General features: G+C 42.0%; 3 protein-coding genes and 4 pseudogenes across 4 annotated transcripts; 3 read left to right on the forward strand and 4 right to left on the reverse strand.

Annotated features, from left to right (window-relative positions):
* Positions 1 to 1102: 1102 nt before the first annotated feature.
* On the reverse strand, positions 1103 to 2199 carry LOC114227249 (40S ribosomal protein SA-like; annotated as a pseudogene).
* Positions 2200 to 6746: 4547 nt separating this feature from the next.
* Positions 6747 to 57224, reverse strand: STRIP2 (striatin interacting protein 2). Its single transcript, XM_008154022.3, has 21 exons — positions 57080 to 57224; positions 52254 to 52323; positions 48495 to 48569; positions 47101 to 47235; positions 45662 to 45782; positions 44357 to 44425; positions 44060 to 44166; positions 42980 to 43107; positions 41440 to 41643; positions 39966 to 40201; positions 39645 to 39710; positions 38931 to 38994; positions 38108 to 38179; positions 34906 to 34980; positions 34151 to 34248; positions 33568 to 33694; positions 30446 to 30546; positions 26617 to 26683; positions 16014 to 16118; positions 14953 to 15157; positions 6747 to 7057 (listed from the first exon to the last, which is right to left on the reverse strand). Exons 1-21 carry the CDS (start codon positions 57206 to 57208, stop codon positions 6807 to 6809), a joined length of 2505 nt encoding a protein of 834 aa, XP_008152244.2. The 5' UTR covers positions 57209 to 57224; the 3' UTR covers positions 6747 to 6806.
* LOC129151498 (fatty acid-binding protein 5-like) lies at positions 7144 to 11445 on the forward strand (annotated as a pseudogene).
* A 6313-nt stretch (positions 57225 to 63537) lies between the features above and the next one.
* On the reverse strand, positions 63538 to 243115 carry AHCYL2 (adenosylhomocysteinase like 2). 2 transcript variants are annotated; one of them, XM_028129045.2, is made up of 17 exons: positions 242719 to 243115; positions 107617 to 107725; positions 97936 to 98079; positions 97390 to 97490; positions 93891 to 93993; positions 91808 to 91902; positions 87959 to 88065; positions 86587 to 86703; positions 82921 to 82984; positions 82347 to 82435; positions 79696 to 79766; positions 75883 to 75977; positions 67187 to 67285; positions 65716 to 65784; positions 65515 to 65593; positions 64095 to 64215; positions 63538 to 63707 (listed from the first exon to the last, which is right to left on the reverse strand). In XM_028129045.2, the coding sequence occupies exons 1-17, from the start codon at positions 243079 to 243081 to the stop codon at positions 63701 to 63703; spliced, it is 1833 nt and encodes a 610-aa protein (XP_027984846.1). In that variant the 5' UTR covers positions 243082 to 243115; the 3' UTR covers positions 63538 to 63700. The 2 variants fall into 2 exon arrangements, with proteins under 2 accessions (XP_027984846.1, XP_008152246.1); XM_008154024.3 differs by having other exon boundaries at positions 107617 to 107728.
* Positions 143926 to 145369, forward strand: LOC129151499 (nucleophosmin-like; annotated as a pseudogene).
* On the forward strand, positions 152364 to 192256 carry LOC103297353 (transcription factor A, mitochondrial-like; annotated as a pseudogene).
* Positions 243116 to 252285: 9170 nt separating the features above from the next.
* Positions 252286 to 275996, reverse strand: SMO (smoothened, frizzled class receptor). The gene is made up of 12 exons (XM_008154026.3): positions 275150 to 275996; positions 262042 to 262247; positions 260040 to 260249; positions 259641 to 259813; positions 259075 to 259294; positions 258855 to 258978; positions 257057 to 257149; positions 256461 to 256569; positions 255277 to 255462; positions 254718 to 254866; positions 254049 to 254183; positions 252286 to 253805 (listed from the first exon to the last, which is right to left on the reverse strand). The coding sequence occupies exons 1-12, from the start codon at positions 275481 to 275483 to the stop codon at positions 253372 to 253374; spliced, it is 2373 nt and encodes a 790-aa protein (XP_008152248.2). The 5' UTR covers positions 275484 to 275996; the 3' UTR covers positions 252286 to 253371.
* Between the last annotated feature and the right edge of the window lie 12362 nt (positions 275997 to 288358).

Here is a 288358-nt window from a genome sequence, read left to right on the forward strand (position 1 = left end):
TGTTACTATAGAAACGATGAAGTAGTGAGGTTCTTATCAGTGAAAATATTAGAGGCTAGATGAGCACCTGGTGAGTGCTATTAAAGGAATTCTTGCCCAGTCGGGTGTGGCTCAGCGGTTGAGTGTCGACCCAGGAACCATGAGGTCACCGGTTCGATTCCTGGTCAAGGCATATGCCTGGGCTGCCGGCTCAATCCTCAGTGTGGGGCATGCAGGAGGCAGCCAATCAATGAGTCTCTCTCATCATTGATGTTTCTACCTGTCTCTCCCTCTCCCTTCCTCTCTGAAATCATCATCATATATATATATGAATGAATGAAATCTTACCTTTAAAAAAAAAAAAAGGAATTCTTGCGCTGGGTGGAAGTTGGCCTAGATGATCTTGGATCTTTCAAGAATATATTTCTAAAGAAAAACAACTTTTTAAATATATATTTTTTATTGATTTCAGAGAGGAAGGAAGAGGGAGAGAGATAGAAACATCAATGATGTGAGAGAATCACTGATCGGCTGCCTCCTCCATGCCTCCTTGCTGGGGATTGAGCCCCAAACCCTGGCATGTCCCCTGACCAGGAATCGAACCATGACCTCCTGGTTCATAGGTTGATGCTCAACCACTGAGCCACACTGGCAGGGCTCCCAAATAAAAATTTGCTTCTAAATATTGAGGCTTAACATTTTAAGGATATTAGAATAGCCAAACATTTAGCAAATACCTTCACCTGGAAAAGGTGTTTGAAGGTATAAGGTACTTAGGACTTACCTTCTATAAACTTTCCAGACCAAGAATCCTGAAGGAATACCAGGTGATTTTCCACCACTGAAAATTCACTAGTGGAAAAATAGGTAAAATAAGATAACTCATGTTTTTCCAAAAATCACCAATTGGAACTTACCCATGCCAACATTTCCAAAAGTATTTGCATGTTGCCGCCATTATAAACAGAGCCCCTTTGTTCTACCCTATTTTTGAGATTACACATTTCCTTATATTGTCAAATCGCCACCATAATAATAGCTCAGTGATATGATAGGGGAGGTAAATTATTATTTTCACTATCACTATAATCTTTTTTTTAAAGGAACACAACTTTCAGGAACTTTATTTTTCATCAACCTTATTTCCGTTCTGTTTGAGAGTTTGTGGAAGAACAGCTGAAGACCACTCAGCGGCTGTTCCTATCCAGGCAGTAGCCTGCACAGTGGGGGCTGCAGACCAGTCTCAGTAGACGCTGAGCTCTCCAGGCTTCCACAGGAAACCACTGGGTAGGCGGAGGGCACCTGCACAACTTCAGAATAGTTTCCTTCCTCAGGGTAAGGAGCAGTGACCTCAGGAACTGGAGCTGTCCGTGGACCCTGAAAATTTCCTCCTTGGTCACAGCCTTTTCAGCAGCAGCAGCCTGCACTTCCTTTTCACTCTCTCAAGGATCTCTGTAGAAGTAGAGATCAGGCATGACCTCCTGTGATTGTTCATGGGAGATGTTGCCATCCATGGGCAGTACTTCCCAGGCCAGCATCCAACACATCAGACCCACTGAGTGAGTCCCCTTGTTGTGGCAAGGGCTGGCAATGTCCGCATATCGCAGAGGACTGTGTTGCACAGAGCAACGGTGGGCAGGTTAACATAAGATGCCTCTGTGAGAGGCTGGTGGTCAGCCCTGGGGTCAGTAAACACCAGAAGTCTTGGCTCCCGGAAAGCTGCCTGATCTGGTTGGTGAAGGTTCCAGGAGTGAAGCAGCAGCAATAAGAGTGGCTCCTGTGGCAGCAGCAAACTTCAGCAGCTCGCTGGCCAGTATTCCTGGACAATATGACTGACATCAGCAGGGTTTCCAATGGCAACAATGGCATGAGCTGCCAGCAGAAGCTCCTCCCAGGTTCTCCTCAGATTGATGATGTAGGTGCCATCACTCTCCCTTCTGTAGGTGCACTGTTCCATTTGGAAGTCAAAGTTGGTGCCTCCTAAGTGGGTTCCTGCTGCAAGGAATTTGAGGACATCTTCCTCCTCCATTTGCAGGACATCAAGGGCTCCGGACATTGTGCAAGTTTCCCTTTAAGTTACACAGGAACCGAGAACACCATCATATGGCACTTCCTCTCTGGGTAGCGTGAAAAGGCACTATAATCTTTTTTTTTGGTGGAGAGAAAATGAGTAAAGCAGGAGGAGGCCAAGAGGAAGACAAAGGTTATAATCCTATGTAATAAAAGCCTAATATGCTAAGTATCCGATCATTTGTTCGACCTTTGGACCAGTTGCTATGACATGCACTGACCACCAGGGGGAAGACACTCCAACTGGTAGGTTAGCTTGCTGCTGGGGTCCAGCGATCGGGACTCTCCAGCCTGATTGTGCACCAATGGGGTCCCTCAGCCCAGCCTGCGCCCTCTCGAAATCCGGGACCCCTCAGGGGATGTCGGAAAGCTGGTTTCAGTCCGATCCCCACAGGCCAGGCTGAGGGACCCCACCAGTACACGAATCTGTGCACAGGGCCTCTAGTGTATAGATAATAAAATCATTCTGTAGCCACATTTACTCTAAATTTTAAAATTTTCTCTTATTGAAAAGCATCATATAAAATATGTATTTAAATATGTAGTAGTATTAAACACATGTAAGATACTACTAGCTGCTATGGAACCTACTGGGTGTTTTAGAAATGTTTATGTCTAAGTTCTATATTTTGTAAAATGTTGCTTTATTACAGGAAACATTCTTATCACACTGATACAGAAAAGTCTGGTCTGGAATTATAGGTAGAGTAGATGTTAATTGGCCATGCCCAGTATTTTTGAGATAATGGCAGGACTTCCTTAGCCCGAGAAAATCACCCTAAACACACTTATCACCTAGCTTCCCAGAATTGCAAAGTTCATACTTGACCTAGCCTGGATGTTAAGGTAGTTACTTAGCTCATTAATTAGAGCATTAATGAGATTAAGGTCATGACTTTATTGTATGAACCACGGTCATTTCCAGAACCTCAGCTGCATTCCTAATCTCAGCTAGTTTTATTGTAAATATGGGTCATCTCCAGAAGGACTAGAGGGAAAAATTCAAAACTCGCCACCACTACTTGGGGGAGAAACAGAAACCATTAAAACACTTGTCTATAGGATTATTTTTACATAACAATGATTGTTGTTAGAATGAAGAGCTGGGGGAACTGTGGACAAGGAAAGACAAGAAAGCACAACTAAAAATATCAGCATAAAGCACTGAAATGGGCGGTTTCAAATGCTCGCAGGAAATGTCAAAATTCTCAAGAATCACTAAGGAAGTCTCACTACCAATCTCAAGCGCTCACTGGGAAGCGGTAGTGACGAAGTGTCTCTGGCAGTCTGGTTACAACTGTTTCCCTGCAGGTGAAGTGTGCTTCTCTGGCCCAGCGGTTGGCTTGTCCATTAATCCTTTAAGCCAATGGAATATGAACAATTTGACCTATGCCACATCCAAGCAGGAACTTTAAATGTGCTTGCATGGTATGGTTTGGTCTCTTGCTCCTGCCCTTCACTGCGAGAAAAGTGTGTCCCAGGCAGGGGCTGTTCTATCAGCCTGGGGCCAGAAGACGACGTACGGAGCAGAGTCAGTCCAGCAGAGTTCAATCTGAGTTGAGCAGAGCTGCAGCTGATTTGTAGACCCATGAACAAGAAATAAAGGTTTGTCATAAATCACTAAGATTTTGCAGTTGCTTGTATTAGTCTACTCCCAAGGAATACTAAAATAAGATTTTATATATTCATCCTCTTTAATTATATCCTTCCTTTCTATATCTAATATGTCTTTAATATTCTCCTGTGTTAAAGAATTTTGAATTTTTCCCTCTAGTCCTTCACAATAAAACTAGCTGAGATTAGGAATGCAGCTGAGGTTCTGGAAATGACCGTGGTTCATACAATAAAGTCATGACCTTAATCTCATTAATGCTCTAATTAATGAGCTAAGTAACTAAGACCAAGTTTCTAACTCCAGTTGAATTTTTTTATTAAAGTGCATCAGTAAATAAAGTGTTAACTATCAAGACAAACTTTACTGAAATATTCACAAATAAAAATCTTCTACTTGCCCCGCCAGCGTGGCTCAGTGTTTGAGCATCGACTTATGAACCAGGAGGTCACGGTTCAATTCCTGGTCAGGTCACATGTGCTGGTTTCCGGCTAAATCCCCAGTAGGGGGTGTGCGGGAGGCAGCCGATTGATGATTCTCTCATCATTGATGTTTCTATATCTCTCCCTTTCTCCCTTCCTCTCTCTGAAATCAGTAAAAATATATATTTTAAAATCCTCTACTTAATGAATCACTCAAATGATGTTCTATGAAGTAACAGTAATCATGATTGGAAGCTAATTAATCTGAATTTATTCTTAACCACACACATGGATTCTCAAATTGGGATATTCAATCAACCTGGTTACCTTAACATATGGGGCTGGCTGTCAATACCTGAATACTTGTCCCAGCAAGTCAGTGGAAAAATGATGTGATTTGAAACTAATCATTTATCCTTGGTGCCACAATTTCTCCATCTGCACTGAGATTTAATCTTCCCTTAGAGAAGATTTGTAAGAAAGTATGAAATGTTAAGACTTACCATACTTCTAAGCCTCAGGAAGCATTCTTTATGCATATTTTAAATTGATATATATATATATGTATATATATGTGTATGTGTGTGTGTGTGTGTGTGTGTGTGTGTGTGTATTGATTTCAGAGAGAAAGGGAGAGATAGAAACATTAATGATGAGAGGAAATCATTGATTGGCTGCCTACTGCACGCCCTCTCCTGGTGATGGAGCCCACAACCTGGGCACGTGCCCTTGACCAAAATCGAACCTGGGACACTTCAGTCAGCAGGGGGACACTCTATCTACTGAACCAAACCGGCTAGGGCAATGTGCATATTTTAAAAGGGCAACTTATTTGTACTTGACACAAATTAATACTATATGGCTTTAAACGAAATAGATTGATGACTGCTCTTTCTTTGAAAATTATCTTTTTACTGAAATCACATTAAAATTATAGTTTAATAGGGTTCACAATGATATGCTCGGTAAATTATTTTGATTGCAATGAGGACTACCATCCTCTTCAGGCAAACTGTACAAAGTATTTAAAGCACTGTCATGCATCACATATTTACAGGACCTATCCATAAAAACAGAAATCCTGCTGCCTAACAGCACAAGGAGGTGAAGCCCAAGCTTTGATTAGTTTTGGTATAGTTCCTTTGGATGTGGTTTGAAATGCAATCATGACTTCCAGAGAGGCTGTGGCTGACAAAGGACAGAGTGTAAATAAGCCAATTTTGATTAGATCTCCTGGCACAATTAAATGGCCTGGTGCTGTTATAAAACAGATTCAGTAATGTCTACGTTGGGGGAAGGAGGATTTAAAGTAAAAAAGCTTGAAAATATAGATGGCAATTGTGGGGCTAGAAGAGAAATAAAATAATCCTGATTGAATCAGACTTTCCTAAAAACCTTGTTTCTGTGGGAAGTATGTGATTCTGCTGTAAGAGAAGTTTAAAGAGGTTGGTACAACAACCCTTATATTTTCAAAGAAATGTGCAATACTGCTAGGGTAGAAACAGTATTGCTAAATCTCCACATGACACTTTGAAACCACTAGCAGGAAAAAAGAAAATAAAATCATTATTAATCAACATAGAAGAAAAATGGTAAGCTGTCTTGCTGTTCAATAATTGATCATGCAAATGGACACAAGATATCAATAAATAAAATCTGTAGATAACTGGTCATTTAAAAAATGAATTAGATGAAAATGAACTTCTGCAGTGTACTCAGACATTTTAAGACTAAGGTAGTTTCAGAAAAAACATGGAACATCCTTAGAGGAGGCCTGTTTGTACTGGTGGTGACAGAGCACTCCATGCCCTATACAGAGTTCACAAGAAAATAATATTCACATTGACCATAGATCTCTTAGAGAATAAAGGGAAAACACTTTACACAATATACCTTTCTATAACATGCAGTATTTAGGTAATAGTCATCATCCTTTACAAAGAAGGCGCAGGTGCTCCAAAATTATCTTAGAGTTAATGACTTTAGAAAGAGGTGTCAAAATTTTAATTCTCACCCAAGGATATGTTTTTCATTGATCGGTTGCCTCCTGTACATGCCCTGACCAGGGATTGAACCAGCAACCTTGGTATGTGCCCTGATGGGAAATTGAACCCGAGACCCTTTGATGCATGGGATGACGTTCTAACCAACTGACTCACACTGGCCAGGGTTAGTGTCAAAATTTTAAATGAAAAAAAAAACAAAAAAACAACAACTTAATTTCAAAGTTGGTTTTGCCAAACCTCTGGTAAGTCCTAGGAGTACAGGGTGAGCAAGAAGAAGAAAATATTCTCCCTCTTTTATGACATGCACCTCTCATGACCATGATGAATGCCATGGACCAGATGCCATTATAAACTTATCTGCACACGTTTGGGGCCAGCAAGGGCCAGGCTGGTTCTAGGTAAAACTAAAGCAGAGAGCAGTTCCACAAAAGAGCATGTGAAGGACGGATCCAATAGGAGACTTCCAAGGTCACCTGGCATCTAAATGACCCCAGAGTAAGTTCATCAATTTTTTGTGATTCAGGATCCTAGCCTTGCACTATCTACAGGCACCATAGCCCCCAGGTCGCCCTGAACTACCCTGATGTCCTTGGACTGGGCCAGCTCTTCCCTGGACAAGCATTTCTAGAACTGGAAATGAAGGCTGAATGAGCAGGGTAGGCAGAGCACCGTTTATTGGAGCCAACCCCATCTAGCAGATGCTTTGTTGACAAGAGCTTAGTGATTCTGGAGCAGCTCTTCCCAACAGATGGGCTGTGAAAACACCTCTCTTTCCAGCCAGATCTCATATGAACAGTGGAAATCCTCAGGCAGATCCAGCCTCTGACCCAGCACACTCTGCAAGCAGTTATCCACCGGTGAAAATTCAGAGTCCTGAGGTCTGTCATATCGGCGGCTATTAAAAGCCTCAATGTTGGCCCTCAAGGTGCATTCTTCTGCTTGGAAGTCCCATGGCCTGGCATCGATGTCTGGTGGGAGGAGAGAAGGAAAAAGATGTATACAACTTAGGACACTGCTCCCCTTACCACAGAGCATGGTCTAGAGGATACCAACAATGGAACTGCTCAGAATTTCCTTTTCTGTAAATGAAAAAAGTAAGTAAACAACATGCTGCCACTCAGGTTTAAAAAATACATACGTGCCCACATACATACGCTTACATATACAGACTAGAAACTGGCAACAGTGATTACCACTGTAAGGACCCTGAGGGAGGTGTCTTTTATTTTATTTCCTTTTTTTTTTTCTTTTTTTTAAAATACATTTTATTGATTTGTTACAGAGAGGAAGAGAGAGTGATAGAGAGTTAGAAACATCGATGAGAGAGAAACATCGACCAGCTGCCTCTTGCACACCCCCTACTGGGGATATGCCCGCAACCAAGGTACATGCCCTTGACCGGAATCGAACCCGGGACCCTTGAGTCCGCAGACCGATGCTCTATTCACTGAGCCAAACCGGTTTCGGCTATTTCCTTTTCTTTATTTCACTTTCTTACTAGTTATATGTTCAGTAAGTAAGTCCTCACTTAACATCATGGATAGGTTCTGCATCACAATAAGGGACACAATTTTAACATAGGCTAATGGATATAAATGAGTTACGTTAGAAAGGCATCTCATCAATGTTATAATGAAACAACGTTGAACGAAATGATGCTATTTGAATGGAATCACCAGCTCTCAAGGAATGTGAAGAGGCAGGAAGGGGTACAACAAGAAGAATTAGAATGAACCAATTATTAAAGACCTCCTGATTCCCTGGGGCCTCCCCCAGCTTATATTAATATTAGATTAAGGCTTCCATAAAGGTAAAAACAGAAAACAAATAATCTACTTTGTTTCTATTTATGCCACTTAGACTCTTATTTCAGGGCCAGAGATACACATTCTCAGATACCTTGTTCCCACACTCAGTGATTTATCACAAGTAAGTGTAGTAAGGATTTCGGCTCATCAGGCAGCAACAACAGATGTGCCATTTGCAAGATAAAACATTTTCATATTTTAAAAATCTGTAAGAATTTAAATAGTTAATTGCGCTTTTAAAAAAATATTTTTATTGATTTTAGAGAGGAAGGGAGAGGGATAGAGAGATAGAAACATCAATGATGAGAATCATTGATAGGCTGCGTCCCGCACACCCCCCACTGGGGATTGAGCCCACAACCCAGGCATATGCCCTTGGTCGGAATCAAATCTGGGACCCTTCAGTCAGCAGGCTGATGCTCTATCCACTGAGCCAAACCGGCTAGGGCTAATTGCGCTTTATGTCTTACTAGTAGCCCTGCGCATGAATCCGTACACGAGTAGCTCGCTGCTGCCCTCCAGTAGGTCTCCACCCGCTCCCCCACCCTCCTGTAGTTCCCCCCCCCCCCCCCCGTGCCCCCTCATAGCTTGCTGCCCTGCCCCATCCTGTAGCTCTCTGCCCGCTGCCCCGCCCTCCTGTAGCTCCCCTGCTCCCCCTCACCCCTGCCCCCCCTCATAGCTTGCTGCCCTGCCCCCTCCTGTAGCTCTCTGCTGCCCGCTTGTAGCTCGCTGCCCCACCCTCCTGCTGATCCGTGATCCAATCGTTACTTGGTCGGTCGTTACACTTCACGCTGTAACGACCATTTACATACGACATCTTTATTACATAGGATAGTAGAAGTTGCATCCTGACTTGTTATTTGCCAATCAGATGCTTCCCTTAGTTCTCTGCACTCTTTACTGCAGCATCCTCTCAAATTCAGGCCTGTTACAAATCCCAGCAAAGACAAGTCATTAGTCATCTTGCCAAAAAACTCTTAAATGCAATTATGCAAACAATGCTCAAATCCCACTACAACAAATGTCAATACAATGAAGAAGCTCTCCAAAATATATTCTTCCAAACTCGGGTCAATCTTAGCCTAAGTCTTGGTAGGTTAACTAGGAATTACAGTGTATTACAATATGCAGCTCCCAACATGACCTAGAATGTACGATAGCCAAAAAATTTTAAATTGAAGTCATCAAACCTTTAGATCTAACTTTCAGTTTACAGGTAATACCAGAGATAGAGCATCGATTTTCAACTGGTGCCGTAAGAATTTTTAAAACATGCAATGCCTGACTATTTAGTCAGGGGCACTGACCTATTTTCCCTTAGATTGTTAAATAAAAGAATGACAACAGCCAACACAACAATAGCCATCCAGTGTGAATGAATCAAAATTATACCTGTTTATTTTGTCAGATCTGCCAAAATATATATTTTGGTGTGACGCAGAACTTTAGTAATTCGTTTATGTGTGCCATGTGATGAAAAAGGTTGAAAATAGCTGATGGAGGAATAAGGTAAATGACACCACAAAGAAGAAAGTAGACAAATCCAGATGGTGGATAACCTGCAGGAAACTTGTCCTAGTTCTTCAATTAGTCAGTGTTATAGGTGGGCGGGGGGTGGGGGGGTGGGGAAGGGGAAATGGCAGCTAGTTTCAAAACTAATAAAAGGCTATAACAACCAGATGGAATTTGTGGTCCTGGGTTGGATTATGACTTGGAAAAATACCTTTCAAAAACATTAGGTCAACTGGGGATTTCTGAATACATACTTGATTACTAGATGAAATTTTAAAACGTAGTGATATGGAAAGGTGTAGATAATGCTAATTAAAAAGAGATTATAGCCTTGGCTGGTATGGCTCTGTGGTTAGAGCATAGGACTGCGGACCGAAGGGTCTCAGGTTCGATTCCCAGTCAAGGACATGTACCTGGGTTGCAGATTCCATCATGGGCCAGTTGGGGTGTGTGTGGGAGGCAACCAATGTAGCTCTCTCACAACGATGTTTCTCTCTTTTCCTTATAAAAAAAAATAAAAAAATAAATGGAAAAAATATACACTGAGTGGCCAGATTATTATGACCACCCCATCAGTACTTCGTTGGGCCACCTTTTGCCTTCAATACTGCGGCGATTCTTCTTGGCATTGACTCCACGAGATGTTGAAAGGTGATGTGAGGAATCTGACACCATGCCTGATGAATAGCACTGTCCAGTTCTGTGAGATTGGATGGTTGTGGAACCAGCTGCCTGATGGCTCTTTTAACTTTGTCCCACAAATGCTCAATTGGATTGAGATCTGGTGATTGTGGGGGCCACCTAAGCAGGTAAAGTCTCCCTCATGTTCTTGAAACCACTCCTGCACAATACGAGCGCCGTGGCATGGTGCATTGTCTTGTTGGAAGAAGCCATCTCCATTGGGATACGCCATCAACATGATAGGATGAACTTGATCAGCAATGATACTTAGGTATGTTGTGCTATTCAGACATTGTTCCACATGAATTAAAGGGCCCAAATCATGCCAGGAAAACATGCCCCAAACCATAACACCGCCCCCACCAGCTTGAAGGGTTGTGCTCATGCATGTGGGGTGCATGCTTTCATGCTGTTTCTGTTCTCACTCTGCCATTTGCATGATGCAACTGGAAATGTGATTCATCGGACCACATGACTTTTTTCCAATGCTCGACTGTCCAATTCTTGTGTTCCTGTGTGAATTGGAGATGTTTTATCTTGGTAACTGCAGACAGCAAAGGTGTTCGAACAGGCCTTTGGCTTCCATATCCCATACGATGCAGTGTATGGCTAATTTGCCTACAAACGTCAGGTGGTCATAATAATCTGGCCACTCAGTGTATATCCTCAGGTGAGGATAAACATAAAAAGAGATGATAAAATAGCAGGTACAGGCCATGTTCCTGGCACCAAACTCTTCTTGGCTCAGGCTGGCCACACGTCTCCTGCACTCACGTGGCCACCATTCAGCAGCTGCTAGGAAGAAGGTGCTTAGTGGAGAGCTAAGGCTTCCATGAGCACCTGAAGGAACTGGGAGTGGGAATGGCTCTGCAGAGAGCGGGTGCCACGGCCAAACCAGATGGTCATCACTTCTGATGGCAAAAACCTTAATAAGAACTGAGGGCACATTGAAAATGACAGTTCTCAGATAACATGGGAGAGAAGTTTTGAAGAAACTACAGCTGATGGCGGAAAAACTCAGACTGTCTGCACCTTTATAAATGGCACATTATTGTCATCCTAATACACCAAGGTTGCGGGTTCAATCGTAGTCATATACAAGAATCAACCAAGGAATGCATAAATAAGTGGAACATATCAGTGTTTCTCTCTTTTTCTCTCTCCAAAATGTGTCATTGGTTCAACGTCAGGAACGGAATGGGAAGAAAAGTACAATAACGAGAAGACTGGAAGGCAGAAAATTAGTGGTGGAAAGTATCATAAACAATGTCACCTGTACGTGGATCTATGAAAAAGTAGACTAAAAATTCCACCATCCTTCTGGACAAGAATTAGCTGTGAGGATAAACAAGCTCAGTTCAAGGAGCAAATCTCTCCAGGCTGTTTTGTTTTTCATCACTGTGTTCAGTTGTCTTTATTGCAAACATTTTACATACAACTATTTCCGAGTGCTGGTTTAATTAGGATCAACCCTTTGGTTAGTAAATAAATGTATTTATACTAAAAAAAAAAAAAAAAAAGCAAGTACAGTTTGCTTTTATTTTAATAAAAAGTATATATTTGTAAAGAAAAAGATCTGGAACAGAGAAACCAAGATGGCGGCATAGGTAAACACCTACACTGCTGCCTCGCACAACAATTTCAAAACTACAACTAAAAGACAAAACAGACATCATCCAGAACCACAGGAAGGCTGGCTAAGTGGAAATTCTACAACTAGAAGGGAAGAGAAAAGCACACTGAGACTTACAGGAGCTGTGGAAGTAAAGGCAGAGGTACGGAGGTGTGCGTGTGGAGAGGGCTGGCAACTGAGTACACAGCTGGCTTTCTCAATCGGGAGTGAGACAAAAGCTCTCGACTGCTCTGAATTCCAGTTCCAGGCGAGACTCTGGGGACCCAGATTCATATGGGGAGAAACTGGACTATCTGGCAGCAGGCGAAACTCGAGGGTGGCTTTCTCTCAGAGGTGCTTACAGTGATTACCTCGGGACACTGAGAACCAGGGGCCTCTTAGGGCAGGGCTGATGGGAAGCCATCACTGTTTGCTCCGCCCTGAGACTCACCCCCATCCAAGCTGAGCACAGAGGCTTTTGCATATGAATGGCCTGGTCCTTTGAATTTTAAACTTTCCTAACAAACTACAGCAGAGTCAATGAGACCCAGAACATCCAAAAGAAGGCCCAAGGCCCCACAGCAGCTTGCAATGCTTCACAGCTGGGCCTCATCTGGGCACCTCCAAAACCCAAACAAAGAAGAGGAATCTGCAGATCTCTCAGTAGCTCCTGCTGGGTGGCCTCAGGCAGAGGCTAAATTAACACCTCCTTGGAGATCCAAGAGCCAGTGTACCCAGGGGTCAGAGTGGGACCATCCAGATTACAACTCCTCAGATCCATAAGGGACACACTCAGGGGGCAGACTCAGTGAGCACCAAAGCCTCACTGAAGCAAGTCTTGTCTCATAAGGGTGTCTCCAGCACAGAAGTTCTCCCATTGTAGACACAGCTGATCCTCACAGCCAATTGGCCTGGAGGTCAATTCCCCCCAGTGATACCAACAACAATCAAGGCTTAACTACAACAAGACTGTGCACACAGCCCACAAAGGGGTGCACCAACAGTGTCCACCTCAGGTAACTGGGAAGGCTGGGCCCTATAGGACATGTAGCACACAAAGCTGCTTCAACTCAGGGAAGCAGCCAAAATGCAGAGACAAAGAAAAAGGTCACAAATGAAAGAAATGGAGGAAAGCAAACTACTGGATAGAGAGTTCAAATCCACCGTTATAAGGTTTTTCAAGAATTTTCTAGAAAAGGCCGATAAATTTAGCGAGACCCTCAAGGATATGAAAAAGGACCAACTAGAAATTAAGCATACACTGACTGAAATAAAAAATAATATACAGAGATCCAGCAGCAGACTAGAGGATCGCAAGGATCAGGTCAAAGATTTGAAATACAAAGAAGCAAAAAACACCCAATTGGAAAAGCAAAAAGAAAAAAGAATTCAAAAATATGAAGATAGTGTAAGAAGCCTCTGGGACAACTTCAAGTGTACCAACATCAGAATTATGGGGGTGCCAGAAGAAGAGAGAGAGCAAGATACTGAAAACCTATCTGAAGAAATAATGACTGAAAACTTCCCCCACCTGGTGGAAGAAATAGACTTACAAGTCCAGGAAGTGCACAGAACCCCAAACAAAAGGAATCCAAAGAGGACCACACTAAGACACATCATAATTAAAATGCCAAGAGCAAAAGACAAAGAGAAATATTAAAAGCAGCAAGAGAAAAACAGTTAGTTACCTACAAGGGAGCACCATACGATTGTCAGCTGATTTCTCAACAGAAACTATGCAGGCCAGAAGGGAGTGGCAAGAAATATACAAAGTAATGAATAGCAAGAACCTACAACCAAGATTACTCTACCCAGCAAAGCTATCATTCAGAATTGAAGGTCAGATAAAGGGCTTCACAGATAAGAAAAAGCTAAAGGAGTTCATCACTGCCAAACCAGTATTATATGAAATGCTGAAAGGTATTCTTTAAGAAGAGGAAGAAGAAGAAAAAAGTAAAGATAAAAATTATGAACAACAAAATGACAACAAATACATATCTATCAACAAGTGAATCTAAAAATCAAGTGAATAAAAAATCTGGTGAACAGAATAAACTGGTGAATATAATAGAATCAGAGGCATAGAAAGGGAGTGGACTGACAATTCTTGGGGGAAAGGGGTGTGGGGGGTGCGGGAAGAGACTGGACAAAAATCGTACATCTATGGATGAGGACAGTGCGGGGGAGGTAAGGGCAGAGGGAGGGGTGGGAACTGGGTGGAGGGCAGATATGGGGGGAAAAAAGAGGAACAATTATAATAATCTGAACAATAAAGATTTATTAAAAAAAGAAAAAGATCTGGAAAAATATACAATAAGATGTTATCAGTGGATGTGCTGATGCAATACATATTTACTTTTGGTAGGAAAAAAAAAGATGTTATCAGTGGCAATCTTTGGGTGGTTAAATATAGTAATATCAAAAAATGTGCCCTGGCCAAGTAACTCAGTTGGTTGAAACACATCCCATACACCAGGGTTGATTCCTGGCCAGGGCACACACCTAGGTTACAGGTCTGATCCGCAGTCAGGGTGTGTGCAACCGATTGATGTTTTTCTCTCACATTGATGTTTCTCTCTCTCTCTTTCTCCCTCACTCCTTCTCCCTTTCCCTCTCTCTAAAATCAATAAAAATATATCTATATTTTAAAAGTTTGCTTACTTGCACTTTCTAACTGCTTTGTAATAACAAAAGATTATTTTAATTTTAAAAATCTCTCAGAAAGGAAAAAAATAAAGGGGAAAAAAATCTCTCAGATAAAACTGTCATTTAAAGGAATGTTTTGGCCCTAGCTGATTTGGTTCAGTGGATAGAGCGTCAGCCTCCAGATTGGAGGGTCCTAGGTTTGATTCTGGTTCAGGACACATGCCCAGGTTGCAGGCTCAATCCCCAGTAGGGGACGTGCACGAGGCAGCCAATCAATGATTTTCTCTCATCATTGATGTTTCTCTCTCTCTCTCTCCCTCTCTGAAATCAATAAAAATATATTTAAAAAATAAAGGGATATTTTGGAAAGGGGGTAATTATCTCTCAATTTAACTATTTAGTAAAATGGATTTTCATAGGATGGGGTACATGCTGGACTGGAGCAGTGCCTTAAAGTTTGTCATATCAGCACCTAACATATAATCACATATTTTCTCATCCAAAATATGCAACAATAAATGCCACGAGAGTAGAGTAAATGTTTATTTAGTTTTGTTTAAACATAAGGCAACTCCTGGATGTCAAGAGCTCTGAGAGTACTCACCATTCCCGTAAGCCCAGTCATCATTCATACGGTGGCGCACTTTCTGGTAAATGGCCGACATGGTTTTCATGTTGCTTTTCCTCCACTGGCGCCCCAGGTACTTGGTCTGTATTTTTAGCAGCTTCAGGACATAAAGTTGCAGCATGGCCTGTTTGACCTTGAGGGCCCGCTTTAAGATTGGAGCAGATTTAAACACCACCAGCATCTGCTCATTTAAAGAGGAATGAGAGTGAAGAAAGACAAATAAAAATATAAAGTTACTTGGAGTTTCCAACTCATAGACAAATTAAGCTAAACCTGGCTGACCTGAGATTACCCAGGGGAGCTTTTGGAAATCTATAGTCCAGGTTCCACTTTGATTTAGTCTTCAAGGAGGTCACTCCATTGATGGTTCACAATGAAAAGTTTCTGATATCTGCCTCATTCTTTTTCGTTGTATAATATTCTATTATATAAGGATACACCCTAAGTTATTTAACCAGTTGGTCCTGTGTTAAAGAGCATTTAGGTTGTTTCCAATCTTTCATAATGACAAACAATGCTGCAATGAATAACCGTAGAGCTGCATCGTTTGTGATTTGTGACTATAACTCAAATAACAATGCTAACTTCCCTACCAGAGCTGCCCTGAGGGAGGATCCACATCCAGCCCTCTAAAAAGAAATGTAAATATTTCTCTCATATAGAATAAATGACCAGAATTAGGAGGGGCTAAATCTTTTTAAAAATATATATTTTTATTGATTTCAGAGAAGGGAGAGGGAGGGAGAGATGGAAACATCAGTGATGAGAGAGAACCATTGATCGGCTGCCTCCTGCACGTCCCATACTGGGGATAGAGCCTGCAACCTGGGCATGTGCCCTGACCAGGAATAGAACCTCCTGGTTCATAGGTCGACGCTCAACCACTGAGCCACACTGGCTGGGCAGGAGGGGCTAAATCTTACATAGCATTCAGTGTCTATCTATAGAGCTTACAAAGCAGGAAGTCCATATAAATTAACTGAAGATTTCAAAAACTCAGTGAGATGGACACCTCCATGATCAGAAGTCCCACTCACCATGGTTCTGGAATGCTTCCATTTGGTCAGTTTATTGAGCAGCCTCAGAAGGTTGATGCAGGAAAAGAGGTTCCTCCAGCAGAACTGGTTGTTGTCTCCAGCTTCCTGTAATAAGGCATGCCCATCATAATCTCAACACCCACAAGACTTTTATTTCCACAGATGCCTGGAAGTCGCTGTTGGTCAATTTGGATGAGGCCTTCCATTTAAAATGCTACCTCCTCACTATCCTGCTTTTCACACACAGAGGCCAAAACATGCAATGTCTTTCACCTGGTTAGAAACATGATACACGAACATAGGAACTTCATTCAAGCAAGCTTTCTTGTGTAGCTTTCTAATTTAGGATCAGAGAAGAGATGCTTTTTACCCCATACACTTTGCACTTATATAAGCTATGTTTGTAACTGCCAGGAGTTATTCTGGTAGATTTCAAAGTATGTTGGATGGGTCTGGTATTCATTGTGGTTGGATTTTTAAAATCAACCCCACCCTCCTTTATCAAACCATATTGCAGCAAATTGCTTAATTCTCCAGCACGGAAGAAAAAAATGGCAGATGGTTAATGCTAACCAGGTGTTTCTCTTGTATGTTTCTTAATATCTTGTGAGCACCCAACAAGAAGTAACAGATGGATGTCAGATTAGAAACAGGTATATACTCATAGAAACATCATTCAGGGACAAAAATGGAGTCCTTATGGATTTGGAGGGCTATAAATATATACTGGTGACAGAAGCTATATAAATCAATGAGTACGCATGGTGGCCAAACTAACATCTTGGAAATTCCTCATGTCTATGAAGTGATAACATAATGTAGGAGTAGGAGATTATAGACGTGAACTGCTGTCTGGTGAACGGGAAATTACCCCTCCTCTCCCAAACTGATTTGAAGCAAACAAATGTAATACATGTAATGTGGACTGAACATCCAAGATTTTTGAGTGTATTAGGCTCACCTAAGACTACGGATCAAAAAGTTTCAGGGAAGGGTCAATGGGGCGGGGGGAGGGAGAAGGGGATATATGTAATACTTTAAACAATAAAGATTTAATAATAAAAAAAAGTTTTAGGGAGCCCTGGCCAGTGTGGCTCAGTTGGTTGGTTCTATGCACCCAAAGGTCCCCGGTTCCATTCCTGGTCAGGGCTCAAGCCTGGGTTGTGAGCTTGATCCCCAGTAGGGGACATGCAGGAGGCAATTGATCAATGTTTCTCTCACATCGATGTTTCTTTTTCTCTCTCCCTTTCCCTTCCTCTCTCTCTAAAATAAATTTTATTTATTTAAATTTTATTGTTTAAAGTATTATACATAGTAGTACATATATCTCCTTTTTTCCCCCATTGACCTTCCCCTAGCCTCCCCTACCCCGTTGCATTCCCTCATCCCACCTCCCCCCACCCCAGTGTCTTGTGTCCATTGGTTGCATTTATACACATGCATACAAGTCCTTCGGTTGATCTCTTTCCCCCCCCCTCCCCAACACTCCCCAGCCTTCCCGCTGTAATTTGACAGTCTGTTCGATGCTTTACTGCCTCTGTATCTATCTTTTTGTTCATTAGGTTATAATGTTCTTTATTTTCCATAAATGAGTGAGATCATGTGGTATTTTTCTTTCATTGCCTGGCTTATTTCACTTAGCATAATGCTCTCCAGTTCCATCCATGCTGCTGCAAATGGTAAGAATTCCTTCTTTTTTATAGCAAGGTAGTATTCCATTGTGTAGATGTACCATAGTTTTCTAATCCACTCATCTGCTGATGGGCATTTAGGCTGTTTCCAAATCTTAGCTATGGTGAATTGTGCTGCTATGAACATAGGGGTGTACATATCCTTTCTGATTGGTGTTTCTAGTTTCTTGGGGTATATTCCTAGAAGTGGGATCGATCACTGGGTCAAAAAACCATTACTTAGCCCTAGCTGGTTTAGCTCAGTGAATAGAGCATCAGCCTGCGGACTGAAGTGTCCTGGGTTCAATTCTGGTCAAGGGCATATGCCTGGGGTGCAGGCTCAATCCCCAGTAGGCATGCAGGAGGCAGCTGTCCAATGATGACCGGCTGCCTCCTGCACGCCCCCCACTGAGGGTGGACTGAGGTTTGTTTGTTTTTTAAGTTTCAGGGGAACTTTTTAGAAATATTATTTAGAATAAATATTCTCCTTCCTGTATTAAATGTTCAATACTGTGTTTAGAATGAGTCCTGGAGAACCATCTTGTTTTCTTTTAAGGGAAATTTCCATAGGAGTTTCCAATCTAGTGTATCAGTTAGTCTGGGTTCACCCAAACAGATCAGGTTCTACAGATGTTACATCTTGTGTAGCTAACAGAGGAGACAGACTTTTAAATGTTTATTTTTTAAAAAAATAAGCAGAGGAAACAACAAAAAAATATACAGGAGATGTAAATGTATCTGCACTGTATCCGGATTTCTAATATGGTAGCAGCATTAAAAGCCTTTCATTCCTTACACCCAAAGAATAATGTAGGAGTAGAGGTATGGTCTTACAGAAGAAGCACTGGCGTAGGCACCAGGACATTTGGATTATGGTTTTGCTCTGGATGAATGGTCTTAGGCAGGTCATCTACCTGTTCCTATCAGAACGTGAACTAGATAATCTTTAAGACCCTTTTAGCTCTGACCATTCAATAATTCTATGATTTACTTCAACTTTCTCCAGTTGAGCAAAAGTAAACTAATTGTGGCTGTCTTTTCTTCAGAGTTTAATCTTAAGAGTTCCAGGAAAGACATTCCAATTTTCTCCTAAAGCTGTCCAGGGTCTTGTCCCTCCCTCCCTTCCTCCCTCCCTCCCTCCCTCCCTCCCTCCCTCCCTCCCTCCCTTCCTTCCTCCCTCCCTCCCTCCCTTCCTTCCTCCCTTCCTCCCTTCCTTCCTCTCCCTCTCTCCCTCCCTCCCTCCCTTCTTTCCTTACTTTATCTTTATTGATTTCAGAGAGGAAGGGAGAGGGAGAGAGAAACAAACATCAATGATGAGAGAGAATCATTGATCATCTTCCTCCTACAAGATCAGGGATCAAGTCCATAACCTGGGCTTATGCCCTGACCAGGAATTGAACCGTCACCTCCTGGTTCACAGGTCGACGCTGAACCATTGAGACCCGCAGCCAGGCCTCCTTTCTTTCTGATAATGCTTCCTGACATCTGTAAGTAACCCCACTTGTTGCATCACCAGATGCTGCCTGGAGGGGGCACTGAAAGCACACATGTCAGTCAGTGGCTCTCAGGATAGTTGCGCCCCGTCCAGCAGTCTCCTTTGCTTGCAGCAGGAGGCTCTACGTGGAGCCCGGCTCAAGCCTCTGCCTTGTGCCAACCCAACAGGTAATCATTCTTCTAAAAGGCCTTCATCTCCATGCGTGCCATTTCAGATTTGCCAGATGTGAACATGCTTTCTTCTTATATTCACTTAAGGCAGGTCACCTCTCTCTCTCCCCTCAGCATATTAAGTAAGATGAAAACTTCTGTGGGGAGATATATTTTTTGAACAGCAGTACTTGGTCACATTCTCTTGTTCCTGGTGCTACACACTATCCAAAGTAAGACCTTTATTCATGTTCAACCAGCTGAAGTTAAATAAGCACACATTTGCCCATTTTCCACTCTCAAATAAATATTTGTTTGCATACACCTTGGGTCTCAAGATTCAGTTCAGGGACCAAATCCTACCCTTTCAGAGCCTCTCTTAAGGCACTACAAGGGCTGTGTTCTCAAAGACCCATCCTCAGACCAGCTGGATGAGCCAAGCCAAATAAAAACCCAGGCTTACGCCAATTATGTGGATAATTAATTCAGATGATTGTGGAAAGAACAGTGTGTTTCTTCTTTTTTGTACTTTTTAAATTTGAAGATTTAAAAATTTGAAATTTTATAAATGTAAGTGATATCTTTTTTCTTCTTTTTAGAAACTGATCACTAGAAGAGACTTAGTTGTTCTAGTCCAATTCTGTCATCCACAGAAGCAAAATCTGGGGAAGAGGCTTGCCCAAGGTCACATGATAAGTGTCTAGGCTTGAACCTAGATTTCTAGTAGTCACTGAATTTTAACCCTGTCATTATTTACTGTTCATCTACTGTTTGCACTTCTGGAATTCTAGACACAGAAGGTGATTTCTGAGAGAAAAATCTGGTTTGATCCTCCGCTTTCTCAGCTTCTTAAAGACCTAATGGTAGAGAAACTCTTCCTTATGTCCTATAACAATTCTTAACTTCAAACAAGCAGAAGATAATAGTTTCCAGGAGAGAGAGAGAGAGAGAGAGAGAGAGAGAGAGAGAGAGAGAGAGAGAGAGAGAGAGAGAGAGAGAGAGAGAGATTTCCTGTTTTAAAGGGCAGCATCTCACTGAGTTCGGTCAGTCTATGATCAGACTAAGCCTTTAAAGAAGTGCTGCTAAGTGTTAAATCTAATATACCTCAAACCTCAATAGTTTATTAAAGTTCTTAAATGAGGATTATTAGTTTCAAATTTAAAACCCAGCTCTTCACTGGGAAATAAAAATCATTATTTTCATTTGGTTGTTTTATAACAAATCTAGGAGAATTTTATAGCCAATGAAAGTTGATGCTCATCTAATGGTCCAACCTCTCATGGTTTTATTGATGAGACTCCTGCAGCCTACAGAAAACTTCTCAAGCTAGAGTGATAGTGGCAAAGCCAGGTCTGTATACCTTTTCTGAACTACAAACAAGTCTATTTCTCTGCTTTGGGCTTCAGGTTTTCCATGCGTTTACTTGAATCTATTTGCCAAAACATTTGCTAGGTGTTAATACTAATTGAAAATTCACAGTATAGCCATTTCTTCTTTAAAAAAAAAAAAAATTCTTGCCCAAGGATATGTTTTAGAGAGAGAAAGGGAGAGAAACATCAGTCAGTTGCCTCCTATATGAGCCCCAACTGGGGATCAAAACCACAACTAGATATGTGCCCTGACCGGGAATCGAACCCACATTTTGGTGTACAGGATGATGCGCCAACCGAGCCACCCAGGTAGGGCCAGAATAGCCATTTTGATTCTCATGATTCATTTTTTATTACGGTTCACATAACTGAAAATGATTATTTTTAGCTTAGATTTCCTTTTCTCACATCATTATAGAATAATTCCCTTGTCATGTGGATTTCTGACAATTTAGTTACTGCTAGTATAAGGACCAAGATCTAGATATCCTAAAGGAGAGTCATAATTCTCAAGTGAAGTGAGGAGTAAGGAGGAAGGAGAAAAGAAAATTCCAAAACCACTTGGGGAGCTTTAGCAAACTACCTGTGCCCTCGGGAGGGACCTGGGCATGTGAGTTTGCAAAATCACCTCTGAGATTCTAATCTCCTCTAACATCCATTATAGAAATGGTAAGAGGTAAATTGATAAAATGCTAAACCACATTTATCTATGGTCCTTCCTCTGTATAAACACCTCATAGAAATAGATATATATCTTATGATGAGTTCACATTTTATCTACGATAGAAAAACAATGATGCCAGAGACATCTTGGCTTTTAAATAGTGATGGTGAATGTCAGGACAAATACTTTATTTAAGGAGGTCATAAGTCATTAGTTAAATAATCCTGAAAGAAATACTGGAGGGCTTAACCCTTTGCACTTGCTTGCTTTTTTCTTGATTCCTTTATTCTACTCGGGATTTAATTTTTAAATACTCCAGATTTTACAAAGCGCGGCAGTAGAATAAAAAACTGGAGTTTCTTTTCATACAAACTTTTTTTAAAAAATATATTTTATTGATTGTTTACAGAGAGGAAGAGAGAGGGATAGAGGGTTAGAAACATTGATGAGAGAGAAACATCGATCAGCTGCCTCCTGCACAACCCCCACTGGGGATGTGCCCGCAACCAAGGTACATGCCCTTGACCGGAATTGAACCTGGGACCCTTGAGTCAGCAGGCCGACGCTCTATCCACTGAGCCAAACCGGTTTCGGCCATACAAACTTATTTATTTGGATTTTTTTAATATTTCAAATTATTGATACATTCAAAGAGTAATTTTAATCTCGACATCCGAGTGCAAAAGGTTAATATTTGAACATAATGATTATATTCCAATAAAACAATAACTAAAATCTTCTGGGATATCCAGAAATGTCTGGATTAGAAAGTGATAAAAACTAGGTAAGTTTAATGAGGCTAGATGAAAGGATCAGATATGTAAATTAAAGTGATATGAACATATTTTTTTAAAATATATTTTATTGATTTTTTACAGAGAGGAAGAGAGAGGGATAGAGAGCCAGAAACATCGATGAGAGAGAAACATCGATCAGCCGCCTCTTGCACACCCCCTACCGGGGATGTGCCCGCAACCAAGGTACATGCCCTTGACCGGAATCGAACCTGGGACCCTTGAGTCCACAGGCCGACGCTCTATCCACTGAGCCAAACCGGTTTCGGCTGAACATATTTTTATAGGTCTTTCTAAATATAAATCAAATTTAAAGAATTTTGCAATGAACTACCTTTAAAAATTTCACTAGCCTAGATCTAAAAGGAAATGCCAAAAATTTCTTTACAAGTGGCTAGGTCATGCAAATTCTGACCCACTGCTTTGGTTCTACATAGCTATAAAGCTTTGGACATTACTACTCCACCTGTTTCCTCATCAGAAAGGGTGGGACTGGGCAAGATGCTAAGAAACTTCTAACACGGTCCTATTTGGCTCAGTGGATAGAGCGTCAGCCTGCGGACTGAAGGGTCTTAGGTTCAATTCCACTCAGGACACATGCCTGGGTTGCAGGCTCGATCCCCAGTAGGGGGCATGCAGGAGGTAGCCAATTGATTCTCTCTCATCATTGATGTTTTTATCTCTCTCTCCTTCTCGGAAGTAAATAAAAAATATATTATATAAAAAAAGAAACTTCTAACTCTAATACTCAATGATTTCATAAATACTATGTTTTCTTATTCTTCCACCTTTAATCGATAGGGCTACTGGAGCATCCACAGTGTTCCTCTGCATATGGCTTCTTAGTATACGATACTGCTGTTATTAAATCACATTCTCTGGGGAAAAACAAGCATTTGGAACTCTGGTTTGGCTATGCGGCAGTGACAACTGATTCACACAGAATTTTACACATGTTTTGGCTCCAATCTCTAAGATAGAAAAGGAAAGGAGGATGGGGTGCAATCTGCATGATTTTCCTTTAGGGCCAAAAGGCCCACAGAGAAAGCAGACGTACAACATTAGCCTCACTTCACCACACTCTAAAGCAGTGGTTTCTAAACTTCCTCTCAGTGAATACTTTTGTGTAGACTCCCAAATACATGTATGTTTACCTATACTGACTGCCCTCTCTAGCAACCTCTTTCCAAAGATCATATCTAACGTCTATATAATCACAAAAACATTCACCATGTTAACTTTAAGTTTGGAATTTAATTGTTTCCCAGTTTAGTGGACTGAATTTGAATATAGATATTTGGAGAGCCAAAAATTGTAAGCCTTCCTACACCAGGTAGGTGGGGAAACTGCTTAGTACATGAGTAAGTATGGTTATTGTAGAGCTAAACACTTTAATGGGGAGACTTTAGAAATTAATGCGCCATTAACTTTGCCTTTATTTCATGTTAATTATAAGTGTAGCTAGAGTTTCAAATGAAGTTAAATTCAGTTCTTAGAAAACAGAAAATATGAATCAAAACTACCTCAGCCAAGAAATTCCACTTCTAGGAATCTATCTTAAAGAAATAATCAGAGATGAAATCAAAGATTCATGTGCAAGGATGTTCATTTTAAAGTTATACAGATAAAATGGAAATAAATGCCCAACAATAAGAGAAAATAACCATTTTTAATATATTAAATAGTGAAATATTACGTATAGCTATTAAAAATTATGTTCTCAAGAATATTTAACAAAATCATATAGTGAACATTTAAATTGTACTATGTGAATTGAAACAAAATCCTTACTTTCTGAAATAATATATATATGAATAAATATATACTATATATGGTAATTGCAGCAAAATATTAACAGTGGTTATATGTAGGTAGTGTAATTATGGTATTTTCATTTTCTTACCCATATTTTCCTATTTTTCTCCAATAGTATATACCAACTTTATAATCAGAGAAAAACTAAATGTTATTTAAAGACTATCCTATACAATTAAAAAAAATACATTTTCTGTTTATAATGAATTAATTGAGCCTGAAAATGATATAAATCTTACTCATATAAATATTAGTCTTTTCTGAGTATAGAAGCCATCAGTTTAGACAAATAAACCATTACATTGAGGACCTATGTGGAGTAAACTTGCTAGTTACTTAAGCCTGTTTACATACGTTCACACAAACAATACAAAACAAACTGTGGTTACCAAATGAGACCACCAGGTGCCACTGTTGCTTCATAGAAAGGAGATGAAATACCTAACATGAACTTGTATTTTATTAAGGCTAGACAATGCTTTCACCCACTCTAGCATAAAAATGAAGTCTTCTCAGAAGCATTACAATTAGTTAAATAATTTTATGCTTATATCCTAAAAGGTCATTCTGAAGAGATACAGAGAACACGTTGTACTAAGAAACAGATGCAGGCCCTGGCAGTTGTGGCTCAGTTGTTTGGAGCATTGTACTGTACACCAAAAGGTGGCAGGTTCGATTCCCGGTCAGGGCACATACATGGGTTGCGGGTTTAATCCCTGATGGGGCATGTATTGGACACAACTGATCAGTGTTTCTCTCTCACATCCATTAAAAAAAGAGAGAAAGAAATAGATTTAGGTCATAAAAGCTAACTATTTTCAAATATCCTACTAACAGAATTTTAATGCTATCCATGTGCCACTTTCTCATTCCAACTTTGAATGGCAGGGATGCAGGTCTCCAGCCTTGCTCTGCTACATTCAACTGTAAAATTTTGGCAGTTACTTAACTGTCTATCCATAAAACAGTAATACCAACCTCATAGTTGTTTTAAAGATTGAATAATGTCATGACCATAATCAGGGTTAGACAACTTACTACCTCTCTCTGCAAGGGTAAGGAGCTCCTCTTGGCTGCTGAGACCACATCTAAGTAAGACAGAATTTCTGCCCTGGTGCTAAAAAGGGTGCTAGACTTAGTGTCTCAGGACATGGGTCTTTCTCTAATTCAGGGTCTGTCATGAATGAAGCATGAACCATGAAAAGTCATTTTATTCAATGGACATTTCTCATCTTTGAAATAGAGGTTTGGGCCAAATAGCTCTCAGGTCCCCTCCAAGCCAAAAATCTATAAAACCTGTACCACAGAAGGTATCATTCTATTTTTACATAACAGACTTTAAAAAATATATATTTTTTATTGACTTCAGAGATGAAGGGAAAGGGAGAGAGAGATAGAAACATCAATGATGGGAGAGAATCATTGATCGGCTTCCCCCTACACGCCCCCCCCCCCCCCCCCCGCACTGGGGATGGAACCTGCAATCTGGGCATGTGCCCTTGAATTGAACCTGGGACCCTTCAGTCTGCAGGCTAATGCTCTATCCACTGAGCAAAACCAGCAAGGACCATAATAGACTTTTTGATGCAACATTTTGCAGGTATTAAAGTTGGGGTTGTGGCACACATGGGTGCTGTCATCTGAGCTCCTTCTATATACCAAACGTGGTGCTAGACTCTGGTGATATTAAAGTGATGATGATACTATCTCTTACTTCAAGGACTTTTCAGTCAAATGGAGAAACTGATACAAATTACAATGCAACGGGGTGAGGGTAGGGACTGAGGAATATCTAAGGAGCTGTGGCAATACATGGCGAGATAGACACTTGGTCTTCAATAAGCTATTCATCAGGCAGTTTCATGGAATTAAGAATAACTCTGAGGGCCTTGGCCAGATTGGCTCAGTTGGTTGGGTATCGTCCCATGCACCAAAAGGTCCCTGGTTCGATTCCCAGTCAGGGCACATGTCCGGGTTGTGAACTCCATCCCTACTAGGGGGCATGCAAGAGGCAGCCTATCGATGTTACACTCTCACATCAATGTTTCTCTCTCTCTCTCTCCCTCTCCCTTACTTTCTCTCTAAAAGTCAATTAGAATATATATATATATTTAAAAAGAATAACTCTGAGGGACTTTTCTGGCTTGCCTAAAGCTGTTTCCAGGATGAAGAATTTTCTGGGTCATCCTTCTGTGGCTATATTGACTTTTGCCTCAGAGACGTAGGCAGGTATTTTCTGAAGTACCACTCCTGGGTTTTATAACCCGTGTGGAAATGAAAAGTGAATAGCCTGTGGCACAGCAGAAAGGCAGAGAATTATTTGGGATGACCAGAAGAGATTCTCCTGCCATTCTGCGCAGATGTTCACATTCAGTTTCATTCTAATTATCTTCCTAAATTTCCTCTCCTCCTTAGTGTTTCTCACTGACCCTTTTCTTGACAAAATGCTATACACAGCTTTTCCAAACTGTTCTCAACTGGGTCAGCAGCTCTAAACCCCTACTGGCTCTGTGCTATTGCCAATATGCCTTTATTAATCGGAGACTCCCAAACCAGGGCATTATGGAGGTAGAGAAGCAATGGAAGAGCAAGTGCCAGCCTCTGCTACTTGGCATTTCAAAGGCTACCGAATCCGCATCTGCTTACCAGACTCTCCGTAGTAAGTTCTGGCAAATCCTGGATGGTACAGCAAGGGTAATCCAGGACCGAGATGCTGCAAGATGCAGAGATAAGGACAGGCTTTAGGTAAATGGCAATGGCAGGAAACAGTTGTATGTTAAAGGGCAGGGGTTATTTCTCTCCAGCAAGCCCTATCTACGTCCCAAATTGCTTAGAGACCTTAGCTGAAACTGAGGGCTTTGGTGCCAGGCAACTCCAGCTCTAGTCTCCTCTCCTCTCAGAACTAACAGAGAGGAACTAACAGAGTTCTTCCAGGCTGGCCCCCATCTGGCAGAGGCAAAAGAGAGCAGAAAGCGAGGTCTGAATAGCCACCTTTCTCCTTCCTTCTTTAAAGGAATATGTAAACTTGTCTGGATTCGAGTTTCTGTATTTAAGTATATGCTTGTGTATATGTGTGAATGTAATTGTGCTCCCAGAGATGCTGCTGAAACTTATTGCACTTAACAAATTGTGACTGTGAGGATGCAGCGCAGACTTCTGTGTCTCTTTCTGAAAGCCAGGAGCTCTCGGGAATAATCACTTAAGCTACCCCTACAGGAAGCTTGAGACAGAGGCAGCATCCTACAGCAGGGCCAATCTAGCAGCTCAAGAATGGTAATAGCATCTGCCTCCAAGGGAGCTGGAGGCTCTGTGGTGAACCCAGGGAAGCAGGAGAAATAAGGCACCACATGATGACAGGAACACAGTCACTTAAAATGGCAGCTCTTTCTTTCCTCTTCTCCCTTCTTCATTAGTACAATGCAGAATTGAGATTAGGTCATCTCTAATACTTCTCCTGGTTGGGACATTCCATGAGGTTTTAAACACCAATCTTGCCCTGGCCCGTGTTGCTCAGTGGTTGCTCAAGAGTGTTGCCCTGGGGACCAAAGGGTCACAGGTTTGATTCCCGGTCAAGGGCACTTACCTGGGTTGCAGGTTTGATCCCCAGCCCCAGTTAGGGAGCTTGAGGGATGGAAACCAATTGATGTGTCTCTCTCACATCAATGTCTGTCTCCCTCTCCCTCCCTCCCTCCTCCCTCTCCCTTCCACTCTCTAAAAATCAATAGAAAAAATATCTTCAGGTAAGGATTAACCAAAACAAAACAAAATTGAAAAACTACCAATCTATCTGAATTAATGCAGTTGGAAATACATAAAAGACGTTGCAAGCAGGGGATACAAAGAAGAGTATGGGGTTCCTTGGACCTGTCTCTCTATTTCGAAAGTCAAACTCTATCCAAACAAAAGGCAACAATTTATTCCACTAGAAATGTTTGCCTTTGTCCAAGAAACACACAAAGATAACCTAGGGAACAAAGGGAGGAGAGGAGAGGTCAATGGCTCTCTCTACAATGTTGCTCATCATCTTAATTCACTCTGCTAGATTCTCCCAGGGTTGCCAGTTCTCTGCTGCTCCTTTAGGAAAAACATTCTGGGCTGGCTTACCCACTCAGCTACCCACCTCCCACTGACAAAGCCCCACGGCAAAGTAGGTGCTGGTGACCAGGAAATGGGGGCGGGAAATCAAAGATGGATTTATTCTAATCTCAGTGAATTGAATTCTAGCCTAAGGGGGAATAAAAGAGAGTTACAAGTTTCTACAATATCTAGCGTGTAAGAGCCACAGGAAACTGTGCAATAATGAGCTGTGGGTGCTCCTAGTTTCTCAGGGATTATGCAGCAGTGAAGTACACTATGGGTGGTAAACAGGAACACCATCTTATCCAGGCCAACCTTAGCAAATGGCATCGTCTGGCTCTATCACTCTTTCAACTCCAAATGATCTCGATGGGCACATATTGGATTGTTGGCCCCTCCTCCTCTAGGCCCAGGAGTGCATTTAGCTCCTGAACCCAACTTCCCAGCCACAACTGATTGATCCAGGGGCAGCCTCTAACCCTGGGAATGTGGAACAAGGATTGAGAGCCAATTCGGTCTGAGTGGCATGGGGCGGGACATGTTGAGCTCGTGTGGGCATATTGCACAGAGTGGCCTGGGAAACAGACACTACTATTTGCAAGTGAGAGAAGACACTGGAGTGGAGGTGCAGAGGCTTGGTGTCCACAGAGAGAGGCAGAGGACTTCCTGGGCTCCCTACACTACAGACCAACCCTGAGGCTCAGAGCTGCATCCCTGTCCTAGGTTCCTCAGGATGATATACCTCCCGTTTCCTCCTAACAATTTACCTCCTATGCATGAACCAGGTCTAGCTGGCTGGCTTTAGTTACTTACAACTAAAAAGGTTGACTGATACACAGAGGTGCCTTCATGAAGCTGTGGCCCCTACCTAGCCCAAACTACACTTCCATTTCCCTGGTAATTCAACTAGCAAGTCTCAGTGTTAGTTTTATTTTTTGTTAATCCTCATCGAAGAATATTTTCCATCGACTTTTATAGAGAGTGGAAGTGAGGGGGAAAGACAGAGAGAAATATCCATGTGAGAGGGACACTGATTAGTTGCCTCCTGCACATGCCCTAACCAGGGCTGAGGATTGAGCCTGCAACTGAGTTACATGCCCTTGACCGGAATCGAACCTGGGACCTTTCAGTCTGCAGGCCAATGCTCTATCCACTGAGCCAATTCAGCTAGGGCTTAGTGTTATTTTTAAGGTGGCCAGTGCATAAGTCTCCTGTAGTTAGAAAAAAACAAAACCAAAAAAAACCCCTGAATTCTCCAATGCTTCCTTCAAACAAGAAAAGTATTTAAATCACTCTCATATATATTTATCTTAACTAATGCTTATAAAAGCTCTATGATTCAGTCAGAAGAGGTATTATTTTCATTTTAAAGATGAAAATACTGTGGCTCAGAGAAACAAAGTGTCTTACTTGAGATTACATAGCTAGCAAATGGCAGATCCAGGCCAGGAATCGAGGTCTCATGACTTCAAGTTCCTTGAGTGTGTGTGTGTGTGTGTGTGTGTGTGTGTGTGTTAAACTACATATAAGTAAGCTGCCTCTCCAGGGAGGAATTTCAGGCAGTACTGACATACTGGTGAGGCACCATCTCTTAGCCCCTCTCCAGTCACTCCAAGTAACCCGCCTTCTACTTTAGAAACTTTGCCTCTATTAAAGCACTTCTGGTAGACTCTACTGATTCACAGGCTTCCAGTTCTCATGGAAACAGCTAAGTAAGGAACAAGGATCTGTTCTGTGACCTTCCCCTTTCTGCCATGTCCCCACTTGGCTGGAGGAGTGGAAAGCAATTTGTATTCACAATTGTGATCAGAAAGCAATTTGTGTTCTGATCCTATCTTTGCTGCTTACTTAACAAGTCTCACTAGCATGTTAATCTTGAGCAAGTCAATTAGCCTAAGTTGTTTCCTAATTGGTAAAATGAGAAATAAAACTTGTTGTAATACCACTTAGAACTGCTTTGGAGAGTAAATGAAATAATGGATAGAAAAATAATGTAATTTAAAAAATTAAAAATTACAAATTGATCTATCTATTATTTTTCAGTTACAAATTCTTTATAACACTTTACAGTTTACAAAGTAGTGTAACTAATCCAACTTATGATTTATACTAAGATTGGGACTGGCCAGACAAGCTATAAAGCTGAAATTTCACCATTGTAGTCTTATTACTTTGAGTCATGACATTTTTCAGTTTTTAAAATTTTAAAAATACAAATATCTTTGTGACGAGGCCAAATCATATACCCCAGCAGCTAACACTTCAAGGAAATTAAATAGTAATAGCTCTAAAATAGAAGGGACTTGGGACACCAGAACTGACAGGCCCAGAAACAATGTAATTTTTCTCAATCATCCCAAACTAGCCCTTTTGAAATAAAACTGTCCAGAGTCCATACCTGTTTTTAGCAGTGATGTAGGACAAAATATTTTGATTGAAGAATTTCAGGATCAATGGAATGCAGTTGGCAAATACCAGATGTTGTGATACATATTCAAACTGAATTAAAAGATCAAAGTGGAAAGGGCTGCTTATTTGGGGGAGAATAGAGGATCTGTATGAAAAACAGGCAAATATAAATCGAATATCCATCCCTAACGATACCCACTGTCCGCTTGTGTTACCAGTCTTTCTGCCTGGGAAGGGGAGCATCGTCTCCAGCTCGCCCATCCATCCTACATGGAGGGGGGCAATCTGCAGTGTCCTACATGGAGGGGGACAATCTGCAGTGTCCTGCATGGAGGGGGACAATCTGCAGTGTCCTGCATGGAGGGGGACAATCTGCAGTGTCCTACATGGAGGGGGACAATCTGCAGTGTCCTGCATGGAGGGGGACAATCTGCAGTGTCCTCCTGCATGGAGGGGGACAATCTGCAGTGTCCTCCTGCATGGAGGGGGACAATCTGCAGTGTCCTGCAAGGAGGGGGACAATCTGCAGTGTCCTCCTGCATGGAGGGGGACAATCTGCAGTGTCCTCCTGCATGGAGGGGGACAATCGGCAGTGTCCTGCAAGGAGGGGGACAATCTGCAGTGTCCTGCATGGAGGGGGACAATCTGCAGTGTCCTCCTGCATGGAGGGGGACAATCTGCAGTGTCCTGCATGGAGGGGGACAATCTGCAGTGTCCTCCATGGAGGGGGACAATCTGCAGTGTCCTCCTGCATGGAGGGGGACAATCTGCAGTGTCCTCCTGCATGGAGGGGGACAATCTGCAGTGTCCTCCTGCATGGAGGGGGACAATCTGCAGTGTCCTCCTGCATGGAGGGGGACAATCTGCAGTGTCCTGCATGGAGGGGGACAATCGGCAGTGTCCTGCATGGAGGGGGACAATCGGCAGTGTCCTGCATGGAGGGGGACAATCGGCAGTGTCCTGCATGGAGGGGGACAATCTGCAGTGTCCTCCTGCATGGAGGGGGACAATCTGCAGTGTTACATAGGCTGCAAACTCCTGACCGAAAGCACACAACATAAACCAGAAAGAAAGCCCTATGACAGATCCACAGAACTGCTGTGAGATTTGCTCTTAAGCTCAACAGGAAAGGAAGGCAACCCCGAGGGAGCTGTCTTCCACACCAAAGCTCTGGCTCACAGTGTTTCAACTGTGACTGACACAGCAAGGACAGGTGCAACTCACCCCAGCAACTGCTGGCATCACTCAGCCAGCATGGAGACAACACATAACCAAATGGACCACTGGAATGTGGGCTCCAGTGCCAGTCTGTACGGTTCCCTGTACTGAGAATATCATATTGTAATGAACGAATCAACAAGAGCCCTTCAGTCAACAGATTCTGCACGGAGAGTAAGTCGAGGTCTCTTTGATGAGCTTAACACCACAGCACAGGGGCTTCACTTTGCTCTCCTGAATCTGGACGGGGTTTGTGTCCAGGAAGACTTAGTGGAGGCAGCGTCATGAAGTTATGCCACCAGGATTTTGCCCAAGATACACTGAGGAGCATCAGACACAATTTTCTCCAGATCCAGAACCTAGACTGCTAGGACAGTGCAGAAACTGGGTTGAAAAAGCAGAAAATGGTGCTGTTTTATATCCTCTATTTCTTCCTGATTACCAAAAAGTAGCCTTGGTAGCAAGCTAAGCTGCCCTCTGCCCCTAAATGTGTGTTTGGGCGGGGGCGGGGGGGGGGTTGTCAGCTGGTGCTGCCCATTTCTCTCTTTTGCTCAAATATTTTCCCCCTGGCAGCTGACCCAGGGTTTTTTCCCCAAAGCCCCAGATGGAGGAGACAATACATACTCTCTATCAAGTGATGGAAAACGTTTTCCAGTTTTAGATGTGTCTGTAGCCTTGTCAAGATTCACTGACACTGACACACACTGGCAAGACCCATCAAGCCACCCACCTGTCTGGCTGTTGACCCACCTACTGCCACCAAGAGAAGCAAACAAGCATACATCCTCAATCCTCTGTCCTTCCTACTAGGACCGCTGTCTCCCACCAAGCCCAGCTCCTCCTTCTGCTCAGCAAACATGAGCAGAAGTGTGAGCACCCAGGACACGCTAACACACCTACAGATGTCTCTGAATGTACTAAAATCGTCAAGCCTGCCATGGACACAGACCCTGCAGGGCCTCCCCTGCACTCTAAGGACCCGCTCTTCCACCAGCAAGCTTGGGTTTGACTTCACAGGAGGAAAACAGAGCAGAGCCTCTGTGCAGGAATGACAAGCCTCCTCTCCCCCGTGGTCTCACCACAGCGACCATCCATTCACTGCTTCCATCTTCCCCCTTACCTTGGCAAAGCTTACAGAAGAACCAAGTATAAACTCCTTAGCATGGCAAACAATGCGTTTATGAGGAAACAGGTACTTAATAACTGTGCGCGATCACGTGTGTTATTATGTGCTCCCTGTTGTCCCCTCCAGCGTAAGGACTTCCACAAACTAGCTTTTCTGCTAGAAGTGCTTCCTGTCCTCTTTCCTCGACAACTCCCACATTGTAGCTAATCTCTCTTTAGGACTCCGGCTGAAGTCCCTTCACCTCAGGCTGGATTAGGTATTTCCCTATCAGCCAATGCGTAACTGTACTTACCACTCTACGACTGGGTATTTATGTATCTGTATCCTTTACAAGACCGCTAAGCCCTTAAGAGCCAGAACTGTGCCTTATTCAGAATTATATCTCAAATGTTAGAAAGGTGCTTCGCACATAGAAAACTATTCTCAACATGCTCCCCACCACCCCCACCCCCCGTTTTTGTAGAATGCTTGAATCCTGTCATCCATTGTTTTAAAGCTGGCTGGGCAGAGATTCCTACCCACAACCCTCAGGTAATGTTCGAAGGACACAGACATCAACACCTTTCTAGAACAGTTCCCCACATCCCACACCATATCTCCACCCCAAGCTTGTACAACAGGTACCAGTATTTTGATTCCCTGAGGGAGACAAAGAAAAGGCTGAAAGGTACTCAGCTGGATTACAAGGACCTTGTGTCCCTTCTTTGGGAGACAAGACCTAGTGAACACTAAGACCCGTGGAGAAGCGCTCGCTCCCAACTGCTCACCTGGTAGATGTGGTTCAGTTTGAAGTGCTTGAGGAGGAGCAGGAGCAGGGCAGAAATACTCTTTACAATGATCTCCTTGTGCCTGTTCACATCGATGCCCAGCTTCATGCTCTGGAGAACGGTGACGCTACAACAGGGACAGGAGGGGTCAATGCCGAGCGTGGCTGGAGAGCGCTTCTACATAGACACATATTTGGATCGGATACAATGTACACAAGAAAGCCGGAGCTGAGGAAACCCGAATTTCTGTGCTAGGGAAACCTCGAGTTCCTGCTGATTAGCCTGTCTGGAGAAAAGCTCCTCTGATCTCTGTTTCTCTCTCTCCTTTGGCAAGCTCATCCCTTGGCAATGTCCACCCGCAAACCTGTGCAGCCAGTCACTGACATGCACACTGCCCTCCAGACCCTCAATTCTGAGCTAAAAAGAGCACGGCAGAGAGCACGGCAGTGGAAAGGGGCTACTGGTCGGGGAAGGGAGATCTCTTTGGAGATGATCCCTGTGTTAACCAGGTGGGGTGGGAACTAGAGAGACCTCGCAGACAAGACAGCTAGTATTCAGCAGCTGCCACAGTGGGAGCACTCACGGCATCTCCTCAGGCAGGACATCTGCCAGAATATTGATAGAGTCTGTCTTAGCCTTGGAGGTGGGAGCTGCAGCCAGCAGAATCTTAAGCAGAGCAATCTGGAAAGTAGAAAATGAGGAATCCATCCCATTCTACAAGGCTATTTAGTACCTCCACAGTCCTATGAGAAGTGTTTTAAAGTCTTCCTCTAAGTCCTTCCCTCAATGACCAAATCTCCCCAGCCTCCAGAGGGGCAACCAGGTGTCCAGTCCTGAGAGGCCTGCCTGTGAGATTCAGGAGCCAGAAGGGAGCTGACAGGCTGCTGTGCTTCAAGACCGCTCTTTCCAAAGAGGAAGATGGAAAAGGCAAAGTGAGAGGGACAATGCCTAGAAATAAAATGGGAGGTAGAAGCCAGATTTCACTTCCTCTACCCTTTCCTTCCTCTCACCCGGACCATCAGCATCCTCACCATTCTTCGCCTGAGGCTATCTAGAACATGAGACCATAGCAGACCTCAGAGGGACTAGGGCCCCCAGTGCACCCTGCACAGATCCCATCTTAATCTCTATCCCTCCGCCAAGTCCCCCCTCCTCTTGCAGGAGTCCTGAGGAAAGCTCACAAGTCTAAAGTGTTAGAGAAAGCCTTGACTGAGGAGTCAAAGCTCAGGAAACCAGCTGAAATGATGGATGTCTCAGCTTGAAATGACTCTCAGCTGTCTGTTCCTTGAAGCAGAGAAGGGCAACTTCTTACCATGTTCTTACCCCACCATCTCTTACCATGTACTGGGGGAGGCTATACAGCATGCCCTGGTAGAGGATTTCACATGGCGTCTCTGGTACTACCTCTTCCCCCTGCGGCAGGAAACACACAGTTACCCAGGCCACTTTCCAGTTGACCAGAGGCTATGTGAAGTGTGGCATGAAAAGAGCACCGAGCTGGGAGTCCTAGGTTCTACCCTCGCTGTGTTAATGTTTCATTATATGACCTTGGGTAAGTTACTTTCCCTATCTGGGTCCTAATTTCCTCTTCTATGGATCAGTGGGCTGGGCTGGATGACCTCTGAGGGCTCTTCCAGCCCTAACAAGCGATAATTCTGGTTTTCACATTATCTGGAGTCGATCCAAATTCTTTTTTCCATGTCCCAGCTGGATCAGGAGTCAAAACTCCCAGCTAAGCCGGAACCGGTTTGGCTCAGTGGATAGAGCGTCAGCCTGCGGATTCAAGGGTCCCAGGTTCGATTCTGGTCAGGGGCATGTGCCTTGGTTGTGGGCACATCCCCGGTGGGGGGTGTGCAGGAGGCAGCTGATCGATGTTTCTCTCTCATCGATGTTTCTAACTCTCTATCCCTCTCTGTAAAAAATCAATAAAATATATTTAAAAAAAAACAAAACAAAAAACAAAAAAACTCCCAGCTAGGAGATGGCTCAGACCACTGCTTTGCTGAACACATGTGGACTTAATTCAGGCTGCAGGTATGCCTGGGACACTGGGAACAGACAGCCCAGACAGAGTCACTTCCCAGGGTGTCAATCTGAGGCCACCTGAGAGCACTAAAATGCTCTGAAGCCAGAAAGGAAAGGTATGTGACTCAATAGAGGGGGTTAATGAGAGAGATGGGTGTAGCCTATGGCCTGGAGAAGCAGGAAGGACTACTGGCTGATAAGCTTTTAGGTATAAACTATTGTTACTCCTCTATTAGCCCCACAACATCCCTTTCTCCTTCCTGACCAGCCCCCTCATGCACAACTCTCTCCGCCCTTTGGATGACCCCATCTAAGCCTTTTGTCAGAGTATGGAGACAGAGACCTCCAGTGCTTGAGAGGCTGCTCAAGGCCACTGTCATCTTTGGGCAATGCGGTCCTTCCTCACCCAAGGCCTGTCTATTACCGGGCAAGGGTCACTGCCATGAGAACCTGAGGTAGGTAACTAAGCCCCTTTCATCCCACACAACTCAGCTATGCTTACATAAGCAGAAGTCTTAAATGGGCATTCAGTAAAGCCTGGCAATCCTGTGTGCTTGCCTTCTGCTATCCAAAAGGCCTGTTTCACATCTTCTCCCCTTTCTCAAATCAACCCCCTGGCCCCACAGCCCCTCCATAGTTGCTCACCCTGCCTCACACTTCATGGAGAAAACAGAAGCCACCAGACAGGCACACCCTCATCTTCTCTTTGCCAAATCCACCGAACCACCTGTGCTCCTATGACAGGCCAGCCCTCCACTTGTGCTTAGAATCTCACACTCTTTTCCTTTGTCAAATGTTGCAGTCCTGTATGTATCCCCTCCCTCCTGGATCATCTCTTTGGGATGTAAACATACTCTAGTGTCACCTAGCTATAAAACATTTCCCCTGGACTCCACATCCTCCTTCAGCTGCCACACTTGTTCTATTATCCTTCTCACAATAAAACTTCTGTGTTGTATATGTCAACTGTCTACCTCCTTTTGTTACATTCCTTTTTCAACACACCAACGAGGCTTCTCGCCCCACCACTTCACTGGAGGTTGCTCTTTTCAAGGTTATCAGTTTTCTTCATGTTGACAAATTCAATGGACACCTTGTTCTTATTATGCTCCATTTATCAGCAACATTTGACATAGAAGATCACTCCCTTCTTTTTTAAAAAACATATTTTTATTGATTTCAGAAAGGAAGGGAGAAGGAGAGAGAGATAGAAACATCAATGATGAGAGAGAATCATTCATTGGCTGCCTCCTGCATGGGGATCGAGCCCACAACCTGGGCATGTGCCCTGACCGGGAATCGAACCATGACCTCCTGGTTCATAGATTGATGCTCAACCACTGAGCCATGCTGGCCAGGCCACTCCTTCTTGAAATATTTTTTTTCCCCTTAGCTTTTATGGTACCACAATATCCTGGATTTCCTCCCACCTCCCTGAGTGCTTTTCTTACTCTTCTTTGTTGGCACCTCTCCTGGCTCATCCCACTTTCAACATATTGGTGTGTCCCAGGGTTTTGTCCTGGGTTTAGTCCTCTTTTCTATATCTGCTCCCTCCCTGGGTTATCTCAGCCAGTTCTATGGCTTTTAACACTGTCCAAGTCAACAGTTTCCAAATTTATTTCTCTAGGCCAGTCCTCTCTCCAGAACTCTAGACCCATATATCTAATCGCTTGGTTGCTCTGCATGAGTGTCTAATGGATATTTAAAACTTACTATGACCAAAATAGAACCGTTGATAAAACAGAACTCCCATCTTGGCAAATGGTACTTATTCTTGATTCCTCTTTTTGTCTCTCTATCCACATCCAATTGAACTGCAACTCTGGTCAGTTATACCTCCAAAATACAACCCAAATTCATCCACTTTTCCCTACTCCAGCACAAGTCACCATCTCTCACCTTCACTATTGTAATAGCTTCCTAACTGATCTTCCCACTTCCACTCTTTCCTGGTCCAGTCTTTACACAGCAGCCAATGGTTTCTTAAAAGATAAATCAGATTTATCTTTTTTTATCCCCTATTTAAAATCTCCAAAGGTTTCCCTTTGTATTGGGAATCAACTTTAAGCTCCCTATTTTGTTACAGGTCCTGCATAAAATTGGTCCAGACCATCTCCAATAAGCCCGCCCCTCCCATGCTTCAGTGGGCCCACCACCTGAACGGCCTTTATTCACTATATCTAATGCCCTGAGCTTTGTTCTCACCTAGTTAAAAGCTGTTCCCTATGCTTGGAATGCTCTTTCCCCTGATGTTTCTATGGCCACTCCTTCTTGTACCTCATATCTTAGCGTAACTGTCACCTTCTAAGAGTTCTACCTACCTTGACTATCCAATCTAAAGTAGTCTGTCATACTAGTATAATTCTATTTAAATTTTCTTTAACATGTTGTGAAATTAGGGACCTTGTCTTGCCTGGCATATAGTAAGATCCCCAAAGCATGCACACATGCTCTGTGACAACACTGCAAACATATTCCTCCTGCCCTCTTCCTGTGCAGGACCCTTTTAACTCACCAGAGACATGGGGCACTTCTCCAGCTCCTCCTCATTCTTGATCTGAACATCTGCGATGGAGACGTATTTGTGCTGGGGAAGATAAGACATCAACAAGGGGCTGAGGGCCTCAGTCTCATGTGTACCAGCCTCTTGCTTTAACTTCCTCAACGACAAGGAAAATGTCCTATTTATGGATCTATCATCCCAAATAGGCCATGAACTATTTGAAGGCAGGAGTCTTATTTGCACCATTAACACTGAGCAAAGTATTTCATATACAGTGTTTGTTTGTTCCATGTTTCCAAATTGTTGAAGAGCAGCAAATACCTAAGCATTTACCTTCAACCAGCCAGGAACAGGCCCTTGCCCCTGGACCACTGCCCTGAGGTTTCTGCTGCATGTGCACGTGTACATGGAGTGATGATGATGGGGTAGGGGAGGATTCAAGGTCTGTGTATCTTAGTCTTTGTGCTCACACACTTTAGATGTAGAGTAGTAGCCTGCTACTCAATCCTGAACCTTTGGAAGTTAGTCGTCTTAGAGGGAGATAGAAGTGAGAGGAAAGGAAGGGAAGAATGAGAAGAGAGAGAGAAAGGTGGAAGGAGGGAAAAGGAATGAGAGGAAGGAAGAATAACCTTCTCATCTATCTGAATATAGAAAACTGGTAAGTAGGGAGAGGCCCGATTTCTTCCTCTTTGGCCAAAACGCCTTCAGGGAAATGTAGAATAATAGATTCAGAATGTTATCTGGTAGAAGAATCCTACCCAGTAGGAGGACCCCACTAATCCAACTTGCCTTGATGGCTCGCTATCCCTGAAGACTGAGTGCCCACCCTGCTCACCTGCTTTAGGGTCTTCACACTCTCATGGATGGGCCTGGGTAATCCAACCAAGGTATCTGTGTCTCTGTGAAATGCAAGACACACTAGATAAGCTTCAAAAGTATAAAGAACTACTCATTCCCCCTGGAGTCACATAGACCATGTCACTTTCAGCTTCCAGGTCCCCTATGACTGCTTTAGGACACAGAAAATTACAGAAATTTTTTGAAAATTAGGATTTCTGTTCGGTCCTTTGAGGACTCAGTTTGTTTGGGAGTGGCAGGTAGCCCAATGTCACTTTTGACTGTGAAATACCAATAACAATGCCTTCTCATGTTTTGTAGAGGCCAGTGGGAAGGATTCATGAGGGTGGGGAGATGGGGAGAAAGACGAAATCTGTTCTGACCATGTCTCTTCTTCACAGAATCCTGGCCCATTAGAGTAGGTAGAGCCCCTAGAGACCTTGTAATCCAACACTCTTATGAGGAAATTGAAGCCCAAGAGGGACATGACTTGTTGCTCAAGGCCCTACACTGGCCAAGAGTATAACAGTTCTTCTAAGAAACTAGAAGGAAGAAATTCCATGGAAAGAACCCAAAGTAATTACTGGGAGTTGCCCATGCCTAATAGTTCTAGGTTGTAACGTGACTACCCAGCAAAATTTCCCATTCCAAGCCACCCACTCTGGCCCCATAAGAACCACTCTATAGCCATTCTGACGATTCGGTCACTTACTGCCCCAGAGTGAATCCGATGAACTTGTTCCTGCTTAGCTCCAAGAAGTGCTCAATGTCCTTCTGTCTGAGAGGACGGTGGAGATGAACCCCAAAGAAGGGAAGAAAAGCAAACATTGAGAGAGAGAACCTTTCTGGGCTCCTGCCCCTCCAATTGGAGGACTGGAGCAGTGGGGGAAGAGAGTAGCCAACAGAGAACTTCAAACCTAGGCGGTTCTGACTCTCAGACCAGCTTATTGTGCCTTTAACACAAAGACCACTCCACCCTGGGTCTTCAATGATCAAAACCCCAAAGTTCAGGGTCCCTATCTTTCAAACCTACCTGACCTTTGGGGCCCAGGGTAGGCCCTTGGGAAAAGCCACCCGCTCAGCAGAGAGGGGTGCCTGTGAAAGTGGAGGTGGTACCAGAGGGTCCTGTTCTAGCAGGTCTAACTCTCCATCCAAGGTTCGTTCTCCATCGCCAGCCGACTCCTCTTCCTCTTCTGTGGCTGGTTCCTCAGTCTTAAAGAGATCTCTTTCATTGTAAATGTCCAGGCTGTCCTGCTTAGTAAGGAGTTGCTGGGGTGGGGGAAGGAAAGTATGCAGAGATCTCACCCTGGGCATCCTTGTCTGAGGTCACCCCCTCCCCACAGGCTGTTAGAATTCAGGAAACATGGAGTAAGCATCCAGCTCTTGTGAGAATATCCCCTTCCAACCTCAACCCTACTGTCTCCACCAGGCCCGATCCCAGGACAAGCAGCTCTCAGACAACCGAGCCAACAGACACGGCACAGAGCACAGATAATCCCCAAGTCACAGCTACTTAGCTTTCAGAAAGAACTGATGCCATTTTTTTTTTTTTTTACACCAGCACTTTCCTTCCTAATTATGCTCTGCTTAAGTGAACATTCAATTAGTTTGCCTTCTGTGGGCATACACCAGCTGGCTGACTGAGGAAGAAGAGAACAGAAGCTTGCTGCTACGCAGAGGAAAGCGAGTTTGGAATTTTAAATTTTGTCACATAAAGAAAAAGACTGGACAGAAATAGGCCAAAAAGTTAACAGTTACTGCCTCTGGTTGTTAAGATTGTGGGTGATTTTTTTTCTCCCTTCTTCTCATTTTATTTTTGTTCCAAATTTTCTATAATGAGTAAACATTACTTTATAAAACAAAAAAATCAAGGTTAAAAAAATCTCACTGAAGATAATAGGCTAGATAACTGAGTGTGACTGTCTGGTCCTGACACCTATAGTTGGTGAACTCAGGTAGATCACACAAATGAGTTCATGGGAACATGGTCTCAGTGCACCTTGTCATTTTGACCTTCCAGAGATGTAGACTATACCTAGAATCCTAACCTGTCCTCTCCCAAATGTAAGCCTTTCGTTCTGGGACCAGACAAAAGTATGGTTGACTCAGAGTAAACCTTCTTGCTGCTGAGAAAATAGGAAAGTGCCACACATCCAGGTACAGGGATTTTCTAGGAGACCTGTTCAGGTGCTTTGGGTCCTTATACCCTAACCTAACTCTTGTTCTGGGTGCTAAAGAACTCCAGGTGCTGAGGTCCAGGTCAATGACCCTGTGGCGAGACCTGGATCTATAATGCAATATCACAATGTTATATCATGATAGTGCAGGCATCTGTCAGGACTGGGGATAGAAGCCAAAGTATAGACTGCAAGGTTTCAGGCTGGTTACAGGGCCAACCAGGGGCAGGATGAGCTGGGTCATTTACTGCCCTTTCCTCCCACATCCAGAGTAGCTTAGAATCTTGATTTTTTGACAGCTAGTGTCCCACTGTCTGCTTTAGTGCATACCCTTCGAGAACCACGGCGGCCTCGCAACTTGGAGGGTGGTGGTGCCAGCTGAGACTCCCCCAGGTCCAGGGTATAAGAGGGCGGGGAGGCAGCACGCATGCTCTTCACCACCTGGATACTGTCCTCTGCCAGTGGCGGCAGGCCCAATTCTGCCCGCTTCTGTACTTTGAGAGCCTGTAGATGCTCAAATCCACCGAGGGTAAACTAAAGGGTAAAAAGAAAAGGGACAGAGAAGAGAGAGGAAGGGAGGGAAGTCAGAGAGAGCAAGGTCAGGAAAGCATGGGTGGAGAGGAACAGCCACCACCTCCAGTCCCCCTCAGACCCCGGATTAATTAGTAAGTAATAAAACAGGAAGGGGCAAATGTGGTTACTAGCCCAGTCTGAGGAACTCAGGCATCAGGATAAAGCATTATTTACTGACTCAGTGTTGGAAATATCACCAGAAATTAGGAAAGGGGCTCCTAGGGGCCTCCACTGAAAAAACAACCACCACAGGAAAATGTATCTCCCTCTTTAAGAAACACGTCCAGATGCTAAACCCAGTCACTCAATTTCCTCTGCAGTCGTGGGGGAACTGCCTCTTGAAGTTGGGGAACGTTAAGAGGCAGTTCCCCCTATGAAGCCAGTCCTGTGGGGTGGGAGCCAGAGCTGAAGGATCAGGTTGAATAATTAGTAACAAAACTACATCCATACATTTATAAGAACTTCAGGCCAAATGCACAGTATAAGTCGGGGTGATGCAGGGGAGGTGCTTGCCTGTCAGTCTGGCCTGGGAAAAAATCAATTGGCGAGGGGTAGACCCCATCAGAAGTGCAGGACATCTTGGAAAGTTAATCCCTTAGTTTGAAGAAGCTCCTGGTTAAAGTCCCCAGATAGCCCTAGCCAGAATAAAGGGTCCTTGGTTGCAGGCTTCTCCCCCCACCCCCCACCTTGGTCTGGGCGCATGCAGAAGATAACCAATCGGTGATGTGCTTCTCTCTGTCTTTCCCTCTCTCTTCCCCTCTCCCTAAAAATCAATGGGAAAATATACCTAGGTGAGGGTTAACAACAACAACAACAACAAATAATAATAATAATAATAATAATAATAATAATAATAAATAAAATAAAGTCCCCAGGGGAAAAAAAAAAAAAAAGAACTTCATTTTTATCTGGACGGAGGGCAGGCACTAATCCCCGCATTTTATAGCTAGAGAAATTGAGGCACAGAGAGTTGCCCAAGGTTGTCAGTATGAGTAGAGGCCAGATTTCCCAACTCTTAGCCAGTGTTCTTTCCACAAAACATCAGTTCTATCAGGGGGAGATGCAATGATACCCCAATTCACAGAGTGGCAAATCTTGTCAGTCCAACAGAAACGGATAATCTGCTCTAACAGAGAAATCTGATTTCTCTAGGATAGCCTAGTTGCCCCTCCATTGGCTAACAGCTGCCCTAGTCTTCTGCCTAGCTCCTGCCTGCAGAATCAGAATAGAAGAAACTGAGGTAGCAGAGGGCACTGCTGATCCGGTGAGTTAGGAGGGAGGAGAACGAGCCACTCACCATGACCACCTTCCAGAGCAGAAGCAGGACCTTCTTTATGGGGAAGTGGGGAGCCAGGCCACTACAGAACTTGGTAACCATGGAGAAAAGCAGAAGGGCAAAAGGCTCCTCATTATGCATGGAGAAGCCTGGAGGGTGTGGAGAGAGGCAAATGAGAAGTGAAAATGAGCTAACGGAAAACCTGCCCCAGTAGTCCTGATTCTGGACACACTCACCACCCCTAAAGAATTTGAGTACTGCCCGACCAGAGACCGTATGGCTCAGTGGTTGAGGGTCGACCTATGAACCAGGAGGTCATGGTTCGATTCCCAGTCAGGGCACATACCTGGGTTGCAGGCTCGATCCCCAGTGGGGAAGGCATGCAGGAGGCAGCTGATCAATGATTCTCTCTCAGCATTGATGTTTCTATCTCTCTCTCCCTCTCCCTTCTTCTCTGAAATCAATTAAAAAAAATATATATATATTATATATTTATTATTATTATTATTATTATTATTAATTTGAGTCCTTGGTCCTGAGAAGGAGGCTTAGAGAGTCCCCAGAGGGAAAACCCTCAAGGGCAGGAAGTGAGGCCCTGGAGGTAACATGGCTTACCTCCCAAAGAAAGCTTGGGGTGCATACCAAACTAAAAGTAACAGTAATAAAGACGTTACTTTCTGGCTGAAGGACTCAATGAATTTGAGTCACTTTCCCACATCAATGAATATATTTTAAAAATCCTGTTGGCTTTCATATCTTATCCCTCTCCGATGACACCAACTTACATTTCAACAGAGTTCAGTTTTCAAGGTGATTCGACTCATTTTTTCACGTGGGATTCGTAATAGAATGGAAGAGGGATACCTATCCCCATTTACAACCAAAGGAATTATGGTGTAGAGAGGACATTTGGTCTGAGCTCAGACACGGGGGCAATTAAGGCAGGCCCTCATGCCTGCTGTGCCCTATCTCTATCCTAAAAGGATGTTAATTAAAAATAAAAATAAAAAAAAAGAAGGCTGCCTGTCTCTCTTAGGCAGATGTTAGGCTTCCCCTCCAGCCCCAGCCCCATCCTCACCCTTCCTTAGGGCCACTTCTTACTCAGTTCAGTGCGGAAGGTCTCCCTGGCCGTCCTCCACCCACAGGAGTCTGTTTCTCGCTCCAGGCGGATATTTTCCACCAGTAGGTACAGGACACTCAGCAGCACCCTGGGGTTATAGAAGGATCACAAGAGGTGCCCGAGGCAGCTCCCCGCCTATAGTCAGAGACCTCAGTGATGGTCTCTGTGGGAGCCCAACCCAGTGGAATTAGTAACTTCTAGTGGTCTGGGTGCATCTGGAATTTGAGTAAAGAGTAACCCATTGCTAACCATCCCATCCCATGGGTAGCCCCACTCACCGGAGCTCTGTGCTATCAGCAATGGAGATGGCTGGTTTTCGAACAGCAGTGCTACAGGCCTGGCTGTTGCTGCCATGGGAAGGAGGGAGAAAATGAGAACCCATACGGCCTCTTTCCTCACTGTGTTCCCACCAACCATACACACAAACATGAGTACCTGCTACTCCCTGGCTATATAGCTATATAGAAATTGGTCTAGCCCTAGCTGGTTTGGCCCAATGGATAGAGCATTGGACTGCAGACTGAAGGGTCCAGGGTTTGATCCGGTCAAGGGCACATACCCGGGTTGCGGGCTTGATCCCCAGTAGAGGGCGTGCAGGAGGCAGCCAATCAATGATTCTCTCTCATCATTGATGTTTCTAGCTCTCTCTCCCTCTCCCTTCCTCTTTGAAATCAATAAAAATATATTTTTTAAAAAAGAAATTGGTCTAAGGCAGTGGTCGGCAAACTCATTAGTCAACAGAGCCTAATATCAACAGTACAACGATTGAAATTTCTTTTGAGAGCCTAATTTTTTAAACTTAAACTTCTTCTAACGCCACTTCTTCAAAATAGACTCGCCCAGGCCGTGGTATTTTGTGACGAGCCACACTCAAGGGGCCAAAGAGCCGCATGTGGCTCGCGAGCCGCAGTTTACCGACCACGGGTCTAAGGTAAAGGAGCTCATAGAATTCCTCTGTCACCTCAGCATAGGACATGAAGATGGGCAAGGGTAGGGTCTGTGATATTCCCTCCTCTTGTAATCCCCACTGTGGCTAGTACTGTGCTGGACACCAAATAGATGCTAAACGACACTTGATGAATAATAAACAGATTGCACCCTATCTAAAACTCCTCGGTGATAGACATAAGATAAAATGAGGGTTCACTACAGTGATTAGAGCAGATAAGGCCACCTCTAGAGCTATAACCCATGAGGGAAAGAATTGGGCACATGATAGGAACTGGCCCTGGCCCTCTTGGGTCATGTTTTCAGCCAGAAGAGTTTTCTTCATGGATTCCAGAGTTAGGATGAGCTGAGAAGGTTTGGATAAAAAGGCAACCCACCCAAGATGGGCCTCTGAAGCCCAGGATTGAAGCTCTAAGTGGGGCAGAAGCAGCTGATGAGCCCAACCTGGGGGAGGAGAACAGAATATCAGAGAATATGGCTGAAAGGAGGGGAACTGTCAGTGTAAGCTTTGGACCAACATGTGAATAGACCCAGCTCCACACAGGGGTCTCTATGGTAAGGGACTCAGCATAGGACATGAAGCAGCCTTCAAGGAAGGGGGTTGTCTCAGCCAGCCCTGCCCTAAGGCTTCTTACTCGATTTCCATGTGGAGTTGCTCCAGGAAGGCTGAGAAGGTCCCCATCTGGTAGAGCAGGAAGCAGTTGTATCTGGACCAGTGTAGCACATCGACCTCTGAATCACATTCCCCAAAGGTGCCTAAAGGACCAGATAGTGCCACAGGGGTTGAGGGGGAGGGACTATCCCAGTTCTTTCCACTCTGCCCCATGATTTTAGGACCATCTTTCAACATCCTGTCCAATAATTTGGCTGACAAGTGTAGGGCAAGGGCCCCCCAGAACGTCCCAGACTGAGGCAGGGGAGAGGAAAGGCAGACTCCAGAGTTAGGTCCAATGTGCTCATCAATGGCCGATCGTAAGTTTGAGTTCTCTGAGAAGTAGATCCAGAGCTGAAAATTCAACTACAAGCATTTTATTTAGGTGATCCCAGGAAACATCAGCAGGTAAGAGAGAGAAGGCAGCTAAGAGCTCAATCCCAGGTGGGGAGAAGCTCTGGGAAACAGTATAAAACACACAACTCAAAAATCATCTTACTCAAGAAGGGTGAGGTAGTCGGGCTGTTCACTCACTATCTCCTGTCAGTCACTGAGGAGTGCTGCTGGACCAGGGGAGCACATGAATTCCCCAGCACTCCTGGCTTCCCCATGTGGGCTGCAGTGAAAGCCCTCAGGCAAAAAGGTGAAGGGAGAGGCACCTGGGAGTTGGTCACAATACCAGACCCAATAGATATGGTTGGGCATTTGTATGCTATAGTCTTCCCTTCCCCTTATATAATGTCCACTCTCTTTCCTCTCCATTTATGACTTTTGTAGTTTTTAGCTTGCAACTAGTTAGTTCTTCCAACAGTCCTCTTATTTATAATTTCAGGGTTAATTTTACTATTCCAATTAGGCAATCTTATTTCTCTTTCCAACACCTGGTAATAGTTCTTTTCTGGAAAACTTTCCTCAATCTTATTGAGTTCTGACCATCTCCAAATTACTCACAGCATCCACTCCTGCTGCTATTTTGGCTTGAACCTGCTAAGTCCCAACAAGAAACTACGCAGAGGGTCCATCCGTGCATCTGTGGCACACCCTGCCTTCCCTCCCTGTCAGGGCCAGGTCACAGATGACAAAAGCCTCTGTGCTCAGCTGGTAGTACTTTGTCAGCTCTGGCCATACTGACACTCTTGCTGGTCTCCAGATAAGATTATAGCCCAGGTTAAGGAAAAGAGAAGCCATGAGAAATCCTGATATGCCTGGTAAGATAAAGGTTGATTCCAAGGGATCCAGAACAGTACCTACTACCATCTCATCTCTTCATAAGCATCAGGTTACTCCTAGCATGTGACAAGATCTGTCCTTAAAAGGCAGGGACCTTGCTTTTCCAGCATGACTTGCCCTATCCTACTCCCGATAACACCATTTTCATCCCTAGTCGCCACCCCTCTAAAGTTGGCAAAGGTGGTCACTCACCTTGGGCCAGGTAGAGAACAGCTCGGGCCACCTTCAGTCGCCGCTCTCTACTGACCACCTCCAGGCGGTCCAGGAGTCCCATCACATAGGCCTTCTGGGCATCTTCCTCCAACTCCAGCCACTCCTTGCCCTGTACTGGGGACAGGCCATAGAGATCCAGTGTCAACTACTGCCTTCCCTTCCTGGAAAAGCTCCTGACAGCATAGCACCTCTGATCTCAGCTCCCTAGAAATTCTTCTCTTCAAAAGCTTTCCTTATTTGGCTGAGAAAAAATAAGGGATGGGAAAAGTAAATGACCCCAAAAGTTCTTGCCTGAAACCACTCTGCTGCCTCATCTTCTTGCACATCCCCTCCATCCTCCACACACAGCTTATACTGTTCCATCTCTCTGTCTTTCTTCAAAGTGTTCCCTCTGTATTCCTACATATGCAATTCCTATTCATCATTACAGATCAAATACAAAATTACTTCTTTCCCACAAATGCTCCAGGAAGAAGTTCTATCCTTAAAAATACTTTTTACTTCTCTTTTGCACTTACCAGTTCATCTTGGCCTGAGCTAGTTTTGTGATATACACATCTCCCTTTTGCTATCTAACTATAATCTCTTTGAAGACACTGCAAATTCACCTTCACCCCTGCCTCCTGCATCTCTGGCACGGAACAGGGTACTCACCACACACTTGTTGAGTTGAAAATTGAATTGCCACTGACCAAATAAGGGAACGGAGGTCTGAGAGAATCAGTGTGGACACATGAAATTATTATTAGACTAGAGGCCCATTGCACGAATTTGTGCATGGGTAGGGTCCAGCCAGCCCAGGGGGAGGATTTGGAGAGGGTTTGAGGAGGGGACATGGTAGATTGGCCAGCCGGCCCAGTCCCTGATCAGGGTGGGGGGGCCAATCGGGGACAGGGCTGGCAGGGGGTAGGGGCCGCGGGCAGTTGGCTGGCCCCACCCCCTGGTCGACTCCTGGTTGAACTCCCACCTGAGGGGACAATTTGCATATTAGCCTTTTATTATATAAGATGCTATTGACAGTGCAGCAGAGTTGGAAGCAAGGGCTGAACATTAAAGTTAAGGACTAGGCTAAGCACAGGGTTCTACCAGGCAGCAGGGCACCAGCCCAGCCCCACCTCCCCATCCCTCTGCCCTCTTGGCCCTTTACATCAGGGAAGGGGACTCAGCTCAGGCTTCTCTTGCTTCCACTCCAGGGCCTCTCCACCTGAGATATAGGAAACTCTGTCCCATAAGCAAGAAGGGATAGCGAAGTTATACGGTTAGGGAGCGGATGAAGAAGGATCATACTTTGTTTTAGGTATTTTTCTAGATCAGGCGGAGATATCATGAAGGAAAAAAAAAAAGTAGGTCTCTGAATAAGGGTCTGGGATCACCTTGAGTCTTGAAATCTTCTTCAAAGCACCTCCTGTTCGTGGTGAATTCCAGGTTCTCAGTGTAGCTATACAATTCTGTACCAGGAAAGATAGGACAGAGTCACAAACATTTAGTAGACCCTTACCGAAGGGGTCTGGAGTAGAGAGGGTAGCACGAAAGAGCTAAAGCTTCCAGTACATTCCTGTGTCCAATTCAACCCAGAGTCAGCTTCCTCCTTTTTGGAGCAGTTAAAAATAGCCACTTGTGTCCCTGGGTGATTAAACCATCAAACCTGTCCTCCTCCTGCCAGCTGGCTGACACAGCAGAGAAGGCAGGCTTCAACATTTGGTGAGGGCCAGGAGGAGGGTTGGAGCTGAGAGGGCTTAATGTTATCACTCCTGTTTCTTAGGGCTGCAACCCCTTCTGGTTGTCAACCCAGACTAGGATTACCCAGTCTCTAGGAAAGAGGAGGGCACTACAACTCCTGAAATTTAGAGGCCAGGGTGAGGGCTGAAGAATATGCATTAGATGGCTTTTGGGGGTTGGAGCCAACTCATTCTCTCCCTGCTAAGTTTCCTCGAAGGGTATAGAAGTTTAGGTTCCTGCTCACAGCCACCTGGGCAGAGACCAGGTAGAGCAGCTATGGTTGCCAAAGGGCAGCCTGTGCCCAGGAAAATCTAACTTGGCTGACAGTAGTCTCTCAATACAAAACGCTTATAAGAAATATAAATGCCCTTTCCCCCTACACACACACACACACACACACACACACACACACACACACACACTGAGGTCCGAAAATTATACCAGTACCCTCATCTTACAGAGGATGAAGAACCGAAGTTGAAAAATCAATAGGTGATAAAACAGGTTTCCTCAAAACCCTGTTCCCTAAATGAGACCCTTGCTGGAAATTTAATTAGATCACAAAACAAGAGAAATTCACTTATGTTCCAGCCAGTTGTCTAATGGTTGAGAAACACTTTGTCTTGGAACCAGAGATTAAAAAAAAAAAATTAGAGAAAGGAAGAGGGATTGGGGGCAGAGAGAGAGAGAGAGAGAGAGAGAGAGAGAGAGAGAGAGAGAGAGAGAGTGAGATTGATTGGTTGTGTCCTGCATGTGTCCCAACCAGGGATTGGAACCGGCAACTTGGGTATGTGCCCTGACCAGAAATCAAACTCCGCCACCTTTTGGTATATGGGAAGATGCTCCAATAAACTGAACCAGGCTGGGAGCCAGGGCTTTTGAGTCCTGAGTTCCAGAATCCTGGAGTGACCAGAAGCAAGTCGCACCTCTGAATCTTAAATTCTTCAGTCATTATTGGATTGTGTGTGTGTGTGTGTGTGTGTGTGTGTGTGTATTTAAGAGTAGAGCACAAACCTAATCAGAAAAAGGAACAGTTTCTTATGTACTAAACTTTTTTGTTTTTATTTTTAAATTTTAGATCCTGAACTTTCATATACAGATATAGAATACATATCATCTACCCAGATTAAACAAATATTAACACTTGTCATATTTGCTTTAGACATCTAAAGTTCCCTCTTCCTCTCCAGTCTATTTTATTTCCCTCTCTCGATGTAACCACAATAATGAAATCGGTGTGTATGCTTCACATGCCTATTTTTATTCTTTTATTACCTATGTATGTGCCTGTAAACACATGATACTGTTCTGCTTTAAAAGTTTTTATCCAAGTAGTATCTATCATATTGTATAAATTATTTTTTCTTAGAAACCTTTTTTATTATGTGTCTTTCAATAGTTCTTTATATGAAAAACAGCATGATGAACACATCCATTCACTTTATGGATACTGCTCTCAAACAAATGTGCAACTGCACTGCCTAGAAACACCTTTTAGACTCATGTTTATGCAGTTTGATGAATGCATAAATTATTTTGTCATTGTTTCTTCCCCCCCAACATTGTTTTTAATATTTATTAAAACTGAAACATATTTATATAGATCAATTATTTTAATGGCTATTTATTGATATACTACAGTTTATCCATTCTCCTACTAAGTTGTTTTCCATTTTCCACAATGGCCGCAATAAACATCTTTGTACATGTTTTCTTATGCCCAAGTGTTTTGAAAAAGTGTACATCTAGATCACTGGGTCATAATATGTATAGGTTTTCAACTTTGCTAGATATGACCAAACTGCTTTCCAATTTTATTATACTATCCTCCCTCATGCCAAGCAGTGTATAAAAGTACTCATTTCTCTGTGCCCTCACCAACCCTAGGCTTTTAAATTTTGCAATTTGATGAATGCAAAATAATATGGGATTATTTTAATTTGCTTTTCCCCATTACTAATGTAGTTGAACATTTTTTTAAAAATTATGATTGATTTCAGAGAGGAAGGAAGGAGAGGGAGAGATGGAAACATCAATGATGAGAGAGAATCATTGATCGACTGCCTTCTGCATGCCCCCTACTGGATCGAGCCCACAACCTGGGCATGTGCCCTTGACTGGAATCAAACCCGGGACCTTTCAGTCCGCAGGTTGACACTCTATCCACTGAGCCAAACCGGCTAGGGCTAGTTGAACATCTTTTCATATATTTATTGACTGTATGGTTTTCTATTCTATAAATTCCTATTCATTCTTTGACCATTTCACCACGTCTCTTCTCTCTCTCTCCCTCCCTCACTCCTTACACACACACACACACACACACACACACACACACTCACACACACACACATATTATGTATTCTAATTTTTTGTTGGTAATTAAACTTAGCTATTTCAAAATTTATTCCCTGTGCTTATTCACAAGAACTTCTTTAAAAATGTTTGTCTCTTTTCTTTGAAAAAAATCATATCTCAAAGTATCACTTCCACGTGATGGAATATTTAACTTTCACACCATCTCCACCCAAAGCTCATTTATTAATAACTGGCCTTCACAGCACGTGTAACATGGAGGCCCTTAATGTGAGGACATCATATTTAGCCTAAGCCAGTGGTCAGCAAACTGCGGCTCTCGAGCCACATGCGGCTCTTTGGCCCCTTGAGTTTTTAGCATAGGCCAGCTTAGGAGTACCCTAATTAAGTTAATAACAATGTACCTACCTATATAGTTTAAAAAATTTGGCTCTCAAAAGAAATTTCAATCGTTGTACTGTTGATATTTGGCTCTGTTGACTAATGAGTTTGCCGACCACTGGCCTAAGCTAAAAACCCAGAGAGAAGCAGCCCAGCACTGAAAGGAGAATGGGATCACACAGCTCCACTCTGACGGCTAACGGTGATGTGGCCAGCCTTGCTCAGCTGGCCAGTTGTCTATAGAGTTTTTCTTCAGCCATTGCTGAGATTTATTTAAGGGGCAGGTGTTGAGGGAAGGTAGCAAGATGGAGGTAGAAGAGAAAAGGAGAGAGAGCGAATGGAATAGAGAAGGAGAGGGTGGCAGAAAGAAGGGGACATGCAAAGATACAGGTGAATATGAGAAGAGAAAGAGAGGAGAAACAGGAGAAGGTGGAGGGAAAACAGATTTGAGAGTGCACCAAAAAAGAATAAAGAGTGTAAGCAGAAAAGAGTGACAGAATGAAAGAATGGAGTGTACCATAGCCACGGGAGAATTCAGACAGAAATGTGAACAAAGAGATATTTACCCTGAAGGGTAGCGAGAAGAGGGAATGAGGAGAACAGCCTTTGTTCTATAGCCACTTGTTGAGAACAGACAAGCTGCCAAGGGAGATGACAAGCCCCTTCCTCTCCCTCTTGGCCACCTTCCACTCTCTACAGACCCATCTACCTCATACCTGACAACTCTGCGGCATGCCCATCTGCATCTCCATACTCAAATTCCAGAGTGGGGCAGTCCACAGAGCCCTGTAATGGAGAAATCTTTGCGGTAACTTGGGGAAAGGGTTGACAAAAGGAGATTATACCCTAATTTCATCCTCTTCCCCTCTTGGAGGCCAAGGTTAAATCAGGGAGGCAGCTAGAAGAGTTCCATCTGTGCCTTTCATCTAGGAGGTAACCTTTTACAAGCCAAAATTTTTATTTAAAAAATTTTTTTCTTTATTGATTAAGGTATTACCTGTATTCTTATCCCCCTATTGCCTCCCCTACTCCCCACCCCCCACTCATGCCCTCACGCCCCTAATGTCTGTGTCCATTGGTTAGGCTTATATGCATGCATACAAGTCTTTTGGTTGATCTCTCCCCCTTAACCCCACCCTCCCCTTACCTTCCCTCTGAGGTTTGACAGTCTGGTCTATGCTTCTCTGTCTCTGGATCTGTTTTTGTTCATCAGTTTATACTGTTCATTATATTCCACAAATGAGTGAGATCATGTGATATTTATCTTTCTCTGACTGGCTTATTTTGCTTAGCATAATGCTCTCCAGTTCCATCCATGCTGCTGCAAATGGTAAGAATTCCTTCTTTTTTACCACAGCGTAGTATTCCATTGTGTAGATGTACCACAGTTTTTTAATCTACTCATCTGCTGATGGGCACTTAGGCTGTTTCCAAATTTTAACTATGGTAAATTGTGCTGCTATGAACATAGGGGTGCATATATCCTTTCTGATTGGTGTTTCTAGTTTCTTGGGATATATTCCTAGAAGTGGAATCACTGGGTCAAATGGGAGTTCCATTTTTAGTTTTTTGAGGAAACTCCATACTGTTCTCCACAGTGGCTGCATCAGTCTGCATTTCCACAAGCAGTTATAAGCCAAAATTGAGGCTCAGTGCTGGGAGGGGCTGAAGATTCCTATGTAGAATCAGAAACTCTGGGTAATGGGCCAGGATTGTGAACAGATATGAAAGCTATAATCTGTGCCCATATCTGATCGACATAAACACAGACCAGAAGAGCATCTAGCTGATCCCCAGAAAAACGCGATGGACAAAAATAAGAGGTGAACTGTATTCTAACTGCAACTCTGTCATTAACCCACTATATGATTTGGGGCAAATATCATTCTATGGATCATAATTCCTCATCTGTAAAAAGAGGTCCTTCAGCCCTAATGTTCCAAACTTTAGGACTGTCAAATAAGGTAGCATTTCTACTCCAATTTGTATTAAAGACTAGATCTCCTATGATGGTGTATGTATAAATTATCCTATATAATAAAACCCTAATATGCAAATAAATCGAACTGCAGAATGACTCGCACTGACCATCAGGGGGCAGACGCTCAACGCAGGAGCTGCCCCTGTGGTCAGTGCGCTCCCACAGGGGGAGCACCGCTCAGCCAGAAGCCGGGCTGATGGTGAGTGCAGCGGCAGTGGCAGGAGCCTCTCCTGCCTCGGTGGCAGCACTAAGGACCCCTCCGGGGATGTCCGACTGCCGGCTTAGGCCCACTCCCCCTTAGGCCGGCAGTTGGACATTCCCTGAGAGGTCCCAGACTGCGAGAGGGCATAGGCTGGGCTGAGGACACACCCCCCATCCCCCAGTGCACCGGGTCTCTAGTTTTAATATAATCCCCTAACCTCTTTAAGCACTTTGGGGTATTTCCTACCAGTACGTATTAATCTATCTGAGTTTTTAAAATTTTGAATCTCAGGTCTGTGGCATACTGTCACATATTATGTGATCTTGAGCAAATTACTTAACCTCTCAGTGTGGTGTAAGGAAATATATTTAGTCTTTGCCCCACCTCCCTCCCATTTCTGGCACCGAACTCCTAAAACCTCTGGAATTTCCTGAGTGATGGGAGTGTCTGATATTTATAAGGGGACTTGTCAACCATACTTGTGTTTAAGCTAATGAGGTGACTCACAGGAACCCAAAGAGTTTCAAAGGAGGGGCTGGCCCTACCTCAAGGGAGGGGAGGAGGCTGGAGACTGAGTTCAATCACAAGGCCAGTGGTTTAATCAACCATGCCTAGGTAATAAAACTTCATATAGCCGAAACCGGTTTGGCTCAGTAGATAGAGCGTTGGTCTGTGGACTGAAGGGTCCCAGGTTTGATTCCGGTCAAGAGCATGTACATTGGTTGCGGGGCACATCCCCGGTAGGGGGTGTGCAGGAGGCAGCTGGTCGATGTTTCTCTCTCATCGATGATTCTAGCTCTCTATCCCTCTCCCTTCCTCTCTGTAAAAAATCAATAAAATATATTTTAAAAACACACAACAAAAACAAAAAAAAACTTCATATAAAAACCATGAAACAGTGAGGTTTGGGCACACAATGCCCAAATTTTCCTCGTTTTGCCACAAACTCTGTCAAGGACTTTGGGAACCAATTAAACCAGAGGATCTGGCTCAAAGAGGCCAGAGGTGAATCCTTTGGTAAGTTAAGAATCTTTTTATTAAGCAAATGATTATTATCTAACTTTCTTTTTAGGTTGAGAAGTTCATACCTAAACGCCATTGTGAAAGGGTAGGTCAACAGTGCCCTATAAACAGTGACATGTACATAGGAGACGCTCTTAAGCCAAATAATTGTCTTTCAGCAATTCTTTAGCACCCCTAGAGAGGAAAGAAAACCATCTCTCCTGAGGACTAGCTTACACAGGAAAGCAAGAGGAGGGAGGGAGGGAAGGAAAAGCCCACGGTCATCTGAGTCTGGCACCTGGGTGTTGTAGTGATACTGACAAGCAGAAGCAGCTCTCCTGCTGCAGTGGAAGGTAGAGGAAAGCTAATCTCTCCAGCCAGCCTTTTGGCAGGCAATGAGCCCAGATAGAGAGGATCATCGCAGTTGTTCATTTCCAAGCATGACAAGTGCAGCTGCAGGCAGTCAGGAGGTAAACTGCAGTGCAGGTGGAAAGCTCTGAGTCTCGGGATACTGAGCTCACTGGGGTACTGAACTCACCAGCAAAGGTAAAGTAGTATCAGAGCCTTTTCCTAAAGGAAGACTTGATAGGTAGGGACAAGGCTTCTGGCGTCAGGAGGAGTTTTAATTCCCTCAAAGAACATATCACTCTGAAATTATGTTACTTATTAGCATATTGTCTGTCTCGCCACTCCCACTGGAATATTAGTTCCGAAGAGCAAAGATGTTATCTTGTTCATGGCTGTATCCCTAGCACCTAAGTTAGTGCTGGGCATATAGAATGACTATTCCCTCCCCCCAAAATATACCACATTTGAGTAAGAAAAATGTCTCTAAGGGGGAAGGATGCAAAGGGTGCCCTAAAAGGCCAGATTGGTACTGAGGCAGGGGGGGAAGATGACGTGGTGGATAGAACCCTGCCTGATCTAGCAAGGCAGGAGGGCTGAACTATGCCTCTGAAAGTGGTGTGATTTGGGGCCAGTCTTTTCACCTCTTCTACTTCTCTCTTTTAAAAAATGGGATGGATTCCTACTCTGTCTGTATCAAGATGGAAAGCATACATGAAATCCCTTTGGAAACGGTGAGATAGCATTCAAATGGTACACCCTGGACTTGGATGCTTAAGACCCGGCACTCAGAACCAGCTCTGTCCCTTGATGTGGGGGTGTACAGTACTGCTAAGAGCTGCTCTGAACTGACCCATTACATGCAGGGTACCTGCACTGCCTTAAACATTTTACATTCAATTATCTCACTTTGGCTTTATTACAACCTCCCAAGGCACATAGCGTTAACCTCATTTTACAGATGAAGAAACTGGAGCGCCTAGAGGTTTGGCAATTTGCCAAAAGTCAACACAGAGAATAAATGGCGGGGCCTGGGATTCAGAACCTGGTCTGCCTGACTCCAAAGCTTGGGACTCCTGGCCTCTAAGCCAGAGATGTACTAGCATGATCGTGGGCAAGTTACTTCTGTCTCTTTCACGTCTGTGAAACCAAGGGCTAACCCGGGTGATCGCTACAGACCCTCGCACACCGGACATCCCACAGTCTGTTCTCCTGGTCCCCGCTCAGACCCAGTTCTACTCGGGGCTGGTTGATGGAGACTGGCTGGAGGAGGGCGGGGGGGGGGGGGGCAGTGATATGATCCAATCCTTTCATCCTCCAGGCTAGGGGTTTATTTATTTATTATTTTCCAGAAGAGGAAGCGACCCAAACATTCATACTCCTATGTGTGGGTTTGGATCCTGGGACAGTCCCATCCACTCACTCCTGCTCTGGCCCCGCCTGAATCCTGTCTCATTAACCCTTCCAGGTAGCGGTCCCGCGGTCGGTGGAGCCTGCCGCACACACGGGGGCGTGGGAAGGGGGACGGCAGAAGGCCCGCGGCACAGCTGGACCGGCTCGGGAGCCCGGGTGGCGGGCAGCGCCCCCAGCCCGCTCCTCTGCCCTGCGGCGGCGGCGGCGGCGGCGCTCCGGCCTCCCACCCCTCACGCAGGTCCTCCACCGCCGCGCGCCCGTTTGCTCCTCTGTCAGTGGGAGTACGAATTCCCACCTCCAGGGGCTGCAGCCACGAGTGAGATAAAGGTTGGAAAAGTACCTGGTACGCTCGAGATCGCGCTCCATCTCCGGGAGCGGAGGCCAGAGGGCTCGCAAGCCCCGACCTGCTCGCGGCAGGAGAGGGGAGGAGAGGGGTCCGGCGCTGCAGAGCCCAGAGTCCAGACAGCGGCGCACCCGCAGGCGCCCGCTCTCAGGGGGGACTCGGGGCGCGGGAGGGGAACCGGGCCACCGCCCCTCAGCCGCCGCTTCCCGCCCGCGGGCACCTCCCGGCCCCAACAGAAGCTCTCCGGGCTCCTCACCTCTGACTCCCGCCGCTGGCTTCGGAACACTTCCCGGCCCTTGGGCGACGCCTGCTTCCCTTTGCCGCCGCCGTTGCCGTTGCCATTGGCGGGCGGGCTCCCGGCCCCCGGTGCCACCAGGTCCTCCATGCGGCTCCGGTCAGGGGCTCCGCTCCGCTGCTCAGCGCTCTCTGCCCGAGGCGACCCCGCCGCCGCGCGCCGCCGGCACGGCCCCGCCCCCTGAACGGCTATTGGCTGCGGCCGCTTTCCGCAGCCCCGCCCCGCGGCGCAATTGGCTGTTCGACCCCTTGGAGCGGGACTTGGAGGGGGGCTCTTTCAAGGGAACAGCCCCCGTCTTTTTTCCCTGTCCTGCGGCGCCGCCGGTAGCGGTGGGCTCCCGGGTGGGCTCCCAGCTCTACCTCCCGAATTGTGGGCCTGAGCTCAAGGCGGCTATCCCTTTGCTTCTCTCTCGGTGTCCCTCAGCTACACCTCCTCCCAAAGAGCGACCTTTTCGGGGAGCTCGATTCTTCTCCTCCCGTTCCACTGCAGCTGCTTCCCCGTGACCGCAGACCTCTGCCCCCAACTGCACGCGTCCCAAATCCCGCTTCCATCGCAGGGAAGGGATGGCACCGCCAGGTGGCCAGGGACACCGCAGGAAACGAGGGACTCGCCCTCTCTGAAGCTCAGAGTGAGGACTTAGCTGGGAGACTGGGGGTTCACAGGTGAGGTGGGGCGTTTTCGCTTCACTGAAATTGCGGGTGCCTCTCAGGGCTGCTCCTGGTCATCCGCCTTCCTCTGCAGAAGTGGGCACCTTCCTCACGTTGTGATCTAGGGAGTTAAAAGGGAACGGAGAGCAAGCGCTCCCGCCCCACCCTCACCCCGAGTCTTTTGCTTCATTCTTCTAAGATCCTTCCTGGGGGCAAAGGAGGCTGCGTGGCTTGCCCACCCTGGAATTTATCTAAAAAGCAGTAAACGTTTTGGCAGTCTGGGTTGGTAACAGTAGCCCCAAGGAAGCAGCCTGGGGAGAATGGGTGTGATTGGTGACCTGCCACTCTTTCCAGGCATTGCACCAGGGACCTTTCAGGTATATCACACCTCTCGCTGACAGGTTGTTTTCATGAATCCAATATCACTGGCGAGGAAGTCGGGACCCACAGAGATGAATTACTCCTTGCAGGTCTCAAGGCATCATATTCTATCTTGTTTCAGTGCCTTCAAATGCGCTGTTCTCTCTCTGGAGGAACTGCTGTTCTTCCTTACAGATTCTATTTAGTCATCACCTCCTCCTCCGGGAAGCCTTCCCTTTGACCCTCCTCAACCCTTTCAGGCGGTGTTGGTGTCAGGCCACGTCAGCCTGGGTCCAAAATCCTTCTATTTTCCACTATATCCCACAGGGAAGGGCCTGAAGAAGTTACTCCCCTGTTTACTTCTTAGGGACAATTCTGTTCCTTTCTTAGCCCTACCTTTCTTTCACATTTTCCTCTGCTAGTTAGTAGGTGATAGGTCAGGCAGAGTTGAGAGAGGGAGCGGTCCTTGGAGCATTCCGAGTTCCTTTTTCTCCCTGGTCCCCAACATCTTCTTATTGCACCCTCTCACCATTTTCCCTTTCCTTTCTTATCCCCACCTCTCACCCTCCACCTACAACCTGGATAAAAGCTCGAGAGTAGAGCCAAGTTTAATTCATTTTTGTATGCCTCATTTATGTATTGTTTACACAGGGTTTATGTACTATTGACTGAAAAATTATTTGTTGTGGGGGCTGTCCTGTGCATTGTAGGATGTTTAGCAGCATCCCAGGCCTCTCCTCACTAGATGCCAATAGTTCCCTCCCCCGAGGATGACAACCAAAAGTCTCCAGATATTGCAAAATGTCCCCAGAGGGGCAATATCTTCTGGGGTTGAGACTCACTGGTTCAGCAGAATTGAATTCATATGAATTTCCAAGAAAGTCCCTGGCTCAAGGCTGAAACTATTTGATTTTGGAATTCTTCTCAGGGTATAATTTGTTAAACTCTTAAGGACTCATACTCTGCTTTAAAATTCACAACCTACGCCTAGCTCATCACTGCTTCAGTGTGGTAAACCTGCCACAGCACAGCCCATTAGCGTTTCTTAATAAAAGAATCAATGATTCTACCTTCCCTCTTCCCAATACCTCTCCTCCTAAACAGTCAGAGCTCTAAGATTGACAGGCCCTGAACTTCATGTTCTCTTTTGTGAGCCTAGTCAGTCAGCAGGATCTCTTATGGTGGTGGCAGGCAGGAGTGGCCGCTTTTGAGGCTTGTTCCTTTCCAGCCTGTCACTAGGGCAAAGATGGCAAAGTGACCTTCAGTTGAAAGTAGGATTGAGGACTGCTCTCAAGACCCCTCTGTAAAGCTTTTTGTTGAGTCTAGAGCTCCTCCTGGCTTCAGTTTCAGAGAAGGGTTTTGAAAAATTGGTATTGTGGAGTTTGCAAAGAATCAACATGAGGATAGACCTCAATCCATTATCTTTTTCACAACTAGTGGAATGGAAGACATCGATGTATTATAGGTCCAGGCTTTCAGAGTTTGTCATAAGGAGGAAGCTATCTGGAAACAACTCCTGGAAGAAGTAACAAGAAACCAGATTAACTGAAAACTTTGAAACTTTATAAGTCATGGAATTGGCACACACTCCCTCTCTTAGTTTGTCAACAATGAAGTGGCAGCTATCATTACCACTAACCACAGAGGTGACCATAAATATACCTGGGAGATAATTAGGGGCTGGTCTATAAGTTTTTCCATCTTTGCAGAGATGGCTCCCATGCTGAGTTATTTTTAAACTTCCAAAAATTCAGGTTTCCTGAGGCCTTTGGTAGAGAGAGGGCTGGAGGTATAAATAGGTATATTACAAGGACCAAATATACCCTTCTCCATATAAGTACTCCACTATAATCCATGGAGGTCAGATATATGATTAAATAGGTAACACCTTACATGGAGAAAGTTTAAAAATAAGATGCAGGAAGTCTTAAAATACCTATTTTTAAAGGATATCAGGCAGCCAAGGTAAAGTAGTAGAAAAAGAATAGAATACCCTCCTCTCTCAAAAGTCACGTGTGGGTGTAATGAGAAAACATCTTGCATTCAGAATGTAGAACTAGTTTAGGTTACCAACTAAAGAAGCTGTCTACCAGAAGCTGCTCAGAAATGGCTACTCTACAGGTAGTTGAGGAAGAACAGGAAGTTAGACTCATCCTCTGGTTACTGATTTAGTCGGGCAAAACCTGACTTAGAGATAAATCTCTGCCAGATTAATTTCTTTCTTCCCTTTGGTAGTATGTTGTCAGGTCCTGGATGTCAGGGTTGTTTGGTCCTAAACCCTTGGATGCTAGCTTCTGTGCTCTCCAGCTAAGGGTAGTGGGCTTGGGGAGTTTATAATGACACTTTAATTTCTCTGCCTTAAGCCTACACTTCTCAACTCCCAGTTCTGAGAAAGCAGTATATTTATACATGCAACGGAGGGGTGAGGTGGGGGAATATTAATTAGTGGAATGACCCATCATGGAATAGGGTTTCAAGGCTAAGGCCATTTAACATGCCTATTGGTAACTGCTTCAGTTTTTCACATCCTTGCCCTACAGCAAGCTCTTTAGCCTGTTGCCCAGAAACCTCTCTCATCTCTGTATTAGTTCATAGAAGCAAAGAATACTCTCAAGACAGGAATCCATTTAAGAATATTTTATTTATCTTTTCAGATTACATGTTCATTATTGCTGATCTAATACAATCACTTAGACATAAAGATTTCTAAGAGCCTCTTCAGAAATGGTGATCCTTAGAGGTTTTATTTCCTTTCAGTTAGATGACAATGAGAACTAGATGGTTATTTTTATATATATATATATGTATGTATATATAGTTTAGAACTTGTCCATATATGATTTGCTGGTGTTGCCTATTTTCTTTCAATAATTTTCCTTAATTAAAAAAAGCTTAATGCAACAATGCATTCAAATTTCTTTTTTAAAACTGTGACAAAGTTAATTTTGAAAAAACCATAGGAGCAGCAATTTTAGATCTGTTCAGAGAAAAGCCAAGCAGCAAAAAAGCTTTGCAGGAGTATATGGCCATGGGAGCCGTGCTCAGATGGGAGGATAGGATGAGGAGGTAGGAGGGCAGAGGGAGTGGACCAAATACGTTTCTTTAAAAAAAAGAAGAGAGAAAGAAAACAATTTTTTCATTAAGAAGACAAAAAAGACCTTGAAAAGTAGCACAAATTCATCATAGGGAAAATGGTAAGTATTCCCACAGGCCAGGGCCACATATAGAGATAATCAGTTTTCTTTCCCATGCTTCCAGATACCTAGGATGCGTCTAGGTGAGAGCTTGAGGGAAGAAGACACATTTGCTCTGATTCCAAGGGTAGAGGAAATGACCAAATTCCAACTAAGGGAGAACCCAAATTCTCAGGAGGCCTGTGCCTCCTTCTTCTCAATGACTGACGACACAGGATCCCCAGAGAGAAAGGAGAACAAGTCATCTGGAACTCAGAGGCAAATACCTCATTCTGGGCAGCAAAACTAGCAACGTAACCTAGAAGCCCAGTGTGGCTCCTTTTTCATTTGGAAGGGCATGTTCTGTCAGGATCAGCACAAAGAAAGCTCCATAGAGAGCCAGGCTTTGCTGAGAAACAGCAGGTTATGACTTTTGGCCTAAGAACATAATAGGCTAGAGTTTAGATATCTGCCTAAGGAATTTTCTCTAGATATAAGATAAAGTACAAAAATCTGAATCTTTTGCAAAAAGGATCCAATTAATTAATACAAAAATCAGAACTGGGTAAGCAAGTGAAAAAATTAAATAGCCTTGTGGAATTTTCAGCATTTATGATCTTCTTCATGAAAGAATATAGCCATGTATGTGGCTTTTTTCCAGTACTTGCTAAGACATACGGCCTTTGAGTAATCAGACTGTATGGGTTGAGCCTATATGGTATTTAATGAAGCAAACAGTCATTTACCTATGGTCCTCCTCCCTGCCTCCAAAAGGAAGATCACTTCCAGAGGTATATAGGAAGAGCAGGGTAAGTTGGAGAAGGTGGAGGTTGGGGAGGAGAATTAGAGTGGGAAGGTTACAGTGACCCTGGATAGTCTGGTGTTTTCTTGAGTCACCTTGGTCTTGACTCTTAGAGGCAGACCAGGATAGGAAAAAAGCAAAACAGGAAAACTAAACAAACCTGAGAGTCTAATTAGGGTTGGAAGGGGGGAAGGGGACTCACTTCATTCAAGATTTGTAGGGCCCCTCTAGACTTTAACTCTTAGAACCAATCTGGTTCCATTGGAACCCTAAGACCAATAGGTCTGTCTCCAAAAGGAATCAAACTCTTAGGTGGGACATAAAATTTCAGGCTGCTCACATTACTAATTGTTTGTAATGTTGGAGTTACTCAAGAAATGACAGGCCCATAAGATGGAAAAGGCCAGAACATAATAAGATATCCCAACAGAGAAGAAATACCAGACTAAATTACAGAAACATTAGATTTCGGTTTCATCAACAGCTGAATGTCTGATGAAATTCAACCTAAACAAACTGACTTTGATCATCTGGACACAGTTTACAGTGTCATCTCTATACAGTTAGTCAGTTATGCTGCAAAGATCTTCCTAGGAGACAAATAAATACATTCTGCTTCTTTAGGGTGTCAAGCTGTGGGCCTGAAAGACCTGTCCCATTTCCAAAGCCATCCACTCCAAATCCCTTGGAAAGTATGCCTTTCCCTGCTCAGTTTCAGAAGCAGTTTTAGGCAATAAAAGGAAGTTTCAGGAAGCAATGTTTCACATTGCTGAGACAGTGTCAATTTGGAGAGAGCTTCCTGGGAAACTATCCAGTTAAATGACAAGGAAGTACAACCATGGGCCCCAGTAGGGCTGCCTCCCACTCCCTGAGCAGAGAGAGGGTAGCTGGGTTAGAAAGATGGCTAAACATATGTCTGACAAATATCAGAGATGCTGAGGAAATAATGGAAGCACATTCCTCTTGGAACCAGAAAGCGTTAAAATGGACATAAGTACTTGAGAAGAAAGGAGTCCCTCGTGAAGGAGACTTCCAGTAAGCATAGGCATAGCTGAGTTCTTGGTGCAGCTTGCCAAAGCCCTAACAATCCTTTCCAACCATTTTATAAAGAAGGCAGTGACAATGATGATGGCTGGGAACCCAGGCCATGTTAATACAGTGGCTTCCAAAAAGCCTTATCTGGGGACAAACCAAAGCTGAGAAAAGCAGCTGTTGAAAATGTATCCCAGAAAACCCCAGGAAACAAGGAGTCCGGAATCCCGGGACTAACGCCTGAGCCTGAACAAGAGAAGAATGGCCACTGCTAAGGCTTCCGTCAATGGGGAATAATGCAAAAGCTGCCCTGGGAATGGTTGCCCATTTCTTTCCTTCCTCAGCCTGTCCTCTGCGGCTCTCACAGCCCTCGGGGCAGTAACCACTCTGGGCCAAGGCGACAGGCACAGGATTCTAGATTTTAATAAATAAATAATCTAACATATAGGGTGAGCACGGCGGGCAGCTGATTAGAGAAGCAGCTTGCTGGGTTCCTTCCTGTATAGGAGTGGAGAAAAGGCTTGGAGTTCTATTCCTTAAAACTTCTTCTGGCTTGAGTTACAGGAACTTAATACCTGGAGGGAAAAAGAAAGATGAGACAGTGATGTTATCAGCTTGTGGGGATGCTGGGACATGAAGAGCCTGCTTAGAGGTGTGCTAGGGAGGCAGGGACTTTTCTGGAGTGTATGGTGAGGGTAGATAATTGTGGTACTTTTTCACATCAGTAAAAAAAGCCAGTATTTCTTTATAAAGAGGTAAAAATCATATCAAGAAGATGAAATGAATAAAGGCGAATTCAGGGAAGGGAACACTAATGTCTTGAGAAAGCCTCAGAGTCTTTTGGGGGTGGCAGTGAGGGAAGGTGGGTTTATTTTCCTGAGTCCATGTAAATATGGTGATGATGCAAAGACCAATTTGGTCTTCACTACCCAGGCTTCCGTTTTCTAGGGAACCCAAGGCACCTGTAGTAATTAGGCTTGAAGGGCCCATTCTTGTTGAGTCCCAGATACTTGGCCTGCTCATCTGTCAGCTCTGTCAGGTGGGCATCAAAGGTGGGCAGGTGTAGGCTGGCCACATACTCATCTGGAACAGACCACAGAAGCCCTGGTATAAGCATTCATGCCTCTTGTCTGGCTGTTCTCTCCATGTTAGGCCTTAAAAAGTTGAAAGACACCTTCTAATTCTTGGAGCTGAATGAAAAACGCTTAACGTTTGCTCACTGGCCCTTAGTTCTAAGGAATGGTTGCTTGAACTTTGAACCCATAAACTTTTCAAAGCCATTACCTTTCTTCCTTACAAGCTGCTTTGGTCTTGAACCTTTCCTTCTCCTTGGGGAGAAATGAAAGAAATAGGCCTTTGGGTCTAAAAGAAAGGATGGGCTAGTGGGAGGACTAAAAAATGGGAAGCTCCAACTTTAGTTCTGCCTCAAACTCTATACTTTGAGTCACTCAGAAAAACTAACATCTGGTAAATCTGAAAGGAATGATACTACACTGTTTGTCTTACTTTCAGTACGTTTAGTTCTCTTATGATTTGTTTACATTCCCTTTCCTGAATGCATATTACTTATTCAAAATTTTATGTCATTTCCTATGTATTTGTTTGGTCTCCCTAACTTCACTTCATATTCAGAATATGGACTGCTCTATTTCTTTTATATCCTTCCAAAGTGTCTACTCAAGGAAAACATGTCAACTTCTAACAGCTGCTTTGCATTTAGAGCTAAAGCAAAATGAAACCAGAAGCTGATTTATTCCCCGATCTTTGTGTCAGGAGCTTATAAATACACTGTTTCAGTTCAGGTGCTTGAGGCAGGTTCTTTAAAAATTTAAGACAGTTTAATGTTTCTCTTATACAAAACACCCACATAACTAAACTCGTCATAGAAGCTATTCAGAAGCTTTCTTTTGGCCTGAAACAATGGGTTAAGAGTTAGAAGGCGTAGTATGAAGGTCCTCCTGGTCTGAGAGAGTTTGGTAGGGGCTGCCTAGAACTGGAATAAGTCAGATGTTGCAAGGTAGGAGATGATTCCTCTCTCTTGGGGAAAATCTTTTTCTTCTTTGAGATTCTTACATACAAGATACTTGATGAGAGAAAACCCTTAAAATGCACAGGCAGGTAAACAAAATCACAGCAAAGTGTCATGACTTTACTGGAGCAACCCATGTGGAACATGGGATCAATCAGCTGAGGATGGAACCTAGGAATTCTAGCTCCTACTTTACATGATAAACATCTCTCTCTCTCTCTCTGTCTCTGTCTCTCTCTCGATCTCACTCTCGCTCTTTCCTGTCCTTAAGAAACATAATGCTCCCAAACTTCAGTTAACCTCTGATTCTGAACTACTTTGGTAAGGATGAGGATGGAAGAGCACATACTTACCCATTTTCTTGGGCAACAGGTAGACATCCTGCTTATAGCGACCCTCAGGAGCATTGTAAAGCTCTATCAAGGCCAGAGCCTAGAAAAACAGAGAGATGGAAGCTGATGTGCCATTCACAGCCATCCACCCCATATCAAGTAAAACCCTGATGGTCTCAGGATCCTCTCCAGACCACTGCTTTCCCACTCTGGAGGCCTTACCTGAGTAGTAGCAGTAATTGAGAGCACAAATGTAGGCACTGTAGAGCAGCTTAGGTTCAGCAGACGGCCCTGGAGAGCAAGGATTACGACACAAACTGGTTAGGACCAAGTCTCCATGGAGCCTTTGAGAGGTGAGGGAAGAGTATGCCTGCAGTTTCCAAATACTTCCCAATAACATTGCTGGGCAAAAAGCAGGTGTTCAATAAATAGAAATTAATTGATTGACATTTAAATGAAACCATAAAAAGTTCTGGAGAATTTGATGAAGGTAGCAGATAAAAGATCTCTGGGATTATGTAAAAAAGATGGTTACAGATACTGAGTCTTAGGCCAGCCTTTCAATTTCCTACTTTCTACAGCAGAATATTCTCCTTCCAAGATATTGACATTCCTTTGAAAGACTGTCCTAACCAATGATGTAGTCAAATCCAGGGGAAACTCTCCAGATTGAGAGGAAAGACTTTTTATTTTTGGATTGAGGAAGCTGTGATGATTTTTGTGTTCTTTCTCAGTTTGGTTCCCCTAAATTCAAGGGCTACCTTGTATTTTGAGTGGATGATTCAGAGACTAGAAGAGCTAGAAACTGTCCCCAATGCCATCCTTTCCTACTTCATTTCCTAGAAAGCTTGACAACCTTTTTTGCTCAACCACAGGCACCAAAAACAATTGGTGACTTGCTTTTGTCACAAGAATGACTAGATGGACCTTCCAGGGCAACGAGAAATAAGTCACCAGACAGTGGGCTGACATCAAAGCAATTAATAGATATTTAACAACCTGTCCCTCCCCTCCCTATACAATTCCTTTCTTGTAAATAAATAATTCAGTCCCTTTATAGATGCTGTAAAGTATCTGAGAAGGTGAGATAAGGTGAGGAAAGTTAAAGAGAACAGGAAGGACACTCAAAAGGCCAATGAAAGTCAAGACAAAGTCTGAGTTAGAAGAAGCCAGGAGAGGGAACTATCAATCATACAACCAGTATATAGTTGGGTACATACTGCATGTCTGGCTCAATTCAGGGGAATGGACACTCAAAAATGGAATCTATCATAAAGACATGACCTACCCGGAGCTTGCCTAAGATAGTCTTAGTTATAGTCAGGAATATCTACTTTGTGCTTACAGATTAAATCATCCCACAACCGACACTATCTCTTTGTAAGAATCACTCAGAGTGGCATGGGTTCTATCCATTAATTTCTTTCACAGTAATAGTCATTATCTGACTCAGCCTGTAGAGTGACATAGAGAGACAGGATAATTGGTGAAAAGTGGGGAACCAAAATAGTTTCTTAATTGCTAAATGAAAATGAAAAGACCTTTCACAGTTAGATGTAAAATCCATTGGTAAAGTAGTTAAGCTGTGCTTAAGAGGAGTTGAAAAGTATGAGAGAACATGAGGAGGAGGAGATCTGAGTATTGCAGTCTCTCCTGTCAGAGCTGAATCTCTCTTACCAGCCTCAGGTCTTACCTCTGCCAGCAATACTATCCTCTTGCCATCAGGCCATATTACATGGTCAACTTGGGACCTCACTCGCTCCCAGGTCAGTTCTGGTGTCCGCAGACTCGCCTGGAATACATACAGCAAGCACATCATCAGCCATGCCAGGTCCCACTTGGTGGACGAAAAGTGTTGAAGGGAGCCATTTCAAATAGCAAGTTGAAAGGAGCAACCAACATGCTAGATAGAGAATACCTGTCCTGGGTTGGTTAGGACTGTTCCATTTCAGGAAATTTAATCTTAGGCCCAGCCAGGGAGGGATCACTCAGGATGTCATTCCACAACATATACAGTACGCCCACTCTCTGCTGAGCACAGTAAAAGGTGCTATGGGAAATACAAAAGAAACCAAAGACGTGGTTTCTGCCTTCAAAAAGCTCTTATTTTGGCTAGGGACACAAAACAATACATATGTGATGGGGGGAAAAGCCTTTAAAATACTTACAAAGCAACATGCAAACAAGTGCAAATTAATACAGTGCAAACTGAATACATAAGTGCCAAAGAGACACACAAAAAAGGAGGGTCAGAGCTGAGTGAGATTAGTTAGAGAAGGCTGAACATCCTAAACATAGCATGCTAGGGCCCAAGTTCTGCCCTCATGTCCCAGTGTCCCAGGTTCCACCTTCTGAATGATGGTGGTTCACCCTAAAGTTACAGAAGCTCTGTGACCTCAGTGCACATGTGAAGTAGCCTTTAGAGAAATGCTTAATGATAGAATAAAGCTCCCAATGGGCTCACCCTCCTTCCATTTCTGTATATTGTATATTCCGAGAACAAGAGAAGAAATGTTAGGTTTATTAACAGCAGCAATCAAATAACAGTAATAAGGTTAGACTGAAGACAACTTCCTTCTTCCAAAAGGCAATGCCTAAAACAGAAAGTCCATATTCTAAGAGTACCTATAAATTGGATCATGGTGGTAAAATTGAGGATTTCTGCCAAATAGTAGTTTTCAGACAAAGAGAAACACTTCAGTTACATAATAATCATTTACTGAGTACATACTATATTCTAGACACTGTAGTAAAGGACACTATTATAAGGCTATGGACTCCTCTACTAGAATGTGAGCTATTTCTGGATAGGGAATGTATCTTTTTACATTTTCAGCCTAGTGGGAAAGATAGACATATAATGATATGTTAGTATATTCAGGATAGTATTAATGGTCTGGGTCTATTTATTAGGTAAATGGGAAATAAATAAATTTCTTGAAATGTCAAGTTCAACCTTTCTAGAGGGCAATTTGGCAGTAGATAACAAAATTTTATATGTACACTAGAGGCCCGGTGCACAATATTCATGCACTGGGGAGGGGGGTTCTGGCCTGCGCCCTCTTGCAGTCTGGGACCCCTTGGGGGTCCTTAGCACTGCCACAGAGGTGGGAGAGGCTCCCACTACAGCCGCTACATTCGCCAGCCATGAGCTCGGCTTCTGGCTGAGGGGCACTCCCCTTGTGGGAGCACACTGACAACCAGGGGGCAGCTCCTGCATTGAGCGTCTGCACCCTGGTGGTCAATGCACATTATAGCAACCAGTTGTTCCGCTGTTTGGTCAATTTGCATATTAGCCTTTTATTATATAGGATAATCTTTGACCAATCAATTTCCCTTTGAAGGCTGTATCCTATAGAAACACTTGCTCAATAAAAGTGCCCAAGAATGTTCATCCAGTGTGGTTTCTAAGAGCAAAATCTAAATCAACAAGGAAATGGCTAAGTAAACCAAGATAATTCTATACAATGAAATATTATATAATTGTTTTAAAAAAGAAGTATATCTATATGTGTTAACATGAAAACCATTCATTATTGTTAAGTGAAAAAATCAAGTTGCAGAACAATCCTACCTAATAAAAGAGTAATATGCAAATTGACCACACCTCTGCTACACCCACAATCCACACCCACCAGCCAATCAGAGCGAGTATGCAAATAAACCCAACCAAGATGGCTACGGCCACAGAGAGCAGGAGGGAGGCTTGGGTTTCCCAGGCAACAGAGGAAGCCAAGCTTTCCGCCTGCCCTTGCTGGCCTAAGCCTCCACTCAAGGCTACAAAGTTTCAATTATAGAAGGTAAACAAATCCAAACAGAAATGGCAGCAGCCACAGATCTGGAAAGAGTGGGAGGCTAGGGTTGCCCCCGGCAATGGAAGAAGCAAAGCTTTCCCCACACCCTGGCCAGCCCAGGCCTCCGCTTAAGGCTACAAAGTTTCAATTATAGAAGGATAATAAACTCCAACAGAAATGGCTGCAGCCACGGAGTGAGCAGGAGGCTTGGCTCCGCTCTAGGCTACAAAGTTTCAATTGTAGAAGGTAAAAAAATTCCAGATACCAGGGCCTCTGCTTGGGTCTTCAGGGGGCGTGGCCAGCCTGCAAACCACCACAGGCCCCTCGCTCAGGCTGCCCCACGCCCCAAGGGAACCCCCACCCTGATCTGGGACACCCTTCAGGGCAAACCAGCTGGTCCCCACCCGTGCACCAGGCCTCTATCCTATCTAATAAAAGAGTAATATGCAGATTGACCATCACTCCAACATACAATATGGCTGCCCCCATGTGGTCAAAGATCCTGACCCCATGTGGACACAAGATGGCCAGTAGGGGAGGGCAGGTGGGAGGCACCAGGCCTGCAAGGGAGGGCAGTTGAGAGGGACCAGGCCTAAAAGGGAGGGCAGTTAGAGGTGATCAACCCTGTAGGGGAGGGCAGTTAGGGGTGACCAGGCCGGCAGAGGAGGAAAGTTGGGGACAAACAGGCTGGCAGGGTAGCAGTTAGGCATCAATCAGGCTGGCAGCGGAGTGGTTAGGGGGTGATCAGGCTGGCAGGCAGAAGCGGTTAGGGGCAATCAAGAAGGCAGGCAGGCGAGCAGTTGGGAGCCAGCAGTCCTGGATTGTGAGAGGGATGTCTGACTGCCCGTTTAGGCCCGATCCCGGTGGGCAGTCGGACATCCCTCGAGGGGTCCCAGATTGGAGAGGGTGCAGGCTGGGCTGAGGGACACTCCCCCCCTCCGTGCATGAATTTTGTGCACCGGGCCTCTAGTATAGTATAATCTCAATTATGTAAATTTTTTATTTCTTACTTTAAGCGTATTTATATTGTTTGAAATGTTAAACTAAGCAAATATTACTTTTTAAAAAGTTTTTTAGCAAATATTACTTTAAAATTAGAATTTTAAAAAGAAATTTTATGAGTACTATAAATAGAGTTAAAAAGAAATTTAAGCAAATATAATTTTGAGATGTTAAGGATAGAAATTAAGTTAGAAATATCACCATGGAAGGCAATAACAACATAGAGCCAAGAGATACTCCTTGGTGACACTGGTATTTATTGATTGAGATGATGGAACTTTAAAATGGCTATGCTGCAAGCGAAATACCCAAGGATCAGTTTTAAAATGGGGTTTGAAGAGCTCTCCAGGCAACTTCAATAACCTACTTAGGTCTATTTGACTGCCATGCTCCTCAAGAGAAGGGTTTCCTATGGCTCTAGCACAGCTTTACGAGGATTTCTCTTAAAGACATCCAATTGTCTGTGGATTTACAATCACTAAACAGCCCGCCAGGAAAAAGTTCCCTAATGCAGACTACCACCTTCCCAAGCTAGGTGTGTGTCCATGTAAATCAGCCAGTTACTATACTTGCACAAACTGGTATTACATGATTAGGAACAGTGCACATCAGTGTTTTTTTATTTTTTTTTTCAGGGAAAACAGCTGTGGTTCTTGTTTTGCAAAGCATGGAGTAAACTTTTAAAGCATCTATAATAATAAAAGTGTAATATGCTAGTTAGACTGGACACTGCGAGGGAAGCCCGGGTCCCGGGTCCCTGCCAGCGGCCAGAGGGAAGCCCAGGTCCCAGGTGCCAGAGGGAAGCCAGTGCTGGTAGCCAGGGGAAGGAAGGCCTACTCTTGGACTAATTTTGTGCATCGGGCCTCTAGTGTGTACATAATGATTAAACCACTTGAATTATGAAGCTTACAGGCCTTCTATGTGATGCACATGGGTAAGCAGATCTGCTTTCAAGGGAGAGGCAATATGCGAAAGACATGGCCTAAAGACAGCTTAGAGCCCAGCTGGTGTGGTTCAGTGGTTGGTTGTCGACCCATGAACCAAGAGGTCACCAGATCAATTCCTGGTCAGGGCACAGGCCCAGGTTGTGGGCTTGATCCCCAGTAGGAGGCGTGCAAGAGGCAGCCAATCGATGTTTCTCTCATCACTGTTTCATCTTTTTATCCCTCTCCCTTCCTCTTTCTCTAAAAAAAATCAATAAAAACATAATTAAAAAAAAAAAAGGCAGCTAAGAGCACAATCCCTATCACAGGTTCCCTACAGCATTAATATTTCTCAGGAAAAAAATGCAGCTTTTAAATGACCAATTCTTGATGAGCTATTCCTTGTTTAAATGCAGCAGTCGACATCTCAAGGTTAGGTAAAACTATAAATTTCTACTTAAAAAGAAAAACACACCTTAAATTTTGAATATTAAAAACATCTGGATAAAAAACTTACCAACTCATTCTCCTTCGCAGTTGCACTGAGTTGACTTACAGTGATTCTCCTTTCTTTTTCTCACACTCTGCACCCAATCCATTTAGCAAATCCTATTGGTCCTATCTTCACAATATATGACTTCTTATCACCTTCAGTGCTTACCCATCTGATCCAAGCTACCAACTGCTATCGCTGGAAATACTGAAAGAGCCTCCTATGGTCTCTATCACTACTCAAGTAGTGGACATGTTTGTTTTTTTTATACAACGGCCAGAGTAATCTTTTAAAACACAAGTCAGATTTTGTCAGTTACCTATTCAAAACCTTCCAATGGCTTCCCTGTGCCCAGAATAAAATCTAAAGCCCTTATCATGGCCTACAAAGTTCTACATAACACACTACCTCCTTGAGTTGTCTCCTATCCTCATCCCCTTCCCCATTCTGTTCCTGCCAAGATGGTATCCTTTCTGTTCCTCAAGCACATTAAGCACTTTCTACCTTGGCGTCTTTTACTCACTATTCTCTGAAGAGAATTCTCAGAAGGCTTGCTCTTCTTGCTGTTTTTCTTCAACTCTACGCACTAACTGACAATAACTGTCTATTTTTTAAAATGTATTTTTATTGATTTCAGAGAGGAAGGGAGAGGAAGAGAGAGATAGAAACATCAATGATGAGAGAGAATCATTGGTTGGCTGCCTCCTGCCCCCTACTGGGGACTGAGCTCGCAACCCAGGCATGTGCCCTTGACCAGAATCGAACGCGGGACTCTTGAGTCCACAGGCAGGCCTACGCTCTACACACTGAGCCAAACTGGCTAGGGCGACTGTCTATTTATTTATTGTCTGCCTCCCACATTGGAATATAAAATCCAGGAGAGCAGGCATGTTGTTGTTCTTTGCTATTCTTCAGACAAACACTTGGCACAGAGCAGAGCAAGCATTCAATACAAATTTGCTAAATAGCGAATGAACATTCTGGTTTCAATTATTAGTTGATTTTGCTAATTCCTTAAATTTCATTTTACATTCCCTATGACACTTCCAATCAAAGGCAGAGTAACTTAATTTTTCTAAAGCCCTTCTGAGCATCTCCCTTTCTAGACTATTTGGTTTAGTCATATACCCTCTGCTAAGAAAAGCACAAAAAGAACTGAGAGATGGCCTTTGGCTACTGTACCTGGAAGATACTGAGGCTACCTAGCAATACCTGTAAAACTAGGCCTACCGTATTTTCTGGCGTATAGGACGACTTTTTAACCCAGGAAAATCTTCTCAAAAGTCGGGGGTCGTCTTATACGCCGGGTGTCATCTTATAGGGCGGGTATATCCCAAACTCTATATTTTAACTGGAAAAGTTGGGGGTCGTCTTATACACCCAGTCGTCTTATACGCGGGAAAATACGGTACTCTAAACACAGAAGCCAGGGTGATCTTTTAAAAATAAAAGTCATCCTTTGAAAACAGAAGTCAGACTCTTATAAATATTAGCAGCATTCCCTATTTCTCTCAGAATAAAATCAGTTCTTACAATGGCCTATGAGACCCTATAAGATCTGGCTCATTACCTCTCTGACCTCATCCTGCCCCTTATTCATTCTATTCCAACCATTCTGGCCTCATTGTTGATCCTCAAACAGACAAGGCACCCTCCTGCCTCAGGGCACTTATCTGACTATTCTTTCATCTTGAAATACTCTTCACCTAAAAACCCATGACTAATTCCTTCAAGTCTGCTCAAACATCACCTTCTCATAGAGGCTTACACCTGACTCCTCTAATTAAAATTATAACTCAGCACTCTATGCCCTGGTCAGTGTGTCTCAGTTGGTTGGGCATTGTCCCATGCATCGAAAGGCTGTTAGTTCAATTCCTGGTCAGGGCACATGCCCTGGATGCGGGCTCAATCCCCAGTGGGGGTGTACAGCAGAAGGCATCTGATGCATGTTTCTCTCCCTCTCTCTTCCTTTCTCTAAGTGAATAAAAATATTAATAAAATAAAATTATAACTCAGTGCTCTTGATTACCTTTACCATGCTTTACTTTTTCTTTGTTCCATAGTGCTTTTGCCTTCTAACATACTATACATTTTACTTATTATGTTTATTGTTTTTTATTTTCTTCTCTAAAATGTAAGCTCCAGCCCTAGCCGGTTTGACTCAATGGACAGAGCATCCACCTGTGGACCAAAGGGTCCTGGGTTCAATTCCGGTCAAGGGCATGTACCTCGGTTGCAGGCTCCTCCCTGGCCTAGGCCCTGGTCAGGGCTCATGCAGGAGGCAACCAATAGATGTGTTTCTCTCACATAGATGTTTCTCTCTGTCTTTCTCTCTCTCTCTAAAAATCAATGGAAAAGTATCCTCGTGTGAGGATTAAAAAAAAAAAAAAAAGTGAGCTCTGTGAGGGCAGGAATGTTTGCCTGTTTTGTTCACTGATTCCAGGAATCTAGACAGCACCTGGCATGTAACAATCACTTTAAATGTTTACGATTAAAGGTAAGGAGTCTCCTGGCCTTTAGCCTGAGAGATTATTTATGTCTGGGCTGCCTTCAGAGGAGAGATCACCATCACGATGTGAAGTTAATTTGGAAATCACGAGGAAGTAATAGTGCAGAAAAACAAAACAAAACAAACAAACAAACAAAAAACTAGCCTAGAAGTAAAGTCCTGGGTTTTGTGTTTAAATTCATTTTTTAAAGCAATGTGTATGACTAAATAATGTACTTAACTTCTTATTTTTCCAACTAAAAATCAAGGACAAGAATAATGCCTCGTGAGGTGATCAAGAGAATGAAATGAGATAAAGTAAAAATATTAAAATGCATGTTTGCATTTGGAATTCTTTCCAGTTCAGTGCTTCTTGAGGGTTTAGAAGGGAAAATTCCTTTCTCCTTCTCTTAATCAGAAAATTTCTCATTAAGGCTCAGAGCAGGACTACTACTACTTCCCTTAAGTTTTTCCCATTTGGGGGCTCTCTAAGAAGATTAATCCAGAAAAGTACTATGTGCTAGGCAGTTTTAGAAATATTAATATCTTAGATCATTTACTAAAGGGGCAGTATAGCACATAAGTGAAACTTAACCCAACCACAACCACAACAAAAAAAACTAACTAAATGATTCATAAGCAAAATATCGTTGTAAAACAGAGTAATGGAGCCGTGCCACTCAAAAACATCAAGGGTAGAATAGGCTTTGGTAGGTTGTTTGTCCAGCTATTTTTATAAATAAAAAAATAGAGCACAGAGTTAAAAAGAGAAACCATTTAAAATAGATATTATTCAACAGGCTCTCAATATATCAACTGATCCTTACCTGGCAATGCTGAAGCTCAATCAGAGCAGCCCTCAGTGGAGATAAAAGCATGCTTTGCTTGAGCCATTTACCCAGAGAGAAATACAGTTGTGCCAGAAAAATGCCATAAAATACTAAAAACAGAGTGAAAGTCACACTGAGAAATACTTTGGTTAATTCTGAAAAGAAATAAATAGCACTTCTATTAACTCTTACTTGGGCAACTTAGTTGGACCAAATGTTATTTTGGATTTGAAAATTTTAGGGTGAATATAATCAAATTAGAGAATCAAATTTGAAGAACATGTGCTACTGAGTTGATTATGGCACCTAGAGATCCAATTACTATAGTTGGAAAACAGTTAAGGGGAGACTTAGCCCAATGAAAGAGGGAGAGAGAAAAAGAAACCATAGTATTTGACAGACACAGTCAAACTTAAGCAATGTTCTCATTCCAGCCCACAGATTTCTCTCCCTTGACTTGTTTCCTTAAACCAACCTATCTTACCTTTATGGTAAAATTAAACATTCCCAGAATACTGACTACCATTTTATAAAAACTGACTCACATTTACTATATCATTTTCGTAGTACTGAATTTACTCAGCTCTCAATCCTATACATAAGATAAAATGGCTTACAGTGTAAACAGATATCAAGCTTGGGTGGAAGAAAACAATCATTTTAAATGATTAAGTTGAGACAAGGAAGCTTCATATTATCTACAAGCACAGATCATAGAGCTAGTAAGTGAACAGACTGTGGGCAGCTCTGCCAGGACAATCATGTTTAGGGTGGCTGGTGACCCTGCTCTTTCTTCTTCCAGTTTGTTCCTTGGCAAGGAGAAAGAAAAAGCCCCCAATGATGACTTGCTTGATCTTACCACATCAATCTCTGTGTTGGAATGTCCCATGTTACAAACAATGCAGCTATTCTTCATCCGGTCTAAGTGCTCTCTGGTTACCACATTCTTGTTACCTTAAAAACAGAAGAGATAGCCACATAAAAAGGAATGAAGCTGGACTCCTACCTCACACCATTATTTAAATTTTAACTTGAAATGGATCAGAGACCTAAATGTAAGAGCTAAAACTATAAAACTCTCAACAGCAATGGGAATAAATTTTTCTGACCTTGGATTAAGCCATGCTTTCTTAGATATAACACCTAAAGCACAAGCAACCAAAGAAAAACTAAACTGAACTACGCTGAAATTAAAACTTCTGTGCTACAAATGATAACACCAAGAAAGTGAAAAGACAACCCACAGAACAGGACAAATATTTGCAAATCATAGACCAGATAAGGAACTTGTACCCAAAATTTATAAAGAACTCTTAGCTCAATAATAAAATGACAAATACTAGTAACCGAATTAAAAAATGAGCAAATGATCTGAATAGACATTTCTCAAAAGAAGATGTGCCAATAGGCACATTAAACGATGCTCAACATCATCGGGAAAATACAAATCAAAACCTTCACACCTACTAGGATGGCTAAAATGAAAAAAGACAGATGATAACAAATAACTGGTGAGTATGTGAAGAAACTGCAATTCTCATGCATTGTTGGTGGGATTGCAAAATGGTGTGGTCACTTTAGAAAAGTTTGGTAATTACTCAAAATGTTAAAAGTAGAGTTACCGTATGATCCAGCAATTCCACCTGAAGGTATATACCCAAGAGAACTGAAAACATGTTCACACAAAAACTTGTACACAATGTTCACAGCAGCATTATTCTTTTTATTTATTTATTTTATTTTATTTTATTTTATTTATTTTATTTTATTTTCAACTACAGTTTACATCCAATATATGTTTTAGTTTTAGGTATACAGCATAGCGGTTAGATACTCATATACTTTACAAAGTGATCCCCTCCCAATATTTCAAGTACCCACTTGGCATCATACATAGTTATTACAGTATTATTGACTATATTCCCTATGTTGTACTTTACATCCCTGTGACTATTTTGTAACTACCAATTTGTACTTCTTAATCCCTTCACCTTTTCCACCCAGCCTCCCAACACCCCAACCCCTCTGTCAACCACCAGTTTGCTCTCTATATGTCTGTTTCTGTTTTGTTTGTTCATTTATTTTGTTCTTTAGATTCCACATATAAGTCATATTGTATTTGTCTTTCTATGTCTGACTTATTTTACTTAGCATAATACCCTCTAAGTGCATTTATTCTGTTGCAAATGGTAAGATTTCTTTTTTTTTTTATGGCTGAGTAATATCCCATTGTATATATGTACCATAACTTTTTTATCTACTTGTCTATTGATGGGTACTCAGGTTGCTTATATATCTTGGCTATTGTAAATAAGATTGCAATGAAAATAGAGATGCACATATTTTTTCAAATTAGTGTTTGGGTTTCTACAGATATATACTTAGAAGTGGAATGGCTGGGTCACCTTGGCAATAACTATGTATTTATAAATAATCACTTTAAATGTAAACTGACTATATGTTCCAATCAAAAGATATATGGCCGAAACCGGTTTGGCTCAGTGGATAGAGCGTCGGCCTGCGGACTGAAGGGTCCCAGGTTCGATTCCGGTCGGGGGCGTGTGCCTTGGTTGCGGGCATATCCCCCGGTGGGGGGTGTGCAGGAGGCGGCTGGTCGATGTCTCTCTCTCATCGATGTTTCTAGCTCTCTATCCCTCTCCCTTCCTCTCTGTGAAAAATCAATAAAATATATTTAAAAAAAAAAAAAAGATATATGGTAGCTGAATGCATAAGAAAACAAGACCCGTAATTATGCTGTGACTCACTTCAATCAAAAGTGACTAATAGAAAAGGGATGAAAAAAATAAAAAAATATTTTATGAACATGGGGGGGAAAAAAAGCTGGGGTAGGAATTGCTGGATCAGGCAGTTTAAATTTTTGAGGAAACTCCATACTGTTTTCCATAGTGACAGCAGCATTATTTTTTCTTTTTAAATATATTTTTATTGATTTTAGAGAGGAAGGGAGAGGGAGAGAGAGATAGAAACATCAGTGTTGAGCCCTAGCCGGTTTGGCTCAGTGGATAGAGCATTGGCCTGGAGACTGAAGGGTCCCGGGTTCGATTCCGGTCAAGGGCACATGCCTGGGTTGCAGGCTTGATCCCTGGTGCATGCAGAAGGCAGCCGATCAATGATTCTCTCTCATCATTGATGCTTCTATCTCTCTCCCCCTCTCCCTTCCTCTCTGAAATCAATAAAATATATTAAAAAAAAAAAAAGAAAGAAACATCAGTGTTGAGAGAGAATCACTGATGGGCTGCCTCCTGCATGAGCCTGTAACCCGGGCATGTTCCCTGACTGGGAATCGAACCGTGACCTCTGGGTTCATAGGTCAACACTCAATCACAGAGCCATGCCAGCCAGGCAGCAGCATTATTCTTAATAGCTTGAAAACAACTCAGTGTCCATCAACTGATAAATGAAAAAGTAAAATGTGGTATATCCTTAAAATGGAATATTATTTAGCAATAAAAAGAAATGAAATATTGATACATGCCACAACATGGATGAACACTGACATTATGCTGAGTAAAAAAATAAAAATAAAAGCCAGTCACAAAAGACTACATACTGTATGATTCCATTTACATGAAATGTCTAGAATAGGCAAATCTATGAAGACAGAGAGAATACTGGCTGCCTAAGGTGGAGGGCAGAATGAGGAATGTCTGCTAATAGTAAGGGTTTCTTTTGGGGGTAATGAAAACGTACTGGCCCATGTGGCTCAGTTGGTTGAGCGTAGTCTCACACACTGAGAGGTCGCCAGTTCGATTGCCGGGAAGGACACATGCCTGGGTTGCAGTCTCAATCCCCAGTAGGGGGTGTGCGGGAGGCAGCCAATCAATGTTTCTCTCTCATCCATGTTTCTCTCTCTCTCTCCCCCCTCTCCCTTCTTCTCTCCCTCTCTTACTAAAATCAATAAAAACATTTTTAAAAACTATACACTTAAATGGGTGAAATCTAAGATATGTGAATTAAATCTCAATAAATTTATTTTAAAAATAGATTAATGGATTGATGTGAAGCAAGAACAGTTTCTTGTGGTCCCTCTTCTCTGCCCCCAGCTCTTCTTGAGCCTATATATATATATATACATTCATTTTTAAATATTCTGATTTTCCCCCTCTAAGATACTTTATAAAAGAAAACCAATGTTCCAACAGTTTAGGGTTCTAACATAAAGATAAAATCTCAGTCCAAGAAAACTAGCCATATCTGCATATTCCTCTCTAAAACTCAAAATCTACCTCTTTGGGAATCAACACAACTAGGTTTCCCAATTTCTCTATGAATTTTGCTCAGCCTTGCTTTAATTATAGGGACTATAGAGAAATATACATCACTTTTGGAGGTAAAATAAAAAAAATCAAATGTACAAATGTAAGATCTGGCTTCCCAAACAAAACTCATCTCTAGCCATCTCGTATGTGGTTGAAGATGAATGGAGATATAGAACAAAGAGATGGAAAGAAACCTTCCTCTATGAATGACTTAAAGGCATACTTTCGGTCAAGCTCTAAAGAGGTAGGAAGAATGTGAAAGATTGACTGGTTTTGTAAACTGCTATCTCTGGTTTTTAAGTTTGCTTTTGTTCAGAACATTTTCAGTCATTTTTCATTTGTTCCATAAAGGCATTCTCAAGTGCCACCCATTTTATATGTTATAATCGTACCTGTACAGGTAATAACAATATCCACTTGTCGGATGACCTCATTCAATTTCACCAGTCGAAATCCATCCATACTGTAGAAATAAATCATGATCAATGAAGCTAAAAGGCAGCTGGGAGGTTTTTGCTACAGAACCTCAAAAGCTATTACCAAGTTGCTTTGATACCTACACTGTCATTTCTTGATATAGCTGGACTACTTTTAGCAGTGAAAAATTCAAACCATTTCCTTAGTTCATTCAAGACAGAAATAAAAGATTTTTTCCTATTACTGGAACCTAATTCTTCCTGATAATAGGGAGACAATGTTAAGCATGGGATTCCTCAATTAAGTTTCTATAAAGTGCCATTTTAACATTGAACCTACTCCCCACTGAAACTGCTTCTCTCCAAGATCAATCATCTCCTGAATGCCAAAGTAAATTTATTTAGAGTCATATATTACTTGATTTCCTCTAGTACATTAAACATTATTTGTCTTCTTAAATCCATATACTGCTTGGAGTACATACTGTTTTATCCTAGTTTTCCTACTTTTCTGATTGCTCCTCCAATCTCATCAATCTTTAAATGTTGGTACTCGGTAGGGTACTCTTTTCTCTCAGCACTTCTCCATACCTTTTTCTGGCTATTAATGACCCCTCATAGGTGGCTGATTTACACATCTATATCTTTAGCTTAGATATCTCCAAAACTTCAGAGCCCTGGATCAAATTATCCACTAGATAGTTCTTCCTAGATGCCCCACAAGGATCTCAAACTTACTGTGTTGGAAAAGAAACTCATTATCTCTCCACATCCCTAACTCTATTTCTTCTTCTATATTGTCTATATTGATTATTAGCATTATTTGTTCACCCAACTATATAAGCCAAATAAACTAGAATGTCTGAGCCTCCTGCCTCTTCCTAATTGAGGTTGTCACCACATCTTTTACCTAACTTCCTTAAAACCTCTTGAATCTGTCCCTTCCTTGCCATACATGCTGGCCTTATGTTCAGGTTTATTTTTTGACTGCATTACTACAGTAGCTCCTGGCCCAATCTCATCACCTCTAGGTTTATGCCTCTCTAATTCATTTTGCAGAGTTTTCCCTAAATGCAACTTGGATCATGTAACTTCATTTTTTAGAATACTTCAGTGAGATTGCCTGCTCTTAGGAAAAGACCCAAATACTTATACTGATATGTGATTATATATAGCACATAGGATTCCTATCTCAGATATACTCCTCCCAAATTTACCCTATAGACCAGCTACGTCAAGCTTCTTAAATATATTGTACTCTCTCCTTCCTTGGTAACTATGGATTTTACTTCCAAACTAAGAAATCATTTACACAAGTTTCAAGACTCAACTGTACTGACACCTCTTTGGACCCTACTTCCTTGCTCTTTTGTTAGATATTTCTCTTTTGTGCTCCTTAAGGAGCATGTGCTGTTTACCTCCATCATAGCACTTACTATACTGAACAGTGGTTGTCTGTGTACCTGTCTTCTCTCATTCACTTATTCATCTTATTCATCCTCAGCACAGAGCATAGTACCTGATAATATTGTAAATGATCAGTTTGTGTCTATAATTTGAATCAGTATATCAGTGAGTATTAAAGCAGGTTCAGGTTTCTCTAATGAACCCTGAAAGGACTAGAATGGTGATAATTTCCTTTGGGTGCTGGATCCCTGACTCAGAGAAAACCAACAACTCTGTTGGGGAAATCTGTGGATTTATGGCTAGGATGTGTAAGGAATAGTAGGACAGGTACGAATGGTTGTGATAAAATCTTTATGTCATGCCTCATTCTATCCTGGGCACTTTCCTCTGGAGGATTAATGGTAAAGACAGGGTGGGTAACCCAGGCTATAGACACTGGGGCTTTGGAGTAGTTTTCAGGGACAGTGATTTTTCTATTCTGTTGAGGGTGGCAAGAGACAATTTTAATAATAACTAGCATTCAGTGAGCCTTTATTATGTGGCAGCAGCTCTGTACTTTTTATAATTATATGACTATTATATATGGTTATACATTATATAATAAATATATAATTATGTTACTGAATGTTCACAACACTTTGAGGTAGGTAAGAGTACCCACATTTTACAGATGGTAAAGAAACTATTCTTTTTTAAACTTATAATTTTGAAATAATTTCAAACTTAAGAATTGTAATACTACAAACATCTCTCATACACCCTTCACTCAGCAGATTTTACCCTTAATTTGGATCTGTCTGCTGTGTCCTTCTGATTAGATTTAGGTTATACATTTTTGGGAGGACTATTGTAGAAGTGCTCTTTTCAGTGCATCATATGAGAAGGGACCTGGTACCAGCCTGATTCTTTCTTGATCATTTTTTTCCAAAGGGAGGAGGATTATATGGAGAAAATAAGGAGCTACTTGTTCTCTAGGTCAAAGCAGGGGGTATTACCATAGGAATTTTAAATTTTAGCTTCTCTGATCGTCTTTGTTCTCTCTGAGCAGAGCTCCTTGATCTCTGAAAAACAGGTGCTTACAGTTAATGGCAGCCTCTTTCAGGATCTGGGCCCCTCTAAGTTAAAATGTGTATTAACCAGGCCATTCCTTGAGGCAGCTACAAGATCACATGCTAGATGGCGGTGTAGAGGGAAAGGCACGTCTCCTTTTGTACCCTTACCAGGCTTGAAGAGCACAGATGGGGTCAATCTCAGTCACATACACAATGGAGCCCATGGCTTTCAAGGCAGCACAGCACCCCTTCCCCACCTGAAAATGGGAGAAAGTACATATAATAAGGAAAGTCAACGAGAAGACAGTTTCTCAAAGTTTCTGGTAAAGTGTACCCCACTTTCCGCCCCCAAAGGAATTTCACTGAACAGATTCATGCTTGGGGAAAAAATAAGAAAAACAAATAAATGAATGCAGTTCATAAACAAACTCCTCGCTTCTGCTTAGCACATGCACGTGCATATGAGACACCCACAGTCACGATTCATAATAAAAACTTAGGCTAAAAGGACATCACAAACAGTACACTGGACAGTCAGAAAATCAACTTAGAAAAAATGGCAAAAACGAAGAGGGAAAAAGAAACATTGTAATTGAACCAGAGAGTCTCTAAAATTATCCCACTCCCCCATCTAAAGTGATAAATGAATGTACTCTTATGTCCATACAAATGAGAAATTCTAGTTTATTTTAGCAAAATACATTTTAAACACCTAATACATAATTGAAAGGGTAAACCTTACCTCTCCATAGCCACAGACCACCACCTGTTTTCCACCAAACATCATGTCTGTTGTCCTTTTAAGTCTAGTGGGGAATGGGGGGGGGAAATTACATCAGAAAAATCTTTTCATTTCTCCCTTGAGATTAGATTGGGTTCCTTGTTTTCATGTTTCATGGTGTGTTTTTTCCTATTTTGAAAGAAAGCCTGGTTTCATCCTAGATAAAATATATAATAACTAGAAAGAAAGGTTTAATAAAATATGTATTTTCTCACTCCATGCTATCCAATCAATTGCATCTGTATGTGAGTTTTGTTTTTTCTTTCTTTCTTTTTATTCCCTTGTCTTGGAAGTAGTGCAGAAGGGAAACAGCTATAGACTACAAAGTAACTTTTAAACATAAAAGCAATATACACAGGGTGTCCCAAAAAATGTATACATACTTTGAATAATTATTAATTCCAGTGGGTTAAGTCTGAAAAGAAAGAAACATCAATGGAGTTATCAGCTGTTAAAATGTGTATACATTCTTTTGAGACATCCTGAATTTATTATACAACATTTGGAACACCTGGCTTAATGAAAACATGCTAGCTTATTGAATTAGACACTGATAGATCAGCACTACATTTAGTAGTATCATAATGGCCAACAGGTCCCACATTAATTCAACAGGGAGGGTGATGGACAAGATGGAGAGGAGCTTTGAAACACGCCAACACCGACTACATGAGATAGTGAGTTTTCTGGGGCGGATTCCTTCTCAGACATGTTCTACTTCATCTCTGATTCTCTACGAACTAGAATAAACGTCCTTCCTGTTTTCAGGGTCTCTTGGAAGAACTTGTAGGAGCATTTCTGGTTTCTTTTTAGGTTCAATCAGTCTCCCTTCTCTAGGAATCCTTGGCTACGCAGAAGAAGGTTTTCAACTAAAAGCAGCCTATTCTGAGATAGACAGCTACTACAAATATTTGTGGGTCTTTCTACTCACTGATCTAACTGTTAACCTCTGCTGTTGAAGAGTCTATAAATGCCCCAAAGGCAAAGTAGGAATCCTGTCTTTCTGATGATTTGACAGCTCCACTCAAGAGGAACCAGTATAACTCCCTAAACCCAAATACAACTCAATAAATATTAAGTGCAGAGGCAATTCTTGAAAAGAGTAAGTCTAGTCTGGCTGGACTACCATATTCAAAAGTCAGAGCTTCAGAGAATGGTCCTGGAAGGGCTAACACAGCAAGGAAAATCAATAGATCATATTTCTGAGCTTCCTTTGCTTTGACTACCCTCAGGCCTTTCTGCCTCTCTTCCCAACTACTATGTGTAGTCTTTCCTGACTACAAATGACTGTGTGGTAGGAAGGAAACTTCACCAGTACTGCTACTCTGCAAATGATAAGCTGACAGACCTAGATGGATTCCAGTTAGTCCCTGTCATCTTAGGGACCCACATTTGCCTTAAGGTTCGAGGATAAGGGGTAGAAAAGACCTCAGTCAAAGAAGGTCCTTTTTGAGGGGCGGGGATTTGGAAGGAGTTGGGAGTAACCTCTTTGGTGGTGTATGAGTCATGTCAAGCCTCCTACTTCTAATTCTTCTAGCCCCAGGATCCTCTAGAAGGGTTCCTGGAATACAATCTATTTTATGACCTGAAACCACATCTGGGATATTCTTTGTCTTCCTATCAGGTGGAACCTCAGTCTCCAGAAGACAAGAAATGACAGTTGGATGACAGATGAAATGAGAAAGTGATGGCCGAGTCCTATGGGCTCCTTGCAGGGACCTGGTCAAAAGACACATGATGGCACCCCATACCCTTTCCTGCCTCCTGTGTTTTGTTTTCCTTTTTCTCTGAAAATGTTATAAGAGGAATGAGTATTTCAGACATTTTTGGTTTAATATAAACACAATTTTAGCATCAGAAAAATTTTTTTCACTGCTTTTTGGCATTGCAGACCAATTACCGAAGTGTCCTCTAGGAGTCAGTGGGGCCATTCCCACATAGCTTATGGTGCAGTGTGTAACCAGCTCTTAGAACTACAGAAGCTCAATCACTAATCCTTTCCTCATATGAACTCTCTTTTGGGCTGAATGTCCTCTCTGTTCCATTGCAGCCTTCCCTGGAGCATAACTGCCTTTTCTTTAATTCCTCCTGCCCTCAACTCCTCTGAGAGGGACAACTACCCATGACCCAACTGGGAAGTTTCTCATCACCTGAAGATGCCAATGAGCTCTTACTACTCAGCAGGTTTTCTGGCAGGTAGTTGGTTTCCTAATTCTTCATTAACCTTAATTTCTGTTCTACTGCTTGCATCTTACTTCACTCTCATACACATCTGCTATTAAAGAATCTTTCTTACCCACCAGGTAAACACTGCTTAGAAGGGACTCTTCCATTTCTATGAACTAGTGTAAGTACCTTTATGTATCTTTTACTGAACCCAGTATAGACAGATTTTAGGCTCATAGATTTGAGAATTAAAAAATCTACAAGATACTTAGCTGTGGATGAATAAATATTTTAATGCGTATTTAGCCAGATTATTATTAATTTTATCAGGCCCAAGTCTACTTACATTACAATAACACTTAAATGTGGACAGAACTAGGGACAGTTTATAAACAGACTGATAGATTGAGAATTCATTTAAATGTCCAATGTGTCTGATAATACTATTGACTCAAAGGAGTAATAATAATAGTTCAAATTTGCATTGAACACTCCCCACCCCCCAAAAAGATTTCAAAGTAAAAAGCTTCCCCTCAGATCTAACTCAATCTTAGAATTTACTGTATAGTAAATTCTGTACAGGGTTCTAGAAAGAAGAGCAAGGAATTAACATTGAATATCAGGATTCATACATTATCTCACTTAATCCTCACAATAACTTTATGAAGCTGGTCTTACTGTTACTGTTTAACAGATGGGGAAATAGGCTCAGAGAGATTAAGTAACTAGTCCAAAGCCTTTCAGTTAATAAATGACAGAAGCAATAGTCAAACCAAGGTCTTTCACCAATGCCTGTAGGGTTGCAGACTGCCTGGGGTCCAGATTTGTTGGTAATGTGACCCACTGGCCCTATCTTTACTTTCCCATTAACCTATATATGATGGAAACAACTTAATGGTTTCAGACAGGGAATTACTGAGTTTTCCCAGCAAGAATGAAGTTATATCAGGGCACAAGTGTGGAAACAGAAACTGGGTTTTGGAACAACAGAGTATTTGGTATATATCTAAGTAGATTTTGTCAGACTTGAAATCATTACAGATTTGAAAAACTAGAAATGCCTCTGAGAATTGACTCTTTGCTCACCACAACTTTCCAGATGGCAAGAGAATTATATGATAGTTGGAGCTTAAGAACTGGCAATATGACCTAAAATAGAAACATCAGGAACCTTTTCCAAACCATCAAAGATACTTGCATGTTTACAATGACTTTTTGTTACTCTCAGGCCTGTTAGAGTCACCAAGTTAAAAACTGCCATCAATAGACAGGGGCTAATCTGATCTTTTATATAAAATAGATTTGCTTCTAATAGTCATAGCAATGGTAGCTCTGGGTTATAAAATCTGAGTGTGATGTGATGATAGATTCAGAGGTGCTACATGAATAACTTTCAAACCTAAAACACTGAGGACCTCACTTCAACAACTCAAGCACATCACAAAGATAATAAAGAATTACCCATCAAGAATAGATTCACGGCAACAGTAGAGGTTGTCAAATTTTTGTTTGGTGACTGAGTCATTCACATTCATGGCTGGAACACACAGCTTCCCAGCTTTGGATAGCTGGTACAGCCTGAGGACGAGGGGAATAAAAAAGAACATGAAACAATGAGATACTGCAATCTTCTGTCAGTTCATATCCAGTTCCAGAAATATGTTGACTAGGTAGGCATGACAGCGTGAGACATGAGTAGTTTATCCTATTAGGTATATAGAAAGAAATAAAGAATATCTTTCTAAAGTCTATATAGCTTAGAATAAAGATCTTAGTCAGAAGGCATGTGGGGAAAATCTCTAACCAACCTCTACATTATAAGAATTAAAATATAAATTTTAAAATTGCTTATTAATATTATTCACCTTTTTAATTATAAAAAATTAACTTTAAGTACTATTTTAGTCCCACTACTCTAATGCAATAATTTTAACTTCCAAACAGTCTCAATTTTATAATCTCAATATACATATCTATAAGTATGCATATCTATATGTAGGAGTTTTATTTAAACTGATTCGACTAAGTATCAGAACCAGGTGTTTTACTCAAAATTCATCTCTTTCTAAGAAGATGAAAATACGGTTAGCCTATAGTTTTTTGTATGTTCAAAAAGATCACAGAATTTTGAAGCAGTGATGATGGTTATTCAGAATTTACTTCCCTAAAGCTTTTATTTTCATACTTTCAGTTCTTTCTGGGTGAATAATAGCAAATAGAAATGATTTCAATTTTACTCAGGAAATTATTGCTCATTTGAGAAAAAGGACCTCAAATCCTTGCTCTATATGTAAGAATGTATCAAGGCCCAGGTTTTTGTCTCTTCTGCCTAGTGCTAGATCCCTAGCACAGTTCTATTTTATGACCTGAAACCACATCTGGGATATTCTTAGTCTTCCTATCAGGTGGAACCTCAGTCTCCAGAAGACAAGAAATGACAGTTGGATGACAGATGAAATGAGAAAGTGATGGCCGAGTCCTATAGGCTCCTTGCAGGAGTAAATAGAAATGAAATTTTCTATTTCTGTTCCTGGTTCACTGTAGAGTTCAATAAATATCTATTGCATAAATGAATTCATCCAAAAAAAGATAAGCAGTCATTGTATTACTATGACTAGAAAACATGAGGACCACATTTGTTCCCTACTCATCCCTGCCTCACTATATTAGGTTTGTTATTTGTGTTGTTAATTCAAAAAAACAAGTGTGCAGACTCAATCTCATTACCTCATAGTGGGTTCCAGTTTTTAACCTAATGTATTCTACAGGTATGTGATTACAAGAATGTATGTCTAGGCTGCATAAAACCAGCTATGTCCATGCCAAATCTTACCTATGAACTCCAGTTACACTCTCCTCTACTATGCCCTTGATCTTCTTAAACATGTTGGGATACTTCTTATAAATCCAGTGAGTTAGATCCCCTCCATCATCCAAGATCTGCAATAATAAGCATCAATAATGTCATTCATTTTGCTGAAGGCTCTATGTTCCTAGTGCTTCTCTGGGTCTTGTATCCCAATTTCCAATTGTCCATTTACAGATATTTCAAATTTCCCACATGGTTATGTAAAGTAACTTAAAGCCAGAATGATGACCAAAACAGTCATTAGACTGTAGTAAAAGACAATGAGGGATGAAAAACCAACTGTAATTTTCATAGCCAAATGACCTTTCATCTAATAAAGCAAAATACACAGCAACACAATGAGGATTTTCTTATGGACTAATAACTCAAGTGGTTATCTAAATCGTTACTTCTTATTTTTTAATGTTTTATTTATTGATTTTAGAGAGAGAGGAAGGGGGAGATAGAGAGAAACATAGGTTTGTTGTTCTATTTGTGTATGTGTTCACTGGTTGCTTCTTGTATGTGCCCTGACTGGAGATCGAACCCACAACCTTGGTGTATCGGGAAGATGCTCTAACCAACTGATCTACCTGGCCAGGGCCTGACCCACTAGTTCTTGAATGTACTGTAAATATTCAGAAAGCCTAAATTTGATGAGAATATTTCTATTAATTACATTTAGTACTTTAAAGATAATCAGTCAAAGCTTGGTTTAAATAGAGTCAGATAATTAGTCTTCCTCCCAGAACAATGGCTCATAAAACTTTATTCATTAATCCTTTACTTCTCCCAAAGTACAGGCACTCTCCGACCCAAAATATTGGGCAGTTCTGTGAGGTTTTGCTTAGCCCAATCTCACACTCTCTATAAACAAATGAAAAGTAACTAGGGAACTGTGCAGCACGTAGGTGTGCAAGCAGGCCTCTGAACAGCTCATCACCATTTCAGGTTGGGATTAAAGAGAAACACAATGCTGTGCCTCTGGGGCTTTCATCACAGAGGAAAAGTTTTTGAATTATAAATAAGCTAAAGAAAGATCAACTTAGCATACTATCAGGCACCAGGCTGTGGCATTTCAGCCCTTCGCTTAGCTGTTAGAAATGCTTGGCAGGACGTTTTCAAATTGTTATACCTATCCTCCTGGAAAGTCCCACAGAACTAGTTGCCCTCTACTGGCATGCACCCATTTTGCAGTTCATCAATTATCAACTCCACTGCAATTGCCAAAAATGCCATCCTGGACCTCTGGGCACACAAAATCCCCAACCTCGTGTCTACCACATGATCTCTTTTTTGCTTTTGCTCTTGCTATTGATCTATTTTCTCTGACTCAACTAAACCTTACTTGAGAGCAGGGATCCAAGACAGAGCTCTCACTAAAATGCTGCACTTGCTCCATATTATAAGTTTGTGCTCCATTTTCTCCCAGTAGAAACCTCAGAACAGATGCTCTAAGGAACAGAAAGGCTCCTCTAAGTTTCTCTTGCCCTTTCCGCATGTTTGAAATCCCTCACGGAGTTTTCCTGTACAGCTTCTGTTTTCCTAACCACACAAAAGATCAGAGACAAAAAAAGACTGACCACCCTAACTGGTTTGGCTCAGTGGCTAGAGTGTCAGCCTGCGGACTAATGGGTCCAGGGTTCAATTCCAGTCGGGGGCATATGCTCAGGTTGTGGGCTTGATCCCCAGTGGGGGCATGCAGGAGGCAGCTAATCAATGATTCTCCTCACTGATGTTTCTATCTCTCTCTCCCTCTCCCTTCCTTTCTGAAAAACACACACACCAAAAACAAACAAACAAAAAGACCGAGCAATTGGAAGCTCTATGTCTTAAGTTCCACTATTCTCATCCACTTTTCCCTTTTAACACAGATATCTAACACAGGCAGGTAGATGCTATTTCTAACATGTACTTAATGAATGTAACCCATCATTCTCACCATGTAACTCTATTACAGAAAATTCTTGTCACCAGGGAATCTTCCTGAGGTTGGAAAGCAAGGAAAATATTAGATCTTGACAGAATCCAAAGAGATATAGGTCCTGTTTTCTGGGGGTGACAACTGTTTTTATTCTTGTCTTACTCTCTTCATTATCCTTTTCAGCAGTTCATGCTGGCTCTATAGTCTATACAAGCTTTCTGGGAACAATCCCATGTCCTCCTTGTGTTCATGACTATAAAATTACTATTATATTTCCAGTAGAAATCCCCTGGCATATCTTCTTTATTGCCTGTCAGTCATACTCCCTCCTATAACTGTTGGAATGAGCTGACTCAACTTACAGCTGACTCCTCCCTCCCTTTCAGGATATGAAGGCTTTAACGCAGCTTCCTCAAACCAGCACTTGGTGCACTATGATCTGAATCACAGAATCCAAAAAGATAGGCTGCTTTTTTCTGCTGTGAAACAGGTGAGGCCTGCTCTGCAGCATTTTGCAGCAAGCAAGAGTTGGACTACAGCTTCAAGGATTCTTTTTTCAGTTGATTACTTAATTTCTCTTCTCACTCATATGCAGAAATGTTTGTAAAGTAGGAGTGCCTCATACTTTGTGCAGTTTTTTCCTTTCTTTGCAAATCTAATATGCTATCAACCTTCAAGAATTTGATCTTTTATTTTTTTTAATGTATTTTATTGATTTTTCACAGAGAGGAAGGGAGAGGGAGAGAGAGTTAGAAACATCGATGAGAGAGAAACATCAATTAGCTGCCTCCTGCACACCCCCTACTGGGGATGTGCCCGCAACCAAGGTACATGCCCTTGACTGGAATCGAACCTGGGACCTTTCAGTCCGCAGGCCGACGCTCTATCCACTGAGCCAAACTGGCCAGGGCAAGAATTTGATCTTTTAAAAAATGAAACGAAAATTTTAAAAAGCAAAAATAAAAAACCTAAAACTTTACATATCTAGTTATCTTCCTCAGTGTAGAATGAATAAAGCAAAAAATTTGAAGTTGGAAATCCTTCATGTTTACTATAAATCTAGTATATAATTCTAGAGATAAAGCTAGGTACCACAGGAGGGGTGTGTGTGAGAGAGTGTGTATGTTTAGATTATTGTTGTTAGGGGATGGTAGAAAGAGGTGGTAGAAAATGGTAACTCATCAATCTTACTTTTTAACTAGCCTTGTATGAATGCTGAGCAGTATTTGTTTTTTGTTTTTTTAATATTTTTATTGATTTCAGAGAGAGGAAGGGAGAAGATATAGAGAGAAACATCAATGATGAGAATCACTGATCAGCTGCCCCCTGCACGCCCCCTAATGGGGATCGAGCCGGCAACCTGAGCATGTGCCCTTGAGTGGAATCGAACCTGGGACCCTTCAGTCTGCAGGCCGACACCCTATCTATTGAGCCAAAAACCTTTGTTTTTTAAATCCTCACCCAAGGATGTGTTTTTTGTTTTGTTTTTTATTGAGTTTAGAGAGAGAAGAAGAGAGAGAGAGAGAGAAACAGAGAGAAACATCAATTAGTTGCCTCCCACATGTGCCCTGACCTGGAATCAAACTTGCAGACTTTTGGTACATGGGGCAATGTTCAATCACTTGAGCCACCTGGCCAGGGCTGCTGAGCAGTATTTTATTGTTGTAGTGAATATGAATGATTCTAAGATTAATACAATTACAGTACATTGAGGCTATAAAGAGATTCAATATTCTTGGGGTGCCCTGAGCATAAGTATCTAGTTCTGTTGGAAGCCCAGGTACATCAGATAGAAAAGGAGTCCTTTTCCTTTTTTTCCTGTTGGGAAACCCTCTCCTAACCCAGAGCCTCCCTCTCTAACTCTCCTTCCCTCCCCCCTATAGAATTGTGTTAGCTGAAATCTAACCCACCATGTTTGGCTGCCAGCCCTCCACATTCACACATCTATCAATGCACCACCAAAAGTCATCTTCTGACTCTCCTTTCCAGGCAAAGACAGGAAATCCTGAGAAAAAGGAACAAAGATAAATCATTAAAACCTAAAAACAGGGGCTGACCCTAAATTCTGGCAAGGTGATGCTGGTTTTCCTCAATTACGAACTCTCTCATTCTTCTGTACTATACTCCTTTGATTGACTTTCTTCACTGATTAGTATTGACTTCAGTTCCTAATCTACTCCTTTGGTGGTCATTTTGCTCATTAGACCAAAGAGGATAAACAAAAGAGACAACAGTATGATGGAGACTAAAGGGAAAAAAGGAGAAACTAGAAACCAGTACTTGTTGATCCAGTCCAACTGGAATTCTCACCATTTCCCAACCACACTTTGATTTTTCTTACTTCCATACTTTAGTCATCCCATCCTCCATCAGGAAAAACCTTACACTTTTCTCCATCTGTTAAAACGTTTATTATTTATCACACTTCATGGCCCAGTTAAGTGTCATGTTCCCAATGAAGCCTGATTAACTCAGCTGGAAGTGAACTCGTGGAATCGGAACTTTTATAAACCCCGTTTGAGTGCTGAATTTGGGTTTGTGATCTGTTGTGGCATTTATCATCTATGCTCTTGTACTATCATTACCTACAAATGTGTCTTTTCTCCTCAAGGAAAATATAAGATTCTGAGGGCAAAAACATTGACTCATTTGTCCTTAATATCTCTTATAGAAGGCATAATAAGTATTTGTTGAAAAAAAAAAAAAGACTGCATGTACAATTCATTGGGCTATATATTTAATATTTGTATATTTTTTCTACATATATTTTACACAAATAAAAATTTTATGAATGAATAATGTAAATGAAGAAACAAATGAAATGCTGAAAGTGCTAGCAAAAGGAGAGACATGCATGCACTAACCAGCTTTCTCCTCATTTCTCAAGAGCTCTGAAGCAAGGGTTTGGTTCCCTGATCAGTGTTGTGCTGCCAGGGAGTGAGGAGAAAAAACTAGCAAAGTCCAACTTCTCTATTTCTTTTGTCCTTCAAGTGCCAGTGGCTCTTGTGATCAAATATTAATCTTTCAGGTCAAATGCTGAAGCTGAAGCACCAAAATTAAATCAGAGCAAGCTGCTGAAAAACCAACAGGACCACAAAACTATGGCTGAAGCATTGCCTTTTCTAATCCATATTACCTTAGAGTGGTACTTTAATAATTAGCAAGTCAAGGCAAAGCATCCTATCTAATAAAAGGGTGATATGCAAATTGACCATCACTCCAACACATAAGATGGCCGCCCCCATGTGGTCAAAGATGGCCACCCCCAAGTGGTCAAAGATGGCTGGCAGGGGAGGGCAGTTGGGGGGACCCAGGCCTGCAGGGGAGGGCAGTTGGGGGGAGCAGGCCAGCAGGGGAGGGCAGTTAGGGGCGACCAGGCCGTAAGGGGAGGGCAGTTAGGGGTGACCAGGCCGCAGGGGAGGGCAGTTGGGGGCGACAAGGCCGGCAGGGGAGAGCAGTTAGGGGCAATCGGGCCAGCAGGGGAGCAGTTAGGCGTCAATCAGGCTGGCAGACAGAAGCAGTTAGAGACAATCAGGCAGGCAGGCAGGTGAGTGGTTGGGAGCCAGCAGTCCTGGATTGTGAGAGGGCAGTCAGGCATCCTTCGAAGGGTCCCAGATTGGAGAGGGTGCAGGCTGGGCTGAGGGACATCACCACCCGTCCCCCATGCACGAATTTTGTGCACCGGGCCTCTAGTTAACTAATAAAGGGTTATTAGACTTAAGGAGATATTTGCAACTGTAAATATCTTCTGTATGGAAGCAAGAAAGATCAAAGTGTAGTTGGGAAATGGTAAGGATTCCAGTTATCAGGTAAATCTAGTTCATATTTAATAAGAAAAGCCCAGAAAGAGAGCAAACTCATCAAAAATTGGGATTCATTTCTACCAAGACAGCTCCTTTAATGTCAACCTTCCTTAAAGATTTATATTGAAATAATGGAAGTTTTTGGAGACTTACTTTAGCCAAAGACACAGAGAGTAAGCAAAGATCTTACCACTTTCTGCTAAAGCAGCAGCCACTTCATTGAGAGTGGAATAGATATTGCAGGCAGCCCATCTGCACTGAGCTCCCAGAGCACCCAGAGTTTCCATGAGCACCTATATTAAAGAGAAAGCAGGAGATGAGCAACTTTTCTATAAATGTTTATTTCAAATTTTAAACATATTTTAAAAAATTTAACCCACTGATTTGCTCTTGATTTATTTTAATATTTAAAATAGAGATAGCAATCTTTTTAAGAAGGTAGTATGTATATCACCCTATTGCTTTAATTAAGAGCTATTTTAACAATGATAAAGCTTTGGTTAAAAAGCTTATTTTAAAATTTCCTGACAGTGGTTAACTCTGAGTACTGCTAATTTTCATTTTAAAAGTTTATATTTAGTATATTTCTATAATATAGAAAAACAGCCCCCTATAATCCCATGCTTCAGAATCCTATGCTATAGTATATTTCTATACTAAATGAAAATTCTAATAAAAATATTCTTTAATCTAAAAAAACACTTGTAAACAACTCCACTAATGTAGGCTAACCCCCTCATATAATTTGTCCAAGACCACACAGTAAGTTAGTAGCAGAACTACTCATATCTCTAAATTTCTAGTCTATACTATCTTTCAGTATCTGATTCCATTTTTCCACCTCTTGTTTTATTTTTTACCTTAAAGAATTTCTAAATTCCTACAACTTAGGAATTCTGAATTTTTCAAACAAAAGAATGATACAGAGACTTACCTACAAAGCAACATAAATTAACTATATGGTCCTAGCTGGTTTGGCTCAGTGGATAAAGCATTGGCCTACGGATCAAAGGGTCCCAGGTTCGATTCCAGTCAAGGGCACATACCTAGGTTGCAGGATCCTCACTGGCCCAGACTCTGGTCGGGGCTCCTGCAGGAGGCAACCAATCGATGTGTTTCTCTCACATCGATATTTCTCTCTGTCTTACCCTCTCTCTTCCACTCTCTCTAAAAATCAATGGAAAAATATCTTCGAGTGAGGATTAAAAAAATAATAATAATAAAATAAATTAATTAACTATAAAAGTCATTGGAACCAAGAATATAAAAACTATTCAAAGAACTTTGAGTCAAGACTGCTGGCTATTAGGGCACAAGCAGGAGTGAAGGCAGGTAGGAATGAGAGGAAGACAGAGCTTAAACCCAACTTTAAATCATTACCATTTAGAAGAAGTAGCTAGGAAGTCTGGTTAGAAGGAACTATGAAACATACCTAAAAATATAAATAATCCAAGAAAGAAACATGGATAGGAAACTGTTAACTATAATAGTTATTTCTGAAGCATGGGATTATAGGAGACTGTTTTGTTTTTTCCTAGAGAGATTATTTTTCTACATTATAGATTGTGATAATGTTTGAATATTGTAAAATAAACATAATTACTTTTGTAATCAGAAAAATAGAGACTAAAAATAAAACAGCAAAATTCCTTTGTAATTAATTTTTAAAGGAAAAATAAAAAATGTGGGAAGGGTACATTAAAATGTTAAAATTGGTAAACTGGTTTTAACTACTCTGATTTTTTTAAAAAAAATCTTTATTGTTGAAAGTATTACATATGTCCCCCTTCCCACCCCCATTGACCTCTTCTAGCCTCCCCTCCCCCACCTAGGCCTTCACCACTCTATTGTCTGTGTCCATGGGGTATGCATATATGCATACAAGTTCTGTGGTTGATCTCTTCCCACCCACCCACCCACCCTCCCCCGCCTTCCCTCTGAGATTCCACAGCCTGTTACTCTGATTTTGATTACTCCAGGAAAAATAGAAAGGAACTGTGAAGGGTGGTGATATTCAGTGAGCCAGGAGGTAAAAAAGAACCTAGATATAATTTAGCAACATGAGACAGTACAGAAGCACTTACTATTTTAAGCCACCACATTGAAGTCTCATGTCCCTGCCTGGGGAAGCCCAAAAAAGGTTCTAAGAGCGCTTCTGCCTAAATTCATTAGTCTATAGCTCCAAAAAGAGAGAGCTTTTCAATTTATTATATTAATTTTGGGCTGCCAAAGTACTCTTTTCCTCAGAGAACATGTAACCCAGGAAAAGTTTCATAGGGAAGATGCTAACAGCAGATGTCTGTGTCTTGAGGAATCTCTGCTGTTCTTAATGAGGAATGTGGCCAAATAAATGTTGTTTCAGGAGACAATTTTTTGAAAGTTGATCTAGCCATAAAAATGACTGAATCTTGCCCTAGCTTATTTGGCTCACTGGATAGAGCATCAGCCTGTGGACTGAAAGGTCCCAGGTTGGATTTGGGTCAAGGGTACATGCCTGGGTTTCGGGCTTGATCCCCAATAGGGCATGTGCAGGAGGCAGCCAATCAATGATTCTCTCATCATTGATGTTTCTATCTCTCTCCCTGTCCCTTCCTCTCTGAAATCAATAAAAATATGTGTGTTGTTTTGTTTTGTTTTTAAATGACCTGGATCTTATAAATTCTATAAAAGATTCCAGACCATTTTCCAATACACCAATTTCCTATGTGATTTCATTATGGTGAACAACTCAGTATCTATTACATCTTTGATGGTGGTTAATCAGTGGTTCTCAACAGAGGAACTTTGGGAAACTGTGGGGCATATTTGATTATCACAATAATTGAGAGGGTAGTGCTATTGGCAATTAATGGGCAGGGCCAGTTTGAAAGTGCAAGACAGTCTTTTATAACAAGAAGCCATGCCACAGCTAGTTCATTGGAACAATTCAATGAACTAGCTGTATTACCTTGGACAAATTACTTCAACTCTCTGAGCCTCAACTTCCTCGTTTATAAATTGGAACGAGGAGTACCTGCTTTACATGGCCATTATGAGGATTAATGAACTAATACTTATTAAACTCTTAACCTAGTGCTTGGCAAGTTGCAAGCACCTAATGGCTGGGGGTATTATTAACCACTAGTGGCCCGGTGCATGGATTCGTGCACATTGAAAGGGAATATGGTGCGGGCAAACCAGATTTGGGGCCGACAGGGCCCCAGCAGCAAGCTAACCCACGGCTGATTCCGTGAGGAATCAGGCTCCCTCCTCCCTCCTCTCTGGGTCTGGGGTGTGGGTGAACCAGATTCAGGCCAACAGGGCCCCAGCAGCAAGCTAACCTATGTGTTGGAGTGTCTGTCCCCTGGTGGTTAGTGTGTCGGTTGAATGGTCGCTTAGGCTTTTATCCTATAAATCCTATATAATAAAAGCCTTATATGCAAATCGACTGAATGGCAGAATGACTGATCACTATGATGCGCACTGACCACCAGGGGGCAGACGTTCAATGCAGGAGCTGCCCCCAGACCGCAGGCTCCAGGCCAGCCAAGGCGGGTGCCAGCAGGGGCACCCCCCAATTGCCCTGCCAGTCACCCCAGAGATCGGCCCTGATCGTTGGCCAGGTCTAGGGACCCTACCTGTGCATGAATTTCATGCACTGGGCCTCTAGTATATATAAATTGTTAAGTGGAGAAAGGAAAAAGACTTACGGCAGTCTGAGCAGTGATGTGTGTGCAGCCCACAATTTTGGCTCCAGCCAAAGGTTTTTCTCCTTGAGCTCTCTTCCTCAAAGCCATCAGGGCCGGCATTTCTGAAAAGGCCCAATATATACACAGCAATATTAGAGAGGAGGGAATGAGAAAGAAAGAATAAAGAGAAAATTTTATTCTCTTAAGATCCTTCCCCTGATGAAGTTCCCTGTCAGATTAGGTTTTTTAAGGGATCAAGATAATAAATCTGACCTTTCTTTCATAAGGGGCTTTAAAGGCAAATGCTCCAGTGCTCTGATTTCCTATATCCCAGGCCTCTTTATCTAGTCCCTCTCCCTTTTCCTTGTAGAGGAGTTCCTTGTAGACCTGCCAGAGTTTACTCCCTCCCCACAATGTTTTCTGAGCTCCGATTATTTTTTTGTTACAAGTAGTCTTCCACATCACAATGAAATTTCATAAGCTACTAGGCCGCAGGACCAGAAAAGTGATTACTATGGACAAAAGGATACAGGCAGCTTGAGAGGAAAAGGTGCTTTCTTTCTTTACCTTGTTCAGCAATTTCAATTTCTCTTCGTCCAAACTCTGCCTGTTTGATGTTCTTGACACAGAAGTCACTGCTTCCCTTAGAGTTCTTTTGCTGCTTGTCCCTGGGAGATGTCTCATCATCAGAGCTATCTGTATATGATGCCGCTGAAAGGACAGAATAAAAAACCCTCAGGGGGAAAAATGGCTTCCTTTAAAACTCCAAACCATGGAGGGAACTGAGGCTCCTCTGGTCATCCAGCACTACACACATGTACACATCTGGTAAGCACCTAAATGGCACTGTGGAGCTGTCCCCATCATCTTCTATGGAAAGTGCTACCCAGAGGTCAGAAAGAGGAAGCCGAGAGAGGTTGCCCAAGACATTGCCCTTGGATAGCATTAACTTGGAATCTAGGGATGACTTTATTTTCAGAACATGCAGAGGTCTTTGGATATGCAAAAATAGAGAGATTACACCATGGTAGCAATAGGTTAAAGTTCTAAATGCAAGATCACGGTCATGAACCTAGGGGTTTCTGGGATTCTAGCTACCTTTCTTGGTCTGCTGCTTAAATGCCTGATGTAATTTGTGTTTTAGTACAATAACTAAATAGATAAGACCTAGAAAACAAGGAACCCATGGGAAAGTAATTAAGAACCACACAAAAAGTGTTTGTCTGCCATAACAAAGCTTTCTTTTTCAAGACTGGCTCTGATGAGGCTGAACTATGCCTGCAGACCCAATTAGACATTGACAATGAAGTATTCAGCCTGCTCTCCCTTATTGCTGGCCTCTGTTGGTCCTGCATTAGGCATTTTGGAATCCCAGAGAAATGATAAATCCTCTTGGTATAATAAAATGCTCTCATGACAAACCCATTTAGCAATACACACTAGAAGGTGAAAGGTATAAGACTTTTGATTGTGGCTAATAGGCAGCAGCAGCTGCTGCTGCTATTACCATGATTAACTGAGGTCTTTCTAGTCTTCATTTAATTCTGTAGTTACTGGTTGTTTGCTGGATGATTTGAATCAGTTTCCTTCCTTGATTTATGTTTCAGATTCTGTGGATAGTTTCTTCCTAAGGAGTCATCAAGGTTTTGGGGGAGGAAGGTTGGGGAACATAAAGTACTGTCTATATATTTTCCAATGAGATAAGAAGTACTTCTATCACTTTTAAGGGGAGAAACCTGCAAAATCTCATAGCCCCTAAGGTCTCTAGTACTCTGATCTACTTATATCCAGAGAATTAAGACATTTTTGGGATTTCTTAGCCAACAGTCTATCTCTGGGAGGGCTGTAAAAGGCAAGTCTGACCTTGCCCAGTTAATCAGGCATGGCACTACAAAATGTTTCGGCAGCAGGGGCCTCTGTCTCTCTTGGGGTTGGAAAACAGCCGTAGAGCAAAGTCCTAACACGAGGCAACAAGAATGAGCCTGAGTCACAGTCACCAGGGGAGGGGAGGAAATTAATAAATCCCCAAAGAGACTTTTGTTCTCGAAAGGAGCTAATCTGTACAAAAAGTCTGTGGTTCTCCCTCCTAGGGTGAGTGAGAGCTCAAAGTACCTTTGGCAACAGAGCCCAGAAACAGCTTCCTGGGCAGTCATCTGTTTCACTAATCAATACTCAGAAATAGCTTATGAGTTAGAAGCTGAGGGAACCATGCTTCTACCACCCGAGAGAAGAAAATAACAGCCATCCCTAACCCTGATCCAATTTATAGGATAATTGCTTTTGAAGAAAGTGTTTACATTCAGAACACAGAAATTTCAAACCTTTTCCCAGAGCCATGATGATTTTTATGTCCCCAATGGCCATTTAAATACAGTGGTTATGTGTTCTGGAGTCAGACAGACTTCAGTTGAAGTCTCAGTTCCTGTTTCCAGGTGAATAAAGTAGAGATGGTACTAAAACTTATTTAATAGGGTTGATAATCCATTCATGTATTCAGTCATTCACACATTCAAATACACACAAAAATTCAACAAAATTTTATTGCATATCTGCTATGTATCAGGCACATTCTAAGTGCTGGGGATAAGGACAGATATAGGCTGTCTTTACCTTCATTGAGTTTTCATGAAATAACTAATTATAAAAGTAATCATTTAGTTTTTCTTTCCTTGTGGTTATAATATGTACTATGAAGCAGACTGTACAATAGGCAGAAATGGCTTTTCAAAGTCAAGTTATTAAGAAGATGAAATAAGATAATGTAAGTAAAATGTTTAGTGCAATGCTTGGTGTAAAGCACTCAATAGATGATACCTGATATTACCAGGTTTTACACATACTTTAAATGCAGTAGCACACATAACACTTCAAGGGTCCTTATTCAGCTTTAGGATTTTGAATGGGAAAGGAATAACATACATACAATATTATTTAACAGTTTTTTTTTCTATCTCTGCCATTTACTAATCTACCTAAGCAGCAGGTGGTTGGGCTGGTAGTGATTGAAAAGGTTGAGGCTGGAGTCCTGAATGGCTCTCCTCTCCTATGTCTCTTTCAGCTCCTAAAGGTGAGTCGGGGGGTGGGGGGGGGGGTGGGGGGAGAAAAACAAACAACTACGACAAAACCCCAAAATTTCCCCTTAAGAGAAGCACACTAATTTTTAACTTGAGTTGTTTACTTCCAACTCAAAGAAAAAAGTTTATTTATACCACTTTCCTATTCTAAAATGAGAAAAAGCACACCCAAAAACCAGTATTCTATTTTCTTAACAATAGTTAGTTAATTGGTTGTAGTTAGTTCAACCAATGTGGGTTTTTTGTTGTTGTTTTTTGAGCCAAAATGAATTTGTTTTCAAAGAGCCCTTGATATAGATCTGTTATCAGGTAAGAAAGAAAAATACCAGTTGCCTAGATTGTAAAAGTATGTGAATGCAAAATGGCTGACAGGCCCAGACTGAGTGTTACTTCTGCAAGCACAGTGGAAAGATTATTCCTGAACTAGTGTGACATTCATTTTTTAAATCCATACTCATTTCCGCCACTATATTTAAAGTACCACATTCATGAAAATAGCTGAGATAGTCTTAAACATTTTCCTGGGGAAAAATGGAGAAATCCAACACATATGTATACACACACTTGAAAAGTTTCTAAAGTGTTTGTTCTTGTTAGCACATTCTGAAGCCCAGAGTCATGACTTAAAATGAATGAGCAATCACCAAGGCAATAACCTACTGAAGTACAGGCCTGAGACCTTAGCTCTTGCTTCACCTCTAATTAGTTATGTGATCAGTTTTCAATTTATCCAACTGTAAAATAGGGTGTATAACAGAGCCCCTCTCTCCCTTTCCTCTAACTAAAACAAAAAAAGTCTTATGAATAAATGAGATAATACCAAAAAGGTTCAACTTCTAGATAGAAAAGTAATATAAAGTACAATATAATGTTCCCATGAAATGTTGTCTTGTTTCATGATATCGCAGAATCAAAGCATAACTTGATGAATCACTAATTCACAATCTATCCCATAGAATGTGCATACATATGTTCTACGGCTCACACCTGATGAAGTCTTACCTCCTAGCAGCTGTGAGATTGTGGGTTATTGCTAGGAGAAGAAGCAGTCAGACTCCTGGTTGAATTAGTCCTATTAGACTATTTTAAGTCAGGCAATTCCTCTTGGGCCCAATCTATTCATTTGGTAATGGAAATAACAGTAGGGACCTGTGTGTCAATGTGCAGCAGATTTCACTGATGAGTAACACTCTAGAAACATGTGAAAAGCTATGTTAGCAACCAAAATACAAATAAACAAAATGTTATTATTTGAAAAATATTAGAATACTTCAACCAATTACGACCTAAGAGACTGCAGTCTTCCCTTCTTATCCTTAACCAATTAATTCCCTGCAAAGACAGCTTTTTCAGGAGTATATTTCTGAGAATGATCTGGCTTTGAAGAAACATCTTCTGCTCATTTATTTTTATGAGGTTTTGTGTTTAGGGAAAGAGTTTTTAGAAGGTTTTTTTTTATATATATAACTTTAGGGATTAATGTAGCCTTTTTCAACCTAGCATTAGCCTTGAAGAATCCATTAAATATATGAATTAACTTCTTTCCTATGCATCTCAAAGGATACTAGTTATGACCCATCCTTTGAAGAACTAAGAAAAACAGTCTCTCATCATTTTCTGTGTTCTGTGATTCAGATGAGGAAACCTGGTTGAGAAATCCTGGCAGAAGTTGCTAAATGAAAACATTTTGTAATGTCATAAACCTTCTTTTATCTGTTTATGTGCACAGAGTGTATCAGAGACCTCAACAAGAGAGTAAAGTATAACGAAATCTCTGGACACCTTTCACCAATATTTACTCATTGAGCATCTCTCATGTATCAAACACAATTCCAAGTGCTGGAAACAGAGCAATACAAAACAGGCAGAAATCTCTGCTCTCATGGATCTCATGTTTAAGGGGAGAAAAGGTAACAATAAATTAGTAAAAATATATGTTATATGATAAGTGCTATGGAGAAAAATTTGATAGGGAGTGTTGGGTGGGTTGTTTGTACAATTTTTATTTTTTTTATTTTTATTGATTTCAGAGAGGAAGGGAGAGGGAGAGAGAGATAGAAACATCAATGATGAGAGAGAATCATCAATCAGCTGCCTCCTGCACAGCCTCTACTGGGGATTGAGCTCACAACCCAGGCATGTGCCCTTAATTGGAATTGAACCCAGGATTCTTCAGTCTACAAGCCAACGCTCTATCCACTGAGCCAGGGCTGTTTGTAAAAATTTAAAAGAGAAGCCAGGATAGACCTATTTTGAGAGGGGATCTTTTGTCAAGAACTGGAGATAAGCCCTAACCGGTTTGGCTCAGTGGATGGAGTGTCAGCCTGTGGACTGAAGGGTCCCAGGTTCGATTCCGGTCAAGGGCATGTACCTTGATTGCGGGCACAACTCCAGTAGGGAGTGTGGAGGAGGCAGCTGAATCGATGTTTCTCTCTCATCGATGTTTCTAACTCTCTATCTGTAAAAAATCAATAAAATATTTTAAAATAAATTTAAAAAAAGAACTGGAGGTAAGACCCAGCTAGGGTATCTTAGAGCATTCCAGGCAGAGGGAATAGCAAGTGCAAAAGTCTTAAAGCAGGAGAATTTCAAAATAACAAAATAACAGTAAGAAGGCTAGTCTGACTGGAGTGAAATGAATAACGGGGAGGCAGGAGGTTTGGGAAAGTAGAGATGTGATTAGAAATGTAATAGGAGGCTGAATAGTATACCTTGTAGGCCATTGTAAGAATTTTAGGTTTTACTCTGAGTGAGACTGGGAAGCCATGGGAGGATTCTGAGCTGATAAGTGATATGACCTGACTTATCCTACCTAATAAAACAGTAATATGCAAATTGACCGCACCTTCGCTACACCCAACAGCCAAATCACGCACACCATCCAATCAGAGTGAGTATGCAAATAAACCCGACCAAGATGGTGGTTAATTTGCATACATAGGCGCCCTGAGCTGACCCCCTGTGACGGATTGCAGGGAGCTGGGGTCTGCTCTGGCACCAGACTGAAAGCCTCCGCTGGAGGCTTTTGGCCTGGAGCCGGAGCGGACACCCAGCTCCCTGCTTTCGATGGATGGTGGGCATGGCGGACACCCAGCTCCTCACTCTGATTGGATGGTGGGCGTGGTGAGCGGACCCCCTGCCATCGAAAGTGGGGAGCTGGGTGTCCGCTTCGGCTCCAGGCCAAAAGCCTCCGGCAGAGGCTTTTGGCCTGGTGCACGAGTGGACCCCCTACCATCGAAAGCGGAGGCTTTTGGCCCGGTGCACGAGCGGACCCCCTGCCACAGATTGCAGGGAGCTGGGGGTTTCTTCCGCCTAGTACACCAGTGGACCCCCTGCGATTGATCACCTGGGCAGGGAGCTGGGGGTCTGCTTTCAGCCTGGGCAGGAGCGGACCCCCTGAGATTGATTGTAGGGAGCTGGGGGTCCGCTCCTGCCCAAGAGGCTTTCGGTCTGGGCAGGCCTGGGCAGGGGCTGAGCTGATGATCAGAGGGAGCTGGAGAGGCCTGCCCAGGCCTAAAGCTTCGGCCAGAGGCTTTAGGCCTGGGCAGGGCCGAGCCCTCCATTGGTGTGAACTATAGAGGAAACACCTTTTCTGACTGCACATTGGCTAAGCTTCCTGCATGCCACTGGTAATATTCTTAGTAACTTGGGTAATAAGAATCCAAAAAGGCGATCTAGGGTTTTTCCACCACACTTCTGGAGAAAAAAATGAAGGTCCGCTGCTGGAAGGCTAAGAAATGTCATATCCTGCCCTAGCCGGTTTGACTCAGTGGATAATGCCTCAGCCTGCAGACAGCAGGGTCTGGGTTTGATTCTGATCAAAGCATGTACCTAGGTTGCAGGCTCCTCCCTGGCCGGGGCCCAGATCAGGGCTCATGCAGGAGGCAACCAATCAAAGTGTTTCTCTCTGTCTTTCCCTTTCTCTTCCACATTATCTAAAAGTTAATGGAAACATACCCTCAGGTGAGGATAAAAAATAAATAAAGAAATCCATATCCTATGAAAGACACATCCTGAAAATGCCTAAAGGAAGTTGTCATTTTTTCTTGGTGAAGGGACTAGAGTCCATGTTGATGAAAACACCTTGGTGGCTGTGGTGACTGACAGTGGGGTGATGGGGCTGGTGCCTTCCCCTGACCAGCCCGGTTGCCTCCCACAAAGGGAGGCCAGACTGCAGCTTAGGTACACTCCTTGTGGGGCGCGGGCCTAAGCCGTCAGTAGGACATCCCCTGAGGGCTCCCAGTATGTGAGAGGGGGCAGGTTGGGCTGAGGGACCCCTGACCCCCAGTGCACGAATTTCATGCACCGGGCCCCTAGTTTTAAAATAATTAATCTAGCTATAGTATTGTCAACGGACTGGAGAGGTAAGGCTGGAACTCAGGAGCTCAGCTTTTAAGATATGGGAGGTTTGAGATGCCTAAAACACCCAAGTGAAAGGACTGAGTTAGGCAATTGAATACAAAGATCTAGTATGTAGGGGAGAGATTTCAGCTGGGGATAAAATTTGAGAATCAAATGTCACTACTATGTGGTATTTAAAACTATGAGACTGAATGAGGTCACTTGGGGAGAAAATATAAACAGAGAAGGGAAGAGGCTCAAAGGTCAGTCTTTGGGGGTTCTGTAATGTTCATTTCTATAGTCACTTAAGTTGTAACGTATGCTGAAAGTGGGCTCCAAGGTCTTACTGACATGTATTTGCATAGCTTCTTGTATTTAGAAAGCTGTAAGTCAAATCCATTATTCCTGGCTTTTCATTCGATGGGTTTGGAGCTTTTTCTGTGTTATCTCATATCATTTCCCATTGCCTCTGTTACTAATTCACAGGCTACAAGTTTTCCAGGATCATACAACAAATCACACATGGACCTAAGACTAGAAACTAGTTCTCTCCCAACTCTCAGTTCAAGACCCAAGGCAGTAGGCATTTCCATTCGGTGTATGTTTAAGAGGACTTGAAAATTGTTCATGCAAATGAAAAAAAAAACAAAACACCAAAAAACAAATAAGGTAACAAACAGCATGTGTGACACAGATGCAAATAAACATATTTTGGGGATTCATTTTAAAAGCACTGAGTTTTTTGGAAATAATACTTCCTACTGACTAGTTCAGACCATATCTGGAATATTATATACTTAGGCATAATATTTTTAAAGGAAAACTTAATCTGGAAAATACCCAGATGAGGAAAGCCTTGTTTGTGGGATGCCCCCAAAATGGTGATTTTTATTTCTAATTCTAGGTAAAATCTTTAAATTCGAGAAATTGTAATACCAGGTTTTGGGTTTGATCCCCGGTTGGGGTTGGTGTGGGAGGCAACCGATCAACGCTTCTCTCTCATATTGATGTTTCCCTCTGTCTTTCTCTTCCTCCCTCTCTAAAGTCAATTAAATAATAATAACAAAAATAAATTCCAATAACTAGAAGAGTTTATCAGGAGCTAAATAACTAGGGGCTCCAGTCGCGCAATCGGTTAGCGCGCGGTACTTATCAGGAGCTAAATAACTAGATAAATGAAGGGTTACCCTATCATTTAAAATGCTCCCAAAGAGGACAGATAGCTATTTGCAGGGTTGCCATCAATGCAATTCCAAGCATCCAGTAGAAAGCTGAAGAACTGACTTTTAAGTTCTTTTTCATCTCCAGAATGTTTTGACTTCAATGCTCTGGAGCTTAATACCCTTAAATGGATATATGTGGTTGATAATTTTTTTACTATAAAAATGGCAATTTAAAAGGTCCACGTTTTCCAGAGTGTCACCAGTTAATGTCACCCACCAATAAGTTTACCAGCCAACTATGTGTTCGCTTAGAAACCACGTGCATCAATCACACTCTTCTAGGTAAACAGATATTTTGTAGGTATACTCCCTGCATATAGGGGTTCATTGGGAAGGCAGGCATTAGTTTTTCTCTGCAGGAACACAGTTGGAAATATGGATCTAATGTGTAGGGAATAAATTGAGTTGGAGTTAAAATTTAGTATAGTTATTATTTAGTATAGTCTTTAGATAACATGCACAAACTATTAGTCTAAAATGTTATACCCTGTTTTACAATTCACATTTTCACAATTATTGAAGTTTCCAGAGTTATATTAGCTGGTTTATGAATTTTCAACACTGGTTATTTCAGCAGAATAAGAGTGGTACCACATTTGGTGTCTGCTGACAAAAATCCATAGGAAATTATCTCATGTGCTTTACATCATTCAGTTATTGTGGGGAGAAAGTAAAAATGAATGTAAAAATGCAAATAACAATCTACCAATCTAAAAGTTACAGTTTTCTAAACAAGCTTTCTTCAAGTTTACATAATACTGCTTTCCTAATTGTGTGAAGAACAAATAAAACTTCAGGTCATGATGAAAACTTTCTAATGAATATTACTACTTCTAATGTGAAGAGACAACTCAGTTTCCTACCACATTCCAACACAAGAGCAAAATAAAATAGCTCCATATTAGATCAGATACATACTGGGCACTGTTGCACAAATGGCCAATGCCTTCAAGGGGTTTTACATGGTAACAGCTCATCTGGCATTAAATGATAAAACTCAGGGCCTACATATTTGAATTAGTGCCACTGCAAAGGAAGAAAGGAGTAATAAACAATACAATATCACAGCTTAGAAGAGAAGGCAAAGGGCTCACTTGAACTAGCTACAACGTTTTCATGTTTGTTGGGGCAATTAAGGTTTCCCCATTAATATGCAAGTACCAGATGGAAGGATAGGGAACCCCTCTTCTATTTTCAAAGAAAGGAAAAACACAAGTCTTAACACATGTTTAGTGAAGGTCATCAGTGAGCAACATACTCCTTCCCATCCTCTGAATAAATCAGAACTCAATTTCCTTAACCACCTTCTACCTTTATTGGAAAAAGAGGCTTCTATTTAACTCCACTCTGAATCCCCAAGAGCAAGCATATCAAACTCGCGGCCCTTGTGTCGCATACCATGTTTATTTGGCCTGTGTTAGCCTTTGAGTTTGACATGTTTGCCCAAGAGGAATCCAAAAATTCCATCTAGAATTTTGGTCTGAATTTCAACTTAGAGACAAAGTGTTTATTCCGAAGTACGGGCTTGACCATGCTTAATTAGCCTTGGGTAGGCAATGGGTCTATTGGTCATACCTCTATAGCTGAGTCGATAGAAGTTCAGTACTCACCTGAACTGTAGCTGTCAGTAGATGACTGAGAAATGGAACGAGACAGAGAGCGACGTCCAATTTTGGTGGGACGTTTGTTAAATTCTTGCTTCTGGTCAGCAAACTGGATCTGCTAAGAAAAAGGACTCTAGTTACATAAAGGAAAACAACCTCTGTTTTGAGATAACATTTCAAGGTAGTTGATCTAACTGTACCAACCCATCTTTAAAATGTTAACACTCTGGAGAGAAGAATGATTTTTCATTCTTTACTTACTATAGTTCCATCAAATTTAAATATTCGACCCACTCTCTGATCATATGCTTTTATTTTATTACTAGAGGCCCGGTGCATGGATTCGTATACTGGTGGGGTCCCTCAGCCTGGCCTGTGCCCTCTTGCAATCTGAGATCCCAAGGAGCTGGCTTTGCCCCGATCCCCACAAGCCAGGCCGAGGGACCCCACCGGTGCACAAATCCATGCACCGGGTCTCTAGTATGCATATAAGATCTTTGGTTAATCTCTTCCCACTCTCCCCCTCTTCCCCTCCCCACTTCTCTCTGAGATTCATCAGTCTGTTTGTTCCATGTTTCCATGCCTGTGGTTTCCACTCCTGCATTGAGCATCTGCCCCCTGGTGGTCAGTGCGCATCATAGCTACTGGACAGTCACTTAGGCTTTTATATATATATAGATTATTATTATTTTTTAAAATCCTCACCTGAGAGAGTGGAAGGGAGGGAGGAGGGAGAGAAACATCTACTAGTTGCCTCCTGCACGTGTCCCCACTGGGGTCAGGGACTGAACCTGCAACCGAGGTATGTGCCCTTTGACTAGGAATCAAACCCTCAACCCTTTGGTCTGTGGGCCGACACTCTAACCACTGAGCAACCAGCCAGGGCTATATGCTTTTTACAATAAAATTGTGACGAGAGAGAGAGAGAGAGAGAGAGAGAGAGAGAGAGAGAGAGAGAGAGAGAGAATGGGATTTCTGGTTAAAATTAATTTTTCGAAAGTTGAGTCATATTCAGAAATTCTTTCTATAGTTTCGCTGAAAAGAATTTTGAGACTATTCCAATTTTCACCTATCTAGATGAGAAACTGCAAGGTACAGGAAGGCAAAGTGACTTGCCTTCAAGGTTTTAAGATTCTCAAGAAATGGTTTGGTATAATGAAAAAATACATAGGCTTTCCATTCAGACAGAACGTTCCTGGGACTGAATTAAAATACTGGCTATGCCACTCACTAGCTATGTGATGTTGGTCAAGATGTTTCTATGAGCCCCATTTTCTCATAAATATAGCAAAGATGAAAATACCTCACAAGTTTTAGAGAGGGTTAAATGAAACAATGTATGGGCATACTTTGTTTAATTGTGCTTCACAGATGTTGCATTTTTGTTGTTGTTTGTTTTTACAAATTGAAGGCAAGACTCTCCATCAGCAAAAGATTACAATTCTATTGCAGTGGTCTGGAAACAAACCCCCCTATCTCTGAGGTATGCCTGTAGGTAAACTGTGAAGCATAGCAGGAGATTCAATAAATCCACTCCCCCACTCCAGCCCCAACAGTTTATAAATCTTCTTATAGCTCTTGCAGATAGTCACTATAGTTTTTAAAGATGTATTAATTAGCTTTTTAATACTAGTAAGTACAGTAAACATTAATTTATTATTTTTAATGCTTGCTATCATAAAATACCTAAAAGCCACAAGAATGATCATTTATCCTATCTAATAAAGAGGTAATATGCAAATTGACTGTCACTCCAACACACTAGATAGCTGCCCCCATGTGGTGAAAGATGGCTGCCACAAGATGGCCAGCAGGGGAGGGCAGTTGTGGGCGATCAGGCCAGCAGGGGAGGGCAGTTAGGGGTGACCAGGCCTGCAGGGGAGGACAGTTGCAGGGGATGAGGCCTACAGGGGAGGGCAGTTAGGAGTGACTGGGCCTGCAGGGGAGGGCAGTTGGGGGAGACCAGGCTTGCAGGGGAGGGTAGTGGGGGGAACCAGGCCTGCAAGGGAGGGCAGTTGGGGGGGACCAGGTCTGCAGGGGAGGGTAGTGGGGTCAACCAGGCCTGCAGGGGAGGGAAGTTGGAGAGGACCAGGCCTGCAGGGGAGGGAAAGTAGGGGTGACTGGGCCGGCAGGGGAGGGCAGTTAGGGGCAATGGGGCTGGCAGGGGAGCAGTTAGGCATCAATCAGGCTGGCAGCAGAGTGGTTAGGGGGTGATCAGGCTGGCAGGCAGAAGTAGTTAGGGGCAATCAGGCAGGCAGGCAGGCAGGCAGGCAGGCGAGCGGTTGGGAGCCAGCAGTCCTGGATTGTAAGAGGACATTCCTTGGGCAGTCGGACATCCCTTGAGGGGTCCCAAATTGGAGAGTGTTCAGGCTGAGCTGAGGGACACCCGGGCCTCTAGTTAATTATAATATGACAGATGTAAAGGAGTGAATAAGTGTACTGAATATGTATAAACCTCAATACTCAAGATTGCATTTTGGACACTATCTAAAAATGAGTTTCTTGCACTTTTATCTCTTTCTCCTACTGTTGGAGGTTCCAGCTGCTACTTTTTAACACTTTACCAATCAAAGCTCATATAATTTCAACAAATATCTTTTTTCTTTTCCCCTAATTGAAAATTTGCGTTAATTGCTTAAATTATTCTGGATCCCAGGTGGCAAGGAGGCAGGAAGCATCAAAGATCTGACAACTGGTTCTACCTTTCACAATAAAAAGATGATTCCCTGATGGGCAGAACACAGATACAGCATATTAAAATGAGAGCAGCAACTGACCTCCGTTTCCTGCAGCTAGAGGTAACTACTAAGTCATTTGAGTATTGAGACAAAGGAACCAATGACAAATTGAATTAGATTAGCATGTCTTTCAGGGGAATTCATACCATTTTCATAGCTGTAGCAACACAGAAAGCCTATGTAGCACTTTCAAGTTGTAAATTATTTTCAGCAATAGGAAAATTCATTGGATTAGTAGTTCTTTGCAAAATAAAAAAGGGTAAAACTGATTATTTTGCTAAATAGGTAAAGTGCCCTTTCTATGAACTCCCATGGGATATACATGAACTTCCATGTACATCTCCTATCACAGCACTTATCACACTGAATATAACTACCTGGACCCTGTATAAGCAACTGGCTCCATAAAGGCAGGAGCTATGTACGTAAGGGTGACCTTACATTCTCAGACACAAATGCCTGACACATGGTAGGCAGTCATGTGCTGAAATGAATCTGAAGTAGCCTAGTCTATCTTCACTGTCTGTACGTGGTTGAATATTAAGTAAACATGGTAAGCATAAACCAAGCTTAAAGTTAAAAGAAGTTTTAAGGGCAAAAAAAGTTGGGAAGGGGAGGAAGGTGGGTGTGAAAATGGGGAGGAGGATAGCAGTCAAGCTCAAAACTGGTTTGCATTTCACCAACCTTGTTTAAGACAATGACTTGTCTTTATTCTTTTTTAGAGGCCCATCTAGGAAAAGGAGTAATAACTGACCTTCCAAAGGTCACAATGAGTCACTAGCTTTAGCTGTGCCTCCTTAAAACAACAAAAAGAGAGTAACAGATAAACCCTCCCTGAGGTATGTTAACACCCCCCTCCCATCCCATACACCACTAGAGGGGGCCAATCACTCTACTTCTCTAGGATCAGGGGTGGGTGGGTACACATACATTTACCCCAATAACCTTAACCATAGCTGAATCATCATCTCAAACCATTTTCCCTAAGCTGAGCTCTATTCTCTATTCTTTTCCATTTGCAGTAATTCCTTCCATTTAGGTCAACTTTAGGCTGTTTTTGGCACTACAGAAGACTATGTGGGCTTTCTGCACTCAGAGGCAGAGAGTACTAAATGTTGTTTACTTGTTAGATACTGAACTCAAGTTTCTTTTGGACAGAAGAATATTAGAGACTAACTACTATATAGAATGTTATACCATTTTCTGGAGAAATTAATATGTTTATCTCTTACTGATAACCAGAGCATATGTTTTAAGTAGGTCATTCCTGTTGCCCACCTACTCTAATCGTTAAATACGATATACATTCCTTACTCAACAGCTCACCTTGTAACACTCAACCTCTTGTAACACAGTAGTCTATCCAGCCCCGGCAGGGGTATTTTGGTGGATCCTACCCCTAATTTTCCTATGTGTCTGAAATCAGAGAGTCCTTTAAGGTAAGCGATCTTTTTTTCCCAGAGAGAACTGCCTAATTTCAACAAGCATCAAGCTAAGGAAAGGAAAGAGACTGTTACGAGAGGGGCAGCTCACCTTTTGCCAGAAGGAGGGATGAAAGCAGGAAAGGAGGGAAAAAGCAGCTGGCCTTTCACATTAAAGGTCATCACAGCATCAAGACTGGAAAATAAGAGCTTAGCCTCACCTGGGCTTTAATCCCAGAGTTGCCATTGACAATGTATTTCTTCTTGTTGCTCAGCATAGTGACATTACCAGCCCTACTGCCACCTCTCCGGTCTAGGGACCCTTGTGGTTAGGCCTTTAAACTTTCCGCATCAGCAATTCTGTTGGCTCTGATTCCAGCTAGCTTTCCCCCCCCCCCCCCCCCCCCGCCTCGGTTGGGAGGTGGGGTGCTACCCTTCCCTGGAATCCCTGAAGCTGCTCTAACAACCCCTCCAGCAATTGAACCCAATGTAATAACGCATTTGTTGGTGGCTCATCAGCCATTCCTAATTCTGGTGGCTGTTTTGCTTTTATTATATTTTTTTCCTAAACACCTAATTACATGATCCTCTGACCTCAAAACCTTAACAAGTCCCTTGACAAGGCCCAACTTGCATGCGCATAACAATAGCGTATTTATATAACCAGGGCACTTTTTTGCCTGCTATAATTACCTTGCTAATTAAGTTCCTTTTTAACCTTACCGCCTCCTTTTCCATGTCAGATGATTTTAGTTAGCCTAGTCTTATTAGAAAAAAAATTAACTACAAAGCCACTAAAACAATGAGGGAATTTAAGATAGCAAGAAAAAAAAATGGTGCTAAGTGCTCAGGCAGGTCCCGCAGCCCCCAACTACGCTCTGTGTCCTTGAGTTAGAGTGGGGACAGGTTTTGACATCTGATTTCTAGTCCCATCTCCAGATTGTTGCTGATTAGGTACTGAGTGACTATGTTTGTTTATTTCAGCCCTGGCCGGTTTGCTCACTGGTTAGAGCATCAGCCTGCTGACCGAAGGCTGTGGGTTCAATTCCCGGTCAAGGGCATGTACCAGCGGGCGCAGGAAGCAACAATCAACGTGTCTCTCTCAAGTCGTTTCTCTCTCTCTATACCCCTCCTCCCTCCCTCCCACCCTCTCTAAAAAAAAAAAAATCAATGGAAAAAATATCCTCAGGTGAGGATTTAAAAAAAAAGTTTTTCAGTCTTGGCCGAGAGTCTTACCAAGCACCAGAAGTTTGCCACCCAGTCGGGTGCATGCAGGAGGCAACAGATGGGGGTTTTTCTCTCTCTTTTCCTGTCCCTTCCTCTCTCTAAAATCAATAACTGTGTGTTTTGTGAAGGTATGACTACAAAGGAAAGTTTTCTTTTCATATATTTATATATTTTTATTTTTTACAGAGAGGAAAGGAGAGGGATAGAGAGTTAGAAACATTGATGAGAGAGAAACAGTGATCAGCTGCCTCCTGTATGCCCCCCACTAGGGATGGAGCCTGCAACCAAGGTGCATACCCTCAACTGGAATTGAACCTGTGACCTTTCAGTCCGAGGCCGGACGCTCCATCCACTGAGCCAAACTGGTCAGGAAGGACAAAGGGAGTTTTCTATTGCCTCAGAGTCCCCAGAATCACAATGGCTTTGTTACATATCAAATACAGTCAAATGAAAGGGCAAAGAATCATTATTTATCATTATTTATTTGTTGAATTCTGAATGGGGGCCAGTGAATAGGAGATCCATATTCAACTGTATCTTATAGAGACAGGGTAGAAATGTGATTTGAATTCTTCTTAAAAAGGGGGCGGGGGGGCTGCTTATTGAGCAGAAGAAAGAACATGAAGTGGTAAATTCTTTTTTTGAAAGAATAAGCTTTGAGAGAAAAGGTCTCTGAAAGAATAGAATAAGGGTAAGAGCTAATATTTATTAAGTGCCTATTACACACAGCCTTGTGCATGTTACTTCTATTAATCAGCATAAGAATGTTTAAAAGTAGGCATTATTAACCCCATTTGACACATTAGGGAAGTGCAGCTCTGCGAGAACAAATGATTTGCCTGAGGTCTCACCGTAAGTCAATGATGGGACTAGAATGTGGGAGCCCGTGTTTATGTCAGAGCCGAGGCTCTTCCCTATACCAGTGGCTGGCAAACTCATTAGTCAACAGAGCCAAATATCAACAGTACAACGATTGAAATTTCTTATGAGAGCTGAAAACCGACTTCTGCGCATGGGCCATGAAGTTTCAATCGCACTGTACGTGTGCGCCCGCACGTGGTATTTTGTGGAAGAGCCACACTCAAGGGGCCAAAGAGTCGCATGTGGCTCTCGAGCCGCAGTTTGCCAACCACTGCCCTATACCATACCTAATGATATCAATCAATCAAACACCAAAAACTCCCTGGGTCCTAATCCCAGGTGCATTAGCCCTACTTCATTTTTAATTTAATTACTCCTTACATTTACTTTCTTATCAGATTGGGTCTCAGAAATGACGTCATCCCCGATGATGTTGGAGCTCTGATCAAATCACAATTCTGAAATGGCTAATCCAAGGATTTTAAATTTAACAGCCCTTTAACTGGCAACTTTGCCCAATGCCACCACCAGAAATTAAAACAGAAATTGAACCCCATTATTGATGTTCACTGTCACTCATAATTTCAAGAAATGAGATAGACGGATAGTTTCCTGCTTGTTGGCTGGATCTCTAAACTTCTGCTTTTGCTAACAAATGATGTTCACCCTAGTACACCCAGCTGGTTCCTGATTTTACTCACTCAGGTGGAAAGGAACTCTTTAGTCCAATGGCTTGTCATCACACTTGAACCAAAACGAATTGCAGATCTACACCAAACACAACCAGAAGACATTTTAGGACACTATTACTGATGGGAAAAGCCTTACCACTTAATGAGTTTATCTAACAAAGGCGTTCTCAAACTTTAGGTGCTTCAAAATATCTGGAAGGTTTATTACAACGAATTTCTGGGCCCCACTCCCAGAGTTTCTGATTTAGTAAATCTGGGTGGGGCCCACGATTTTGTATTTGTAACAAGTTTCCGGGAGATGCTGCCGCTGCTGCTCCGGGGACCACACTTTGAGAACCACTGCTCAACACCTTCTCCAAGCATGAATAAAGCAGCTCTAATTTTCTTGACTCTTCCCTTGGCCAACCATTTGATCCTATCTGTGGCTATGCCAGGGCAGAATACTGAAAGGCAGAAAAGATTCTTTGAAAAGTAAGAGATCAGAATGAGGTAAACCTTCATACCCAGCTCAGGGATCAAGAGAACTGGGTCTAATTCTGATTTCCACAGTTTGAGGCTGTTACGAATAGATGGTTAAAACAGTAAGAAAAACAGAACTCCTGGGGAAGACAGAAGATCTGTTTAACCTAAAGAGGATCAGGCCAAGAGAAAACAGTTAATTCCTTTTCAAATATATAAAGGATGATAATCAGAGGTTCTCTCTGTAACTCCATTTCTTAACATTTCCCACACTTTATATCTGTAATCCTCGTTTGTAATATGGGAACAATCACATCTACTTTGCTTATCTCAAATGTGTGCTGAGAGATAAAATAATGTATTTGAGAGGATTTTGAAGACTACATAATAATACACAGTATAAAACATAAACATTTTTGTATTTTTAGGTCAAAAGTTCTTCATCTAGAGTCCAAAGAAAAAATGCAAAATTTTGTGTATGTGTGTGTTTTCCTGGAGAGAGGGCCCATAGTTTTGCAAATGGGTCTCTGCTTTAAATGTCAACCCTGACCCAGAGCTAAAGCCAAACTATCTCTACCACAATTTACCAGATAGATACCTTAAAGGTGTCTGTCTCACTTCCAAGTAGATATGGCGCAAGCGTTCTTAGAGACATGCCTCCCCAAGCCAAAGGAGCTGCTAAAACAAATTCTTCACTTATAAAAGGAATTACTTCTAGCCAAAAGCAAGTCAGGTAACCAGCTGGCTGAGTACTCAAGTCATTAGATTTCCTATGGAAAAGTACCAAGTACTATAGAGAGCCTGGGTGGGAGGAGAAAATATTAAAATGCAGAAACTTAAAAAAAGGTTACTGCTGATCTCCACACAATATAAGAGAAAGCATTTGTATTTCACCTACTGACAGGAACTAAAGATTTCTCAGGGAAAGTAAAAACATATCAATAAGACCAATCTTTAAAAGGATGTATTCTCCAAACTTTTCACAGTAAAACTGCCTGAACAAGCCAAAGGAAATCCTTCACAAAAAACAGCTGAGGAGCAGAGGGTCCAGCAGAAGTTTTCCAGAGATTGATGGAATGTTAACTGACGGTCTACCCTGTCAATTCTCGAGATTGGGGTTCTTCAAAGTTCGTCCTGGCTTATTTCCCTCCCGGGAATCAGAGATGTGAGTACTCTCAGCTGCTGTCTGGTCTGAGTCCTATTTTTGAGGGGTATGCAAGTCTCTTTTTTCTGCTATGGTTAACAAAAGGGAAGGTGTTATAATGGACCTTCTTTGCTAAATTCTCCTCCTGAAAGGTTTGAGAGTCTTGTCATATTTCTTTTGGAGACTAGGATAGTCTCAGTGGAAGTTTCATTACATTAATATATCAACTGGAACATTTGTTAAAATGAGTCAGACATTTGTTAAAACTTTTTAAAATAGAAATTTCTGCCCAACATGGGAGCTGGCTTCAGGGTTTTCTCTCAGAGATTCAAGGGCACTAATATTTTACAGGTAAGGTCTGGAAATCTATAGGCAATACACTAGAGGGTGCTCAGGGTTCCCTTTACTGGCTAAGTGGACATAGGTGGCAGCCTAATGCAGCACTTTCAGACCAGGTCAGAAACTAATGACATGCACTATCTTAAAAAGCCTCAAAAGGTTAAGACTTTTGGCCAGGAAATATAGTAGATGAAAAAAACTGAAGGGGAGAGATCAACCAAAGGACTTGTTTGCATGCATATGAGCCTAACCAGTGGTTAAGGACAACAGGGGGGTGGGGGCATGCGTGGGGAGGAGTGTGGGATGGGAATGGGGGGATGAGGACAAATATGTGATACCTTAATCAATAAAGAAATTAAAAACACACACACACACAAAATAAAAAATAAAGCTCTCTATTTGTCCCAGTCTCAAAAAAAACACACAAAAAACTGAATTATTGAAGCCCCTCCTTATTCTTTCTCATTGTTGTTTTAAAAATAAAATCTACTGATTAAAGGTATTTTCCTAATTTTTGAGAGAGATGGGCCAAGAAATTGCTAAATGAGAGATGCCATAATGAAAACAGAGCAGGCCTGTGTTTTAAAGATTGTTTACTAAAAGCTGGGGAGTTCAGGTGCCTCGTTAGCGCAGTAGGTAGCGCGTCAGTCTCATAAAAGCTGGGGAGTCCTAGGTTATATCCCTTAAGCAATAGTCACACTAACTCCTTAAAGACACTCTCCTTCTTCATGTAAATAAAAAGAAGGTAAGTAGGTAAGCAGCAGAAGCTCCTCTTGAGGATGTGCTCAGCAGGTAAGATGGTGAGGAAGTTACGAGATTAAGAATTACTATAAACTTTCAATTGATTCGGAGTTGACATACTAATGTTCCATGGAATTCTTCTGTAATATTCCTTTAGAGAAGTACCAAAATTAGTAGTATCTTAATGTGGTCCCTCCCATAAAAAATACAAAACAGACTTCTTGCTCCCCCTTGTTATTAGTTAGTGGCTGGAGATTCAGAAACAAAAACCCAACTAGAATTATTGTATGAATCATTTCCATTAATTCTAAAACAATACATTATTTGATGTGGATGGGTAGAATTACTTTCTATCAAACTTTTAAAAACTAAGCACAAGGTTCTGAAACAACATTAAGAAGAACAACAGCAATAACCCCAACAAAAATGAAAAACAATAGTTTTAACAGTAAGAGGTGGAATGTGGGCTACTCAGTTGGGCCTTTGTTAGGCCTATTATATATTCAATCTCATTATTTTTGTTATTGTTAATCCTCACCCAAGGATATTTTTCCATTGATTTTTAGAGAGTGGAAGGGATGTGAGAGACAAAAAGAAACATCGATGTGAGAGAGACACATTGGTTGCCCCCTGCACATGACTGACTGGGGTTGGGATGGAGCCTGCAATTCAGGTACGTGCCCTTGATCTGAATCGAACCCAGGACCCTTCAGTCCACAGACCAGCGCTCTATCCACTGAGCCAAACTGGCTAGGGCTCAATCTCATTATTGATGGTTATTTCTTTAAGTCCATAATTCCATAAAAACAAAAAAGAATTTGAAATATGTTGTATATAGTCTAACCAGTTTTCCATGAGGAAATCCTATAGAATGAAAGACTAATATGCAAATAGTCCGAACGGCAGAACAACCGAACAACTGGTCGCTATGATGTGCGCTGACCACCAGGGCGGAACATGGTGGGCATTGGCAGCAGGTGGCAGAGCGCGGAACATGGCGGGCATCGCCCGAGGCAGGATGGTGGAGCAGGTGAGCGGGGGCGCCAGACCAAGGAGGGGCACAGGTCGCTGTCATCGAGGCGAGCTTCTGGTGGTTACTGAAAATTCTTTGTTCTCACATGCTGCGGTCCCTCCTGGCATGTGCACCTGCTGCGGGCGCCGGCCCCACTCCCACCTGTTCGCACCCGTTGTTGGCACCGTCAGCAGGTGCAAGCGGTGGCTGCTGGCCCCGATTGTCCCTGAGGGCTTCTCCACCTCCCCCTGCTCCTGAGGGGTAACTGGGGCAGCAGCCACCGCTCGAACCCACTGACAGCGCCTGCCCCACTCACACCCACTGCTGGTGCCGGCCCCAATTGCTCCACACCGTCAGCAGGTGCAAGCGGGGCCTGAGCTGTCAGCTCGTGGGAGCGGTGGTGGGAGCAGGGCTGCCAGCAGACAGAGGACCAGGGTCTGCGGCAGGAGGGGCCAAGCGGGCATGTGGAGGATGGGCCTAGACCCACTCCTTTACCCACCACAGCCTCGCGGCCCACAGTTCCTTTAAAAGTGCACTAATTCGTGCATTGGGCCCTGATATATATATAAAACACAGATGGTACAGACTGTAAGAAATCACTAAACCCAGAAGAAACCACAGTTAGGAACATAAGAATGGTTGCTGTTTTTAAATCTAAAGTTGATGTTGGATCTAAAATATTAGGTTATATGTGGTAGTTCTTATCAACAAGTAAGTCCTTATTACCATCATATTAAAAACATTTATCAGGCAAATATGTTATTTGAAGAATGGCACTAAAGGAGCTATAGATCCTGCCTCTTAGAAATATACATATAAAGAATATTTGGGGAAATGTTTTGATTGGAGGGGGAAAACTGGGCAGGTAGGGGAGAAAGGTCAAATGTTTTCAGAGACTTGAGAGCGCACCATTTCTACAAAGTCTCTCCCCCCTCCCCGCCTCCCCCCGCTCCTCACAGTACAGGTATAATTCAAAGATATAGCAGATTTGGTCTAGACCAGGAATTTTGACCAGTATGCTGCAAGAATTTTTAAAACATGCAATACTTGACTATTTAGTCAGGGCCACCGACCTCTTTTCCCTTAGATTGTCAAACTTTTAAAATTTACAACAAGCCAATACAACAGCAGCCATCTGGTGTGAATGAATCAAAATGATACCTACCTTTTCTGTCAGATTGGTAAAAAAAATAAATAACTTTTGGTTTGCTGCAGAATTTTAGTAGTTAATGTGTGCCATGAGATAGAAAAGATTGAAAGTCACTGGTCGGACCACCACAGTGAAGCAAGCAGTGAACAAGGCAAGTCCGCTCTTTTTGCTGGTGGAGGGCCTCTTGCCTTTAGTTTGTAAAAAACGCAACATCTCTGAAGCACAATAAAGCAAGGTGTGCCTGTATTTTTTTAAATCCACACAAGAAACAAACAAAGTATCAGCTTGTGTATAAAATACAAAGCACTCATAGGATAGCACAACCCATGCAGTACACAAGCAGCAGTAGGGACTCCAGCCCAGCACAGCTGGGCAAGAAGCTGACTCTGGCCAGGCAGCTCTAAGACTTCCCAGCTTCACTTGTAATTAAGAAACAGGGGCGACCCAAGACAGAGGAACGAATCATAAATTAGAGTAATAACTTTTTCCCCAACCACAGGTCTTGGTAGGAATTTCTCACAGGTGATCCCTGTCATCTGTCAGAGGTGGCAGCCTCATTATCAAGAAACGGAAAAGCAAAATGATGGAAGAACTCACCATCCACTCAGGCATGTGAAAAGCTGAGGTGCCCTCATTCCCGTCCCACTTCTCCATAGTGCAGGCTTGGAGAATATATGTCTTGAAGCAAAATGGAAAGCTGGTTTGGAAATGCCTGGGTTTTCCGAGTGGCCAAAAGCAGAACCAAACCGAGTGATTCAGAAGTTCACAATGTCTAGCAGAAGCTGCATCCCCTTTAACAGAGGCTTCCTATTCAAATCAAGATCACTCGTCAACTGCCTAACAAGTCCCTTACTGGTTGGCTAGCTTCAAAGCTTCTGCTTCTGATTCAAAATCAGAGCTAATGCAAGGTTCTGCACCCAGCCACTGCACTTCCTACAGGGCACTCACTGTCTAATGCTACCCAAACACGCTACCCCCTCCGCCCCGTGGGGACTTTCTGCAGCACCAGTCAGGCTTCCTCCCTTTCCCAGTGTGTAAGGCACTTGTTAATTTCCTCCCGCCCCTCAGGATACGTCACTGGAAGTGCTGATACCAAAATCAATAAGGCTCAAGGTCAAGAAGGCACTCCCATTTCTCAAGAGTTACTGGATCTGTACAGTAAATAGGCGTTTCCTTGAAATCAAGAGTTCCTTATGGCTTTCAAGTTTAAACAACTATGCAGAAGCTCCCCACCTGCTCACAGCAGGGGTCTGACACTAAGCTCAGGCACATCACAAATCAAATTCTTCTTTCACGGGAGATGGAGCCAAGGAAGATCTTACAGAATCAGAACTTATAGAAGCTTTACGAAAGTTCTGGCACTACAACTCCCTCTGCTGGCTCCCGGTGCTATGTACATGAAGGTCTAAGACCTTCAGGGGCATCAACAACATAGGTGCCAATTGTAAATTAGCAGCTTCCCTAGGGCCAGTCAGGAGCTAGCAACGTGTAGGTTCAGAGGGAGCCAGGTTTTCTGGTCAAGACTAGAGCTGCCTCAAAGTCCCAATGCCAGTTTTTACTCACAGGTCTGGTTTCAGGAAGAAACAGGATGCCAACACAGCAGCTGTACAGACTATAATCTTAAGGGACCTCAGAAGCAGTTTCTTCTTTATGCCCCATACCAGCTCCCTCCTCTCTGTATACTTCAGATGTTTGAAAATAAGACACAACCAGCAAAAAGGTGACCTAACCTATTTTACTTCTTAGTTCATTCCAATAACAGTACCATAGATTTCAGGCACAAAAGAAGCCCAATAAGATATGCCTGCTTCACTCCCCTTCAAGAATCAGGGACTTGGGAAGGGTGGAAGGGAGGAGGGGGGGTGGGATAAGAGATCAACTAAAAGACTTGTATGCATGCATATAAGCATAACCAATGGACACAGACACTAGGGGGGTGAGGGCCTGTGCTGGGAGCGGGCTGGGAGAGGTCAATGGGGGAAAAAGGGAACATATGTAATACTTTCAACAATAAAGGGGAAAAAAAAAGAATCAGGGACTGTTCACAGTGTCAATTCCCATTACAGAGAATTCTTTCTATGGAGCTAATAGTCATCCTATATAACAAAAGGTTAATATGCAAATTGACCAAACAGCAGAACGACCGGTCACTATGACATGCACTGACCACCAGGGGGCAGATGCCCAATGCAGGAGCTGTCCCCTAATGGTCAGTGTGCTCCCACAGGGGGAGCGCCACTCAGCTAGAAGCTGGGCTCATGGCTGGCTAGCATAGCAGCGGTGGTGGGAGCCTCTCCTGCCTCCATGGCAGTGCTAAGGATGTCCTATGGGGATCGGGCCTAAGCCATCAGTTGGACATGCCCTGAGGGCTCCCAGACTGTGAGAGTGTGCAGTCCGGGCTGAGGTACTCCCCCCCTCCGAGTGCATGAATTTTGTGCACCGGGCCTCTAGTAATACTATAATTAGGATTAAAGGTTCATTGCACTTTAGGGCCTTCATTGGCTAAGAGGATGGTCCTTTGGATGTGGAGAGAAGAAGGTAACATCTAGGGAAAGAGATACTGTAAGATGCCAGAGAAGGTAGAATTCAAATAACTGATTTGGAGGGCTAGGCTAGAAAGAAAGTCAAGTGAAAACAGAAGGGGACTACTGGGCCAAGTGAATGCAGAGGTGTCAAAGGATTAGAGATCCCAGGGCAGGTGGAGATCACATGCAAAAACAACAGAGAACAGCAGCCCGGCTGGTATTGCTCAGTTGGTTGAGCGTCGTTGAACCATGCACCAAGAGGTCGTAGGTTTGATTCCAATCAGGGCACATGCCTCCCCAGTAGGGGCAGGAGGCAGCCAAGTGATGTTGATGTTTATCTCTCATCGATGTTTTTTTTTTTCTCTCTCTCTCCTTTCCTCGCTTTATATATATATATATATATATATATATAATTTTATAATTTTTTTTTTTAAAGATACAGAAAGTTGGTGAAATGCAGGAGTGGTAAGGCCCCTCTGATGCTGCCAGGGTGTCAATTTTGGTAACACCTTAGCTTTCAGCAACTTCCAGTTATTGTCCCTCGGTTTTCCTTTTAATCCAAATTTAATAAAATGAGAAGTTACATCTGCTGCCTAAATTTCCAATGATAGCTTTCATCTGTAATTTTAAATGCAACATATCTAAAGCAAAAATGATTACTTCATCTTTCTTTTCCCTTCACCCTCCAAATAAGCTTCTTTTCCTCACTTTTCTACCACTGTTCCCTTAGTCAAACAGATATTAAACCTAAGCCATCATAATCACCAGTACAATCAATTTTCAATTATATTTGAGCCCTCCTACACCAAGCCTTTCATCTATCCCTCCCTGTCCATTTTCACTGCCTCCTAAAAACCCTCTATTAATCCTTTCCAGGAGGATTTCCCACTGATATCCCTATATACTAGTAAGCTCTATCACTAGGTAAGCTGTATTACCTGCTATTTCCTGAATGTGAAGACTGCATAGCATGGCAGCAAAGAGCACTAATTTTGGAATAAAACAGTCCTGGGTTGGAATCCTGGCTCTGCCACTTAACTTCTCTATCCCTCCTATTTTCTAATCTATACAGTGAGAATAATCATAACCATCTCACAGGACTAATGCATGGATTTAAAAAGTAATAAATGGGAGCTTTTCTGTATGTCATTATTATGCTACTAGAGGCCTGGTGCATGTAATTCGTGCACTTGGGGGGGGCGGTCCTCTCAGCCTGGACTGTGCCCTCTCGCAGTCCGGAAGCCCTGGGGGGATGTCTGACTGATGGCTTAGTGGGCCTAAGCCATCAGTTGGACATCCTTAGCATTGCCACGGAGGCGGGAGAGGCTCTCACCACTGCCACTGTGCTCACCAGCTGTGAGCCCAGCTTCTGGCTGAGCAGCGCTCTCCCTGTGGGAGCACACTGACCACCAGAGGGCAGCTCCTGCATTCAGTGCCTGCCCCCTGGTGGTCAGCATGCATCATAGTGACCGGTCATTCCACCATTCAGTCATTTGCATATGAGCCTTTTATTATATAGGATAAACTGTAGACGAGGCCCCCTAGAACCATAAGAAATGCAAAAAATTCACTGTTAACTCATTCTCGAATTGCCCCCACTTAAAATCAAATTGCCTCCCTGTGGGGCGTGTGCTGCACCTTGGGAACCATTGGGATTGACACTTTTCCTTTCTGAGCTTTATTTCTGAATACATACGTATATACCACGGGAATTGTAATCTCTTCTCCGCCTACCTCACTGGGTTGTCATGAGCAGGTTCTGAGCTAATAAACCTAGAAATGTTTCATAAAGTAAGTAATGTCTAAATGGGAAGGGATTGTTATTTTTAAGCCCACTGGTACCCTCGCAGGTAGCAGGTGCTGATTACAATAACAGTACCATAGATTTCAGGCACAAAAGATTTCAGGTGATTCCAATAACAGTACCATAGATTTCAGGCACAAAAGATTTCAGGTGATTCCAATAACAGTACCATAGATTTCAGGCACAAAAGAAGCCCAATAAGATATGCCTGCTTCACTCCCCTTCAAGAATCAGGGACTTGGGAAGGGTGGAAGGGAGGAGGGGGGGTGGGATAAGAGATCATGAGGAGGAGGGCATGATTGTTTCCTGGGACTGTAGCTATTGAAGCTTTGCAGAGGGTTCTGCAGGCCTCAGAGGGGCGGGCTCTGGCCAGCAGCCCTGTAGTGGTGGTCGTCCCTAGAGGCGCTGGCAGGTAGGGGCGTTAGTGGGGAGTGTTAGGGGGGCAGCGAGGCCGAAGGGGGAGTAACTGTCAAACCTCCCCGCTTGGCGCCATTCTTTCTTTATTTTTTAATATATTTTATTGATTTTTTACAGAGAGGAAGGGAGAGGAAGGGAGAGGGATAGAGAGTTAGAAACATCAATGAGAGAGAAACATCGATCAGCTGCCTCCTGCACACCCCCTACTGGGGATGTGCCCACAACCAAGGTACATGCCCTTGACCAGAATCGAACCCAGGACCTTTTAGTCCGCAGGCTGATGCTCTATCCACTGAGCCAAACCGGTTTCGGCTTGGTGCCATTCTTTAAATTGTATGTGGCTGTTTCGCAGCTGTACATGCTCAGGGTGGAGCTCCAATCTCCTGGAGTGGGGTGGGGTCAGGCTAGGGTGAGGCCAGGCAGGCTAGGAGGGCGGGTTTAGCCGCGCCCCCAGTGAGGTTCAGTGCGCTTCCACTGCAGAGACGGTGCTGCTGCTGTCGGGGGGCGGGGGGTGGGGTGGGGAGATGGATCTGACCCTGGGGGGCTGCATAGGCCTGCCTCCACCCAGGTCTGGAGTTGTAGGGAGGAGAGGTGTGCCCAGCCCCAGGGGAGGGGGCCCGGCAGCAGCGGGCCACAGGCCCCGGGTGCCTCAGGGGCACTGACGGGTGGTCGCTGGCGTGCTATTGTTGTGGGCACTCCTGGCGGGGTTAGCAGGGGAAGAGATCAGGAATTCAAGGTGCGGGCTGCGGCTACCCCTGAGGCTGGGTCTTCTCCCCATCCCCCCGGGGATGCAGGAGCTGGGATAAGGTGTCCATACAGGGGGATTGGAAGAGCTCCCCGTGGCTGCTTCCTTTTCCTTCTTTGCAGTCCGGGCTCCTGTCAGGCACTCTTCTCAGACCTCTGAGAACTTGGCTCCAGTCGCCCGCTCACTGCTGCACGCGCAGCCTCCTGCTGGTCTGTCAATATGCAAATTGGTCGTTACTGTGACGCCGTTAGGTCCAATTTGCATATTACCTCTTTATTTTACAGATGTTCTTTCCCACTTCAATGCCCTTTGCTCAGGTCATTTTCTCAAATTGAAATGCATTCATTCTGCCTTCACTTCCATCATCTTTATTTATTAAAATTCTTTAAGATTCAGCTCAAATGATGCTTCTGCGATGAAATGTAACTGAAAAAAGCAATCTCCCTTTCCTCTAATATTGTTCTTTGGTCACATCACTGTTTTCACTCTTCCTCATGTTATTTTTTCTATGTACACGTGTCACCCCTGGTTAGACTCCAGGCTCTTCAGGAGCTTAGCCAGCTTTTATTTGCTTACAGTACCTGGCATATAGTAAGAGCTTAAGGAATTGTCAAATTTTTTATGTTGTATGTATATCTTATAACATTCTGGGAGTAACTTTCATAATTAATATGTTTAATACATTTATGTCCATTTTATAGAATTTGGAACATTATTTTACATATACATGTTATATTACTGACCACAGCTATAACTTATTTGTGATGAGTCCTTGCTGGGGTTTTAATCCTTAATTACAACATTATTTCTGAACGTTGGGGTAGCTGTGGCAAGTTCAAGAAGACTGAAATCATATCAAGCATCTTCTCAGATCACAATGGCATGAAATTAGAAGTCAGCTATAATAAAAACACTCAGAAACATTCAAACACCTGGAGGCTAAATAGCATGTTATTAAACAATGAATGGGTTACCAAAGAGATCAAGAAAGAAGTAAAATAAATTCCTGGAAATAAATGAAAATGAATGCACAACACCCCAAATCTATGGGACACAGTGAAAGCAGTCCTGAGAGGGAAGTTCACAGCACTACAGGCCTACTTCAAAAAACAAGAAAAACTTCTAATAAAAGATCTAATCATACAACTTAAAGAACTAGAAAGAGTACAACAAGAAGAGCCCAGAGTAAACAGAAGGAAGAAAATAATAAAGATCAGAGTGGGACTAAATGATGTAGAGACTAAAAAAAATACAAAAGATCAACAAAACCAAGATCTGGTTCTTTGAAAAGATAAACAAAATTGATGAACTTTTAGCAGACTCATCAAGAAACAAGGAGAGAGGACTCAAATAAACAAAATCAGAAATGAAAGAGGAGAAGTAACAACTGACCCCACAGACATCCAAAGGATCCTAAAAAATAAAAAATTTAAAAAATACTATGAACAACTATATTTCAACAAGCTGGCTAACCTGGACTAAATGGACATATTCCTAGAGAAGTACAATCTTCCAAAAACTCAATCAGGAAGAATCTGAAAACTTGAATAGACCCATAACTACTGATGAAATTGAAGCAGTAATAAAAAAAACTCCAGCAAACAAAAGCCCTGGTCCGGCTGGCTTCACAGGGAAGTTTTACAAGAACTAACACCTATCCTCCTCAAACTATTAAAAAAAAAAAAATCCAAGAGGAAGGAACATTTCCAAGCTCTTTTTACGAGGCTAGCATTAGCTTAATTCCAAAACCAGATAAAGACACTACAAAGAAAGAGAATTACAGGCCAATATCCCTGATGAACATAGATGCTAAAATCCTCAAGAAAATATTAGCGAATTGAAACCAACAATACATTAAAAAGATCATACACCATGACCAAGGGGGATTTATTCCGGAGATCGAAGGTTGGTACAATATTCGCAAATCAATAAAGGTGATACATCACATAAACAAATTGGAAAATCACATGATTATGTCAATTGATGCAGAAAATGCATTTGACAAAATCCAACCCTCCCCCCTTTTTTTAATATATTTTATTGATTTTTTACAGAGAGGAAGAGAGAGGGACAGAGAGCTAGAAACATCGATGAGAGAGAAACATCGATCAGCTGCCTCCTGCACACCTCCCACTGGGGAAGTGCCCGCAACCAAGGCACATGCCTCTGACCAGAATCGAACCCGGGACCCTTCAGTCCGCAGGCTGACACTCTATCCACTGAGCCAAACCGGTTTTGGCCAACACCCTTTTTTTGATAAAAAAAAACTCTTAGCAAAGTGGAAATAGAGGGATCATGCTTCAACATAATAAAGGCCATATATGACAAACCTACAGCCAACATACTCAATGGGCAAAAACTAAAACCATTTCCCCTAAGAACAGGAACAGGATAGGGATGTCTGCTTTCACCACTGTTATTCAATACTAGAGGCCTGGTGTACGAAATTCATGCACAGGGCGGGTGAGTGTCCCTCAGCCCAGCCTGCCACCCTCTCCAATCTGGGACCCCTCTCACAGTCCAGGACTGCTGGCTCCCAACTGTTCGCCTGCCTGCCTTCCAGATTGCCCCTAACCGCTTCTGCCTGCCAGCCTGATCACCCCCTAACCACTCCCCTGCCAGCCTGATTGATGCCTAACTGCTCCCCTGCCAGCCTATTTTCCCCCAACTTCCCTCCTCTGCCGGCCTGGTCACCCACAATTGCCCTCCCTTGCAGGCCTGGTCCCTCCCAACTGCCCTCCCCTGCTGGCCTGATCACTCATAATTGCCCTCCCTTGCAGGCCTGGTCCCTCCCAACTGCCCTCCCCTGCTGGCCATCTTGTGGCGGCCATCTTGTGTCCACATGGGGGCAGCCATCTTTTGTGTTGGAGTGATGGTCAATTTGCATATTACTGTTTTATTAGCTAGGATAGAGGCCTGGTGCACGGGTGGGGGCCGGCTGGTTTGCCCTGAAGGGTATCCCAGATCAGGGTGGGGGTTCCCTTGGGGTGTGGGGCGGCCTGGGTGAGGGGCCTGTGGTGGTTTGCAGGCCGGCCACGCCCCCTGTCGACCCAAGCGGAGGCCCTGGTATCTGGGATTTATCTATCTTCTATAATTGAAACTTGTAGCCTTGAGTGGAGGCTTAGGATGGCAAGGGCAGGCGGAAAGCTTGGCTTCCTCTGTTGCTGGGGAAACCCAAGCCTCCCTCCCGCTCTCTGTGGCTATAGCCATCTTGGTTGGGTTTATTTGCACATTTGCTCCTGATTGGCTTGTGGACATGGCTTGTGGGTGTAGCGGAGTTAGGGTCAATTTGCATATTACGCTTTTATTAGGTAGGATAGTACTGGAAGTTCCAGCCTCAGTGATCAGAGAAGAAGAAAATATGAAAGGCATTCAAATTGGAAAGGAGGAAGTAAAACTGTCATTATTCTCAGATGACATGATACTGTACTAGAGGCTCCACCAAAAAATTACTAGATTGAATAAATGAATTTGTAGCAGGATACAAAATAAACACCCAGAAACCGGTGGCATTTTTATATAGCAACTAGAGGCCTGGTGTACAAATTAGTGCACGAGTGGAGTCCCTTGGCCTGGCCAGCAATTGGGACCAATCAGGGCTGATAAGGGCCGGCCGGCTGCGGGGAGGGACAGCAGGAGGTTGGCTGTGGGAGCACACTGACCACCAGGGGGCAGCTCCTGTGTTGAGCATCTGCCTCCTGGTGATCAGTGCACTGTCATAGAGACCTATCGAACATTCCTAACAGTTGCTTAGGCTTTTATATATATCTCTGAATGCATAATAATCTGGCCACTCAGTATATATCCTATATAATAAAAGGCTAATATGCAAATTGTCCCCTCAATCAGGAGTTCGACCAGCAGGCAGGCCGGCCAACTGCCCATGTCCCCTCCTTCTGGCCAGGCTGGCCGAACTCCACCCATGCACGAATTCATGCACCGGGCCTCTAATATATATATACATATACATATATACATATATACTAGGGACCCGTTGCAGGAATATTTCCTGCAAGACTTCTGGCGGGCTTCCCTCCCACCCCCCCACCTCTCCCGCTGCGGCGGGTGGGGCGAGGCGGGCTGGGTTGGGTGGGCGGGACGGGCGGGAGGCGCCCTGCCCATTCAGCTCCTGACCCTCTGCGCCCGCTGACACAGCTGCCTCTGTGGCCATGCGCTGCCGCCGCCTCTGATCACCCCGACCTGCTGCGCACGCTGCTGCCGCCTCCTCGGCCCTTCGTGCTGCTGCTGCGTGCCCCACCTGCCCACCCGCCCCACCACGCGCCACCCGCCTCGCCATGCCCCGCCCACAGCCACCACCGCCTCCAAGGCCACCACGGCCTCGCACACCGCCCGCCATGCCCCGCCTGCCGCTTCCACTGTGTGCCCCACCCACCACCGCCGCCGCCACCACTGTGGCTGTGTTACCGCTGCTCACACTGCCCGCCACCGCCTCAGAGGCAACCATGGCGACGTGCTCCACAGCTGCGCCGCCGCCCACCCGCGCAGCTGCCATGCTTTCTGCTTTCTTCACTCCTCCCTCCCTCAGCATATGCAAATTAACCACCATCTTGTTCGCTCTGATTGGCTGTGGGCATAGCGAAGGTACGGTCAATTTGCATATTACTGTTTTATTAGATAGGATATATATATATATATATATATATATAAATATATATATATATATATATATATATATATATATATATATATATATGTATGTATACACACACACACACACACACACACACACTGAGTGGCCAGATTATTATGCGTTCAGAGATCATAATAATCTGGCCACTCAGCATATATAGATAATGAACTCTCAGAAAGAGAAACTAAGAAAACAATCCCACTTACTATTGCAACAAAAAAAATTAAGATAGTTAGGATTAAACTTAACCAAGGAGGTAAAAGACCTGTAGTCAAAAAATACTGTGTTCATGGATTGGTAGAATCAACATCATTAAAATGTCCATACTACCCAAAGCAATCTATAGATTCAATACAATCCCTATTAAAATACAAACTGCCTATTTCACATATCTAGAACAAACATTCCAAAAACTTATATGGAACCAAAGAAGACCCCAAATAGCTGAAGCAATCTTGAGAAAAGAAGAACAACATTGGAGGAATCACAATACTAGGTATCAAGTTATACAACAAAGCCACTGTAATCAAGACAGCTTGGTACTAACACAAGAACAGGCATACAGATCAATGGAACAGAGCAGAGACCCCAGAAATTGACCATAGCCATTATGCTCAATTAATATTTGAGCAAGAGCATACAATGGAGTAAAGACAATCTCTTCAATAAATGGTGTTGGGAAAACTGGACAGGTACATGAAAAAAAATGAAACTAGACCACCAATTACACCATACACAAGAATAAACTCAAAGTGGATAAAAGATCTAAATGTAAGTCGTGAAACCATAAAAACCTTAGAAGAAACCATAGGCAGCAAAATAGCAGACATCTCTCGTAGCAATATATTTACCGATATATCTCCTAGGGCAAAGGAAACTAGAGAGAAAATAAACAAATGGGACTACGTCAAAATAAAAAGCTTCTGCACAGCAAAAGAAACCATCAACAAAGTGAAAAGAGAGCCCATTGCATGGGAGAACATATTTGCAAATGACACCTCTGATAAGGGGTTAATTTCCAAAATATATCAGGAACTCATACAACTTAACCAAAGGAAGAAAGACAATCCAATTTAAAACTGTGGCCCTAGCTAGTTTGGCTCAGTAGATAGAGCATCAGCCTGCGGACTGAAAGATCCCGGGTTCAATTCTGGTCAAGGGCACATGCCCAGGTTGTAGGCTTGATCCCCAGTAAGTTGGGGGCGGGGGGGAGGGGGCATGCAGGAAGCAGCCAGTAAATGATTCTTTCTCATCATTGATGTTTCTATCTCTCTCTCCCTTCCTATCTGAATAAATAAAATATATATATATATATTATTTATTATATATATTTTTTTTTAAATGGGCAAAGGGTCTAAATAGAGACTTCTCCAAAGTGGCCATACAGAAGGCCAAGCGACATATGAAAAAATGCTCAAAGTCACTAATTATTCGAGATGCAAATTAAAACAACAATGAGTTATCACCTCATACCTGTCAGAATGGCTATCAGCAACAAAAGACAAGTGTTGGTGGGAAAGTGGACTGGTGCAGACACTGTGGAAAACAGTATAGAGTTTCCTCAATAAATTAAAAATGGAACTCCCATGTGACCCAGTGATCTTACTTCTAGGAATATATCCTAAGAAACCTGAAACACTAATCAGAAAGAATATATGCACCACTATGTTCAAGTAGTGAAATTTATAATAGCTAAGATTTGGAAATAGACAAAAGTACCCATCAGCAGATAAGTGGATAAAAAAATTGTGGTACATTTACACAATGGACTACGCGGTGGTAAAAAGAAAGAAATCTTATCATCTGCAACAGCATGGATAGACCTAGAGAGTATTATGCTAAGCAAAATAAGCCAGTCAGAGAAAGACAAGTATCACATGATGTCACTTGTATGTGGAACCTAGTGAACAAAATAAACCCAGACACATAGAACCATGAACAGACTAATGAATTTCAGAGGGAAGGTAGGGGTGGGTTGGGTGGGGTGCGGGGGGAGAGATTAACCAGGGAACTTATACACATATATGCATAGCCCATGGACACAGACAATACTGTGGCAAAGGCTTGTGAGAAGCAGGTGCCAGGAGGAGAGGGTCAATGGGGGGGGGGGGACCCACAAAGCAGACATCTATAATTATTTTAAACAATAAAGATAAAATATATATCGCCCTGACCAGTTTGGCTTAGTGGATAGAGCATTGGCCTGCAGATTGGAGGGTCCCAGGTTCGATTCCGGTCAAGGGCATGTACCTTGGTTGCGGGCACATCCCCAGTAGGGGGTGTGCAGGAGGCAGCTAATCGATGTTTCTAACTCTCTATCCCTCTCCCTTCCTCTCCGTAAAAAATCAATAAAATATATATTTTTAAAAAAGATAAAATACATATCACTTTGGAAAACTAAACTAAATGTCATTTTAAATATTATTTTATTATTGATTTTAGAGAGAGAGGAAAGGAGAGGGAGAGAAACATCGAAGTGAGAGGGTAACATTGATCAGCTGCCTCCTGCACACCCCTTACTGGGGATTGAGCCCGCAACTCAGGCATGTGCCCTGCCCAGGAATCAAACTGGCAACCTCTCAGTATACAGGATGACACCCAACCAACTGAGCCACACCAGCCAGGGCCTAAATGTCATTTTAGTTGTGATTTTTTTTTGTTTTAATGTAGGTTTTAACGAAAATAGACTTAATTTGAAAACTGCAGACTCACTATACCTTTCTTTTTTTTTTTTAATATATTTTATTGATTTTTTACAGAGAGGAAGGGAGAGGGATAGAGAGCTAGAAACATCGATGAGAGAGAAACATCGACCAGCTGCCTCCTGCACACCCCCTACTGGGGATGTGCCCGCAACCAATGTACATGCCCTTGACCGGAATCGAACCTGGGACCTTTCAGTCCGCAGACCGATGCTCTATCCACTGAGCCAAACCGGTTTCGGCTCACTATACCTTTCTGTAACAAAACTAAGATGGCAGCTCTTTGCTGCCATGCCGTGCAGTCTTCACCTGCTGAAACAAAAGTAAAAACAGTAGCTGTTATAGAACTAAAGGTCTATTAACTGAGCAGGACTGTATAAGGCATAATGTATAGGTATAAGTGCTAGTTATAATCGTGTTTCCAGTCTAATTTCATTTTACCATAATGTACCTTAGAAGGTACAAGGGCAGGGGTGACACCACTGCACATGATTATCTATCATAATCATCCTTAACATTTAGGTGAGGAGTTTGCAACGTCATAAAAAGTTACACAAACTGCACCCACTCCTGCAGTCTTCTGCTTTATAAAAATTAACGAATGTGTGTACAGCTCAAAAGAATCACATTTTCACCCCAAGAAGAAGAACAATTTGAAGTTCTGTGTGCCAATGTGTTCCTACCAGTGGTATCTTGATAGCAGTATCATTATTAATGAAGGCAAGCCAGACTTGCCAGGGAGTATATGCTTAGAGCTGAAGGGGAAAGGACAAGAAGTTAATATTTCCAGGAATCAAAGTCAAGAAGAAACAGGCAGTGGTAAAGAAATAAGTATAATTGCAGAACAGTTTTAAACAAGAAGTGATAAATCTTCAACCTAGAGAGTCATAAGGCACAGGGCAAAGAACACAAGAATTCGATCCCGTCCTCTGTTCCTGGCCTGTTGCTAATGGTTTTATTAAACCTTGGCAAGTCATCTAATTACTTTCTTCTTCAGTTTCCTTACTATAAAATGAGGGGGAATGAGTAAGAGTGGACTGGGGAAGATCAGAACTGGTTCCTTCCAGTTTTGACATTCAACATTCCTAATCCATCTGGTTTCTCTGAGGCCATAAGAAAAAGCAATAACTATTCCTTAGTCACCTAAGTTACAGCTTACTGTAGAGGCTAAGGTTCTTAATCTCCTGAGTTCAAAGTTCCACCTGGGCATTAGGAGGCTGGCTGGAATTGCTAGGCCTCAAGTCTCCCTTTCCTCTTCAAACTTGGAAAGCTAATGCTACCAGAGCAACTGTAATTCAGTCTTCCCCTACCCTACGTAAATGTTAGGCATTCTACCTGTTAGTTCCCCAGTAATCTTAAGTTTCATATCCCACAGGTATTTTAGACTCCATATGTAGGCATCACCATTTCTGATAAAGACTACAGGGTTTAGAGTTGGATAGCCTTGGGGTTAAAGACTTGGGTTTTAAGTGCTCCATCACTTACTAGCTGTGTATCTTTTAGTAAGCTATGCAACTTTTTTTCTTAAATTTATTGGGGTGACATTGGTTAACAGAATCATACAGGTTTCAGGTATAGATTTCTATGATACAAGATCTGTGCATTGCACTGTGTGCCCACCACCCAAAGTTAAATCTTCCGTTACCATATATTACGCTATATAACTTTTTGAGCCTCTGTATCCTTAATGTAAAATAAGATAATAATATCTTCCTCACATTGATGTTTTAAAGATTAAATAACATATAGAAATACATAGAAACCGAGTATAGAGATCTCAGAGCAAAGCAAGAGACGGTCCAGCCAAAAGCCTGCAAGAATCCGAGAAGCACTACCACAAATTTGCAGAGTGGAGCTGCAGCTGCAGGAGGATGCCGCAGGCCCCACACCCTCACTAACATGCCGCTGCTGGTGACCTCGGGGGCTTTGCACTACCATCACCTAGACTGACAACTAGAAATGCATGCCCCGTCCTGAGAATTATATGATCTCTTTAAACTGCCTTTGCTCATGGATGCATGGAACAGACTGACAGCTGTCAGAGGGGAGGAGGGACTGGATGAAAAAAGATGAAGGGATTAGCCAAAAAACATATAAGTGTCACATAGACACGGACAACAGTGTAGTGATAGCCTGAGGGAAAGGGGGAGTAGATGGAGATGGGCAAAGGGGGGGAAATGGGGAAGGAAAGAGACTTTGCTTGGGGCGATGGGCGCACGATGCAGCGTGCAGACGATGTTTTATTGAGTTATTGAGTTGTACACTTGAAACCTGTATGGTTTTGTGAACTGATGTCACCCCAATAAATTCAATAAATAAAAAAGAGAGAGAGAAAAAAAGAAATATATAGAAACCCTTAGCACAGTGCCAGGAAGCTATTTTTCCCAAAACCAGGCGTAGCAGAGTAGTACCAGATTATATAGTTTGAATCTTGACTTACCACTTACTATATAACCTGAAGCAAATTACTTATCCTCCTTGTGCCTATTTTCTCATCTATAAAGAGGATATTAGGATTATCTACCTCTTTGGGGGGAACACTTTGTAAAGTATATTATTGTCTAACCACAATGCTGTACACCTGAAATTAATACAAAATAATACTGAATGTAAACTCTAATTGAAAAATTAAAAATAAAAAAGCAAAAAATTTAATGTATTTTAATAATGTAAATAATATCTAACTACAACTACATTAACAAAAAGTTAAAAAAAAAGAATATCTACCCTTATAGGATTGCTGAGAGGATCAAATAAATTAATACATATAAAGCACGCAGACCAGTGCCTGAAACATGTCGGTGCTATTTAAAATTTACCATTACTATTAATAAATATAATGGGTACATCCCCCAACACACCCAAATCCATCTTCTCTTCTTATACATAGTGAATTCATTCAATCAAACCACAAATATTTATTGGGTACCTATCATGTGCTGGGCAGCATAGAAAGACATCTCTGACCTCATAGAACTGAGTCTAGGGAGAAACACAGGCAATTAAATAAGGAATTACAGTACAAGAAAAGTATGAGGAAGTGATAAGGTAAGTACAGGGTGCTATGGGAGTATATGGCAATCATGTGTATTGGGAATGTGGCATCAGAGAAGCTCCATTTAAGCTGAAAGGTAAAGGATGAGTAGGGGCACCTGGTATGTACTTGTGAGGAGAGGGATTGAGAACATGTACTCCATAACATCTCTTCAATCTGTCTTTTCTTCACACCAGCTGTCTAAAGTCTAACCTTCATAATATCCATCTAAATCAATGCTTCTTAAACTTGAATGTGCCTACAAATTATTTGTAGATCTTGTTAAAATGCTGATTTTGATTTAGTAAGTATGGAATAGGTCCCAAGATTCTAGTTTTAACAGCTCTCAAAATAATAGCAATACTTCTGGGACTACATTTTGACAAGGGCCTAGATAATTCCATCCTTGTAAAAGACTACTTCAGTTTATTGATTTAACTTCTTTTTATGTGATTATCATCAGCACAATCATTTTCAAATCTGGATCACATTACTTCCTTGCTCAACAGCTCCCCACCATCTTCAAAACAAAATCCAAACTCCTTAGCATGAAAAATCATGACTTGCCATCTATATACCTCCTAAGCCTTCACTCTCTGAATTCCCCCACATCCTCACTCTGAAACACACACACACACAGTCTCTCTCTCACGCTCTTTCTCTCTCTCTCTCTTTCAAAATTTACCTTAGCTTAACTTTCTTAGGTACACATTTCCAGCTCCTGGTCTAGGTTAAGAAACAATTCTATGTGTTACTGACTAATCACCAAGATTGATCTCTATCATAGCACATAATGGTATCAGTTGTTTTCTTTTTAAAATATATTTTTATTGATTTCAGAGAGGAAGGGAGAGGGAGAGAGAGATAGAAACATCAACAATGAGAGAGAATCATTGATTGTCTGCCTCCTGCACGCCCCCTACTGGAGATCGAGCCCAAAACCTGGGTATGTGCCCTTGACTGGAATCGAACCTGGGACCCTTCAGTCTGCAGGCTGACACTCTATCCACTGAGCCAAACCAGCTAGGGCTGGTATCCGTTTTGACACTATAATTGATCACTTGCCTGTTTCCACACTAGAACTGCAAGCTATTTGAGGGCAAAGATTATATGTCTTATTTCTGCATTTCAAGTGCCTAATACATAGTAAACAACCAACGAATATGAGCTGAATGAAAAAATGACTTAAAAACAGCTAGCATGCCCTGGCCGGCTTGGTTCAGTGGTTAGAGTGTTGGCCCATGGACAGAAGAGTCAAGGGTTCGATTCCTGGTCAAGGGTACGTACCTCAGTTACAGGTTCCCCAGCCCAGGTAGGGGCACCTGTGGAAGGTAACCAATCAATGACTCTCTCTCACATCAATGTTTCTCTCTCTCTCTCCTCCTCCTCCTCCTTCCTCCCTTCTATTCTCTCTAGAGTAAGAACTAACAAAGCCATAAATAGAAATATGACTATTAACAAAAGTCTGCTTAGTATAGCTAAATGTACATCCTTGCCACTCATTAATCCAATCACTGTTTCTCAAGTAAACAATTAAGCAATACAGCCCGGCTGGCGTGGCTCAGTGGTTGAGCATCGACCTATGAGCCAGGAGGTCACGGTTCGATTCCCGGTCAGGGCATATGCCCAGGTTGTGGACAACATCACCAGTGTGGGGTGTGCAGGAGATGGCCAATCAATGATTCTCTCTCATCATTGATGTTCCTATCTCTCTAGCCCTCTCCCTTCCTCTCTGAAATCAATAAAAATATATTTTAAAAAAACACAATTAAGCAATACAGACACTACAGTACACTAAAGCAGGTACCAAGCCAGCCGCTTTTTCCACTCCCTCTTAAGTCCTTTAGAATCTGGGAGTGGAGTGTGGACTTAAACCCTCAATTTCCCTGAGACAGCTAATAGAGCTCCACTCAGGTCAGAGTTCAGTTTGCTGCACAGTGAGCACCTTTAGGTAAAACCATCCTCACAGAGATCAAGCTTAAACTTGGAAACTTCTTTCTGAACTCTGAAACAACCAGAATAAGAGTGAGAGGGAATTTACATTCAGGGCTCTCAGTTTTATCAAGGTTGGGAGTTAGGTGGGAAGGATTGGACAGTATAGGGTAAAATAATGAAACATAATGCCATTAAATAAATGTAGAATGTGGACTTCTTACTATGTTCTTTTATTAAAATAAACTTTTCATTGAAGCATAACTTACCTATAAAAAAAGTACACCAATAAAAAAGTTACAATTGGATAGAATTTCAAAAGTCAGCACACCTATGTAACCACTTACCCAGATAAGGAAATAGAACATTATCAGCACCAGCCCTAGCTTCATCTCCGAAATACCAAGGTTGTGGGTTTGATTGCCACTCAGGGCACATACATGAATCAACCAATGAGCCCTAGCCAGTGTGGCTTAGTTGGTTGGGCAGTCTTCCCATGCACGGAAAGGTTGCTGGTTCATTTCCCTGTCAGGACACATGCCCAGGTTGCAGGGTTGATCCCAGGTAGGGGGCATGCGGGAGGCAGCCCATCGATGTTTCTCTCTCTCTCTCTCTCTCTCTCCTCTCCTTTCCTCTCTAAAAATCAATAAAAAAATTTTTAAAAAAAGAATCAATCAACAAATGCATAAGTAAACAACAAATCAACGTTTCTCTCTCTCTAAAATCAATCAATAAAAAATTCTGAAAACAAATAAACATTACCAGCACCCTAGAACCTCCCTCTAAGTTATTACCCTCAACTGATCAGTTTTGCCTTGTTTTTTAGTTTTGCCTGTTTTTGAACCTGATGTAAATATCATAAAAGATGCACTCTTAAGTACCTGTTTTCCCCTCAGCTCAATATGTTTCTAAGAGTTATCCAAGTTTGTTGCATTTAGCAGTAGTTCATTAATTTTTATTGCCGGAAAGCATCCCATTGCAAGAATATTCATAATTTATTGAATACATTCTGTTGAAAGTTGTTTTCCGTTTGGGGGCCATAAAAAAATTGTTGCTGTGAACATTCTTGTGTATGTCTTACCCATAGGAAAATGAAAATATCTCTGTTGGATATATATCTAGGAGTGGAACTACTGGGTTATAGGGTATACATATGTTCAGTTAGGTAATATCAAGCAATTTTCCAAAGTACCTGCACTAATTTATACTCCTACCAGCAGAATATCAGTTCCAGTTACCTCATATCTTTGCCAGTGCTTAGTATTGTCTGTCTTTTTTACATTTTAGGCACTAAATAAACGGAGCTTATCTAACACACACATTTTCTCTATAAAGCATATTACAGACTCCTTTGTGCTTAGGAATACTAGACATCATTTCAGCACTACATCTGGGGGACATTTTAAATAGAGAAATCACCGTCCTTTCCCTTTGGCCAAGGCCATCAGTGGCCTTAAAAGGCTCCGTTAAATGATTTCTAGAAAACATGTAGCAAACTCAAAATCTCTTAAGACCTAACTTCCTTCCCACTCAAAAATCTCAAACCATTTATTTTGTGTGTAGAGGTTGTTCAACTAAAGGAATAAATGTCTGTTAAACTAAAACAACAACAACAAAGCCAAAACAGTGAAATCACCAAGAAAAAAACACAAAAATGCAGAAAATGTGGCAATAAGTAGAAAATGGAAAGGACACTGGATGAGAGCTCACACAGGAAGGCAGAGCTTGCCTTGTCTGACCTAAGCAGGGAATAGACACATGCTAGGTGACTCAAATTTCTGCCACTCTGTGCACATAGCCATGAATGACTATGGAAACGACTACAAGTATTGATATTGGTGTTACAAGTAAATTTTAGCAAGTAGGCAAATTTGTAAATACAGAATCTGAGAATAATGGGAATCAGCTGTGCTGTTCATCACTTGCTCTGAATAATTCCAAGACAAATTTACTCTGATTTTAAAGATTGCGAGCTAATTCTTGCCTACAGATGCTGTAAATACCTTGTGAGGTCCATAATCACCTCGATTTTACTAAGTATAATTTTCTACTAGGTAAAGATGCTCTAGTCAAAATCTCCTGCCAATAACAGTAACAAAGAATGTGGAAGATAATTCAATCTTCTTAAAGCAGTGCTGACACTGTAGTGTTAACATGAGTCTACCCCTGGGTGAGAGAGATCTTACACAATGAAGATTTCTAAAAGGCGATATTCACACATGGAAGACTGCCGCTACTAAAGAGTCATGCCTGTGCTTGGGCTGCTCTGCTGAAAACCAGCCTGGTACACAGATAGGTCAACACAACCTAGTAATTCCGCCATGTTCCCCTCCTCAGTCATTCTTCCCCTTCTCCACATCAGCTACTAAATGTTCTCTACTCTTCTCAAATACACAACTATAACATCTATCCCTGCCGAAACCGGTTTGGCTCAGTGGATAGAGCATCGGCCTGCGGACTCAGGGGTCCCAGGTTCGATTCCGGTCAGGGGCATGTGCCTTGGTTGCAGGCACATCCTCAGTGGGGGGTGTGCAAGAGACAGCTGATCGATGTTTCTCTCTCATCGATGTTTCTAACTCTCTATCCTTCTCTCTTCCTCTCTGTAAAAAATCAATAAAATATATTTAAAAAAACGAAAAAAAAACAACAAAAAAAACATCTATCCCTTACAGTCAGTACATTGCTTGCACTCCTTTTTTCACAGAGAAAACCTTGCCTGTATCAATCTCCTTTTATCTCCCTCCTGTTTTATTTTTTTAAAATATATTTTATTGATTTTTTTACAGAGAGGAAGGGAGAGGGATAGAGAGTTAGAAACATCAATGAGAGAGAAACATCAATCAGCTGCCTCCTGCACACCCCCTAACTGGGGATGTGCCCACAACCAAGGTACAAGCCCTTGACCGGAATCGAACCTGGGACCCTCTAGTCCGCAAGCCGACACTCTATCCACTGAGCCAAACCAGTTAGGGCTCTCCCTCCTGTTTTAATGGAAGAGGATTCTCTCTTCTCCTCTGTTATGGACCAAATGGTATCACCTCAAATTTGTATATTGAAGCCCTAACTCCCAATGTGACTATGCTTAGAAACAGGGCCTATAGGAAAGTAATTAAGGCTAATGAGGCCATTAAGGGTGGAGTCCTAATCAAATGGGATTTTCATAAAGAGAAAGAGACACCAGAAAAGACTCTGTCGCTGTGGCACACAGAGGAAAGGCAATGTGAGGACACAGGAAGAAGGCAGCCATCTATAAACCAGATAGGGAGGCCGCACCAGAAATGAAGCCTGATAGCTCCTGATTTTATACTTCTGGCCTCCAGAAAACACAGTGTTATTTAAGCCACCCAGTCTGTGGTATTTTGTTATGGCAGCCTGAGTAGACTAACACACCATCAAAATCTAATCCCTCCAACCAGTGCTCTGGGTCAAATTCTCTCTCACTTTCTAAGGGACTGGTTTCTATCAATGATCCCCTCACTTGTGTTTCTTCAACCTCTCTCTCACCCTCTACTGACTTCTTCCCATCAGCACAGAATGTGTTCAGGTTCTCCCATCTCCAAAAAATAAGTAAATGTGCCACCTTCCCCTTTCAGCTATTGTTCTCTGTACTTATATCAGAGAGAAACTCTGTGGCTTTCTAAGCTCACTATATCCTCAATTCTATATTTCCATTCACTCCTCAATCTACTACATTCTGCCTTCTGCAATCCACTGAAACTACTTATGCCAAAGTTGCTATGTCCTTGTTGTTAAATCTAATGGAGACTTCTCAGCTTACTTCTCAGGAATTTGACACTATTAATAACCTTTCCTTGAAAGACTCTCTTCCCTTGGCTTTCCTAACATTATATCCATCTTTTTTTGCTCTCCAGAATACCTTCATTTTTAGTTTCCTTTGTAGCTCCCTCCCCTCCGCCATTTCTGGTCCCTTAAATATAGGAGCCCTTGAAGATTCTAATCTCTGTTTCCTCTTCACTCAAAACATTCTCTTTCCTATATCCATGGCTTCATTTACTATTGCAGTAAACCCTTGATTTTGTGGACCTCAATTTAAAAAAAAATTTTTTTTAGAGAGAGAGGAAGGGAGAGGGAGAGAAACATCAATCTGAGAGCCATACGTTGATTGGCTGCCTCCTGCATGTCCCCTACTGGTAATCGAGCCCAAAATCCAGGCATGTGCCCTGATTGGGAATTGAACTAGCAACCTTTTGGTGCACGGGATGATGCTCAACCAACTGAGCCACACTGGCCAGGGCATAGACCTCAATTTAATGGACTTCAGACTTAAGGACAAAATTTCTGGTTTGGTCCCCAGTCAGGGTGTGTATGAGAAGGCAATTGATTGATGTTTCTCTCTCTCTCTCTCTCTCTCTCTCTCTCTCTCTCTCTCTCTCTCCCAACCCCTCACTCTCCCTTCCTTTCTCTCTAAAATCAATTTTAAAAAACATTTAAAATTAAATTAAAAAGAAAATAATAAATTTATTCACTAACTTATGGGGGGAAAGTCAGCTCAAGAGCTCACTCTTGTGGAGAGAGGGAGGGAAAGCAGAAGAGCTACAGCCAAACATAAATAAATATGCAACGTGTGTACAAACTAAATTCAGCATTCTAAGGTAACCTGAAGGAAATGATCAAGAACATAATCAAGACTCTGAGTGGTTGGAGCTGAGGTATTAAAAGTGTTACACACGCCCTGGCTGGTTTGGCTCAGTGGATAGAGCGTCAGCCTGCGGACTGAAGTGGGGTTCGATTATAGTCAAGGGCACAAGCCCGGGTTGAAGGCTGGATCCCAGTAGAGGGTGTGCAGGAGGCAGCCGATTGATGATGCTCTCTAATCATTGATGTTTTTTTCTCTCTCTCCTTTTCCCTTTCTCTCTGAAATCAATAATATATATATATATATATATATATATATATATATATATATATGTATATATATATGTATATATACATATATATATATATATATATATATACACACACACACATACACACACATACACACATATATATATATTTAAAAGTGTTACACACAATCCAAAGAGTTCATCCTTCAGGTCTCAACTCAAATGATACCTCTTCAAGGCCTTCCCGATCATCCTGTCTGGCCCTGCCCCCAACACTCTGAACCCATTCTTTTATTTTCTTCTATTACTTACCACTATATGAAATGACTTATTTTTTTGTTTCCCCATTCTAGAATTTAAGCTTCAAGAGGACAGAGACCTTATCTGTACTGTTCACCGAGCACTGCGGCTCGCGAGCCACATGCGGCTCTTTGGCCCCTTGAGTGTGGCTCTTCCACAAAATACCACGGCCTGGGCTAGTCTATTTTGAAGAAGTGGCGTTAGAAGAAGTTTAAGTTTAAAAAATGTGGCTCTCAAAAGAAATTTCAATTATTGTACTGTTGATATCTGGCTCTGTTGACTAATGAGTTTGCCTACCACTGACCTAGCATAATGTCTGATACATTGAGATACTCAGTATATGTTGAAAATACACAACTTCTACCATGGAAGGCATAGTAGTAGTCAGAGAAATTACAATAACAAGCAAAGAGCTGTGGGAGCACAGCTCAATGCTTGTGGGATCTGTAAAGGTTCAATGAGGAAATATTAGATTTGGATCTTGAAGAAATGTTATTTATACCTAACTCTTTAAGTTTCCAAAATTGTCATGTGCTTCACATCTTCATGCCTCTAATAACAATAAGGAAAAAAGAACTACATTTATTGAATACTTTCTACATTCCAAATACTATGTAGTTTTGGTATGTATTATCTCACATATATATAAAAAATAAAGAAATATGCTAATTAACCAGGATGCCATAACGGGTCGACCCGACAGGAGGAGGCTGCGCACACAGCGTCGGGGGCGGGGCAATAAGGGCCTCTGCGCACCTGCACTGGGGGAGGGCCTGGTCAGTAGCCACCGAGGCTGCTTCAAGGGCCGGAGAGGGAGGCCAGGCTGGACCGGCAACTCCAGGGTGGGCAGCACAGCCAGACCTGCCCCCAGGGTCCAGCTGCACAGCTTAACAGCAGACAGCAGGGCCTGCTTGGCCGTAGCCGCAGCGACCCATGAGCAGGTCAGCAGGCCGCAGGCAGCACCCAGCACTACTTGGCCATTGCTGTGGCGACCTGGGGGCAAGCAAGCGCAGCCCGAAGACAGCACCCAGCAGGGCCTGCTTGCCCATCGCCATGGTGAGGAGCAGGCAGGCCCCACAGAGAGCAGAGAACCACGGGGAGTGGGCCTAAGCCATCAGTAGAACATCCCCTGAGGGCTCCCGGATTGGAGAAGGTGCAGGTCAGGCTGAGGGACACCCCACCCCGTGCACGAATTTTGTGCACCGGGCCTGTGCACAATATAATAACCTGTGAGGTAGGTACTTTTATTATCACCATTTTATCTGAGAAAATGGAAGTATAGATAGGTTAGGTAACTGATCCAAGATCACAGCTAATAAGAGGCAGAGCAAAGACCCAAATCTAGGTACCTTTGCACTCTATCTGAAATGCCCTTATCCTCACATGTTTGTTAAATGAACTCTTATTAACCCCAAACTACCTTGTAGTAGGTAAAAAAATCCCTTCCTCTCTTAGGCCTTTTAAAACAATAGACAAAAGTAAACGCAGTTAACCCTGGTGCGATTCTGTCCTGTGTTTCTGTTCTGCAAACAAGTAGTCTTTATCTCCGTCCACCTTCTCTCCCACCTAAGTGCATGTCATCACCCCATGAAGATTCAATGGACATGAACACAAGTCCCTCTGAGGCCTCAGAACTGTCTTTTCAGTTGTGAACTGAAGGCTGACAAAGATCATCACTTTAATGTGGATAATGATAAAAATGAGCAAATCCGCAAAACCAATTCTCTTTAAAAATGGTCAGTTTAGAGGCTGGTACAAAGGATAAATTGCACATTTTTGAAGCAGAGGCAATGAATTAAGAAGGCAGTCCAATTAACCCTTTGCACTCACTTGCTTTTTTCTCGATTCCTTTATTCTACTCGGGATTTAATTTTTTAAATACCCCAGATTTTACAAAGTGCGGTAGTAGAATAAAAAACTGGAGTTTCTTTTCATACAAACTTATTTATTTGGATTTTTTTTATATTTCAAATTATTGATACATTCAATACAATTCGACATATGAGCTGCTACCGATGCTAACCGTGTCGAGTCACACTCGACATCCGAGTGCAAAAGGTTAAAGTAACACTAGCAACTTTGAAAATGTCTGTATAGCCAACAAGTTCCCTTGGTGGCTTTGAAATAACACCACCTGTGGTCTTATGGTTGAAGAGTGGTTCAGTGTGGTTAGCGGACAGCACTTAGTAGCTGTGGAGGAAGATGCAGAGTCAGAAGATGAAGAGGAGGATGTGAAACTCATAAGTATATGTGGGAAGCATTCTGCCCTGGAAGTGGTAGCAAGGTTCCACAGAAAAAATGTAAAACTTGCTGCTGATGAAGATGATGGTGATGATGATACTTTTTAAAAAAATTCTAAGTAATGGCAACCATTGTAGGAAAGGGAAGCTGTTTTTTTCTTTTTTTAATATATTTTATTGATTTTATTACAGAGAGGAAGAGAGAGGGACAGAGAGTTAGAAACATCGATGACAGAGAAACATCGATCAGGTGCCTCCTGCACACCCCCCACTGGGGATTGCCCGCAACCAAGGTTTATTAATATTTTTTATTAATATTTTAGAGAGAGAAAAAGGGAGAGAAACATAGACTGGTTGCCTCCATATGCACCTCGATGGGGGACTGAGCCCTAACCCTGGCATATGCCCTGACCAGGAATCGAATCCATGACCTTTCATGTACGGGACGACGCTCCAACCAACTGAGCAACACTGACCAGGACAAGATGATGATTTTGATGAAGAAGCTGAAGAAAAGGCTCCAGTAAAGAAATCTGTACAAAATACTCCAGCCAAAAATGCACAAAAACTAAACCAGAAGGAAAAGACTCAAAACCATTAACCAAGATCAAAAGATCAAGAATCCTAAAACAAAAAAGGAACAGGAAAAAAAACCTCCTAAAACACCAAAAGGATCTAGTGCTGTAGAAGACTTTAAAGCAAAAATGCAAGCAAGTATAGAAAAGGTGGCTCTCTTCCCAAAGTGAAAGCCAAGTTCATCAATTATGTAGAGAACTAGAGGCCCGGAGCATGAAATTCGTGTACAGGGGGTGTGTCCCTCAGCCCAGCCTGCACCCTCTTCAATCTGGGACCCCTTGAGGGATGTCCAACTGCCCATTTAAACGGGCAGTCGGACATTCCTCTCACAATCCAGGACTACTGGCTTCCAACCGCTCACCTGCCTGCCTGCCTGATTGCCCCTAACCGCTTCTGCCTGCCAGCCTGATCACCCCCTAACCACTCCCCTGCCAGCCTGATTGATGCCTAACTGCTACCCTGCCAGCCTGTTTGCCCCTAATTGCCCTCCCCTGCAGGACTGGTCCCTCCCAACTGCCCTCCCCTGCCAGCCATTTTGTGGCAGCCATCTTGTGTCCACACGGGGGCAGCCATCTTTGACCACATGGGGGCGGCCATCTTGTGTGTTGGAGTGATGGTCAATTTGCATATTACTCTTTTATTAGATAGGATTGATTCTAGATGACTGACCAGGAGGCTAATCAAGATCTCTGGAAGCAGAGAAAGTCTCTTTAAGAAAATAGTTTAGATAGTTTGTTAAAATTTCCAGCTGTCCTTTTTAAATTCAGAATGAGAACTTTGCTTAGCATGTCGGATAAATGTCCAGGTCCCATTGCCAAGGATGTGTTGTCCAAAATGCCTAAACAGTTTTTAAAGATGGAAGCCCACCCTTTGCTTGGTTTAAGTATGTATGGAATGTTATGATAGGACATAGTAGTAGTGGTGGTCAGACAAATAGAAATGGTGGGGAAACAAAATTATACATGTGTCATAAACTCAATATTTTAATTTTAAAAAGTAAACACAGTTGAGAACTGTATAGATTTGGGATAAATGATTCTGAGTAAACTAGGTTGTGCAACAGTGTGAATAATCACATGTACAACTGACAAAGTGTGCAGAATGAAGTCAAATAAGTAGTTCATAATTATAATTTTTGAAATCAGCCAGTAACAGGTAATGGTCAATAATGTTCAAAGCAATTCTTAGTATAGAACTACAACTCACAGGTTATTACATCCACTTTTCTCTTTATCTACTTTTCTTCCTTATCCGCAAAACAAAGCAGAGGAAAGTCCTTGAGAAGGAAGACATTTAGAAAAAAAAATTTTTTTAAAGAAAAAAAAAAGAGAGAAAAGGAAGACATTTACAGAGACATCACCTATGTCTCACAGAACCACCAGAGCACATTATTCTATTTTATAGATGTACCAATATTTATTCAACCAGTCCACTTTCAATGGACATTTAGATTACTTCCTATCTTTTGCTATTTGTAAATCACCATGATAATACTGTAACGACTATTATTCTATATATGTTAGTTCACACATGTGGAGAACATCTATAGAATAAATTTCCAGAAGTATTAGTTATCATTCTTTTTGGAAAAGATGACTTTTGCCATTACCCTCCCGCCAAAAATCCATGTACAATAAAAAAGGAGGATTGAGGATAGCATATCCACCAGCCACAAGCTAGACAATTATTGCACCTTAGTTTTACAGGCTCTTTTGTATACATGGGTATAAACCAATACCCTTTTCCCTAGAGCAGTGGTCGGCAAACTGCAGCTCTGTTGACTAATGAGTTTGCTGACCACTGGGATAGGGGCTTAATCACAAGGAACAACAGCCGCCTGTAATTATTGGAATCAAGAGTCTAGGTCAGTGGTCGGCAAACTCATCAGTCAACAGAGCGGCAAACCGCGGCTCGCGAGCCGCATGTGGCTCGTGAGCTGCAGTTTGCCGACCACTGCCCTAGAGTATTAGCTCAGTGATTTCAAGTTTAGACTAGTACTCCTGAGTTATCTGACCTGTCTCCATGCTATTTCTTATTACAGCTGGATGTTCTTTTTACAGATGTTTTTAGAGCCGTTTTAGGTTCACAGCGAAATTAAGCAAAAAGTGCAGGCAGTTCTCATATATCCCCTGCCTCCTAATACACATAGCCTCTCCCACTATCAACTTTCTGCACGAGTGGTACATTTGTTACAGTGACAAATCATTATCACCCAAAGTTCATAGTTTACATCAGGGTTCATTCTTGGGGATGTGCATTCTATGGACTTGGCAAATGTATAATGACATGTATCCATCACCATTATACTATCATACAGAATAGTTTCACTGCCCTAAAATTCCTCTGTGCTCTGCCTATTCATCTCTTCTACTCCACCCCCACCCCCATTCCCCCACCACTGATCTTTTCATTTTTTCACTGTCACCTTCGTTTTGCCTTTTACAGAAAGCCATAGGGTTGGAATCACATAGTATGTGGCCTTTTCAGATTGGCTTCTTTCACTTAGTAATATGGACTTAAAGTTCTCCCATGTCTTTTCATGGCTTGGTAACTCATTTCTTCTTAGAGCTGAATAATATTCCATTGTCTAAATGTACTACAGTTTATCCATTCACTTACTGAAGGACATCTTGATTGCTTCCAAGTTTTTGCAATTATGAGTAAAGGTGCTATGAACATTCATGTGTGGACATACGTTTTTAGCTCATTTGGGTAAATACCAACAAGTGCAATTGCTGGATTGTATGGTAAGAGTATTTTTAGTTTTGTAATGAACTACCAAACTGTCTTCTAACACCCTCCCTCCCTCTCTTCCACTCTCTCTAAAAATCAATGGAAAAATATCCTCGAGTGAGGATTAACAAATTAATTAATTAATTTAAAACAGCTCACCTAAAACAAATACTATCCTAGTGCCCTCTAGTGGGGATAAACTGTAGGGATATACCAAATGGAGAGAGATGGGCTAATAAAACATTGTTCACAGGAATACTGAATAGTGACAAATGATTTTCATTTTTTCTCCTCACTCTTTTTAAAACAAAAAATTAAAATAAAAAGGAAACTATTTTTCTATCTTAAGCTATTTTAATCAAATGTGAATGCAGTGAAATAGAAAATTGGTTAGAAAAACAAAACAGGTGTTTGGAATTTGTATTCCCATAGTATACTTCCCTATACAGAGGAAATGAGAACCAGAAGTCAGAGGCAAAGAGAAAGGATTTTACATAATTGATTGAGCAAGGATATAAATGAAGTGGTTTAAGATATGTAGTTTAAATACACTGTCAAGATTATGTATATGTTGAGATATATTTTTATATAATGCAATACATAATAATCTATAATAATAAAAGTGTAATATGCTAATTAGACCAGACACCCTTCCAGACGACCTTCTGGATGAAGCTGGGGCTGTGAGGAAGCTGGGGTCCTGGGTGCCTGCCGGCGGCTGGAGGGAAGCCAGTGCTGGCAGCCGGGGGAAGGCAGGCCCTACTCTTACACAAATTTCGTGCATCGGGCCTCTACTGTATAATATCAGATGCATACACACAACCTATTTTTCTGGAATGGAGCACAAGAAGCTGTTGACAATAATGATTATCTGTGGGGACAAGGAGTGAGTAGGCCTTGGGAAAGGAGGATTTATATATTTTAAATATATGTAATAAATGCACTTTTAAAAATATAGGTTGCCCTAGCTGGCTCAGTGGATAGAGGGTCGGCTTGTGGACTGAAGGATCCTGGGTTCGATTCCAGTCAAGGGCACATGCCCAGGTTGTGGGCTCGATCCCCAGTAGGGGGCATGCAGAAGGCAGCTGATCAATGATTTTCTCTCATCATTGATGCTTCTTTCTCTCCCTCTTTGAAATCTATAAAAATATATTTTTTAAAAAAGGTGTAGTTCAGTCACTTTAAAACAGCAAAATGAAATTTTATATTCTTTTACATGAACCCCTAAAATACATGGGAAGTGAATAATATTTATTCAGAACAGTCTGTCTCAGTAGTTGATTATAATTAACTAGAGGCCCGGTGCATGAAAATTCGTGCACTCGGGGGGAGGGTCCCTGGTAGTCAGTGCACGTCATAGCGACCAGTAGTTCTGCTGTTAGGGTCAATTTGCATATTACCTTTTATTATATAGGATTCTTGTTAGGTACCACAGGGTATAGAGCTACATTATATGCCCAAATTCTCAAACACACAAAAGGAGAAAACCAATCAATTTAAAGTACTTTTCAGTATCAATTTTGCTCAACAATTTAATCCTTTAAATATTTCCATGTCCCCCCAAAGCTTCCAGGATCTGAAGAAATCCAAAATGTCTGCTCTCTGCATAACTAATTATTGAGCAGGTTCTTGTTCTGCCATTAGCTCTAAAGTCATTTTTCCAAATGGTGTGTCAAAAATTTCCAATAGGTCTAGAAGAATGTCCTGCTGAGTCTCAAAGTCTTTTGCTAATTCTACATATACCTCCATCTCTGAGGAGTCCCAGCCTCACTAAGCTAATGAGCCTTCTTATTAGAAGACTGAGATTATGGGAAGTTCCCTCATACTTTAATAATTATTTTTTGGTATATTCACCTAGCTTTTCCTTCTTCCTTCCTACTTTAAGGAAGAGCTCAGTCTCATATCTTCAAACTACCTCCCTTATACTTTTGTGTTATTATTTAAACAAATTTTAATCTCACTATTTAGTCTAGTCACTTAGGTTGAAAACTTGAGTCATTATTACTCTTCCTCTCCTTCTAAAAATGTTCTTTGTTTCTTCTTGATACTACCTTTGAGTTAACTCAATAGGGAGAAGGACTCTAAAAAGACTCTCAGGTTACTACCAGCTGATAGGTAGTAACAAGGTCCAGTAACAACCATTATTTTTATTATAAGGTCCTCCCATATACTTCTGCAAATGCCTTTTCTGTCTCCTTTATCTGTATTCTTTACTCTTTTCTATTTACTTTCTATTTGCCTTCCTTACTTTATTCTAATGCCAAAGTGTATGCTACTTCCTATCTGAAGTTTTACCTTTATAATCCATTCTTATCAATTTCTGTTAAGTTTTTTTGGATTTTTATAAGTTTAGCCAAACTTTGTTGTAATTATTACCTAAGCCAATTAACTGGCTTATGGCCCAGGCTCCTTTACATTGCCATTCTTCCCTTTAAGCACCCGCTAGATCTTTGGAACTGTTGGTAAATTCTCAAGATTATAGGCAGATTTCATAGTTCTTATTTCCACTATCTTATCCAAAATGTTTTATATGATAATTATGAGTGTGTCAATACTACTCTAGAAATTCATAGAATTCTATAAGGGCACTTTAGGGACAATGACTTATATATACTCAGTCTTCCATTTCCATCCTCATTGGCCCCATCACCACCAACACCACTGCTGACACCACATACCTCCCTTTCTTCCCATATCTCTTTATCTCTCTGGAAAGTGGTACCAAAGAATTATATGCTGTGCTTTTAGTTAATTCTATCTGTAAGGGTAAGTTGTAAAAGTAATCTGTATTTCCAAAAGTATGAAGTAGTAAAACACTGAATAAGAGTCCCACTGTAAACAAATAAATATGTAGCATAAACACCTATTTAAATTTATTACTTGGTTGGCCAAAAGTTATGAACTGGCAGGGCTAAAAAAAGGAGAAAACCCAAGTAAAAACTGTTCAGCTGAGCCATTCCCATAAATCTGACCCACAAAACTACAAAGTAAAATGATTGTTTAAAACCTCTACATTCTGGCTTGGCTGGTGGGGTTCAGTGGTTGAGCATCGCCCCATGAACCAGGAGGTCATGGTTCGATTCCCAGTCGGGGCACATGTCCTGGTTGGGGGCTCAATCCCCAGTAGGAGCGGTGCAGGAGGCGGCCGATTGATGTCTCTCTCTCATCATTGATGTTTCTATCTCTGTCTCCCTCCCTCTCTGAAATTAATAAAAATATATTAAAAAAAAAACAAGCCGAAACCGGTTTGGCTCAGTAGATAGAGCGTCAGCCTGCGGACTGAAAGGTCCCAGGTTCGATTCCGGTCAAGGGCATGTACCTTGGTTGCGGGCACATCCCCGGTAGGGGGTGTGCAGGAGGCAGCTGGTCGATGTTTCTAGCTCTCTATCACTCTCCCTTCCTCTCTGTAAAAAAATCAATAAAATACATTTTAAAAAAGCACAAATAAAAACAAAACAAAAAACAAAACAAAATAACCCTCTAAATTCTGACAGTAATTTGTTTTTTAATATATTTTTATTGATTTTTTACAGAGAGGAAGGGAGAGAGAGAGTTAGAAACATCGATGAGAGAAAAACATCGATCAGCTGCCTCCTGCACACTCTCCACCGGGGATGTGCCCGCAACTAAGGTACATGCCCTTGACCAGAATCGAACCTGGGACCCTCGAGTCCGCAGACCGACGCTCTATCCACTGAGCCAAACCGGTTAGGGCCTGACAGTAATTTGTTATATAACAATCCCAACTGTAATAGGTATTACACAGTAGTGAACAAAATCTCCACTTTATACTATTTGAAATCAGTATGGAATCTTGAAGACATCTCTGCTTCACTTCTATTTCTTCTTGCCCTAGAATTTCAGAGAGATTTTTTAAAATTCCAAACCACTCTTTCCTTAGGTGTGGAAACTTAGGTGTGATTTCAGATAAATGAAATCACAGAACTAATCACAGACCAAATTAGTAACAAAATATAGATCAATAGCCCTAACTGGTGTGGCTCAGTTGGTTAGAGCGTCATCCAGTGCACCCAACAGTCTCGATTCTATTCTGAACTGGTCAGGGCATATACCCGGGGTTACAGGTTTGATCCCTTCTCCAGGTGCGTATGTGAAGCAACCAATCAATGCTTCTCTCTCTCCCTCTCCCTTCCTCTTTCTCTGGAATCAATGTGAAACATATCCTTGGGTGAGGATTTAAAAAACAACATTTATGCTTCTAAAAGGCCTCCAATCCCTGAACTCCATGCTTCTCCATACCATATTAGCAGACTGCTGTACTAAGAAAGACTGTGTCTGCTCAGCATAACTCTCTTACTACATACAGTACACAATTCAGCTTTAAAAAAATTATTTTTTCAAATATTGAGTGGTTCTTTTATGGTCTTTTAATGCTTCTAGAGGTTTTGCTAAGATCATTTTGAAACTGGCTTGGCAGTGTTCCAGGGAACTGTCAGACCAACATGGGCACTCATTGGGCCCCCTGTGCCCAAACCCCATTTGTCTTTCAGATTCTGTTGCCAGGTGAGTCAGTATCAACAACAATCTACCGTACTTTCCGGCGTATAAGACGACTAGGCGTATAAGATTTTCCTGGGTTAAAAAGCCGTTTTATACGCCTGAAAATACGGTATATTGGACTATATTGATGGGATTAGATATAATGGATTAGATATATTGGACCACCGTATTTTCCAGCGTATAAGACGACGTGTTTTTTTTGTGTTTTTTTAAATATTTTATTGATATTTTACAGAGAGGAAGGGAGAGGGATAGAAAGCCAGAAACATCGATGAGAGAGAAACATCGACCAGCTGCCTCCTGCACATCCCCTACTGGGGACGTGCCCACAACCAATGTACATGCCCTTGACCGGAATCGAACCTGGGACCCTTCAGTCCGCAGACCGACGCTCTATCCACTGAGCCAAACCGGTTTTGGCTAAGACGACTTTTTAACCCAGGAAAAATCTTATACGCCCAGTCGTCTTATACTCCGGAAAAATACAGTAAGTGTTAACTAGTTTCATTGAACTCTCACCGCTGATTATAAGCAAGTAGGTCTCTCACTTGCTTAGGTAACTTGCTAAGATTACTAGACTTAGGTCTTTGTATTAAATAATGAGATCTCTTGGTTTGGAGATGCACCATTTGGTAAATAATTAAACTTAAGTCTTTATATAAAGTCATTACACCTTTTTGTTTTGCAAGTATATCATTTGATAAATATTTTTACCATAAACCTTCTTATTCTCCTGTTGTTTGCTATTGTCTACATGTACAAAGTCTTGTTCCATGTGCTTTTGTTTTGTTTTGTCTTTTTCTGTAAAAAAATAAAAAACCAACAAAAAACAAAACCATTGATGATTTCCAAGGTAGTGCTTTTCCCCCTAACTAAAACTATTTTGTATCTTCTCCTTCCTTTCTTTATTCCACTCTTTTTCCTTGTGGCAGGATAGTCAGAGTAATACCAATCAATTATCCATTTGTACTTCCTTCCAAAGAGCTCAGGCTTATGTACAATTCAAGGATTTAAAGAGCATTTCCTAGTCAGGGTGAACCTCTAGCCTTGTAAGATGCCAGCCTTCTGGGGCAGTTGATAAGTATGTATGAATTATCTCCAATAGAATGCAAATTTGTTACCAAGTGTATCTTGGTAAGGAGGTAGGGGCAATGACAGTAGAAGGGCATTACCTGAGTAATAAGACTTACATAGCTTCCAGCAAGGGAGACAGCAGGAGTCCATTCCTGACTTAGACTGAAAACTGCTATGCTTTTGTGGCTGTAATATACAAAGGTCATTTCATTTACAAGTCTAACAATCTATACCAGTGGTCGGCAAACTCATTAGTCAACAGAGCCAAATATCAACAGTACAACAATTGAAATTTCTTTTGAGAGCCAAATTTTTTAAACTTAAACTATATAGGTAGGTACATTGTTATTAACTTAATTAGGGTACTCCTAAGCTGGCCTTTGCTAAAAACTCAAGGGGCCAAAGAGCCGCATGTGGCTCGTGAGCCACAGTTTACCGACCACTGATCTATACTAATAAAAGGGTAATATGCAAATTGGTCAGGACGCCCTCATAGTAACAACCGAACTATGCTAATAAGAGGAGTTTAAAGTTCTTAAATTTCAGCTTAAAACTATTTGAAACCACTCAAATGTCCAGCAACAGGGTTGGTTTTGATTATATAAACTGAAGTACGTTCAAACAATGGAATAGTAAAAAGAGGAAGCTTTCTTTGTATTCACACATGAGGTTCATATTATGGGTCCCTCTTATGTAAGAAAGGGAGGATAAGAATAAATATATGTATTATTTATATTTGCATAAAGAAACAAGAAATAAAAACTAAGACATGAAAGAAAATTTCTGGCTATTTACATGTAAATACTTATTTAACTTCTTTCTTTGCTAATCCTCACCCAAGGATATTTTTTCCATTGATTTTTAAATATGTTTTTATTGATTTTTAGAGAGAGGCAGGGAGAGGGACAGATAGAAACATCAATGAGAGAGAAACATTATTGATCGGCTGCCTCCTGCATAGCCCCTACTGGGGATGGAACTTGCAACCCAGGCATGTGCCCTGACCAGGAATTGAACTGGGGACCTCTTGGTTCTTGGGTCAATGCTCAACCACTGAGCAACACTGTCCAGGCTCCACTGATTTTTAGAGAAAGTGGAAGGGAGAGGGAGAAAGAGAAATGTCAATGTGAGAGAGACATATTGAGGGGCTAGGGATTGAGCCTGCAACTGAGGTACATGCCCTTAACCAAAATCGAACCGAGACCCTTTAGTCTGAGCTAACTACTGAGCAAAACCTGCCAGGGCTAACTTTTGCTCTTTCCTAGCTAAGAGGTGAACTTGACCATCTAGATGGATTTAGTGTGGGTTTTTTAACTATATTTTATTGATTTTTTACAGAGAGGAAGGGAGAGGGATAGAGAGTTAGAAACATCGATGAGAGAGAAACATCGATCAGCTGCCTCCTGCACACTCCCCACTGGGGATGTGCCCGCAACCAAGGTACATGCCCTTGACCAGAATCGAACCTGGGACCCTTGAATCTGCAGACCGACGCTTTATCCACTGAGCCAAACCGATGAGGGCTAAATTTAGGTTTATATGCCACAAAAGAGTGAGGATGGAGTATATGACATTGATTGATTTCCAAAGTTACCTCAGATCAGAGAAGAGATGACTTTTTCTCCATATCTGGACTAGATGAGTAATGGTAACACTCACTTTTTCTCTCCCCACAATAATGTTTCAGCCTATAATACATCACTAACCCCTAAACAATATTTACACTAATAAAAGAGAAACATGCAAATTAACCATCACTCTGCTACACCCACCAGCCAATCAGGAGCGAGTATGCAAATTAACCCAACTAAGATGGTGGTGGCCATGAAGTGAGCACGAGGCTTGGGTTGCCCCCAGTGATGGAGGAAGCCAAGCTTCCCGCCTGCCCTCCTCTCAAGGCTACAAAGTTTCAATTATAGAAGATAAATAAATCCCAGATACCTGTTTCCAGCCAGCCCTGGCCTCCACTCAAGGAGGTGCTGAAAAATAGAAAAAAAAAGAAAAAAAGGAGGGCCTGGGAGCTTGGGTCGCCAGGAGGCGTGGCCAGCCTGAAAACAGCCATCAGCCCCTCACCCAGGCTGGCCAGGCACCCCAGTGGGACCCCTCAACTCTGAAAGGGCTGTGGCCAGCCTGAAAATAACCCTCACCCAGGCTGGCCACACCCCCATGGGGTGAGGGTCCCCGCTGGGGGGCATGGCCAGCCTGAAAACGGCCCTCAGCCCCTCACCCAGGCTGGCCAGGCACCCCAGCGGGACCCCCACCCTGATCCGGGACACCTTTCAGGGCAAACCAGCAGGCCCCCACCCATGCACCATACCTCTATCTATACTAATAAAAGGGTAATATGCTAATTAGACTGGGAGACCTTCCAGACGTTCTTCTGGACAAAGCCATGGTGGCAGGGCCAAGGTAGAGGCGGTTAGAGGCAAGAGGAGAGGGCAGTTGTGGGTGATCAGGCCAGGATGGGACGGCAGTTGTGGATGATCAGGCTGATGGGGGGTGGGGCCACTGGGGGCAAGCAGACCAGCAGGGGGGCAGCTGGGGGCAAGCAGGCCAGTGGGGAGGGAAGGTGAGGGTGAGCAGGCCAGCAGGGGGGCAGTTGGGGGTGAACAGGCTGGCAGGGAGGGCAGTTGGGGGCAAGCACACTGGCACGGGGGGTAGTTGGGGGTGATCAGGCTGGCGGGGGGGGCATTTGGGGGCGAACAGGCCAGCAGCGGGGGGAAGTTGGGGGCGAGTAGGCTAGCAGGCAGAGTGGTTGGGGGCAATCAGGCAGGCAGGCAGGCAGGCAGGTGAATGGTTAGGAGCCAGCAGTCCCAGATTGCAAGAGGGATGTCCAACTGCCGGTTTAGGCCCTATCCCTGTAAACTGGCAGTAGGATATCCTTTGAGGGGTCTCAGACTGGAGAGGGTGCAGGCCGGGCTGAGGGACCCCCCTGCCCCGTGCAAGAATTTCATGCACTGGGCCACTAGTAATTTAAATAAACACCTTACTATCTAATTCCAAGTACTTACCTAGTTTCTGTGCCATGTGTTTTAGGCTTCAGCTGTTATCATCCATCCAGTTGTAATTTTACATGCTTGTATATTACTGACCAGCTCGCTACATGTAGTCTTTGCATACTGCCTCTATGCATATTTAATTAGAAGCTCTGGAATGACTTTTTTATGCCAATCTCCAAAAGTGTAACACTTTATAACCAAAAGTCAAACCCTATGCCATGCTCTACACCCATTCATTTTCCTAGGTTTTCCAACATGCAAACAAATAGAAAGACAGCTTAGAATCTATTAATTCCACCCCAAATAGTGACAGTTTCCAATATGCGAACAAATAGAAAAAAGGCTATTAGTCAGCTACATTTAAGCTGCTGGGAAAAATGACTAAGGACCAACACAAATAGCTATAGGTAACATATTATAATCAGAGCAAGAATCAAGACTAGGACTGTAAACACTATATCAGTGATGGCGAACCTATGACACGCGTATCAGCACTGACACGCGTAGCCATTTCTGATGACACGCGGTCACTGAGGCGGCCGCATGCCGCGGATGAAACATTTGCTGCTCCTGAGGATGAAACATTTGCGACTAGACTCCAAGACTCTAGTCGCAAATGTTTCATCCTTCCCTATTAGACACTCTGTGCCGGAGGTCTGTAGGCCAAAACAACAGAAGTCCGGCACAGAGCGTCTAGTTCTGGGACTTCCGGTTAAGCCGGGATCTTTGCCCTCACTTCCGCCGGCAGAGCAGGGAGCAGTGGAACGCAGCGGGGGACGCATCTCTGGGGGCCTTGCCATTACCAGTAACCAAATAACAGTTAACCACAGCAACCATTATCTAAATGGTTCTGGGGTGTCATGGATTTCTAATCCATCATTACTGAGATAAGTGAGGGGGAGGCTGGGAGAGGTGAGGGTTTGTGGCGTGCTATGGGTGCCGTTTCCTGCCATTAGAAATAGCGGCAGCCATTTTAATTCACATAAGGAACACCATCTTGCTCCATAGTGCAGACTCCATTTCACCACTATTACTGTTGTGCATCCTTATTAACCCCTATTTCTGCTTATTACCCCTGCCCTTTCCTAAAAGACAGTTATATGCACCATTTTGTCGTTAGTTAGGCTAGTTAACCCCTAATTGCTTGCAGGCCTAACAAGCTATCTATAATTCTATCTTCTGTCACTGCCCCCCTGATGGAGAACCCAAAAAATAAAAAACTAAGGTTAAGTAAAGGAAGTGGTAGTAGCAGTGGCCAACCCTTTCAAGAGACATGGACCGAGATGTATGGCTTATAGAAAAAAAATGGCAGATCATTTTGTGTTCTATGTACTGAAATGGTAGTAAGCAGAATGTGGAATATAAATAGACATTTTGAAACTAATCATTCCCAGCTTTTTTAAAAAAGTGAGGATGAAAGGAAGGAATACATTTCCAGGCAGCTACACCTTTATAAGAGCCAATCTAATTCCATCCTTAAATTTACGAAAGGCTCTACAAATTTAACATCTGCAAGTTTGAGCATTGCTCACTCTATAGCTCAGCATGGAAAAGCGCTCAGTGAGGGAGAATTTATTAAAGAAACTCTCCTAAGATGTGCACCAGTTCTATTTCACGATAAGCAGAATAAAGATGCAATTATTAAGAGAATATCTGAGTTACCACTCAGTAGAAATATCATAAAAGACCGAATAATGAGACTGAACACAAACGTACAACATCAATTAAAGAGAGACATAAGGAAGTGTAAATATTTTTCGATCTCTCTTGATGAAACTACTGATGTCACATCACATGCTCAGTTGGCCATTATTGGTCGATATTCTGATGGTCTCACAATGAGAGAAGAGTTGATAAAGTTAGTATCAGTGTCAACAAGTAAATCAGGAAGCGAAATATGTAAGGTTGTTATACAAACATTTCGTGACCTAAGCATTGATATCTCTAAAGTTGTGTCAGTGATGACAGATGGGGCACCAAATATGGTGGGGGAAAAAGTCGGATTTGTCAAATTGTTTACAGAAGCCACTGGACATCCGATTGTGCCTTTTCATTGTATTATCCATCAGGAGGCTTTATGTGCCAAGGCAGGATTCACCGACTTAAACGACTTAATGTCAGTTGTTACAAAAATAGTTAATTTAATAGCTGCTCGCCCCCTTCACAAGCGAGAATTTTCGGCACTTTTACTGGAGGTTGATTCCACCTACAGTGGACTGCCGATGTACAATAATGTAAGATGGCTGAGCCGAGGCAAAGTTCTTGAGCGCTTTGTGGAGTGCTTTGAAGAAATTAAGGTATTTCTTGACGATAAGGATCTGGGAAACTTTCCTCAGCTTAATGATGATAAGTGGGTCAACACCCTGATGTTTTTTACAGATCTCTCTGTTCATATTAATGAACTGAACTTAAAGTTACAAGGTTTTGGCAAAAGTATTGACGTTATGTTTGGATACATAAAAGCTTTTGAAAGTAAAGTTAAAATTTTCAAGCGAGATGTAGAAACTAAAACTTATAAAGTATTCTCCTCGAGTAACAAAGTATTTTGAGAAGGCCAGTGCAGCTGTACAAAATGAAATGGAACTCTTGCATATGAAGTACCAGCATGTTTTAGACTCGTTACTTGACCAGTTTAGTGATAGATTTAGTCAATTTAGAAGTCTAGAACAGACCATGAAAATAATTAAGTATCCTGATGTAGTAGTCTACAGTAGTTTGGAATTAAATGGTTTCCAATGGATGCAAATTGATGATTTGGAGATGCAACTTGCAGAATTTCAAGACAGTATCTGGGCTCAGGTGTTTGTCGACTTGAGGTCAAAGCTTGAGAATCTGGAAAGGTGCCGCTTGGAGAATCAAGAGGAGTGCCACTACAAACAGGAAATTTGGAGTGCCTGGAACCGACTACCAGGCACTTTTAGCACCCTGAAAAATATAGCAATGGCTTTACTCACAATTTTTCCCTCTACATACTTTTGTGAGGCCTTATTCTCAGCGTTAAATAATATCAAAACCAACAAAAGAAACAGATTGACAGATGAAGTTAGTAGCGCTTGCTTGGGCCTGAAGTGTACAAAATACCAACCTTCAATTGAAGATTTAACCAATGAAATTCAGCAACAAAAAAGTCACTAATAGGCAGGTTAGTTAAAGAATTTCCCCTCCCCCTCACTTATCTTAGTTCACGGCACCCCACACAAGCTAAATAATATCAAGACCAACAAAAGAAACCGACTGATGGATGAACAAAGAAGTCACTAAGCAGGTAAGTTAAATATTTAGTTTTTGGTTTATTAAATACAATTATATATAACAATTATACATTTATGTTATTTAAACTATAAATATCGCGAAATAATGTTTTTTCCTCAAAGTGACACACTATCCGCGTTATGCTCAGTTTTTTGGCGAAGTGTGACACACCAAGCTCAAAAGGTTGCCCATCACTGCACTATACTCTCCTCCCTCAGTTTCTACCCTTTCTTCTTGTTCTCCTCAATTACTGTCACCACTTCCTCTAAGAAGCGAGGTTGCAGGGAACAGCTGTTTTACTCACTAAGCTAGCTTTATTTGGTTTACATGGCAACAGAAATGCACAAAAAGTCAGGCACAAAAGAGAGCTATTTATGATTCGTTCAAATTCTTTTCACCCAGGTAAAAAAAAAAAAAAAGACCATTAAACTAACAAAAAAGAAAAGAACTGAGAAAAAGGAGAGGTAAAAAAGGATTTCCTAGTGAAAAGCAAAAGAGATGGGCCTTGTGAATTGCTAACTGTGTGAATTTCTAGGTACTGTGCTTCTTCTGGTTTCTGAATCTTGTTACTAGTGGCCATGGCCCCAGATCTAGGGAACAAACTGAGTAATGGTTACAAGGTTATCATTTAAAGATCTTTCAACTGTTCACACGTTCAGATCTCAGAATAACACTGCCATTTCAACCTTGTAGTTTTTATAAACTAGAGCCAAGAGGAAATTACAGGCAACATTAAGAGTGGACACACCCAAACTTAGAAATATATCTCTGTTCAGAAACAGAGGGGAAGAGGAAATGATTATTTTTTAATCCACCCCACCCCTCTGCTATGAAATGAATATCTTTTTAAAAACTTTAATAAGCCTTGGCCAGCATGGCTCAGCTGGTTGGGTATCGTCCTGTGCACTGGAGGGTTGCTGGTTGGGGCACATATTCAGATTGTGGGCTTGATGCCCAGGTTTCGCGCTTAATCCCCAGTAGGGGGTGTGCAGGAGGCAGCCAAAAGATGTATTGTTCTCACATCGATATTTCTTTCTCCCTCTCTAAAAGTCAATAAAAAGTTTAAAAAACCTTTAATAATAAGTCGCTTATGTCCACTGTGGAAAACAGTAAACAAAAGACAAAAATCAATCATAATCTCAACCTTCAACTGTTATCATTGTTGACATTTTAGAATATATCCTTCTGGTAAATTTTATATGCAAAAAATAAGACCATGTTATAACCTTTTTTATGTAATATATTATTACATATTTCATGTCCATTATATCATTAAATACTGTAACATGTCCATTATATCATTAAATACTGAGAGCATGAATTCTGAAGTCAGATAGACATAACTGGATTCCAGCTCTTCAACTTACTGTATGATTTTATTATTTTTAAAAAATATTTTTGTATTGATTTCAGAGAGGAAGAGAGGGATAGAAACATCAATGATGAGAAGAATCATTGATTGGCTGCTTCCTGCATGCCCACACTGGGGATCGAGCCTGCAATCCAGCAGGGCTTACTGTATTATTTTAGACAAGTTATTTAAGCTCCCTTAGTACTTGAGTTTCTTTATATATAAAATGGAAATAGAAAGTGCTTACCTCACAGGCATAGTATTCTAAGGATTAAATGAGATAATAGATAAAAGAACAAAGCAAGTACATAGTAAGCACTCAACATCATAACCTTTTATTATGTGGCTAGTATCCACTGAATAAATGTATTCTAGTTTATTAAAAATCCTCTATTTTCAAAATAAAGATGTTTCAAAATTTATATTATAAACAGCAATGCAAGAAACACTAGATCTAAATCTTTACATCTGTGATTTTTTAAAAACTAAATTCTTAGAAGTAGAATTCAAAGTCAAAAGGCACTTCTATTACCAAAGTGTCTTCCAGAAAAGTCATATCAATTTATATTCCCATCTGCATATATAAAAATATTCATTGCCTCACTTTCATCCACAGAGATTAAAAAATATTCTTAAAATATTATGCATGAATTTTTATAGCCTGTGTTTTAGATTTATAAACTATAAAATTCTGATAGAAAATTCCATCACTTCAGAACTGTTGGAAGTGAAAGTTTCCCTTGCTTTAGTTTTATCCCTATTTGGAGGTTAATTTTTATGAGGTTAAATGTATTGCTTTTATGAATTCTGGGATTTATGTCACACTTACTAAATAATCACTAATGGCTTCTTTCAATAACTACAGTCTTTTTATCTACGTATGCTTAAAATATAGAAGTTATTCATTAATGTACTTATTAAAAATTCAAACAATACATAAATATCCTATACTAGAAGCCCAGTGCACAAAATTTGTGCACGGGTAGGGTCCCTAGCAGCTGCCAGCTGCCAGCTGCCAGCCAGGGCCTTCCTTTGCACCTGTCTTGGCCTGTCACCGCCTGCTCACCTGCTCCACCATCCCGCTCCAGTCTCGCTCTCGTCAGGGCCCATCGGGGTGGCAGCACCTCCACTGCTGCCCCGCTTCCAGAGCCGCGTCCCCGACACCCACCATGTTCCACCCCACCCCGTGGTGGTCAGTGCACGTCTAATTCCTAGGTGAACTCCCACCCGTAGGGACAATTTGTATATTAGCTTTTTATTATATCTACATATATAAAACCCCAATATGCAAATAGACCAAACAGCAGAACAACCGAACCAAACAATTGGTCGCTATGACGTGCACTGACCACCAGGTGGTGCGTGCGGAACATGGTGGGCGTCGGCAGCAGAGCACAGAACATGTGGGACGGTGGAGCAGGTGAGCAGGGGCACCAGACCAAGGCGGGGCACAGGTCGCTGTCATCGGGGCAAGCCTCTGGTGGTTACTAATTCTTTGCTCCTGCACGCTGCGGTCCTGCCTGGCACTTGCACCTGCTGCTGACTCTGGCCCCGCTCGCACCGACTGCCAGCGCCTGAGCCACCGCTCATACCTGCTGCAAGTGCCGGTCCTGATCGCTCGACGCCATCAGTGGCTGCGAGAGGTGGCTGCTGGCCCCAATCGCCCCTCAGGGCTTCTCCACCTCCCCCTGCTCCTGAGGGGTGATCGGGGCAGCAGCTGTTGCTCGCACCCACTGACGGTGCCAGCCCTGCTCACACCTGCTGCTGGCGCTGGCCCTAATCGCTCCGCGCTTTCAGCGCATGAGTGTGGGGCCTGCACTGTCAGCTCATGGGAGCAGTGGCAGGAGCAGGGCTGCCAGCAGACAGAGGACTAGGGTCTGCAGCAGGAGGGGCCAGGTGGGGGCACAGAGGATGGACCGAAACCCGCCCCTGTGCCTACCACAGCCTCGTGGCCCACAGTTCCTTTCAAGGTGCACGAATTTGTACACTGGGCTCCTAGTAGGATAATAAAAGCCTAATATAAAAATTGTACCCTCAGGTGGTCATTCAACCGGGAGTTCAACCGCTCACTATGACATGCGTTGACCACCACGGGGCGGCGCGGAACATGGTGGGCATCGGCGACATGGCACTGGCAGTGGACAGCAGTTGAGACACTGCCAGCTTTGATGGGCCCCGATGAGAGCAGGACCACAGTGGGATGGTGGAGCAGGTGAGCAGGCGGCGCCAGGCCAAGGCAGGTGCAAGCAGGGGCCCAATTGCCCTGCTGATCACCCGCAGACGGTGACCAGCGGTGGTGATGGGGGGTGGGGCTGCCGCCCAACTCCCAGGCGCTAAGGGAGCTGGGCCCGATCAATTGCCCCACAGGCGGGATGGTGGAGCAGGTGAGGGAACGGTGCCAGGCCAAGGCGGGGCACCAGGCGGGGCTGCGAGGCTGCAAAGCTGGGGGCATAAACTGGGGCTGCAAGACTGGGGGTGCAAGCTGGGACCTGATCTCCACAGGCCACCCTGAGGGACCCCATCCATGCAAGAATTTGTGTACCAGGCCTCTAGTATTTAATAAAAGGTGAAATCACCCTTCACTTTTTCCCAGGAGTGACTGTCATGATTAATTTAAAGTTCATCCTTCCAGACCTTTACCTATGAATTTAGAGACAGATTTTTTTTTTAAAATAAGGTTTCCAATCACATTAACCTTGCTTTAAAAAAATATATACATATACATATGCATATATATATATATATTTATATATATATATTATTTCAGAGAGGAAAGGACAGGGAGAAACATCAATGATAAGAGAGAATCATTGATCAGCTGCCTCCTGCACGCCCCTCATCGGGATGGAGCGTGTAACCCCAGCCACGTGCCCTAACTGGGAATCGAACTATGACAACGTTCAACCACTAAGCTACACTGGCCAGGCCACACACAGCTTTTTAAAAATAAAAATCAAATCAACATGTTGTACACCTTAAACTTACATAATGTCATACGTCAAATATATTTCCATAAAAAAAAAAAACACATGTAAAAAGATGTTGTCCTAACCGGTTTGGCTCAGTGGATAGAGCGTCAGCCTGCAGACTGAAGGGTCCCAGGTTCGATTCCGGTCAAGGACATGTACCTTGGTTGCGGGCACATCACCAGTAGGGGGTGTGCAGGAGGCAGCTGAATCGATGTTTCTCTCTCATCAATGTTTCTAACTCTCTATCCCTCTCTGTAAAAAATAAAAAATATATATTTTTAAAAAAGATGTTTATAAGAAAAAACTTTATAGTCTATTTGAAGCAAATAAATAAGTAAAATTAAAAGGTACCGTGAAATAATCATATATGTAGAATAAAATGTATAAAAATAATAATACAAAGGATAGGATGGAAAGATTGACATATGTGAAGTGCCATAATATCACATCAATGCAGTCTCTGATAAGTTAAAGATATACACTATAACCCCTGAAACAACCACTAAAAAAAAGAAGAAAAAAGGAAAAAAAGAAAAGAAAAGAAAGAGCTATAGCTAATAAGCCAGTTGGGAGATAAAACTGGATGATTAAAATATACTTAATACAGCCCTAGCTGGTGTGGCTCCGTTGGTTGAGCGTTGTCCCGTGCACCAAAAGGTTGTTTACTCGATTCTCAGTCAGGGCACATGTCCAGGTTGCAACTGATCAATGTTTCTCTCTCTCTCTCTCTCTCTTCCCCCCTCCTCCCCCTCAAATCAATAAGAATTATTTCTCTCTCTTGTTCCTCTTGCTTGCTTGCTCTTGCACTCACTTGCTCTGTGATCCAGACTAGCCCACCACGTGGCCCTAGAAGCTGCATGGCCCCACATGTAATAGAGTACAGCTGGGAACACAAGTTAAACTAGCCAGATGCTGGACTGAATTGTGCTTTGATATGGAGCAAAGACTCTGGGTCTGGCTTTAATCCTAGCTCTGCTAAAGAAAGACAAAATGGGACATTTTCCATGGTGGGATAAAGGGAAATGGGACTCTGGAAGGGAAACCCCTTAACTTTACATCATCAGTAAGGCTTTCCACAATACCTCATCCTCCCGGCGGGGCCTCAGGAAATCTTGTTCCTATGGCACTCCAAGAGCTCCTCTTCCACCAGTGATGGGTGGGGACACAGAGGACACCCCACCGATAAGAAAGGTCCTGCATAAAGTCTCCCTCCCATTCTCGGGCAATTATTCTTGGATGGGGGGGGGATCTGAGAGTTGTAAATTCCTTTTATCAGTCTAGGTATTTTAACCTGCTTTCAGTAAATACAGAAACTAGAACACTCCTCCCTCAGTAAATGTAACCAAATGATTATTTCAAGTCCTGGCCAGATAGCTCATTTGGTTAAGAGTCCAGATACGCTAAGGTTGTGGGTTCAATCCCTGGTCAGGGCACATACAAGAATCAACCAATGAATGCATAAATAAGTGGAACAACAAATCGATTTCTCTTCCTCTCTCCCTCTCTCTCTCTCTAAAATCAGTTTTAAAAAAAAATAGAGGGAAGAGTTAGGTCAGCTGTTGAAAATGGGGTCCAAAGGTGTGAAGGCAATTCCATCTATCTTTAGTAAAGTGACATAACCCTTAAATCCTAAAATAATCTATCATCAGGTCAAACCATTATTTCAAAATACTCTCTATTATGTTACTTTTTCAAAAAGTGTACATATTTCTTTTACAATTAAAATATGGTTTCCTTTTTTTAAAATAAATTTTTAGAGAGAGAGGAAGGGAAAAAGAGAGAAAAAAACATTGATGTGAGAAACATTGATTGGTTGCCTCCCATACACACCACAACTGGGGATTGAACCTGCAACCAAGATATGTGCCCTCACTGGGAATCAAACCCATAACCTTTTGGCGTACAGAATGATGCTCCAACCAACTGAGCCACCCAGCCAGGGTTATGGTTTCTTTTTTTTTTTTTTTAAGTTGAAATGGCAATATTAATATAAAGTATATTTCAGAGCAAAAAATATTACCAAAAATGAAGGATGTCATTTCTTAATTATAAAAAATTAATCAAAAGGACATAATTCTAAGTGGTTCTGTATCTGCTAAGCTTAAAAATTAATGAAACAAGCACTGATAGAAATGCGATGAGCAAATCCACAATCCTAGCCAGAGATTTCAATGCCCCTCTCTTATTGTTAGAACAAATAGACAATCAGAAAGATTATAGAAAACTTAAAAAATACTATCAACCAACTTGATCTGACATTTATCAAAAACACTCAACCCAACAAGAGCAGAAAATACGGTACATTCATTTCAAATGCACACAGAATATTTAACAAGATAAAGCATATTTTGGGCCATAATGCAAAACTAAATAAAGAATTTAAAAGAATTTATGTCATACCCAGTTCATTCTCTGACCACAATAAAATTAAACTAGAAAACAGTAACAGAAAGATGTCTGGAAAATCCCCCAACAGTTGGAAATTAAATATAACACTTCTAAATATCCTGTGTGTAAAAGAAGAAAAAAGGAAATTAGAACATATTTTAAATAGCCTGAAAACAGAGCATATTAAAATTTGTCAAGTCGGGCCCGGGTGAGGCCACGCGCCCCCTGGGTCTGGGTGAGGCCACGTGCCCCTGAGTCCGGGTGAAGCCGTGCCCCTGGGTCCGGCCGAGACCAAACCAGAGGGAGTCGGACCTCCGTTACCACCATTTGTCCACCATCCAGAGCTGAGGGGTCAGTGCTGATATGTACACATAAGGAACTGGTGGACATTGAAATTGGGTCTCAAAAGAACTGTTGGTCCAGAAAGAAACTCACTACAGACTGATTCATTTGCCTGTCAGCATAACTATTATTGCTCGTCTCACATTCAGTTCTTATAAGTATATCTCTAGTGACACATGATCTCGCTCATCTAGGGGAAATGATGAACAACATAGACTGATGAACAAGAACAGAACCAGAAACAAGGAGGCATCGATCGGACTATCGGGCCTCAGAAGGAGGATAGGGGAGAGTGGGGGGAGGGGGGAGAGATCAACCAAAGGACTTGTGTGCATGCATATGAGCCTAACCAATGGTTAAGTTCAACAGGGGGTTGGGGCATCCGTGGGGAGGGGTGTGGGATGGGAATGGGAGGATGCGGACAAATATGTGACACCTTAATCAATAAAGAAATTAAAAAAAACAAACAAAAAAACAAAAATAAATAAATAAAAAAAAAAAATTTGTCAACTCAAAAACCTCAGTTGTCATCTTATGAAATTAGAAAAAAGAAAAAAAAAAGAACTAACATAAACAGAAGAAGGGAATAATAAAGTCCAGAGCAGAAAGCAATAAAATAGAAACTTGGTAAAGTAATAAAGAAGATTAATAAAACCAAAAGCTGGTACTTTGAGAAGATGAATAAAATAGATAAACCTTTAGTCAGATTGATGAGGAAAAAGGAGAAGATCCAAAATAACAATATCAAGAATGAGAGAGGTGACATCATTATAATTCTACAGATATTAAAAGAAAAAAATTCTATGAACTTTTGTTTTAATAAATTCAACGAATTCCTTGAAAAACATATAGCTCATTCAAGAAGAAACAAATAAACCTGAGTAGCCCCATATCAATTAGAGAAATTGAATTTGTGGTTAAAACACACACTATAAAAACCCAGGCCCACATGGCTTAACTGGTAAATTCCACCAAATATTTAAAGACAAAATAATACAAATTTTATACAAACTTTACAAAGGCACAGTAAGAGAAGAAAATTATATAAGATTAATGTTTCTCAATAATGCTGACCAAAAAAATTATATATATAAAATTGATTTCAGAGAGAAAGGGAGAGAGAGATAGACAGAAACATCAATGATGAGAATCACCGATGGACTGCCTCCTGCACACCCCACACTGGGGACAGAGTGCGCAACCTGGGCATGTGCCCTGACCAGGAATCGAACCATGACCTCCTGGTTCATAGGTCGATGCTCAACCACTGAACCATGCTGGCTGGGCCTGACCAAAAAATTCCTAACAAATTTTTAGAAAATCAATTCTAACAATATATAAAAAGAATAATCATCACATTATCCCATAATGGAAGATTGGGTGGGCACATGAAAATCAATGTTATTTACCATATTAATAAATTAAAAAAGAAAAACACATGATCACCTCAAAAAGTGTAGTAAAAGCACTATATACAAATCTTTATGTGTACATATGCTTTCATTTTTCTTGGGTGGGTTTCTAGGAGAGTAATAGCTGGAATATAATTCTGCCCAATAAGATACCATAACAGGTAACTTTTATGGAGATTGGGAACTCCCTATCTGTCTGGTTGAGAATTTCTCAATTGTGCTGTGGTCTGAGGCTCTTTCTACCCAGCCCTTCCTTCTCTGTCTTCCTTCACAAGTGTCAGACTTGGATCACAGTCTGAAAGCTCTGCCTATTCCCGGCTCCTCTTCCTTTAAATAGTTCACAGGTACTTCTCTAACTCTTGAACCTCTAAACTTATCTTGACATCAGCCTCCCAGAAGTCTATACAGACCTAGGGAGCAGAAGATAATTTAATTGAGAAGAAAATCAGCTATCTGTTTAAATGGGACCTGAGTTCACATTCTTTTTTTTTTTTTTCTTCTAAATCCTCACCTGAGGCTATATTTAGAGAGAGAAGGGAGAGAGAAGAGAGAGAAGAGAAGAGAAGAGAAGAGAAGAGAAGAGAAGAGAAGAGAAGAGAAGAGAAGAGAAGAGGAGAGAAGAGGAGAGGAGAGGAGAGGATACATCCATTTGAAAGAGAAACATCAACTGGTTGCCTCCTGCACACACCCCAACCGGAGATGGGACCCACAACCTAGGTATGTGCCCTGACTGGGAATTGAACCCACAACCTTTTTGGGGTACTGGACATGCTCCAACTAACTGAGCTACCAGATCAGGGCCAAAAAAATGTTTAATCTCAGTATACTATGGTCTATTTTATAATTCTTTCACTTGAACACTTAAAACACATTTGCCACCCTAACCGGTTTGGCTCAGTGGATAGAGCGTCGGCCTGCGGACTCAAGGGTCCCAGGTTCGATTCTGGTCAAGGACATGTACCTTGGTTGCGGGCACACCCCCAGTAGGGAGTGTGCAAGAGGCAGCTGAATCAATGTTTCTCTCTCATCGATGTTTCTAACTATCACTCTCCTTTCCTCTCTGTAAAAAATCAATAAAATGTATTAAAATAAATAAAAATAAAACACATTTGCCTCAGGAAACAGAGCTAATTCTAAGTAAACCACCATCTTTTTCCTTGTCCTGTCTTGAACTAAGAAATAACTCAGAGATCTGGCCAGCAGTGAAGGCAATGGTACCACTATCTAGCATTTAAAATGTCCTAAAGAACAAATATGTTATCAGCCCAAGGCTTCTTCGTTTCCATCACCAAAGAAAATCTCAACCCAAGGATAGATGTAATGCCATCTTATGACAGGCAACATTCATTTAAATAGGATTTTATTTGTATTTTTTAAGTTAACATTTTGTTTATTTCTACCATCGTTCTGCTCCAAAGGGATAGTTTCATGAAATTTGCCAAAGTTTCTAAATTACTGAAGCAAACTGAGAATATATAAAGCCTATAATGACCAGTGGTTTTACTTTAGAATCTCAAGAATCATGTTGCCTTGTTGTGTATAGTGCTCAATATACTGTGTGTGGCTAATACAATACTAAACCAATCCTCCATAACCTGCCTTCCAGGACAAAAGCTCTCTTGAGTGATAAGACCAAAATACTCCTCAGCAAATTTTCAACGGAAAGAGCTTCTTAAATCTTACCTTTTGGCCTTACAGCTTCACACTATAAAAAGTTCTTAAGGGTGAAGTTGACACCATTATCCAAAATCTGTATCAGGATATTCTTTTTAGAGAGGCATAAATCTGCCTGCCCTTAGTTTCACCTTCTTACAAAGTTCCCTCGTCCAGGCTAAATAATTCCTCTCTTGTTCCAATGTTAACACCCTTCAGATATTTGGGAGTCTCTTTTTCTCTCCTGGATCTTATAGTTGCCAGAATTCAGTCTAGCCTGCATGCTTAAAATTTTTAACTGATCTTCATAAGTTCATCTATTTATCCCTTTCAGCACTACAGTTGCTCACAGAGCTTACCACCTCCTGTTTCTATTTTGCTGACACTGTGCTAAACGTAATACTCCCTCCCAGTGGGCTCTTGCCAACTCCCTATGCTATGGCACAATTCTTCTTTGTTCGCTGCCTAGAATAGCACCGGCTTTCCTTTGACTATCAGATCATATTTCAAGCCCAAACCAAGTTTGTTATCTGTCATTACTGTCAAGTCTCACTTGCCCTCTGGGGTTTCATTCTCTCCTCCCTCTACCCCGCCCCCCACCCCATCAGATCACTTGTATCTCCTCTTCAGTTTCTGAAATAAGAGAATTGTGTCCTAATGCTAATTTCCCAGACAAATGAATATTGTTCATATTTTGGCCTGATATTAGTACTAGAAATTGCTTACTGACAATTTTCATACTGTGTTTTTTCCCTTTGTTGTTTTCCTACCTAAGATCTTTCCCTGTTAAATCTCCACTCAAACCTATGTCATCCTTCTAGTAATGGTTTTAATTAAAACAGAATAGGTTGTATACTATCTGTAGTTCCTTTAGTTCAATAAACCTTTACTAAGCACCCACTAGATGCAGGTGTTGTGAATAAAAATAAATCTATTGCTTAATCATGTAAGCAATGAACAGGTTAAAGAAATACAAAAGAAATATATGACCAGTGTTTCAGAAGAATAACTCAACATAAGTGTAGAGAAGAAAAAGAAAGGAGGGGGGACAGAAGGAAGAAAATCAATCAGGTGTCAGCGGCAATAGTCCAGGTGAGATGTAATTAAATATAACAAACTTTAAATTTGAAAATTTTCAGGAGGAAAAAAAAAATCAAGATAGCTATTTTCAGGCTTTCACTTACTGAGCATCAACTACGTGAAAAGTGCCGTATTATGTGCTTTTCATATTTTATCTCATTTAATGGTTACCATAACTCTGTCAGGTAGATACTAGCATCTTAAATCTAACATATGAGGAATCCGAGGCTCAGATTAAACAAACAAAGCTAAAAAATGTAACTAAATAAATCAACCACAAAATAAGTCAAATTTAGTAAAATGTCCTTTGTACTCCCAACTGTGTGTTTTAGAACACTATTCTAAGTATACTCCCTTAACAAGTCACAGACAGTCTCACAGTCTCTATTTCAATTCATTTATTCAGCAAATAAAAACCAGTAACTAGAATGTGCTAGGACTGTACATAATACTAGTCAATGAGTTTACAATCTGGTGGAAGATAGATATGACACAATCACACAATAGAATCTATGATTAGAAATTAATAAATTATAAAAGAAAAAATACAGAGTATGATGAGAAAACGTAAAAGACGTTAATTTAGACTTGAGGGAAGGAAATATAAGAGACAGTCTCTTGAGAAAGTGACATTTGAGACCTGAAGGATGAGTAAGGATGGTGACCTGAAGGTGAAGCTGTTCTGATCAACCCTTCTCTGTGCTGCTGTCACCTGCTACCTCTAGTCACTTCATCTCATTTGCTGAAAACTCTCACAACTAGCTCATGACTCTGGGTCTTCAAAGTTCACAGGCATGACATATATAGTCAGATGCCTGACCTCAGTTCCTTTTTATCTTCTTTAATGACCTCACACTGGCAACCTTGGCAGTACCTGTAACTGCCACAATTTTGAAATCCAAAATTTTTTTTAAAATATATTTTATTGATTTTTTTACAGAGAGGAAGGGAGAGTGATAGAGAGTTAGAAACATCGATGAGAGAGAAACATCGATCAGCTGCCTCCTGCACACCCCCCAATGTGGATGTGCCCGCAACCAAGGTACATGCCCCCGACCGGAATCGAACCTGAGACCTTTCAGTCCGCAGGCCGACGCTCTATCCACTGAGCCAAACCGGTTTCGGCTGAAATCCAAAATTTAAATAGCATATTTCATAAAATCTAATTAATTGGAAGACTCACCACTATTTCACATACCAATAAGAAAAAAGTGTTACCAATTAAACGGACATCTCAACTTCAGAGATGTTAAAATGGGGAAACAATAGTCCCAAACTCAACAAATCATGGTATCTTAACTAATGACATTAATCCTTTTATCAGTCTCTTGCTCTATTTTTTTTTCCATTATATCGACTCTTTGGCCTCAACTATACCTCCAGAAACTTGACCCTTTTATACTGTCCCAATCTGTTAGCTCTTGCCAGTTAGCAAAAAATGAGATTGGAGTTTAGATACATGAATTTACAGTAGTGAAATTCTATAATTTTATAGAATAGACAGAAAGAGAGAAGGCAGATTATAGGAGTAACCCAGAAATTTGGGGACTAGTAGAGGATAAGAGCCAAGGGGTTGAGGTATTTACAGGTGACTAACTGAAATGATCAACCATTTGTAACTATCAGTACTTGTAATTTAATGCTTTAAAATACTTACCTCCATAACGATGACCATAGAACATCACTGAAATTGTCTGTAATGATTCACACCAGCCTGCCAATATCATGTGGCCCTTGTGCCCTAGCACCAATCCACATGCCCTTCACCACAGCAAATTATTCTTCATTACAATAATGGTTTATTTTTTAAAATCACTTTAGTCTACAAACCAACCTCAGTTCTCAAACATCTCCCACCTGAAACAATTTGTTTCTTAGCCCAACAACCCTTTCATGCTGATAGCTGTAAGATCAGTCCCGCATTTCTCAGGCGACAAAGGAGAGAACACACGAGTATGAGTCAGTTTACCACTAGACCTCATGTTGTTAACATCTCAGGAAATTGTGCTGTGAATATTTTCACGTTTTCTGCTTTTGTTGCTGCTTATTATTAAATTTTTGTTTTTTACTGTATATTTCCTTTCCTTTTGGTTACATTTTCATTTACATTTCACGTCCTTTTTGTTTTGAAAGTGTTTATTTACAGATTAAACAGTATATTAAACATATACTGTATATAAGAAAGGTAAAAATAGGCAATCATTTGGGGATGTGGAATGGAGTAATCCAATTTACATTATTTCTAATGGGAAAAAATTATTCCATTTTTGAATAGCCTTCTGGAACAAAGTAAGTTCAAGAACTGAAGTTCCACTGTAATTCCATTATCTCAATGTTTCTAGCTTTTAAACTCATAAATTATCTTCTACATATATAATTATTCACTAAAACATTCTTTAAAATTATCATTCTGGTGTGTTTAATTTAAATTATCTAAACTGCAGAAATATAATAAAACCAGAACAGATCAGAGTCCATTTGTATTCTATAAATACAAAGTTGAATACGTCTACATTATATGCGTACCACACCCACCTGACAAATCATAAGAGCAGGAAAATACTCCTAAAAGTTGGGAAATTTTCTTCTAGACTATCACCCTCATCAGGTATAAGAACTTATCAGTGGATTTTTAAAATGTTTCTGGATATAAAGCTGGTGTCAGCTAACTATGGCCTACAGACCAAATTTGGCACACTGCCTATTTTCATGTAACCCACCAACTAAAAATGGTTTCTATATGTTTTAATGGTAACAAGAAAAAAAACAAAAAACACGAAAAAACAAAAACCTTAGAAAGCCCTGGCTGGTGTGGCTCAGTTGGTTGGAGTGTCGTCCAGTGCACCGAAGGGTAGCTGGTTTGATTCCCAGGTCAGGGCACATTCCCAGGTTATGGGGTGGATCCCCAGGAGGCAGAGCTCGATGTCTCTCTCGCTCTCTCTCTCCCTTCCTCTCTCTCTAGAATCAATGAAAAACATAGTCTTGGGCAAGGATTTTTTAAAAAAACTTAAAAAGAATAATATCTCATGGTGCACTTAAAGTATATGAAATTCAAATTTCAGTTTCCATTAATTAATAAAGTTTTATTGGAACACAGCCACACTCATTCATTTACGTATTGTCTATGGCTACTTTTATGCTACAACAGCAGAGCTTAGTAGTTGCAACAAAATTGTGTGGCCTGCAAATACTAAAACACTTACTATCCGACACAATAAAAAAGTTTGCTAAGCCATGACCACCCCCAAGTCTTTTTTTTTTTTTAATTGATTTTAGTGAGGAAGAGAGAGATAGAAACATCAATGATGAGAGGGAATCATTGATCTGCTGCCTCCTGCATGCCCCACACTGGGGATGGAGCCAGCAATCCGGGCATGTGCCCTGACTGGGAATCGAACTGTGATCTCCTGGTTCATAAGTTGATGCTCAACCACTGAGCCACATTGGCTGGGCTCAAAATAGTCTTATTTTACTGTGTAATTCAGTGATGGCAGTAACAATTATTTCTAAATGGGCACAAGATCTTGAACCAAGAGCAATTTAGAAAATGACTTTAAGTCAATTAGAATTAACAAAGCTTAAACAGTTTAACAAATTAATTAGTCTTAATTCAATTGGTAGAATGACAGATATTGAACATACTATTTCAAATATGCTACTTTATAAGGGTTCATCGCTTAGGTTTAGTTACTATAAGCCCCTTATCCTGCATCTCTTCAATCATTCCCCAAGCAACCTTTAGTAAGAACCCTTCAAAACTCTAAAAATTTTAGGAAAAACTATAGAAAGCTATAGTCTTTAGTCACTGCAACCCTTCCTAGATATCTTTCAAAGCTGTCATATTTCCATGTTTCAGGAAAACAAACAAAAAAGCAAGTGTCCTCATGAAATGTTAAGTGAATTGTGGCCAGTAGGTGGAGACAGTTTCTAACCATACTAGAGAAACAAAATTAGATTCCAGGTTGAAGTGGAAATTTAAACTATCTTCAGATCCTTATCTTGAAATATTTAGTTAACTACTAGTAGATAGGACAAAGTGATTTTTTTTTCCTAGTTCAACAGTAAAACTAGGCTACCTCACATTTCCTAAATCAGATTTCATTAAGGGATCAGAAATAAAAAGGCTGGCTGTTGAACACTACTCCATTCCCTATAGAACACAAACCTATTTTTATCGGCCAGAATATATCAAGGTTTTTCTTCTCTTGCCAATACAAAAGGAGTATTTTCCGATCATTTACTCTCAGTAAGGTCTTTCCTCTCAAATCAAACTTCAGGCCTTCTTCTCTAATACTGTCTAGCTACATGATTATATAAACTGGGAATAACTGATTATTCAGCAGGTAATGATTTTGGTAATGTTCTAAGATTTTATGCTCCAAATCACCATATCAAACACTATTAACCTTCACTTGCAAAAAAAATCCTTCTCAAAGATATTGCTCATTTTATAAAAAAGAAATAAAAAAGTTTTTTTATATATATTGCAAATGATAGGAACAGAATTGTGCTTCTAATTCCTAAGTTTAGGGCTATAAGACAATTTCTAGCAGTATGCGGGAGGAAGCAGGCTGTTTCTATTAGGCCTTAGGCAAAAAATAAAAATAAATTCTAAACCTCCTATCTCAACTCCTGACACTTCTGCTACCCAAGCACTCAGTGCCCTGGAGCTGTTCACTAGCTTTCCAAAGCTCCCAACAGGGGCTTTTCTTTGGGGTTGGTCTATCCTACACTTTTTCAGTAACTCTAGCTTTTCAGCAGTATGCACAACTCAGCCAGGTTTTAAGATGAAGCTTATTTCAAGGTAAAGCATACTAAGTGCAAAGGACTCACAGGCAACCTGTGCCACCATCACTACCGGGAGATATGTGCAGTACACTGGAATGAAAGAACAGTGATATCTTCCAGAAACTCCCTCTCTTTGGAGCACCCACCTCTCTACCATCTTTTCCTGTCGTATCCTCAACCACCTTACTTATAGTCACACATAGTGCTGGGGAAACAGGCACTCATGTGCACAGTCTGAGAAATTGTCTACCTACTTCAAAAAGGTTGACTTATCTTACACTAAATCTTAGACCACAAAACTAAAGCCTCTAAAAATTCTAGCTCAACAACCCAGGATAAACTCTAATTTAGCAAGTTGAATTTAATATAAAAATACACATTCATTGCTTTTATAAAGGCTGTTTCCAAAAACCATTTCTTTTAAAAACTCAAAAGCCCCTGAAATTTTTATTTTATTTCAGGTTATGTGAAATATAGGTGTAAGCATCCTAATCTTTTCATTTTAATAAACCCCAGGCATTTATTCTCTATCGATTACATGGATCACTTTAAGAAGCCAAACTATTTAAGTACAATGAAAGCCAATATGGCACCAGAAAATAATTTTATCTTTTCCCCCTAGATGTTTCTGATCTTTTGAGAAAGGACTTAATTGGGAGGAAAGTCTGTGGTTGATTATATATTAAGGAGTAAAGTGGCCCTTCATTGGCTCCTTTAATGTAGACTCTCCTCTACTGCTCCTCTTATTTTCTTAATTTTCTATTTTCAACCAAATATCTGTTCTGAGTAATCCTAAATAATTCCCCCAAAATGAAACTCTCACAACCACAATTCCAAGTTTCCAGTTTCTTTATTTTATTTCTTTATTTATTTTTCAATCTATTTCTTTAAATAACACATACTGGAAAAGATAAGATTGCAGCAACAGAGCCAAGAGGCTGGCTTTAAGATTCCAGGATCTAAAATCAGCTATAATTACCCAAAATCAATTCAGCAATAAAACAACAGTATGAATGTAAAGAGCCTTTAGAAAAAGGGCCTAATCTATTTTTATCCTGACTTTGGCCAGATCTTTCTAGTTAGAGACAATTTGAGTTGCTCCAGGGCACCAGGTAACTCTCCAGGTATGCCTATAGAATCTCATTTCAAATTATTTCTCTGGCCATTCATCATCTTCACTGTCAGACAATAATTAGGAATAATTCTTTGTTTTTACTAAACATTCACACACTTATTTATTGTGTGCCTCCTATGCACTGTGTGTAGTAGTTGCAGTTTCCTGTCTCAACCTAGGGATATAGACTGACTAACATTTTTAAAGCTGCTGCTCTGCAGTGCACATCCCTCTAAAACCTCAATCACAATAAATTTAGTTAAATCCTTTAAAAGCAGATTGCTCTAACTTCACAGAACAAGTCTGGCTGCTCAGCTTCAAGTCTCTGGCAAGAAGAGAGAAGCTCCGCTCTATTATGAAACCAGCTTGCCTATCAAATTCCTTTTCAGAGAAAGAAGTCAAGGAGAATAACTGCTGTGCCATTTTTCAATTCTTCTTTCCAAGAAATAACTGTGATTGACAGATGCTATTTCTTTGAGTTCAATGGCCTACATAACATTTATCAAGGGCACACAAAGTAATTGTTCTACCAACTAAACATATATTTGAAAGCCGGCTAGCGAGCCACATGTTTGCCACTCTGTTGACCAATGGGTTTGCCGACCACTGTAATACACCATTCACTCTCCCAATAAAGAAAAGCTGGCCCAGCTGGTGTGGCTTAGCGATTGAGTGTCGACCTATGAACCAGGAAGTCATGGTTGGATTCCCCATCAGGGCACATGCCCGGGTTGCGAGCTGGATCCCCACCCATGTGGGTGTGCAGCTGATCAATGATTCTCTCTCATCATTGATGTTTGAGCTGAATTAGTGTTACTTAAACTACAAAATAACTGGTTAGATCCATACAAAGAGAATATAATATGAACATTAATCTAAACAATCCTCTTTATGCCGAAACCGGTTTGGCTCAGTGGATAGAGCGTCGGTCTGTGGACTGAGGGGTCTCAGGTTCGATTCCGGTCAAGGGCCTGTACATTGGTTGCGGGCACATCCCTGGTAGGGGGTGTGCAGGAGGCAGCTGGTCGATTTTTCTCTCTCATCAATGTTTCTAGCTCTCTATTCCCTCTCCCTTCCTCTCTGTAAAAAATCAATAAAATATAAAATAAATAAATAAATAAATAAATAATAAACAATCTTCTTTATTACTACCAAACACATTAAATGGGATAAAGCACATTTAACAATAAACGTATAACCATGTTGACTGAAATAAGTTCCTAAAAGTGAATTAACAGCCTCTAAGTTAATTTCTTAGTTTAGAACAAATGACATCTGAGTCTTATTCTCACTACCATATAAAAATTAATACTAAGCGAACTCTTTCCTGGTATTATACTATGTTTCAACAGATAGTTAAGACAATTACTATTTTTTATTTTTTTTTGTAATCCTCACCCGAGGATATTTTTCCCATGGATTTTTTTTACAGAGTGAAAGGGAGGAAGAGAGAAACATCAATGTGAGAGAGACACATCGATTGGTTGCCTCCTGCAGATGCCCTGACCTGGGCCAGGATCGAACCTGCAACCCAGGTACGTGACCTTGACCCGGAATCGAACCTGCAACCCTTAGGTGTGCTGGCCAATGCTCTAACCACTGAGCAACACAGGCTAGGGCAAGAGACAATTATTATAAATACTTGAACAACTCAAGATGTTAAACCCCTGGCCTATAGAAATTTAATTTGCTCCTGCTGTTTTTATTGTTTTTGTTTGAAAAAAGTTTTTTTTTTGTGTTGGGTTCCCTCAGACAGGTTTTTTAAGAATTATTACTTTTTTTTATTCAGAGAGAAAGGGAGAGGGAGATACAGAAACATCAATAGTGAGAGAATCACTGATTGACTGCCTCCTGCACCACTGGAAGTAATGTGCCCTTACCAGGAATCAAAAAGTAACCTCTGGGTTCATAGGTCGACACTCAACCACTGAGCACACTGGCCGGGCCCTCAGATAGATTTTAATGCTGTGGTTATAATCAATCCATGGCTTCTACTAGAACATTTTCAAGGCCATATCCAGACACTGATATTGATTGAAGGGGCATACATATATTTGTGTATAAATTATATGTGCTGCAGGAGTATTTTTTACCTCTCAGTCTTGGGAAATAAGCATATATTACTTATTATACTAAATTTAGCAGTTATTTTTTTATTTCTTGGTTTCCATTTTTTTAATATATATAACTCTTTACCCTATTGTCTGTGTCCATGGATTATGCATATATGCATACAGGGTCTTTGGTTAATTACCTCCCACCCACCCACCCTCCCCCACCTTCTCTCTGAGATTCCTAAATCTGTTCCATGCTTCCATATCTCTGGATCCACTCATCAATTAATTTTGTTACTTAGATTCCACATAAAAGTGTGATCATGTGATACTTGTCTTTCTCTGACTTATTTCACTTAGCATGATACTCTCCAGGTCCCGCCATGCTGTCCCAAAGGGTAAGAGATTATTCTTTTTTACTGCTGCATAGTATTCCATGGTATAAATGTACCACAACTTCTTTATCCACTCATCCTCTGATGGGCACTTAGGCTGTTTCCATATCTTAGCTATTGTAAATTGTGCTGCTGTGAATATAGAAGTGCATACATTCATTCTGACTGGTGCTTTGGGTTTCTTAGGATATATTTCTAGAAGTGGGATCACTGCGTCAAATGGCAGTTCCATATTAAATTTTTTAAGGAACTTCATACTTTTTCCATAATGGTTGCACCAGTCTGCATTCCCACCAGCAGTGTACTAGGGTTCCCTTTTCTCCACATCTTCGCCAGCACTTGTCATTTGTTGATGGTAGCCATTCTGACAGGTGTGAGGTGATACCTCATTGTCATTTTAATTTGCATCTTTCTGATGATCAGTGACTTTGAGCATTTTTTCATTTGTCTCTTGGCCATCTGTATGTCCTCTTTGGAGAAGTGTCTATTTAGGTCCTTTGCCGATTTTTAAATTGGATTGTCTTCCTTCTGTTAAGTTGTATGAGTTCCTTACATGTTTTGGATATTAACCCTTTATCAGATGTATCATTGCCAAATATGTTCTCCCATAAAGTGGGATCTCTTTTCACTTTGTTGATTGTTTCTTTTATATTGATGTAGTCCCATTTGTTTATTTTCTCCTTAGTTTCTTTTGCCTTAGGATAGATGTATCCATAAGCATATTGCTATGACAGATGTCTGAGATTTTGCTGCCTATGGTTTCTTCTAGGATTTTAATGGTTTCACGACTTACATTTAAGTCTTTTATCCATTTTGAGTTTATTCTTGTGTATGGTATAAGTTGGTGGTCTAGTTTCATTTTTTTTTGCATGTATCTGTCCAATTTTCCCAACACCATTTATTCAAGAGACTCTCTTGACTCCACTGTATGCTCTTGCTTCCTCTGTCAAATATTAATTGAGTGTAATGGCTTGGGTCAACTTCTGAATTCTCTGTTCTGCTCCATTGATATATATGCCTGTTCTTGGGCTAGTACCAGGCTGTTTTGATTGCGGTGGCTTTGTAGTATAACTTGAAATCTGGTATTGTGATTCCTCCAACTTTTTCTTTCTCAAAATTGCTGCAGCTATTAGGTGTCTTTTTTGATTTCATATAAATTTTTGGAGTATTTGTTCCAGCTATGAAATATGCTGTTGGTATTTTAATAGGGATTGCAGTGAATCTGTAGATTGCCTTGGGTAGTATGGACATTTTAATGATGTTGATTCTACCAATCCATGAATATGTTTATATCTTTTTTATATCTTCTATCTCTTTTTTCAACATCCTCTAGTTTCCTGAGTACAGGTCTTTTGCCTCTTTGGTTAAATTTATTCCTAAGTATCTTAATTTTTTGTTGCAGTGGTAAATGGGCTTGTTTGTTTAGTTTCTCTTTATGATAATTCATTATTGGTATATTAAAAAGCCATCAATTTTTGCATATTGATTTTGTATTCTGCTACATTGCCAAATTCATTTATTAAATCTAGTAGTTTTTTGGTGGAATCTTTTCTTGGTTTCCTTTTTAAAAAATTCCTTTTCCTCAACTGTTAAATCTGAGCTTCCCCAAACTAAAGTTTCAAAGATGAAAAAAAAACAAAAAACTACTAGATGTCTTTGCTATATGAGTTTGAAGTGGTTAAGCAATATGTTTTAAAAGTAATGTTTCTCAATCTACAAGTTGTAAACTGTGTCCCAAATAACTTATTCCTAATACATAAATACCTTTTTATGAATATATTAAATTAGATTAAAGGTAATCCCTATTAATGTCACTTTTCTTCTCAACAGTAGTTTCCCTTTATCTGTGGGGGATACATTCCAAGACTCCCAGTGGAGTCCTGATACAGCAGATAGTACTGACCCTATTTATACTATGTTTTTGCCTGTACATACATACACTTTACGGCTTCTCTTTGGCATAGCCAAATTGCCAGTAACTCTTGAGTTTTCAGGCCACTATTAAGTTTAAAATAAGGGTCACTTGAACACAAGCAGTGTGATACTGTGACAGTCAATCTGATAAGCAAAGATGTCTACTAAGTGACTAATGGAAGGGTAGCAGGTAGCATCTATAGTGTGGATACACTGGAGATAGGAATGATTTATATCCCAGATGGGATGCAGTGGGACAGCTCGAGATTTCATCATGCTACTCAGCACGGCACACAATTTAAAACTTATGAATTGTTTTTATTTTAATATTTCCATTTAATGTTGTCCATGAGTAACTGAAACCATGGAAATCGAAACTGCAGATAAGGGGGGACTACTGTATTATTCAATTTTACTGAGTGGGAGGGACATATAGCGAGTCAGCAAGGAATTTTGCATAATCAGCAGACTCTATTATATATGCTACAGCCTCAGCTGTGACAATGATTGATTATTATACTGGTTGTGAGTTATTTTTCTCTTTATCATGCATAAATTCATAATAATGAAGTAAGGAGAAATGAAGAAAATAGGACAAATTCCTTTTTAAGGCTCATGTATGAGAATGCTATGAACATGCTAGTAAACACAAAAAACAAGTTATAATTACCTAACCAAAGAAAATGATGGCAAACAAATTGTTACACTGCTTCCACTAAAAATTTTAACATTTGCAAATTACATGAATTCTTTTTTTACTGTAACACTGAAGATAATAAGAACTTATTCTTTAGTAGTTCATACATACTATATGCCTTAATATTTACCTATGAAATGACCTAGGGCAAAAATTAAGATTTGTTTTTCTGGGAATAAAGTTTCCTTAAAAGAAAAAAACTGCCTTAGCCATAATTACTTATAAAATAACAGATTTTGTGACACAAAATGAGTATAATTTTATTATACTATGACCATAAAATCCTTTTATGAACACCAATCCCATCCTACAAAGAGTCTGTAGTAAAGTCACTAATTTAATAGTTCTGGCTCTGGAGAAAGAATGCACAGCATTGAATCCTGGCTCTAACATTCACTAGTTGTGAAACCTTAGGCAAGTTACATAATCTCTGCATCTCAATTACTTCATCTATAAAATGGGAAGGATGAAATGAGATGAAATGATCCTACCTACTTAATAAGGTTGTGGTAAGAATATGTATATGTGTGTGTGTGTGTGTGTGTGTGTGTGTGTGTGTGTGTATCCAACAGTGCCTAGCATATTGTAGGTACTTAAAGTTAGTTTTGCTTTATTTCCCTGCAATAATTTTTTTGATTTGATTTTTATAAAATAAATGGATAAACTCATGGGGAACATGTGTGTGATAATGTGAATGTTTCTTGCCATTTTTATTAAAGGAGAAAAGAGCAGAGGTGGGGGCTGCTGGGGAGGATGCTTTCAAATGTTATTTATCTTATAGCAAGAAAGTAAAAACAGCCCTGGCTGGTTTCTCTCAGTGGTTAGAGCATCAGCCCTCCAACACAAGAGCACATACCTCAGGTGCAGACTTGAGCCCTGGCCCCTGTCGGGATTGTGCAGGAGGCAACAAATCGATGTATCTCTCACATTGATGTTTCTCTCTCTCTCACTCTTTCTCTCTCTTCCCCCTCCTCCCTCCCCTCCATTCTCTCCAAAACAAACAAACAATAACAACAACAAAAACAACGGGAAAAATAGCCTCAGGAGAGTATACAAAAAAAGTAAAACCAAAGATTCGAATTTATTCCTTTGAACAAAAATGTAATGAAAAGATTCACTGGAAACAACAGAATAAACACTCCATGTCCGCCAACAAATAGCAATTAAGTAAAACTCACTTTTAAAATGCCTTTTGCCCTGGCCAGTGGCTCAGTTGGTTGGAGCGTTGGCCTATGCACCAAAAAAAGATTGCAGGTTCGATTCCTGGTCAGAGCACATGCCTAGGTTTCAGGTTCGATCCCTGGTCGAGTCACATCCAGGAGGCAGCTGATCAATGTTTCTGTTTCTCTCTCTTCCCCTCTTCCTCTCTCTCTATAAATCAATAAAGACATCCTTGGGTGATGATTTAAATAAATAAATAAATAAATAAATAAATAAATACACACCTTTTTCTTTCACATTCACCCAGAATATTTTTCACTGTTATATCAAACTTTTTTCAGATCAAGAAAGGAAGCCATGCTTGACAGTGTTGCTCTGTCATGCCACTAAAATGAATTCATATTTTTAAATGCTGCTCAGAACATTCATTCATTCAACAAACATTTATTGGAAGCCATGCACCTGACACCAGGAACATAAAGGTGACTAAGACATGCTCTCGTCTTCAAGCTTAGTCTATTAGAAAAAACAAATATGTAACATTACTAGAGAAGGAATAATGTATAATAATAGCAGCAAAGAAATGAAACATTTTTAAGTGTTTAAATCTAGGACTTCATAATGATACCAAAAATAAAACAAAAACCCTAGTTGGTGGAGAATGCTAATGAACCCAATTCATTATTTTGAAAATTGGTAAATAAAAGGAAAGAATCAAGCAGTCATCCTGATTTTCCTACTGGAACCATACCACTGGGTAATCAAGTACTAGATGAGAAGAAGTTTCTCTTTACAGACATACTAGAGGCCCAGTGCACAAAATTTGAGCACTCAGGGGGCAGGGTGTAGGGGTCCCTCAACCCGGCCTGTGCCCTCTCGCAGTCTGGGAGCCCTCAGGGGCTGTCTGTCTGACAGCAGGGGAGTGGGCCTAAGCTGTCAGTGGGACATCCTTAGCACTGCTGCAGAGGTGGGAGAGGCTCCCACCACCGCCACTGTGCTCACCAGCCGTGAGCCCGACTTCTGGTTGAGCAATGCTCCCCCTGTGGGAGCACACTGACCACCAGGGGGGCAGATCCTGCATTGAGCGTCTGCCCCCTGGTGGTCAGTGCATATTATAGTGACGGGTCGTTCCACCATTTGGTCGACTTGCATATTAGCCTTTTATGCCTGCAGGATCAGGCTGAAACCCGCTCTCTGACAACCCCCAAGGGGTCCTGGATTGTGAGAGGGCGCAGGCCAGGCCAAGGGACCCCACTGGTGCATGATTGGGGTCAGGGAGGAACGCGGGAGGTTAGACAGCCAGGGAAGGACCGTGGGAGGGCTCCAAGGCATGTCCAGCCCATCTCACTCAGTCCTGATCGGCTGGACCCCAGCAACAAGCTAACCTACTGGTCGGAGTGTCTGCCCCTGGTGGTCAGTGCACATCATAGAGAGCAGTTGAGTGGCCTTAGTATATCAATAGCATATTATGCTTTGATTGGTTGAATGGACTATGGGATGACTGGACACTTAGCATATTAGGCTTTTATTATATAGGATTCCATCTAATAAAGAATAACAGATTGGAATATCACCACTTTGCAGCTCTTCATGATTTAATGAATCTAAGTAAAGATTGTCAATAGCTACTGATATCACAAAGAGAAAGTTAGATATTATACACCTCCTGATGGAAGTACATACCACTCATGAAGACGTCTGAGCAAACTCTAAGTCTTAAGTACCAATTTACAGGAAATGCAGAGGACCAAGGAATATGTTAAAAGATACCACAGACATGCAATCAGCAAAATCCAGACTCAAAGAAACTCTACAAGACAAATGACTCAGTTTCTACAACAAAAAAATCACGAAAAAAAACAAAAAGAATCTTTTTTAAAATTTTATATATTTTTTAATTGATTTCAAAGAGGAAGGAAGAGGGAGAGAGAGATAGAAACATCAAAGAGATGAAGAATCTTAAGAGACAAATTAACAGACTACACTGTACAACATTTACATGTATGAATGACATAATCACGGAAATGCATACACTCACTGGGTTTTTGATGCTATTAAAAAATTACTGTTGCCCAGCTAGCTGTGTGGCTCAGTGGTTGAGTGTCAACCTATGAATCAGGAGGTCAGGGTTCGATGCCCAGTCAGGGCACATGCCCGGGTTGAGGGCTCAATCCCCAGTGAGGGGCATGCAGGAGGCACCTAATCAATGATTCTCTCTCATCGATGTTTCTATTTCTCTCTCCCTCTCCCTCCTTTCTGAAATCAATAAAAATATATTTTTTAATAAATAAATAAATAAATAATATTTTTTAAAAATTACTGTTACTTTTTTCTTAGGGTGATAACAGAATTGTGGTTATTTCCTTAATTTTTTTAATATATTTTATTGATTTTTTACAGAGAGGAAGAGAGAGGGATAGAGAGCTAGAAACATCGATGAGAGAGAAACATCGATCAGCTGCCTCTTGCACACCTCCTACTGGGGATGTGCCCGCAACCAAGGTACATGCCCCCGACCGGAATCGAACCTGGGACCCTTCAGTCCGCAGGCCGACGCTCTATCCACTGAGCCAAACCGGTTTCAGCTATTTCCTTAATTTTTTTTAAAAAATATCTTTATTGGTTTCAGAGAGGAAGGGGGAGGGAGAGATAGAAACATCAATGATGAGAGAAAATCATCAATTGGCTGCTTCCTGCATGCTCCACACTGGGGGTTGAGCCCACAACTCGGGCATGTGCCCTGACCCGGAATCGAACCGTGACCTCCTGGTTCATAGGTCTACGCTCAACCACTGAGCCACGCCAGCCAGGCTATTTCCTTAATTGTTAAAGGTGGGTGATGGGGTACATGCTTGACATTTTCTATTATAAAAAACATTAAAAGAAATAGTAAAGATCAAAATAATCTTCTGATCATTTTGAAAGAATGCAAAAGCACGTAGCCTGTACATCACAAGTACTAGTTATAATTATTATAAAGCTTAATAATCATAAACAAAAAAGCTTTGTTTTTTGTTTTTTTTAATGGCTCCATTGTAAAAGCGTTTAAAGATATTAAAATGACCTCACAGGTACTTTTCAAGTCTGAAAATCTAAAATTAAAATTATATGACTAGATTATCTTTAAAGGTCATTTTTATCTCTAATATTCTTTGATTCTTCCCCAGGGATCTGGCTCAATTTTCTCCTCCCACTGGTTAACAAAACACTAAATAACAACTACTTCTAAAAAGCACACGGACTGGGATTGACGCCCAGTTCAGTGCTTAGAGATGTCACCTATACCACCCACTTCAATTCTGGAGTCTGAGTGTGATACTGCTTAATTATTATCCTAAACAACCAGTATTGATTAGACACATGGAATATTTTGCTTTACCCAATGGTGACAACTCTTGTGTTTCTTCCCCCCGCAACCCCCCAATACCACACACACAAATAGTTTGAGAATAGTGGTCCAGATCCTCTGGAGGTAAAGAGATACTTTCAGGGAGTGCTTGGGATCAAAGTATGTTCATGATAATACTCAGATGATATTTGCATTTTTTTTTACTCTCATCAGTGTACAGTGGAGTTTTCCAGGGATACAGGATCTGTGGCAATGTACCAAATGGAATGCAAAAGTAGATATGAAATCCAAGCTGTTTCTAATAAGGCCAGATATCAAAAGATTTGCAAAAATTATAATACAATATCTTTCTTCCCAGTAAATGTTTTGTTTTGAAAAAAAGTTATTTTTCATGAAAACATTATTTATATTTTCAAATAAAATATATTTGTTAATTTCTCAGTTTTAAATAAAGCAACACATGTTCATTATTTTTATCTTAAATAAATTTAAATTGTTTTAATTCCTAATACAGTAAATATTGATAGATATAAACTCACATGCAACAAAGATCTTTGAGATCCTCAAATTTTAAGTGTACAGGATCCTGAAACCAAAGTTTCAGAACTACTGTTCTAGAATACACACAACTCTGTCTGATTATGTCTGTGATAATATCACCACACATTACCGTTACATTTTATGTTATATAACCTCAGTTCTCTCATTTTTATTGTGCTCTACAACTAGTTGGTTTGATATACCTAGAATTTAGTTGGGGGAGGGGGTGAACTGCTCTAAAGAAAGAGAGAATTACTGCTCACAAATAAAAAAATAATTTTTTAAAATTTATTTTTGTTGATTTCAGAGAGGGAGTGGGAGGTAGAAACATTAATGATGAGAGAGAATCACTGATCAGCTGCCTCCTGCACACCCCCTACAAGGGATTGAATCTGTAACCCGGGTATGTGCTCTGACAGGGAATTGAACTGTGACTTCCTGGTTCTTCGGTCAATGTTCAACCACTGAACCACACCAACCGGGCTATAAAAATAATTTTAATCACATGGATTCTACAAGATCAGGAGGAGCATTACCCTTTGTTGTTTTAAAAAATATATTTATTGTTGAAAGTATTATAGATGTCCCTCTTTTTCCCCCATTGACCCCTTCTAGCTCATACCTGTCCACAGCATGTCCCCTTTGGAGAGAGGTTGGAATTAAATTCAAAGACCTGAGTTCTTTCTTTTGTGAGCTTTTTGCCTTTTTATTAAGACTTGCCAATACTGGAAGTTAGAGTCCTCGATCCCAGTTCCCTGACACCATTGGAAGACTTCGGCAACAATCCTTCCTGGTCAGGGTAGGAAAGTTGGTCATCTCAGGACACAGAGCTGTTCATTTCCTCCAAAGGAATCTCTATGCACTGATCTGCCCGATTCTTCTAACACAAACTTGAAGTTTAATTCAGTTAAACAAACTTGGGTGAGCTCTTAAAGGAATGACTCAAGGAGGCTACAGACGGGACAGAGATAAAAGAATGCAGCCCTAAACATAGCTGATGCTAGCTATAAACACATATACATACATATATACATCAGGGAGGCTACATACAGAAATATATCAGGGAGGCACAGGCGGGAGAGAAAGAAAAGAAGATAGCCCTATATAGCTGATGCTAGGAGTAAACACATACTTATAAACATACATATAAATGCAAACACATACAGTTGGTTATCCTATCCTAACTCCTGAGCAGCACTGGATCCTTCTGTATCATGTTTTCTAAACTTTTATACTCCAAGGCATTTTAACTGAATTTCACATTTATTATATACTTTTCTGCTTGGAAAAAAAAATCTCTAAAATAATTTTCATTCCTGCTCCTTTTCAAGTAATCAACAATTGCATATTGAACATAGAAAAGAGAAGCAAGAGTGCAAGTGACGAGTTAGAATCCTCCAAGAGGATCTTCTACTCAGAAAGGTGAGAATCGCATTGCCTCAGGATGGCTTCCCAGACACCTATCCCAAGCCTGTTTCCTCCACCTAGAGGTTGAATTTTCCTGTTCTTCACTAATATCAGATGACCCTGCTTCTTGTCTGAGAACACTAACAAACTCATCTTAACTTCAGAATCACTCTCTACTCAAAAATCAATACCTATTTTGTATCTTTTTTTCCTTTATTATTTCCATCAACAGAATCCATGTCCTTAGCACTTCCCTTATTCAGCTAGAACACAGTCTTCCTGCCCCAGGAAATCTTACAAATAAATTATTTATAATAAAATACTATTCAAGTTAAATAATTCATTAACTAGGCTTCTTTTGTTTTTTTTGTTGTTGTTTTTTTAATGGCCCCATTGTAAAAGCGTTTAAAGATATAAAAATGGTTTTAATATTTGGATCTTCGTTTTGTTTTTTAAAGCCTCAGGATAGTAAATGTTTCTTTATTCTATTCCTGGGAGGTTTCTTTCCTGATGTCACAAGATCAAATCAAACCAGATTAGTAGGCTGGTTATAAAGTAAAAAATGACCACCTGATGCTATTTGGAAGCTATTATGAAACAAGATAGTGATATAGAGCTCAGGTCTCAGGGCATGTAGTACAAGAAGTACTGTTCTATTCATACAATCACAGAACATAATAAACCTCTTTGTTTTAAAGATAACCACTGAACTCTGCTAGAACAAAGCAAAAGGAATTACCTAAAAAAACAACCAAAATATAAAACTTTAGTCTCTCAAAATGTTTGAGAAGAAGGTAAAGTTTATTTCAAGTCTAGAAAATTCTAATAACTACCTTTGAAAAATATACCTGTTTGGTTTATGTATTTATCATGAAACATTCTAAGCACATAAAAAAATATGGAAAATAGGGACTTTCACTTCCAGCCAATATGGAGTAGCAGGTATAGGACTTACCTTCCTATCTGAAACAAACAAGTGAAAAAACAGACAAAATATATGAAACAATGGTTTTGAGGACCCTGCTCAACAGGCAATCAATAAAGGACAGTGATCCCTGAGAGACAGGAAATGAGGTTAAGTTCTATGAATGCCTCAGCCTACTGCCTTGAGACCATTTCCAGGGCACAGTTCAGGGAGGAGGAAAACAGGTAGAGCCCAGCAGACTATCTTAGTTGAGGAGATGGAGCTGGGAGTCAAGGGAGACCAAGACAGAGTTTACAGGACAGAGTGCTGGAGAAGAAAGAGTTATACAGATAGACTCTGGAGATGTGTGACAGGCACCCCTCAAGTATTCATCAAAGTACCGATCAGCGACTGCATGTAAGGAATCATTCAAAGGGTTAGAAAGAATACTAAATGGCACTCAAACAGAACAGGAATAAAGTCCATTCTTATCAACCAGAATGGAAAACCCCATAATTTACAGAGTACAGGGTAGCATATTCACAAAGGTCTTGGGAAATAATTACCATAAATGGAAAACTTCTCTGGCCCCACATAACAAATCTTAAAAGCAAGACCAGAAAGGGTCAAATTATATTGCTAACTTAACTATAATGGAGGAGGAGGAGGAGGAGGAGGAGGAGGAGGAGGAGGAGGAGGAGGAGGAGGGGGAAGAGGAGGAGGAGGGGGAAGAGGAGGAGGAAGAAGAGGAGGGGGAGGAAGAAAAGATCTAGTACACAACAAGGTAAAATTCACAATGTCTGGAATTTATGAGACAAATAAAGAAGCAGAAAAATATGATATATAAAGAGTAAAAAAATTAATCAGCTGAAATACAGAATTGACACATATGTTAGAATTAGCAGGCAAGGGCATTAAACAGTTATATCTGCTTGAATATAGTATTCTATATTCAAAAAAATAAATAGAAACAAGAGAGATATTAAAAAAAGGCCTAAATCAAAGTTTTAGAAATAAAAAGTATACAATGTCAGAGATGAAAAATAGAATGAACAACAGATTAGACAAAACAAAATAAGAGATGAGCAAACTTGAAGACACAACAAAAGAAACTATCCAAAATGAACCAAAGAAAAAAGGGGGAAAAAAGACCATCAGTGATTTGTGGGAATACTTTAAGCAGCTTAAGAGATATGCAATTTGAGTTCCTTTAAGAGGGAAGAGAGACAGAAATTTATTTTTAAAAAATAATGGTCAGATTTTCCAAATTTGATAAAAACAATAAACACATAGGTCCAAGATGCTCAATGAACCCCAACAACAAGAACACAAGAATAATTATGTCAATAACATAATAATCAAATTGTTCAAATCATTAATTATAAGACAATCTTAAAAGCAGCCAGAAAAAAAAAAAAGACACATTATGTATTGAGGAGCAAAGACAAAGATGACAACGGATTTCTCATCAGAAACAATATAAACAAGTTTTAAAGTCATAGAAAAAATAAAACTGTCAACCTAGAATTCTATACTCAGCAAAAAATATCTTTCAGAAACAAAGGTGAAATAAAGACATTTTCAGATACACAAAAGAATTCATTACCAGCAGGCCCACACTAGCAGAAATGTTAAAATAAATCCTTTGGCCAGAAGGGAAACACCAGATGAAAACCTAAGTCTGCGCCCTACCCTTAGTTTTGTGAATATACCAACATGATTTTCATCCGCCTTGAGTAGTTATCCAAAGAAACCTATGACTTTATACATTCGATTTTATAAAGAACAGCTACCCATATTTAAAGCTCAGAAACCAGATGTGAGAAATTCAGAACTAATTTTTAAAAGTCACAGAGCTATGGAGGGAGCTTCCTGATTTGGAGAGAAAAATATATGAAGATGCTTACAGAGCAGACTGGCAGACATACAAAGAGAGAAACAGAATTCAAGAACAACTAACTCCAAGTCTGAGGGTATATCTGAAAGAAGGAATTACGTAAAAATGTTTAAAAAGAAAGTGATACCCTAGCACAGTGATGGCGAACCTATGACACGCGTGTCAGCACTGACACGAGTAGCCATTTTTGATGACACGCGGCCGCAGGCCGAGGATGAAACATTTGCTGCTCCTGAGGATGAAACATTTGCGACTAGAGTCTTGGAGTTAGTTTTTTCCTCAAAGTGACACACTACCCGAGTTATGCTCAGTTTTTTTGGTGAAGTTTGACACACCAAGCTCAAAAGGTTGCCCATCACTGCCCTAGCAGGTTTGACTCAGTGGACAGAGCATCGGCCTGTGGACTGAAGGGTCCTGGGTACAATTCCGGTCAGAGCACATGCTCAGGTTGTGGGCTCAATCCCCAGTGTGGGGCGTGCATGAGGCAGTAATCTATGTTTCTCTCTCATCATTGATGTTTCTCTCTCTCTCTGCCTCTCCCTCTGAAATCAATAAAAATATTTTTTTAGCCCTAGCTGGTTTGGCTCAGTGGATGGAGCGTCGACCTGTGGACTGAAGGGTCCCAGGTTCAATTCTAGTCAAGGGCATGTACCTTGGTTGTGGGATATCCCCAGTTGGGGATGTGCAGGAAGCAGCTGATCAATGTTTCTCTCTCATTGATGTTTCTAGCTCTCTATCCCTCTCCTTTCCTCTCTGTAAAAAAATAAATAAAATATATAAAAAATATTTTTTTAAAAAAAGAAAACAATAATAAAAAGAGTTAACACTATTGAAAAACTAAAAAGGCTTATAACATTTTTATATTTGAAGGCTTCCAAGAAGCCTCGGATGGTACAGCACAGTTAAAGCTGAAGACTGTAAATGAAAACAGGAAAAATCTCCCTAGTTCTCAGAAATAAAGTATATATTCAATTTGTTGAAGATGATAAAATTTGTTATTATAATGAAATCAAATCTTGGGAAGAACAAATGGTTGAAGTTGGACGAAATGACCTTCCTTGCAAAGTGAAAACCCAAGCAAAAAGCACTGAGTAGTATTAAATAGAAGACTGATTTATGTTCATAATGTTTAGACATAAGAAACCAATTAGATCTCAATATCTGAAACTGTTATAAAATTAGTAGGATAGAGTTGGTAAACATTTTATACTTAACTAGAGGCCCGGTGCACAAATTTATGCATGGGTGGTATCCCTTGGCCTGGCCGGCCATCGAGGCTGATCGGGGCTGGCCAGGTTGGGGGGTGGGACCATGGGAGGTTGGCCAGCCACAGGAGGTTGGCTGTGAGAGCACACTGACCACCAGGGGGCAGCTCCTCCATTGAGCATCTGCCCCTGGTAGTTAGTGTGCGTCATAGTGATCGGTTGACCGGTCGTTTGGTTGTAATGGTCGCTTAGGCTTTTATATATATAGATTCCTTTTTCTTTAGCCCATGGACTCTGCCAGTTCAATACGTTTTGTTTGGTATCTTGTTTTGAAAAACTCAAACATATAAAAATTCATGTGAAATTTATTTTGTGTTTAGAAACTGAGGTTCAAAATAATCCATTAAATGTATTAGTAATCATTTTACCTTTGATAAAGGTGAACAAGATTGTGAAGGTTTTTTATAATACTGAATGACTGTAGAAAGAGTATTTTTGTTTCCTTATATTATGAAGGCAGGAGATTCCTACTTGGAAGTGTCCCAAATTATAGACCCCTATGTTCTATAATTAATTGTGCATTTTTAAAAGAGCACCCAGACCCTGGCCAGTGTGGCTCAGTTGGTTGAGCATCATCTCATGAACCAAAAGGTCATTGGTTTGATTCCCAGTCATGCACATACTCAGGTTGTGGGTTTGAGCATCGGGGTGTGTAAGGGGGCATCTTGTTTATTGTTTCTCTCTCTCTCTCTCTCTCTCTCTCTAAATCAATAAAAACATTTAAAAAGGTTTTTAAATAAAGAGCAATCAGAACTCATTTAGGTAAATTCCAATTCCTAGGCGATTGTACAGGCAAGGGCTTTCAGGTTTCAGTTGCAACTTTTTGTACAAGAGATGAAGAGATTTATAAACCTCTTTCTCACTGACTTTTTCCTAAAGTAAAAACTAAGAAATTATACCCTGGTGTCATCCTGCACACTGAAAGGTTGCAGGGTCGATTCCCAGCCAGGGCACATACCTAGGTTGTGGTTTCAATCCCTGGTGTGCATACAGAAAGGCAACCAAGTGACTGACTGACTGACTCGTTCTCTCTCTCTCTCTCTCTCTCTCTCTCTCTCCCCCCACCCTTCTCTTTCTCTCATCCTCTTCCCCTCTCTTTAAAATAAATAAGCATATCCTCAGGTGAAGATTAAAAAAAACCTCTAAGAAATTATGTAACAAATCTATGTGGTGATATATTGCATTGAATAAAATTTTTGTGTTTCCTAATTATATGTTTAAGGTGAAACATTTGTTTTACAGCTCCTTTCTTTTTTTTTTTCTTTTTTCAAGTAGAAATTTGTATTTTGAATTATTTTTTCTCATGTGAGTATATTTATCCACAAAGTAGAGAACCTGTCTGGTAAGTTTTAAAACAAGAGATCCAAAAACAAAAGTCTCGCCCTAACCAGTTTGGCTCAGTGGATAGAGCGTCGGCCTGCGGACTGAAGGGTCCCAGGTTCGATTCCAGTCAAGGGCATGTACCTTGGTTGCGGGCACATCCCCAGTATGGGGATGTGCAGGAGGCAGCTGATTGATGTTTCTCTCTCATCAATGTTTCTAACTCTATCCCTCTCCCTCTCTGTAAAAAAATCAATAAAATATATTTAAAAAACAAAAACAAAAGTCTCCAAACTTGGAACCTGTAATTTTAAAATATTTTATATAAGTGGCCAAATCCAGCCCACTGACTGCTTTTCATGGCCTATTAGCTAAGAATTATATATACAATTTTAAATGGTTTTTTAAAAAAGAATATTTCAAGACACATGAAAATTAATATGAAGTTCAATGTCCACAAATAAAGCCTTATTAAAATACAGCCATACTCATTCATTCATTTATTATATATGGTTGCTCCTGTACAATAAAGACAGAGTTGAATAGTTATTTCACAGACTATATAGTCTGCAAAGCCTAAAATATTTGCTTTCTGACCCTTTACAGAAAAAAGTTTGCCAACCCATGGTCTACAGTATAGTGTAATGTGACAAGTGTCCCAATGAATTAATATGTTGAGATAGGTTTTTTAACTGATTCAGAGGTTCTTGTTTTAGAATCTTTGTTATTGTTGCCTTAAGAGAAAAAAAGGTCAAATCACAAAAGAATAATAATCTTCTTTCAAATTATGTTGTAGTGTAATAAAAAAGTTCCATCTAGTGAGGAACACGTAGATATTTAACAAAAAGGAATAAAAGCATATGTCTATACACACTTGTACACAAATGTTCATAGCAGCATTATTTATAATAGCCCCAAACAGTAATATTCCAAATGCCTGTGAATAGGTAAAAGACAAAGTGTGGTCTACCCACACAAAAGACTACTACTAAACAACAAAAGGAATAAAACGTTGACCACTCAACATGAATGAATCTCAAAATAATGATGCCAAGTGAAAGAAACATAACACTCCCCCACAAAGAAAGAGTATATACTGCATAATTCCATTTATATAAGATTCTAGAAAATGTAAACCCATCTATTATAACATAAACAGGTTGGTGACTGCCAAGGGATGAGGTTAGGTGGTGGAAAGGGCAGAAGACTTCAGAAGTGATGGACATGTTATCTTAATTGTGATGACAGTTTCACGGTTATATACCTATGTCAAAACTTTTCACATTGTACATTTTAAATATGTGCAATTTATTGTATGTCAATTATACCATTATAAAACTTTTAAAAATCCCATCTGTGCTCTTTTATATTGGGTAGATTTTTACTTACTAATTCAATATATTTAATGATTATAGGTCTAGTCAAGTTGTCATTCCTTTTTGAGTCAGTTTTGGTAGGTTAGCTTTATTTCTAATTTTTATCTTTATTTTTCTTTAACCTATGAGTTACTTAGAAGTGTGCTACTAAATTTTCAAATATATAAAGTTATTTTTATCTTCTTTTGGTTTAATGTCAATCTTAACTGAATTGAAGAAGAGAGCAGACTGGTCAGTATGCTCAGTGGTTGAACGTTGACCCATGCACCAAGAGGTCGCCAGTTCGATTCCAATCAGTGTGCATGCCTGGGTTGCGGGCTCAATCCCTGGCAGGCAGTATGCAGGAGGCAGCCAATTGATATTGATGTTTCTCTCTCATCAATGTTTCTATATCTCACTCCTTTATCCCTCCCTCTCTCTAAAAATCAATAAAAACCTGTTTTTTTAAAAAAGAAGAGAATGGCCCTGCCGGTTTGGCTCAGTGGATAGAGCGTCAGCCTGCGGACCGAGGGGTCCTGGGTTCAATTCCAGTCAAGGGCACATACCTGAGTTGCAGGTTCAGTACCCATTTCCAGTGGGGGTGAATATGGGAAGCAACCAACTGATGTTTCTCTCTCCCCCTTTCCTCACCCTTCCACTCTCTCTGGGAAAAACAAAACAAAAAACAAAACAAAAAACAATGAAAAAAATATCCTCACTCCTCCAGTGAAGATTTTTAAAAATTACCCCAAAAGTTAGTGGCAAACAATTATCATTTTATTATTGTCATGATTCTGTGGGCCAGAAATTCTAGCAGGGCAGAGCAGAGACACTGTGTCTCTGATCCACAATGCCTGGAACTACAAATGTGACGATGACTTGAATAGATGAAGATGACTGGGATGTCTCAACAGGAGCTATGTGTCTGAGACCTCAGTTCTTCTCCAGGTGGTGTCTGCTAGAGCTGGACTGTCCAACATGGTTCCTTCACTCACATAGCTGACAGTTAGTTGATGCTGGCTATTTGCTGGTAGCTCATTGGGGCTATCAACCAGTGCCTACATGGGTCCTCTCCATCTGGCTTGGGCTTCTCACAGCATAGTGGCTGGGTTCTGAGAGTGAGTATTCCAAAAGAGAGAATTCCAAGAGGCACAGGAGAAGCTGCAAGGCTTCTTATGACCTAGCCTCAGAAGTCCCAGAAAGTCACTCAGTTGGTCAAGCAGGTCACTAAAGCCAGCCCAGATTCAAAGGGAGGAGAGAAAAAGATTCCACCTCTGAATGGCCACTTTGGAGACAAGTTACCACATACCACCCCTCTGGTCCCAACAAGTTCCTCCCACATGCAAAATACACTCACCCTCTCCTAAGACCTTCAAAAGTCTCATCTCATTATGGCATCAGCTTGATGTCCAGAATCTTGATATCTAATTCAGGTCCAAGTGTGATTGAGGTTCCTTAGATGGAGTTCATCAGGTACTGCTACTGGAGTACAGTTCCTTTTGATCTGAATAAAGAGACAAATTATCTGCTCCCACACACCCAACAAACAATTGTATAATAGTGAGACTGACTCAGGATAACTACAATAGACACTCATTCAAAATATGAAGAAAAGGAGGCAGGAACAGGAGACACAAAGCAGTTATTGGTCCATAGAAATTCTGAAATTTAATCAGACACATGTCAACAGTTCCTTGATTATAACCGAGTCCTACTCTCTGAGAGTGATTTCCCAAAACTCTTGGCTCTACCCTCTAAAGTTATCATTCCTTTTACATAAGAGATGGTTAACATCTGCAATGGAATAGTCTTCTCAGTTTGCTTCCTGCCTGTAGATGATAAGAAGCCCAAAGACCTATTTCTATTTTTTACTGTTTCTGTTCCTTGTAATCCAAGCTAAAGCTGCCTCTGTTAGTACAATTTATTAAAAATCTTCTAGATTTCCTATGAGTCTAATAGAGTTTATTTCAGTAGAGAGAGCCACACCCACCTTCTCTATCTTAAGTTCTGTGTGAGGCTACTCTAAGAAAACACCCTTAAGATCCTTAAAAGCCCTATTGTGTGATAATAAGGATCTAAGAAGTGTTCCTTTAAGATCTTTGGAATCTTCTTAAGTATCTGAAGGGTTCTATGAAACACTGCCACAAATCTTTCTGAAGTTTTAACAAAGGAATTTACAGTTGCACCCTTGACATGTTTACTTTGAGGCCAAGTTATTATATGATTTATTAATTCTATTCTATTATAACCCTCTGAAGAATCTACTATACTTTATTCAGCTTTGGATGCACCTCCTTCCCCACCATTCCTACTTCAGCATCTAGCTCAGTATCATTATTAGACACTCAAATATATGAGTGATTTATCAAGATTGGGTTAACCTGATAAAATTATGTCCAATATGTTACCTAGAGTTCTGTGAGATGACACTTTACTTCAGGTTGTTCCAAGGTTGATTCTTTGGCATTTCCTTTGATTCTGTGAATTACCCCTATTATCCTTATAATACCCCCCACCCCACCTCACCCTACCCCTTTCCTTTTTTTCTTAAATCAATTTGCAACCAAAGAAACCTAACTGATAAAAGCTGGAAAAATTTGTAACTGCTCAGTAGATATTTGCTTATTGAGCAAAATAGTGTATAAATGCTCTGAAAGGCAGTTAAATGAGCAATGAGAAGGAAGAAAAGGATACAGAAACGAAAAATACATTGAAACAGAAAGATATTGATTATACCTATAGTAGGCTGCTGTACCAATTATAATTATCCTCATTTTGGACAACTTTCCCTATTGCTCTGGCTAAAGGCTTTGAAATCATCCTTAACTTCTCTCTTTCTTTGAAACAGTAATTAAATTAGTTAGCATATCCTGTTTGCTGTACTTTCAAAATATATGCAGACTCTAAACACTTCGCTGCTATCATCTAGTCCAAACTATCATCATCTTTCATCCAGTTATTGCAATAACCTTTTAACCAGTCTTCTGGCTACCAACCGACTTTCTTCAGTTTACTCTCAACCTTGAGCCAGAATGATCTTGTTAAAATTTAGGTCAAACCTAACCAGTGTAGCTCAGTTGGTTGGAGTATCGACCCTTATGCCAAAAAGGTGGGGTTCGATTCCGATTAGGGCATATACCCAGGTTGTAGGTTCAATCCTCAATCAGGGCACATGTGTGAGGCAACCAATCAATGTTTCTCTCTCACATCGACGTTTTTCTCTCTCTCTCCATTCCTCTCTAAAAAAATCAATAAAAAGTAAAATAAAATTTAGGTCAGTTCACATCACTCTGCTCCAAACCTTCCAATGGTTTCCTATCTCATTTAGAGCAAAAGCCAAGGTCTAAAATCCTTAATATGAGCTATTAAAACCATATGTGATCAGTCTCCCTTTTACCTACTGGCCTACAACTCCTACCTACAACTTCCTCTCTTTCGTATTCTACTCCAGTCACACTAGCCTCCTTGATACACCTTAAAATCAACTAGTATACTCCCCTCTCAGAACCTCTGTACTTACCATACCCTTTGCCAGAACACTTTCTTCACTCTCTTATAAAAAGCAGCACCCTTTGAGGTCATGTGATTCAACTATTACTCTCTTCCCCTCCTGGTTACTACCATCTATTAAATTTCTCTCTCTCAGATTCTAGTCACCCTAAATTCCATTAACCTGGGTCTATCAAATGAAAGGTAAAAAAGTGGAAGTTGTTGGGTAAGTCTTCTGGGAAAAGTTCTTTTTTGCCTTTTGCCCTTCTTCCTTGCTGGTTATAATTCACACATAATGCTTTGAGCCCTAGCCATTACTCAGTGGTTAGAGCATCAGCCCTCAGACTGAAGGGTTGCAAGTTCAGTTCGGTCAAAGGCATGTACCTCAGTTGCAGGCTCCATCCCTGCCCTGGTCGGAGTGCGTGCAGGAGACAACCAATCAGTGTGTCTCTCTCACATCAATGTTTCTCTCTTTGTCTCTCCCCCTCCCTTCCACTCTAAAAACCAACGGAAAAAATATCCTTGAGTAAGAATTAACAACAAAAAAGAAATAATGCTTTGAGTTCTAGCAGTTACCTTGAACCATTAAAAGTGTCCCTAGTAATGGAAGCAACAACATACTAAGAATGATGGAGCAAAATGATGGGAGTCTGGGTCCCTAATCTTTATGGAGCTATCATACCAACCTTGTAATGCTTATCTCTGTATTTCTTTATATTTATACTAGAAGCCCTCTCACAATCCGGGACCCCTTAGGGGATGTCAGACTGCCCGATCCCCGCAGGCCAGGCCGAAGGACCCCACCAGTGCAAGAATCCGTGCACTGGGCCAGTTTTGGCCCAAACCCTGCAGGCCAGGCCAAGGGACCCCACCGGGGCACAAATCTGTGCACTGGGCCTCTAGTATGCATATAAGATCTTTGGTTAACCTCTTCCCAACCTACCCCCTTCCCTCTGAGATTCATCAGTCTGTTCCATGTTTCCATGCCTTTGTGTTGAGCATCTGACCCCTGGTGGTCAGTGCGCATCATAGCTACCAGTCAAATGGTCGAATGGTCACTTAGGCTTTTGTATACATAGATAATACTGTTGAGTAGAGTTGAGTAGATCATGTATATAACTTACTCAGAATGTACTAAAAACAATAAATGCTGTAAAAGATATAAAAGGATGCATTTATGTCAACAAAGAACATATTTTTTGAGAAAATAAACCCATGTGCATATAAACCATTGTTATTGGAAGCTACTGTCATATGCAGTTTTTCCAGTGCACATTGCCCAGGGTTATGTTAATAAGGAAGAAGTACAAACTGGATAATGTGTATATAACTAGAATTTCTGTAACACTGGGTGATTTCAACAATGCATATGGGTGGCCCATGAAGACCTTGGCTTCAAGTTTCTTCATCTCATTTCAAATGGTGTTCTCCATTCTACCTCAGCTAACCACTACCAAGGCCACAACCCAGATCTTATTATCACTAGAAACTGTTCCATCTCCAAAATAACAAATTTGTGTAGCCTGCTCTCTGACTTCTTTTTCTAGCTTTCTTGTTTAATTACTCCTAATATGATCTCACAGTGACTTTAGCTCACTGATCCTTTACTTTTATCTCCTACCCACTCCTTTTATTCCTTTTCCTTCTTATCCATTATTTTTTACCCTTACATTCCATGAATTATCATTTTGATAACTTTTTAACATCCTTTGAGCTCCATACCACTGTATCTAATTTGTCTACTAGTTATCTCCATTTAGATGTTCCACAGACACATCAAACTGAACATGTCTAAAATTAAGATGTCTTCTCCCACCACCTATTTTATCTCCTGTGTTGGTGAATGGCACCACTATGCAACCAAATGTCTCAAACAGCCATAACTCGCTTCCATCTCTTTCATTCCTCCCCACAATAATCAGGACCTGATCTTACTTCTGTAGTAACTCTAAAAAATCTATCTACATCTTTACAAACCTCTAGTTTGTTCTTCCACTCACCATTCTTTCTTCATAAGGAACTAACTGTTCTTTCTGCTTCTAATCTGATGCATTCTCTCCATTCTCCATACTGCATCCAAAGTAACCTAAAATGCAAATCCAATCATGGCACTCTTCACTTAGGAAAATTTCAGGAACCAGGGCAGCACAAGGGAGTACAGAGACTAAGCTTCCCGGACATTTTCTGGCCTCTCCTTTCTCTGTACACTACTAGCTTCATTCCCTCAGGTTACTTTGAGTCACTAGAAACATGGTCACCAATAGCTACAGGGTAATCCCCAAACTAAAGAAACAAAATTTGATGCATGTAAATAGATTCCTTATTATTAAAAACTAGAGGCCCAGTGCACGAAATTCGTGCACGGAGGGGGGTTGTCCCTCAGCCCAGCCTGTACCCTCTCCAATCTGGGACCCCTTGAGGGATGTCCGACTGCCCGTTTAGGCCCGATCCCTGGGCCTGATCCCTGGCAGTCGAACATCCCTCTCACAATCCAGGACTGCTGGCTCCCAACTGCTTGCCTGCCTGCCTTCCTGATTGCCCCTAACCTGCTTCTGCCTGCCAGCCTGATCACCCCCTAACCACTCTACTGCCAGCCTGTTTGCCCCCAACTTCCCTTGTCTGCCGGCCTGGTTACCCCTAACTGCCCTCTCCTGCAGGGTTGATCACCTCCAATTGCCCTCCCTTGCAGGCCAGGTGCCTCCCAACTGCCCTCTCCTGCTGGCCATCTTGTGGTGGCCATCTTGTATCCACATGGGGGCAGGATCTTTGACCACATGGGGGCAGCTATATTGTGTGTTGCAGTGATGATCAATCTACATAGTACTCTTTTATTAGATAGGATAGAGGCTTGGTACAGGGGTGGGGGCCAGCTGGTTTGCCCTGAAGGGTGTCCCTGATCAGGGTGGGGTTCCCTTAGGGCGTGGGGCAGCCTGAGCGAGGGGCCTGTGGTGGTTTGCAGGTGGGCCACGCCCCCTGGCAACGCAAGCGGAGGCCCTGGTATCTGGAATTTATTTTCCTTCTACAATTGAAACTTTGTAGCCTGGAGTGGAGCCAAGCCTGGGGCTCCCTCCGAGGCTGGTAGCCATTTGTGTTGGGGTTATAATTGAAACTTTGTTGCCTTAAGCGGGTGGGCCCGGCCAGGGTGTGCGGAAAGCTTTGCTTCCCCTGTTGCCGGCAGCAACCCTGGCCTGCTCTCTCAAGCTCCATTCTGCCGCCATTTGTTTGAATTTATCTTCTATAATTGAAACGTTGTAGCTTGAGTGGAGGCTTAGGCCTGCAACGGCTGGCGGAAAGCTTGGCTTCCTCTGTTACCTAGGAAACCTTGCTCTCTGTGGCTGTAGCCACCTTGGTTTGGGCTAATTTGCATACTCGCTCTGATTGGATGGTGGATGTGGCTTGTGGGTGTGTCTGAGGTATGGTCAATTTGCATATTTGTCTATTATTAGATAGGATATTCACTGCCCCTCCCTGGTGGAAGTTTAGATATTCCTGCCCAATTGATGTCAGGCTTGGCAATGTAACTTGCTTTCGCCAATGAAATGTAAGCAAATGACATCCCACTCTGAACAGAAGCTTTCAGAGCAATGATATGATTCTACCATATCTCATTTTCTTCTACCACCAGGAGAATGTCTCAGATAGGAGCTGCATCTCTAGCCTGGGTCCTGGAACAGAGCCACATGATAGATATGTAGCATGAACAAAAAATAAACTCTTGTTAACATAAACCCCTGAAATTGGGAGATTGTTATCACAATATAACCTAGCCTAGTCTGACTTAAATAGTACATCCTAAGGAAAAACCCTGAATGGTCTGGTTTTGATCATATCCCCTACTTAAAACCACTCAATGAGCCCTATTAGTGTGGCTCAGTTGGTTGGGCATCATTCTGGGTACTGAAAGGTAGCAGGTTCAATTCCCACAGGGACATACGCTCGACCTTGGTAGGTGGGGTGTAGGAAGCAGCCCTCTTTCCCTCTCCCTCCTCTCTAAAAATCAATAAAAGTTTTTGTGGGTTTTTTCTTACACCCTTTAATGATACTCATGTGCCCACTAGAGTCCAAATTCTAGCACAGTATAATGGCCCTTTCTGTATAGTCCTACGTTTCTTTCCAGCCTCATTTCCTGGGACTCCATTTTATATTCTATATTCCAACCATACCACATTATTTTATTTTATTTTTATTTATTTTTTAAATATATTTTATTGGCTTTTTACAGAGAGGAAGGGAGAGGGATAGAGAGTTAGAAACATCGATGAGAGAGAAACATCGATCAGCTGCCTCTTGCACACCTCCTACTGGGGATGTGCCCGCAACCAAGGTACATGCCCTTGACCGGAATCGAACCTGGGACCCTTGAGTCCACAGGCCGACGCTCTATCCACTGAGCCAAACTGGTTTCGGCCATACCACATTATTTTAAAATTTCTTAACATGCCATGTTGGTTGGGCATCATTTATTTGCACATCCTGTTCTTCATAGAACAGGAAGGCATGTTATTCCTCCAATCCTACCCCAATCCACTCAAAATATCTATACTTTCTTTAAAAATCCACTTAAATAGAACTTCTTCTGTGGAAGCTCATAAAAACCTGCCCATTAAATACAACTGGTTGTTCTTTCCTCAGTACAAAGGTTTTCTTAATATCCTCTATTAGCCTTTATCTTGCTATTCTGCAAAAATTTATGTGAATCTCTCCAACTATGTTGTGACTTCTTTGAGAGAAAACACCATGCCTTACTCATATTTGGAGCCTAAGAATCTAATGCAGTGTTTGGTACATAATAGAGAATCAATGTAAGTTTATGGAAAGTGCTAACATACAGAGTCTTTTTCTAGCATAGTTGGATACAAAAAGATGAGATAGGCCCTCCTATCATGTTAAAAAATAATATAGAAAATCTAGCCTATTCAACTCTTATTTTGCTTCCCATTTTCTTTGTTAAGAATAATCTTCCAAATTTGAAAGAGGACACAGATTAAGAAGTTAACTATTAACAGAGGTTAAGAGGAAATTGAAGCCTGAGAAAAATTGAAGAAAGGTAACAAAAGAGCCTCCAGAAGCTTTTTAGTATGTTCAAATTTCAAGGACCATATAAATTATAGCCTAAGACACAGATCTCCATGCTATCTCATGGAAAATGGAAGAGAAGCTAGAAGATGAGAAATAAGAAAATTATATTTCAATGTTTTCAATTTCAAATGAAAAAAAGAGACTTGGTTCTGGAAACTGTAGATTGAGTTCAACAAGAATTCCCAGCAAAATTCTGTCAGCCTATGGTAGTGTAGGGGAGGACCTAAAATTAGGTTAGCATGATTTTTTTGTTTCTTATTGAATCCACCAGAAGCCAAAATGGATTCAATAAGAAACAAAAAAATCATGCTAACCTAATTTTACTTTTGCCAAAATTACTAGACTGAGAGATCAGAGAAATAACATAGAGTAGATCAGATAAAATTGGTTGAAATCAAGATAAAGTATCTTATGCTAGTTAGGTAATAGAGAATTGGTTGACATCCTTAGATTTTTAAAAAATTTTTATTTATTGATTTGAGAGAGAGAAACATCAATTTGTTGTTTCATTTATTTATGCATTCATTGGTTGCTTCCTGTATGTGCCCTGACCGGAGATCAAACCCACAACCTTGGCATATCAGAGGATGCTCTAACCAACTAAACTAGCTGGCCAGGTCCATTCTCAGATTATTAGTCAATGACTTAATATCAATCTAGGTAGAAGGCTCTCATGTTGTCACAGGACTCTGTATTTTTGGCCTTACTTTAGTAAATATTATCAACACCTTGAAGATTTAAATGGTAGCTTATAAATTTTGTTGGTGGTAGAAACCTGGGAAGATTAGATAATACCATTGAAGACATAGTATAAAAAATATCTGAACAAATAGAAACAATAGGCTGAAAATACAAAATGAAATTTATCAAGAATAAATGTAGCCCTGGCTGGTAGCTCTGTTGGCTAGAGCATCATCCTGATGCATAAAGGTTATGAGTTCGATCATCAGTCAGGGCACATACAACAATCAAGCAACAAGTGCATAAATAAGTGGTAAAACAAATCTCTCTCTCTCTCTCTCTAAAATCAATAAATAAAAATTTTCTAAAGAAAGTATACTACTAGTAAGAAATCAATTTTAATATTAGCTGATTAGTTGAGAGTTTAGTTGGCTGTAAGCTAAAGATAAGCCTTCAGTGTATTGTCAGCTTAAGAAACTTGCATAAATTCACTAGCGCTGGCCAGATAGCTCAGTTGGTTAGAGTGTTGTCCCGATATGCCAAGGTTGTGGGTTCAATCTCTGGTCAGGGCACATATAAGAAGCAACCAATAAATGCATAAATAAATGGAATAACAAATCAATGTTTCTCTCTCTCTCCCCCTTCCTCTAAAATCAATCAATCAATAATAAAAAATTTAAATGAAACTAAAATGCGTGCATAAATTCAGGTAATAAAATAACAGTACAGTGACCTGAACAAAGAAGAAAATTGCTACAGATGAGGCAACTCCTGAGAATTATAATTTGGCATATGACCTCTTACAAGTAACACTGATCACATATAATAAATCCAGAAGAGGACAACCATGTTGGTGGTAACGGAGTGGGCAAACTAAATCATATGAACAACTAAGAGAATCAGAAATGATTTCCACAGAGCGAAGATCTGAGGTAGGAAAAGTAGCATTCAGAGCTGTGTTTCTAAGTATTTGAACAATTGTTATATTGAAGAGCAGAAATTACAATTTTATACATTTTATACTTATTTCCCATGCACACAGTTCCAAGTTTTACATATAATAAATGCTCAAGATCAACTCACCTGTTGATGACTAAGCCAACAAAGACATTTGTCATACAGATCATTTGTCATGATCTGAACGACAACTCAACAAATGAGTAATAAGTTTGGAGGAAGAAAACTTAAAAACCGAAGTAAAAACATTTAAAAGCCTTAACTGAGCAAGCTATTTAGGATATCTGAGGCATATTACCCTAAAATTTAGAATTTCTTTCTTATATCAGATGATATTCTTGGCCATACAAATAGTGATATTTTAGTCCCTTTTGTAAATATTTTCCCATAATAGAAAGTCATTGTACCCAGTGAGCCCACTTCTAGGAATATATCCCAAGAAACTAGAAACACCAATCAGAAAGGATATATGCACCCCTATGTTCATAGCAGTACAATTTACAACAGCTAAGATTTGGAAACAGCCTAAGTGCCCATCAGCAAATGAGTGGATTAGAAAACTGTGGTATATTTACACAATGGAATACTACGTTGAGGTAAAAAGGAAAGAACTCCTACCATTTGCAACAGCATGGATGGACCTGGAGAGTATTATGCTGAGCAAAATAAGTCAGTCAGAGAAAGATAAATATCACATAATCTCACTCATCTGTGGAATATAATAAACAACATAAACTGATGAACAAAAACAAATCCAGAGACAGAGAAGCATCCATCAAACCTCAGAGGGAAGGCAGGGGAGAGTCGGGGGAAGGAAGAGAGATCAACCAAAGGACTTGTATGCATACATATAAGCATAAGCCATGGACACAGACACTAAGGGGGTGAGGGCACAAGTGGGGGTGGGTGGGGAGGAACAGGGGGTAAGGACACATGTAATACCTTAATCAATAAAGAAAAAATAAAGTAAGTCATTGTTTTCTCGAAGAGAAAATTGAGGATGATGGAAGCTATTTGTTTAGCACTATTAACAACATGACAATGGTTAACCCTGGATAAGAACCTTAAGCTTTTCACTCACAAGCTCTTTGTTAAAATCACTTAACTCATTAGGAAAGTAAAAAATAAGCACAGTACGAAACCCCAATTTGGTTTCACTCTTATTATTCCACTCCAGTTATCCAATTGCTAAATCCACAAAGAGTAAGCCTCCACTGAAACTCTAAAATTTACATATGGAAACGTTTATTGCTTAAAGCTTAAAAATTAAAACAAAAAATTAAGATTTGAAACCAAGGATTTGTCTCTTTCATGCTGCTTAAAGAGTAGCATAGGCACTATCAGTTCTACCATAAGCTAAATCTTGGCCAACAGGGTATATACTAAGCACACACCACAGTGTTTCTGCGGAAACCTAAGTGGTTTTCTTTGTGCATCAGAGATTTGGGGCAGGGCTGCAGCCATGTCAGTGCCAAAAGGCAGTGAGAAAAAAGTAATGTTAGTAAAGATAAAAGAGGCCATTATGTGTATAAAGACGATAAGCACATCTGGAGATTAGTTTTGTTTTATACACAAATTAAAATGTGGTGTTAGCTTCTGAAAAAAACTAAAAGAAGGCTGGAGTAGCACAGAACTCGATGGTGTCTAAGGAGCAGCTACACCAGGTCTGTAAAATAGCAAAATGCTAGTCAGCTCTAGTTGTAAAAGAATGCCCTAACAAGTGTCCACACTCTCAATTTCCTTCCCAGTGAGACTCATTTACATTATAATGGTTGCCAAGGTTACTTTAATTGGTTACAGCTCCTTTCTCCAGTAGCTAATCTGAAGCACCACCTGGGTGGTATAGTTAACAACCAAAAACCTCAATTAAGGATAACTCAAAATTTAGGCTACTAAAAAATTCATGATCTAAAAAAAGATTAATTAGTTCTAGTAACAAAGATTGCATCAAGGTAGGAGCTATTTGTTTCCTATACTCTGTTCTACCCAGATCTTACACTACCTCAGGGAACTCTCTAGGAGTCATTATTTTTTTTTTTTTTTGAGTCATTATTTTTATCTGCCCAACAGAGATTCTTATAAGAGAAGCAAGTTAAATAACATAAATTTTATAAAGGGTAATGGCTCAAAACAATTATTACTTTATTCCAAGTATATTTCCCCTTGCTCTAATCAAAAAAGGACATTACATAAAAGGACACTGAAAAGTCTCTTACATTACTCATCATTATCTTCTTAGAATGAAAACATATAGTGCTAGCTATACTAGCAGTACATAAACCAGACATATACAATGAGGCTAGTATATTCCGTATAAAAGCAACAACCAAACAAAACATTCTGTAAGTAACAAAAAAAGACTTAATAAAGGTAAAAAAAAATAAAGAGCAAGCTTTCAGAAGCATGAATACCAAACATTCAATTTATAGTTAGACTAGAGGCCCGTTGCACGATGATTTGTGCAAGAATAGGCCTTCCTTCCCCTGGCTGCCGGCACCGGTTTTCCTCTAGCACCTGGGACCCAGGCCTTCGCTCTGGCCACCACCTTCAGTGTTTGCTCTGGCCGGAGCGCTGCTCCTGTAGCTCCCTCCGCCCCCGCCCTCTCCCTCATAGCAGGCATCCTGCCCCATCCTGCCAACCTGTGCCTGCTTATGCAAATTAACCTGCCATCTTTGTTGGGTTAATTTGCATACTCACTCCTGATTGGTTGGTGGTCTTGTCACAGACATACAGTCAATTTGCATATTTCTCTTTTATTAGTGTAGATTAAGAAAAAAAAAGTTCCAATGATAATTTACCAGAATTTTTATTCCCACAGGTAGCAGCAATGGGAGATACAGGGATACTGGTCTGTAGATGTCCTCCCACTCATGCTTTAAAGATCACCTCAGTGGAGAAATGAAGTTTCACATTTACCTATTTTCATTCTTTTATCCCCACTCCCATCATTCCTCAATTTAAGCCATTACTGTAATATGTTTAATGTGTTTACATGTTTTCTTGCAAAGTATATAATGTGTTTTAAATATACTTTAAAATGTACATAAATATCATGTTACATATCTCATTCTGCTTCTTTCTGTTTTTAATCAGCACCGTTATTAAGATCCATCATGCTGCCATGTGCACATCTAGTCCATTGTTTCAAATTGCTACATAGTACTCTAAAATATAAATCTATCACAATTTACCTGAGATAGTTGGGGAAAGTGTATAGACAACCAGATTGTTTTTCCACAAGCACAAATAACATTGCTATGGACTCATATAAGAATTTCTGTCAGCTATACACTGAGTGGTCAGATTATTGTGATCTTTGAACGCATAATAATCTGGCCAGTGTGTGTGTGTGTGTGTGTGTGTGTGTGTGTGTGTGTATTAGAGGCCCGGTGCATGAACTCATACATGGGTGGGGTCCAGCCAGCCTGGCCAGGGGGAGGGGACATGGGCCATTGGCCAGCCTGCCTGCTGGTCGAACTCCTGGTGGAGGGGACAATTTGCATATTAGTCTTTTATTATTATAGGATATACCTGAGTACCCAGATTATTATGCATTCAGAGATCATCATAATCTGGCCACTCAGTGTATATACCTAGGAAAAGAAATGCTGGATCAAGGGTGTACCTAATGTATAATCTAATAAAGTACTACCTCCTCCCCACCCCAGTTTACATTTCCTCCAACAAGAACTACTGTAACTGAATAGCCACCTACCAGGCACTGGGCACTTTTTCTCAGATCTTTTTCTCCAAACCACCTCATCCTTTTTAGCTAGTCTATGTCTCTTTTGCTTTTCATATCAGCTGTCACCTCATCAGAAATGTGAAGGCAAGGAGTTCCTCCCTTGCTCTTCCCTGACCATCAAACTCCCTATTTTACTGCAACAATGCCTTAGGCTGCCAAGGCCTCTACTAACCATGCATTATAAAAACAAAATCAAACAGCAAATGTTATTTTAAAAAGGTTTGATTCCCAAAGTCATTGAAGTGTACCTATTACAAAGGGCATTAAGGTATTAATTCTGGGCCTTAGCCAGTGTTGCTCAGTGGTTGGAGTGTTGGCCCTCGCACCAAGAAGTCTTGGGTTCGATCCCGGTCAAGGGCACATACCTGGGTTGCCAATTTGATCCCTGGCCCCAGCCAGGCACGTGCAGGAGGCAACCAATTGATGTGACTCTCTCTATCCCCCTCCTTCCCTTCTCTAAAAATCAATGGGGAAACCACATCCTCAGGTGAGGATTAAAAAAAGAAAAAAGAAAAAAAGAAATTCTTTCTACATACATTCTATAGCCATTCTTATCCTTTTCTGAGGATTCTACAGAGTATCTTCTTTCTACTTTTTGGGAGGCCTTGGAGGAACAGCTCCACCTCTTTGGAACTCTACTACAAAAAAATAAGAAGAATCCTATCTAATAAAAGAACAATATGCAAATTGACCATAGCTCTGCTACACACAAGCCACGCCCATCAGCCAATCAGGAGCGAATATGCAAATAAACCCAACCAAGATGGCTATAGAAGATAAATAAATCCCAATACAAATGGCAGCAGCCACGGAGCTGGAGAGAGCAGGAGGCTAGGGTTGCCCCGGGCGAGGGAGGAAGCCAAGCTTCTGCAGCCCTGGACAGCCTAAGCCTCCACTCCAGGCTACAAAGTTTCAATTATAGAAGACAAATAAATTCCAACAGAAATGGCTGCCGCCATGAAGCGAGCAGAAGGCTTGGCTCAGCTCCAGGCGACAAAGTTTCAATTGTAGAAGATAAATAAATCCCAGATATCAGGGCCTCTGCTTGGATCGCTGGGGGGCATGGCCAGCCTGCAAACCACCACAGGCCCCTTGCCCAGGCCACCCTACACCCCAAGGGAACCCCCACCCTGATCCAGGACACCCTTCAGGGCAAACCAGCTGGCCCCCACCCATGCACCAGGCCTCTCTACTATCTAATAAGAGTAATATGCAGATTGACCATCACTCCAACACACAAGATGGCTGCCCCCATGTGGACACAAGATGGCCAGCACAAGATGGCCAGCAGGGGGGGCAGTTGGGGGGGGACCCAGGCCTGAAGGGGAGGGCAGTTAGGGGTGACCAAGCCTGCAGGGGAGGGCAGTTGGGGGGGACTCAGGCCTGCAGGGGAGGGCAGTTAGGGGTGACCAAGCCTGCAGGGGAGGGCAGTTAGGGGTGACCAGGCCTGCAGGGGAGGGCTGTTAGGGGCAAACAGGCTGGCAGGGGAACAGTTAGGCATCAATCAGGCTGGCAGGGGAGTGGTTAGGGGGTGATCAGGCTGGCAGGCAGAAGCGGTTAGGGGCAATCAGGAAGGCAGGCAGGCGAGCAGTTGGGAGCCAGCAGTCCTGGATTGTGAGAGGGATGTCCGACTGCCCGTTTAGGCCCGATCCTACCGGTAGGATAGGGCCTAAATGGGCAGTCGGACATCCCTCGAGGGGTCCCAGATTGGAGAGGGTGCAGGCTGGGCTGAGGAACACCCCTCACCCGTGCACGAATTTCGTGCACGAATTTCGTGCACTGGGCCTCTAGTTAGATTATAATCATTGTTTTTGATCTATACTCTGGAACCCTAGGGGCTCCCCTGAGTGGCTCAAGAGAATCATCTCAAGGCAAAAGGAGTTACCTACCCCTCTTCAATTAGAACAGCACAATACAAAGAATAGCACAACAAAAATTCTTTTGTCTTCTTGAAGATTCAGTTTGGAAAATCCTATTTAAGAAAAAGTTTATTCACACATTGCTAGCTGAGAGTGGTAACAGGTATAACCTCTATTGCATTTGGCAATATCCACAAATTTTAAAAATATACCTTTTGAACCAGAAATTCCACTTGTAAGAATTTATTCTATGGACATTCAAATACATGTTCAACATATCTATACAAAGATATTCATTACAGCACTGTTTGCATGGACAAAATATTAAAAATAACTTAAACAACCATAAATAGCCAGGCAGTTACTGCACATATATGGTACATCCATACAATGGAATATTAGATAGACTTTAAAAACAACAAAGCAGCTCCAAGATACAGTTAAGTGGGGAAAAAGTAAGATGCAAAATGGTGTAGTGTTATGCTACCCCTTTGTATAGAAAAGTGCCTGCTATATGATATGTTAACTATTACTATAACTTATTTTATTTTCACATTACCATCAGTCTAGTACAAATCCTTACTATCCCTCCCTTGGATGATTTTTTAAATATTTACTTATCAAACTGATTGGGGTGACATTGGTCAACATGAACATACTAGAGGCCCGGAGCACGGGGTGTCCCTCAGCCCAGCCTGCACCCTCTAGAATCGGGCATCCCGATCCCGGTAGGATCGGGCCTAAACGGGCAGTCAGACATTCCTCTCACAATCCAGAACTGCTGGCTCCCAACTGCTCGCCTGCCTGCCTTCCTGATTGCCCCTAACCGTTCTTCCTGCCAGCCTGATCACCCCCTAACCACTCCCCTACGAGCCTGATTGCCCCTAACTGCCCTCCCCTGCAGGCCAGGTCACCCCTAACTGCCCTCCCCTGCAGGCCTGGTTCCCCCCCCCCAACTTTCCTCCCCTGCAGGCCTGGTCCCCCCCAACTGCCCTCCCCTGCAGGCCTGGTCCCCCCAACTGCCCTCCCCTGCAGGCCTGTTCCCCCCAACTGCCCTCCCCTGCAGGCCTGTTCCCCCCAACTGCCCTCCCCTGCAGGCCTGGTCCCCTCCAACTGCTCTCCCCTGCAGGCATGGTCGCCCCCAACTTCCTTCCTCTGCTGGTCTGGTCACCCCCAACTGCCCTTCCCTGCTGGCCATCTTGTGGTGGCCATCTTGTGTCCACATGGAGGCAGCCATCTTGTGTGTTGGAGTGATGGTCAATTTGCATATTACTCTTTCATCAGGATAGGTTTCGTGTGTGGGTTTCTATGTTACAAGATCTGTATATTGTACCATGTGTCCACCACCAAAGTCAAATCTCCTGTCACCTTATATTAGGACTCCCTTCTCTACCCACCCCCTTCCCTCTGGCAAATACCACATTGCTGTTTGTGTTCACAAGTTTCAGTTTTATATCCTACATGACTGAAATCATATAGTTCTTAGCTTTTTCTGACTTATTTCACTTAGCAAAATGTTCTCGAGGTCCATCCAGGTTGTTGTAAATGGTGCTATTTCATCCTTTCTTATGGCTGAGTAGTATTCCATTGAATATATGTACCACATCTTTATCCAGTCCTCTATCACAGGACATTTTGATTGTTTCCATGTCTTGGCCACCATGAATAATGCTGCAATGAACACATATCTTTGCCAATACAGGATTTGGAGTTTTTCGGGCATATACCCAGGAGAAGGATTGCTGGGTTGTATGGTAGCTCTATTCTTTTTTTTTTTTTTTTTTTTTTTAATATATTTTATTGATTTTTTACAGAGAGGAAAGGAGAGGGATAGAAAGCCAGAAACATCAATGAGAGAGAAACATCGACCAGCTGCCTCCTGCACACCCCCCACCGGGGATGTGCCCGCAACCAAGGTACATGCCCTTGACCGGAATTGAACCCGGGACCCCCCAGTCCGCAGACCGACGCTCTATCCACTGAGCCAAACCGGTTTCAGCGGTAGCTCTATTCTTAATTTTTTGAGGATTGCCAGACTGCTTTCCATTGTGTTTGTTCCCACCAGCAGTGAATGAGGGTTCCCTTTTCCCATAACCTCTCCAACACTTGTTATTGCCTGTCTTATTGATAATGGCCACCCTTAACAGGTGTAAGATGGTGTCTCATTGTAGTTTTGATTTGCATTTCCCTAATTGCCAGTGAGGTTGAACATCTTTTCATACATCTATTGGCTGTTCATATATTTTCTTGGGGGAGGTGTATTTTCAGGTCCTCTGCCCACTCTTTGATTGGGTTGTTTGGTGTTGAGTTTTATGAGTTCTTATATATTTTGGAAATTAAACCTTTGTTGGAACTGCTATTTGCAAATACCATCTCCCATCTGGTTGGCTGCCTCTTTGTTTTGTTGTCAGTTTCTTTTGCTGTGTAGAAGCTTTTTAGTTTGATAGTCCCATTCATTTATGTTTGCCTTACTTCTCTTGCCTTTGGGGTCAAGTTCATAAAATGTTCTCTATGACCAAGGTCCGTAAGTTTGGTACCTATATTTTCTTCTATGTAACTTATTTTTCAGGTCTTATATTTAGGTCTTTTTTTCCATTTTGAATTAATTTTTGTACATGGGGACAAATTGTAATCCAGTTTCATTCGTTTGCATGTGGCTTTTCAGTTTTCCCAGCACCATTTATTGAAGAGAATATCTTTACTCCATTGTGTGCTTCTGGATCCTTTGTAGAAAATTATCTGTTCATATACATATGATTTTATATAGCTGCCATTTTAATTAAGAACTTTATGATAACTTTCCAAATTACTTATTGACTCCCTCCTCTAATTTCCAGTCTGACTCCAGTTCTATCTACAAGACATCTTCATTTAAATGTTATACTAACATTTCAAACACATGATAGAAACCTGTGTTCTTATTCTGTAATACTTTAAACAAGTGCTTATATTATGATTTAGTCAAATAAGCATTTTGTTGAAATTTTATAGAACATGAATTCAAGTTCAATTTTTTACCTTGTGCTTGATTTGCCTAACGCATAATATTTAAGCAGAAATGTAAACAAACTATAAACCAAGTTTGTTTCTTAAATCTATTTACCCCTATGAAATTTCATGAAATATAGAAACCTAAACAAGTGTATATTTTTAAACACTTGCATTCTAATCTCTACTATTTATAGCTCTAGAATTATTTATATTTATAGATATAGAACTGAGATACTGTGTTAGCAAAATGCAGCATTTGTTTTTTCCATTTACAGCTGTCTGCTCTGGAGCCTTGGACAAGCACTAAGTAGAGTGCTTAATGGCATTTAACAAACATTAACTGAATTTCTTTTTGGCCTTTCCATTAGTAAACTATATTTGCTTACCACAGTGCTATTGTAAGAACTGATTCATATTTATAACTGCTCTAAAGAGAGTATTCTTTGATACTCTGCTATGTCTTGGCAAGGACCCAACCTTCCTAGGGTGCCCTTCCTTTTCTTCCCTAGACTAGGACAGAAGCTTCAGGAGTCTGAGTCCCAAAATACCATCACCTTTGCTCTTTTAAGCCAACAGCCCTCCTACTGAGTCTCTCAGTCTTTCAATGCAGATACATATCTACCATGAACTCTGCTAGTATTTAAGAAACTATTCTGAAGAAAAAGAGTATGTAAATTCTACAAAGTAGGTTTTAATCCATAAGTCTTAATTGGTTTAACTGATGTTCTTGAATAAAACCAGTGCTGCTTTAGAATTGCCAAGTATCATCATGTCAATATATACTATACACTCTTCTTGTTGTTATTGTCTAGCCAGAGAGCCTGAAAACCCATGGGCTCTTTCCAAAGTGCTATAAGAGAATCTAACCAAAAATGTTATATACAAGAGCTGAAAAGTTAATACTAAAGTTTCAGGCTACATTCATTCAAGGGACAAAGGTAAATGAGCTAGTGCTGGGAAAATAAGTGTGTTATAAATCAATAGCTCATGACTAGGTCTCAGCTCTGTAATCACAAACATTAAGCACCTATTATGTGCTAGCATTAAATGGTGAAAGACCCATCAACAGCAAACTAAATACCTAATGAACAAAAAGTGGGCCAGCTAACCAAACTGAAGAGTTACAAAACACTACCTAAGGGAAGGAAAAAAAAAATTCTCTCAATGATTTCGGGAATACCCCAAAGATCTAAAAACGGTAAAATTTATAAACCACTAAGACAATTCAGAAGACAATGCAATAGGAAAATAATTTAGGATTAACTACATATTAAAGGGTATATTCAAACTGCAATACTTTTTAAATATCATTATCAAGCTATTTGAGTTACCATCATTACTGATGTTCAGATCATGCTACTCCAAAATCTGGTACCTTGAACTTTTAAGGCCTTACTAAGTTTCCCCTGGTTCACTACTCTTACATCCTTTTGTCATACCACATTTTCATTTTTCATCAAAACTAGTATTAAAACACTCAGGTTTAATCATTTTGGGTTGGTTTTTGTAGGCTCGTCTCATGTAAAATATATTAAACAACTCTGTATGCTTTCTCTTGTTAATCTGGTTTTTTGGTCAGTCCAATTTTCAGGGCCCCAGCCAGAGAGTTAAGGAGAATAGTAGAAAAAGAAATTTTTCCTTCTCTACAGTTTTGGTGACTATGAAAGGACAGCTGGGACATCCCACTCACCTAAGAGACTATAGCATAAAATACTGGGCCAAGTGAAAGGTATGAAATCTTACCAAAATCAGCCTCCCAGATTTCTGTCTGCAGTGTCTGGTTGATAGAGGAAGGTGAACTTCTCCTTGTCCCTTCTTTTCAAATTCAGTTTATCAGGAAAAATCATTTTAAGAATTAGTTCTTTGGATTGTGACTTCTGTGAATTTTGTTTAGAATACCCATTGGTTATTGATCTTTAGACACCTCCCCCCCCTCGAAATAGTGACTGTTTTCCTCATCTCTGTCATTTGTGTCCTTTTGTTATCGTCATAATTAGCTAGTTTATTAATATTAATAATAGGAAGAGAGCAAAGGGGAGGCTAGACATTATAAGCATGGTCCTCTGGGCAGCTTCATTAGGAAGCTACAGCTTCACACTTCCCAGGGAACTACAGATCCATTCCCTGCAGATCACTGGGGGAAGGGATCAAAAACAGGGGGAGATGAGCACACGGGCAGTGAAGTCAGGGTGACATAGGGAAGGTGCTTGCCTGTTAGTCTAGCTTGGGGAACAATGGATTGGCTAGGCACGCAGGGGTTCAGCAACATTTATAACATCATTCGAGGGCCATACAAAATCATCAACTTAAAAATTATGTTGCTATGAAAAAAAGCTCCTAGATTTAATGAATTTCAGAGTCCCCCTGCAATTGCTTTGACAGGGCCAGACCAAATGATACGGCTTGAGGGCCAACGTTCCCCACCACTGGGCTAAGGGGTTGGCCTCATCAGAAGCACGTGAAATCTTGGAAAGTTAATTGGTTAGTTTGAAGAAGCTCCTGGTTAAAATCCCCAAAGAGTTCCCTTGCTCTTGTTCTCTCCTGCTCCATGACCTGCACTTTGCGCATTCTCACTCCATAGCCATGTGGCCTGAGCAGTCGCATGGCCGGGCCATGCAGACTCTACATGCAGGGATGCTGGACTGGATTGTACTTTAATATGGAGCAGAAACTATGGTAATAGCCTTTATTCTGGCCTTGATGAAGACAAGATTGGACTTTTTCCATGGCAGGACAGAGATGGGACATTGGAAACCCAGGAGTTTATTTCCACACCAATAAATGTTACTCATCCTCATGTGTGAGTATCAGGAAATTCTTTTCCTTGCAATATCACAAGAACTCCACCTCCACCAATAACACTTTTTCATAAGGACGTCCTTTATACCACCTGTAAAGACAACGAAGTCTTCACCTTCAAAGGCTACCTTTGGGAGTAATTCTAGATCTGGGGTGAGTCTGCATCTTTTGTACCCTTTATGGGGACTCCTCTTACATCCATAGTTAAGCTATAAAAAGGCTTATTGACTTGAAGTTGCATTGAAATAGGTATATCTTTTAGGTTTTGGACTTTAAGATATGAAAGGATTTTTAGACAGCATTCATCTTTATATTTGTACCTATGAGAAGATTAGACTGGAGAAAAAGAAAAAATACAGAGAATGCCTTGGCTGGTCTTGGGGGGTAAATTCCCTTAACAAACCTAGGAAGCGAGATCAGATTGAGCAGGTTTGAGATTTATGTTAACACTAATAGCCAGAAAATAGTGTTGACAAAGGCCCAGAAAATGTACAGGTCTTTCCATACTAGGCCCCTTGCAAATATATTTTGGACTCCCACTACGAAGAATTCATTAGAGTTTTGTACTTTTTAAAAAAAGAGAGAAACAAATAATAAATACTCTAGATTTCTCATAAGTAAATATGGCCCTGAATTCCTTCTTAGAGAAAACACATCCTTTCCCTGTATCTTTGAGATGTAAATTTTCTATCCTTTCTTCTCTAGGACTTGAGAGCCATCTTGTGAAATGCAAACTTTCAAGGAGATAACTCTTGCCTTCCAAATGAAAGGGGGGAAAAATGGAAGTCTTTATGGAAACAAACAGCTATTGTATCCAGAATCCTTGGCCAAAATTTGGTCCACAGCCTCCATAAGAATATTTATCACAGACAAATGAAAAACTTAAAAATATTCTCCACAAATATTGGTAAAAAAAGAAATGGTAGCAATCATGAAGCAGGTAAACTTAACTTGTTCCAGCCATCAGAAACATATTTGGATTAAAAAATGTAAGGTAAAGATGAGGATCAACTCTTATATAAATTAGTGAATTGTGTGGCCCTAGCAGGTGTGGCTCAGTTGGCTGGGTGTTATCCCATGCACCAAAGGGTTGCCAGTTCAATTCCTGGTCAGAGCATATGCCAGGGTTGTGGGCTCGATCCCCAGTTGGGGGAGTCTAGAAGGCAGCTGAACGGATCAATGGTTTTCTCTTTCTCTCTTTCTCTCTCTCTCTCTCTCTCTCTCTCTCTCTCTCTCTCTCTCTCTCTCTCTCTCTCCCCCCCCCTTCCTCTTTCTCTAAAATCAATAAAAATATTTTAAAAAGAAAAAAATTAGTTAAGTGTGTATTTATGTATTTATAACTACTCACGGCTAAGATTTAGAATGAGAGCTGTAAAACTTGCTTACTGTATGTATGTTTTTATATATGTCTGTGTGTATGTTCTCAAGATGGTATTACAAAATTTATCAAATCCTTTAAAGGAGTTTATTCAAATTGGCCTAGAGATAAATGAGTGCTTATATATATTAAGTACTCCAAAACTCTCAAGAAATATAGAAACTAATTCAAATGCTCTCTACAAGTTCATGTACTCTGAGATAATCTTTGGTAAAATAAAGATAATTTAAAATTTTTGATTTAATAAAAATCTTTAGTTGTCACCATTAAATAAAATATAGACTTAGCTTTGCTAATCAACAAGCTTATGTTGCCTCTACTAACCCAAGAACAAAATTTACAATGAAAATGAATTGCTTAATGTATGTTAAGCATAGCAGTATAAACAAACCCAAAAACCCAACAACAACTATATGTTTAACTTTTTAGATTCTTTGCTTTTGATTTTTTGGGATACTTACCTGATCTGTCAACAAGAAGAAGAAAAAAAATCAAAAATCACTTACAATGATGCTTTTTTTTTTTTTTAATATATATTTTATTGATTTTTTTACAGAGAGGAAGGGAGAGGGAGAGTCAGAAACATTGATGAGAAACATCAACCTTCTGGGGATGTGCCCGCAACCAAGGCACATGCCCTTGATCAGAATCAAACCCGGGACCCTTGAGTCCGCAGGCCGACGCTCTATCCACTGAGCCAAACCGGTTAGGGCTGATGCTTTAATATCAATAATATTGTGTTTAAAAATCCATAGTTTTAATATTAAAATAAATAGGCATAATTGTTAAAAACAATTAAATAGATGTGAGATAAAAGTTTTTAAGTGAACTTTCAACAGTAACTGTTCTATAATATGTTAACTTAAAAAGTTTCCAAAATTTTTGATAACTTGAAAACTTAAAGCTATACTAAGTTAAATGATGGATAATCATTGAATATCTAGATCTAGCTTCAAATAAGATAAAATACTGAAATAGTAGTTGCTGAATATAAATTAATCTACTCTGGCTTAATTTTTATATAAAGTCAAAAGATATTTAGATCTCTTAGTAAACATGTCCTTTACACAGTGAAAAATTGTACTGTGAGGAAACAGCATATACTTATATAAAAAAGTGAGATGGGCCCTGGCCGGTTTGGCTCAGTGGACAGAGTGTCGGCCTGCGGACTAAAAGGTCCTGGGTTTGATTCCAGTCAAGGGCACATGCCCAGGTTGCGGGCTTGATCCCCAGTGGGGGGTTGCAGGAGGCAGCCAATCGATGATTTCCTCTCATCATTGATGTTTCTATCTCTCTTTCTCTCTCTCCCTTCTTCTCTGAAATAAATAAAAAAATATATATTCAAAAAAAGTGAGATGGTATATTCATAAAATTTGCTAATCTGCTACAGAATGTTGGTATCTAACAGGCAAGTCACCATTATCTACTTCCTAGTTTCCTCACTAAAGAAAAGGTTACTAATGTTTAAAAATTATAATGAATATATGTAAATGAAACTAATAGAATAATAAGAGGTAAAAAAAAATACCTCTGTATGCAAAGTATGCAAACTAAGATGTATTTTCTTCTGAATCCTCATCCAAGGACATGCTTAGAGGGAGAGAGAAACATCTATGGGTTGCCTGACGTAACTGCCCACTGACAGGGGATCAAACCTAAGATGTGTTTCTCATAAGGAAAGATAGAGGGATGAATGATGTGTTTGTTAGGGAAAGAGAGCAATTTTGTCTTAAAGTAGAATGACTGATTGTTCCAGCATAAGAAAGATGAACTATGGATATTTTAAAATGTTGTAGAAGATTTGTGGAAAATGAATTTACATGTGCTCAAACTGCTCACATTAAAAGGATTTATTTACAAGCTAAAAAAAAAATCTTGCTAGGAAACAAAGACTGTGTATCTTATCAAAATAATTTCCTGTACTCCATGCTGTTTTTATCATGTCTTTGATTATTTAAAAAACAAAAATTAAAAAACCCCGAGTCTTCCCAGTATTGAAGGAACTAAGGTTGTTTTTGTTTTGTTTGTTTTTACATCTATGTTACTTCTTATATTTGTCTTTAAAATATTTTACTATCACTTTGGTTAAATGATTAAGTATTGTTTCACGTAACCTCTGACCCTATTTAATCAAATGTTAATTTTTGACAAACTTCCTAAAATCAAATTCTAAAATGAAGACTTTTTGACCTTGAAGTAACTTGAGATTTCCCAAAGGGCCATTAGAAAAGATCAAAGGATTTGTTCCTTTACCTTATAAAGAGAAATGTTTATAATAATTCTGTTTATTTGGTATATTAAATTGCATGGAAAAAACTGTCAAATAAACAGGGTTATATTTTTATGGGTGAATGTTAACATAGGTATTCCAGAAACTGTATGAAGTTCACAGAAATTTGTCAATATCTTCATTATTTGATTATTATGTTAAAATCTTGTGTGCCACAGAAATAACCAAATTTCCTTATCAAATGAACACTCATCAGATCTTTAATCTCAATCATTTTAGGTCTTTTGTCATTCACAGATAGTTTTTGTTTTACTCTTATTCTTCTCAGTTAATGTTTGAAACTGAACACCCAAGATGAAGCAGAAGAATTAATTCCATGGGACTGAATGAACTGATGAAGGATTATGATTTATTTATGGCCTTCTTGTTTGAAACGTTCCTGGTTTTTTAATGTTCTATTTTCTGCTATAAGGAACTCCTTTCTCTTTTCTTTTAAGCTATCTATATCTTACAGCAATTCAATAGATTATACCTTAGTAAACAAAAATGAAACATTTATCTTTTCTCCCTGCCTGATCCCTCCAAAATTTGGAAGCTCTTAAGTGTTCTTATTTTCATGGGAATGTATTTATTTTATTTTATCCTCACCTGAGGATATGTTTAGAGAGAGGAAGGGGGGGAGGGGGGAGGGGAGAAGCAAGGGAGAGTGAGGGGGGGTAGAGAGAGAAAGAGAAACATTGATCGGTTGCCTCCCATTTGCGCCCTGTCCAGGAATCAAACCTGCAACCTTTTGGTGTACGCTCCAACCAACTGGCCAGGACAGCAATATAGTTATTTTAATAACTTCAATAGAAATAAGAATCTGTTCTCCTTGCCGGGGCTGGTGTAGTTCAGTTGATTGGGCATGGCCTTGTGCACCAAAAGGTTGCTAGTTCAAGCCCAGTCAGGGCAAATGCCCAGCTTGATCCCCAGTAGGGAGCGTGCAGGAGCCAGCCAATCGATGTTTCTCTCTCATGAATGTTTCTCCCTCTCCCTTCCACTTTCTCTAAAAATGTATAAAAAAATTTACAAATAGCCGAAACCAGTTTGGCTCAGTGGATAGAGTGTTGGCCTGCGGACTGAAAGGTCCCAGGTTCCGGTCAAGGGCATGTACCTTGGTTGCGGGCACATCCCCAGTAGCAGGAGGCAGCTGATCGATGCTTCTATCTCATCGATGTTTCTAGCTCTCTATCCCTCTTCCTTCCTCTCTGTAAAAAATCAATAAAATATATATATTTTTTAAAAATTTACAAATAAATAAAATCAAGCAAACTTTAAAAGGCCTGTGTGGTCAATTATCATTCTTGGTGCACTTATGCAAATAATCAGGCCAACCTTACTCTGGTTATCTTTGCTCAACAAGGGGGATGACTACAGAGAGAAATTTTTATGTTTCAATGGAAAACTCTAGTACACACCTGTGGGTTCTCAATTCTAGTTTCCTCAAATATCTGGCTACCACTCTACAAACTAACATTCCCAATTTTTCCCCTCCCTCCTAACTTGGTATCACTAACAACTAAAACTGCCCTTTTCCTAAAACTCTGAAAGCTAAACAGAGAAACTTGACATAAACTTCAAGGAAATCACCACAACAAATCAGACATGGACAATTTTGTGTCTGCTGCTATGTGGGCCACTAAAAAAGTTGACTGGAACAGCCAAGGCCATCAGCAGAGACATTTAACCTGAAAACCAGAAAATTCCTTAGATTGCCACTACCTATCCTCCCTCCACCATCTAAAAAAGATGCTTTGAGCCTAACATCTAGAAATCTTGACTAACTGCTCTCTGGACTAAAAAAAACCTGTGTTTATAGTTTGTACTAACCATTAACTTCTGTTTTTATAGAAATGTCCTTCATTAAATGCCTGATTGCTCACACCAGCTAGAGGCCTAATCAGGTTTGTGCCCTACTCCCACTGCCTCCTGAGACACAACTGTTTAATGAGACTGACCTATTCCTAGGACTAAGACACTAGCTCAATGGATTATGGAACAATCTATCAACTCAGTTTCTAGACTGTGAAACTTCCTAAGGGAAAGTTTCAAATGAGGGAATTATGTGGTTCAGAATACCTAACCCAAAATATGGTGCACTGGCATATTGACTATTTTAAGCTACAGGAATTTAAAAAATGACAAGTGCATGAAGAACTCTGACCTCCTCTTTTCCCCTGAAGCAGGTCATAAGATCCTCATGTGAAAGGTGTTCTCCTTACATGTGGAAGAGAGGAGCATTCTTATCTCTAAGGACTAAGGGACCTAAGAAGAGGAATCCTATGGAATAGGCTTGCTAAGTTTTCCCCAGTTTACTACCCTTAGCTCATACTATTTTGTCCTATCACATTTTCCCATGACTTTCCACTCCTCATCAAACCTAGTATAAAAACACCCAGGTATAACCATTTCTTTAGTCTTCATTTCCTTATGAAGGCTCCCTTGTTACATAAAACTTATATTGAATAAATCTACAAATCACAACTAACAAATGCTGACTCTTCTTCAAAGAGAAAGATTTAGGAATAAATTGCCATTTTACTAAAAGATATGCACTTTCTATTTCTATTTACAGGACCCTACTCAGCAATCCTAGGAGAGTAGCAGGAAAAATAATTTTTCTTCCCCTACCTTACCAAGCAGTAAGAGAAAAACAGATGAATAAATTATGGACTAATAAGGTCACTGAAGCACAAGGACAGAGAATAAGGCTGAGAGCCAAAAATTTCAGCTCAACTCTTAATGAGCAAGTTCTAACAGTCCTCCATGTTAGCAAGGTCTTAGCCAGCAAAGCAGAGAGAAAATGGAGACAAGGTCTCAAAAGTCAACTATGAATTCTTTATTCAATACCACCCAAATGAGCTGCCAAAATCAGAATGGATTTACTAACCAATCAGAACTAACAAATGCTGACTCTTCTTCAAAGAAAAAGATTTAGGAATAAACTGCCATTTTATTAAAAAGATATGAACTTTCTATTTGATAATTATGACCAACCCTTTCTGATAATTGGTTATCTCAAAGCATTAATTTAATTATTAAAGCAGGTTCCCACAAAATTACCCAAATCAGTCATATCTGAGTAGGCCTAAAATCTCTCAGAAATGACATGAAAATAGTTTGACTAATTGGCAGAACCACAGCACAAATTTACTTTGATTCTACCAAACTATAAAGGAAAAGAGACTTTTAAATTTTTAAAATGTAGCCCAGCCGGTGTGACTCAATGGTTGAGTGTCGACCTATGAACCAGGAGGTCACAGTTCAATTCCCAGTCAGGGCCCATGCCCAAGTTGTGGGCTCAATCCCCAGTGTAGCGTGTGCAGGAGGCAGCCAATCAATGATTCCCTCACATCATTAATGTTTCTATCTCTTTCTCCCTCTCCCTTCCTCTCTGAAATAAAAATATTTAAAAATAATTTAAAAATAAATTTTAAATGTATATATGTAAGAGAATAAAAATAAATTTGGTAATATTTAGCTTAATTACTAAGAGGAAACTAAAAAAATTTTTCCATTTAAGCTAAATAGACAACAATCCATACTCTGAAATGCTTTGAGGATTTAGAGAATGAAAATTCACCTAAAGCCAAGTTAATTTATACTAGTCACTCCTCTTTACATAATTATAACAAAACAGACTGATTTAATAGTTATTTCTTTCAAAACCCTTACTATCTGCCAGATGCTAACAATACACTAATAATCTCAGCCCTTGTAGTTTACAGTCTAAGACAGTAATTTGAAATATCACACACACACACACACACACACACACACACACACACACATCAATCAAGATACCTAAACCTGTGTCCCCATCCACAAGGAGAAGAATGCTACATGTAGATCTTATTGGAATAGATGAAACAACAGGTTTGGACTATAAAATGAACTACACCTATAAGCCATAGATGTTGTTTACTTTACACACAAACACTTAGTTTACATTAAAGAGAAAATATCACAGAATCTTTCCCCACAGATATGAAAACCACAATGAACTTTAAAACAGCATCAGGGGATATAAATGCTTCATTTTGGGGGAGTTCACAATATAAATATCCTAGAATTAAAAAGGAACAGGCAGCCTATGAACTGTCAATTTATAGTACTGATTAAAAACGAATTCAAAGTAGAAACTTAAAGAGTATCACATTGCCTGATTCTACAAGAGACAAAAGGATTATTACATTTTATAGCTAAGAAATATATGTCAAGCAGGTGATATCCACTAATACATATCAATGTATCTAATCCCATAATCTGTCAAAATTAAGACACTATAAAGTATATATTAGGAGAAATTTGCTCTACTGTCAGTTAACATCATACTTACTGGTAAAAGACTGAATAGTTTTCCTTTAAGATTGGGAATAAGGTGAGGATGTCAGCTCTCACCATTTCTGAGATTCTAGAGAGTGTAATATGGCAAAAAGAAATTAAAGGCATACATACTGGAAAACAAGAAGTAAAACTTATAACCTATTTGTAGATTAAATGATCCTGTATGAAGAAAATCTAAAGATTCCAAAAAACTACTAGAGTAATAAATGAGCTTAAGTTAGCAAAATTGCAGGATATAATATTGACATACAAGTATCAATTCCATTAGTAGGTATATCCAAAAGAATTGAAAACAAGGACTCAAACAGATATTTATACAGCCATATTCATAGCATTATTTGTAACTAGAGGCCCGGAGCACAAAATTCATGCACAGAGGGGGTGGTGTCCCTCAGCCCAGCCTACACCTTCTCCAATCTGGGACCCCTCGGGGGACGTCTGACTGCCGGTTTAGGCCCGATCCCTTGTTGGAGATCGGGTGTAAGCTGACAGAGTCCTTGCACCCGAAAGGACTGATAAGATTCAGTCCCCTGCCCACACAGTGTCCCCTGACTTGTTTTGATGGCACTTTCCTATTGTCAACAGAATGAGAGCAACCTTTCATAGTTTATCAGAAGTCTGTAAGTATTTACCGAGAATTTGGCTTCCTGCTTTATCTCCAATTGGAAGGAACGGAGAGTACATTCCTCTTAACTGACCTCCCATTCAGTGTTTGTGTATAAAAGGCATTACGCAGTTAATAAAGTTGCTGGAGTCTGTCGATGGCTTGCAGTCCTTCCGATCCCGCTTTCCTGTCTTTCCTTTTTTTCTCAATTCCCACCTCCCTACCTCAGTCCAGTTCACCTGTCAGGCTGGCCCTGACAATCCCTAAACCGGCAGTCAGCCATCCCTCTCACAATCTGGAACCGCTGGCTCCTAACCACTTGTCTGCCTGCCTGCCTGATTGCCCCTAACCACTTCTGCCTGCCAGCCTGATCGCCCCCTAACCACTCCCCTGACAGCCTGATTGATGCCTAACCACTTCCCTGCCGGCCCAATCACCCCCAACTGCCCTCCCCTGCCGGCCCGATCACCCACAACTGTCCTCCTCTGCTGGCCCGATCACCCACAACTGCCCTCCCCCGCCAGCCTGATCGCCTACAAATGCCCTCCCCTGCCACAACCTGCCTCCTCCACCAGGACCTGCCTTCTCCGTGCCGCACAGAGCCACGGGACCCTCAGGCCTCACCACGCAGAGTGGCCATTGGGCCCCGCCTCTACTGTGCACGCAGCCATCTTGTGATGGCCATCTTGGGACGACATGAGGGCATGACGCCACCTAGGCTATTATTAGTATAGATAGCCAAAAAGTAGAAACATCCCAAGTGTCCTTGAACGGAGTAAAAGATAAATAAAATGTGGTAAGATACAATTAAATATTATTCAGCCTTGAAAAGGAATGAGCCGATGGCTCTGTGGTTGAGTATCGACCTATGAACCAGGAGGTCACATTTTGATTCCCGGTCTGGGCACATTCCTGGGTTGCAAGCTCGATCCCTAGTGTGGGGCGCACAGGAGGCAGTCGATCAATGATTCTCTCACCATTGGTGTTTATCTCTCTCTCTCCCTTTCCTCTTCTCTCTGAAATCAATTAAAAATATATTATTTTAAAAATTCCTACAACTTAGTAATAAGAAAACAACCCAGTTTAAAAATAGGCAAATGATCTGAATAGACATTTCACCAAAGTAGAGATACAAATGGCTACTAAGCACATGAAAAGATGCTCAGCATCACTAGTCATGGTGAAATGCAAACTAAAACCATAATGAGATAGTACTACACAACCACTAAAATGGCTATAATCAAAAAGACTGACTAGGCCAAGTATTGGCAAGGATATAAAGAAACTGAAACACTCATATTGCTGGGGGAATGTAACATACAAACACTTTGGAAAAGATTGCCCTTTTCTTATAAAGTTAAAACAAACTTAACACACTTCTAGATATCTGTCCACGATAAATTAAAACACATACCCACATGAAGACTTAACCATGATTGTTCATACCAGCATTATTCAAAATAGTCAAATTGAAACAATCCAAATGTCCATCAACTGATAAATAAAATGTGGTACAGCCATACAATGAAATGCCATTCAGTAATTAAAATGAAAAACTACTGATACATAAATGGACATCAAAAGCAATGGCACACATAGACTAATCACCAAAATCCTGCAGCACACCAAAAATATATTTTTTACCAATTAGACAAAAAAATAGGTATAATTCTGATTCATTCACACTGGGTGGCCATTGTTGTGTTGGCTGCTGTCATTTTTAAAAATATGTTTTTATTGATTTTAGAGAGAGAGGCAGGGAGAGAAAAACAGAAACATCAATGAGAGAGAAACATCATGGCCCCACTGGGGATCGAGCCTAAAACCTGGGCATGTGCCCTGACTGAGAATCCAACCGGTGAGCTCTTGACCCATGGGCCGATGCTCAATCTCTGAGCCACACTGGCTGGGTGGCTGTTGTCATGTTTTTATTTGACAATCTAAGGGAAAAGAGGTCAGTGCCCCTGACTAAATAGTCAGGTATTGCATGTTTTAAAAATTCTTGTGAGCACACAGGTTGAAAATCACTGTGATAAGTGAACAACTCTGACACAAAAGACCATATACTGCACAATTCATTTACATGAAATTTCCAGAAAAAGCAAATCTATAGTAAAAAAAAGCAAATCAGTGACTACTGGGGGCAGAGAATGGGAGCAGGGATTGACTGCAAACGGGCAAAGGAAACTTCTGGGGGAAATAGAACTGTTTTTCATACCCATTAAGATGGCTACCATAATTAATTAATTAGTAACAAGTGTTGTTGAGGATTAGAAGACTTGTACACTGCTAGGAGAAATGTAAAATAGTGTAGCTGCTATGGAAAAACATTTTTTTACTTACTGTTAAATAATGTTGGCTTAGCAGGTGGTCTTATTTTGTTTCTCTTTTATGAAACCTCAGAGTAGAGAGGCAAGAAAATCATTTTGGGGTTTTGTGGAAGGGTAGAAATTTATAAAATTTATCATAAGTCATGACTAATGTGGCTCAGTGCTTAAAGTGTCAGCCAGCACACCAAGGGGCTCAGGTTCGATTTCTGGTCAAGGACAAGTACCTGGATTGCAGGTTCCATCCCGACCCAGGGTGGGGCACATGTGGGAGGCAACCAATCAATGTCTCTCTGTCTCTCTCTCCCCCCTGCCCCCCGCCCCCCGCACCCTTCCCGCTTCCACTCTATCTAAAAATCAATGGAAAAAATATCCTCAGTGAGGATTAACAACAGCAAAACTTATCATAAGACTTGTAATAAAATACTTGATGGACACAGAGACATAGAAACATAGATAGCCCAGCTGGTATGGCTCAGTGGCTGAGCGTCGACCCATGCACCATGAGGTCTCTAGTTTCCTATCAGGGCACATGCCCTGGTTTCTGGCTCAATCCCCAGTGGGGGGCATACAGGAGGCAGCCCTTCAATGTTGATGTTTCTTTCTCATCGATATTTCTATCTTCTCCCTTCCTCTCTCTCTAATTCAATAAAAACATATTTAAGAAAAACAAACACAGGCACAGATGTACAAAGACAAACACACAGCGATTCCCCACATGTAACAGAACTCCTAAAGACCTCTACCGAGATCCTTCCCATACACAAAGACACACACACACACACACACACACACACACACACACACACAGAGAACCCCCTACGTCTCCACAGAGTCTTCTATGTGTACCCTCGGAGATATCCCACACAGACCTATATATCCTCTGAGACCCATCCCTCTCACAAAAACATAGAGACTCCGAGAGAGAGAGAGAGAGAGAGAGAGAGAGAGAGAGAGAGAGAGAGAGAGAGAGAGAGAGAGGCACCCAATAGGTAATGCTTAAAACTCAGATTTTTATGGGAGTTGAGCAGTGCTCTCCATAGTTATTTTGAGAAGGGACAAGTATATTCTCTAATGTACTTTTAACTGAGCCAGAAAATGAAGAAAAACTAGACTGGTTGCCATTGGATCTGCAGAACAGTGAATGCTACAAAGCCAGTTTTTATTTGAATTCCTGTTTCTGGAACCACTTGTTCCTGGGCATCATTTTCTGTTTGATGTACTCATCATGCTTAGATAAAAAGTCAGTCTCCTCTTTCTTTCAGGAGCTTTCATCCTAGATTGCTGGTTAAGCAAAGTTCCATGCTTAGATCCCCTTGGCACTAACGAACACACTCCCTTGATGCTATCTGAGTCACATAAATCTGCCCAAGATTAGGAGGTCCAGAAACACTGCACCTATGTGGAGGACTCATACTGAGTCCTCTGTGGGTTTGGGGGACTGAAGAATGTAGGGTGGAGAGGGAAAATTGTGTTAAAACTAGAAAGAGATGTAATTTTGTTTTTTTTTTACTTACTGGGTAGTTCATGATATAAGTTTGCATAGAGACTCAGGGTAATAATTTAGCTGCAAGTTAAAAGATTTTAAAACTACACTTGATGTAGGCGGGGATGGCACATTGATTGTGCTGGTTGATAGAGAGATCACTGGTATCCACATAGCTAGGTTTTTTAGTGCCTCAGGCAGCTTTTTTTTTTTTTTTTTTTTTTTTTTAGAAATATCTTGTTAGGGCTAGAAGATTCCACCATATAGTATGCTTGTGCCTAAATTCTTGAAAGTTTCTATCACACTGAGTGAATTAGGCACCAGAGATACATTAGTGTAATAGTTTTACAAATACAGGTCCCAAAAAGCATTAAACCTTTTTTAAAAAATGTTTTCCCAAGCATATGGAAGAGTCCTGAGAGAATTGTACTCACTGCCCAATTTAACAAATGTTAGCATTTTGCATATTTTTTGTAGATATTTTTAAGGAAATGAAATATCCTATATAATAAAATCTCAATATGCAAATTGACCAAACAGTGGAACAACCGGTCGCTATGACACGCCCTGACCACCAGGGGGCAGACGCTTAACGCAGAAGCTGCCCCCTGGTGGTCACTGCGCTCCCACAGGGGGAGCACCACTCAGCCAGAAGCCAGGCTCATGGCTGGCCAGCGCAGTGGCAGTGGCGGGAGCCTCTCCCACCTCCGCAGCAGCGCTAAGGACCGGTAGGCAGACATCCCCCGAGGGGTCCTGGACTGCAAGATGGCGCAGGCCAGGCTGAGGGGACCCCCCCACCCTGTAGTGCACAAATGTCATGCACCAGGCCTCCAGTTGTAGATAAAATTGAAGATCCTTTTGTACTTCTTCTCTATTCATTAACCTTTATACTTTCTCTCCCACTACAGAGGTTAACTTCTGTCCAAACTTTGCTCTTTACAATTTCCTTTCATTTTTAAAATACTTTTGCTACATATTGTTCATCAATACCAACTGTATATAGCAAATGTTATGCAGCACTGTTTTGTACGTTTATAAATGTAATATAAATGATGGTATAGAGTAGATAGCATTCTGTAGCCTGCTTTTTTCATTCTTCTTTACTTTGAGTTTTTTTGTTTTTTGTTTTTGTAATCCTCACCTGAGGATATTTTCCCCCTGATATTTTAGAGAGTGGAAGTGAGAGGGAAAGACAGAGAAATATTGATGTGCGTGAAACACATCAATTGGTTGCCTCCTGCATGCACCCCTACCAGGGCGCGGGCTGGGGAGGACCCTGCAACCAAGATGTGTGCCCTTGACCAGAACAGACCCAAGACACTTCAGTCTGAAGGCTGACTTTCTACCCACTGAGCCAAACTGGCTAGGGCTTTACTTTTGAATTTTAACCAGTCTGACACATGTAGATTTTCTAGTTGGTTCATTTTAACTTCTGTGAGGTACTTCATTATATCAATACTAGAGGCCTGATGCACGAAATTCATGCAAGGGGCTCGGCCCTTACAGCCCTGGTGGCCTCAGCCCTCACAGCCCTGGCTTCGTCCGGAAGTTTGTCTGGACGGTCATTCCACTGTTCGGCCATTCGGTCGATTTGCATATTACACTTTTACTACTATAGATACCATAGTTTACCCATTCCCACATGTGCCTCAACCTGGGTCGGGATGGAACCTGCAACCCAGGTACTTGCCCTTGACCAGAAATCAAACCTCAGACCCTTCGGTGTGCTGGTAGATACTCTAAACACTGAACCATATCAGTCATGACTTATGATAAATTTTATTATAAATTTTTACCTTTCCTCAAAACCCCAAAATGATTTTCTTGCCTCTCTACTCTGAGGTTTCATAAAAGAGAAACAAAATAAAACCACCTGCTAAGCCAACATTATTCAACAACTAGAGGCCCGGTGGATGAAATTCATGCACGGGTAGGGTCCCTAGGCCTGGCCTGCAATCAGGGCCAATCTTCCCCAGCTGCCAGCAGCTAGCCCCACCCCCCGCCACCCTGTGTGTGTGGGGCAACTGATGGGGCAATCGGGGCCCTGGCTCCGCCCGCATCCGCAGCCACCTACCCCCAGTTCCTGGTTCCCCATCGGGCAATTGGAGCCTGCCAGCCGGGGGAGGGACCAAGAGGTTGGCCATTCCTGCCCGCTTGCTGTCCCTACCCCCACCACCACTAGTCACCCTGTGTGTGTGGGGCGATCAGCAGGGCAATCGGGGCCCCAGCGCTGCCCGCCACCCACCCCCGGTTCTCCATTCTCGATTGGGTTATTGGGGCCAGTGGGCTGGGGGCAGCTCCTGTGTTGAGTGTTTGCCTCCTGGTGGTCAGTGTGCATCACAGCAGCCAGTCGTTCCACCATTTGGTCGATTTGCATATTAGCCTTATCCTACCTAATAAAAGAGTAATATGCAAATTGACCCTAACTCCGCTACACCCACAAGCCAATCAGGAGCAAATATGCAAATAAACCCAACCAAGATGGCTACAGCCACAGAGAGCAGGAGGGAGGCTTGGGTTTCCCTGGTAACAAAGGAAGCCAAGCTTTCCACCTGCCATTGCAGGCCTAAGCCTCCACTCAAGGCTACAAAGTTTCAATTATAGAAGGTAAACAAATCCAAACAGAAATCGCGGCAGCCACTGAGCTGGAAAGAGCGGGAGGCTTGGGTTTCCCCCGGCAATGGAGGAAGCAAAACTTCTACAGCCCTGGCTGGCCTAGGCCTCCGCTCCAGGCTACAAAGTTTCAATTATAGAAGATACATAAGTCCCAAAAGAAATGGCTGCCGGCCCCACACCCCAAGGGAACCCCCACCCTGATCCGGGATACCTTTCAGGGCAAACCAGCTGGCCCCCACCCATGCACCAGGCTCTGTCCTATCTAATAAAAGAGTAATATGCAGTTTGACCATCACTCCAACACACAAGATAGCTGCCCCCATGTGGACACAAGATGGCCAGCACAAGATGGCCAGCAGGGGAGGGCAGTTGGGAGGGACCAGGTCTGCAAGGGAGGGCAGTTGGGGGCAATCAAGCCTGCAGGGGAGGGCAGTTAGGGGTGACCAGGCCAGCAGAGGAGGGAAGTTGGGGGTGACCGGGCCTGCAAGGAAGGGCAGTTGGGTGGGACCCAGGCCTGCAGGTGAGAGCAGTTAGGGGTGACCAGGCCTTCAGGGGAGGACAGTTAGGGGCAAACACGCTGGCAGGGGAGCAGTTAGGCATCAATCAGGCTGGCAGGGGAGTGGTTAGGGGGTGATCAGGCTGGCAGGCAGAAGCGGTAAGGGGCAATCAGGAAGGCAGGCAGGCAAGCAGTTGGGAGCCAGCAGTCCTGGATTGTGAGAGGGATGTCCGACTGTCCGTTTGTTTAGGCCCGATCCCACCAGGATCAGGCCTAAACGGGCAGTTGGACATCCCTCAAGGGGTCCCAGATTGGAGAGGGTGCAGGATGGCCTGAGAGACACCCCCTGCCTCTAGTTCTATATAATGAAAGGGTAATATGCAAATAGACCAAAAGGCAGAACAACCGAACAACCAATCATATGCCAATGATATACTAAGGCAGCTCAACTGCTCGCTATGATGTGTACTGACCACCAGGGGGCAGACAGCCAACTGGTCGACCAGTCGCTATGACGTGCACTGACCACCAGGGGGCAGATGCTCCGACCGGTAGTTTAGCTTGCTGCTGGGGTCCTGCCAATCGGGACTGAGCAAGATGGGCCGGACACACCCTGAAGCCCTCCCATGGTCCCTCCCCGGCCTGATCGTGAACCGGTGAGGTCCCTCAGCCTGGCCTGTGCCCTCTTCACAATCCAGGGCCCCTCGGGGGATGTCAGAAAGCCGGTTTCAGCCCAATCCTGTAAGCCACTCCTCTTGGCGAGTGCTGCTGGGGCAGCTTCTCCTGATCGGGACTGACTGGGCACGAGCCTGCAGCAGGCACAGTGGGGCCGGGATGAGCAGGAGTGGCAGGTAGGAGCTGCAGGTGGCGTTGGACTGCGGGTTTCAGCCCGATCCCTGAAGGCAACCCAGAGGGACCGACCCATGCACAAATTCATGCATCGGGCTTCTAGTATTACAAATAAAAATAAATTCCAGAGGAATTTAAGACCAAAATATATTCATGCAAACATAAAAACAGTTGGAAAAAATATAAAAGAATTTGTTTATAAACCTAGGACAGGAAAGACCATTCTAAGACAAAAAATGTTTAAGCCATAAAAGAAAAAAACTGGCCAATCTAATTATATAAAAACTTTCTAGAGAAGCACTTTTACTGGTATACAAAGCATAGTCTATAAAAATAAAAAATTACATCAAATGTGCATAAAATGTTGTTTAGTAAACAACAACAGTATAGATTTGGAAACCAATTCAGCAGTTAAAAAAAGAATAAGATAGATATATATGTACTAATATATGAAAAGCTCCAAGACATGTTCTTAAGTAAAAAAAAGCAATCTGCAAAACAATGTATATACAATATGCTTTCATTTATGTACAAATTATAAAACTATAAATTTCTCTATGTACAAATATAAGTATAAAGTCTGATAAAAAAAAAAGTATAGAAAGACAAATTGAGAATACAAGTCACCTCTGGGAAGGGGAATAAGACTGGCTGAGGGCCAAGAAAGAACTGTTTTACTACACTGAATTATTTTATAAGAAGGTATGCAAGCATTACTTGTGTAATTAAAAACAATTTTTAAACAAAAGAAAAAATAATGTAAATACAATTTTACTGAAATGAAGGAAATAAGAACTTTATTTGGGAATTGGACAGGTAGATAAAACATTTCATTTTGGACATGTTAGTTTTGAAGCCCAACTGCCAGTAGGCAGTGTACACACACAAGACTGGCTGTCATTCAGAAGAGGGATCTTGGCTAAAAAAATCATTTGGGGAATTGTTAGTATGTAGATGATACTCAAAGGCATAGGAACAGTATGGATGACTTAGGGAGAAAACACAATGGAAAGAGCAGAGAACCCAGATTCAAGGAGAAAGGGCCAGCAAAGAAGACTAAGGACCAGCCAGAGGAATAAGAGGAAAACTAGTAGAGAGCAGTATCCTGGAAGCCAAGAAAGGAGACTGTTTTGGTAAGAAGCCTGTGTCTGATGATGCCAAGAGGTCTGATATGAAGAGGACTAAAAACATAGACAGCCATGTTTCCCAATATGACAGGCATTAGCATTTTAGCAAAAGGATTTTTTTGGGTCAGAGTATAAGAGCAGGATTGGGTTAAAGAGTTCATGGGAAGAAAAAAGTATATAGTATGTAGTGAAAACTTACGAAGTTTACTTTGAAAGGAGTAGAAAGATAAGAATAGCAGGAAGGAAATATGGAGGTCAGAGGACAGAGTTTTCAAAATGGGAAAGATTAGAGCAAGTTTGAATACTGCAGGAAAGGTTCTACATAAAGAGGAAATAACCAAAGGAAGTTCTTAAGAAGACAAGAGAATACGATTAGAGCACCTGTAGAGGGACTGGTCTTGGATGAAATAAAGTTCCTCTATCCCAGCGGCTCTCGAGCCACATGCGGCTCTTTGGCCCCTTGAGTGTGGCTCTTCCACAAAATACCACATGCGGGCACGCACGTACAACGCTACTAAAACTTCATGGCCCATGCGCAGAAATCGGTTTTCGGCCTGGGCGAGTCTATTTTGAAGTGGCGTTATAACACTCAAGGGGCCAAATTGCCGCATGTGGCTCGAGAGCCTCGGTTTGCCAACCACTGCTCTATCCTAACAGGTGGGAATTAGTAAAAGGTAAGCCTGGGATGCAGGTAGGTTTGTAGGTTTGGAAGGTACAAAGATGAAGGGATTCCCTTTTGGCAGCTTCTGGTTTTTTTGTTTTATTTTGTTTTTTGTTAAGCCTCACCCGAGGATATTTTTTCCATTTATTTTTTTAAAGAGAGTGAAAGGGAGTGGGGAGAGACAGAAAGAAACATCTATGTGAGAGAGACACATTGATTGGTTGCCTCCCACACCGAGCCCCAACCATGGCAGGGGATCAAGCCTGCAACCTAGGTACGTGCCCTTGAACAGAATTAAACCCGGGTCAGTTTGTGGGCTGACACTCTAACCACTGAACAAAACCAGCTAGGGCAGCAGCTTCTGTTTTTTATAATAAAGTATAAGGCACATCACTGGTTTAAAAAGGACACAGCCATACCTGGTTTGGCTCAGTGGATAGAGCATCTGTCTGTGGACTGAAGGGTCCTGGGTTTGATTCCAGTCAAGGACACATGCCCAGACTGTCGGGCCTCAGAGGGAGGGTAGGGAAGGGTGGGGGTAAAGGGGAGAGATCAACCAAAGGACTTGTGTGCAAGCATATGAGCTTAACCAGCGGTTAAGGACAACAGGGGGGGTGGGGGCATGTGTGGGGAGGGGTGTGGGATGGGAATGGGGGGATGAGGACAAATATGTGATACCTTAATCAATAAAGAAATTTAAAAAAAAAAAGATTGTAAAAAAAAAAAAAAAGGATACATGCCCAGGTTGTGGGCTCAATCCCCAGTAGGGGGCATGCAGGAGGCATCCAATCAATGATTCACTCTATCTCTCTCCCTCTCTCTTCCTCTCTGAAATCAATAACAATATATTTAAAAATAATAAAATAAAAAATAAAAAGAACACAAGGGTAGTGAACACACAATACAATATACAGAAGATGTACTATAGAATTGTACACCTGAAACCTATATAATTTTATTAACCAATGTCACCGCAATAAATTTAATTTTAAAAGTAAGTAAAATAAAAATACATAAAAAGAAGAACATGTGAGATTAGAAATAAGTAGAGAGAGTATGAAATAATCATTTCCAGTGAGTGGGAAAGTGAACTTACTAGAGAAATGTACAGCATTGCTAGGCAATAATGATTATGCATATGAGGTTGATGATTATGAATTTGTAGTGATATTGATCTGCCTGGTTTTCTGATTTTCTCCAGCAATTCTCATCTGCATGGAGGCAGACAACTAAAAAGGCAGATGGTTAGGTTCAACCAGTGCATCACTCAGAGTTCCATAAACAGCAGAAGGCAACTATGGCTGAATTAAACAGAAAAAGAATTTACAGAATATGAGGTAGCTTTCAAAGTGAAGAACCTGCTTCAGGGCTACACAGCTAAAAACATCACCCAAAACCATACACAAAATGGGTTTGGGAAAGTTGTGTTTGCTAATGCCAAGCAGGAGACGCTGTAGCTTAGGCTGTACCATTATAGTTCTGGATACCGGGTGACACACTAGTAGCATTCCACTGTTGACCCTGTAACTGGATCATGCTGCTAGAGGCTGATGCTATATGGGAATTTGCTAATAATGGAGGAACAAGTTGTAGATCTTGAGATCCAAAAGGTTGCACAGAGGGCTGGGTGGAGGGGAGTAAAGGGGGGAAGAGGGGTGGAGGGGAGTATGGGAGACACCTGTAATCCTGTCAACAATAAATAAATAAATAAATAAATAAATAGTTGCACAGAGTGATCTTAGCAGCAGCCTAGGTGCAGTACTAAAGCAGATTTCACATGGGACTTTGGTCAGAGAAGTAGCCTCCCACTGTTGCTATGGGCAGTGTTGTCTCTCACTAATCCCAAAGGCATCACAGACTGGCAAAGCCTTGGGCAAGTTAATTACTCTCTTTGAGACCAAATTTCTAGTCTGTAAAATAATAATATTCATCTGATAAAACTGTCCTGATTAAATGAGATGGGAAGAAAAGATAGATATTTGGCAGAGACTAAATATTCAGTAAATAGTAGCCATAAGTGAAGAATTATAACTGAAGCCAAAAGAAGAGTTTCCAAGAAAACCCAGTCAACAGTATCTAATCTTTTAGAAAGATCAAAAGGGTTCACCATTGGAACACTACAGGAGGTAAGTTTGTAGGGAAGATGAAACCAGTTTTAGTCTCAGGTTACTTAACTTTCAATGACAGTTCTGCAGTATTCAGAAAGGCTTTAAGAAAAAGCCTGATTTATAGTCAGAGAAATTCCACTAGCAGCTCTAAAACTTCTGTACCCTTCCTGAGCTAAGAACTAGGTGCCTCAAACAAATATATTCACACTTGAAAAAGAGAACAGGAAATTACCAGCTATTAATGCAGAGCCCAAGAAAGAAAACGGTTAATTGAATTGTTGCAGAATATAGCTGGGGAAGAGGGGGACCTGTTACAGAAGGAATTTCACTCCACCACTTTCTCCTCTGCTCACTTAGCTCTAACCAAATCTCAGGCCATAGGTCATTCAGACTATAAAAAGCTCCTACAAATTCCATAGAAACCTGATCAAGCTTACTGAACCTCTTATTGGGTAAACAGAATTCAGCTCCGGATTGTGCATACCACCTGAACACAATGGCAGGACAGTAGATCAGGGCAACTGCCAGATTGTTCTCTCATCCACCTCAGTTGTACCTCCCTGAAATATTTAAATAAGAACCACCAGAAAGAAATTGCACGTTCTTTATAAAATCAGCTTGACAAGAGTCTGAATAAAGATTCCAACAAACCTTTTATTTCTTTCCCACTCTCCTTTTTTCATGAACAATATATTTCTTGAATTAACTGGATATTAAAGAACTAAGTTTTTCCTCAGGACATCAAATACACAACTGCAACTTCAGCTCTGAGCAACCTCCTAAGACAACTCTTAATGTTCAATCTTTCCCAATATAATTCACAAATTATAACACAAAAAAAGGGCTGCTTTCTCAGAAGATTCATAAATGTTCACATAAATATATGGTAAGACCATTAAATAAGCTCAATAAATAAAAAACATCCACAAAAAATACACAGATTAAGATTCAATCTGAGTTTTGAACAGAGAAATATTTCAACTGAAAAGCAAATGAGTTTGGAGTCAAACAGATTAGAGTTCTCTCAGCTCCATCATATTACTAAACGTGTAATCTTGAGACAAATTCCTTAATCTCTACAACCCTCAATAAAATAAGGATAACACTACCTCTCTCTGAGAGCTCTTTTTTTCTTAATACTCATCCGTGGATATTTTTCCCATTGATTTTTTAGAGAGTGGGAGGGAGGGGGAGAGAGAAAGAAACATCAATGTGAGACACATCAATGGGTTGCCTCCCCCGCAGGACCCAGGGATCAATCCAGCAACCAAGGCAGGAGCCCTTGACTGGAATCAAACCTGAGACCCTTCAGTCTTTGGGTTAGTGCTCTAACCACTGAGCAACTGGCTAGGGCTCTCTGAGAGCTCTTTAAAGGAGTAAATAAAATAGTACATGCAAAGCTCTAATACAATGCCTGGCACACAGCAGGAATGTGTAACATATGCTTCCCTTTCTAACCTGTAAAATGTTTAAGTAGAGATTGATTCATAAAGATGGTAGGATTTAAAGAACAGGGAAAAACTGTTAGCTAGACAGGAAGAAGAAGCATATTCCATAAGTACCCCATATCTATTTATAATTTTAAAAATAAGAATAAAATTTCAGGTTATTAGTAAATTACTAACGTGAAAATGCATCATTTATCTTAAAATGTTTTTTCTGTAAGATGCTCTTCTTCCTCTCTCCTAATTTTGTAATTCTTCACAGTCCTACAAAAAATTTGTACAATTTTTTCTCATTCCTCTTCCTAAAGTCCTGACTCAGATTCTTACTTGGTTTGGGGGTAACCTAAGCCTTAAACCAGACACACATACCTTGGAATTCAAGAGTATTCTCCAAGACTTCTGGGAGAAGACCAGAACCAAGCATCTAAGAAGTTAGAAAGGCCCTAGCCAGTGTGGCTCAGTTGGTTGGAGCATCGTCCCATACACAGAAAAGTTGTGGGTTCGATCCCCGGTCAGGGCATAGACCTGGATTGCTGGTTCTGTCCCTGGCTGGAGTGCATATGGGAGGCAAGTGATGGATGTTTCTCTCACATCGATGTTTCTCTCCCTCCTCCCCCCATCTTGCCCCCCCCCCCCCCCCCTGTCTCTCTGAAATCAATGAGCATGTCCTCAAAAAAGAAAGAATTGGTGTGGCATAATGAAAAGAAGAGGGGCTTTGGAAACAGACAAAGGTTTAAGACAAAGATTTAAGTCCTACCTCTGCCACTTTCTAGACATATATAACCTTGGGCAAGGCACTTTATCTCTCTGGACCTCATTTCCTTATTTGTAAAATGGAGATAATGCCACCTATATCTCAATGTGTTGTTGTCATGATTAGAAAAAACACTTACAACAATTCTTGGCATATAAAAGGCCAATTAATGGTAACTATTATTAGGGTCAATATGCCAATTGCCTTACTGAACATTTTGCAAGGCTGTACTTTCCTAACTGGCAAAAGGAGTCACACTGCTCCCACATTCCCATGCCTAGATCCTAAAGATTCTATTTTAGTAATCCATAATTAACCAAATCAAGAGCTTAAAGAATTCAGGCAAGAAAGTGCTAACATGGCTCAACTCATCATCTGCTGACAGCAACAAAGCCAGTGCAAGGTGGATACCTTTGCCAAAAAAAAATAATAATCTGCTTGAACATAGTCATTACCAATACTGATGTAAGCACAAACTAGTTACAGTTCTTGGCTCACAGCCTCACTGTCATAAAGTTTTAACGTTTCTGAAATACATCCTCTTCTGCCTTGTTTTCTGTACTGTGACACTCCTGTAACTCCATTTTTAAGAACATGGAGTTATAGGGAAGAAATCCTCTCAACTTTACCACTCCATTCACTGTAGAACTTCTCTTCCCATTTCACCAATCACTTCTTATAAAGATTTTTGGTTTGTTGGATTCACTTGGTGTGAGCTTATGAAGAAAAACTTATATACAAATATGTCAGAGCCACAATGACAAGATCTGGTCCTCAGAGTATTACAAATTACACGATGTAACTTGTGCCAAAGATAAGATGTGACTAAGTAACCTACACACCATATGTTCGTTCTTATTAACCACTACACTTGGGAATTCTGGCTCTTGTAAAAAGTTTATTTTCCTTGTGTGGCTGAGCTGAGTAACAGAACTAAGAAAAATGATGGCAGATACATGAATGGAGTAAAGGATACCATCAATGGAAATGTGAATTAAGATAAATAAACTTGTATGTGACAGTTACAAAACTGAAGCAACAGTCACCAATTATACAGCCAAAGGCACTATTTCAATCCCCAAGTACCCCAGTCTCTCCCTACACTCTATAAAAGCCGGAGTCAAGGTCAGAATGATTAAGTAAATAATTTAAGAATCAAGAAAGGCTCAACATATCAAAATGTCACACTGTAGTACCTTGGTGAGGTGACTTTCATCATAAGGAAAGCAGGGCAGTCTCATGCACTTATAATTTAACCCATTCAATATCAAGAAAGTTAAAGATTCTGTCTCCCAAAAGTAGCCTTTAGCTATGTTATACAGCTATATCCTTGCCCAAAGTTATACATGCTTAACATCGAGCAGAGTATTTTTTTAAATATTTGTATTAATTTTTAGAGAGAGGAAGGGAAAAGGAAAGAGAGAAACATCTATGTGAAAGCAAAGCATGGATCAGCTTCCAATTGGGAATCAAACCAGCAACCCTTCAGTGTACAGGATGATTCCCAACCAACTGAGCCACAACACTGTACAGAAAACTAGGTCCTAAAAAAAAAAAGAAAAGAAAATTAAGTCCTGCATTCCATAGCCTTGAGGTGCTGAGTAAATCTAGAATTATGGAACCTACATTTTTATACTGGAAAAACAGGAAGAAGGTGGTTTGGCAACAATGAAAAAATGGTCAAGAAGCACACCTCAAATTTGGAAAAAAGACCGATATGCTGGCCTGTGATTTTTAAACTTATTTTTATAGAATATATTGAATTTGGTATCATTCGGAGGTGGTCCTAATGGCATGCACTTAAGCTATCATGGAAAGAGAAATAAAATTCTTAATAACAATAGCTATTATTTCTTAAGCCACTACTATATGTACCAAGTTCAATGCTAAAGCCCTCTATTAATGCTTCTAATCCTCAATCATAACCGTGTACTTATAGAAGAGGAAACTAAGATTTAGAGAATTTGGAAATTACCCAAAAGCTAGTTATCGGGGGTACCAGGATTCAAATCAGGTCTGCTTGACAGTAAATCCCATTCCAAAAACAGTTTGTTGAACACTCTTACCCTCAAGAGATCTAATCAAATCATATATTTTACACAAAAAGACCCTTAATCGCAGGAAAAATTTGTCTGAAGTTATAAAGCAACTAAACTACTCAGAAACATGTTCTAGATTTCCAGACTCATATAGGTAGTAAAGGCAGCTCATGCTGCCTGTCTTTCCTCCTATAATTCCTCCCAGAGGAGTTTCATACTGCAAACGACAAGGAAACAGTCCTAAAGCATCAGTAAACAAATTCCTTCAGGCTTGCCTCTGACATCATTTGTTAATCACCAGTATTTGGGTGGGTAGAATGAAAGGATTATCTGCTTTATAACTTACTCATGAGGTTATTATAACTAAAATTAAGCTGGTTCCAATTCCACAGCGTCCTGCAGTGAAATCAATGCCGATTTCACAACACTTGAATGCTGTTCTGATCATTAAAAATCGTTTCCAACAATTAAAAAAAAACACATAAATCATTGTGTCCATATTGTATGTATCTCGGAAATTAGAGCCATAATCGTCTTGTACATGATCCACGTCTCTGTCTTTTCCAATATGTGCCCCTTTTTTCCTGTGCTGATTTAGCTTTATGAGAGGAGAGACGTGCTAAGCATAGCGTTGTAAGGGTAACAGGGAGTATACTACATCGAGGCACACTTACTCCCCGCTGCTCCAAGGCTACTGTCTCTTCCAAACTACATCTGAAAGAAGCTGGCAGCTGGGACAGAAAGCCCCACAATGATAGCTTTTCTCAAAAGTAGAAGCATTTCTTCCTAACACGTTCAGGTCACAATAAAAGGAATCAATAAAACATCATGCTCTCTACACACAATCTAATAATCCTGGTGGCCAACTACGGATCGGAGAGAACAAACGTCTGAAAAGAGTGAAGACAACCTCTCCATTACACGTCTACATTCAGAGAAGACGCACGGATATCGCAGTATCTAGAGTGAAGGGCACAGCATCAGCCCTGCTCTATGGAAGCTGCTGACCACAGAAAGGCACAAAGTAATCATCTGTACAGAAACCAGACAACTGAGGATGTCAGTGCTAGGTAACTACTGCTTACTCCTAACTTCGATCAGAAAAGATCTTTCCGCCCCTATTGCTGGGTGATCTCTCCTAAGCGGTAAGGTTTTTCTGCACCATCGGGGTCTTCTCCCCGGAGAAGCTGAATAATAACACGGGAGTATGTTGGGGGTGCAGGGAGGGGCACTATTGGGTGCCTCTTCTCCTTGCCCATTCCAAGTGGGAGTGGAAAGCGCTACCTCCATGTTATTCATAGTGAAGTACGACCGTGCCGGCTGGAGTCTTCGCTCCCCAGCACTGGGGCCGGGTGAGGGCATCTCTGAGAGTGGATTTTAGGGGGAAAGGGTCTCTCCGCCTCTGTGATCAGAAGGGAGGGCGTGGAGGATGGTGCGCGGTGCCGACAGGATCTGCGTGTGGTTCCCCTCCCTCCCTCTCTCTCCACGAGAGGCACGCCCGGCCCCAATACCTTCTTGACTGTGCGCGGCGCCTCGGTAACGGTGCCGTCGGGGCTGAGCAGGGCCTCGCCGCCGTCGCGGTGCCGCTGGTGCTGGTGATGAGGGTCGCTCCGCTTCATGGCTGACGCCTGAGGCACTTTCCCGGCGGCGGGGCTAAGAGCAGCAGCTGGCCCCGAGCCCGGGCCAGGGGCTGGGGGCCGCTCCGCGGCGGGAGCTGGGGCCTCGGGGTCGCCGCCGCCCGCCGGGGGGGCCATGGCGCTCACGGCCGCCGGGCTCAGTCCCAGTTGCGGCTCCGCCTCGGAGGGGCTCAGGTCCTTCAGGTCCACCTCAGACACTTTCGCGGCAGCCGCTGCTGACACAACCTGCACCGACATCACCGCCTCCACTGCAACCGCCGGCTCAGGCTTCAGCTCCAGCTCCTGCTCGGCCCCGCCTCCCGCCTCCCTGCCCTTTCCCTCCCCCATTCCTCCACTCCTCCCCTCCATCGCCTCGGCTCTCCCCCACCCCCGCCTCCGCTGGCCCGCCAGCCAGCCCTGGGCTCCCGCTCCCGCCCCCGCCCCGCCCCGCCCGCCCCAGTCCGCCCCACTCGCGCGCGAGGCGCCACGGAACCTGTAGTGCGCTTGCTCCCGGCCGCACGCGGTGAAAAGACCGTGGGACCTCAGCCCCCGACCTACACTGCGCGCCGCCGAGAGCGCTGCCCGCGAAGCCCCCTGGGAGTTGTAGTTTTCGTCTCCCTTCCTCCGGCAAGTTGGATTCTGTAGGATTTATGGAGCACTAGGGCCGGCGACTCACAGAAAGGAAAGGAGTGAAAATAGGTGACACAAGGAAGGGGATAAGGAAGAGAAAGTCTCCAGAGGAGTTACGGTTTCATGGAGTGAACACCAGAAACCCTAGGGTTGGGAAGGTGGGTGAGGAATAACCCCGACTGCGTGAATTTCCTGTGTGTGCGCGCGCGCATGTTTGCTATCACGTGAGCAGACATTTAAAGGAAAAGTGTGGGCGTCACGTGAGAAGAGAGCCTTCCTCAAGCTTAAAGTTGCTTCATTTTCCTGATTCTGTGAAATCGGTACTCGGACACCTTTCCAAACTTAAATGACATTGTTTTTAGAAGGAAAAATATTCCTGCTGTGGCAATTTCTGACCAGTATGGGTCTGGAAGTTTAAAATCAGTCCAAAAAGAAGTAAGGTATCATTAGAGATTTCAGGGCAGTGGAATTTCGCGTTCCTTTAAATGAGGCCAAATCTTTTGACCTATTAATTCTACTAAAGAAATAATCTGAAATTAAGATAAATCATTCAGCAAAGAAGAATGTTAACTACAGTGTGAAAACTGATTTTTTTAAGGACTCATTCTATAAAAATAGCATTTCCAAGTCACAGTGAAAAGAACTTGAATAATTGACCAATTTTGTTTTCTACTATGTGCCTTAGAGATACCTAACTAAAAACTGGTATCTGACACAACAGAATGACATTTGCAGAATATAATATTGTAGTGACATTACTGAGATTGATTGTTACAAACTCTTTGAGTATTAAGTGGTCACATCCTAATTATTTATATAGAACATTGGTCCAATAACAAAAATAAAGAACAGCAGCTGGAAATTTATCAAATCCAATGTTCAGAGATAAAAGCGTTGACCATTCTTTCAATTCTTTTCTAAAGATAAGTCCTCTTTTCATATTGAAATCTGATGGCAATTAAATTCAGGTATTTTCCCAAGCTACTGTGTGAAGAGGATGCTGAAGGCCATCTCCAGCATATCCTATCTAATAATAGAGTAACATGTAAATTACCATCACTCTGCTACGCCCATGACTGGGCAGCGGGAGGCTGGGGGGCGGGACTCGGGGTGGCCTATCTGGCCATTGAGAGGCATGGATCCGCTGCCACTGAGGGGGGCTACCCTGCTGTTGAGAGGCGCAGGGGGCGGGACTCCCGCCCCCTGTGCCTCTCAATGGCCAGATCCGCGGCCGCTGAGGGGGCCTGCCGCGGACACCCAGCTGCGCCTCTCAACGGCAGGGTAGCCCCCCTCAGCGGCCGCGGACCATCAAAAGTGGTGGAGCTGGGTGCCTATCTGCTCCGGCACCAGGCCTTTCAGAAGCCTCCGCCGAGCCGGAAGCGTCTGAAAGGCCTGGTGCACCAGCAGACAGGCACCCAGCTCCACCGTGAAAAGCGAAAGCGTGTAGGGGACCCTACACGTGCATGATTCAATCATGCACTGGGCCTCTAGTTGCTCTATAATGACTCTTCCAGCTCACCAATTCTGGCTCACTTCCAAAATATACCCACCAATCCAGTTTTATTTCTGTCCAGGAGGCTGGGTGCCAAGAATTTATATAAGCAGGGACTTACAAACAGCAATAGATGCAGTCCCCAGACTCTGAAAATTGAAAATGGCAAACATTGTGAGACCAGCAAAGCTCCAGCCACACCACCTTTCTAAACACTGACTTGTTAAGTGATGGGATTTGGGGTGATTTTTTAAAACTTTCTGTATTATTTTAAATTTGACATTTATTTTAGAAGGTATACAAGCAAAGACGTGTATGGTGGCTTTATTTTTAATAACAAAAGGGGTATGTGAAACTGCTTTAATGTCCAACAATAGAGGGTTACAGCCTTTAACATTAAGTTTGCCAATAACCTTTTTTTAATGATAAAGAGAAATAAAAGCTTATGATGACATAGTAATCTAAAAAGCAGGAGACAACATTGCACATTCCATAAGATTTTAACTATGTAAATAACACTTGAAAAAAACAAAAGACATTAAAATGCAGGTAACGCTGGGTAATAGATTATGGGATAGGTTATTTTTTCTGTATTCTCAGAGAAACTACGGTAAAAGGGATCTTAGAGTTGATGGTTGCTCAGAGAGTGAGAGCCCTGACAACCCCAGAAGACCACTAGACATCTAGTCTTTGAAGTAACTATTTTTTCCCCTGGCAAGGAGAGGAGAAGCTCCATCTGTACTACAGGATTCCACCTGCCTTAATCTTCCCTGTGGTGCTCCCGTCTTGGAAATCTGTTCATTTGTGGAGTTGTCCTTCCCTGAATGGAGTCTCATATCCTGGTCTTCAAAGTTGTGCCTGATGCTATGTATTGGAAGGCAGCTGAGCATTGCCATTTCTGCAAAGCCCACAAGTACATCAGACACAGACTTTCTTAAGCTTCCTCTTCACACTCTGGTTTTCAGAATTTCCTTCCTGTTATAAAGAACCAGCTCAGAGCTTCATCTTCCAGCTGTCGGGGCAGGGATTAGCAGCTCTATAACTAATTTCTTTCTTCTCTCTAATGCACAAGGGAGCTCTGTACAGCCACCTGGCATATGTTGGAACTCATAGGCAGCAGCTGCCTACCTGGACTTCCACCACTAGAATTGATTACTAAGGGGATGAATTAATTCTTCAGTGGGATGTGGTTACAAAATATAAGGAGTTGGAGGACTGGAAAGAAACTAATATTCGAGCAATGTCCACTGGTTGGGTCAAACATCAGGGCACACTTTTTAGCCATTCTTAACTTCATCCTTACCCAATTGCTGTTTCTGCCGTCTTTGTTACTGAGGGACATTGAGCACAGTTAAAGATGGAGATAGCATACTGGAAACACGGCAGTTAAGCACAAGTTTATTAACTACTTAGTTTATTAAATATTTAAACCATAGGTTCTTTTTCCCTCACTTGGCTCATTCAGCTTCCAGACCCTAGCAGGCTTGAATGTATCTTTCCTGAAGGAAATTAAAAGAACTTCTCTGAAGTCTCTGATAAATCAAAGAGATAAAACTTGAAGATATTAACATGAGAGTTTCATAAGGAATGGGCCAGCTGCATCACCCTTGGTAAAGACCATACCCATGTTAACAGAGTTTCTAGAGAATCATTAATGTCCTACTCAAGTACAAGCAGATGGACAAAGTCACCAGATGTATGAAGAAAACTTTTAATATGAAAGACAAAACCCAACATAAGAAAACAGAAAAATACGTATAAATAAATAACTTGGAGGAAACAGGTTGTGCATGAAAAAAAAAAAAAAAATCAAGACCAAAAAAATCATTAGTATCCCCAGAGACTGAAGATATTGTATTTGTGAAAGAATATGCTATTTCAAGAAGTGAACATTCAGAAAATAAATGAGAACTTTAAAATGAAAGCATTCTAGCAGAAAAAAAAAATTAAAACTCAATAAACAAAAGAAAAATTAAAAATAGGAAAGATGCATTTTATCTTTGCTCACATTTTTGAATGATGGCTTATTTTATGGTTTTTATTTTTTTAATGTATTTTTATTGATTTCAGAGAGGAAGGGAGAGAGAGATAGAAACATCAATGATGAGAGAGAATCATTGATCAGCTGCCTCCTGCATGCCCCACACTGGGGATTGAGCCCAAAACCCAGGCATGTGCCTAGATGGGGAATCAAATCATGATCTCTTAGCTCATAGGCTGACACTCAACCATGGAGCCACACCAGTCAGACTTATGGTTTTTATATTTGTGTCTAATTCATGTTATAACATGATAAATGAAATGTATTTTGCAGCTACAATTTTCTGGAAAAGTATGGTCTTTTGGGAATTTTTTTTCAGATCTCCATTAAGTCTTTTTTTCAATTTCCAAAAAGACTGAAAGGAAGAGAGAGAGAGAGAGAGAGAGAGAGAGAGAGAGAGAGAGAGAGAGAGAGGAAGGAAGGAAGGAAGGAAGGAAGGAAGGAAGGAAGGAAGGAAGGAAGGAAAGAAGGAAGGAAGGAAGGAAAGAAGGAAGGAAGGAAGGAAAGAAAGGAGGAAGGAAGGGAGGGAGGGAGGAAGGAAGAAGGAAGGGAAGAAATGAATTAGGTCAGTCCAGGAAGTTCAACATCTGAATTATATGAAAGCCTAAAAGAGATAACAAAGAAAATGGAGCGGGGTATGCTAATCAAAGAAATTATTCAAACAATTTCCCCAAATTGAAAGATGAGAATATCCAGAATGAAAGTGGCCATTAGGTGCTGAGCTTAATAGATGAAAATAGACCTATATTAACATACAGCATGTACAATTTCAAAACTTTGGGACAAAGAGATGATCCTTCACATGTCTGGAGTGGATCAAGGAAACATTTTAACAAAAGCTCAAGTGTCAGAAAGATATTGAACTTCTTTTTAAAAATTTTTATTTATTGTATTTAGAGAGACAGAGGGAGAGACATAAATTTGTTCTTCCAATGTACTCATTGATTGCTTTTTAAAATATGTATATTTATTGATTTCAGAGAGGAAGGGAGAGGATAGAAACATCAGTGATGAAAGAGAATCATTGATTGGCTGCCTCCTGCACGCCCTCTACTGGGAATCGAGCCAGCAACCCTGGCATATGCCCTTGACTGGAATCAAACCTGGGACCTTTCAGTCCATAGGCTGATGCTCTATCCACTGAGCCAAACCAGCTAGGGCGTTTGATTGATTTTTGTATGTGCCCTAACCGGAGATGGAACCTGCAACTTTGGGGTCCCACAACCTTGGTGTATTGGGACAATGCTGTAACCAACTCAACTACCTGGCCAAGGTGATAATGAACTTCTTAAAATTAGTTCTGGAATCTAGAAGATAATGCCTTCAAATACTATAGGCCCTCTGTTTGCCTTCTGTAGAGAATAAACTGACAGTCAGCCAAGATTGGGTAGGGTAGTCATCTAACTGTGCAGAGTTAGATAGGGGATCGGTTTTCATTTTTACCCTCCTGTTTTCATTTCTACCTTCTGAAGTACCTGCTCCCTTCAATTCAGAGCCTTTTGATGGTGCTGCAATATACATTTTCTCTACTGTTGACTAAGATTTGAGCTTTTTCAGGTCTGCTAAATTTCCACTCATCGTTTTCTTTCCAACTTTCAAAGGTGGTTTACTAAGAGTTCCTCCCCACTCTACCTCTTTTTGTCTTCCTTGTGGGTGAAGAATGAAAAAGAGTTAAGTTGCCGAAACCGGTTTGGCTCGGTGGATAGAGTGTCGGCTTGTGGACTCACGGGTCCCAGGTTCGATTCTGGTCAAGGGCATGTACCTTGGTTGTGGGCACATCCCCAGTAGGGGGTGTGCAAGAGGCAGCTGATCGATGTTTCTAACTCTCTATCCCTCTCTCTTCCTCTCTGTAAAAAATCAATAAAATATATTTTTAAAAAAAATGAAAAAGAGTTAAGTCCTTATTTTCTATATTGGAGAGTAGTTTACAGTTGTGAGTATGAGAAACAGAGTTTATTCTTGTATTGCTGTTTATTAATGAGTATATTATTTTCCATAGGAATAACCATAAGCCTACTTTTGTCCCACCCTGTATATAAAAGCATAATAATGAACTGGAAGGAAACCCACTGAACTCAAACAGTAGTTTTTCTGTCAAGGAAGGAGAAGGGGGTGGGGGAATAGGACAGGGTCAAAGAGGACTTGAGCTAAATCTGTTACACTTTATTTCTTTTTAAAAAAACAGGGTGGAGCCCTGACCAGTGTAGCTCAGTTGGCTGGGCATCATCCTGTGCACTGAGAGGTCACCACCAGTTCCAGTCAGGGCACATGCCCTGGTTGCAGGCTCAATCCCCTGTAGGGGGCATGCAGGAGGCTAATCAATGTTTCTCTCTCTCTCCCTCTCTTTCTCTCAAATCAATAAAAACATATTTTTAAAAAGTAGGGTAGAAGCAAATATAAAATAATTTAAAAATTGATTTTAGAGGAGACACATCGATGTGAGAGAAAAACATCCATTAGTTGCCACCCTCTCATAGGTGCCCCAACCTGGGGAATCAAACCCACAACCTGGGTATGGTGCCCTGAGTGGAAATTGAACTCTACCTTCCGGTGTATGGGATGATGCTCCAACAAACTGAGCCACACCAGCCAGGACTGAGGAAAATAATTTTATGAGTTGTTATTTCTGAATAGTGGAAATATGAATGTTTATTAAGTTGTTCTTTGTGGGGTTTTTTTTTTAAATACCTTTTAACTTCTTAGATTAAAAAGCACCCCCCCCCCCAAATAAAAAATAATAATAATAAAGCTCAGGCAAAGGCACGGATGAGGCAGTGGAGAGACTGCTGAAACGAAGTTGGGATCAGCAGAGGCAGGCCTCACAATCTAGGAAGATGCACAACTGAATGTGAGTTTGACTTGCACTTAGTATGAGTGCTAAGAGCCTGCCAGAGCAGTGAACACATGGAGACCTTTTCTCAGGGCAGCAGCTGGGCCACAGGGAGTCCCACAAACCAAGCTCCTCTTGGATCCTGAGGTGTTTCTTCCAGGGAGGGTCCTAATTCAGGAGCTATGGTAGGAAAGTGGCCTCTGTGGCTCAATCATAAGATCTGGTGCTCCTATAAAAAACATGGCAATATTTTCTTGGTTTGGGGAGTGTCTGTGGTACCCGACCTCCAGCTGCTGCCTAACCTCTGCATTCACAAAAGGTGGGCTCACAGTGCCCTCTAGTGGTCGAGTCTCTGTCCACCTCCACAGCTAGACAGAAAGGTAACATTTCTCAGCTTTTAAAAGCCTAGAATGAACTTCTACATCCCATTTCCTATTCTTTACATAAGTATTCCCACTGAAGAAAAAAGGGATGGATGGAATGTCCATGGAGATGAAAAGAAGAAAATTGTTAACATAGTCTCTTATTTCAGAAAAAATCGTTAAACAACACTGATAAATTTTGTTTTCAATACTGTTGCTGATAAAGGGTAAAAACTAGCTATACTACAGCTGAAAGCAGTGATGACCAGAATGATCAAGGTAAACAAGCAATACAGTGCAGCCAGAGGAAACCCAACATAGGAAACCTGGATAGAAGGACAAACCAACGGTCATAACTGAGAGGGCAGAGTCTGGAGTCCATCAGGAAGAGCCTGGGCCCAGTGTCTGTCACTTAGTAGCTGTGAGGTTGTGGGCAGGTCATTTTGACTCACTGAGCTGCTTTCTAGAAAAAAACTAGCTCCTCTGATCCCTCTGAATTAAACAAGAGGCAGCACACAGTGCTCAAGAGCCAACGGTGGAGCCAGAGTTGGAATGGAATGCACGCTTTACTATTCACTGTGTGGCCTTGGGCAAACTATTGGAACTCTGCGTCTCAGAACCTCGGGGGTGTTAACCGTGCTCCAAAGGTCTGTTGTGAGATTCCAGTCAATGCATGTGAAGTACTTGGGAGATAGCCTAGCAAGCCTTCAATAAGGAAGTTAGTTATTATTGTTTCAATAAAATACATGTAAAATACTTAGAATACAATCAGATCCATAGTTAGTTCCCCTTCCTCTGGGCAAAATGCTTATTCCCCATCACACGAGCTTAGTCTCCAAAGGAGTCTGGTCAATATTCCACACCTTCCCAGTGTGTGGGTGCCACCCCCCCCCCCCACTTTCTTCCACAGATCTCCTTTCCATATGATCTTGAGTCCTTGCAACGCAAATAGTTCCCAGTCTTCTACTGGCACTTTTTTGGGGAGGAAGTGGGGCTAACGGGCATTCCTCAAGGAAATCTGAATTCCTTTGACTGATGCACAGCTTCCTCTTGGTCCCCCTGACATCTCTTGAAAGCAACAAGTCCCCACGAGACATGTGGATTCCTGCAATAGAGAGGAATTGACAGGAGTGCTCCAGCCATGAAGTCAGAAGAGAAACAGTCCAGAGATGGAAGACGCTGACGATGCCTTGCCATACTAGCAGTCAGCAGATATGCGTCACTGCAGGTTGCCCAGGACCAAACCAGAGAGGGTCAGACCTGCAATACCACCATTTGTCCACCATCCAGAACTGAAATATCATTGCTGTTATGAACACATTAACAACTGTTGGACATAGAAACCGGGACTCAAAAGAACTGTTGGCCCAGAAAGAAACTCACTACCGACTGATTCATTTGCCTCTCAGCATAACCATTATTGCTTGTCTCATTTTCAGTTCCTATAAGTGTATTCCTAGTATCACATGAGCTCACTCATCTAGGGGAAAAGATGAAAAACATAGACTGAAGAACAAGAACAGCATCCATCAGACTGTTAGACCTCAGAGGGAAAGTAGGGGAGGGTGGGGACAAGGGAGATAGATCAACCAAAGGACTGTGTGCTTGCATATGAGCCTAACCAGTGATCACGGACAACAGGGGAAGGGGGGCTTGCGTGTGGGGGGGGGGGTTGGGAAGGGAACGGGGGGAGGGGGTTGAGGACAAATATGTGATACCTTAATCAATAAAGTAATTAAAAAAAAAACAAAAAAACAAAAAAAACAAGCCCCCAGAGGTGGGGCCCAGATTGCCACAAGGAGCCATGGTCATCTACATTAGGAGTCCAATTGTCATTTCAGGGGCAAGATGTGATCTTAACCAAGTAAGACCAGTATGAGATCAGTATGCAGTGAGGCCGCTGTGGCCACAGAAGTTTTTGGCCACATAGAACCGACAAGTCAGGAAGGACTGCCAGTACATCTGTCAGTCATGACCTCATTAGCGCCAAGCGCTTGGCCTTTCGGAATAGCCTGAGGAAGGAGTGGAACACACATGAGATCAGGACCAGGTAAACAGTTTGGTGGAGACTGGGGCCTATGGGAAAGAAGCACACCAAGAGTTTATACAAAAAACTTTTATTTACGGTTTATCTTTCTTCTCCCCATCCCTATCCCCGATCTGGAACCCAGCCAGCTCCTACAACTTCCTGCTGCCTGGTTCTTGAAACTGGGGCCTTGGAGACATGGAGGAGGCCCATAAGAGGCAGGAAATCTCTTCACCCACCAGTTGTGGAAGTTGAAGGAAGCTTTCCTGCCTGCCTGAAGCTCCAGCAGCTTCCCAGGGTAGCCCCTCAAGTCAGAGGATCCATCCCTCACTGGATGGATACAGGAAGAGACAATGTGTCTCGGAGACCCACTGACTCCCCACCACTCACTGCTTCTATAGCTGAACCAATCTTTTTCTTGGAGATGGAGTCCAGCAACATGTGTGGGGGTTGGGGGGTGGGGCTGCAGTTCTGGGTCCTAATCAACAAACAGGGAACAGGAAGAGGTTGGCCTGGTTGAACTGAAATGGGAAAGGGAAGGAGGGTGCAGGAGAACATGGGGGCGGGGTTACTGGCCTGGGGTGGGGCCAGCTGGACATCTGTAAAGAGAGGTTATAGCCCCTATAGGAGGAGGTACTCCTAGCCCCACAACCACCTGGAAGAGGGAGAGGGAGCCCTGTTCCCACTTAGACAAAGGGCTAATGATACAATAAACAATTTTGGTCTGAGGGTGCCCTTTCCTGGTACCCATTATTACAGGAAAGAGCAGCCAGCCCTCATCTGCCAGACATAGGTTTGGCTGTCTCCCTGGCCACCACAGCCCATTCCGGGTACTGCCACTCCTACCCTCGCCATTGCTACCTCACCAGAAACTCTGCACACCCCGTAACCTTGTTGCAGACTGGGGCTGCCAGCCAGACTCCACCTGGTGGGGCAGAAACGAGGGCCCTGAAGCTCAGGGCTGTTCTCTGGGTGAGGCCCACCCATGGATTTTTCAAGGCTCTTTCCCACAGTTCTGTCATAAGCCAGACATAGAACCTTCCTGGGAGGGCACTGGGCCCTCGGGTTCTCCGGAAGACGAGATCCTGGGGAAGCACCTCAGGGAGGAAGAAGAGCCTCAGAACACTATCTGTTCCTATTTACTGTCCCAGGTCCTGCTCTCCTGGCTTAGAAGTCTGAGTCTGCATCCATGAGCTCTGCCTCCATCAGGTTGGTACGGGAGTGAATGGGCCCTAGTCCCTGCCGGCGGCCCTGCGCCCAGGCCGTGGGGGCTGAGGGGCTGGGCAGAAACGGATCCTGCAGAGGACTGGGCTCTGGGCAGAAGGGGTTGGAGACCAGGGTCCAGGCTCTCTGTCGGCAGGATTCTCCAGCTCCCCAGGCACCGGCGGCCACCAGGCATTTCTGCCGGGGCAGCTGGGGCAGTCGAGGAACAGCACTGGAGGCAGACGCAGGGGTGGGGTGGCGAAGCTCAGGGGGTGGCACCAGCGGACACACCTCCTTCTTCCTCTTCCTCCGCTTCTTCTTCCGGCCCAGGCGCTTCTCCAGCTCTGGGGAGATTTCTGCCTCCACCAGCCACAGATTGGCTTTTTCCTCTGGGGGCACTGGTGATGGGAGAGAGAACATGAGCCTGGGACCCTGACTCTGTCCACATCACCCTGCTCTCCTCGGATCCCCACTTTGAGGTCTGGGATCCACAACTCTAGACCTCTAGGGCCTCAGCCCCACACTTCAGTTCTTCCACAGCCTTCCTTCCCCTTCACCTTCTGGCAGCCCCTGATACTACAGCCCCAGTAACCCCCAGCCTCTACGTCCCCCGCCTTCCTACCGAGACCTGAATCTTATACCTGGAGTTGCCACAGGGGTGACAGACACATCCTGGGGCAGTATGGCTCCTCTCCGAGCCACCATCTTGGTGACATGCTGGGCCCAGGCAGAGGACACATCAGCGGAGGGCTCATTGAGGTCAAAGGCCAAACCCGCTGTGGGGATGGAAGGAAAGGATAAGGAATCATGATTGCCTGTCCCTTGCAGTCCACCACTTCTCCCTTATTCAGCACCATTCACCTCCCCCCAGCGATGGCTCCCACTCCACCTCGCACAGAAAACCCACCCTGGTAATCACTGTGATCCCCACCCATTCCCAAGTTACAGAGCAGTTGGCATCCTGGGCACCCAGAGCAAACGTGGGGCCTCACTAAAGGCCAGAAATCCAGTTCCTGAAAGCCTGACTTACTCTAGCCCAGGGAGAACAGCTGGAGAAGACAGGAGAAGGGGAAGGGAGATGAGTCCTCTGGGAACCAAAACAAACTACTGAACCCAGGACAGAAACAGAGAGGGAGAGTTGCTGGGGATGGGCAGGGTGCTGGAAACAAGGACTCTCCGGAGAGGAGGGAGCACTGTATTCCTCAGAGCCTTCCAAACAGTCCACATGTCCACACCAGCCTGGCAGGGAATGGGGCCCAGGTGCTGCAGGTGTTAAGTGGCTCCAGGGGAGGAAAGGGGCCAAAGCTCACCCACAGGCCCATCGTGGGAGACGGTGTGCATGCTGAAGGAGAGCTCCTGGCCTGGGTTCTGCAGCAGCTCGCGCCGCTTGGAGAAGGCCTTGGCGATCATCTTGCTCTTCTTGATGCGTTTGGGCTCATCATCACTCTGTCCCGTCAACCTGAGAGCAGCAGGGGTTGGGGAGGGAATGTGGAGCAGCCACTTCCCATCAAATCTTGAGAAAGACAGCAAATCCATCTCCTCTAGGGCAGGAGCCTCCAGAGGGGCTCAGGTTCCTCAAGGACTCTGAGGAGTAGAGGCCTACTCTGCAAAGAAGGAGGCCTAGAATGCAGGGCTCATGTGTGCCCAGTTCTCAAATCACTTCACTTTTAAAAGATGCTGGCAGTGGGCTCACACCTAGCTGGTGCTCCCGAGGACAGGAGGTGTCACCAGGGGGCAGTGGTGAGCCACAGAAAAGTCAGCTTTAGGCGCTCCCACAGACCCTTAGAAATCACACCTGCCCAAGGCTATGCTGGGAGACACGGGAAACCTAGGATGAGAGACTAAGGTGGGGCTGGCTGCTGACCCCACCTGCACCAGGTGCGTCTCCAGATGAGCAGCGTGGCCTTGGTCCAGACCCACGTGCTCATGGCAATGCCGGTTCCAAACATGGCAAACAGGTTGATTTTCTCCACCAAGAGGCTAGGGCGATTCTTGATTTCACAGTCAGGGATGGGCTTCTTGGTGGGCAGCCCGATGGTTACATTGGCCTGGCACCTGTGGTGAGGGGTGGTAGACAGGTGAGATTTTTCTGGGTCTCCTGGGTGCGTACCCAGACAATCACTAAGCCCCACAGCACTGATTCACAACCCTGGGTGCTCATTAGAGTCACCCGGGAGCTTTTAATAACTACTGATGTCTGGGCCACACCCCAGACAATTAAATCAGATCTCTGGGGTAGAGACCCAGGCATGGCTGTAGTTTAGAGCTTCCCAAACTGCAAGCTGGAGCCTTGAAGGAGTCTGAAGCAGTCCATGTGGACTGGCATTCATTTTTTAAAAAAATATATTTTATTGATCCTCCACAGAGAGGAAGGGAGAGAGATAGTTAGAAACATCAATGAGAGAGAAATATTGATCAGCTGCCTCCTCTCCTGCACACCTCCCACTAGGGATGTGCCTGCAACCAAGGCACATGCCCCTGACCGGAATCGAACCTGGAACCCTTCAGTCCGCAGGCCGACGCTCCATCCACTGAGCCAAACCGGTCAGGGCATGGCATTCATTTTAATGGGCATTTTAACTGCTGTTCCTCGTGTCAGTAGTTGCTGCATTTCTTTCAACAGCTGAGATGCCTTAATCTCTCAGATTCGTCCTCATTGTGACACAAAAAGCATAGACTAATTAGCAGGCATTAACAGGCTGTTAACTTATCATAAAGATAACTACTTCTGTGCAGGGCTCTCCAATAAGTCGTGTGAAAGAGTACATGAGAATTGGAGACAGCAACTTCTGTGGACAACAGAGTCGGTCAGAGAAGCCAAAACACGAGATGGCTTCTTAACAGTTACAAATGCACCAGCCAGATCGCCATGGGGACGCAGAGTTGAGCAGGAACTTGAGGGCTGTTTGCTATGTTGGCAAGTTACAGAGCAACTGACATCTTGGGTGCCCAGAACAAGACGGGCAGACCCCTGCTGGACGGCACAGGAAGGCTGCCCCTGCAGTCCCGACTCCAGCTGCCTCCAAGTCCCCAAGCCCCAGTCCTGCACTCACAGCACGTAGTCCCGGAAGCTGCGCTCCCACTCAGCCTGGTTGAAGAAATCGTAGAAGTGGCAGCTGAAGGTGATGAGCACAAAGCCAAAGGCCAGGAAGCCAAAAATGCCTGTGGAGGGCCAGGGGTGGGCAGAGTATTACCAATCCCAGGTGTGGGAGCAGCGGTGGGAAGGAGGGTTTTCGACACACTGGGGCCTGAAAGACAGCTGAGTCTGAGGTTAATTCATGCTAGGCTCAGTTCAAGACAGAAGTCTCCAAAATAAGGCATGAAGGGGGCACTTGAGGCAACTGTGGGAGGCCCAGTGGGAGGGAAGTGGACATGAGGAAGCAGACTTGGCATGAACTTGAATTCTTCTACCTAAGAAGGTCCCCTTCTTTTGAGCTGCTACCGAGACACACACACACACACACACACACACACACACACACACACACACACACACACACACACCAGCCTTGTCTTGCCCAGGGCTGCTCACTTGTGCCACTGACTTACTACATCCTCCAAGACCCTATTCTGTAGGTCCCACAGCCCCAGGAGGGTGCAGTGTTGGGCTGGATAGTACCTCGGGCCAAGGGCCCAGGGGCCCACTCACCTAGGCGCAGCATGGTCTCATTGATCTTGCTGGCAGCCTTCTCGCTCAGTAGCCCAGGGTGGTTGCTCTTGATGGAGAACAGAGTCATAACTCCTGAACAGAAGGGACACCTCATATGTTAGTGGGACGAGGCCACTCTCCTGGGAGAGAGGGGGGTGTGGCAGGGGAGGCTCTCATGGCGCTGGAGTCTGGGTCTAATTACTTCTGTGCTGGTGCCAAGCTTGGGGAACTGGAGACACCGGAGAAATGGAGCACAGCTGGTGGCAGACGTGTTTTGTATGTGAAAGTCTGGGACAGAGCACCAATGGACAGTAGAGAAGAGAAAGAAATCACCTTGTGTCTGGCCTGCCCACCCCTAAGTAAGGCAGTCAGGTCAAAGCTGTTCTGCTGGAGCCCCAGCTGATGTGGCTCAGTGGATAGAGCGTCGGCCTGCGGACTGAAGGGTCCTGGGTTCAATTCTGGTCAAGGGCACATGCCCGGGTTGTGGGCTCAACCCCCAGGAGGGGGCATGCAGGAGGCAGCCGACCATCGATTCTCTCTCATCTTTGATGTTTCTCTCTCTCCCTCCCCCTTCCTCTCTGAAATCAATAAAAAATACATTAAAAAAAAAAAAAGCTGTTCTGCTGGAAAAGGCATAAAAAAAGACTTGAGAACAGTGCTGTCCAACAGAAATATAATATGAGCTGCATACATAATCTCAAATTTTCCAGAAGCCACATTAAAAGAGTAAAAGGACACAGGTGAAAATGATTTCAATATATTTTACAAAAAGTATACCACTGTTCATTATATTATCATTTCAACAAGTAATTCATATTACAGCTTATTAATGAGTGTGCTATGTCTTTGAAATGCAGTGTGTATTTTACACATATGACACATCTCAATTTGGACTAGTTTCAACACATGTGGCAGGTGGCTACCAAACAGGACAGCATAGACACAAAACATAAATCCGAGGCCCAGACACAGCCAAAAAGAGGGAAAGAGGGACTACACAGAAGGCTGACCTTCTGCAGAGGGAGAAAATGGAAACTTACCAAAAGAAACAACAACAAAAAAAAACATGCAACAAAAACGAGCTAAGGAGATAGGAAGGCTTATTGTGGAGGTGGCAGATTGAGACAGGGAAATTAGGGAACAGAGAATCTGTGCATGTTGTGAAAACTGTGCGAGTGTGTGTTGTGGGCAGGAGGGAGATGAGAAACCGACTCCAAAACATTGAGAGTATATATAACCTTAGAGTGAGCTCTCTAGACTGAAGGCCCCAAATTGGCTCATGTGGACACAGTAGGTTACCCACCACATAAGTGCACCTGGCCAAGAGCTGAGGAGAGGTTGGAACCAGCCCAGGCTCCTCTCAACAGGCTGTGAGAAAGGGGTGCATTTTTCTGGCCAACACGAAGGTGTTGTCCCACACCAAGTGTCTGCCTAGAGCAGTGATGGCGAACCTATGACACGCGTGTCAGCACTGACACGTGTAGCCATTTCTGATGACACGCGGCTGCTGAGGTGGCCGCATGCCGAGGATGAAACATTTGCAAAATAATGTTTTTTTCCTCAAAGTGACACACTACCCAAGTTATGCTCAGTTTTTTGGCGAAGTCTGACACACCAAGCTCAAAAGGTTGCCATCACTGGCCTAGAGGGGGCACCTTCCACTTAGCGCCAGTACCCAGTGCGACCTGGCTGAGGTCCCACTGTGAAGGCAGCAGAGCTGGCTGCGTCTAGCTCCTACTTCCACAAAGCTGGTGCTCAGCGTGCTAGTTGCCATAGTCCTGATCGGGTCCTCACTCACCACGGATGAGGAAGTAACCTCCCACGATGAGCACCAGGCCAATTGGGGCCAGCACGAAGCCAGCACGGTATCGGTAGTTCTTGTAGCCCACAAAACAGATGCCGCTCACGGAGTCCCCATCCACCTACAGCAGGAAGGGGTGGGAGGGGCAAATTCGGTCACTGGCCCCTCAGCCAAGCCCACCCCACTCAGGACCCCAGCCCCCTACCAGGTTCTGTACCTGGGCCACAGCGAGGATAGCCACAGTGAGGACAAAAGGGAGTGACCACGTGATCAGGTGGAAGTAGGAGGTCTTGCCAGAGAGAGGCTGGTAGGTGGTGCCCAGGGCTTTGAAGGAGGTGTGCCAGGCATAGGTAAGGACCACAAACCAGACGACGCCAGCCATCAGGGCGTAGTACACAATGACAAAGATGATGACGCAGGACAGGGTCTCGTTGGAGCTACGCACATATGTGGGGTGTCACTTGGGGAGGTCATTCTGCACTCCCTCTCTTCACCCTGTCTCCAGACCCTTGGCTCTAAGGTCTGAAGGTTCCCTAGGAGTCCAGGCTTGGACACAGGACCCAGTCAGATTTGAAGAGGATACACAAGATGCCCCTTGGAACAGATGCAAACAATCAAGGTCCTAATACTGAAGCCGAGATGCTAATGCTGGAGACCTCGGATGCAACAAGGCAGAGCTGAATCTTACCCTAAAATCTCAGCTTCAAGCCCAACCTGTCCCTTTTGTGGTAAACACACATTTCAGCCTTCCTCCCCTCACCTCCGGGTCCCCAAGTCACCTACGTGGGCTCCCCAAGCCTCATGGTGCCATCTGCCCGGCAGACAATCTCCCGGCGGGCACCGTCCATGAACTGGGCCAGCCAGCCAATGCTGCCCACAAAGAAACACGCATTGACGTAGAAGAGAATAACTGCAGGGTAGCGATTCGAATTCCGCCAGTCAGCCACGAAAGTGGCCTAGAAGAGAGGGGTTGGGGTTACTCTGCTGCTGCAGACACCCTTATGACCCTTCTTATGACCCTTCCCTGGGGACCCCCGCCAAGTCGTCCTCTCCGCACCTCCCTCTTTACCCCAGAGCCCAGCCGCTCTCACCGACAATCACACTCCCTTCCCACTTTACGAGCTGAGTGCTCAGGACACCCGCTTCCCGACCCCTCCACGTGCAGGCCTGTCCTCGGCTGACCAGGGTGAAGAACGTGCAGAGGCCCGTGACGGCACCGAAGGCCGCGATGTAGCTGTGCATGTCCTGGTGCTCCGCCTCCGTAAAGAGCGGGTTCTGGCACTGGATCCCGCAGCCCTCCACGTCCTCGTACCAGCTCTTGGGGTTGTCGGTCCGAACCAAAGGAGCTTCACACTGACCCGAACTGTTGAACTTGATGTTCTGCACCTCATTCTGGAACAAGGGAAGGGGGAGGAGACAGTGCAAAAGGGAGCAGGAGGCTCAGCGGCAACCTTTGGTTTCATCAGGGGCACAGGGGTAGCATGGCAGAGTGGCTGAGGGCACAGACGCTGGAGAAAACCCATGGCAAATGGTTTGACTTTTCTATTACCTCAGTTTCCCTAGCTATAAAATAGCAGGAAAAAAAATGGACTCATTTGGAATATGGTGGTCTGGGGGAGCTCTGTGGCCCCCCCGGACCATTAAGATGAATAAGTGGGTCCTAGAGCGAATTAAGGCTGAAACATCACTGGAGTCAAAAATGACAAAACTGAAACTGTCGTACTTCAGGCACATCATCAGAAGGCAGGGGTCTTTGGAAAAGACATCAATGCTGGGGAAAGTAGAAGGCAGAGGGAAAGGGAAGACCAACAATGAGGTAGACTGACTCCATAAAAGAAGCCATAGGCATGAGTCTACAGGAGCAGAGAAAAGGACACTGGGACATCACTCATTCCTAGGGTCACCATAAGTAAGAGCTGACTCAGCAGCATGTAACACACACACCTGCTTCGTGGTGGGGCTTAAGGGGTAAATGAATAAATAAATGTAAAATGCTATAATACTATTTGGCAGGTAGGAAATAATAACAAGTAGTGTTATTACCATCATTGTTATCACTAGAGGCCCGGTGCATGGATTTGTGCACCGGTGGGGTCCCTCAGCCTGGCCTGTGGGGATAGGGCTGAAACCAGCTCTCTGACATCCCCCAAGGGGTCCCAGATTGTGAGAGGGCACAGGCCAGGCCGAGGGACCCCACCGGTGCACAACTGGAGGGACTGTGGGAGGGCCCCAGGGCGTGTCCAGCCCATCACGCCCAGTCCTGATGGGCCAGACCCCAGCAGCAAGCTAACCTACCGGTCAGAATGTCTGCCCCCTGGTGGTCAGTGCGTGTCATGGTGACTGGTCAAACGGTCAAACGAATGGTCGGACTTAGTGTATTAGGCTTTTATTATATAGGATTATTATTATTTATCATCATAATCACTTATGAGCTCTCCTTCACCACCCAGAACTGGAGCACATCCCGTCTTGGGGATTCTGGCTGTTTTACATGTGCCTTGATTCCATGTGACTCCTGTAACCCCTAACACGTGACAGAGCTGGTGCTCAAAAAATATTTGTTGAATAGTTACCTTTTATTCAAAAGGGGGAATTGCTCTGGCTGCATTGCTCAATGGTTAGAGCATTGGCCTGAACACTGGAGGGTCACGGGTTTGATTCCTGGTCAAGAGCACATACCTGGATTGTAGGTCCAATACCTGGATTGCAGGTCCAATCCAGCCCCTGCCCCTCGTCAGGGCAAGTGTGGGAGACAACCAATCAATGTATCTCTCTCACATAGATGTTTCTGTTTCTCCCTCTCCCTCTCTCTTCCCTTCCCCACCTCCCCCCTTCCACTCTCTCTAAAAATCACTGTAAAAATATCCTCACTCCTTGGGTGAGGATAAAATAATAATTAATTATTATTATAAATAATGATTTTATACTATTATTATAAGATAATTGTTATAAATAATTATAAAATAATAATTAATTAATAAGTAAATAAAGGATAATCCCTGGTAGATGGGCCCAGCCAACAAACTTCAGTTTGGGGTTTTGGCCTATTGACACCAAGGCTGCAGGCTTGGGGTTACCCAGGGAGAAGGCTCTGGGCTCCCCTGTGTCCCCTCCTGCCAGGCTCTGCCCTGTGCCTGGTGCTGACCAGCCTGAGAGCCTGGACCTCACCCCACAGAGCACTCACCGGGCAGCCCTCAGGGAAGTGGTCAGGGGTGCAGCGCAGGAAGTCAGGCCAGCCGCGCTCTCTCTCCACGATGGCACAGGGGCCTCGAGTGGCTTGGCAGAGGGTGCGGCTGGGCAGCTCCACCCGGTCGTTCTCACACTTGGGCATGTACACAGCACACAGCAGGGGCTGGATCACTGCCCAGCAACGGGGGGCGTTCCGGAGGCCTGCAGGGTGAAGACAGTGTGGACACATGGCAATGAAGACCCCTCTTCATTCATACCCACAAACACAGCAGCACCCCCTGTTCCCCAGGCCTAAGGCACCTCTCTTTGCCTCAACAGAGGCCATTATTGCTCAGAGCTGTGGGGCAAGGTGTTCCTCAACAGGGCATTTGGGCAGGTCGATTCTGTGCTGCAGGACTGTCCATGCACTGCAGGACATGTAGCATTGCAGAACCCTGCCCACTAAATGCCAATAGGCCCTAGCCGGTTTGGCTCTGTGGTTAGCTCTAACCATTAGAGCATCAGCCCACCGACTGAAGGGTTGAGGGCCCAATTCCGGGTCAAGGGCATGTGTCTCATTTGCAGGCTCCATCCCTGGCCCTGGAGCCTGTGCGGGAGGCAACCAATCGATGTTCTCTTTCTCCGGCCGCCCCCCCCCCCCTTCCACTCTCTCTAAAATGCAATAGAAAAAATATCCTCAGGTGAGGATTAACAAAAAATAAAATAAATTAAATTAAATGCCAATAGAACCCCTGAGTCATTGTGACAACCAAAAACTGCTCCCTACCAGGCCCCATTCCAGGGGTGGTGACTAGAAGAGAACCTGAAAAGGACCTTTCTGGGAGGCTACTCATGCTCTACTTCTTGATCTGGTACTGGATTCCTGGGTATATTCACCTTGTGGATATTAAGTTTATGGTCTGTGCACTTCTCTATATGTACATTATAATTCAATTAAAGTTTTATAAAGCGGCCTCCATTTCCAAATGCCCTGCTAGGGAGTATAACACCTCTGGCTGAGAACCCTGAGTTGATTTACATTTTACCTTTCCAGAGGCATTTAAAAAACCCCGCTTCAGGGCCTCTTCCAGTGGGAAGGAGAGTGGTGGGATGCCACCCCTTCCCGCACTCCCTCCACCCCCCCTCCGCCACCCATGGCCCATGCTCCAGAACCGGAAACGGTTTCCCTTGCCAAGATCCCAGGACCCCGGGTCTTCTTACCAAGCTGAGGTGAGATAGAGAACAGGTAGGAGCTAAGAAGAGGTAGTCAGGGGAGTCAGGTACTCCAAGGCCAGAAGAGGAAACAGGAAATCAGGCGGAGAGAAACAGAGGAGGCTGTGTCCAGTGCAGAGAGAGGTAAGGAGGTGCCAGCAAGACAGAAACAGCTGCCCCAGTGGCTGGGCTCACTCAGCATTCTGCCTACTTCGCCCCTCCTGAATCATCCTTGCTTCAGGAACACCTATTTCCCAAACAAGAAGTTGAATTAGGAGAAGCTTTTGAGGACATGAGAGCCAACATGGGTGCTGGCCACACTGCTGGGCTGGGGGGACATGGGGGTAGGTAGGTAACTGCTCTTTTTTGGGGGGAGGCAATATAGTAGAGAGGTAAGGAGCATGGACACTGCAACTAGCCTGTCTGGGCCCACATCTTGACTCTACCATTTCCTTGCTGTGTGATCTTGGGCAAATTACTTTATCTCAAGCCTCAGTTTCCTGATCTGTGAAATGGGAACAATCCATTTACCGTGTGGAACTGAGATAGCAAGTTACCGTGTGAAGAATGAGATAGCAAGAATCCATTTACCGTGTGAAGAATGAGATAGCAAGTTAACTGCTTAGCATGGTACCTGTTATATAATAAGCACTCAGAAAATGTCAGCTATTATTATTACCTTCTGGGGCCTTTGACAACTCAACTGCTCTCACTGTGACACAGCCTATCTCAGGGCACAGAGCAAGTTCCTGTCACTTAAGAAGCAATGGTTTTACCCTGGCCAGGTAGCTCAGTTGGTTAGAACATCATCCAGGTACACTAAGGTTGCGGGTTTGATCCCTGATCAGGGCACACACGAGAGTCAACCAGTGAATGCATAAATAAGTAGAACAATGTGTGTGTGTGTGTGTGTGTGTGTGTGTGTGTGTGTTGTGTGTGTTTCTCTCTCTCTCAAATCAATTAAAAAGAAAAAAAGCCAATGATCTCGGGCAATGGTACCCAGGCCTGACTCAAATTAGAATCATTTGGGGAACTCTTATCACTCTGGATGGAGAACCCCAGAAATTGACTGAATGGGTATGGGTGGAGCACACAGCCGTGAGTGCCAGGGGTTAGGTAGGAGGAGGGTTTGCCTACAGAAGGGGCAGCATGAAGGACTATTAGGGGTAATGGGATTGCTCTCGGTCTTGAATGTAGTGGCTGGTTATACAACTCTGTGTGCTTGTCTAAACTCATAGAACTGCACAACAAAGAAAAAGTGAATTTTACTGGATGTTTATTAAAATGGGGGGCGGGGGGCTCACTAGAGTAAAATGTATTCTAGAGAAGCATCAGGCAATTAATAAAATATTGGGTTATTTTTTTTTCAGGAATTTGTGGTAATTATCAACTTTCAAAAATATGTAATTTGCTGTTCTCAGTTTTTCTCATTTTAAACATTGTTTTATTCTTTAAAAATAAACTTCCAAGGAAAAGATAGATTATTACATAAACCTTAAATGACAATGGAAGAGCCACCTAGGGAAAAAATAAGTTGGACCCTTACCTTGTGTCTTACTTAAAAATAAGTTCCTGCCCGGTCGCGTGGCTAAGTGGTTGAGCTTCAGCCTATGTACCAGGAGGTCATGGTTCAGTTCCTGGTCAGGGCACATGACTGGGTTATGGGACCCACCCCCAGTGGGGGGCGTGCAGGAGGCAGCCAATCAACGATTCTTTCTCATTATTTTTTTTATATATTTTATTGATTTTTTACAGAGAGGAAGGGAGAGGGATAGAAAGCTAGAAACATCAATGAGAGAGAAACATCGACCAGCTGCCTCCTGCACACCCCCCACTGGGGATGTGCCCGCAACCAAGGTGCATGCCCTTGACCGGAATCGAACCTGGGACCTTTCAGTCTGCAGGCTGACGCTCTATCCACTGAGCCAAACCGGTCTTGGCGATTCTTTCTCATTATTAATGTTTCTATCCCTCTTCCTTCCTCTTTGAAATCAATAAAAAAATATTTAAAAAAATAAGTACCTGATGAATCAAAATAATTATATTATTTTAAAAATATATTTAATTTTTACTTATTGATTTTGAAAGAGAGGAAAGGAGAGAAAGAAGCATTAATTTGTTGTTCCACTTATTTATGCATTCATTGGTTGATTCTTGTATATACCGGTATGTCCTGACCGAGAATGGAATCCACAATTTTGATGTATTAGGACAACGCTCTAATCAACTGAGCTACTTGGCCAGGGCTAATAATTACATTATTTTAAAAAATTAAAGTAATAAAAGAAAAGGTGAGAAATGGTTTTTGAAACCTTGGAGTGGAGAAGATTTTTTGATGTATGACACAAAACCAAGAAGCTATGAAACAAAAGATTTAAACAAAATCCTAAAAAAGGCAACATCCTGAGAAAATATTTCATACATATTACAGGTAAAGAGCTAATTTTCCTATATGCACAAAGCTCTTCCAAATCAATAAGAAATTCATAAGCCTCTAGGAAAGGGGCAAAAGGCAAACAGAACAGATCAGAGAAAATACAAATGGCCTTTAAATACATAAAGAAATGCTCTAAATGTGAAATAAAGCTGTAATGATATATAATTTTTTTAACTTTAGAGTGAGAAAGACAAAAATATTTGAAAATGCTATGTAGTGGCAAGAGTGTGGGAGAAAGTGGCACTTTTGTATATTTTTAGTAGGAATACTAAATACTTGTAGAGACTATCTGGCATTATCTATCAAAATGTTATACTAGCCAATTCCACTACACATGTTCACAAAGATAATTTATAAGAGTATTCATTGCAGCATTGCTTATAATAGCAAAAGAGTAGAAACAACCTGAATGTATATCCATCATTAGGAGCCGCTAAAAAAACATCATACATCAATATAATAGGACATTAATCAGGGTTGAACTGCTGTATTTGCATTGAAATGGAACTATCTCCAATAGATCTTGTTAAGTGGATGTAGTCAGTGGAGAACAGCCCGAAGAGCATGCTACTACTGTGTGTGGGAAGGAATAAACAAAGGGTACGCCTACATTTGTGCATATGCTGGCAACGTCTAGAAGGACACACAAAGCCAGTGTTGATGGTTGCCTCTGAGAAGGGAAAATGGGTAGCTGAGAACACAAGTGGAGAGATTTAACTTTTGTTGCTTTTGAGTTTTGGACTATGTGCATATACTACATATTTTTTAAAGTAATTAAGTTTTTAAAAAAATAAATATGCAAATTACTGAGATGAGGGAGGCTTCCCAAAGAAGAGCAGGGAATGAGATTGATAACAGGAAGCAAGGGGACATCAACTTTATCTGTATTATTTTTTATTTTAACAAAATATGAAACAAAAAGAAAAAATAGGGACACATTTTTCTACATTCATAGAAATTAAAAATAACACTGCCACAATTTAAACTTTGAAAAAGGTTTTTTGTTTGTGTGATTCTGATGAGTAGTCAAGTTGAAAACCATTGTTCTAAGGTTGGGTTAACATTAGAAAATGTAATCAATGAATCTATATTCATAGATTAAAGAAGAAAAAAAATCATCTCAATAGATGCAGAAGTAGTTGATAAAATCAATATCCATCCTATCTAATAAAGAGGGAATATGCTAATTTACCCTCACGCCATTGCAAATATGGCGGTGCCCACAGCCAATAAGGAGGGGATATGCTAATTGACTGTCCCGCCCTCAAAGATGGCGGCACCCACAGCCAATAAGGAGGGAATATGCTAATTGACTGCCCCACCCTCAAAGATTGGGGCATCCACAGCCACAAGATGGTGGTGCCCAGTCCCCTCAGCCCCGTCAGGGCGCCTGCCTCCGGAGTCCCCCAGTCCTCTCAGCCCTCCAGCCGCCCAGGGCCAGCCCGAGGTGCAGGCAAGCCTTGGATGGCGGCTGCCCAACCGCCCAGGGCCACCAGAGGCTCAGGTAACCAGGGCCAGCCGAGGCTTGCGCTGCGGGCAATGGCATCAGCAGAGGTGTGATGGGGCATCTCCTTCCCCTGATTGCTGGGTCACCTCCCACCCCTGAGTACTCCCGGACTGTGAGAGGGGGCAGGCCGGGCTGAGGGAGCCCCCCCCCCCACTTCCTCCAGTGAATGAATTTTCATGCACTGGGCCTCTAGTCTATCATAAAAAGATAACTGGCAGATTAGGAATAGAAGACAACTTCCTTAACCTGATAAAATGTAACTACAAGAAAACTACACCAAACACCACATTTAAGAGTGAAAGGTAGAAAAGCTTTCTGTTGAGAACACAGAAAAAGTCAAGGATAAAGGATGCTGCTACTATTACCAATTCTATTTAACAATGTATTGAAGGTGTTAAGCAGTGCAACAAGGCAATAAACATTAACAAATATATGGCTTATAAAAGGAAGAAACAGCCCTGGCCAGCTTGTTTAGTGGTTAGAGCTTGGGCCCATGGACGGAAGGGCTGAGGGTTTGATTCCTCAGTTGTAGGTTCCCTGCTCCTGTGGGGGTGCATGCAGGAGGCAACCAATCAATGTGTCTCACATCGATGTTTCTCTCCCCCCCCTCCTCCCTCCCTTCCATTTCTCTCTCCTCCCTCCCTTCCACTTGCTCTAGAAATCAATTGAAAAAATATCCTCTGGTGAGGATTTTTTTTTAAAAGAGAGAAAGAAACTCATTATTCACAAATGAGATAACTATGTGCGTAAATTAAATTTAGCTAGTTTACTAGATTCAAAATCAATTGTATTTTTATTAACATTTTAACAAAATGTCAAAGGAATCATTTATAGTAGTGTAAAAAATTATCAAGTATCTAGGAATAAATCTAACAAATGATATTTAAGAACTTCCTGCAGAAAAACTGTAAAAATATTGAGAAAATAGAAGATCTAAATAGAAATATAGTATAATGAAATTATTACAATACTCAATAATGTAAAGATGTCTTTTTTTTCAAATCCACCAACAAATATTTTTATATTAAAGCTCAAAGGATCAATAATAGTCCAGACTCTCTATTATTTACTGCTGTACTATAAAGTAGAGGTTCCTAGCCTCGAGTTCACAAAGGATTCTTGGAGAGACTTTAGAGATCCATGAACTTGGATGGCGAAAAATTACCTCGAACTGAAATTTAGCATTTCCTTCCATTATAAATGAAAACAACATACCACAGTACTGTTAGCAATACCCATGGCTTTGTCATAAATGGAAATCAGATATTGTATTTTTGTTGCAGATATCTCAAAATATTGTCACTGCTCATCATCACCTTGATATTATAATGGTTATTAAACCCATACTAGATCTTATACTGTATTACTAAAGAAGCACATATACATTAGATCACAAACTTTTTAAATATTTGATAACTATATTTCAATAGAATTCATTTCCTTTATAATCCTAAACGCTCTTTTCAATTCTATGTGTTTTACTTTAAAATTTAAAAATATTATACTGAAAAAGGGGCCCATAGGTTTTATCAGATTGTCAAATAAGTTCATAACTCAAAGAATTGAAGAACCATGCTATGATAATTAAGATGATGTGGTACTGGCAAGGGATAGACAAATAGATCTAAGGAATAGAATAAGTATTCCAGAAATAAATATATATTTCAACACTTGATTTATGACAGAGCTGAGATAGTGTATTTAACAAATTATATTGAGAATATGTATAAAATTGAAGTTCTAAAAAAAATCAACTCCAAGCGATTTATATGCCTAAAATGGAATGAAAATCTATGAAGTTTTGAGAAAATAACATAAGAAAATAAATTCATTACTTTGTGGTGTGAAAGGACATTTTAAAATAAGACACAATAGTCCTAGCCGACTCAGTGGATAAAGCATTCACCTTCAGATTGAGGGGTGCCAGGTTCAATTCCAATCATAGGCACACACACCTTGGTTGCAGGCTCAAGCCCTGGCCCTGGTTGAGGCACATGCGGGAGGCAACCAATCGATGTTTCTCTCTGTCTCTCCCTCTCCCTTCCACTCTCTCTAAAATCAATGGAAAAATATCCTTGAGTGAGGATTAACTAAAAATAAATAAATAAATAAACAAACAAACAGATAAATAGATAAATAAATAAATGACACAATAAACACTACGCATAAAAAGTTTGATAAATGACCATCTTAAAGTTTAGAACTTGTGTTCAATGAAAGACACAGAATGAAAAGGCAAGCCACAGAAAAGGAACTATTTTAAATACATACAACCAACAAAGGATTCATCCATGAAGATCTACAAATCTTATAAAAATGACAGCTAGGCCAATAGAAAAATGGGCCAAAGATTTAGACAGACACATCACAAAAGAAAAACTCCAATGGCCAGTAAACATTTCAAATGGTGCTTAACCTCACTAGTTATCAGGAAAATGCAAATTAAAACCACAAACACATACCACAACATATCCACTAGTTTGGCAAAAATTTAAAGGTGGACAATACCAAGGGTCAGGAATCATGTGGAGCAATGGTGACTATTCTACAGAGCTACTGGGAGTGTAAGTTTGTACAACCACTTTGAAAAACTGTTCGGCATTATCTAGTAAAGCTAAGAGTATACATTCCCTATTATCTCTAAATATGTTCCTGGAGAATCCTAACCCAAGTGCACCAGGATGTACATAAAAGAACATCCACAGCAATGGTATTCCCAGTGGCCCCAAACTGAGGACAACTGAAATGTTTAGCAACAACAAAATGGCTAAATAAACTGGGGTATATTCTACAATGGCAGACTGATCAGCAATGAAACAAATGAGCTGTGATAGCATGAATCTTACAAAATAATGTAGAACAAAAGAAACAAGACATATAATACACACAGCATGATTACATTTTATAAAATTCAAAAACATGAAAAATTGAAATATACTGTTTAGGGATTCTAAAGCTAGATGGCAAAACTATAGAGGAAAAAGGAAATTATTATAAAAACACCAGGATAGTGGTCACTTCTAAAAGAGGAGGAAGGGACGCCCTGGCCAGTAGTGTGGCTCAGTGTGGCTCAGTTGGTTGGGCGTCGTCCAGTGCACCGATGGGTTGTTGGCTTTATTCCCCCTCAGGGCGCATGCCTGGGATTTGGGCTCGATCCCCGATAGGGGGCGTGCAGGAGGCGTACAATCAATGTCTGGCTTACACATAGATGTTTCACTCTCTCCCTTCCTCTCTCTCTAAAAATCAATAAAAACCTATTTTTTAAAAAGAGGAGAGAGGGGGATATGACTGGAAAAGACAAAGGGGGAGCTTCTGGGAGCCCCACCATGGTCTAGTTCTTTTTTTAAAATTTTTAAAATATAATAGATTTATTAAATTCACCCATTTAAAGTATACAATTCAATGGTTTTTAGTATAGTCATAGAATTGGGCAACTATCACCACAATCGACTTTAGAAAATATTCATCACACCAAAAAGAAACTATACTAATTAGCAGTCACTTTCATCCTCCTCCCCCCAGCTCTAGGCAATTAATACATTTTTAGTATAAGTATATCCCACATATTACATGGGCCATACATGTATAAAAATGTATTTATTGTTTACCTGAAGTTGAAATTTAACTGCACATTTTGTTTTTGTTTCTTTTTTATTTACTATTTTTTAAACATAATTCTTTATTTGTGCAAATTACATATGTTCCCTTTTTCCCCCAGTGACCTCCCCGCCCACCCCCGCCACCCCCCCCACCATGGCCTAGTTCTTGTTTCAAATGGCACTTTAGAATTATCTGTTATTTAGTATCTCTGTGTTTAATGCACTTTCTGTATATATGCTACATTTCACAATTAAAAAGTTAAAAATCTGAACCAAAATTGAAAATATGAGCCCGTGGAAATTATTCCGAATTTTTATACTTTCCCAAAATATATACTTTAAAAACTAATTCTGATCATGAGCCAGCCAGGTTTGGGAACAGCTCTAAGAAGATTCTTCCTGATCTGACCCTGCAAATAACTCACCATCACCAACAACATCCCTCCTCTCATCTCTCCTCTGGCTCTTTCCTACTGGCTGCCCTGGCGGGATGACAGGGCCACATACCCCTGTGCACACACAGAGCAGAGCAGTGGTCAAAGAGGCTACGTGCTGGTTCTCAGGGACCTGTTTCCCTCGCCAGTCTCTGGCCTCTCTGCTTTCTTGCTCCATTTACCAAACCAGATTTGGCCGAAGATGGACCACGACCTGGATATTATGTTTGTCTGGTCAACCTAGAATGCCTGAGAGGAGGCATTTCAAGCTATAATGGGGAAGGTTCTGAGTGCCTAAAAAATCCCAAGTCCATGCCCTAACCGGTTTGGTTCAGTGGATGGAGCAACGGCCTGCGGACTGAAGGGTCCCAGGTTCGATTCCGGTCAGGGGCATGTACCTTGGTTGCGGGCACATCCCCAGTAGAGGGGTGTGCAGGAGGCAGCTGATTGATGTTTCTCTCATCTATGTTTCTAACTCTCTGTCCCTCTCCCTTCCTCTCTGTAAAAAATCAATAAAATATATTTTTAAAAAATCCCAAGTCCAGAGAGTTGAAAGACATAGGAGAGACCTGAGTTCTATTCAAATCTAGAAATTGATCCAACTTGAGCCAATGAACTTCCTCACTCAGTGGCATACTTCCAAAGGCTCAGTGGTCTGGGCCAAAGAAGCACATGGGGGCCACCTCTCCTTAGCAACTACTAGTCCAGGTCTGCTGGTCTGTCCACATAGATGTCCAATAAGTGTCTCTAGTCACATGGCCAAACCTGAGCCCAGGCTTTCTTCTAAACCTACTCCTCCTCTAGCATTCTCTGGCTTAGTGAAAGGGAAGGTACCACTTTCCATTCAAGCCCTCCATCCAACTCATCGGCAAGACCCACTGGTTCTAGCTCTAAAACTCTGGGATCTGCCTACTTCCAACAGCCTGTTACAGTTCTGACCACCATCATCTCGCACCTGGACTCCTTCAACCATCCTCTAAACAAGCAACCAGCCTGTAGGTTTTTCCTCCAACCATGGCTTCTCCTTCACACAGTACTCAAGGTCTTTCTAATATGCAAATATGATTACATCTCTCCCTTGCTTAAAAGCCTTCAATTACTCCTTATTATTTTTAGGACATCATACAGATTTAATATGGGGGATGAATACCTTTATTTTCTAATTTTCTAGGTGTTATCTTTTATAACTCTATCTCTCACATGCTTTGATCCAGCTCTACTGAAATTCTTACACTTTCTCAAAAGTACCAATCCCTCTCACCTCTTCACCTTTGTTCCTGTTATTTCCTCTTCCTATCCCTTCCTACCCAACCCATCCTTGGCCCAGGTAATTCCTACTTATTTCTCAGGTCATGGGGTAAATATCAGTTCTTCTGAGGGAGAGGAGGTAGGTCTTCTTTTGCTCCGCAAAGTCCTTTGTGTTCCTTCAGCACCCTACTTTATCACAAATATCGCAAAAGCCTGTTTAATTGTCTGTCTTCCCCTTGATAGCAGGATTCATGCCTGCGTTCTTCATTTTTATATTCCCCAGGACCTGATCCAGGATGTAGCGAGCACCCAGTATCTAAACGAATAAATGACTGGGTGGGTGTGTGTTCTCAGAACTCGGGCTTTCAGAAAAAAAGTGAAGAACAAGTCTCTGCTTCCAAAAGTTTACAGAGGAAGACAACCTAGATCATCTCCATTCTTTACCCACAAAAATACGCACAAGAGCTAGGTGACACTGACCATGTCTAATGCCAAATCCAGACCACTAAGTCAGGACAGCTGCAATTCCTAGCTGATGGCCTCTCTCTGATTCTCTCTTGGTTCAGGTTCACTCTACCCTGCACCCCCCTCCCTACCCTCTACCCCCACCTCCCACTGACTCAGCTCATACCAACACCTGCTTCTGGCTCTACTTCATAGAACATCCCACAGAAGGACCCAAAGCAGAAAGAGGACAACCAAAACACGTAGGAATGGGACTGAGCTGAGGGATGACGGGTGGCAACAGAGAAGAGCTCAGAGTGAACTAAGGATCCGGGCTCGGTGCTGGCACCTCTGCAGGAACCGACCCCACCAGAGGCACAGCTAGTGAGGTTTGAACCTGCATACCCAGCAGATGTTTCTAACTGCTAAACTTTCCGGCCAAAACCACTTCTGCGTACTCAGCAGCTGCTCTCAGGAGTAGGGGCTGGAAAGAGGTTCATACCCTTCCTCCTTGGTTTGAAGGTAACGACAGAAGGGCAGCATCACACATGTGTCGAACGTAGGAGAATTCAGCCATCGGCCCTTGCAAAATGCGTGAGAAGAGAGAAACAGAATATCTCCTCACAGTGTGAGCAAGATTCTAGTGCTGAGAGATGTATTTGGATTGTCCATACAGCTGGCTCCTAAACTCCAGCCTTATTTCAGGTAGTGCTTAAAGAAATAGTGTTTATACCTTTTATGTTCTCTTTTTTTATTCCTTCAGTCTTCTGCTTTACATTTATATAATTTAAAGACTAAAATGATGATGTCTACCTACGCCCCCTTTTACATTCTGTACATTACTATTTGTGACACATTTATACAAACATATTACCATAAAGAGGGCGTAATGTATATGCAGAATCACACAGATCTTATATTATGGTAATTTATGGGTTTTTCAAAGCTACTGATTACACGTGGTTTTTGCCAATATGCTGATCTGATACCCACAAACAATGAAGCTCCACATGGTCACCATCCTCCAGGTTCCTCACCTGGCATCTGCACCAAGCCAGGAATATATCCATATGGCTTTGTCCAACATCCCGCGAAAACTCTGAGAACTCTATGGCCAAGTGGACAATGACAGGCAACCCAGATACGCTTCCCTCATCGGGATCATCACCAGCAGCACCCAGGGCAGAATGGGGATGGGAGATGTGGGGCATCGAGGTCTATCAAAGGGAGGCAGCCAGGTATGCTCCTGGCTGTTGATTTTCTTTTCTTTTTCAAGGTCAGTTTTGAATCACACTGGCTAGAAACAAGGGATGACAAGGCCAGTTACCGTCCTGAGCACTCTTCAAGCCCCGGGCTCAGAAGAGTGACAGGTGGGGACGTAATTCACTCCACGCTGCTAAGGAAGGACCTGTGTGGGTTCAGTCTGCAGATTTTCAGGCCGACCTTAATCCCACCCTGAGGTGAGGGCTCTGGGACTTTAGATCACTCTGGAAGTTTCCACGGGCTCTCAACATCCCCGGCTTCAATGTCCTTCCGCAGCCCTGACCAGCCTGAGGAACCAGACTTCCAAAGAACACACAAATAATCTTTCGAATAGCCTCATTCCTTCACAATTTCAAGCAAAAATCAGAGTCCCCATTTTTCAGGTGAGGAAACTGTGCAATCTCCTGTGAAAGCAAAGCAAGATCAGGGTTCTCTGGACTTCCTGTCTCCCAAAACATTACTTCTGGAACTTTCTGGTTGCCTTTTAATTACTCATCATCGGGGTTTCTTAGCCTTCACAAATTTCACTCAATTCTCACTCCGCACCCCCATACCTAAATCGTCTACCCACATCCTCCCCTTTTTCCTTTCCAACTCGATTTCCCGGTCTCTTCTCCAAGGTCTAAACATCCTGAATCACTGAGGACCCAGCTTCCAGAGTGGCACTTCGGTGGAGCATCTCCTCTTTAAAAAAAAAAAAAAAGTCCTTTCCTGTGGCTCAGAGCCCCTTCCTGACCGACCCCTAGTTCCCAGGCATCCTTTGCTCGCCCACCCTGCTCAGGCGCTTTCTGACCGGCTCCTTCCTCATCACCGAGGGTCCCATCCTGCATTCGGTCTGCCCCAAAGTTTCAGACTCTGTTCCCCCCAACTCTCTCGGGTGCAGGTCCCGCCCTTTCCAAAGCTCAGGCCTGAGCCCTTTCTTTCCCAGAGTCCCGGCATCCCAGCGCCGCACTCCCCGGACTCGGCTCCCGCGCGCTTACCGGACCACAGCACGAGCTTGCCGTGCGCTTCCTCCTGGGATTCCGAGTCCCCGGCCAGCAGCGTGGAGGTGGCCTCGTAGGGCAGCGCCGAGCCCAGGCACACGTTGTAGCGCAGCGGCTCGCAGGGGGCAGCCCGACCGCAATGGCTCAGCAGCGGCGGGGCGCCAGTCACTGCCGCGCTCCTCCTGGCACTCCCGCCCGCGCTCCGAGGCCCAGGCCCGGTCGCGTTCCCGCTTAAGGCCATTCCCCGGCCCGGGCCCCCCGGCAGCAGCAGCCACAGCAGCGGCCCCAAAAGCCAGAACTCCGACCCCCGTGCTAGGCGAGCAGCGGCCATGACCAAACCCGCCAACTCAGCAGGAGCCCCGCGCCCCCGCCCGCTCCCCGGAGCCCCCAGGGCACGCGCGCAACCCTTTGGGGCTGCGGGGGCGACTCAGGCGACCTGTGCGCCCCGCGAGTCCGGTGCCGGGCTCCCCCGGATGCTCCGCGCGCCGCGGGCCCTCGGCGCCCAACTTCGCAAACTTTGGAACCCGGGGCCCATGTTGGGCGGCGGAGGCCCGGGCGGGGATGGACCGCTCCCTCGCCCTTTCCCTGGCAATCCAAGTTGTCTTCAGCCCCGGGAGCCCCCAGGGCCCCCAATCTCCAGCCCCATCCCCTCTCCCACCATTAAAAACCACCTCCGGGCCCCGCGATGGAGGCCAGGCGCGGGCCGGGGGTGAGGGACCAGGTCCCCGGCGCCGCCCCCGCACCAGCCGGGGGCCCAGCAGCCACCTTTGCCGAAGCGCGCCGCAGCCCCCCGACTCCTCCCCGCCGACTACCCGGCTCCTTTGTTGCTGCTCTAGCTCGCTAGGCTTTCTGGAATGCACGGGCCTCCTCGAGCCAAGCCCGGCCCCCCCTCCGCCACGGCAGGGGGAGGGACTGACAGAGAGGGGGAAGAGGAGGGGAGAAGAGAGAGGAGGAGCACCCGCTTCAGGGACCCATGCGCGCAGCTGGGCCCGGGCTGGGGGCTCTGACCCAGCTCGCCGCCCCGAGCTGGAGATAGGTGGAAATCGTGTCCGGAGCGGGCACCTGGATTAACCCGAGGATCGTTTGACTAGGTCTTCTGCAGGGCATGGACTCTTCTGGTTTACGGAGGGAGAGACAGGGGATGCCTGGAGTCAGCGGAAACCTCCACCTCACTCCCCATCCCCAACTCGCCAGTCTTTGCTGCTTTGGGTTAGATCTTTCAGCTTGTCCCGCAGCCCCTTGGAGAAAAACCAGGTTTTGGGGTTCCCGCTTGTCCAAATCCTTCCAGCTCGGGACCTGTGTGAGAAATGACCTCAGAGTCACTCGCGCAGCTGCCCCACTGCTGTTACCTGTGGATGCAGGTGTGTGGAAACCAAACGTGCCAACGTCAAGCCTTTATGGCTACAAATGTGTGAAACCTGAATTGTGGTTTCCAACGACTGGCCCTGGCGTGTCTTTGTTTAGGTCCAAAAGAAGCCAGTCCATCTTTGATGGCCCCTGCTGCTCACATGCTGGCAGAGGACGTTTCTTCCGCTGCTCTCCTTCCTTACTCTGCTCATTTTGCCTTTCCCCGCTCCCTTGCTTCTGCAAGTCACTGCACTTGATTTCAATTTACACCTAGAGCCAGGGGTCCAGCCAGGAAGAGTGGACTTGCATTGAGCAACTTTTCTGAGTTGCTGATGGGGCAACACACTAGGGTGGCTTTTCCTGTCTTCCTCCCTACCCTGACCTTCAGCCTAGCTGAAATGGATTAGTTCTGTTAGGTTTGGCCATTTATGAGCAAATTAGCAATTGCACTTCAGCTATCATTCGAGAGAGAGAGAGAGAGAGAGAGAGAGAGAGAGAGAGAGAGACTTTAATTCAATTTATCAAGTCCTTCTGAAATCCTAGGATGTACATAGCACTGTGATAAGCATGACATCCTCACAGAACTTGTGCATGTTACTGTGGTGACAAGCTTGCCCTCAAGAAATGGTAATATGACATCACAGCAAAGTCTCCTGCTCCAGGGCAGGGACCTTATTCTATTCTCTGTATCCACAAAGCATCCAGTGCAGTAGGACATGCATATTAATCACTCAAAAATGAGCTGCCTAAGTGAAGTGCACAGTGAAGTGAGTATGCTGTAGGAATTTATAGCAGGGAGAGTGGGTAGAAGTCAAGAAGTCCGGAGCTGCACCGAAACTCAGCGGGCACCTGGATTAACCCGAGGATCGTTCGACTAGGTCTTCTGCAGGGCATGGACTCTTCTGGTTTACGGAGGGAGAGACAGGGGATGCTTGGAGTCAGCGGAAACTTCCACCTCACTCCCCATCCCCAACTTTGAATCCAGCCCTGAAATGTGAGTCGGAGGAGTTAGAAAAGTATAGGCGAGTGGAGCTGGCATTACAAGTGGAGGAAACTATGACTATGGCTCAGAGCATGACTGGCCTGGCAATCAGGACATAGTAAGAGATAAACAGAGAAACTGATTGGCAAGGAAACTTGAATAATATACAGAGGAATTAACGTTTAATTCTGTTGGCAATAACAAAACAGTGCAAAGCCGGCTGGTGTGGCTCAGAGGTAGAGTGTCCACTTATGAACCAGGAAATCGAGGTTGGATTCCTGGTCAGGGCAACATGCTCCATCCCCAGTGGGGGGCGTGCAGGAGGCATCCAATCAATGATTCTCTCTCATGATTGATGTTTCTATCTCTCCCTTCTCCCTTCCACTCTCTGAAATCAATAAAAAAAATACTTAAAATATTAAAAGAAAACTTCCAAGTTTTGATCAGAGTGATATGTTTAAGGACATTAGTCAGGTGACGTGAGGATGGTATGAAGGCGAAAGAATGGACCATTTTGAAGAAGCTGCTGGTGATTCTTGGAATAGACTCTGTCATCAGGGCATAATATTCCCACTGGAAAAATAATTTGAAACATTATGACCTACTTCCATTAATTTTTTCTGTGGTGTAAATGAAATGACTTTTATAACTTGTCCAAGGTCTGAGCCACAGAGAAAGTCGTCTGATATCATACTGATGTTCTGCTTTGTGAACTTTCTCCACTTATTTTTCAATCTGGTTGTTACTGTGGCAGCTTTGAAGCCCTGTGAAATTTTCTCAGTATTCTGTGTATTAGGGAGGAATCTACATAAGTGCTTACCTCTCTGCCTAAATATTCTTCAAGTATGAAGGCTCTACCATTCCTTGTCTGGGATTTCTTTGGAGGTATGAGGAATAATCACATAATTGTAATATAGTCTCTTTACACTGGAGATAAAAGAGAGTGAAGTGAGAAGATCCTAAGATGGCATCTTATGGCCAAAATGTTCTTCACTTCAAAAGGAAGAAGGTATTCTAAATGCTTCTCTCTCTCTCTCTCTCTCTCTCTCTCTCTCTCTCTCTCTCTCTCTGTGTGTGTGTGTGTGTGTGTGTGTACATACACTTCTGTTCTCTAGGCTTCTTGCTGGCCTAGACAAAGGCCAGCAGGAAGGCAGATTGAGAACATTCTCATAGTACTGTCTATAGCTCTGGGCCAGGTTCCCATCAATGGCAGCTGCAATAGCCATGGCTGCACATTTGAAATGTCTGTTTCCCCAGAAACAGAAGGGAGCAGAGTTTTAGGTTTGGGAAGGAAGGAAAGTGTTCAACAGGGACCAGGGAGGAGAGAATTTCTTGGTGATTCCTGAATGGCATTCAGAGTCCTGGAGAAAGCTGATCCCTCCTACAGGCATAACAAGACTGCCAGTGTATTTTAGAGACTCTTCAAAGTGATTTGATACACTCCGAGTCTTCAAAGCCATGGAAGGCTGCAAAGTGCTTCTCTCCTGATCCTGAGCCACCTCCCTACCCAGTTCCTCAAGAGTCTTAACACATGTCATAACACGGTCCTTCTGTCAGGGCCAGGAGAAGCTGTCCTGTATTGACAATGTATTACAGTATTTGATTTGCTACAAGTAGCTTCTTGATTTCTGAGTCATTCTCATAAAATATGTTGGAATTTTGAAGTCACACATTCAATGTTGACTCTTTGTGATTTGCCTCTGGAACTTCCACTCAAAAAGAAGGAACATGAAACTATTTGTGGGATATCCATGTGTATCCTTGAGGCCTTATGGTTCAGTTGTCACACTGGTTAGAATTTGGAGCATAATTGTTGCCAGTTATTTCTTTTTCTGATGTTTCTTATTTTGCAGCTAAGAGCATCAAGTCAGAAGGAATAGGCAAAATGGGAAAGGGACTAGATAAGCTACCTCTCCAGAGAGGCAGCACAATAGATTTGGAGTTAGATATAAGTTGGGCCTTACTAGCCATGAACCTTTGAGCAACTTATTCTAAGTCCCTATTTCTTCTTCCTTTACAAAAATTAGATGTTATCAATTGTGTTCCTGTATACCAGCAATGAGCAATCTGAAAAGGTAATTAAGATGGAAATTCCATTTATAAGGCATACAAGAGAATTAAATCCTTAGGGGAAAAAATCTAATCAAGGAAATGAAAACTTACACACCTAAAACTACAAAACATTGCTGAAGGAAATTTTAAAATACCTAAATAAGTCGAGAGACATTCTGTGTTCATGGATGGGAGACTTAACATTGTTAAGATGTCAATACTACCCAAAGTGATCTGTAGAGCCACCTCAATTCCTATTAAAATTCCAACAGCCTTTTTCATAGAAATGGAAAAGTTGATCTCAAACTTTTGATACAGAACTGCAAGGGACCCTGAATAGCCAAAACAATCTGTTTTTAAAATATATGTTTTTATTGACTTTTAGAGGGAGAGGAATGGAGGAGGATATATAGAGAGAAACATCACTGGTCGGCTTCCTCCTGCACAACCCCTACTGGGGATCAAGCCTGCAAACGGGGCATGTGCCCTGGCAGGGAATCAAACCAGTGACTTCTTGGTTCATGGGTCAACACTCAACTACCAAGCCACACTGGCCAGGGCATAGCCAAAACAATCTTGAAAGAGATTAATAAAATAGGAAGACCACACTTCCTGATTTTGAAACTTTCTATAAAGCTGCAGTAATTAAAACTATGATACTGGCATAAAAACAGACATATAAGCCAATAGAATAGAATAGAAAGCCTAAAGATAAACCCTCACACATATGGCCAATTGACTTTTTACAAGGTGCTAAGACCATTCAATTGGAAAGTAAGTCTTTTAAACAAATAGTGATAGGAAAAACTAGATATTATATGTAAAAGAATGAAGTTGTACACTTACCTTACCCAATATACAAAAATTAACTCAAAGTGGATAGAATAGAATAGAAAGCCTAAAGATAAACCCTCACACATATGGCCAATTGACTTTTTACAAGGTGCTAAGACCATTCAATTGGAAAGAAAGTCTTTTAAACAAATAGTGATAGGAAAAACTAGATGTTATATGTAAAAGAATGAAGTTGTACACTTACCTTACCCAATATACAAAAATTAACTCAAAGTGGATCAAAGACCTAAGTTTAAGAGCTAATACTATAAAATTCTTAGAATAAAACATTCAGGAAAAATATGCATAGCATTGGATTTGGCAACAATTTCCTGGCTATGACACCAGAAGCACAGGCGATTAAAAAACAGATTAATTGGACTTCTTCAAAATTAAGAACTTTTGTGCATTAAAGGATACTATGAAAAAAGACAACCAATAAAATGGGAGAAAATATTTGCAAATCCTATGTCTTATAAGGAATTAATATCCAGAATATATAAAGAACTCCTACAACTCAACAACAAAACAAACAACCCAATTTAAAAGGGGCAAAGACTTGTCCTGGCTGATGTTGCTAAATGGTTAGAATGTTGGCCCACACACTGAAGCCTTGCAGGTTAGATTCCCTCCCTCCCATTCTCTCTAAAAATTAATGGAAAAAATATCCTTGGGTGAGGAATAACAATAAATAAGTAAGTAAATAAATAAATAGGCAAAGACTTGAATAGATATTTCTCTAAGAAGATATACAAATGGCCAATAGACACATGAAAAAAAATCCTCAAGATCATAAGTCATTAGGGAAATGCAATCAAAACCACTATGAGATACAACTTCACAATTCTTAGGGTGGCTATTTAAAAACAAACAAACATGAAAAATAAGTGTTAGTAATGATGTGAAGAAACTGGAACTCTGTGCATTGCTAGGTAGAAATGCAAAAGGGTGCAACTTTGTGGAAATTTTTGGTGGTTTCTCAAAATTCTAAATGCAGAACTACCATATGACCTAGCAATTCCACTTCTAGGTATATGTCCAGAAGAACTGACAGCAGGAATTCACAAAGTTGTACACTAATGTTCATAGCAGCACTATTCACAATTGCCAAAAGGTAGAAACCACCAAAGTGTCCATCAATAGATGAATGGGTAAATAAAATGTAGCCTATGCATATAAGGGAATATTATTCAGCATTTTGATACAGTGTACAATATGATGGACCTTGAAAACATTATGCTTAGTGACATAAGCCAAATACCAAAGGACAAATATTGAATGATTCTGCTTCTATGAGCTACCTAGAATAGGCAAATCCATAGATACAGAAAATAGAATATAGTTTACTTGGGGTAAATGGGAGGGAAGAAAGGGTTGTTGTTTAATGGTATAGAGCTTTTGTTGGGGAGATGAAAAGTTTGGGGTCTAGATAGTAGTGATGGTTACACAACATTGTAAATATATTTAATGCCACTGAATTGTAAATTCACAAATGGTTAAAATAATAACTAGCATGTTATATGTTATGTATACTTTTCTGCATTAAAAAAGAGAGAGAGAGAGAGAGAGAGAACCCTGGCCAGGTGACTCAGTTGATTGGAGCATCATCTCATACACCAAAAGGTTGCTGGTTCAATACCTGGTCAGGGCACATATATACCTAGGTTTCTGGTTCAATCCCCAGTCAAGGTGCAAGCAGGAAGCAACAGATCGATATTTCCCTGTCACATGGATGTTTCTCTCTCTCTCTCTCTCTCTCTCTCTCTCTCTCTCTCTCTTCTCTCTCTCTCTTCTCTCTCTCTCTCTCTTCCTCTCTTTCCCTCTCTCTTTCCCTCCCCCTCTCTTTAAAAAATCAATAAAAACATATCCTCAGGTGAGGATTAATTTATAAAAAAGAGAGAGCCCTGGCTGGTGTTCTCAGTGGTTAATGTCCGGCCGCACACAGAAGGGTGGTGGATTCTTCTACTCTCTCTAAAAATCAATGGAAAAATATCCTCAGGTGAGGATAAACCAAAAAGAGAAAGAGAGAGAGGAAAGAGAGGAGGGAGGGAGGGAGAGAGAGAAAAAAAAAAGAAGAAGAAGAGAGAGAGAGAGAGAGAGAGAGAGAGAGAGAGGCATATTACTACTTAGCTAAAAGGAATCTAATGAGGATTAATATTAACATGAGAAATCTTGGTCCTTAAATGCTTAATAACTGTCAATTTCACTTCCCTTATTTTATCTCTGACATCTTTCCCATGGCGCCATTTTAATAATTCCTGGAAGCCCAACTAGTAGCCAACATTGTAGAAATGTGTCTGGTTTGAGAAAAAGTAATCTTACCCAATTCCAGTCTGTGATATCAGATTTTAGGTCTTTCTGGTTCTGTTTTTGTACTGCAGAGCACAGTTTTCCTCTCCTCAATAAATGGCACCATCATTTCCTTTACCCAGCCGCACTGACTAAGAATCCTGGAGTCATCTTTGATTTCTCTCTTTCTCTAACATCTCACACGCAATCCATCAGCTAACCCTGTCACTCCAACTATTCCTTATCACCTTCACAGCTACCAACCTGGTCTGCGTTACTATCATCTGTCACCTGGGCAAAATCAATAAAAACATATCCTCAGGTGAGGATTAATTTATAAAAAAGAGAGAGCCCTGGCTGGTGTTCTCAGTGGTTAGTGTCCGTCCGCACACAGAAGGGTGGTGGATTCTTCTACTCTCTCTAAAAATCAATGGAAAAATATCCTCAGGTGAGGATAAACCAAAAAGAGAAAGAGAGAGAGGAAAGAGAGGAGGAGGGAGGGAGAGAGAGAAGAAAAAAGAGAGAGAGAGAGAGAGAGAGAGAGGCATATTACTACTTAGTTAAAAGGAATCTAATGAGGATTAATATTAACATGAGAAATCTTGGTCCTTAAATGCTTAATAACTGTCAATTTCACTTCCCTTATTTTATCTCTGACATCTTTAGGTATATGTCCAAAAGAGCTTCCTAACAGAGCTCTCTGTTTCCCCTTATTCTCCTACAGCCTCTTCTCCAGCCAGGTGCCGGGGTGATCCTTTTAAAATGTCATATCATATCATTCCTGCGCTCAAAACTCTCTGATGGTATCTCCTAACACTTAGAGTAAATCTTCAAGATCTCATCATGACTTTACAAAGGCTCTGACAACCCCTAGCAACCTCCTGGATCTCATTTGGTGCTACACTTTTTCTAGCTCATTCCATCTCAGACATGCAGTTCTTTTTGCTGACCCTTATACACACCAACAAGCTCATGCCTTAGGACCTTTGCACTCATGTTCTCAAGTTAACTAAAATCTCGGTTCAACTATCTCTCCTCAAGAAGACATTCTTTACAAATTGCTCCAAAGAAAACTAAATATTTAAGTTTAAATCTAACAAAAATATGAACATGATCTATATGATGAAAATTATCAAATGCTGATGAAAGTAATCAAAGATGACCTAAATCCTTGGAGAGACACACGGTGTTCATGGATTGGAAGATTCACTGTAGTAAAGATGTCAATTTCCTATAAATTGATTCTCTAAACTTCTCAGTTTAACAGAATTCCTATCAAAATCTCAGCAAGTTTCTCTGTAGACATAGACAAGTTTATGCTAAAATTTATTTGGAAAGTGAAAGGCACTAGTATAGACAACATAATTTTTGGAAAAGGAATAAAGTGGGAGAAATCACTTCTCAATATTAAGGCTTACTATATAGCTACAGTAATCGAGACAAAGTAGCAAAAGAAATTCAATGGAGAAAAAGAAATTCAATTTCTGGTACTGGCAGAAAGATCCACACATTGATCAGTGGAACAGAATAGGAACCCTAGGAATATGACCACAAATATGCCTAATTTCTTTTGACAGAGTAGCAAAAGAAATTCAATGGAGAGATAACCTTTTCAATAAATGGTGTTGGAGCAATTAGACATCCATAAGCAAAACTGTGAAACTCAACCTAAATTTGACACCTTATACAAAAATTAACTCAGAATGAATCATGGACTTACATGTAAACAAAAACTATAAAACTTCCAGGAAAGAATATAGGAGAAAATTTTCAGAACCTATATAACTAGACAAAGAGTTCTTAGACTTGACACCAAAAGAATGACCTACAAGAGGAAAAATTGATAAACTGTACCTCATCAGAATTTTAGCTCTGCAAAAGTCACTATTAAAAAATGAAAAGATAAATTATAGACTGGGGGAAAGTATTTACAAAGCATATATCTGACAAAGGTCTAGTATCTGGAACATATAAAGAACTCTCAAAACCAGCAATATGAAAACAAACAATACAATTAGAAAATGGGCAAAAACATGCAGACACTTCACCAAAGAGACTATATAGGTGGCAAATAATACATGAAAATATATTCAACATCATCAGTCATTAGAGAAATGTAAGTTAAACCACAATGAGATATCCCAACACACTTATCAAAATGGTTGAAATGAAAAACAGTGATTAACACCAAATGTTGGCAAAGCTATGGAGAAACTGAATCACTCATACATCGTTGGGGAGTGTAAATGACAGTTATTTTGGAAAACAGTTTGTTAGTTTCTGAAACAAAACAAAACAAGACCATACATACGCTTACCACAAAACCCAGCAATCACACTTCTGGGCATTTAGCCAAGATAAATGAAGACTTATTTTCACGCAGGAACTTGTACACAAATATTCATAGCAGTTTTATTTGTCATAGCTCAAAACTTGAAACTCATCAAATATTTTTTCATAGGTGAATGGTTAAGCAAACTGTGGTACATCCATACCATGGAATATTACTGAGAAATACATAGGAACAAACCATTGGTTCACCTAACTTGGATGGATCTTAAGGGAATTATGCTGAGTGAAAAAAGCTGATCTGTATGATTCTATTGATATGAGGTTTATGAAATGATCTAATTATAGAGGTACAGATTAGTGGTTGCCAGGGGCTAGTGATGGTGAGGAGGGATGGATGTGGCTATAAAGAGGTAACAATGACATTTCTTGTGTTGATACAGTTGAGTATTATTTTTTGTCATAGCTTTATTGAGTATAATTCATAGATGCCATTCAGTTCCTTGATTGTTGTGATGATTACATAAGACTACAACTATGATAAAATTACATAGAGCTATGCACACATACTCAAATAAGTGCATTTATAACTGGTGATGTCAATTCCTTGATTTTGATATTTTATTATAATTGCAAAAAAATGTTAACATTGGGGGATATTAGGAAAAATGTGTGGGGCTTCCCTGTGTATTTGTTTGCAACCTCCTGGGAGTCTAAAATTATTTTTAAATTATTTTTTAAATTTAAGGCATTTATAAAAACTGCCTTACCCAAAATAGCACCTCTTCTGTCACTCTCTACTCTCATAGCTTGCTTTATTTTTCTTCAAAGACTTTATTTCCACCTGACAAAATAATATATGTATAAGGTATGACATATTTTGCATAAACCTGTCTCCTCCAGTACACTTAGGAAGACAGGAAGTTGTGTTCTCCACTGTATGATGGCACCTTGTTGAGTGAACACGTGAACCTGCCTTCCTATAGATGTACATTTCGTTTATTGTCTATATACATAAACTAGCCTTTACAGCTTGCCAGAAACAATACCTTTATCAAGGTATCTACCCCAGACTCTCTATTCAGAAGAATTTCAATTGCCTTTTTTTTCAGTAAGAACATTTTAATACATGCAATTCTCTAGCAGGGAATTTTATCTCATTCTATTCCTTCCTTTCTGGCTCCAATCAGGCCTTTGGGAGTATGTCCTCATTTAGTGTCTTTCTGGGATAGTTAAACCTTCAACTATAAGAAGGCAGCAAAATAAAGGTCCTTGAATCTGACAGATTTGACCTTGTGTTCTTCATAAAGACCTTTAGGAGGCCAAGGCTTCAGAGTGAGTTGTTCAAATAGAATGAAACAACTTTATAAGAAAAAGAAACAGTGCAAAGAAAGATCATTAAACTCTCAGCCATCTATCTTATTACAAATGGTCATGATATATTTTATTGTGCATCTGTGGGAGGCAAAATAATAGGTCCTAAAGATGTCCATGTCCTAATTCCCAGGACCTGTGAATATGAGACCTCATATTGCAGAAGGGACTTTGCAGATGAATGTGATTAAGATTAAGGATCTTGAATAATATTCTCCGTATTTTATATCCAGTCTGTAATTAACCTTTCCCACTATTCTCCTAAAAAAGTCACGATTCCATTTAGTCCAGTATCTACATTATAATGCTCATACACCAAGAATATTGTACATCATGACATATCTTTTCTCACTCCTTACAATTGATCAAAATAATACCCTGCTCAAATGCTGATAAAACATAAGTCACTGTAGTGATTCCTCATAATATTGTTCTCCATTTGTTTGTTTGTTTATTGGCCTGGAATGCTCTCCATAAAGAAGAAGAAGAAAAAAAAAAGATTAAGGACCTTGAAATGGGGAAATCAGCCTGGATTACGCAGAGGGACCCAATCTAATCATAGGAGTCTTTACAAACAGCAAACCTTTTCTGTCTGTAGAGAACTAGAGATGATGTTGTGAGAAGGACTTGACCTGCTGTTGCTGTCTTCAAAGATGGAAGGAAGGGGCTTGAAGAAGCTGGAAAACTCAAGGAAATAGACTCTCTCCTGGAAACTCCAGAAAGGAATGCAGCCCAGTCAACATCTTGATTTTATTTATTTACTAGAGGCCTGGTGCATGGATTCGTGCATCCGTGGGGTCCCTTGGACTGGCCTGCAGGGATCGGGCCGAAACTGGCCCGGTGCACCAATTCATCCAGGGCGTGTCCGGCCCGTTTGGCCCAGTCCCAATGAGCCAGACCCCAGCAGCAAGCTAATCTACCAGTTGGAGTGTCTGCCCCCTGGTGGTCAGTGCATGTCATAGCAACTGGTCGAAAGGTTGAATGGTCGGACACTTAGCATATTAGGCTTTTATTATATAGGATTATTTATTTTGTTAATCCTCACCTGAGGTATTTTTCCATTGATTTTTAGAGAGGCTGGAAGGGAGGGGAAGACACAGAGAGAAACATCAATGTGTCTGATGTGAGAGACACATGGATTGGTTGCCACACCCCAATTGGGGCCTGGGTTGAAGCCTGCAACCGAGATACAGGCCCTTGTCAGGAATAGAACCCATGACCCTTCAGTCCACCAGCTGAGGCTCTATCCACTGAGCCAAACTGGCTAGGGCCAACCTTGATTTTAGCCCAGTGAGACCCATAGCAGTCTTCTGACTTATAGAACTGTATAATAGTAAATTTGTGTTGCCTTAAGTACTAAGTTTGTGGTGAGTTGTTACAGCAGCAATGGGAAACTAATATAGTATCTTACTCTGTTTATAGATTTTCTATTAACTTTGCTTGTAAGCCACAGAAACCAAGTTGAGCTTCCTAAGCAAACAAAGCAAACTTTTCTGTAAGCAGTGTCTCAGGGAGCCCAAGTTAGGGCAGCTGTAGAACTGCAGAAAGGTAGGACCGTAGTGAAAGCTGCCACCAGAACTACCCTTCCTCTATCCCTTTTGTCTCTGCTTCCCGACACTCTGTTCCCTTCTCCTTTCTGTAAACAGACCTTCTCTGCTACTTAGTCCATAGGTGTAAGAAGGCTGAGCCTCAGCCTCCCCTTGTCCTCTCTTTCTTCATCAGCCCAGTCAGCCCAGGCTGTGACTAGGATCTCATTCTCAATTCTGAAGTTCCAGAGAAGGAACTGTTTGGCAGTATGGGCTAGATGCCCATTATGGGTTGAATTGTTCTCCACCCGCCCCCCCCCCCCTCAAAAAAAAAAAGATATGTTGAACCCCTAATCCCTCAGGATCTCAGAATGTGACCTTATTTGAAAATAGGGTCATTGCAGATGTAATGAGTTAAGATGAGGTCATACTAGAGTAGAGAGGGCCCTTATCTTTATATATATAAAACCCTAATATGCAAATATACCAAATGGCGGAACAACCGAACAACTG

This window comes from Eptesicus fuscus, chromosome 14 (assembly GCF_027574615.1).
Source record: "Eptesicus fuscus isolate TK198812 chromosome 14, DD_ASM_mEF_20220401, whole genome shotgun sequence".
Taxonomy (NCBI): Eukaryota; Metazoa; Chordata; class Mammalia; order Chiroptera; family Vespertilionidae; genus Eptesicus; species Eptesicus fuscus.

Bases quoted from the DNA above. Each gene is read 5' to 3' on its own strand.
- STRIP2 (XM_008154022.3), bottom strand. From the start codon at position 57,208: ATGGAGGACCTGGTGGCACCGGGGGCCGGGAGCCCGCCCGCCAATGGC. The intron at 38,995-39,644 runs GTAAGTGACCGA...TGCATTTCACAG, and splicing joins ATCGGATTCACTCTGGGGCA to AGACACAGATACCTTGGTTG. The intron at 38,180-38,930 runs GTGAGCAGGGTG...TATCTTCCCCAG, and splicing joins GTGTGAAGACCCTAAAGCAG to CACAAATACGTCTCCATCGC.
- AHCYL2 (XM_008154024.3), bottom strand. From the start codon at position 243,081: ATGTCGGTGCAGGTTGTGTCAGCAGCGGCTGCCGCGAAAGTGTCTGAG. The intron at 98,080-107,616 runs GTGAGTACTGAA...CTGTCCTTTCAG, and splicing joins TACTGACAGCTACAGTTCAG to CGGCATCATATACAGATAGC. The intron at 88,066-91,807 runs GTGGGTTAGATT...TTATTATTGCAG, and splicing joins AGGGCTGGCAGCCAAACATG to ATCTTGGATGATGGAGGGGA.
- SMO (XM_008154026.3), bottom strand. From the start codon at position 275,483: ATGGCCGCTGCTCGCCTAGCACGGGGGTCGGAGTTCTGGCTTTTGGGG. The intron at 258,979-259,074 runs GTACAGAACCTG...TTCCTGCTGTAG, and splicing joins CTATCCTCGCTGTGGCCCAG to GTGGATGGGGACTCCGTGAG. The intron at 255,463-256,460 runs GTGAGTGCAGGA...CCCTCACCACAG, and splicing joins AGCTTCCGGGACTACGTGCT to GTGCCAGGCCAATGTAACCA.